The sequence below is a fragment of the Heloderma suspectum genome, chromosome 4, assembly GCF_057233095.1.
Source record: "Heloderma suspectum isolate Gila_16-S chromosome 4, 16-S_ref, whole genome shotgun sequence".
Classification (NCBI taxonomy): domain Eukaryota; kingdom Metazoa; phylum Chordata; class Lepidosauria; order Squamata; family Helodermatidae; genus Heloderma; species Heloderma suspectum.
The window spans coordinates 245,907,468-246,181,760 of NC_139461.1; the positions used below are offsets into that span (position 1 = coordinate 245,907,468).

The 274,293-nt window shown below is 42.6% G+C and overlaps 1 protein-coding gene across 6 annotated transcripts; it reads left to right on the plus strand.

Annotated features, from left to right (window-relative positions):
- The first annotated feature begins 41,998 nt into the window (after nucleotides 1-41,998).
- On the plus strand, nucleotides 41,999-223,477 carry FOXP4 (forkhead box P4). Of its 6 annotated transcripts, none has more exons than XM_084853115.1 (17): nucleotides 41,999-42,506; nucleotides 91,199-91,412; nucleotides 128,095-128,184; nucleotides 157,698-157,820; nucleotides 165,375-165,461; nucleotides 174,876-175,026; nucleotides 179,355-179,559; nucleotides 181,674-181,778; nucleotides 184,465-184,552; nucleotides 187,859-187,942; nucleotides 193,657-193,858; nucleotides 193,974-194,050; nucleotides 201,575-201,676; nucleotides 215,401-215,522; nucleotides 217,922-217,988; nucleotides 219,134-219,300; nucleotides 220,323-223,477. In XM_084853115.1, the coding sequence occupies exons 2-17, from the start codon at nucleotides 91,215-91,217 to the stop codon at nucleotides 220,465-220,467; spliced, it is 2,013 nt and encodes a 670-aa protein (XP_084709241.1). In that variant the 5' UTR covers nucleotides 41,999-42,506; nucleotides 91,199-91,214; the 3' UTR covers nucleotides 220,468-223,477. The 6 variants fall into 6 exon arrangements, with proteins under 6 accessions (XP_084709241.1, XP_084709243.1, XP_084709246.1 ...); XM_084853117.1 differs by having other exon boundaries at nucleotides 41,999-42,510; nucleotides 220,323-221,593; XM_084853120.1 differs by having other exon boundaries at nucleotides 174,879-175,026; nucleotides 220,323-221,593.
- Nucleotides 223,478-274,293: the final 50,816 nt, after the last annotated feature.

Below are 274,293 nucleotides of genomic sequence, written 5' to 3' on the forward strand. Positions count from 1 at the left end.
GAACTGCTGTCCTGCTGACCTTCCGGTCTGCAATTCAGCATCTTAACCACTAAGCCACCGCGGCGCCTCAAGGTAGCTAAGATGTAAGCAATTAGGATGCTGTTGCCACGAACCACTGCATGCATTTCTTTTTTGCAGGAGGCAAGGGAAGGCAGAGATCAGCAAGGGAAGCCCCATACTGTTACTTTCAAAGAAGGGTGGCATCACTTATAGATGCTATCATGGCTAGGCAAAGCTAGACAAAGCAGCTGAGATATGTTGTTGCAATGTCTCCTTTGTTTGGTGATGGTATGCAAGGGCCAGTGTATGGCAAAGGCTTGAGATGTGGGGATTCCTTGTTCAAATCCCTCCTCAGCTACAATGCTGAGTGGAAGGTTTTGGCAAGTCATTATCTTGCACCCTAATCTGCAATGTTGTTGTTGTTGTTGTTGTTGTTGTTCAGTCGTTCAGTCGTGTCCGACTCTTCATGACCCCATGGACCATAGCACGCCAGGCCTTCCTGTCCTGCGCTCTCTCCCGGAGCGTGCTCAAGTTCATATTCATTGCATCCGTGATGCTATCTAGCCATCTCATCCTCTGCCGTCCCCTTCTCCTTTTGCCTTCAGTCTGCAATGTTGCATTGTTGCAATTGCCAGTATGTTGCATTGCCAATATGCCTTCAAGATTATCAATCTTGAAGGAAGGCTGGAGCAGTGATGCAGCTAGAACTGAGCTTTCCGGCCCAGCCCCCTCCCCCAAGGGCCACTCAGAGAGTGGCAGGTGATGAGAGCATCAGTCATGGTGGTGCTAAGATTTAAGTGAGATGAAAATGCAAAACTGCACATGCTCAGAGTCTTTTTTATCAGGGTTGGGAAACATTTTTTACATATATGGAATGTCGGAGCAGTTGCAAAGCATGGAATGGCAGTGCAGCATGCGGTGGGGGGAGGAGAAATGTGAGTTGTGGGTTTCCCAACTGAAGTAATATGCATGGCTGTGTAAAGGGAGCCCCCATAAGACCATAAAGTCCAGGATCTAAAGTTACCTAGCTGCACCACTGTGCTGGGGTATAAATATAGAAAATAGTATAAATAATACTTGCATCCCCTGTCAGTGGGTTCAAATAATTCCAGCCAAGGACAAACTGATTTCCTTCTCTTACTGCCACCTTTTCCGGAGAGATTCCTTCTGCTGAGTTCTCCAAATTTGAGAGGTTTTGAAAAGCAGCTGTGATAGTAGATGCTGACACACCAAAGGCTGGTTCACACGACCATGTTCATTGATTGCTGACTTGCATGTGCAAATGGGCCTTCACAAACAAATATCACAGAACTCAAATATCTACTCACTGCACCTCAAATACATTGCTGTTCAGTGGAGTCAGTTTGTACTTTAAACTGCCGGGTATAAGAGTTCAATAATCAATGGGATGTATGTGCATGTATGAATATGAACTTGAGCACACTCCAGGAGAGAGCAGAGGACAGGAAGGCCTGGCGTGCTATGGTCCATGGGGTCACGAAGAGTCGGACACGACTTAATGACTGAACAACAATGTGCATGTATGAACCAGCCCTAAGAAGCTGTGAACTTTCTGAGTTTTGCCTGTGCCTTTCTGTTAACAGAAGTCTCCAGCTGTGGCAGAAGCTACGAGGTAGTTAGGCAAACACCGTGGCCTTTCATGAGGGTGATCTCGGGCTTTTTAAAGTCAAATGTCCAGGGAGTCAATCTTTCTTAAGAACAAACAGCAAGACAAACACAACAGAAGCACGCCTGAAAGCCAGAATCTTTTTTCCTTTTCCCTGCATCCCTGATCCCAACCTTAATCCCTGCTCAGAATCCTGTCAGCCTGACTGTTCTAGAACTGACATTGCTGCAGGCATCTTCTCTGCCGACTTCCCTCAGATCTGCCTCCTCCTGGGACTGCTAAAGAGGACTTGGAGATTTTTGTGTTACTGGATGATTCACTCGGTGCCCTCAAGCAAAGCACAGGAGTTCCCTTGGGGTAGGGGAGGAAGCGGGGATGGGGGAACAGAGGCAGTACAGTGCCATCCCACAGAAGGGGATGCAGATTATATGGCACAGAAGAGCTGCCTTATAGAAATGAATCATAGGAGGAGCTGGTGCAGTTCTGTTAACGGTAACTGTGTGATGATCCCATTGGTGTGGCTGCCCTTCCTGTGAGAAAACAGGAGAGTGCAAGATTGATATTCTGACCCGTTTTGGTATAATAATTTGTAGGTGGAGCTGACTTGGCAGATCTCTTGCTAGTCATGCTGCCAGGTGATCGTATTGATATTAATCAATGCTTAACCAGTGTCTATGAATTTTAACAGGTGATTCCCTCTCACTTGCTATTAGTGTTGATTTCTTAAAAGAACAAGAAAAAAGTATGCCTAATCAGTTTTGCTTTCAAAGAGCATATGCTTGTTATGATGGGAAAAGGAGTTTGTTTGCTTGTTTGTTTGCAGAAAGTAAAAAAATTAAAATCAGTGCACAATAAATCAGTGTTATGGGTTGAAAGCTGTCCACTTAAAAATCCCTTCACTTTCATTCATTTTTTTCATTGGGAGAAAATAATTTCCCTACCAACTAAATTTATGATGAGTGCTGGGCCACTTTAGAGTGGCTTTGTACTTTATGCAGCGTTGTGGGCGTGCCAGTGTTTGGTTATTGTTTTCGCAAGGTAAACATATACAGTGTTTTCATGTGAAACAACCATGCTGAGAACTTAGGGACACACAAAGGACGTGTGCTGGAGAGCTGCAAGTGCCTGTGACTCCCTGAGATGTGTCCACTGTGTCCCTAAAGATGCGTGTCACACCTGCTATTTAAAAAGTGAGGGTGGCAACTGTGTAAAGCTTTTCATCTTTTGCCCAGTCCTCTGTAGTTTAAAAGGCAGGGGGTGTGGTACTTCCAACCCCCTCCATTTCTGGATTATAATGGGCAAAGTTGCCCAGATTTCAGTCACGAAAGGATAAATTTAGTATGACAAAAGCAGATGCAACTGGAATTCTGCCTATGCCTGGGTTTTCCCCCCTTTCTTTTTCTTGATCAGCTGTGGAAGTAGTACATACAATGGCTAACGGTGATGGAATAGCATTGATGCTCCTGACTGATGCTCTGCTGCTTCCAGTCAGGCCTGGCTGCCACCGTATCAACAGTTGCTGCATTGAACTAGTCAGGGGACTCTTGTTTCACGTGCTATTTCTTGAGTTGTGCAGCAGCTTATAGGTTCAGCCATCCAGGCCATATATCTCCTATCTTTGTTATCTGAGGGCCAAACTAGACTTGACGTCAAATGCGTCCTTGCATTTAATGTGCAGAAATGCAAATAGCATCAGAGCTGAAGCGAGATGGAACTGATAATCACAGCTGGTGTGGAGTGGGGAACGTAACCCTTTCCTCTCCTGCTTCAGTCCTGAGGAAAATTCCTCCTCTGAAGCTGTTATTTGTTTTGGGGATATTTAACTGGATGTACATAATCAATTGGGTGTGGGTTGCAATGGCATCATCAGTGGGTGGTTTTGAGACCCAGGAGAAATATATTGGTAGACTGAAAGCAAACTACTTGTTTGGAAACTGAAAGTCAAAAGCCTTTCTAATTACAAAAAGTACCAAGCTCATAGGTTAAGCAGATTTTCTCAATAAAAGTTAGCCAAGCTGAACATGAAAACTCCCCAGTAAACATTCTAGCTAAGCCTTCAAACAAAATGAATATTTTTGCACATCGTTTCCCAAGTTCTTTGCACTTTCCTCCTACTGTGTTTGGACAAATTTCTCCTCTAAATCAGCTTCACTCTGGAAAGGTCCAGTCCCCCACAGAAAAAAAAGGCCATCTGAGGGTGTGCAGAGAATAGATGCATGTAAAACAACACAGTGTTGACTGTTGGTAGATGTAGGGAGCAGTATACTTATATAGAGACCAAAAAAATGAGATCTCTTCCACTCTTATTTTATTTTAGGTGAGGTTGTACCTCTTTTTTCATAGAAAAAGTAGAAAGCAAAAGAGATACAGAGGGGTTTTGTATTAATCAGGTAGAGGTAATATATGGCCCACAGTGTTGCATTTGAGCTATGAAGTATTTGTCCATGGCTGTTGGGCTTATGCTTGGAACCCAAGCATTTCAGTTTGCACTTAAAGGTAAGTTTCTAGACCTCATGGCTATTGAAAGTATATTCTAAAGGCTCAGAACCCAGGACACAAATAAAACAATCAAATAAAACAAATGTGTCTCATGATTTGTAAGCTAACTGATTTGCAGGGACATAATTTTGAATGGTCTTAAGCACACATTACAGAAAGTAGGAGTTCTTCCCTCACCCCATCCTGGCACTATTATCAGTATGTCAGTTATGCACCTTTAGAAAGAGAGGTACATATATTGCAAATGTGAGAAACCCTCTCCCAAGAATCAGTTTGATGAGGCTCCTGGGACATGTTACCTCTGTTTGCTTTGCATACAGGTGTCTCCCTTTCAAATATTACAGAATTAACATGGTCACCGTGCTGTGGAAACTCAAGCATCAGTTTTTCTCCCTATAATATGTGATGATTCCTTTAACGCAGAATTGTATACATGTTTAGACAGAAAAAAAGTCCTACAACTCCCAGCATTCCCCAGCCAGCATGATTGATTGATTTGGGAAAACACACATGGTACAGAATGAAAGTGGTGGTTCACACAAAGTGTTGTGATTCCAACCAGGGATGTGCGAATCAGCAAAGCCCAAGCTCTTCTATGTACTCCAACTTCCACTTCGAAGTTCGTTCGGACTCATGATTGATTGTGAGTGGTGTTTTTTTCGCATGAATACCATGCATATTTTTGTGCACATTTTCTCAAAGGTATTCATCCATTGTGCATATTTTTAAAATGTACAGATTTTTCTCTCTTTAACTAAAGTCTGTGCATCTTTTTCAAACATATGCATTTTTTAATGCATTTTTGTTGTGATGCAAATCACCTCATGAGCTCAGAAATGTACGGACTTCAGGCCACTGATTGTGTTTGAGTCCACTTTTGAGGTATGAACTAGGTAAATGCTGCTCAAAAACAAACTGAAACAAATTTCTCACCCGTCCCTAATTCGAAGCACAACCAGTGGAGACTGGTGACTCTAATGTCAGTGGGGTGGTAAATCTGTTCTATCTTTCAGTCAGAAGCAGTCAGAACTCTAAAAGAGCTATCTAAGATGCTGAGCCTAATCTCCAAAATGGGTTCAGAACCTTGGATAGCTCCTACAGAGTTCTGATGAAACCCAGAGCAGATACAGAGCCCCACATAAATCAGAGACACCAGCCTCCACTGTTCTTGCTGGAGCAAAACCTTACTAATCTCAAACTAAAGAATGAACAAGCCCATTTCTCTCTCTCTCTCTCTCTCTCTCTCTCTCTCTCTCTCATGGAACAAAGGTCCATCTAGCTCAGTATGTCTATGGCTGGGAGGGCTAGGGCCAGCCAAAGATACAGTCAGGGCCAGAAATATTGGAACAAGGATAACTGTTTTGGCAGTTGGCCTCTGTACACCACCACATTGAAGTTGAAAGGAAACACACCCAGATGGGAGCGAAGTCAGGACTTTCAGCTGCAATTTAAGGGGTTTGACAAAAGTGGGGCACTAACCATTCAGAAAGTACAGACAGTGGCATACACACACACACCCATCGTTGGTGGCTCATAAGTAATGGAACAAACCAACATCATTTCAAACTTAAGGATCACCTTTAATACCTGGATGAAAATCCTTTGCAGTCAATGACTGCCTGAAGTCTGGAACCCATGGACATGACCAAATGCTGAGTTTCCTCCCTCGAGATGCTTTGCCAGGCCTTTACTGCAGCTGCCTTCAGCTGCTGCTTGTCTGTGGGTCTTTCTGCCTTCAGTCTTGTCTTCAGTAAGTGAAAAGCATGCTCTGTTGGGTTGAGATCAGGTGACTGACTTGGCCATTGAAGAACACTTCTTTGCCTTGAGAAACTCTTGGGTAGCTTTTGCTGTATGTTTTCGGTCATTATCCATCTGCAATATGAAGCGGCATCCTATCAGTTTGGCAGCATTCGGCTGAATCTAAGCAGAAAGTATAGCCCTATACACTTCAGAATTCATCCTGCTGTTTTTCTCAGCAGTCAGGTCATCGATAAAGACCAGTGACCCAGTTCCATTGGCAGCCATACATGCCCATGCCATAACACTGCCTCCACCATGTTTGACAGATGATATGGTATGCTTTGGATCATAAGCTGTTCCTTTCCTTCTCCATACTTTTCTCTTCCCATCATTCCGGTACAAGTTAATCTTGGTTTTATCAGTCCAAAGAATCTTATTCCAGAACTAGGCAGGCTTTTTTAGGTGTTTGCTGGCAAAGGCTGATCTGGCCTTTCTTTTCTTGAGCGTTACCAGTGGTTTGCACCTTGTTGTGTAGCTTCTGTATTTACATACATAAAGCTGTCTCTTCACTGTAAATGTTGACAATGACATGCCTACCTCCTCAAGAGTGTTCTTGACCTGGCTAGATGTTGTGAAAGGGTTCCTCTTCACCATGAGCAGAATTCTGCAGTCATCCCCTTTAGTTGTCTTCCGTGGTCTTCCAGGCCTTTTGCTGTTGCTGATCTTGCCAGTTAATTCCTTCTTTTTCAGGATGTTCCAAACTGTTGTGTTGGCCACTCTGTTTTTGCTATCTCTCTGATGGGTTTATTTTGTTTCCTCAGCCTAATGATGGCCTCCTTCACTCACATGGACACCTCTTTGGACCTCATGTTAGGAATTCCAGTGAACAGCTACCAAATGCAAATGTAACACTCAGAACCATCTCCAGGCTTTTTTATCTGCTTGATTGGTCATGGGGTACCCAGGAAACAGGCTGCACCTGGCCATGCAGCTGCTTGTCAGCCATTCGTTCCATTACTTATGAGCCACCAATGATGGGTGTGTGTGTATGCCACTGGCTGTACTTCCTAAATGGTTAATGCCCCACTTTTGTCAAACCCATTGAATTACAGCTGAAAGTCCTGACTTCGCTCCCATCTGCGTGTGTTTCCTTTCAACTTCAATGTGGTGGTGTACAGAGGCCAACTGCCAAAACAGTTATCCTAGTTCCAGTATTTCTGGCCCTGACTGTATTTTGTGGCCTGAGGTGAAGGACAAGATGATATCTCTCTGCCCCTTTCCTTGCACCAAAGCTGACTGGACTGGCAGATGGATCTTACTTCAACTGTCACGCCACCATCCTCCACCACATCCGAGGGCAGCAGCTTAGCTTAGGGGGCATAGGACAGACCACATGGCACACACAGGGTTGCTTCTAACACCACACTACCAGTGCTCATCCCCTCACCTGCTGCCTGCAGCAGCTGCCTCATTCTTCCTAATGGTTCACACCTTAGATAGCTCCTTTAGAGTTCTGGCTGGTTCTGACTGAAACCTGGAGCATATTCACCACCCCAGTAACATTGGAGTCACCAGCCTCCACTGAGGACAAGTATGGTGGCCATTTGCTGTACTGTACAGAGGACAGTCCTGCATTTGAAGTCATATTTTATCTGAAGGGCTTTCCAGTCCATGTCTGGTTTAAGGTTACAGAGCTGTAAGAGCAGGGGTCTTGAGGATGCCCATCTACGGGTAGGACCTGGACACCAGATGGAGCAGGCACACATGTCACTTGGTCAGAGTTTTCCCCACTAGGATTAAATGGCTTTTATTTCTATTTAAATTATAGTCATCCTTTCTAAATTTGCACCTATGCATATAGATTAGCATATGCAAATTTTACACAAATCTGTGTCCACGTTTGACCTCTTTTTTTAGCAATGTGTATTTGACCACTCTAACCATAAGCAAACCTCCCCTCCTCCTGCTGGTCGCCTCCCCCCTGTGCAAGTGATTTTCAGCCTAGGGACAGGATGGATCAACCTAAATCTGGAATCATTATACGTGAAGTGTTACATAATATGTGGCTTATAAGGGACTACAAATGTTGCTTAGGAAACATCAAAAATATCCTTTCCTGCAATTGTTTCCTCATATCAGCAGGCTTAAATATGTGAACTTGAAGCAAACCCACACATGCATTTTTCTTTCTTTCTTTTTGGAAGGACCCATGTTTGTGAACAAACATCATCACTGCAGACTCTAGTTCAGGTGGCAGACAGAAGGTAGATTATCATCTACCGGTAGATTGCGGGATGATTTGCAGTAGGCTGGCAACAGTTTTTGACTCCCGGTTGTTTAGCAATAGCAACAACTAAAAGGCTTTCTCTCTCTCTCTCACTCCCACCTTAATTAGGCTGCTGTAATGAAGAAAGCTTTGGGGGAAACCCAGCATGAACATTGCTGTGTGAAACGACTATGAGCTCAGCTCTGGTAATGAAAAACAAGTTCTTGGGATGAGCATGTGCTCAGAGGCACCCTCATCCTTAATTCTAAGAAGTATCCAGAAGCCCCACCCCCACCCCATCTCTGCTGAGTCAGCATTTTACATCTGGCTCTGGTTGGTAGATCTCAAACTTCTAGGGAAATTTTTGTTTGTTTATTACAGTGATTTATCTCTTGCCTTTCAGAATAGAAATCCTTCCAAGGCAGCTTACAAGTAAGATAAAGTTACATTAATGACGTCACTATAAACAATATTACACCCCCCCCAAAACAACACATCCCACAGGGCCCTTGATGGCAGGGACGTACAGCTTTTGCCAAAACTGTTCCATCAGTGTTTTGTAGACTGTCAGGTGTCTTTTGTCCCATTATGCACTCATTGACGGAATCAGATTTTTTTAGGGATGTACGAGAATTTCATTCCACTTGTGCTAATGCGCATTAGCGCAAGTGTGCATTAGTGCTAGTAGCTATTAGAACTAATACACATTAGTGAACGTGTGCATTTGCAGAAATCCCACCCCCCCGCGTAAAAAAGAAACCGTTCGCAGGTCCACAGAATCAGCATGACTTGGAAAAAGCCAGTCTGCTGTGGAATCTGCAAGTTGGATTAATAGAAATCCAAACCTATTTGAATCCATTGCAGATTTCTCTGACATCCCTACTTGATGGTAGAAGGCCCTGTGGTAGAAGAGAGGGACAGTCCTGAATGTATTTCTCATTGATTACTGAGTCAACCCTCCAGATGTTTTAGACTACAATTCCCATCAGCCCCAGTCAGCATGGCAAATGGTAAGGAATTGTGGGAGTTGTGGCCCAAAACTTCTGGAGGGTGCAAGGCTACCTACCCTTGATCTAAGCACTGTGGTTCTTACTGTTGTGTTCCCAGATTGCATGGGCTGTATTTCTATGTGGACAGGCCTGCAAGCACCATTATAGAAGCAAGAGTGGGAAAACACAAAGCAGCTAGCCATTATGATGTTCAGCTCGGCAGTAGAGTGGTGCTCACTGATCCCAGCATGTGGTGTGGATTTGCTCCCTGAGATATAGAACCTTGAAAGGTTTTCTGTGAAGCATAAGCGTGCAAGGAATACATGCTTCACATGCAGTTAAAAACCCTTGCTAAGATTATCAGACACACTGTCTCTCCTGCTTTGCTCTGATTGTGATGGTTTTGTCTTGATCTAGTGACAAGTGTCCCATGTGCTCCCCACACCTCAGCCCACCAAAGCCTCTTTTTATTCTCCTCTTAATACATATGCAGAGCTCCCATTGAAGCTAACAGGCACATCAGTAAGCTCTTTTGCTTCTGTGCGACTCACACATTTCAGTCAAAGGGCAAACTTCACCCTAATGTAATGTAATGATGGTGTCATTCTTCTCAAGTCCAAGATGTTGGTCCTTAAAAGGGTTTATGGGCCTGTGTGTGATTAGGGGCTTGGTGAGTTCAGTGCTTTGGTAATGGGCTATTGGAGCTTTTCGTTTTCCAAATCGCTGGTTCAAATCCAGCAACAGAGCAGTTGGCATCAATCAATCCTCTAATTACACATCAGTCTTTATTAACTATATCTATATCTATCATGGGAGTATGAATATCACTTTGTACGCAAGTAGAACTACTTTAAATAGAGCTTCACAAGAATGAAATGATCGGAACTCAGAATATATGGTCCACCTTGCAAGGTTATTTGTTCTGCATATATGTTTTATGCCTTATTTCACATGCCAGTGTGAGCTAATAGAGTGGTGGCCAGATAGGCAAGCCAAACAGCTGCCGACTGCAAAGTCTGACCGTGCCAAACGAAGCAGGCGGTTCTAATTCATCTCTAGTGGCAAGTAGGTGTACATGGTCCCTAAGACTGGGAAAACTGAAGGGATTTTCTCTTTATTATTAACACACAAAACATCCACAAAATTGGGTTGGTGGAGAGAGCTCCTTCCTCTCATCACCCTAGGTTTTTCTCTCTCTGATCTAGCTGTTCCCCCTCCCAATATCCCAGCAATTCCTCCCCTTCCCCAGTTAATTTCCAGTTCTCTCTCTTGCTCCACTGGGGTTGTAGAACGTTTCCTGTCAGGCGCAGATGTCATGGGAGGGAGCACCAGGGCCCATGACTTTATGCTGCCTGAGGCGAAGGACAAGATGGTGCCCCCCTCCCTGCCCACCATTCCACAGGCAGAAGCCATGTGGAATGGCAGTTCAACCATATTTCAACACTGCACTGGCAAAAGGACAGCAACCTCCATCACACCTGAGGGCAGCAAGTTAGCTTGGGGTGGGGGGTACACACCACTTTGTTTTCCAGCAGAAAGGAACATCTGGGGGTACTCAGGAGGAATGGCTGGGGGGAGGCTGCTCCCCACCCCCCACAACTCCAAGCGACTGCTGCTTGAAGTGGTCACCTCACTCTGCCTAATGGAGCTTCAGGCACAGTACCTTAGGGTCTAAGGAAGGGGACTGTTGTGCTTCTCAGTGACTAGAGCAACATGACCTCCTGTGCACAATAGAATGCTCAGGCCACCACTCTGAGCCCAGTGTGAGTGGAGAGCAAGAGAGGATGTGTGTGTGTGAATCTTCCATGTATTCCCCTTGGCTGTTCTTTCCTTGATGTGTGGGTTGGCATGGCTGTGCAGCATAGTGGTTAAGAAACTGAATATGAATCAGGAAGTCCCTGGCTCAAATCTTGCCTGTCCTATGCACTCACTAAGTAGTCCTGTAGCTTTCTTTTGGCCTCAACCCCTCCATTGGCAATACAGGGAGAATACTACTCACTAACCTTCCAGGGTGCTTTTAAGGATGTGAAATGGTGTGAATGCTTGAAAATATTATGCAAATGCTTATTATTATTACTACTACTACTACTACTACTACTACTACTACTACACAAGCATTTCAGAAGAGTTCTAAGTCTTCAGCTGAGTTGGGATTTTAACTCAGATCACTTTTCTAGCACAATATCCTATGAAATTCATTAGCTGTCATTGCAAGTAATAACTAGGGCTGTGGGTACTCTGTGCTTAAAACACTGCCACCACCAAAACATCTCTCTGAACCAGTGTAGCCCAAGGTTTGTGCGAATAGATGCTGGCTTCTATGTAGAAATTCTACAAAGGAAGCCTATTTAAATATTGTACTTTTGCAAAATGTATTCTGTTTTGGCTAGTCATGGGGAGGGCACCACACCTCTATTCAGTCCCTTCTCGCTTTGTGTCAGTTTCACGATGCGTTTGCCACACACATTTTCAGGCCTATCTTTGCAGCTACAAGGCCTATACACTTGGAAAGAAAGAGATAAAGTTTCTCAGGAAGCTGAATTCTGAGTCTAACACCATAATCTCTAGATTTCTGTGGTGTTTTGGGATACACACAGTATTGTGACTGGCCACATCATAACAACATAAGTAGAGCCCTGCTGGATCAGGCCAAAGGCCTATCTAGTCCAACATTCTGTTTTCACAATAGCTAAACAGATGTCAATGGGAAGCCCACAAGCAGGACATGAGCATAATAGCAGCCTCCTACTCATGTTCCCAGCAACTGGCATACAGAGGCATAATGCCTCTGAGACTGGAGGTAATGGATAACCATCATGACTAGTAGCCATTGATAGCTTTATCCTCAAAGAATTTGTCAAATCCCCTTTTAAAGCAACCAGCTTGGTGGTGGCCATCATTACATCTTCTGGGAGCAAATTCCATAGTTTAACTATGGGCTGTGTAAAGTACCTCCTTTTATCTGCCCTGAATCTCCCATGACTGAGCTTCATGGGATGGCTCCGGGTTCTAACGTTATGAGAGAAGGAGACAAACTTCTCCCTAGCCACTTTCTTCACACCATGCATAATTTTATACATCTCTATCACTTGCTTTAAGTCCCGTGCATTACACATATTAGCCCTCCTATCTACATATATCTGATGAATTTGCAAGATCTGGGGATGGAGATGAAGGACCTTTGCTCTTTGGATTGTACGATAATACAGACAAGATTTTTTGACTGCTGCACTATGAGATTTCATTCTGAGTTGAACAAACTGATTCTCATAGAGTTGAACATACCAGATGTTATTTTAATTGGAGTGGATTATCCTTTGCTTTAATTGACCAGAAATGAGTGACGGGGAATGAAGAAGACTTATCAGCACAATCGTATATAGTCTAACACCATTTTGACCCTGTTTGACTTCCATATGGAATATCTTCTGAACTGATGAAACACTTGCTCTGCCTCTGGGTTTATATGGTATTGATATTTTGTGCCTTTAAAATAAAGAAGATGTTTACCTTCAAATAGTGGAAGATTTATAACAGAAAGCAGGGAACTTTATAGATGTGAAACAAACAAGAGGATTGAATTGCTAGCTGTGCATGCATGTATTTGGTGTGAGCGAGAGAGAGAGAGAGAGAGAAGGATGTCTGTCCAGACACTTCTGCAATAACGTTCCTGAAGTCTCCAGAGAGATGGGTTTTTTTCATAAATTTTAAAATTCGATCAACTCTATGCAGAGGTGTGTTTGCTAAACTTAATGGATGTAATTCAAACACAGTGCAGGTTCCTGAATTGTAGTTACACAGATTAGGTGTGATATCCAAGACCAAACGCAAGACATGATTATATATTAAGCAACTGAAACTGGACTCTTGCAAAAAGTGAAGTGTGTATAGGTCAGCAGGTCTGATGAAAAAATTCCGGGACGTAGACAGACATAAAGCTGTTTCACAACAATTTGGCCAGTGTGTGTGTGTGTGTGTGTGTGTGTAGTTTATCCATGAAGCAATGTGAAGCAGGCAGTTCTTGCAAGCTGATTTCAAGTTTCCCAGTCTTTACTAGGACTGCCAACTTTTTTTTCTAGCAGAGTTCTTGTGCTTCTAACGGCTGCCTACGGAGCAGGAAATATTTCATCTGCTACACTTCTACCTAGCTGTTTGAAGCACGAGAGCAAACCACTGGGAGAGCTTATCCAGGGATGTGGCCTAAAGTGTCATCGGTCTGCAGACAACACCCAGGTCACTCTCTCCTTTTCATCTAAATCAGGTGAGGCAGTGGATCACATTAGGGATGCCACAGGTGCCCAATTCTGTCTGGGAATCCAGCAGAACCCCCCTGCCCACACTCCCGAGACCCGCTCTCTGAGTCCCTGCCCCCACTCAACCCCAGCTTGCACTTGGTGAGTGGCCCACACTCACCCCAGCAGCCTCGTCGAGCTCATCAGTTGTCATTTTTTGAAAAATAAAATGGCGACCACAAAATGCACATATTTGCCTATGCACAAAAATGCACATTTTGTGAATGCACATTTTGCACATGTGAAAATGCTCATTTTGGGGAATGCGCATACGCAAATACGCACATTGCAAATATGCGCATTTTTGCTATCGCCATTTTATTTTTCAAAAAACAACAGCCACGGAGCTCAATGAGGCCAACGGGGTGAGTGTGGGCTGCTCACTAAGAGCAGGAGGGGCTCAAGCATGGTCTGGGGACCAGTGAGCAGGGGCTGGGTGGGCACCCGGAGAACCTGGACAGGGGTGGGCTCGCAAATCCCCAGATAGGGATGTATGAAAGTGACTTACCTTTTCGCGGATTCTGTTCATGGGGGGGGAGGCGTTCCGTCCCTCCCCCTGGAATCCTCGACAGGGGGGCAGACGATCTGGTCCTCCCCCCCGGAATCCTCGATGGCCAGCTGTGCTCCGTGGCGGCTCTGCGGAGCAGCCGGCCAGGCCCAGGCCAGGGCCGTCCACAGCCGGATTTCCGGCAGAGGAAAGATCCGAGTTCTAACTTTTCCTTAGAAACCTGCCTATACTGTGATTCTAAATGTGTGTTTGACTTAGGGTGGCCACTTATGCATGGTCAAAAAAGAGGAAATGCATCACCCAAAAAGAGGACAAAAGAGGACACAGATCTGCATAGAATTTGCATATGAAATGTTATATTTATATGTGCAAATTTAGAAAGAAGTACTATAATTTAAATAGAAAATCAATATGTCTCACCATAGTGGGGAATACTTTGACCAGGTGACCTGTGTGCCTGCTCAGTCTGCTGTCCAGATGCCAACTGTGGATGGGCAACTTCAAGGCCCCTGCTGTTCTTCCTCCTTATGGTTCTTTATCTTTAAACCAGACTTGAACTGGACAGCCCTTGAAATAGAGGATGCCTTCAGATAGAGGGTTCTCCTCTGTAAAGACACATGCCCACCTTAGTGTGAGTTCAGGGTTAGGGGCAAAAGAACAGGGGCCCCCACTACAGGCTGTTAGGTCAGGGCCCATCATGGCATTGATCCGACCCTGTACATCACTAGAGAGAACTCTGAGAATTATTTTTAAAAGAAAGAACATGCTTACTGAAAGATTGTTGTCATTGGGACAAGTAAACCTCTGAAGCAGACAGAAGCCTGAGCTTAAGGAAATCCAAACCTAAAAAACGTTTGCCACTGAACCAAAAACGAAGAAAAAAAATTAGCCACTGTATGGGAAAAATCAACTGTTTCCTGAAAAAAGAATTCGAAAAAATGCCGACGTATTGAGCTGTGACATATGGTTACACAAGTAGAAACCACAGAGGGGAAAATCATGTTTTCTCTTTCATTATTTATCACTCTCTAACCATCTCCAGCTGGGTGAGTAAACAGCCTCATTGGTCTGTAATGAGAACAGCCTGCTGCCACTGTGCTCCCAGCTGCTGGATTCCAATGGTGTGAGGCGCAGTTTTGTATGTGTGTGTGTGTGTGTGTGTGTGCAACTGACCTGGCCTAGCCACTGTCTTGGAAAGTAAACAGGGACCACCGAGGCAAATCTCCATCCACTTTGCCTCCAGATCACAGCTATCGAGGTCTCTTGTATCCTTTCCTTGTTCATTCTGTTCGCCTGGTGTATTTTGTTTTGGGTCAAGATGCATATCTGAGAGGCCCACCATCATGGTATACAAGCTCCCTGAAATAGTATATTTATTTCACGGTCCTTCCTTGACACATAAGGGGGGGGGGGGAGAGAGAGAGAGAGAGTGTGTGTGTGTATATATATATATATATGTATGTATATGTATGTATGTATATATATGTATATGTATGTATGCATGTATGTATGTGTGTGTATATATATATGATGGATGCTTTCAAAAAGAGATGCTATGGGTCTATACAGGAAGCCTGCAGCCCAATAGAGACACAACGCATTGCTGATAAACCCCAGGCAAAGTATCTAACTAATAGACTGTGCTTCCCTGCCACAGAAACACAGGGGACACTGGCTCTTTTCTGGTTCCAATCTGGACATGAACCCAAGGGTGCATCTCAAAATCTGGATGCCTGCTTCATGGTCGTGCATTGGAATGTGCCTGCCGTGGTGTTCTCTGATGGAGTGCAAACTGGCTACAGGCTTTGAGTTAAATTAACCACGCGACTCCCTGTTATTGTTCAGGGGGAATTATGTGCCCAATTTCCCCCCACTGCCGCGTTGCAAATTGAGTCCTAAGTGTCCCGTGAAATGGCTGCATAATTTGTGCATTTAGGAACTGGTGGCACAAATGTGTTCAGAGCTGGAAGGCGACTGAGATCCAGATGGTTTTCTTTTCTCTTCTCCCCCCTCCCTTCCTTTCTTGTCTCGTTCATTTAAATATGCCTCTCTCTTCCATAAATTCATCATTATTATAGTCAATTTAGAGATGGGGAGAAACTGAATGCAAATACCCCTAATACTCACCATTGCAGGCTCTCACAGGGCTTTAAATTCGTTGCCATCCCTTCGTGTGTGTGTGTGTGTGTGTGTGTGTGTGCGCGCGTGTGTGTGCGCGCATGTGTGTGTGAGTGATTTAAATCCCTTTTTACTAAAGCAAGGAGAAATAATGGCTCCAAAGTTCCAGTCACTCGAATGTCCACCTTTTCCCACCCCTTTCAAACATCTTGCAGATGGCTTAATCTCAATAACTCTCTGTTGCATTGGGACCCATGTGTTTATTACCTTTGAATAACAAAACATAGAAAACAGTAAGACACTACCTGAAATGCAGAAGTAATTAAAAGACACGCACCCACACACACACCTCTAAAAATAACTCATAACCTTGCTTATCTTTTTTTTGGTTAAAAACAAGCACAATTTTTTGGCAGAAAGTTGAGATAATAAATAAAATCATACTACTTAGGGTGATGCACTTGTGAAGAGAGATGGGAAAGATGTCTCAACTCCCCAATGGAAATTAAGACTGACTGGAAGTGACTGAAAACACATGAATGTTTGACAGTGCAATCCCATACATGCTTACTCGGGAGTAAGACCCACTGAGTTACTCCCAGCAAGGTGTGTATAGGATTGTAGCCTCAGTGGGGTTAAGAATACATCTCCAGAAAAAAGGGTGGCCTGCTTTCATCATTGTCCTTCAAACAGCAGCTTGATCAGTGCAGAAATTGACATGTGAAGCTCTTTATGGCATGAAGATAAGGATTATTGTCTGCTAATACATGTAGAACAGGCTGCTGCTACATTCACAGGAACATGAGCTTATAAAAAGATTGGTAACTTTACTGCTAAGGCAGAATCCACTGAAAACTCCATCTGAGCAAGCCCAGCTGAAATGAATGGGAGTTTTACAGGAGCATTCCACAGCTCCCATTCATTTAAATTGGGCATGCAATCGCACAGGGCAGTGGTGGGTAGAAACTGAAAGTAGACTTCCAGATGTTTGGGGCTTCAACTCCTGGCATTCCTGACCATTGGCCATACTGGTAGGGGCTTCTGGGAGCTGAAGTTCAAAACATCTGGAGATCTACCTTCTGCTCACCCCTGACATAGGGGATCCTCTCAACCAGCCTGTCCCTCTAAATCAGCCTTCCCCAACCTGGTGTCCTCCAGATGTGTTGAACTACCACTTCCATCATTTCCAGCATTAGCCATGCCATGCTGGCTGGGGTGATAGGAGTTGTAGAGTCCAATAGATCTGGAGAGCACCAGGTTGAGGAAGGCTATTCCAAACTCTCTGCACAGACTTCCTTATATTTCATATTTCTATCATATAGACATAGGAGTAGTTCCATCTAAGAAAGTGATAATTTCCCTGACAAACATGTTGTTGTTCAGTCGTTAAGTCGTGTCCGACTCTTCATGACCCTATGAACCATAGCACGCCAGGCCTTCCTGTCCTCCGCTCTCTCCCGGAGTGTGCTCAAGTTCATATTCATTGCATCGGTGATGCTATCTAGCCATCTCATCCTCTGCTGTCCCCTTCTCCTTTTGCCTTCAATCTTTCCCAGCATCAGGGTCTTTTCCAGGGAGTTTTCTCTTCGCATTAGGTGGCCAAAATATTTGAGCTTTAGCTTCAGTATCTGTCATTCCAATGAGCAGTCAATGTTGATTTCCTTTAGGATTGAGTGATTTGACCTCCTTGCACTCCAGGGGACTCGTAAGGGTCTTCTCCAGCACCACAGTTCGAAAGCATCAATTCTTCGGTGCTCAGCCTTCCTTATAGTCCAGCTCTCACAGCCATACGTTACTACTGGGAGAACCATAGCTTTGATTATACGGACCTTTGTCGGCAAGGTGATGTCTCTGCTTCTTACTATGCTGTCTAGGTTTGCCATAGCTTTCCTCCCATGCAGCAAGCATCTTTTAATTTCATGGCTACAGTCACTGTCTGCGGTGATCTTGGAGCCCAAGAAAATAAAATCTGTCACTGCTTCCATTTCTTCCCCTTCTATATGCCAGGAAGTGATGGGGCCAGATGCCATGATCTTAGTTTTTTTAATGTTGAGTTTCAAACCAGCTTTTGCACTCTCCACTTTCACCCTCAACAAGAGGCTCTTTAGATCCTCTTCGCTTTCTGCCATTAGGGTGGTATCGTCTTTTCCAGTCTTGTGGCCACTGTTGAGTGTTCCAAATTTGTTGGCATATTGAGTGCAGCATTTTAACAGCATCATCTTTTAGGATTTTAAATAGCTCAGCTGGAATACTGTCACCTCCACTAGCTTTGTTGTTACTCATGCTTCCTAAGGCCCACTTGACTTCACTCTCTAGCATGTCCGGCTCAAGTTCAGTGACCGCACTATCGTGGCTATCAGGGACATTAAGATCTTTCCTGTATAGTTCTTCTGTTTATTCTTTCCACCTCTTCTTAATCTCATCTGCTTCTGTTAGGTCCTTTATCATGCCCGTCTTTGCACAAAACGTTCCCTTGAGATCTCCAATTTTCTTGAAAAGATCTCTAGTCTTTCCCATTCTGTTGTTTTCCTCGATTTCGTTGCATTGTTTATTTAAGAAGGCCTTCTTGTCTCTCCTTGCCATTCTCTGGAAATCTGCATTCAGTTGGATATATCTTCCCCTTTCCTTTGCTTTTTGCTTCCCTTCTTTCCTCAGCTACTTGTAAAGCCGCATCAGACAGCCACTTGGCTTTCTTGCATTTCTTTTTCTTTGGGATGGATTTCGTTGCTGCCTCCTGAACAATGTTAAGGACCTCCAAACATAGTTCCTCAGGCATTCTGTCTATCAGGTCTAATCCCTGAAATCTATTCCTCACCTCCACTGTATATTCATCAGGGATATGATTTAGGTCATACCTGAATGGTTGAGTGGTTTTCCCTACGTTCTTCAATTTCAGCCGAAATTTTGCAAGAAGCAGCTCATGATCTGAGCCACAGTCAGCTCCAGGTCTTGTTTTTACTGACTGTATGGAGCTTCTCCAGCGGCAAAGTACATAATCAATCTGATTTCGATATTGACCATCTGGTGATGTCCATGTGTAGAGTCGCCTCTTGTGCTGTTGGAAAAGAGTGTTTGCTATGATCAGCGTGTTCTCTTGGCAAAACTCTATTAGCCTTTGTCCTGCTTCATTTTGTACACCAAGGCCACGCGTGCCTGTTATCCCAGTGATTTCTTGACTTCCTACTTTAGCATTCCCATCCCCTATGATGAAAAGGACATCTTTTTTTGGTGTTAGTTCCAGAAGGTGTTGTAGGTCTTCATAGAACCGATCAACCTCAGCTCCTTCAGCCTCAGTGGTTGGGGCATAGACTTGAATTACTGTGATGCTGAATGGTTTGCCTTGGATTCGTACTGAGATCATTCTGTCGTTTTTGAGATTGTATCCCAGTACTGCTTTTCCCACCCTTTTATTGACTATAAAATAAACTAAAATAAGGATGGGATGCCTAGGTAGCATCACCGATGCAATGAATATGAACTTGAGCACACTCTGGGAGAGAGCGGAGGACAGGAAGGCCTGGCGTGCTATGGTCCATGGGGTCACGAAGAGTCGGACACGACTTAACGACTTAACAACACAAGTATGGCTTACTCCAGCCAGGGTGGAAGGTGGGGTGGGTAGGGTGGTTTTTTAATTTTTTTTTGCCAGGTTTTAAACTGGCTGAGCTCTCTGCCCCCCCCCCCCGCTTTTTATTTAACTCCCTTTGAAATCAGTGGGGGAATTAACTATGCCAGCTTCAGGCTGGCTAAGTTGAAGGTCCCAGTCTCGGGACATGTCAGAAGCGCAAGGGGGCTTTAGATCCAGGGGTCCAAGCTGCACCGATACGTCTCCAACACGCCACAAATTGACCCCTACCACCAGCAGGAACACTGCTGGCGCTACTCCGACACTTGCAGAGTTTTTCATGGGAATACTGGGAGCCCCTGAGGCAGACATGCCACCCCACCAGCACAGCACCCTCAATAGGTCTTTGTTGGGTTAGGATTGCTCTCTTAACTTGGTCCCTAAATGAGAGTAAAGTGTGTGTCAGGCAAGCGTCTGTTGGGAGGCTGTTTCACAAGTGGGACAACACAGATTAAAAGGCCCCCTCCTTAGTTGCCTCCTGCCTTATCTCTGGTGATGGGAGCACTCCAAGAAGAGCCTCAGCCCAACTGACATTGGAGCCACCAGCCTCCACTGTCTCAGCCAGCAGCCAGCCATTCACATCACCTGGTTTTAACGGAGTTGCTGGTGATTGAATCTGGCCTTCTGCATGCAAAGTCTGTGTTGCTGAGCTAGGGATGGATGAGAAATTCACGTTAGTTCATTTTTTATCAGTTTTTGCCCACTTCACACCTTCCAGATCAAACACGGACTTGGACACAATCCACAGTCGAGGTCTGTAGATTTCCAAGCTTGCAGCGTGATTTGTAAATGACTTTGACAGCATGCGTACATTTGAAAAATGTGCATGAAGAAATGCACACAAATATGCTTTACTCAATGGGAGAAGAATGAGCATATTACAAAGAGGTGTATCTTCAGAAAAATACGCACAACAATACGCTCAGTTTTTCATGCAAAGAGAAAAAAACAAAGCTCACAACCCGACACGGACTCAAGTTGGAATGAGCTTTGTGAAGGGATTCTGAGAACTTTGGTGGGCTCGAGTTTTGCTGGTTTACACTGAGCTATGCTTCTGCTTATGAATGTGGGCGTACAGAAAAGTGCAATGATCAGCTCATCTATGGGCTGGATATGTAAGTAGACTGGCAGTGCAGACCTTGGAGAAGCAGGGAAATATTCTCCAGGATTTTTGCCAGATCACAACAATTGTTTCCCCTGCCACCCAATCTGCTCATTATGTAAGGACACACCTGCCCCTTAACTACATTTCTATTCCCCACAGACTCATCATTTGGTGGTCATCTTGCTAGTCATGAAAGGATTCTCTAAAAATTACAAAGGCTGATGGAGTGAGACGCTGACAGAGATTAAGGGCGCAATCCTATGCATGTGTAGACAGAAAAAAAGTCCTGCAATTCCCAGCATGCCCTGGCCAGCATACCTGGCTAGAGGGATGCTGGGAGCTGCAGGACCTTTTTCGGTCTAAACGTGCATAGGACTGCACCCTAAGGGTTCCTGCATTTTCCCTTTTTACTTTGCTTGGATATATACAGATGATGGATGATGTTTGTGTGACAGAAGAGTGGGGAACCACATCCGAAGAGTTGCCTTTGTTTTGCAGGAAAGGCAAATGGGAGAACACTGTAGAGAGGAAGGATAAGTTTAAGGGTAAGTCAACATGGTGCTAAACAGGCAGGTTGCTCCAGTCTGCACCAACACCTTGGTGCTTTAAATTGACTGGAACCATTCTGGGCTGTGCAGCATGCAAAGCTGGCTTCCTGCTTCAAGTGTGGCGAATGTTTTATAGGAAACCATCAGGGACTGAAGCTTGAACTAGCCTAGGAACTATCGAGGCTAGGCTGGGAACAAGTCCTCAAGAGTTTTCTTCATATGCAGAAGTGAATGGGGTGATGACAGTGGTGCAGCAACAGCTCTTGCAACTGGCAGATGTTATGAAGGCTTTGGATCTGCCACAGTTGATAATCTCTTTCTCTCTCTCCTAACAGCCTCTCCTTCTGCCTTTTCCTGATCAACAGAGAAGAACCTTTTGCTCACTGCACTTGGGGTTCCAGCTTCGCTCACTTAAGCCAGTCACCTGAGGAACCCTGAGCTGGAGAAAACACCCTCTGGGTCTACGCTTGAGTATTGCCACCCATGGCCCCAGCCTGGATGAAAGCCCAGGGCCAATGAATCCTGGTGCTTCTATCTGAACAAGAAACAGCCTGGATAAGAGGCTATTATTAGGAGTGAACAGGCAGTGACAGTACCAGGGCCCACCCAAGACATGTTGCTACCTGAGGTGAAGGACAAGATGGTGCCCCCTCCCATTCCATGTACAAACACTAACTGGACTAGCAGTTTAATCTTTCTTCAACACTGGCAATGGGATAGCATCCTCCACCACATGTAAAGGCAGCAAGCTAGCTTAGGGGGTGCCTAGCAGCTGAGTGGCCCTTCCCTCAGATGAAGTCACTTACAGGTACCAACTCTGACAAGACATCCAGCTTTTTGAGGGACACTTTCGTGCTCCCACTTGCGTACTGTAGTGCAATACCCAGTAGCACAGGAAGTGAATCTGTGGATATGTCCTAGTCCAGAGAACCCCTCTTTCTTCTTTATAGATTGTATAGGAGGGTTTGAAAGCTAGCTTGATGGGTTTATTGCCTATCCTGCCATGGATTTCCCATGCATCTTTGGAAAATTGTTTTGTGATTTTCAGTAAGCAGTTCTAATATAGTGCTCTTTGCTGACAATTAATTGCTCTTGCTTTTCAAACAAATGTTTGCATTCTGTGGGAACCAATTTTGGTCTCCTACTCTAGCCTTAGTGTAAGAAAAGCCTTAGCAAGAAGAGCTCTGTCAGCTCAGATTGTACTGTGGCCTGCTAGATTTTTATTTACCCTCAGGAATCCCACCTTGTCAGGTTGCTGGGAGTTGTTACAACACCACCCTTCCAGCCTCCCCTTCCCTTGTTAGTTACAGACATTATCATTCTCTTCCAGGACCTTTTAAATAATTGTTGTCAGACAAAATATTCGCCAATCAGGAGCCTTTATTTTACCAAAAACATAAAACAAAACAAATAAACAAAAAACCCAAACAAAAAAAAAGGAGGCTTCATTCTAATTGATGGAAAATTGGTTGTTTCTTGTCAGGTTATTGTTCATTTCCTGGTCCTTAATGACTGGTGTTTCATACCAAGCAGGGCACAGATTTGGGATTTCAGAAAATACCTGTACAGTTTGTTGTGGCATTGAATTGTATGTTACATACTGCCCTCTAAAAGACATTTTATTTATGCCCTCTAAAAGGCATTTTATTAGACATTTTAATGTCTCTAAAAGACATTAAAAGACATTTTAAAATGTGAGCCTCAAGAGTAGCTGTGTGAAGTCCTGAGACTAGCAGAAATAGATTTACTAAACTACAATTGGAAACTTGGTTTTGTGCAGCTAAAATAATCTGCTTTCTGAGTTTGCAGCTCATACTGCAAATGCAAACATGCAGTAAGATAAAACCCTTATTTGGTTTGACTTCTAAAATCTTCCCTTTGTCCCCCAAGTGCTCCTGCTGTTGTCACCACCAAGTTCATTTGTGGGGTTTGTGTGAAGCTCCCACATGAAATCCTGCTAAGATGAATCAAGGTTGCAGAGGAGCAGTGTTTAGTGGACTATACCCTTCATAACTGGAGCAATTTCTAATCAGACAGAGAACAGAAAATGGGTGTAAATCAGATTTAAGACACCTGAAAGCTGATCATGAGAGATTATTGTTAAACACTTGTCAAATAAAAATCACAGATGAGCTATCGTATTTTGAAATAGATGGCACCTCTTTTTCATGATTTTATTTGGGGGGAAATAATACATAAATATATGCCCTTCTTCCTGCACATAGGCCTTGGAAAATAACACTGTTTCCAGAACTGCCTAACATCTTCCCAGTTACAATTCTATGTTTTCTGAATAAAATATATGGTCCTACCTAAAGGACCTGATCCAGCCCAGGGTTTAGTAGTTCTAGGTCCTATACAAACACCTACATTAGACATCCTATTATGCTATATGACTGTATCAGAATGTCACACAGGAGACATTCTATACAGATAAAGGTAGGTAACTTCCCATCGTTCTGCCATGTGAGCCAGCCATTCCCGGTACCCTGTTTACATCACAAGCTATTCTCAAAGAGTGCATATTCTACACAGGCTATTACGGTAATTTGATAAGCCAGTTCTTCGTGATATGAATCTTTGCCTTCGTTAAAGGGCGGGGGGGACGGGACCATAGCATTTTGATGGCTCACAGGGACAGTTCATTAAGCAATCAACCCTTTTAATGAAATATTTCTTTGTTAAAATATTCATTGATCTGCTGCAGTTTTGCATGGAGAAAGGAACGGCCTGTGTCCCAAATGCTTTTCTGTCGAGTCTTCCCAAGCACGCACTTAAAACAGAAGATTGTGCCCCAGCATTACAAACATCATAATTCACACATCAGACCTTGTCAGATGACCTTCAGGGAGTCCAACCAAGACCCCTGGGTGATACAAAGATTTTTCTCCCCCCTCTATTGCACCAGAATGCCTAATGATTGCTGAGGTTTTACATCCTAGACTATGGTCTTCTTCTGAGAAAAGCAAACATCGGCTCCTCTCCAAACAGGAAGAAACAGACAGAGCCGAGAAGAAAGGAAATGGAATGGACAACCTGTGTATTTTTGTTTGGGAAATATGTGCAGTTATAGACGGATAGAACACATTTACCTATGCACTAGTAGTGTGGTGCTGGGTAAAAGTCCATTTGCATCTGCCCAGGATCTAGGTACTGGAATGCAGTCTGAATTGGTGTAAAAGCAACATGAAGAGGACAAAAGTTGAAGAAAACATGAAACGACGGACCAAGTGAAGAAGCTGGTAAAATAATAAGAACAGTAAAAGAAACCAAAAGAAAACAAATGTGCAGATCTTACACTTGCCAATACCTTGGATTCCATTAAAACAAAATTCAGGGAAGTGGATCAGAGAGTTGCCTGGTATAAATGAAATTGATGGGCTGATGTAGACAGTTCCAGTACCAATGACCTGTCCCAAATCAGATTAAATGAAGGCTGGGCCCTAAGAGCAAAATAAAAACAACAGGAGAAGCATAAAACCACAGAGCAAGGAATATTCTTACACAGCATTATTTAGTCTCTGTTTTGTCCCATTGACTTCAGAAGGATTACTCACAGCTGACTCTAAAACAGTAAGGAGAGAAGAATCTGAATCTAAGGAAACAATGCAGACAAGCACCATGAGTGGTGTGTACAGACAGCCTAATCTGTATGAGTAACATTATTTGAAAAGCAGATAAATGAAAAATGAAACCCAGACCTGCTGTGTCTAAAGAAGTGAGTGGTAAAGTGTTCATGGCTCTGGGCAGGTGGTACTACAGCCTTGGTCTTTTTCCACCTGGCACGAAGCAAGCAATACATACAGGTCAGCTGTTCAACAGTCTGGAATTACATTGTTCTCTCGTGCTCAAACACAGCCTCTGAGCCCACAGCTTTTCTCCTTTGGGTCTGAGGTTTCAGAGACGTGATGCAGGCTCCCTGCTGAGTAAGCCCCATCTGGAACTGAAGATTCCCAGGTGAAGGGGGCAGTGGGGGGTGGGGGGAGTCAGAAGGCAGAGTAGGGTACGTGAGGGAGGCAGCATTCCTATTCTCAACCTCTCACCAAAAGCAAGTTTCCCTCTGAGAAGTGAGAACGCCCTATGACTGGCTAAAAGTCCTTTGAAAAAAAAGGTTAGCTGCAGAGAAGAGCACAATTAAAGCCTTTCTAGTCAATTTTTTTAAAAATCCAGATTTTATCCTTAGCTCTGTAGTAAATTAGTAATGCTAATGCCAACTCAGGGCCAGCAGTGTGTTAACTCATCCCACAAAATTATCAGGAGAGTAAACTTTAGTGGGCCAGGTGGAATCCGAGAGTGTGTGTTAGCTATACTGCCTTTCTCATCTACACTATTTTTAAGCATGCTGAATTTCTACAATGAGGGAACACAGAGCCAGGAGGGATTTAAACAAAAAAAAAATTAAAAGCTTCCTGAAATGGCAAGGGAAGGAGAACCATTGCTGCTTTTGAAACATTTGTTCAGAATGAATAATAGGTGATTGCTCCAGGCATCACCTAGCAAAACAAAACAAAACAGAAAATTAAATTTAAGCTCTCAGAATTGGTCAGGCATGGGTTGCGTTGCATTACTCATTTCTAGTGATGCCACTGTTCAATAAGTGCCCATGATATTCATGCGACCGCAGCAACATGGGCAATATCTATCTTGTGCAATTAGCATGTAACAACTGCACATTTATTGCATTATAATTTGTGTGGGGAAAGCCTCTTTTTTAAAAAAAAAATAGTATGGGCATGTGCGTGTGTGGGGGGCTCATTTTTAGAGCATTCTCCTGCTTTGGACACTAGAAAACTAGTAGCACTGATGCCCATCCAACTAAAAGTTGGTAGCATTTGGCACCTTGGGAGTTGTTTGCAGGTGCTATCTGCTTATGCCACACTCCAACCTACTTTAAAATCACCCTGCACATATAACTGTTTTCTGGGAATTCAGGATGAATGCTTCACATGTGACTCTCCACACTCCCTCTTCTCTGGCATTAGAGCCAGTACAGAGGACCACATTCCCCTGTGGATATTTGTTTGGGAAAACATGATACAGTTTTTTGTTGACTAAGGCTAGTGGGTTGGCTTTTAACCCAGTGCTGAGAGGAGCATGTTGTTTTTAAACGTAGAGCCAGCCAGGAGATTTCTCATCACTTACTGTAAATGTATCACATCATTTCACAGCCTTACGCAACAGGAATGTAGTAGCCAAGGAACAAAGCCATGGCCACCCACCTAACCATTCTGCCTTAAACTGAAGTTGGGATTTCACAATCTTTTAGCCAAGGAAAGCTGTGCCAACAACAATGCACCAAGGAGGAAGACAGAACGGGAAAGATTTCCAGAGGATAGCTGTGTTATTTTATTGCAACAAAAACAACAAAGCTTCTTGTGGAAGCTTAAAGACTAACACACTTATTATGGCATAAGGTTTTGTGGACTATAGTCCACTTAGTCAGATGCAAACAAAGGAAAGTTATCTGCCGCTTTTCCCGTTTTTGGAGCACAGGAAAGACACCTCCCTTTTTCAGCATCCTGCTTCTTACAGGCCATATAATGTTGAGTACTGCTTTTACTTTTCATTGATTCTAACCTGTTTCAACTTTTTTTTACACTCATCGCTTCTGCACAATCTTTCAGTATGCTGATCATGCTATGCTGAATCCATGATGCTAATATATCCAAATAGGACAGAATTCCTTCTCTTTAGAATTTACAGAGAGTGAGTCTTTGATTGAAGGGTCAAAGCCAACAAAGTAAGTGTTGGGAGCAAATACAGACAATATAGATTGGTTTCACAATTTGGCTGGTTTTGAACTGAATCCAGCATCTGCATGCGATACCTGGGAACTGGCTACTGCTGTATTTGCCTGGAGTTTGACATGGCAACCTGAAAGAGGGCATTCTCGATACATACACCCTGACTGTGGAATTCCATTCCCCCTCATATACAGGCAGTGCAAAATCTTTCAAATCTGTGGTGCCAGCTAAAGACCTATTTGCTTACCCAGGCTTTTGTCTGAATTTTCCTCTTTTCTTTTGCTGCATTGTGTAAACCATTATTTATCTGTTACTGCTCTCCCCTGTTTGATTGGGGTGGTGGTGGTCAATGTTGTATTTTTTTACTGTGGTTTATTGCTTGTACACTGCTTTGGGATTATTTAAGAAATTTCTTTACTAAATAAATAAATACTGGGCCAGGAATCAGTCAACCTCAGTGGAGCTGGCAGAGAGGGCAGAAACTAAAACCCAGGAAACTCAGAGCCGTCTCACGGCCTCTTGGTGTATGTGAGTATTTACATTCTATACGAAGGATATTTGAAGAACTAGCCAAGGAGGAAAGAGAACTCCAGATAAAGGCCCTGAAGGATATGGCTGCCAGTTCTGATGAGGTAGGGTGACACTACCTCTTCTTATTCATGCTCAGGTCATTTTCCTTTGCCTTTGTGGGACAAGTTAAGCAGGAGGGTTTCATAAACTCCCATATTCTTTACTCCAGTTACATTTCAAACAGAAGTCCTAGCGAAATGTTGTTGAGAGTGGGCAGGGTGCGGATGGAGGGAGGTATTGGGGTTGGATCCACTTCAACAAGAAAACACCCATTTAAATAGGAACCAAAGAAACTGAAGTAAAGAAAGCAAGTTCAGCTATGTGATCCCGAAGATGAGTCAATCCCTAGTAGAGATAAATGGAATGTGCTTCCAAGAATTCTCTGCAAAAATCCCTGTGAATTTTTATATTGTTCACCAGCTATTGTTTGAATATTTTATGCGTGTATTTGACATCTGTTGATATTTGATTTAAATATTTGGCTTTAACTTTTCATTTCAGTACTGAATGCAAAATAACACTTGGTAGTATATATATCATGATATTTGGTAGCTGATATGTAGTGGTATTTAGTATTGATTGTTGACAGTTTATGGCATTTTACATTTGACACTGTCAAATAAAAGCAATCTAACATTTCAGTTTTTGAATTTCAAAATTTCAACTTTTGCAGCAAAACTTTCAAATTTGAATCAAAATTCAAATTTGCACTTCAAGTTTGAACTTTTGCATTAAAAAATGAATGAAAAAAAATGGTCTAGCTCTAACCTCTTGCTGAGTGGACTATTGTGTGTACATTGCCCAAATTTAAGGGTTAATGTGACTTGGAACAGTTAGGGCCTTGAGGCATTTTACTCTATCTTTAGTAACTGAATAGCAGAGAAGTATGATTTCCCTATCACTACTACTGTGATGAGAAATTCAGGTAGATGCAGAATGTCCCATTGCCAGATAGTTATTAAAAAGCAGCAACTATAAAGCAGAAATTGGCAAGCCCTAGGAACACTAGAAAGATCCAATTCAATGTTATAATGGAGAATTATTGAGAAAAATGTGAATTACAGAAACAATTCAGAAAATTCTGCCCGAGATGTTACAAACATCTTCTTTGCTTGTTAGTAGTCTTCTCCCACACATTGTGCCGATTCAAAGGGGGGAAGATCCAGCAAAAGACGGCTCAGAACATCCCAAAATGAGATGGTCATAACCAACAGCCCGACCCTTTTATTTTCTTATTTATTTAACACCGCTATGTACACGGCACACATCACAAAGGTTTATAATCTAGAAAACAACATAAGGGAGAGAACAGAGGAGGGGGAGGGAAACAGAGGGGAAATACGCGATTATTGCAGTTATACAAAGTTTGGCTTAGTTACAGTAGGATATGGGAACTAGAAGGTTTCACCAAAGCTTCATGGAAAAATTGGATTTTGAGGAGGGCCTGAAAAGAGGTAAGAGAGTTGTCACGGTGGAGGTAGTTCCACCCATAAGGGGCAGCGAGGAGTTGCTTGCAGGAGATCTTCAGATAGCTGCAGATGGTGGAGCTGGACAAGCAAAGGTCACAGATAGGGATGTGTTGGGATATAAGAACAGAGAGATGGGCGAGGCAGGGCTTTGATTGTAAGGATGAGAAGGATTCAGGAATGTATGTGTTTACTCAGATGTAAATTCCATTAAGCTCCCAGGAAAATGTGCACAGGAATGAAAATAATGAGATGGGACTTCGTGACAAGCCCCATAGATTTCAATGGGACTAGCCACAACTAATTTTTTGCTGGGATGTGCCCAATGTGGCTTAACGGTATTATTTTCAAAACTGGGCTATCACCCAAGGCAACATATTGTTGAAAAAATTTTTTTCATTAAAACTTTCCATTTGTAAAACATCAGAGCAGAGCAGAACATTGACAAGCATTATTTTCATAATTTTTGTGCCAGTAACCTTCTAAAAAAAGTACACTGCACATGTAGCATGGAAATTACATTTATGCTGTAATTCTTAACGAGCTTTAATTCCTGCTGATGAGAAATGAGCAGATGCTTTAATTAAAGCAGAATTCTCTGCCCAGGTGAAAAAGATCTGAATGTATATTGCACACATTTTGATAAAGCTCTTTGGCTAGCAGCAATTTTAGTCACAAAACTGTACCATTTAAACCTTGACATATATGATATATCCCAAGTTTGTTTAAATTACAAAATATATACTTAAGTTCCATATTTGTTTGATCTTCCACTTCCAAGAGAAATGGGGGAGAGCAGGAGGAAATCAAATCCTTTTGTTGCTCAGATCAAATGGTGGGCCTGCCATGGAAATCTGTGGTGTGTCTAGTCAGGCTTTGTCACATGACCTGCTGTGGCCTATTGTTGTTCAAGAGGCTGCTTGCCACTCTGGCTGGTCATGTTGTAGTTCCTTTCTTCAGCCAGAACTTGATGGTGGAGCGCAGCATTCTCACAATGTTAATGTCACCAAGTTCAGGACCCAGTGTGGGCTCACGAATGGACAACACTGTATACTAGATAAGGGCCTGCTAGTGTACCAGATGAGGTGTGTAATTTGGGGGCAGGGAAGAAGAGAGAATGGGAGAGCCCTTTCCTACTCCCACTTTCCTCCATATTGTTCCAGCCTCTTCCATTCCCCACAATATTAATCTTTGACTGCTGGCTTGTAATGCAAGTACCACTACAGTTTTCTTTCTGAGAAAGAGAAAGGTACACATGAGCAGTAAAACAAAACATTTTTTTTTAAAGTGCAGGTTGGGGTTGCTGGAGCAATCAACAACACCGCTGCAGTTGTGACCTTCTCTTAAATGCTCAGCTCACTACTGATGGCTAGGCAGGAGCACCTTGTATATGTGCCTGACTAGCACTTGCCAGTGTGAGGCAGCAGTGGTGGCTTGTCAGATCTCCAGGATTTGCCTCAGAAGATTCCTGGAGACTCTAAGCCAAACCTGGAGGGTTGGCAGCCCTAAGTTAAAGATAGCTTCGGGGTGTGAAACTGAAGCTTCCCAATAGCTTTTGTAGCAGCTCCAAATAGTCCATTATAGTATTTCAAAGAAGTCCACTAAAATTTGTATTAGTCATCTTGCCTATGTCAGCCATTTGTGCCTAAAACAAGAAGTTTTTTTTTTGTAAAGCTTATGTGCTTGGTTGCGTTCTGGACGTTTTTACTATAGGTAAGCAGATAACTGGCTATTTACAATCCTAGACTGGCATATTATAAGTAATCCTGGACGTTATGAAGAAATAATGACAACTTTTGATCAAGTAAGATGGGATACAGCCTTTTCACAAAACACAGCTGGTAAAAGTCATTGGCCACTACTGCAAACTAGGCTTCTTAAACAGCTGAAGATCCAGGAGTATCCCTATGCTACAAACCCGAGGGATACAGGGAGGCTGATCAGCACCTATTATAGATGTTCTTATCTTCACTTTGTAGTCACAAAGCCTGCAGAATATAATTACAGAATTAAACCTCAGTTAGAATAACCTCTGAGGCACTGTAGACCTATAGATGTTTCCAGAGACTCTTAATCTTTTTCTGGGAATGTTCTGCTGCTTTCCTATGAGAAGTGATTGCTTTTCTCAGACTACTTTCTCCAAAGCTCCACTTTTGACTACTTTAGGTTATGTATGAAGTTTTCAGCCCTAAGCTTCAGAAACATCCACAGAGCATTTTCTTGTCACCTTACCTATATTGAGTTGTGTCGCCCAAGACAGCTGTGCCTGTCTTATATGACTTCAGTCTTCATAGACTTTGGTTAGTTGCTGTTATTAGAGATAATCAAGAATATGACATTTTTGTCAGATTTTTTTTAAGGTTTAGCCCTATTTTGCTGCATTTGATTTTCATAAAATGTTTTGTGGTTTGTTTTAAGGCAAAATCCTATGCATGTTTAGACAGAAAAAAGGCCTACAACTCCCAGCATGACTTTTTTCTCTCTAAACATGCATAGATAGGATTGCAGCCTTATTGTCTTTAATATAGTAATGATTGCCCAGTCACTCAGCCAAACCTATCACACAGGGCTGTGATGATATATTGGTGATAGCAGAGGGCCATGTACACTACCCTGAGCTCCTTAGAGAAGGATGGGAAAAATACAGTAAAATAACTATATCCTTAACATCTTAAAAATAATTTAGAAAATACTGCTACATAATCCAGAGACTAGCATGTTTAGAAAATATTAACCAAAGTTAGCCTTATTCAAACATCTGTGCATAAAGAGAAGTAATAAAGAGGTGGCTTGAAAAAGGGGAGGAAGAGAAAAATGGTCAGCCTATGTGGTTGATCAGGTTCTAGAAAAATCTGTATGCATGTGGTCTCTCAGTTAGGGCTCTTCCTTTGTCCATTTGCACAATTTGTAGCCTTTTGAAAGACCAGGTCATAGCATGAGTGTGTAGGAAGATGACAGCAATGACAATATAATAATACAAATATTCTGGGCAGTGATGTTCCTCTAAAATTAAAGAAATATTGACAGTTTGGTATTGGTGGTTCATAGAGGCAACATAATATAGCATTTAACTAATCAAGGTCCAAAGAAAATAATAGGCACAAACAATAGAATTAATTGGCAAAGCCTGACAAGTTTCCAGCTAGAATACACTCATCAGCAAATATTTAGCTCTTCTATTACAGAAAACTTTATTGTAACCCTCCTTGCACCATAGATGCATAAGGCTCACTTAGTCAGTGGATAAGGCCCAGCCCCACAAATGAAAGCACAAAAGGGAACTCAGAAATCTTTCTGGTAAAATGTTTTAAATCAGATGTTTTACATTTTCCTTTCATTTCATGCAAAGCAGCGGGACTTACCTATGAATAATATCTTAGCAGGATTGCAGCCTTGGGCCACAATCTTGCATAGAGTTAGACATGCCTGAACTCCATTGATGTCAATGGACCTGGATGGAGCAATCCTACCGGGATAGGTGGCTGCCTCCAAACTCGGAGGTGACTGCCTATCCAATGCAGGGCAGGAGAAGCGCAGAGGGGATTGTCCCATTCGTGCTTCAGCCACCCTGCATTTGTGGCTAGACAGCTGATTTCGGCTATCAGGCCGCAGGAAGTTGGAGCGCAGGAAGCGGCGGCAGGACGACTCACTGGATGTATCGTACTGGATTTCCAACTTCCCCGACCCGGCATGCCCCCAGGAACTCCCCATTTTTGCCGCTCCATGCTCCTCTTCCGAGTGCGGGGCTGTTCTGTGCTGCCTATGAGGCAGCGCGGGAGGGGGTGAAGGTCGGTTCTCAGGGAACTGACCTTGGAGCGCGGGCTCTGAGGTCGGTTCCCGGGAACTGACCTATCCTATGGCCGTCTAGCCGCTGACTAGTGGCCATAGGATTGCGCCCTAAGAGTATATAACTGTGCGTTGGGCCCCTGTCTGTTAGGGGAAAAAACCATTTTGAATGAAGTCTTTGTACTTCATTGGTATACTGTTGTTTCACTTTATAAGAGCTTATAAATATGGAGTATTAGAAATGTTGTGGTATTTTGACGTGATAGCACAATTGTTTTACACCAATCCAAATTTGTTTATAGTCTACTTTTAAATACCTAATTCCTTTTGTCTACAAACAACTGAAACAAAATACTGACAGCACAATCTTATACATGTCTATTGAGAAGTAAATCCCACTGAGTTCAGTGGGTGATTACTCCCAGGAAAGTGAGTACAGGACTGCAGTCTGAAAGAGCTTTTACAGTTTTTTTCATTGTTGGGAGGACAGGATATGTCCTTTCTCTGGCTAGACAAAAGGGGAAAGTAACCCCAAGAACATAATCATATGGTCCTGATTTGCATTTTTTTTCTAATTAAAAAAGAAAAAGTTTTAAGCAGAACAGAATCTATGTTTTAGGAAAAGTGTATCGCAGTAATGAAGCCACTTGCTTTTTCTTCTTGAATACTTGAGAATTTTGGCAGTGCATAATTAGTGCTATTTACTTTGATATGTCTAACAGTGTACAAGTATTTGTAGCATTAGGGTCTAAGGTCCTTTCTGTACAACCTGTTTTTATGCAGTAAATATGCATTTGTTTCTCATTTGTTGTCCACACTAGTCATGGCTTCTTTCAAGGCTACACTTCTTTTACGAGCATATTGCATTTTCTCCGCACTCAAACTGCAATAATTTTGTACCTGAGAAAAGATGATATGCCAAGATGACACACTGTGAGTGCTGTGCAGAATGTTGTTGCATGACTGTTGGGTAAACAGTTACTGCAGCCAAGCCCTGTAGAAGCCAATGATTTTATTGTTTGCTATGAAAAAAAGTGAGTAATAATCATCCAAGAACCTATGATGCACATACATATCTTTTAGAAGAGAAGCATAATTAAATAACATACACCTACATTATAATTACTGGGCATGGCACTTCTGTTTGGCTACTGTCTCTGCATCACTGGCACCACTCCTACATCATGCTCCTTGTTCACCACAGTCTGTTTGGGCCATGCTGGAGTGATGTATCTGCACCAGTGTAAATGGCAATGAACAGCCATCCTGTCCAGATACCACCTTCCTTGATAGAGGGCAGGTTTTGCTTGTCACATATTCTTCAACTTGAGACTAGCATTACTACAACTGTTCACTCTCCAGGCTTTGTACACTACACTGCAAGGCAGGAATAGGCCTATAACCAGATGTTTTGGCCTATAATCCCCATTGTACTTCACCATTGGCTCGGCTGGCTAGGGCTGATTTGAGACCAAAACATCTGGAGGGCCTCAAGTTGCCTGCCCTAGCTGTAAGTGTTAGGAGCAGAAGAGCTTCTTAGCAGGTATAAAAGCCAATAATTCTTATCAATAGTGGCAAAAAATTCAATGAAGAATAATTTGCGTTCTGACCATACTACTGTCAGTTCAAGGCTGCATAGTATTCTGCTTCCAAATGATTCCATGATATGTGAATAGTATTGTTTATTTTAGGCTGCAGACCTAAGAAGGCCTACCTGGACAAAAGTTTCATGGAAATCAGTGCAACTTATTTCTGAGTAAGCGTGCTTATGGTACTGTTGTTACAGTTCAACTGATGCATGTTTATTCAGGGATAAAAACACATGGTATTGTAGCTGTCCCCTTCATGGATCACTGCCTTGTTGTGGAGAAGGGGCTTGCGTAACTCAGTGAAGCCATAAGCTATGCCGTGCAGGGCCACAGACGGACAGGTCACGGCAGAGAGTTCTGACAAAATGTGGTCCACTGGAGAAGGAAATGGCAACCCACTCCAGTATTCTTGCCAAGAAAACCCCATGGAACGTATCACAAGGCTAAAAGATATGACGCCGGAAGATGAGCCCCTCAGGTTGGAAGGTGTCCAATATACTACTGGGGAAGAGCAGAGGGTATTTCCAAGTAGCGCCAGAAAGAGTGAAGCGGCTGGGCCAAAGCCGAAACGACACTCAGCTGTGGATGTGTCTGGTGGGGAAAAGAAAATCCGATGCTGTAAAGAACAATATTGTTTAGGAACCTGGAATGTCAGATCAATGAATCAAGGTAAGCTGGAGGTGGTCAAACATGAGATGGCAAGATTCAACATCAACATCTTGGGAATCAGCGAACTAAAATGGACAGCGAATTTAATTCAGATGACCATCATATCTACTACTGTGGGCAAGAATCCCTTAGAAGAAATGGAGTAGCACTCATAGTCAACAAAAGGGTGGGAAAAGCAGTACTGGGGTACAATCTTAAAAATGATAGAATGATCTCAGTACGAATCCAAGGCAAACCATTCAACATCACAGTAATTCAAGTCTATGCCCCAACCACTGAGGCTGAAGAAGCTGAGGTTGATCGGTTCTATGAAGACCTACAACACCTTCTGGAACTAACACCAAAAAAAGATGTCCTCTTCATCATAGGGGATTGGAATGCTAAAGTAGGAAGTCAAGAAATCACCGGGATAACAGGCAGGCATGGCCTTGGTGTACAAAATGAAGCAGGACAAAAGCTAATAGAGTTTTGCCAAGAGAACACGCTGATCATAGCAAACACTCTTTTCCAACAGCACAAGAGGCGACTCTACACATGGACATCACCAGATGGTCAATATCGAAATCAGATTGATTATGTACTTTGCAGCCAAAGATGGAGAAGCTCCATGCAGTCAGTAAAAACAAGACCTGGAGCTGACTGTGGCTCAGATCATGAGCTGCTTCTTGCAAAATTTCGGCTGAAATTGAAGAAAGTAGGGAAAACCACTCAACCATTCAGGTATGACCTAAATCATATCCCTGATGAATATACAGTGGAGGTGAGGAATAGATTTCAGGAATTAGACCTGATAGAATGCCTGAGAAACTATGGACGGAGGTCCGTAACATTGTTCAGGAGGCAGCAACGAAATCCATCCCAAAGAAAAAGAAATGCAAGAAAGCCAAGTGGCTGTCTGATGTGGCTTTACAAGTAGCTGAGGAAAGAAGGGAAGCGAAAAGCAAGGGAGAAAGGGGAAGATATATCCAACTGAATGCAGAGTTCCAGACAATAGCAAGGAGAGACAAGAAGGCCTTCTTAATTGAACAATGCAAAGAAATCGAGGAAAACAACAGAATGGGAAAGACTAGAGATCTCTTCAAGAAAATTAGAGATCTCAAGGGAACGTTTTGTGCAAAGACGGGCATGATAAAGGACAAAGAAGGCAGGGACCTAACAGAAGCAGATGAGATTAAGAAGAGGTGGAAAGAATACACAGAAGAACTATACAGGAAAGATCTTAATGTCCTTGATAGCCATGATAGTGCGGTCACTGAACTTGAGCCGGACATCCTTGAGAGTGAAGTCAAGCGGGCCTTAGGAAGCATTAGTAACAACAAAGCTAGCGGAGATGACAGTATTCCAGCTGAGCTATTTAAAATCCTAAAAGATGATGCTGTTAAAGTGCTGCATTCAATATGCCAACAAATTTGGAACACTCAACAATGGCCGCAAGACTGGAAAAGGTCAGTTTACATTCCAATTCCAAAGAAGGGCAACGCCAAAGAGTGTTCAAACTACCGCACAATTGCGCTCATTTCACATGCCAGCAAGGTTATGCTCAAAATCCTACAAGTTAGGCTTCAGCAGTATGCCAATCGAGAACTACCGGAAGTACAAGCTGGGTTTCGAAGAGGCAGAGGAACTAGAGATCAAATCGCCAACATTCGCTGCATCATGGAGAAAGCAAGAGAATTCCAGAAAAGCGTCTATTTCTGCTTCACTGACTATGCTAAAGCCTTTGATTGTGTGGATCACAACAAACTGTGGCAAATTCTTAAAGTGATGGGAGTACCAGACCACCTTACCTGTCTCCTGAGAAACCTGTACGAGGGTCAAGAAGCAACAGTAAGAACCAGACATGGAACAACCGATTGGTTCAAAATTGGGAAAGGAGTACGACAAGGCTGCATATTGTCACCCTGCTTATTTAACTTATATGCAGAGTACCTCATGAGAAATGCCAGGTTGGATGAATCAGAGGTCGGAATTAAGATTGCTGGGAGAATTATCAACAACCTCCGATATGCAGACGATACCACCCTAATGGCAGAAAGCGAAGAGGATCTCAAGAGCCTCTTGTTGAGGGTGAAAGTGGAGAGTGCAAAAGCTGGTTTGAAACTCAACATTAAAAAAACTAAGATCATGGCATCTGGCCCTATCACTTCCTGGCATAAAGAAGGGGAAGAAATGGAAGCAGTGACAGATTTTACTTTCTTGGGCTCCAAGATCACCGCAGACGGTGACTGTAGCCATGAAATTAAAAGACGCTTGCTCCTTGGGAGGAAAGCTATGGCAAACCTAGACAGCACAGTAAGAAGCAGAGACATCACCTTGCCAGCAAAGGTCCGTCTAATCAAAGCTATGGTTTTCCCAGTAGTAATGTATGGCTGTGAGAGCTGGACTATAAGGAAGGCTGAGCACCGAAGAATTGATGCTTTCGAACTGTGGTGCTGGAGAAGACTCTTACAAGTCCCCTGGACTGCAAGGAGGTCAAATCAGTCCATCCTAAAGGAAATCAACCCTGAGTGCTCATTGGAAGGACAGATAATGAAGCTGAAGCTCAAATGTTTTGGCCACCTAATGCGAAGAGAAAACTCTCTGGAAAAGACCCTGATGCTGGGAAAGACTGAAGGCAAAAGGAGAAGGGGGCGGCAGAGGATGAGATGGCTAGATAGCATCACCAATGCAATGAATATGAACTTGAGCATGCTTCGGGAGAGAGCGCAGGACAGGAAGGCCTGGCATGCTATGGTCCATGGGGTCACGAAGAGTCGGACACGACTGAACAACAACAAATTGTAGCTGTAAAACCAATGTTTTTGTTGTATGGAAAGTTGCTTTTTAAATAATTGCTTGTAATACTCATGAGTAATTGAGAAGAGCTTGAAAATGTGACAGCAGCCCATGTGCTCCTTGAGCATATAGAAGTTGAGGGAAAAGGCTGTATTATGCCTAAAAGGCCTATAGCTAGAGTATCTGGGGCTGCAATCCTATACACACTCCATTGTAGCTAACAAGCTTTCTGAGTAGACATGTATGGGATTGTGCTATGAAAGTCTGCCTCCATCCATATGAATTTTTTTTTTTGAGGCCACCTTTCAGGGCAGGATCCCACACAGCAATAAAATCCCACATAGTAAAAATCTGTACAATGACAAAACAGCAACAGTTCATAAGATAACAAACACCAGCAGTAAAATATATGGCCTAGACAGTGCTAAAAGTTACAGCTACAAAACAGAAAAGTCCAGTGAAACATAAATAGGGGAAGGCTAGAGAAAACAGGTAATACTTCAAGATCTTCCTAAAAGCTTTTAATTATGGGGCCTGATAGACCCCTGATGGCAATCCATTCCAGAGGTGTGGGGCCACCATTCTCTCATGTACTGCTGCTGCATCACCTAACTACCCTCAAAGATGGGCAAGAGAGAAGGGCCTCTATTGCTGATCTTATGAGTGGGGAGACTGATATGAGTGATGGCGGTCCTTCAGATAATTTAGTCCCAAACCATTTAAGGCTTTAAAGGTCAAAACCAGCACTTTAAATTAGGCTAAAAAATGCACTGGTAACCAGTGCAGTTGGTGAACTATAGGCGTTATATGATCTGACCTCACCTCCACTGACACTAGGATAGTTGCATTTTGCACCAGCTGAAGTTTCCGGACCATCTTCAACGGCAGCCCCATGGAAAGTGCATTACAGTAGTCCAGCCTGGATGTCCCTAATACATGAATAACTGAGACAAGAAAAAAACATATGGGTACCTTACAGGGGTAATTTCAACTGACCCCCCACCCCCACCCCTTGCTGTGGTTCCAATCTAAGCCACCTCCTAAAGCTGTTCGATCTTCAAACAGAAGACCGACAGGAGTTACTGTTCATGGATTTCCTGTATTACACTTAGTATGGCCTTTCTTTCTTTATATTTTATCTTGGTATTCGCGTTTTAAAAATCTTTGGGGTAAACCACCTTCAATATAATTCAATGGAAAGGACAAATATATATAAATAAAATGTAATATTTCTGCATAGAATATTTCATATTCTCTAAACAGACTTGGATCCTGATTGAGGGAATGAGGTTGGTAAAAAGTCACTAATTTCTGTTTTCTGTCTATGCAATGCATCTGGAAGATAAGTACTAACAGGGCTGCAGTCTTAAACACAATGACACTGTAATCCTATACATATCTACTCAGAGCTTGTTGAGTTCAGTGGGACTTATTCCCAGGCAAATATGTATAGGATTGCAGTCCTTAAAGAGGAAATCCAATTGAATTTAGAAGGGCCTGCATCTGAGTAAATATGTTTAGGCTCAGGATGGATTGATTTAAATGATAAAACATGGTGATTTAAATCAATGTTTTAAATCATGATTTAATCAGCAAGAAAAATGGCTGATATAAATTATTGATTTAAATATTGTTTTTCATTGATATTTGTCCATATATTTCCTAAACACTACAGATCTGACCACTAAACCATATTAATTTACAACTAAATAGAGTATTAGTTACACACTGTGGTTTCATTCTTGCAATGAGGCATTGTACCTGTCACACTGTACACATTTGGCATGCTTTCCTTTTTTACTTATAGAGGGAATGTCTTTAAACTATGCCCATATAGAGTCATTCTTATGACCAGCAGCAATGACAATTTGTAAGGTGGACAGAGCCATCTTGTAGATTGGGTTAGGGGAGGGAGAAGCCGTGGCGGATGAACCACCCAGTCCAAAGCCCTGCTGGGCTTATGCTGGCAAGGCAGAAGGTGTGTGTGTGTGTGTGTGTGTGTGTTCTTCCTTTTCGGCCGCTTTTGTTTCTGATTTATAGTTTCCTTCCCAATTGGGAAGGTGCCGCAGAGCTGGTGTACTTCTTTCCCTGTTCTGGGGGAATGTCCGGGGAATGGGAGGGCTTGGATCTGGTTGATTAAAAGCCTTCCAGATCTGCCCTGGGAATGCCCCCTTTTGCCCTCTCTGCTGTTGGAGCACTGATGGCGGAGGAGAAATGGCTGTGGACTTTTCTGCCTCCATTACAGGGAGGTGCCATAGGTGGACCTTCCTCTCTGAGGATGGACTCCAACTCCAGTATATCCTGTGATCACTGGAACACCCTGCCCGGGACCGTAGGATTGCTCCCTAAACATGAGAATATACAGGAATGTGCACACTGGACAATGTTGTTTTCTCTTCCTTTGCCCAATGTTGCTCCCCCTCACAAAAATGAAGTAGCAAACAGAAGTGAAATGCTCATGACTGACAAGACGAAGCAAGGACCGACAGTTATTGGAAAGACAGTTCATTTTCATAAGGTGAAAATGTTTTGTAGGCAGAGTGAAAATTTTCATATTTGCAAAATGATCAGATTGGCTCTTCATTTACATTGAAAAGCTTCCACCTCAAGGTATTTGGTAGAAGGCACTGATAGGCATTGTACAGCTAGCATGCCTATATTCAGATAATATTAATTTAAGAGAAAGTTAAATATTAAAAAAGAGTTAAAATTGTAAAAATCTGATTTACATTTTAAAAATCTGATCATATATAACTACAATATAATCATTGATTTTATCCACTCTTCCTAGAATTGTATTGCATATCAATAATAGGCCTGAATGAATTCTGTAGCTCCTCCACAAGCCAATCATAAGCATATTTACTTGAAAGTTGGATTTCAGTCAAATCAATATTCAAAGTGAACTTGGAGAGACCCGCAATACATTTACAGCACAGTTCTATAAATGTCTTCTCAGAAGCAAGCCCCTCTGACTTCAATGGAACTTACACAGAGGTATGTGTGTAGGACCGCAGCCTTAACGTTAAAAGGATATCAGTAAAACTAGCCAAAATTGTCAGGGTGGTTTCACACACCTCTCTCAGTAGAATTTATTTCCAAGTAAATAAACTGAGGATCACAGCCCCAGTGTGCAAAGTACCTATGCAGTCCAATCCTATGCTTAGGATAGCAAGTTTCAGGGCATTTTTGCATATAAGCATTAAACATACATTTGAGATTCTCACTCAGTATGTGTGGGTTTATGTGAACATTTTAAAATATTGGATAGAAAATGGAAGTCAAACAACGTTCTGACTAATGATGGCATTGGATTGGTATTACAGAGGTAAGAAATCAGTAACCTAATTACGCCTCATGTGTGAAAACAAACTTATTCATTCCTCCACCTTCATAAGAACTTCGTACTTCATACATTACTGCCTGGTTTCAAGCACATGTTTAACATTGCCTGTGCACATAGAGAAGAGCGGTGGCCAAACCTGCCACGTGTACCTGTATGATATATGCAATAATAAATTCAAATTTGTGACATCATATCGTTTCGGTGTACACGTTAAACTGCTTAGTTAAAAATTGTAACCTATGACACAGCAGCAAGGCGGGTCATTCTTTCCTCGGGGTCTTTAGTATCAGGCATGGCTCTAGGCATTCGTTTCGTACAATAGCTATTCATAACAAGTGAACAACAAAAACAAGAAAATCGGAAGAGCGAATATGTTCCCCTTACATTTCTGTTCCCCCCCCCCCAAAAAAAGCCCTCTCCCTCCTATATTTAATATGTTAAATGTGGGGGAAATCACAACCTTAGGTTTTAAAAGCAAAGGCCACGAAGTGATTTGAGAGATCGCAACAGAAGCCTCGTTTCCTTTAACTCTCCTCGGTTCAAAAGCGTCCCTTCCCCTCCCATTCACCTCTTTTATTCCCCCTTCGCCGCGGCTTCCTCTTCCATTCAGGACCTGTGGGCTTGAAAACGAGCGGCACCTGCTTTAGATGAATTATGGTAGAACTGGAAGTAACTCTCTCCCACCCCTCCCTTCCCAGCTCGCAAGTCACATCTCCAGTACAGACACAACCCCTGTGATTAGACGCTGATCTTCCCATCTGAATGGGACAGAGAGAGGAGGGACCCAAGACACAGATTGACTCCCCACCCCCCCCACCCCGCCCTTGAGACTCCCATTGAGGAAAACGGAACAGGAGAAGGGGTGAAGGAGGAAGAAACACCCCCCCCCCCCAAATAAGAGAAGAAAGCGGCAAAGCCTTTAGCAGGAGAAAAGTATGATCATGCCTGAACTGTGTTAGTGCTTTCCTCTCTCTCTCTCGGCTTCTCCCTCCCTCCCTCCGTCTCTCTCTCTCTCTCTCTCTCTTTGTCTCCGAGGTGTTTAACTTTGGGGGACCTCGGGCTGCCTGGGAGCTGGAGGCATTTCGACTCTACAAGGGACGAAGCTGGACGAGGCGGCGGCGGAGGCGGCGGCAGCGGCAGCAGCAGCAGCAGCAGCAGCAGCAGCAGGAAAAAGGCAGCCACATGCTCCAAGTGGGGGGTGTTAAAAGTTGAGACTCGATTCCAGGCGCTGTAGATCAAAACAGGTTGGTGGGATTTTTAACGACAACCCCCCCCCCCCTTTAAACTTTCGTGGGTGGTTTAGTTTTAATCCACGGAGAGGACCTTTTGTAGTTCCTATTATTGTTAATATTATTTTATAAAGGGCATGTTCTGCGTGAAAGTATAGAGCATTTGCGCCGAGGAGCCACTTAAAGTTGCTGAACTGGCCGATCTGGTGCGCCCCCCCCCCCAGGTGTTTTGAAAAGCAGGTGTGAGGAGGAGACAGATTCATGCTTTGTTGATTCCCTCGCATCTCCCCCTCCCCGCGTCCTTCCTTGCAATTTTAAAAGGAGAGCGAGAGAAAACCCTGAAGGATGTTGGGTGGGGGGGCGGGCACACGCGTGAAAATACATGGAGGAGCTATTTGGAAAAGACTGCCTTCCCCCGCTCCATTTGAGTTCTTTGTGGTTTTTTTGTGAAAGAGGCGCAGGAAAGTTCGGGGTACCCGGAAAAAGGAGCAGTCGAGACAAAGAGAGGTTCTGGAGGAAGCAACTTTTCAGCCGGGATCGTAGAGGGTGGTTGGTGTGAAACCCAAAAGATGGGGTATCGGAGACTACTTGGTGTGTTGGAAAGCTTCTTAGGTTCCCCCTTTGTTCGTGTGTGTGTGTGTGTGTGTGTGTGTGTTGGTTGGGGGGGGGACTGCGAGGATGGGAGGCAGAGATAGGATGTTGTCTATGAGGGAAAATGACGGAAGGAGCGGGCGGCGAGTCTGGCTTTTTTTTTTTTTTTTGGTTCGTCTGTTTTGTGAATGTGTGAAGGGGTGGGGAGTAGATGTTGCAAAACCGCTTTGGGGTTTCTGCAGAGCAATCAGTCCTGTAAGTGTGTATGTGAATTACAATTTATTGTGATTGACAGGATGGGTAGACTCGGAGGTATTCACGTTTATGGTGTTCTTGAGTATACATGGGGGGGGGGGGGTGAGATTCCGAATTGGGATAGCTGAATTTTTGGTCATCTCCCGCTTCGTGGAATAACTTCTTCCCGGCAATCAAGTTGGTCGTGAATAAGAAAGTTCTTGTCTAGCGAAGAGGCCAACTCTGTGGGTTAGGTCTATTCTTCATAGTAACAAAAGTTTGGGATGATAGAAAAATAATTCATAAATCCCAGAATTGCCCTGGAAGCTCATTTCTTACTGTTTTAAAGGAGTGAATTTCAAATTGTTTTATTCTAACTAAGTGAACTTAAAACAACTTTTAATAGCCCTTTAAATTATTGTTTCCTGATGGGGTAGTGGCAATAAATAGTAGTTACAATGGAACACTACATTGTGCTGTGACTTAAATGAGCTTTATCTTCCTTGCTTTGTATTGTTTTAAATACACAATGTATTTATTGCTGTCAGAGAGTGGTTTTTGGCCTGATCAGTTTTCCAGTCAGTGTCTCTTCAGCTTGCCTTATCTTCTACTTCTTCCTTTTAATACTCCTTCCTTTCCTTTAATGCCTGTGAATTAAAAAAGGTTTCCATCATCTCTCGGACCAGCAAACTTGAACTAAATTTGGCAGGAAAATGATCACATACATTGGTAGCTGTAATATAATGTGATGCCAGTCACAGCGCTCTCAAAAGTAGGGAAAACCAGTATAAATGCATAAAAGCAGAAGATGATGCAAATACGTATAATTTAATGCCATAGTTGGTTAAATCTTAAAAGGGGAAACTATATTCAGGCTTCTGGTACTTAAAAATGACAGCATATTCTCAGTGAATCTATACAGACTTCTCTTAACCGGCAACTTTTTAAAAACTGTAATCTTAAAAAGCAAAATGTCTATTTGGGTTCAATTTTTTATTGACATTTTTATGACGGTTGTTTGTGACTGGGTGTTTTAGTATGCTTATCATAGCTTGGCGAGCATTAGCTAATTATTTGAACAAAGGGAACATACTCTTTATTAAGTTATCTTGGACAGTTGAGAAGTTTCAAGCAAAATATATTTTAAAATTTGTAGTTAGCATGGGATTTGTGAAGCATTCTAATCAATTTCTATCATCCCCCCCCCTGCCCCGGACAAATTGTTTTGAGACAAATTTCCTGCCAAAAAACTGATAAAGTTACAATTTTCAATTCTTTTAGGAATGTTCTTATGTCACCCCTGTACAAAGTTCTGATAGTGCCATGTAAAGCAGATGAATTAAAATATAGCACAGGGAAAATTTTACTTTGAAAAGAATTGTTTTATGTTGGCACACCACGTTTTTAGTAAGTGATCTGAAAAAAAAACTTCCCCCTGAAAGTTGCGTTTTTGAAATGAAACCATTTAATTGCCTCTCTCAGATTTAAAATACATTTTGAATGGGTGAGAACAGGCATAATAATTCATTAGAGTATACTTAGGATCTAAAAATCTTCTGAAGCGCAGTGTTAAGAGGAATGCATTTGACAAACTCATAGTGAGATTTGTCTCTTCCTATTTTAGCCCTAAGGAATTTCGCTACAGATCCCATTCCAGGGTCCATTGCTGACTTCAATCAAGTGCTCACTCCGCAGTACCGTTCTTTTGGAGACAAAAAAAGAACATAAGGCGGCCATATAACACAGTCAATTCCAGTTTTAGCACTGGATTAAATCTTCACTTTAATGCTTTTAGAAAAGCTGTGGGGTGTACAATAAAAAGAATTATCACTTAGTGTAAAAAGATGAGTATAGTTCACAACAGAAATAGTAAAATTCTATACAAATATATTGATTCATGTTAAAACATTTACACATGAAGGGGCTTGTGCCGTGAATAGGCCATTTTGTGTCAAATTGACACTGTTACTACTTTAGGCAATGGTTCTCATGAGTTCTGTATGTTACCTACACTGGCATTCAGGAGTTTAAACAAACTTTACACAAATTTAACTTTCTGTACAGTGTAATACTATACATGTCTACCCAGAAGTAAATCTCATTGTGTTCAATAGGTCTTACGCCCAGGTAAGTAGACATAGGATTGCAGCCTTCATTTCTGTTGTAAATGAGAATAGAATTGCAGGTGAGTAATGCTCAGATAATTTGATTTTAAAATGTTTAATCCCTTTCACCTCTTAAGTTTAAAAAAAAGCACAGACACCTTTAAACTGAGAAAAAAGACAGTCAGGACCAGATGTATAATTTATTGTTCAAAGCTAGTCAGGAAGATTAGAAAAGTGGTCAGATGGTTCTGATTCCAAATGGTTTTTCTTTATCATCCCCCCACCTTTGGGATGGGTGTGTGTGTGTGTGTGTGTGTTAGAGGTGGTGTGGATTGCTGAGCCCCGATGCTTCCTGTATTTTGGATAGGTTTTGTAGAAAGTTCTTGAAAGTTTAACTGAATCTTTAAAAATTAATAGATACATGGAGGGTGGGTGGGTTGTGCATTGTTAACATGTAAAACTTATCTGGGCAGAATACCTTTTTAGTTCAAACTGATGCAAATTAGTTATATTTTAAAACCACAAAGGTAATGAAAAGGAAAAATGTCTCTCCAGTAAAGTAGTATTTCATATGATTAATTTGTGAGTAGTTTTGCATAGAAAAATGCAAATGTATCACCTTCTGTCCCATCCATTCTTGAATTATTCTCTGCCAAAGACTCTACCAACAAAAAAAGGGGGGAAGTAGTCTTGTTTCACAGGCATTGAGTACTGGTGTTGGGGGAAAACCTTGCAGAATACGATACGTACAGTAGGCTACCTTTTCGCAGTTCCATTGTGTAATATTGTAATATTGGGTAAATAGGCTTGGAATTCCTTTATTTCTAGACTGATAACTTTGGACCATGACATTGTAGAGTACTTCTGATATTCTAATGTCACAAAGTAAAATTATAATAAGAAAAGTTGTTTGTTTGTGTCTGGGACTAAAGGATGTTGAGAAAATAGTTTCAGTCATTAGTTTATTAAATCTAAATTCAGTATCCTTAGTCCTAATAACCTCATTTTCTCTTTTACTTTATTAAAGAAAATTAAAATCAAGAAAACCAAAGAAATCTGGTGGATCCCTAATTCAAATTCCCTCTATAGAAAGAAGGTTTTCTTAAGAATAAAAAAAATCTATAAAACAAAGAGCAAATAAAATAACCACTTCAGGCGCTTTCTCTTTTTCTTTTCTAATAACCAAGCCGGGAACTATGTGCACTCAGTTGTGAAGTTTTTGCCCAAAGAAGCCTAGGAGCTTTTCTTTTCTCATGGCAGAGGGGATGCTTTTGAATCTGATAATGTTTGTGTGTGTCTCGCTGTGGGGCTGTAATGGGGATGGTGGGGGTGTTGGCTGAATTTTTTCTTTATATTATATATGGGTGGGGGGGATAGGAGGAGCAAAAGATGCTGCTGTATTTTGCCTTCAGAGTGAGACACAGTGTAGTGCTATGCATGTTTACTCAGAAATAAATCTTGTTATGTTGAATGGGGCTTACTTCCAAGTAAGCATCCATGGGATAGCGGTTATAAAGTCTTTATGGATGTGTGAAAACTGGGGAGAAGGAGAATTGTTAACCTACATCTTACAGAAAATTGGAGGGGGGGAAATAAATGGGTCACCTATATATGCTCATTTTTTTCTGTGAGCTGCTCTTTCCTGATAGAATGAAATTTTGAAACTTGTCACCAGAGTATTTAGGAAACCACTCTTCCTCCCCCTCCCCCCGCCTACCCCGGCAACGAACAACTGTTTTCTACCAAAGGTTAAAATAGAGAGAAAAACATCAGGGAGCAGGTGTGTTTGTGAAGGCATTCCATCCAAAAAGGTTGGGGCATAGCACCCTATAAAACTGCTCCTCTGTGCCCCGTGCTTTAAGAAGACAGCTTATTGTTACATAGATGCTAAGCATCGAGATCCTGCAAGAAATTCGTTATTGGCCATTGTAGTCAAACTGTGCCTGTGTATGCTTTGGCCTACAGTGTAGAAATAGGTTCTCGTACTGGATCCTTATGTTAAGTATTCAACTTTGTCAGCAAAAATATATTGTTTTACTGTTTGTCTTAAGAGAGAGGAATAAAAGATCTTTAACATAATCTAAAGACTTCAAACTTCAAAACAAATCCCAGTGATGCCCATTTTGATTTAATTATTTTCCATTTGGCATTGTTGTGTTCTTGCATAAAACAGGATGCCACCTTTCAAACTTGGCTAATTCACTTGCCTCCGGGGCTAAGTGATTTCCTCCTTACACTGGGAGTAATTGCCACATGGCAGGTTAAAACACACCTCCAGAATTGTTGCTGCTAGGAAAGAATGATGACTTAAAGATTTATGTGAGGGGAATCTATACCTGAGAATTGTGTGTAGTAGTAGAAGTTATGATTTTAAAATACTATTTTCAAATATTGCTTGAAATATTACTAATCTATAGAGGATGTGATCTTAAACAGAACTTCGGAATTAGTATCAGTGTAACAAAATCAGGTTTCATTCACGTTCATTTCTTAATTTCTGATTTGCTGGCTCTACTTTAAATATGTACACTAATGTATTTCTCTTACTCATCCTTTGTGATTCTTGGTTGTTTCCTTCACTGGTCATAAACATTTTTTCAGGGTAGCGAAGAGGAAGGCTTTTGAAATGTTTGTTTTGTTTTTAAGTTAGAAACACTGTTTTCACATCTGACTTTGTTGTTTTACCCAAACTGGAGTTCCAGTTCTAGTGTATACAGTTTGCCCATAGAATTTTAAACAGTTTTTTTCTTTGAAAAATCTACTTGTCTTATGTGAAAAGCATTTTGAAGAAGTGCAAGGGGGAATGCAGTAGATAGAAATTCAGTTCTGTAAATATCCTATTTTACTTACTGTAGTGTGTGGATTTGAACTGATGGTTCAGATTATTGAATTTCCATCTGCTAAGAGTGTGTTTTCATAAAATCACCATCTCTGGGGAAGGGGTTAAACAGCTGAAGTAAGGAAGAGGAAAAAATGAAAAGGTATAAGTGTGCACTTGGACATTTGTGTACATAAGGTGATTTGAGTTGAGATCCATAGTGCAGGGATTCACTAGGAAAACTTGGACTCTTGTTTTGTTTTATAAAGACCCTGTTGTCTCTGAACAGAGGTTGTCTGTATGTAAGGACACTTACTGAAGACTCAATGTAAGTATTCCATCAGGTCAGTAGAGATGCTTAGATGAAGTTTAGCATTTGTGAATGTGGCTCCTATAAATTTGGTATCCCACATCATGATCTGTTGAGTTGGTCTTTATGGCAGTATATCTATAAAGTACTAGCCTGCACATGTTCTGCAGTGTTCATGTTCTTGCAAGGAGGCAAAATCTGTTCCTTTCACTCTCCCCTTCCCTGAAACTCTCTTCCTCAGTTATAGGACTTGCAGTAACAAATGGGAGTATATGAGAATTTCTGCTACACCTTTAAAAGTTGTTACAAATCCTAGCAAACTATATTTAAAGAACATACAAATCTCATAAGAGGCACTTAGTGATTGAGTCCCATTTTGATGTAACTGGTAAGCTTTTCATTCTACCTCAGTGGCAAAACTATCACATGATGCTATTTGGGTGTCACATCGGTAGCAGCTAAACAGCAGACTTCCAATTTGGGAGAGGCTCTTCCCTTATGTGATTCTGGGAGAAGGTTAACACTGCCCCTCACTAGTTTGTGAAATGTGAATAAGGAGGAGCCCTGCAAATTCATGAGGAAAGAGGTTTGTATATTTGCAAAGAACGGGAACTGTAGTGTACTCTACTGTATATTGCAGCAAGACCCACACTCTGTTTCACATGAATGCTACTCTAGAGTTACTGTTCCTCAATCTGTGAAGTGGCCTGGATTTATGTTTGTGTGGTTTAGAAGAGAGCCCTACTTGCCTTATGAGCATGAGAAGGGTTGAACTGCACTGTTAATGTATATTACAAAGGATGTGCTAGAGAATGCATACAGCATCATACATGAAGAAAGTGAAATGCCCAATGTGCATATATGGTGTTCGGCAACAGGGCATGGGTATAGTGTGTTCCTTGAGGGCAGGATGGGAGCTAACATGCTTCTGGATTTATCTGGCAGTATTTGATCCTTTCAAACGGAAACTGTTTGTGTAATGACTCACACATGCGGGAGTGAACAAAGCAGTTTTAGGGAATTTATCCCATCTCTGCAGAGGCAGTTAGAAGCTGATCATTCCTTTTTAAAAGTCCAGGAGGAGAGGCCAGTGGTTTAAAACTGTTCTCCCATCCTCCATGGCCCCATCCTAACCATGTAAAAGAGGGAGGCAGCAAAGATTGTGGATGAATTACTTGCATATTTTCAGGCAGTACTACAATAATAAAGGGCTGATTTGCACAAGCACTTTTGAAGCTGACTTGTCATGCATGATTGTGTTTTTAGCTTGGATTGAATGTGGATTTGGCAAAGTAGTAATCTGAGTGCTCCACTGCATGCCAGATTGCAGCTAGGTTGGCTGCTGCAAACTATCGTTTTGAAACTGACAACGGAAATCTCTTTTGGTGGAGAATAAACTCCAACCATGAATGTGTGATCCGGCCCATATAAGCACATCCGATGTTGCATCGCTTAAGGAGTCATGAGATAGTTCCGTTAGACCCGTTTACAGTGAAGATGGAAACAACTGCTTGTGTGCACCTTTTTAACTCGCTAATGGTTTCCTTTGATTTATTTTACATTTCTGGCACGTACCATTCCTAAGGCTTAGGATTTGTAACAGTTAGATAAATCCATGTATATTCAATTAAAACATACTAATATTTAATACTGCCATAAATTATAGAACTAGATGATGTTAAGCTGTGTTGCAAGTCTTAGACACAGGAATGGTCTAGTTCAGATTATGCACATCCTGTATTGTCTTGAATGGTCATCTAATTCCACTGTTTAAAGTACATTTCCTTTGCTTAGACCCCGGAATATCAAGATTTTGCCTTACTGGAACCGGCAATAACCCCAGTTTCAGATTAGAATTGCAAGAAAGTAATTGAAGATGCTGCTTACAGTAGAGCACCTTAGAAGAGCTGCTGTGAATAAGGTGCTCTGCCTGATCATTAGAATGTGAGAGATTAGGTGTGTTAGTATGTTTATGATTGGGGAAGTGTGGGAAGCCTGTTTCTCTGGCAGTACCACAGACTCGACTGAAAGTGTGTTGTGGGAGAGGCAGCAGATCCTGTATTTGTGCCTGTGTAGTGAAATAGAGGGACCATCCACTGAAGTGAGGTTTGGAAGAGCTTGCACCTTTTTAGATGCAGGAAAACACCTGGAACAAAAAGATTTTTGGATATCATCAAACTATACTTTTAACATTCCTGGTGATAACCTATATCGGGGTGGGCTGACTTCAGGCTTGCCAAATCTACTTTGTGGTGTGTGTTTTTTCCCTAGAACTCCAAGGTCAGATCTACTTTGTTTACTAGAATTATCCCCTGACCAGAGCCAGGTGCAAAAGAGATGCCGTTACAATTAAAGAACAGGGCGGCCTTTAGAGCACGAGTTTGGCTATTTTTTTTCAGTATCACAATTTAACTGAGTTCACAGTCCTTTCACACACAACTGCTACTTGTTACCATGAGCTTTCTTCAGTTCCGCAGTCTGTAAATGGAAAAAGCAAGTTTGTTGTTGCTATTGTTAAACAACTGGTGATCTATGGCAAATCACCCAGAGATCTTCCAGTAGATTCCAATCTGCTTTATGGTCTGCCCGCGTCTGCATTTGGTAACCTCTCATATACTTCTTGTTCAAATTTAATTAACTCCATAGTATCTGCACATTATTCTTTGCTTGCATCTCAAGACTAAGTATTTAAATGGACCCAGTGTATTTATTGTATTGGTTTTGTATAGAAAGCACTACTTTTGAATAACTTGAATTAGTTCCTATTAGATCCATTTTCTGTCCTGAAGACATTTTTACAGTTCTCAGCAGTGGTTTTCCAGGTTGGCCAAGCTCTGAAACCGTAGGTTCTGTCTATTTACTTGAGGAAGGGATGCATTGTCTCTGGAAGCAGATTAGATCCTGATTTGTGAGATGGATTAAAGGTGATGACAGTAAATATCAGATGACTGAAGTGACTGGATTGTTAGTAGCATGTTGTGCTTCAATCTGACAACTGTAGCTAGTCCCTTAACTTCACAAGGAACAGTCTGCTAGAATCACTGAATATCTCATTCTAGTTCAGGCTAAAGCTGCTTGACCTTTGCCTAGTCAAGGCAGTGGAAACAGTACTGTTAAGATCTCTCTGCCTTCCTGTAGATGTTGGGTCTATGGGAGTTTTTTCTTCTGCGGAGGACACTTAATTTTGACTTAAAATCACATATGGATGCTGACTTAAATAGACAGAGAGCCTAGTTAACTATTGATCAAACATGGTCTGTGGGCCCGGTTATTTGGTTGAGAAGTGTTTCAAGAAAGCAGAGGGTGGGGGAGGAAATTGACAAGAGGGGTGTTAAGGATGCAATACAAACCTACTGACTCATCCCCAATGAGCCTAATAGACTAGAACAGCCTCCCCCAACATGGTTCCCTCCAGTCCAGCACATCCAGAGGGCGCCAGGTTGGGGAAGGCTGGTCTAGGCTTTCCTTTCCTTTTTGGCCTTTCCACCATTCCATGGCATCTGCTAGTAGGGAACCAGGTAGTTTATGTGAAGGCTGGTTTGTTTATTTATTCATAGTAGTTCCATAGTACTTCATAGAAACTCTCTAAGCAATTCACATATAAATATTAAAAATCACATTTAAATGCACTAACTATTAAAAACAATTTCAGCTACATTGACAATATACTTCTCCCATTCATCTTGATACAGTTATTGAGCATAAGCAAATAATGTTCTAGGCGGTACTATAAGCCCGCCTGGCTCTATTTTAGAGGGTGTTTTGCCTTTGTATTTTGTAACTTCCTTGCTTTTGTTTGTCAGGGTTCCTTGAGGTTCTGAGACGTGGTGCTTGGCAGCTAGTGAAAGACAAACTGTGGCCAATACTAAATATTTACAGCAATACTAAATATTTAATTATTCAAGTCCCCTACCCCTTCCCCAAAAGCAGCTTTGTTGGCTTGAGACTCTGGCTGCAGGATCTGGCAGGTTGTATCTGTTCACTAATGCACGGTACCCTGGTTTTCTTCTCTGCCTTTGTTTATTACTAGGGTGGATGCATTAATCTGAAGAGGGATGGCAGTTTATAATGCCAAGAAATTTTCTTAGCAAGCAAAGTTTAACAGATCCTTTCCTCTTCCTTCAAGAAAATTTGCAGGCTGACTGTAAGTAGAAGGGAGAGGTTGGCGCTGCGGGGTGGAGAACTATGAGGAAAAATAACAAAAATAACAAAAAGCCACTTAAAAACAAGACCCACCCACCCACCCAAACCCCTAGAAAGCACTTTTCTACAAAATGTATCTAAAGCGGTACCCTCCAAGATGATTTGTGCTGCTTTAAATACACCAACCTATGCAGTGAGTGGTGAAAGTAGACTTTAATATTTTAATGCTGCTTTTACAATAAACTTTTGAAGTGGAATTTCCAGATGTGAAGAAGAGCAAGTCCTCTGATTTTAAGACTTAAATTGAAGGACTTTAATCAACTTTATCCATGACTTTTTCATTGTTGACATCAGAGACAAAAATAGGACCAATCTTGCTGAATGAAGAGAAGTATCATTTTAATTTTCTGAGCCAAAAATCTCTGTAGGATTTCACTGGGTAAGGTAGCTTTCTCTCCTGACTCCCTGTTCATTCTGAGAACGTGAATCTTTAAAGATAAACCAGTTTGTTTATGTTGAAGGTTTTCTTTTTATTCAACAAACTAACCTTTAATATTGTGCCAGGGCCAACATTTCTTTCCAAAGCACCCTGTCATATAAATCTAAAAGTTACATGTGGCAAAACTGATAATTTCTCTTCCGCACCCATTCCTTAAATTTTCCTTAATTTTTTAGGAATTTAAAAAAGTCTTTGTTGCATTCCTTACCAGCTTCAGCTACCGGTAAAGTGTATATATTTCCACCTGTTTGTCTTCCGTATGGTAGAGAACAAAAGTTTTTTATTTTTGTATGAAAAAATAAGTTGTTTCATCTTGTTCGGATAAAATGGTTAAACTTGTGGACAGGTTTTAGGCTTGTGGATTTCTCCTTAAAACTCTGTATCCCTCATTTTAATGCCAATCTCTGTGGCAGATAACTATGATTCTCCTTTTACAGATGGGGAACTCATATAGGGACATGCTTAAGGTTACCCAGGAAATGTATAGCAGAGTACCATTGATTAATTTGGTTCTATGTTGGACATAGTCGCAATGAACAGTATCTGATGAAAAAATTCCACCCTCTGATTCTTTTCTACTGAAAACTCTTGGAATGTGCCGCTCCCTAAGAAAAAGAGAATTGGCTGAGTACAGATAGGTATTTATTGGCTCCATCACTGTATTCACAATCTAGAAAAGAGAGCCCTGCTTGTTTCAGATGCTCTCCACCTGTCCACCTGCTGTTAGACTTTCATAGGTATTCAGCTTGAGGTCTTAAAAGTAACCATAGCATGGGAATTAGTATATCTCCTGCCACAAGTTACTTAAATAGGATTTATTGGGCTTTATTGAATATTTGCAGAGATGTAAGAGGAGTCTGATGTACATGCAAAGTCAGTATCTGTTTTCTTTAGAAAAAATACTCCATAGTGTGCCTTCCACAACACCATAGATGTCTCAGGGTAGAACAGCTGTTTTGACTACTGGAAGGGATGACTACTGGCTTAAGAAGTTTAGGACGTGCAATAATGCCATTCTTGTGCAATCAGTGACTGGCTTATATTGGTGATATTGCAAGCAACTGGGTGCACATTTTGCTTTGCTAGTGTTGATATGGAGTCTATAGCAGAGCTGTTGCCAAGTCGCCCTGTATTACATTATTTTGGCTTTTAGTGATAGTAGCGTGTCGTGTGGTCTTCCCTACTCTGTTAGAACTACAGAGAAGGTAAACCATGAAATCTTCTTCCGTTTCAGTCACCTCTTGGGTAACTTGACACTTAGATGGTTGCCTTGACAGTGATATAGTGATATTAAGGGCTCAGTTGTTGAGTCTTTTGTGGAAGCTGTGGAAGACTTTTACGTGTGCTCCTTGTTACCTGTTCCCTATTGGAAATTCTCTCCAGCTGGAAGACTAGTTGCCTTGCAGTGGACAGATTATGACCTTCTCCTGTTTTCCAAGCCCAGGAGTGTGAATAAAGAGAAGTTCTATCATTCTTCAACTACTTTAGTCTCTTTCCAGCAGGCAACAACCATGCAATCTTTTGTCCACTCAGGTAGGCAGAAGGGATTTGACTGATGTGTCTATCTCTTTTTAGATGCACCAGTTCTGAGGTATCAAATAATTGTGTGTGTCTCTGTGTGAATATTTAGGCTCGGAGTGTGTATTTGATTTTGGTGTTATGCATCCATCTGGAATACTTATAGTGGAGACATTACTGAATGTTTTGATGACAGATGTATTTTCTTGTAGTATGAGACCACTAAGAGGGCAAGGGAAAAAAGTCATGGCCATTCTTTCTATTCTGGTTTATAGTGTATGTGTGTGTTTAGTGTATTTACGTTCCATAGAAAAGATTGGATCTTCCCCTTTGAGGGCAGAGAGAGAGTCTGGTGTCGGAGAGGGGAAATATTTGGGACATGGCATGGGCAGAGCAGATCCAAAGCCATCCTAGTCCTGAGCCACACTCACAACCTGCAGGAAACTTGATGCTAGCCCTGGGGCTAGTGAAAAGAATTTCCTCTCCTTTGCAAACAATAGGAGGGAAATAGTTTAAAAAAATAACTCCGAAGAAAGCAAGTACCACTCCTCCCTCACTTCTGCCCTGCTGGCAGGAGCCTGGGTTGGTGTTGGATATGTCAGGTGCTCTGATATCAATAGGACTCTCTATTGTTTTTTCTTGGTGATATAATCACTTTTTAAAACGAGTTTGCCCTTTGGATGTCAGTAGAAGCTCCTTAGCCTTTCTTCCATGTTTTCACAGTCCAGAGTAAAGGTGATTTCAAGTCGAATGTGCATGTTTTATTTTCAGTGTCCCAAACCTTGAAATGGTGGTCTTGTTCTGATTCTGAATAACCAGATATTCCTCCTCCACCGCCCCTGCACAGCAGCATCTCATACAGGAAGAATTTCTGTCCCAAAACTTGATATCATTGTATAAAATCAGTGTCTGATTTTTGCTTCTTGGTTGGCTCAATAAAAAAAAAAAAGGTGCACGTGTGTGCACTGTTGAAAAGAGACTCTTAAGTACATTGCAATAAAACAAACTGAATAAGAGAATTGTTTGTAAATGATATCTGCCTTTCTTGGGAAAGCACTGCAAGTTAGGGTTTTTAGTTACTGCAAGTGAATGGCTGCAGGCAAAGGTTTTGTCCCAGAAACTGATATCGGGTTCATTGGTGGTGCCTAGTTCTTGTCTTGTAGTAGTATTTGAATACATACTTTATAACATTTTATAAATAAAGCTGTAAGACTTTGCACAGGATGTCTATGGCTGTTATAGTGGCATCATCATAGGATGATGTCTCTGTGATGTATTTATATATTATTATTAATACCTATATTATACCTAAATACCACTTTCCCACAAATATCTTCAAGGTAGTGTACTACAATTCAAATAAAAACAGTAATATATAAAAACATAATCAGTAAAACCATATGAAAACATTAAAGCCACTACTGGCTATTTAAAAGGCCAAATTAAAGAGATGTGCTTTAACTCCTTTCCAAAAAGCCAGGAAAGTGGGGATCAATCTTAGCTGTGAAGGGAGAGCCTTCCATGTTTAAATCTTTAAAGCTTAAGATCAGCAGCTTTCATTGAATCCGGAAAACAACTGGCAACCAGTGCAGATCTTTAAATATAGGTGTGATATGATCAGGATATCATGCACCGGTTAGCAGCCTAGGTGCCGCATTTTCCACTGATTTGAAGTTTCGGAATGCTCTTCAAGGGTAGCCCTATGTAGAATGTATTGCAGTAGTCTAACCATGATGTAACCAAGGAATGGATAGCTGTTGCCAGATCAGACTGATTCAAGAATCATCCCAGCTTGCACACTAAAGTACTTTACAAGCCTTAGTTGGCCATGATGTGTGTGGGAGGGATTCTGGGTACTCAAGTAAGTGTTGAGGTTCTTAGATCCAGTTTTCACAGTTGGTGGAATAGGGTGGTAAAGGTTTTCCTGGACTGTACCACACCAGACTGTAGGTGCAATCTACAGATTGCAGATCGCACCTACATATTTGAATGCTTTCTTTTAGTGATGGCGGTGTCTCCATTTAGGCTAGGCTAATCCCTTTTGCCTGAAGTGCTAGTCTCTCTTGCCCCACCACTGCCCCAGCTGTACTTTGAAATTGTGTAAACTGGGCATAAGCTCTTGTACTGTGCTGTCTCCCCTGATTCGAATTCAAGAAATGTGCAGTGGGAATGTGGGATTGTTTAGCTTGGTGAAAAGGTGAGTAAGGGGAGACATGATAGAGGTTTACAAAATTATGCATGGTGTGGAGAAAGTTGAGATGTAAAATTGCTGGAAATTTTGAGGCCATGGAAAAAAAACTTTTTTTTTCCTGGGGAAAAAATGGACATTTGAGGGAAAATGGAAAAATAAGCAGTTTTTTAAGTACGTGTTACAGATCTAAAGTCACTTTGTTGCTTTAAGGCATCTTTCCTCAACTTGGTGCCCTCCAGATATTTTGGACTGCAGCTTCCATCAGCCTCAGGCATCATGGCTAATTGTCAGGAATGCTGGCCACTGTAGTCCAAAACATAAACATAGGAACATGAAGCAGCCTGTCTGTTCCTGAAGTTATTTTATGTATAACTTGGTTTCCTCGTAAAATTATCATATTTTAAAACTTTTAAAAGTAAAATCAGTTAGTACATTTGTTATTATTGTCTAAATAAACTATACTTTTAGATTTAATGGACCAAACATGATAATTTTATGAGCAAACCAAGATATACATAACATATTTCAGGTTCTTATTTAATGTCTGACCAGAGGGAACATCAGCAAGTAGTCCCCAAAACACCTGAATCACCCTAGAAGCCAGAAGAAGCAGGAAGAACTGGAGGCAGAGGAAGACTGGTGTATAGCATGCATTCCTAATTGTAAGGAAGTTTAGGGAAATTCCTAAACCTGTTCCTGTTTGTGGGGTGGAGCTTAGGCAACCCTGATCTGAAGGAAAAGCTGTTGAGATTTTATTTAGCCAGGAAAGACTCAGCTTAGGAATGTCTATCAGTAATATATACTTTAGATCAATAACTTCAATAAGGAATGAAATAAATAAGTAGTCTGGGAATCTTACACAGAAGATTAAAAAAAACCCATTTCTCCCCGTGGCTTCATTATTTCCAGACATTTTACACCTCTAGTCTTTCTATAGAAGTGTTCTTATAGGTTTTAGAAATAATTTTTTTTTGGGGGGGGGGAATAAAGACTGGATAACAATATATAAACACTTTGTCTTAAATTCTAAAAGAAAGTATTTCATAACCCAGATCTGTTCAATTTTTCCAGTTTTGGGGGGAGAAAAAAAACGGTCCTTGGAAAACAAAAAAAAATGGTTTTCCGAATTTTTCTGTTTTTTTTTCCTCAGGCCTTCACATCTCTAGGAGAAAGTGAATCGGGATACATTTTTCTCCCAGGGTCACTCCATGAAGCTGATTGGTGGGAGGTTCAGGACAGATAAAAGGAAGTACTTCTTTACACAGTGCATAGTTAAACTATGGAATTCACTACCCACAAGGTGTAGTGATGGTCACCAATTTGGATGGCTTTAAAAGTGGGTTAGACAAATTCATGGAGGATAAGGCTTTCAATGGCTACTAGTCCTGATGGCTCTACCTCCAATATAGGAGGCAGTATCCCTATGTACACCAGTTGCTGTGGAACATGGCCAGGAAGGTGCTGGTGCACTCAAGTCCTGCTTGTGGGTCCCTGGTCGGCAGCTGGTTGGCCACTGTGTGAACAGAATGTGCACTAGATGGGCCCTTGGTCTGATCCAGCAGGTCTCTTATGTTTTTATGTTCGGTGTGACAGTTTCTAATGAGAATGAGCCAGCATTTTCCTGCATATAGACCAGACAAAGTGGTAATCATGGCACAAGGTTGGGTGTAGGAGAGTGAAGCTCTTTTTATCCATCTGTCTTAGAAGGGTGTTGTCATCTGAGTAATTTCAGTATGAAGCAGAAAAATCCTTCTCTACCTCCACCCCCCCCCCAGTGATCTTAAAGCTGCATGTACCCCCATCACCCCATCCAGTGATCTTAAAGTGGTATATGCCCCCACTCTGCGCTATATCCTGTTTGGAGAAATTTGGTGCTGTGGCACTATCACCAAGGAATGAATGAACTTTGAAAGTTTGCTTGGTTTGTAGGTTTGGGACTAGATTAGCATGTCACCTGGGGATGACCTGTGGTGAAATATGCTGATAATAGCACTTGGAATGTCAGACTGCTTGTTCTCCAGGGTTGCCTCTGTTGAGGCTCTCTCTCCATGGTTACTACTTTTCTCTTGATCAATCTTTATTACTGTTTGATGTCTATTCTTATTAAGCCCTGGTAGTTTCAGTGAGTACTCTGCTGTTTTCATGTCTCAGTGTAGTTTTGTTCTGTTATCTGTTTTGGGTGTATTATAAATCACTCTGGGATAAAATATTATGAAGGGTGGTATCCAAACACCCTAAATATTTCCTTTCAATGCTTCTTCATAAGCACAACCCACATTTCTTAGCCTATAAAACATTCTGTATGGATAGAATTTGTAGCCTACATTTGGAAGTACCATGACTAGTTGCTTCCATGTTCATAAAGTGAAAGACAGGCACATTGACCCAGTTCAGATTGATCTTGGTCTCGTAAGCCAGGCAGTATTGGATCGAAAAGGAGTGTTATATTCTTCCTCCTCCTCTCTCCTTTTCTCATGTACGTTTTGTACTTGAAAAACTCCTGAGGTTTGTTAAACCAAAGTCTCCTGTCACATTAGAACCAGGAAACTGTGGTTCAGTCTCTGATTACAAACAGGATATGAAACTAGAATCTGATTTCCCGAGTTCATATGTAATGGGAAACAGGTTTAATTAACCCTGGAAGTTTTGCAACATGGCACACAAGAGAGGGGAAAAGGGAGAGCACAGACACAATACTTGTTCTCAGTCGAATGAACCATGGTTTACTGGACCAAGATCACTTATGTCTGAACCAGGCCATTCTGGAAATATGTTTTCCTTCTGGTAAACCCTAACACTCTCCTTTGTCCAAGCATAGTTTCAAGATTTTACTTTATTTTTAACTTTTGTAAACCAGTCTGATAATTGTTTATTTAAAGGAGCTATAAAAATCGGATGAATAAATAAGCCTTTTAGGCAGTTGTGAGATTCCTCAGACACGGTTGGAATGCACGGTGCTTCAGTTTTCAAAACATACTGTATGGAGTGTATGCTAGCGTGTATCATCTGATTACCCACTGCTCTAGAAGCCCCTCTTAGGCATTCATATGTAGCCAGTTCTGGGGATGGTATGCTTGCATCTTGCATGCCACACTGTGTATATGGATCACATCCATATAAACTCAAAAAATGCAACACCAAATTTCAAGCTGGAAAAATGTCAGGATTTTAAAAATTTCTATTCTCCAGAATGTTGGCATGTTGGATATTGCACAGGGCAGGCATGTTCGGAGCTTCTAATGTGCCTGGCAGTTGTTTTATATGTTTTCATTCTTGCAATCTATGCAGGACAACACTATTGCTTTGTACAGCACTTGAAAGGGGACACACCAAGATGTGAAAATGAAGACAAGATGTGAAAATGAAGAATGGTCTTTGTCTAAAGACCATTCAGATTGTCACAGTAGTCACTGGACCAAAATCTGTTGTCGTCAAACACTTGGTACAGTAGGTTGCAACAGTAATGAAGAAAATGTAATACGCTAATCTAGAAATGAGATTCCACACTGACATAGCAGAAGGGAAAGGAGTAGGGTGGTGGAAGAGAGGTTCCAACATGACTCATAAGCGTGAAGAGCTACCACAATTTTGCAGTTCAGTATACATTGAGCAGAATTGTGAATCTCTTTCCAGATCTCAAACGGAAGTGACCTTAAAGTCTCTAACACATCTAGCGTTTAATTTGCTGTCATGTGGCATTCTTGCTACAGGTTAATGATGGAATGGGTAGGGAGATTCACTTTTTGTTACAGATGTAAAGTTAAGACAGTGCATGCTTGACATGTAAGAGAAACTGTTCTGTTCACACATCTATGATCATCTGGTGGTTAATGCAACTCTTATGTTCTTCAGAGCTGTACATTCATTTTTGTGTATTCTGTAAAGGTGTAAGATAATTGCCTGTCTTTTTGAAGAAGGCAGCATCACTTGGAATTGGGCTGGGCTGTGTAGGGTACATCTTAAGGACAGTGCAATGGTTGGGAGACACTAAAGATCCTGAGCCACATGCATATACCCCCTGGCGTAAGATGACCAAACGTTTCTAGGGATAAAGAGAGCCTGCAACTGCCCATACTGATTGTCTTTGATCCATTTGTGTTCTCCCTCAATCTATGCGGAGGTTAAATGACTTCTGAGCCATGCAAAGCATTATGGGAATGTTCTAAGCAGAAACTTTTCCTGCTGTTTATAATGCTGCTGTGTTAAATAGGAATTAGTTGTGTCTTGGCACAGCTAGTTTTTCAGAGCCACAATTTATTTTTTGTTTTAAAAGGAAAAAAGAATGTGCAGTTAGATTTGGTTGCGTCTAACATGTACATACACGAGCTGTTCAATTATTTGCTTAATAACATGTGCTGAAACTAGTAAACGAGTTTTCTTAGCTGTTTCTTGTTGAATGAAGTGGCTGATTTGGATCCTTGTAAACTCTGAGAAAAATTAGGCGAAGTAGGTGGAGTTCCCAGATGGGAAGCCTTTGCACTGAGGCTACCACTGATAAAATGACATCATTTTGCCCTGTAGACATTGAGCGCATATTTGCCTGGAAGATTTAGGAAACTTTGGTCTACTTGGAAGTTGGTAGTGCTAATGTTTCTAATTTCTCAGTACGTCATTAAAAAAAAAAAATCTCGATAAGCTGCTCCATCTCTATTGCATACAAGATACCTGTTCTAATATCACAGACATTTTGGGGTCCATTTCTGTTCCCTTGACATGCTGCATCTTCTGAACCAAAGAGCGTTGTATAAAGGGTGCATGAGGGAAACAGAAGTGAAACTGAAAGCAGAATACAGGTCAGGGCAAATCCTAATGGCTAAATCCAGATTCTCCATCCCCAGTTTTCAAATCATGGTTTGTAATAGGTTAGCAAACCATTGTGTTTGAACAATCCCGGTTGGCTCTAACCATACTTAGCCCTGATGTGGACATATTGCTAAACTGTGTTTGTAGCAAATCATGGAAACGGGGAGGGAGTGTGAGCCCATGGGATATTCCCAATCTCCAGACAGTGTTTTGCAGATTGAGAAATGTGATGTCTGAATGGAGATAATTGGTAAGACATTCCGTGGCCATGCTAGTATGTTTGTCCATGGCTTCATAAACTGTAGTTTACGAAGCTGTGGCTGCATGATAGAAATTCTGACTTGCATTAAATTAGAACTTCCTGCTACGTCTGGACTGGATAACTCTAGCTTAATGTTGGTTAACAAATCTGAATAACAAGCCAGGGCAGACAGTAAATCAGAATTCTCCAATTCTTTTGTCATGCACATCTGTACCAATCTGGCTACATTTTGTGGTAGTGAATTCCATAGTTCAGCTATGTGGTGTGCGAAGAAGTACATCCTTTAATCTGTCCTGACTGTCCAACCACTCAACTTCATTGGTAACTCTGGGTTCTAATATATATGAAACACTTACTCCACACCATGCATATTGTTTAAGCATATGTCTTTCAGTTGGTCTAGAACAATGAGATCATGGAGTGTGAAGATGTAGAAGCAAATTGTACACAGTTCTTCTATAGGACATAGAAGTTGGCCAGCAATAAAAGCTATCAACATAATTTAAAGCTCTGTAAAATGTAGGCAATATTACAATCTAGGGGCACACATTGAATAATTTTCCAGCATTTGAGGTCTTGGATAATTTGTCTGTTACACGCATCTTTTTGTAGATTGAATTATTTGATAGTACAGAGTGAGTGTTTGAAGCATTTCAGGGGTAGCCTTGGTGGTATGACTCAGGTGTGTTTCACTCCCATAACACAGGGCAGGACTTGAACTGGAGAAGCTGATCTATTTTGTTGCTGACTATTAAGTTGCTAGTAGTAGGCTTTACCTGCTACTTTTTTTTTTCCTGTGGTGCATGCCAGTATAATATTTTACATATTCAAAGATCAACTGGTGCTTAAACCATTATAACCTGATCTCTCAATTGGAAAGAATCCCTAGCCCTTAAAGATAGCCCTCAATAAAATACACCATTAAGATTTAGAAACCAGAAGCCCAATAATTTTTTTAAAATTTAAAATCCTATTAAAGACTGATTCCTTGCCTCCTAAAGAAATTATAGTTGCAGTAGTAGGGGTCACAATCTGGAAGCTTCTTCCATTAGGTACTTCCAGGTGGAGGTCTCCTAGCACTACTACTTAGAAGGCATTGTGTAGTGATTCAGTCTTTTTTTCCCTTAATTGAATTTTCTGCAGTAAGAAGACTGAAGAAGCGGCGGGAAAACATGGGAGGGTTATGGGTGGAAGACATCACTGTCTGGAGTCCCCATAAAATTCTGAATGGGGCAAGGTGATGGCGCCATAAAACCCTTGTCTGGAAGCACCATTAAACTACCTGGCATGATTTATTGCCTCTTCTCCTCCCACTTGATTTTTTGGGGTTGTTGGATAACAGCTTTAGCAGAAGGTAATGGCCCAGTTATTCAGCCTAGAATGTGATGTGGGGTGCTTTCTTAAGCCTCCCTCTTCTCAGCTGATCATCATTGATCAGAATAGTGCCAGTATACCTTTGGATATTTCTAGTGGGCCTGAGATGGCAAGCTTCAGGAAGCTGGGCATTTTCCTAGGCTTCTTGTCTATCTTGAGGAGCCATTATTTATTTATTTTAAAAACCCTCTCTTCTAGGAAGGTGTACTGAGGTCTTAATATTATTGTGGCTTGATTCTATGCTTAGTGGAGGCAGAAATCCTTTTGTCTGATGATGATTAAGCCATTAGCTGTAGCTAATGTTTGAGATGATGACTTAAAAATAAATGAATGCATTTGACTGTCTCTCTAAGTGGTGGGGCAATATGTTTTAATTTGCAAATGAAATCTTATGCTGAATGAGACCAAGTGTGAAGATGCATAGAAAAAAAAAGTTGAATTCTAATGGCTATCTGTGAATTGAAAATCCTGTCAAGTAAATTTGCAATATTGTTGGTAATGTATTGTATAAGCTAGGAATGAGGGAAACGGGACACACTACATGGAAACTGGCTGTATTTGACGTCTTTCACTGGGGAATCCACTTGAGCTTTCCATAAGCAAAACTCCCACTTGCTAAGCGGTGGAGACTTTCAGATCCTCTCTATCCCTGTGAAAATGTAAACACACATATCAAGGTGAGAGATGAGACTTTGTTTAATTAGTTAAATTTTGTGTGTGTTGTGCATGCTTCCTTAATTTCCTGAGTTTTACTGTGCACCTGTATCCATGTGCAAGTGTGAATGGTAGGTTTCCCATTAAGCACTGAAGCATAATGTGTGCACAAGAGTCTATTTCATTCATCTTTTTTCACCCATAGTTTAATTTTTTTCCTCTCTTTTGAATTTTTTCTGTTTAATTAGGATGTGTGGGAAATTATCTCTATTCAAGAGATAACTTTGGCCCAAGCTTAAATTTTGTATGTTGCATGAGTACATAATGGCTGGAGGAATATTTTTTCCCCAAAATTATTTCTTCATAAAAGCTCCTTAAAAGGGAAACTGTTTTCCTTCCCCATGCTGCCACATCCCCGCCCCCCCTAATTAAACGGTTTGAATTTGCACGTTAACCGCTTGGCGCTTCCTCAGCGCCTCAGATGATTAGAAAGGGATATTCATTTATGCCTTTTAAACGCCGCCCCGATTAAAATCAGAGAGATTTTTTCCTTCATCAAAATCTAACATCCTTGAAAAATTAATTTGATGCCTCTTGTTATCAATTAATTGAATCTCAATGGGAAGGAGGCTCGTACAGCGGGTGGTTAGAGCTGGTCCTTCTGTTCTTAGCTGCTTTTTTAAAAAAAACACGCTCTTTTTCCCTTCTACCGCTTCTTCCAAACACTATGACATTATAAAACTTTCTTTTATTATTTTATTCTTCTTGTAGCATAAATGAATAAAACTTGTTTCTCCCCACCTCCTTTCTTGGGGTGTCTTCACATAGAAAAGAAACCTCCTCTTCCCTCTACTTCATAAGAAGACTTTGGGAAAAAATAGTTAGCATGTTCGCAATTTCTGGGCAATATGGCCAGGTTTCCATTTGCTTTCAAATGAGGATATTGGATATTTCATTTGAATCTCCTTTTCAATTAAAAATGTACTGCACCTTCTCCTAAACCTGCCTCTTTTCTCTGTCAAAGTAATTTTTTTGTTGTAAATTTCAGTTCTTCCCACGAGACTGGCTCCCTCAATATGAATAGACTTCTTCTCCCACTTTATTAACTTCTCAACTCTGTCTCCTTTTCTGCTTTCTTAGACAAAAAGCTGGAAATAAATGGTACTGACTTGTTCGCACAAGTTTATTTAAATAATTTTAAAAGAAATAATAAACTGTTGAAATACTTTTCCCCCTTCTCTTGTATTACTGTGAAACTGTGGGTTTATTCGAACTTGAGATATCCCCATTTCTGTAACAACCTGTTTAACAATATGTGCTCCTTATAGTGGTGGATGAAGAAAGTTTTAGATTGAAACAGAAGAGCATGAGCAGAGAGCAAACTTCTCTCTCCCTCAGTTCCTCCCTCCTGTTTCAGGAATGTCACCCCTATTCATGATCTTTAAGTAAAAAATGCTTGCTGTCTTAACAAGGGTATAAACCTGTGTGTACTGTTTAAGGTTACTGTTTTAACCCTGCAATTTTTTCATCAGGCAGGGTTCTCCCTGGTGATTTTACTATGCAGAAGCATTTTCAAATTACAAATTGTTTTTCAGTCATACCTATCTACATACTCATCCACCCAGCCCTCATATACATGCGCACGCGCACAGAGTTAGAAAGTTATACAGTTTCAAAGGAGGCTTACACATAGGTAAAAACTTTTGTGCTGGTGAAAGGATGCTAAGAGTCATGCAAGACAGCCATGGAATAACAGGTAGAGCCAAGGCTGTAGCAGGGACAAGCTTACCAGCAGATGTCCATAATACATACATCACTTGGCTTCTGTACTTGGTTTTGATTTTTCTAGTGAATGTTTTTATTCAACTGTTGTAAATCAGAAAAGCCACCAGTTTTCAATAATACCAACTGTCCAAGATCATGCACCAGCCAGATGTAATGCTGAATATAAAAACAGTATGTAATTTGGTATGTTGGAAATAAGCTGATACTGAGCCACTCCTATTGTATGCGTATTTGGAGCATCTGATTTGTTAATCTTGCCATGAAGATTCTGCACTAAAAGAGCAGGTTGTTATGTTTTAATTAAGCAAAGGAAAAAAGCAGGGAGATGCACGTGTCCCTCCTAGATTCATCATTACTGAGTTGGATACCTCAGAGTAACTCAACTGTCATCTCCTTATTTGGGGGCTAGTGCCCATGTAATTCTTTGTGATTCCATCTCTGTGTGCACTGGAGAAGTGATGCCACCATGGTTTGTATGTTGAAATGTATTTTCTTGCAGAGTAGTACAGCGTGGTTGTTTGATCTCCTATATCCATAACAAGAGTGATCTTGTGGAAGGGGTAGAAAGGGGTGTGTGATAGGACAGAAGCTCAGGTTGGGCTTTGATGTTGCAGAGCATTCATTGGTCTTTACACCATGAAGTGCTTCAGCAGTCAGGTCCATATTCTACTCTTACGGGTCAAAGGCAGGCTCTCGGTTTTCCAGGTGCTTACGTTACCTTGCAAGATGTTGACTGTGGAAGACATTTCAGAAATCAAATGGTCACATCTGATAGATGCATCCCTAGATCATCTAGGAATACTGCCTACATTATCTGTCTTCTGGGAGGAGTTGCTTCATATGTGACACACATGTCTTGCAAGAGAAACAATGCAGTGGTTCCAAATACTACAATTCCAATAAGACACGGTGAGCAGCAGTGCCGGCGAAGAGCTGCAGCAGCAATTACTGCTTGCTTGCTTGTGCACTCCCTCTGGGAGGCAGTTTAGGATTAGACCTGCTATCCAGAGGGGGTGGGCAAGTAGTGGCTCCTCCTCCTCCTTTTCTGCATTTTGCTTGTTTGGTTGAGTAATTGATTCATAAAAAGGAGCAGCAGCGCTGGCCACCTGGTGTCTCTTTCTCTCTGGGCAGGTGCATGAGCAGCAATGGTAGTAGGGAGTAGCAGCCTCTGCTGCCTACTTGTAGGTCTAATGTTAATTACTGGTCAGAGGGAGAGGGCAAGCAAGAAGGTGGTGATGGATGGCAAGAGCAGTGGTGGACCCTTCTGGGATGCTGGGGTTTCAACAGCTGCCCATGAACATCAGGCATATGTGGTGGTGTAAATAGTTGTGTGTGTTCATATATGTTCTCCTTCATACACTGGGGTTGCCTTTTGCATGGGAAAATGTCATTTATGAAGTATCCATAAGACTTCCATGTAATAAATGTTTCTTGGGGGCAGGAGAAGAAGAGGCTTGGATTGTGTCTATAGCACTCCATGGGTAGCTATAATATGCTCTCCACCATTTAGTGCTCTCCACCATATATATTGTTTCCACAGGCTTGTTGGGATATATAGCATAGTGTGAATTGGCTTTCTGTTTGGATGTAATGCATTGTGTACCTCTGATGCTGGAAAATGTTTTCCATCAGATAACATTTTAAAATTTCATTCACCACGTATGTGCGATATCCCACTCTTCTTCCAAGAGATTGTACCATTTTATTCTTCCAACAGCCCTGTAAGATTGGGCAGAGAGGTGGTGGATTGGCTGACCCAATCCAAGCACAGCACTGTATTTACATCTCATCGGCTCCCTAGCATTCACCATGTTTTCTTGATAGACTGGAAATCTTAGCTGCAATAAAGTCACAATACTGTATTCATGACTGGTTATATTGCACTTCTCATGTCTTGTACCCACCAGAATTTGAAAGATGTACAGTGCAATCCTGTACATGTCTACTCAGAAGTAAGTCCCATTTAGTTCAGTGGCACTTAATTCCAGGTAAGTGGGTATAGGATTGCAGTATTTGTCAAGTAGTTGTAGTAAGAGTGAGACCTTCCTAGACTGGGTAGGAATGAGATTTGATAGTATGTTCCTTTTCATGTTTCTTGCAACCTGAAAGCGCACTCTGACTTTTAGGTATTTTTAAAGCCTATATTTTTCACTTCACATAAAATTGCATGCCTAAATTTCTCTCATAACATAGTTAGAATGATTTGTGCCTGCATGTCTCACTTTGTTTTCTGATGCAGAATAACGCTTCGGGTTTATTTATATGTCACTAGAGTCCCATTTACTCTTTCACTTTTCATGTGCATGTTATTGTGAGATAAGCAGAAGAGGCCCACTTTAAATGACTGTATGTTCTGGCCCATGTGTGGTTGACACTTGCACTATAGAGTATTAGAAATTTAAGGCTGAGATCCTAGGCATGCTTATTAGGAAGTAAGCTCCATTCAGAACAGTGAGGCACATTCATAGGATTGGTCTGCATAAAAACATCTTCAGTATTATGGAAAAATAGCCTATGGGCTGCATATTCAGTGTGCCTTTTTCTAAGTTGAGTATACATAGGGTTGCAGCCTTAGTTACTGTAAAACTATACAAATTTTACGATTTACTATTCCTTAACAAGAAGACTGGATTGCAAAAGTAGTTTTAAAAAATTGAACCAGAAAAATCCAGTTTCTGAATTCACAGTACCCCTTTCCTATGAGCCGCACTTGAGCGCTAGACTCTTGGATTGGTGTGTTGACTTTTAAAAATGTACCCAAAAGGAATGTATTTATTATTGCTTAGTAAGCTAGATAGCGGCGTAATTTGCAGAACTGTGTTAAGGTCTTATGGGGCCCCTGCAGTGACGATTGGGATCTTGATCACTTAAGTCTGCCAAGTGAATGGAGAAAATACCTAGTATTAAAGAATGGTACTGTGCACATTCTGGTATTAGCATTGAATAATAGTTGAGTTATTTACACATTAGCAAGAAAACAGTGTCTGAATGATTGTCCTTCAGAAACACACCACTATTCCCCCCCCCCCACACACACACACACTTCCATTTTAATAGAATATCAGGGATCCTCCCATTCCTTCAGAGGCACTGGGGTAGCTATTTTTGCAGCAGGACTGACACCAGCCATTTTACGCCAGTCCCAAAGCCTAGATTTCAGGAAAGAATCTAATATGTACCCTTTGATGTACAAAAGTGGTTCATCCTGTGTGGCCTGTTGCCCAGTCCCTGCACTGCTCCCCATTTCTACCTTGCAAAAAGCCTTCAGGAATCCACAGTTAATAGGTTAGGGTGTGTGTGGAAGTTCCCTGTGGTTCCCTTGCTCTTGCCCAGGGAATAAGTGAGGTCACTATCCATATACTGTAAACATTTTCACTTTGCATAGAAATGTCACAGGCTGTACCTCCTTGCATTTCTTTGCTTTTGGCCCCACTGTTAATATGCTTTGCCGCCCTCTGTAACCATATTTGTGCCTTTCTGTCTGTCGAGGATAGCCCTTCAGGTGCTTATACTACAATACATCTGTTAGTCTTTAAGGTGCCACAAGACTTTGTTTCTTTCAAGACTGTTTGGTGTAATTGCTTAGCTAAAATCTGGTTATCTATCCTCCTTGTGGCTTGTACAAAATTGTTAAGGCAAAGTGGTTTGGCTTTGCATTCCTTTTTGATGTGCAGTTTTGTGGGAAACTGGAAAACCCTTACTCTGAACTCTGTTCTCTGGTCTTTTAAATTCCATTTAACTAAGATGCTTTCAGTGAATGCTTAAAAATGTGTGAATGCAATAAACCAGTATAATACAGAAACAGTATGTGGAGAGTTCTGACCTGCCTCATCTCCCTGTTGAGTGTATACCTGGGTCTGTGTTTGCCTTACCTGTGGCTCGCTGATCTTCTCTGATATTTGATTGCTCTGATACAGGATTGCAGTTGAAATTGGGGTGCCAGAGGATGTGAAAGGTCAGACCCATTGTAGATCTGAAGAAAGCTGTTCATTGGGATTCACTGATGTATGAGTCCAGAGCCATTGCATAAGCACAGTAAGTAATAGGTAGAGAACAAGTCCATAATAACAATTGTGCTGGAGGTTATGTAGTTTTATTATAAGCCATCCGGACACTCCCCTCCACAAAAAATCCCTTGGCAAATCTAGCTCGGTGCTGTCTGAACAGATTAGTGTTGGCAGCCAGCATCCCCTTCCCATTACACTCTAGGATGGACACAATGAGGAAGGTTCTGCCACCCTCGAGTCAGGCTTCCTCCCAGCTGCACACATGTATGGTTTCCTGAGTCTCCCAAACAGCGAGGCAGAAGCCCCTGTGTGTGCAACGTCACTATTTAATTAGTCGTCCCTGATTAACAAAACTTGGCGTTCAGCTTCCTTCTGCCCTCATCTTTCCTGGCTTCGAATCAATGGCTTTGATATGCTAATTAGGGAGTAATTTAATTTCAAAAGGCCGCAATTAACAAGGGTGTTGTGGACATGCTGTAGTTAAGCGGCGTAATCTAATTTGCATTAGTAACAAGCAGGGACTAATTAGAAGCTTAATTAGACACTTAGATGGCTCTTGTGTTTACTTTCTTAATGAGATGGAGTGGGGCTCTTTTTTTAATCTTTTCAAGAGCTCAGCAGAAAGCAAGCAGTGGGTGAAACCAGAATGCCAACGCCTGGCACCTTTTCAGTTGCTGTAGGCTGCAAAAGCAGGCCGGTTGCCTCATCCAGTCACTCTTCTCTTCAGAAAGGAGAAAGGCTTCCAGTTCTAGTTTGGGCATCTCATATAGCACAATTGTGGCTAAAGACACTGTACTGGCTGAAGAAGGATTTAAAAGTTGGCTGATTTCTTCCTTTTCCTGAGGGGAGGAATATGGGAAGCTGTTTTATTTCGAATTGGATTGTTGGTACATCTAGCTCAGTATTATCTACATTGACTGGCAGTGGACTTCCAGGGTTTCAGACTTTCCCAGCCCTACCTGGATATGCCAGAGACTCAGTATGGAACATTTTGCATGCAGAGTGTGGTACAGCCCTTCCCTGGGAAGCCAAACAAATATATTGGGAGTCTCATTACTGGTAACTGGATGGCCTCCTATTGATGTGTTAAGATCTTGCTTCAAATTGTTGAAGTTTCAGGGACAGTTCTTCTGGTCTGAATTAAAGAGAGTAGGAGTCTTTTCCTAATCCAACTTCAATCCCAGGAATTGAACATTCCCTGTGAAAATTTGAGTTGCTAATAATTCCTTTACCTCTCTGGACTAGATTTTCAAATTGTATTTCTTCACTCAAAAGTAGATTCCCCAGTTGTACAATGGAAATCAAATTATTTGACGTAGGCAAAAGACGACAGTATGAAATGTAAGTCTATGCAACTTATTCTCACCAACTTTAGATTCTGTGGGAGAACTGCTGTGGAATTGTCCAGGACCTCTGTGGACTTGAGGATTTAGAAAAATAAGTAAAGTTGGAAAGTGATGAAACCTAGGCATTGTTTCACATGTACTGCATTATTAGTTTAATTAAAATCAACATGGGAAGCAACATAAGACTAGCAAAGGAAGAAATGTTGGAGCATGGGGCTATGAATGGGATTTCCTGTGTTCTTTTAACTGCTGTATTAGCACATGTTGTTGATGTTCAGTCGTTAAGTCGTGTCCGACTCTTGGTGACCCCATGGGCCATAGCACGCCAGGCCTTCCTGTCCTCCGCTCTCTCCCGGAGCATGCTCAAGTTCATATTCATTGCATCAGTGATGCTATCTAGCCATCTCATCCTCTGCCGTCCCCTTCTCCTTTTGCCTTCAATCTTTCCCAGCATCAGGGTCTTTTCCAGTGACTCTTCTCTTCGCATAAGGTGGCCAAAGTATTTGAGCTTCAGCTTCAGTATCTGTCCTTCCAATGAGCACTCAGGGTTGATTTCCTTTAGGACTGACTGATTTGACCTCCTTGCAGTCCAGGGGACTCGTAAGAGTCTTCTCCAGCACCACAGTTCGAATGCATCACTTCTTCGGCGCTCAGCCTTCCTTATAATCCAGCTCTCACAGCCATATGTTACTACTGGGAAAACCATAGCTTTGATTATACGAACCTTTTTCGGCAAGGTGATGTCTCTGCTTCTTACTATGCTGATTAGCACATGAGGAGGGCTCAAAGGTGACTTCTTCCAAAATAAAAAAGTTACTGTCAGATGAAAGTAGTAGATAACAGCATGCATAGGTGTGATCCTATTAAAGGGAGTGCCTGGACTAAGTCAGTCCTTGCTTCCTTAAATCTCTTCTAATTTACTGTAATGCTTTAAATTCATTTTAGCTCTTGCAGATTTTATTTTCTAATCCCTTTCCACATTTCCATGTGTTTATGCATTAATTAAAGGGTAAAAAGCCACTCTGAGCAATTCCAGGTTCTTCTCCTCCTCCTGAACCCAAAGCCTTTTAAGATTAAGGAGCTGTTTTCTGAAGTCTTCTTAGTGCCTACACATAGGGAGGAATATATTCAGCTGTCCATAACTTGGAGCAGAGACTGTGTCAGTAAAGATGTTTGGGAGAAAATAGCGGCACTTTTGTGAGGGCCTTTTGTTTTCCACATATTTGTGAAAACACAGTCTTGGGTGGCTCTAGTGTTGCTGACTTTTAGGTGTTGCTTACTTTTAGAGTCCCAAGTTGTAATAGTCTGAAATGCTTCCGTAGAGGTATGTTCCGTTGATAGGTGAGGCATAGGCATTCCTTTCTATACTTTAGTATGAGTCTCTACTGATGCGGGAGACAGTGTCAAGTTAACCACTGTTCCAAAACAATTCGTGAAATAGGAGCTAGCATGGTGCAGTATATAGACTTTTGGGGTTGGATGACTTCGTCCCTGAGGCTTAGGGAAGATTCATACCTGATATTTTTCCTGGTCAGGTATAAGGAAAACACGTATACTGTCATGTGTTTGTGTTGTCTGTTTTTTCAAAGGTGTTCCAAAGATGTGAATCTGCAGTAAATCAGACACTTGTATGATGTGGTATAAGATTTTCTCTTTCCCCCCACTCCCCCAACACGATCTATGTAGGGAAGAGCTGGTCTGTGTAAGAAAGAATCCTTTAAAAATATGTATTCTGCTCGTATGTTGGGCTCCTCCTAATTGTCTCCTATTTAAAGGACTGATCAGTTCAACAACTCCTTAACTTCAGCAGCGCTACAATTTCAGATGCTGTCAGACCATTCACTGAGCTCTGAAAATAAAACTTGGAAAAAAATATCTGGTTATATGAATATGGTGTTTGTGGCACTGATATGTCGACAGCAAGGATAGTTAGAGACAATTCTATTCCTCATACTTTTTTGTTTGCATAGGATCCAACTTCCAGGGATCTTAAAAGATTTGGTTTGGCTATTCTTAAAGAGAACTGAACAGTTGACATGGGGAAAAGCTTGAAATCCTTCCCCTAGTGCAGAGGTAGGCACTCTGGTGCCCTCAAGATATTTTGAACAACTCCCGTAATCTCTGACAGTTGGCAAAGCTAATCAGAAACATTGTACCTGAAATCACCTCCACACTCTTTAAGGATGTGCACCATTATAATTTAAGAAAAAGTTTAAATGAGGCAATAAAGGCCCTAGCTCCACTAAGTCTTGCCAAAGGGTGTCTATGTAATAGCTTAACTGCATGCTGATATATTTTATCCCCGGCATTTGCAACGTTGGGGGAAGACCTTTTTGCATTTGGCTTGGGATGTGTCTGGTGTGCCTGGCCTCAGTCTCTTCCTGTCTGGAGCCTGAAAGAATGTACTGGGCAAACAGGTTTGGTTGAATGTTGGAAGGGGTTAAAATTGCAGAGTTGAAAACTGAATGGGAATTGTCCTAGAGCTGTGTGAATTTGGATCTTTAAGGTGATATTTATTAAAATATGACAATAGTATGTTCTGACTTCTAAGCAGAAATAAACTTTTGCCAGTAGTCGAAAAGCTCATTCATCCTCATCTTTGAGTTGAGGTGTGATGGCAGATACAGGAAATCCAGAGAAGCACCCGAAGGTCTGGGAAAGTATATGAATTACCAGGGATTAGGCAGAGATTCTCCTCCCTACTTAGAGATGTAACACTTCTGTACATTCTGAAACCACTAGAAAAACTTTTTTCCCTGAGGTAGGGTCGGGGAACAAATTTTTGTGAAATTGAAATGCTTGCAATACTAGTTTATCAAATGTAAACTTATTTTAATGTTTTTAACATAATGTATAACCTATAACTTAGTTGGCATGTAAAATTGTACTATTTGGCATATTTCTGAGTTTTACAGAGCAATGCTATACGGTTTTATTTTTAATTTACCACATTTCTATACTACCTGATAGCTGAAGCTCTCTGTTTCTCTCAGAAGAAAAACCCACACTATTTAGTGGAGTCAGGTAACTGCACAAAGGGTTGCAGCCTTAAAATGTTAAATGCCTTAGTTTCTTGTACAAACAAAATTTTAAGTATACCCAATACTAAAGAGAGCTCCAAGCTGCTGCACCCTATGCTATACATGGATTTTGTCTTAGTTTTTGCCATCTGAAGAGAAGGAAAAAATAAAAGCTGAAAAGAGAAACCACTAGATTAGACCTCACCAAAAGAAAGCTAGCAGCTTTTCACAAGCAATGAAGGCCCTGTGAAGTGGTCTCATGAAGTTGGCAGTACTCTAGGTACAGAAATGCATCTTGGAATTTAAGTGTTGCATAAGTGTATAGTATACACAGGAATTGTTATCTAATGCTGTAGATTGTTTCACATAAAAATCTTCATACTATATGTTGTCAGAGAAGAAAACCTTGTCTTAAACATTTCGCTCATTCCAAAAGATAAAATATTCTATACGTTTTTTCAGTGTTTTCTCATATTTCCAATTTTTCCCTTGGAAAAAGTCCTGGGGGGGGTGGGGAATGAACCCCCACCCCCCGGCTTTTTTCAGGCCTTCACATCCCTACTGTTCTTGGAGAATAGACATTGTTACTTTTAAGCAAGACGCTGGTGATGAGTTATTCCCCATAAGAAATTTTTAAACGGATCACTGTATTTTGATACTGGAAGGTATTTTCCTCCAGCTCGGATTGGTCACAGCCTCTGAAGTCAGGAAGGGTGTGTGTGTGTTCTGCTGTGTTTTTTTCTTCATACCATAGAAGCAGACCCACCCAGATGAGGTACCTGAAGTATATGTTGCCCTCTCCTGTAATGCCACACAGTCTTCTGTGCTTAGATACATTGGCAGTTCGCAAAAAAAGATGAACACTCATCTCATCCTTACACCTGCTTTCCATGGGGAAACATTAAGTTTCTGCCGCCTTCTGGACTGTTTTTATTGTGTCAGTGGGCTTTTGCTTTCTTCTCTTCACTCAGTGTTACTTGGTTGTGAGGCAGAAGAGTTGAATGCAGGTGATTCATGTGGGTGTCTATCTGCTGTGGTTTGTACAGCTAAATGTGTTGAGATTGTGAGGGCAGAACCTTTGATGGCAGAAGGTTCCATGACAGTTGGAGGTGCTCACTGGGGGAAGACGTGGAGCCATGGCATTTCTGGTTGCTCTCAGTGACAAGTACATACTTGGCAAGAGACATTATTTACCCAACATTTGCAAGAGCAAAGCACAGGGGAGTGAGGTGATGAGTTTATGCTGGCAGCAGGAATTTGTAGTAAGATATGTGCAGTTGAAATAAAAGTCTGTAGAACCTCTAACTCTTCCTACAAACAACCTAGCTTGCCTTGCTTGTTTTGAGGTGTACTGGAATGGGGATAGGAATACAGAATGTGAGGTGTCTTCCTGGTATGTGCAAGGGAGAACTATGCAGAGAAGACGAAAACACATGTTCAGTGGCTGGTATACCTTACCTGCAGTAGTTGTGCTGAACTAAGGGAAGGATTTACTCCTGTAGATTGCGGGAAAAAGAAGGGAAAGGGGAACATGAAACTTGTGCATCTTGCTGATTCAAAAGCTTTATGAGGAGAGTATGTTTGAGAGTCTTGTCTTTAGACAGTTTTTGTATATGATAAAACTAATGATAATGGGAACTTCAGAGCACTGCTGTCATCTAGAAATGTCTATGAAGAGAATCCATAGTTATTGCTGAACTTTTTGATAGATATTGTGCTGCTTTAAGGGTAGAATTTGTGTGCAGTTATACCTACAAGTGTCTGTTATTTGTATTGGGACAAATTTAACACACACCCAGATCTGGAAATGCTCCATTTAAAAATTTGGAAGGATAACATGTGTACATTGTTACGTGTGCTTGCTCTCAGTGGGAGATCTGTCCACAGCCAAACCAGCTGATCTCTCTGCTCCCCCTCCAGGGAAACTCCAGGCATCCATCAGTCTGTTAATTGCACTAATTAGAGAGTGCGGAGGTGTTAATTGGAAAACCCTGGTATTGTGCCTGTTTAGGGGAAGAAAACGTCAATAAAAATTAATTGATGACTTGGCATGGCATGCGCACTTCACAGGTTAGCAGAGAGTCAAAAGATGTCAAGGCAAATGTTACTGCTCAGATTAAGCAATTGTTAATTAAAAAGCAGTGGTAATTAATATGCCTTTCTGCCATATGGTATTGGGTCTATCTTTACTCTTGTAGCTTGTCTCTTTCTTTCTTCCTTTCTCCTCTGTCCCTGACCCTCTTTCATTGCCAAATAAAAGGTGTACTTGAAACAAACAAATATGGAAAGTGAAATGGAAGGGCAATTTTTGAATAAAATTATTTTGATTCTGACCACAAAGAACAGCAATTAGTGATCCAATCACAAAGCTTCAATTAATCATTGAAGGATGAGTATTTCTCTCCCCCACCCACAAGCTCTCTATGTCACTTGTATGTGTGATTATCTTTCCCAGAGAGACAGAAAAACTGCTCATTTACATTGTTACTGCTCAGTTATTCCTTTAATTTTGAAATTGCCTTACACTGAGGCTAGGCTTTTACAGCTAACAAATTCTATCGGGTTCTTTTCTATCTAGCCAGTTTGTAATTCTTATTGGGCACCATTTTCATATATCTACCCACACATGTCCTATGTTCCAGGAATGACCAAGATTTGTGAAAGCATATGTACTTTTGTCAGAGAGTCCGGCTACATTGTCAGGAATATAACTGAGGGGGTGGGGGAAGTCAGTTGTTACTTGGGAATATGCTCATCTGCTTCTGGATTGTACCAACATTTCTCTGAGCATAAACAAAATGGTGTCATAGTAGTTGCTGAGTGGAATTTTGTGTGTGTGTTTATACTGTACGAATAGTTTGTAGTTGTGGGAACAGGTGATTCCAATCCCTTTGTAAGTCTCCTGTTAAGGGTCATAAACAGGTAATAATGTTAATAAGTTCCTTTAAGTCCTTCCTGGAAAAATTGTTGCTAGGCTTTAATGGGACCACTGGTAACTCCATACATCCTTTACTGATGACTGTAGTCTTGCTCATCTTCCAAAGATGAACTAGAATACTTGTCTCCATTTGTATAAATAAGGAAATCAGGCAAACAATCAAGCCCCTGTGCCTCAAGTTTTAAAAAGGCAGCATTTATAGAAAGGCCAATATTTTCTGGAAGTGTCAATGCAGGAGTACTTACTGATAATGATGTAAGAATTCTGAGGAATGGGCAAAAGAGTAATCGTACTGGAGTGGTTTTTAGGCAGAGTAGCTGCTATCATTTACCATATGTACATAAGTGGAATTAAATATCAGTGTAATAGCAATTCGACTTCATTGAAAGTCTGTGTCCGAAACTATGAATTGAACCAGGGTGCTAGGGTCAGTTTGTTGCTCACTGTTACAATGCTCCTTCTCTAGTTGTGTGAAGTCTTAGTTTATGTGTTGAAATGGCTGACAGTGCAATCCTTTACATATTTACTCAGAAGTAAATCCCGCTGAGTTCAATGGGGCTAACTCCCAGGTAAGTGAGTATAGGATTGCAGCCTAAATGTATGCTTCGCTGTGGTCTGTGGTCTGGTTTAGGCATCCTGTTCCAATCCCCTGACCATAATTTGGAGGTTGGGAACGTGCCTTGGGTTCACCTCCTCATGTCCTGTGCACAGATTCCATCCTCCAACCATAGCTTTTCATGGTCTCTGAACTAGGCAACCTGTGTTTAGCACTAACTAGAGGTTTGCTTGATTTGGATGTCCTGGCAAACTCTGGTAACTAGGAAATAGATGAAGGAATCTACATGCAAGGAGGGATCTTGTGGCATGTTTCTAATCCTCCAAACCATGGTTTGGAAGATGTCCAACTTGAGGCTTTGACCATGGCTATGGTTCGAGGCATGCAATTCACAAACTTGTTGAATCTAAGCAGATCTGGGTCATCTTTGTATGTGGATGAGAGACTGTCTGGAACCCTATGTATACTATCTTGATCTGTTTGGAAGAAAGTATACATACATTGTACATGGGCTAGGGAACCATATATAGTTGGAGCTCCCTGCCATCTAGATGCTTGAATCTGCTTAAAATGTGACATTTTGAACTTGCACGTGTTTTGATGTACCCTTTCAAACTAAAGCAGGTGAAGTGAACTGTTGGTTCATTAGGATGGGAACAACATATTCATACACTGAATTCGTTTCTGGTGAATTAAGTTCTCTGGGTGCTATAGTTGTCATCAGGTTCCTGGTGCTATTTATAATAATTTAAAACTTTTTCCAAATCATGGTGTGTTACAAAGCAGTAACTTGAGGGTCTTGTTACCTCATTCCTGGGTTTAGAGCCACTTTCAAGGTTGCATGTCAGGTTTTTCTTGGCAAACCTCAGATGCAGGAATAAGCCTGCTCTTTCCTCTGCTTCCCCTAGCTATAAAAAGGGTTTTAAAAAAATGCTGGTATTTATCAATAGAGGGTTAACTATTTGACACATACCTCTAAAAGTGTAAACTGCATATTCTCAAACACTTTGTGGAATATACTCTCACTTGACTTGGAATGGTTGTCTTTACTTGAAAATTGATTTTTCTTACAAGTTACATGTGCTTGAAAAAAAATTGTCAAACACATGAAAGTTTAACAATTGAAATTAAGAGTTGGAAAAACTAAAGTGTGGTGTAGCGGCAACAGTGTTGGACTTGGAGCTGGGAGATCCGGGTTCTAGTCCCCACTTGGCCATGGAAGCTCACTGGGTGACTTTGGGCCAGTCACACACTCTCAGCCCAACCCACCTCACAGGGTTGTTGTTGTGAGGATAAAATGGAGAGGAGGAGGATAATGTCAGCCGCCTTGGGTTCCTTGCAAGAGGAAAAAAGGCGGGGTATAAATGCAATAAATAAATAAATAAAAAGAGAAAAAATTGCTTTAATGCCTAGTTTTAAAAAAGGCAAATATGTAGGGCAAGTTGCTGCTTTTGCAAACAAACTGGTAAGAGCTTGATTTCAATAGAATTTCATAATTTGTCTATACCTTGTTCAGTTGGTATGAGAGCTGGGAAGCAGAGAAAGCTTTGGGTAGACTCATACAGCATGGGCTCAGTCTGGAATGTTCTTGGCATTTCTATGTCCTATTCCCCAGACCAGAGAAATATTTAGCCACTGTCTTATCTTAAGATTGAAAGTACAATTGGCGGTTATTTTTTCATTTTAATGTTCTGTATTGTGTTTAGCTTGTTGGTGCTTAAATGGATGCCCATGTTGGCAGTAGGCAGGAATTCTAGTGCAAGCTCACATGTCCTATATACTAGAATCATCAGGATATAGCTCTGGGACTATTGTGGGGAAAAATAAACATTTTCTCCATCAAAACTTACAGGATTCTTATAATTGTTCCTTGTGGACAATAAGGAAATATCTGTTTCCCCAAAATTCTTGGAAGTCCACATGCTGTCCAGGCTCTTGAATATTTAGTACTTTAAGAAGTAAAAACTATGATTTGGAGCATGAGTCTTCTTAACTTGAAAGCACTTTTCTCCTAATGAACATCTCCTCCCACATTATAGCACTTGGTCCTCATTAGACCTTTGGAGCCTTAGAGGACTACGTCCCATGTGCAAATATATATTGAAAGTTTCCCCCCCTCTGTGGTAGATAAGAACATGTTGACTTATATCAGGCATCTAGCTCAAGACCTGGAGCTGACTGTGGCTCAGATCATGAGCTGCTTCTTGCAAAATTTCGGCTTAAATTGAAGAACGTCGGGAAAACCACTAAACCGTTCAGGTATGACCTAAATCATATCCCTGATGAATATACAGTGGAGGTGAGGAATAGATTTCAGGGATTAGACCTGATAGACAGAGTGCCTGAGGAACTATGGACGGAGGTCCGTAGCATTGTTCAGGAGGCAGCAACGAAATCCGTCCCAAAGAAAAAGAAATGCAAGAAAGCCAAGTGGCTGTCTGATGAGGCTTTACAAGTAGCTCACGAAAGAAGGGAAGCAAAAAGCAAGGGAGAAAGGGGAAGATACACCCAACTGAATGCAGAGTTCCAGAGAATAGCAAGGAGAGACAAGAAGGCCTTCTTAAATGAACAATGCAAAGAAATCGAGGAAAACAACAGAATGGGAAAGACTAGAGATCTCTTCAAGAAAATCGGAGATCTCAAGGGAACGTTTTGTGCAAAGACGGGCATGATAAAGGACAAAGAAGGCAGGGACCTAACAGAAGCAGATGAGATTAAGAAGAGGTGGCAAGAATACACAGAAGAACTATACAGGAAAGATCTGAATGTCCCTGATAGCCATGATAGTGCGGTCACTGAACTTGAGCCGGACATCCTAGAGAGTGAAGTCAAGTGGGCCTTAGGAAGCATTAGTAACAACAAAGCTAGCGGAGATGACAGTATTCCAGCCGAGCTATTTAAAATCCTAAAAGATGATGCTGTTAAAGTGCTGCATTCAATATGCCAACAAATCTGGAACACTCAACAGCGGCCACAAGACTGGAAAAGGTCAGTTTACATTCCAATTCCAAAGAAGGGCAACGCCAAAGAGTGTTCAAACTACCGCACAATTGCGCTCATTTCACATGCCAGCAAGGTGATGCTCAAAATCCTACAAGCTAGGCTTCAGCAGTATGCGAACCGAGAACTACCGGAAGTGCAAGCTGGGTTTCGAAGAGGCAGAGGAACTAGAGATCAAATCGCCAACATTCGCTGGATCATGGAGAAAGCAAGAGAATTCCAGAAAAACGTCTATTTCTGCTTCATTGACTACGCTAAAGCCTTTGATTGTGTGGATCACAACAAACTGTGGCAAATTCTTAAAGTGATGGGAGTACCAGACCACCTTACCTGTCTCCTGAGAAACCTGTACGAGGGTCAAGAAGCAACAGTAAGAACCAGAGATGGAACAACCGATTGGTTCAAAATTGGGAAAGGAGTACGACAAGGCTGCATATTGTCACCCTGCTTATTTAACTTATATGCAGAGTACATCATGAGAAATGCCGGGTTGGATGAATCAGAGGTCGGAATTAAGATTGCTGGGAGAATTATCAACAACCTCCGATATGCAGACGATACCACCCTAATGGCAGAAAGCGAAGAGGATCTAAACAGCCTCTTGTTGAGGGTGAAAGAGGAGAGTGCAAAAGCTGGTTTGAAACTCAACATTAAAAAAACTAAGATCATGTCATCTGGCCCTATCACTTCCTGGCATATAGAAGGGGAAGAAATGGAAGCAGTGACAGATTTTACTTTCTTGGGCTCCAAGATCACCGCAGATGGTGACTGTAGCCATGAAATTAAGACACTTGCTCCTTGGGAGGAAAGCTATGGCACACCTAGACAGCATAGTAAGAAGCAGAGACATCACCTTGCCGACAAAGGTCCGTCTAATCAAAGCTATGGTTTTCCCAGTAGTAATGTATGGCTGTGAGAGCTGGACTGTAAGGAAGGCTGAGCGCCGAAGAATTGATGCTTTCGAACTGTGGTGCTGGAGAAGACTCTTACGAGTCCCCTCGACTGCAAGGAGGTCAAATCAGTCCATCCTAAAGGAAATCAACCCTGACTGCTCATTGGAAGGACAGATAATGAAGCTGAAGCTCCAATATTTTGGCCACCTAATGCGAAGAGAAAACTCCCTGGAAAAGACCCTGATGCTGGGAAAGACTGAAGGCAAAAGGAGAAGGGGACGGCAGAGGATGAGATGGCTAGATAGCATCACGGATGCAATGAATATGAACTTGTCCACGCTCCGGGAGAGAGCGCAGGACAGGAAGGCCTGGCGTGCTATGGTCCATGGGGTCACGAAGAGTCGGACACGACTGAACAACAACAACAACAAGCTCAATCTTGTCTCAATAGCTCAATCCATCTAGCTCAATATTGTGTACTAATTGTCAATGGCTCTCCACCAGGGTCTTTTGCAGAGGTGTTTCACATCAGCTGCTACTTAGCTCTTAAAAAAAAGTGAAAAAATGGAGATGCTCGATATTGAACCTGGGACTTTCTGCATGCAAGGCATATCCTCTACCACTGAACTATGGTCCCTCCCCAAATCTACAGCAGCTGTACATGGTACAATGCCTAGTGTGGTTGGATTTCTCGGCTTATTTTGGGTTCTGCCACAGTAGCAGTCTTCAGATGGGCAGGGAAATAATTAAATGAGAACTCAGAGAAGAAAAGCAGATGTGTTTAAAGCATCATAAGGAAGAGCTTGAGAGGCAAGACTGCAGGTTTTTTGATTTGTAGTTAGTTTGATTTTTTTTTTTAAGTTTAATCTAGGCGTTAGGCTGGACATGATTGCCAACTTTTAAGGCCCCCAATTCAGCCCAGGCAGTTCTCTCAGTAAAGGCATTTTCATACATGACACAAAGTGCATTTGGGTGTGTGTCACAATGTTTATGTGCACATGTAAATATTGTTAATGTGTATAAAATTAGAAGAGAACCTTTTTTTTTCCTACTGAATGTACATTCCAGCCAATTTAGCCCCTACATATGCATTACTGATGCAGAAAAATCACTTTAAGACCTGATGCATCTATTGTTGATAGTGCTATGCTTACCAGCATCTTATGCCCAGTTTCCATGCCACACTAGTACTATTTGGATGATGGAATCGGTGCTGACATGGTTACTTTCCGCATGATCAGTCTATCCCAAGTTGGCCTTTCATTCAAATGCTGTCAGTGTGGCATGGAATCCAGTCATGGGGAAGTGGGGAACACTGCACCAGTAATATATGAATATGAGAAAACTAGGGCTATTGCCTGATTTAATGTTTAATTGAGTGACTGTATGAATTTGAATCAGTTGATGTGCATATTAATCATTTTCAAGGGGAAAGGCTACTTTGTTTTTGGATGATGCATACTTGAATCACAGCAGGCACTTCTTTGGAAGAGGCATTCCCTCCTGTATAAGAGAGGGAATGTTGTACCTCTTTAGAGATAAGCACAATTCATAATTGCATAATTTACGCAGCTACAAATGTTTAAGACAAGGTGTTCATATATTGCTACCTGGTCTTCCCCCAGCCCCCAAATGATTTGTAAAAACTGTGTAGTAGGAAGACTTTTAGAGAAAGACTAAAGATGTAAAATTTCTGAATATTTTGAAGCCGTAGAGAAAATGTTTTTTTAAATCCTCTCTGTAAGATTCCTGGCATAGCTTTTCTTCCATTCCTTATTAAAAATTTATCATATGAATCATTTGCAGAGGGACATTTAGGGATATTCCAAGTCATGCTTGGTTTCCCACCATGTGACTAGAGTCACTATATCATAATATGTGAAGAAAGTGTGAGTTCTTGACAGTTTGGGGTTTTGTTTTATTGAGTCCTGTGTTTCTGGGCTTGCTCTGGCTAGATGGTGGAGCAGTCAATGGCTAGGTTCACATGTCATTTTAAGCCATGATCGTTTATAAGCTATGCACGGTAGCTTATAAGCGACTGTATCCCCCACACGATCGGACAAGTAAGCTACTGTGCATAGCTTATTTTCCCCGCCCTCCTCCAATACACCCATACATATCTCCTGCTCAGCCAGGATTGTATCCCAGCTTCCTTTGTGTTGGAAACCAAATCCCAGCATCTCCTGCGCCACCACTAGGTCACCCGCATTTCTCCAGTTGGCCTGTCTTGCACTAGGGGTGTATTCTTCTGCCTCCTGTCACTGCTGGATCCCCACTAATATCAACACGTTGCCGATTGTTAGCCACTTTTCCACTTCCCCACTGCCCCATCCAACCAGCGGTGCCCCGATCCTCAAGGCGCTGCTTCCTGCTCCCACTTCCTGCTCCCACTCCTTCCTCCTTCTGCCGCTTCCTGCTTCCCAGCCAGTTTTCAAAGCTGTTTGTTATCCCCATATATTGGCACCAAAAGGGTGTGGGTGGGTGCTCTAACTCTTTTGATAGTTTGCTAGAAGGGGGTAAAATTTCATACATGGGGTCTCCTCATGGGCAGCCTCCAGATGGATTACTGGATAACTGCATGACTTTCCTTTTTCACAGAAAAGTGACCAGAAAGTAACCGCTTGCTACCCTTTTATTCCCTTCCCAGAGCACAATCTGTTGCTAGGCAGACCTGGGAAACCAAGATCTGCTGGCTGGAGCAAAGCCGCGGCAGCGCTTTTGTCCGCTCTTGCCAAGCGACTCTGTAGGCGATCTTTAAAGTACTCTTTAAGCCATTGGCACACCAGGTGACACGATAAGTTGTGATGGTTTAAATAAACCTCACTGCTGACTGACCACAGCTTTTCAGGTGGCTTATTTTGGCTTAATAAACCACCATGGTTGGGGAAAACCTCTTGCAGGTGACATGATAAACCATGGTGGTTTATAAGCTACTGTGAGTAGCTTATAAACCACCATGACTTAAAATGACTTGCGAACCCAGCCAATGAATGTAGTTCTAAAACCCACCTGTGAGGGAAACACTGTATGTTATCCCAACACTGCTACAACATGCAATGGAACGATGTGTAGGTTAACCCATCTGTTTCTTTCTTCTTCTTTTTTTTAGTGAGGTTTGGGTCTATAGAACTCGCTGCCACTGTTGTTGTTTTTAATAATGTTCTGAATTAGACCTCACCTTTGGAGAATTCTAACTCAGCTATAAAATCTTTAAATGCTGCCACCAAAATAAACCCTCTATACCAATGAGAAACTCAGTAGCCTGGTTCACATCGCACAGGCATGGGATTGACACCACCACTAGAGACAACCTTTCAAAATAAACAAAAATTAAGATGTTTATTAAGGGGAGTTATTTTCAAAAGGGAATAAATATCATTCTTCAAATAACAGGTTGAAATTGCTTAAAAGTTCTTAAATATACATGGTTACCTTTCCTAATAGGTAAGAAAGTCTTCCTCAGCTAAATAAGCTCTCAGTAGCTTTTCCTTCAGACCAGGTTTCCCTAAACTCCACTCCAACCAATTCCTCATGAATAGGAGCGGATGCTGTACACCAGTTTTCCTCAGCTTCTAGTTCTTCCTGGTTCTAGCTTTTGGAATGATTCAGGTGTTTGCTGAAGTGCCTAAAATATACTATGTATAACTTTGTTTACCTATAAAATTATATTTTGGTATATTCAATGTAAACATACAGTGTATTCAGACAATAGCTACAAATTTACTAACTGTTTGCTTTTATGTTTTTAATTTAAATGATGATTTTATAATTTTATACCTAAGTTATACATAATACATTTTATGTCCCTAAAGTAACAAAGTGAGTTTAGATCTGTAAAGAGCGCTAAAAAGAAAGAAAAAGAATATTGCATATTCTTCCATTTCCTCCCACATTTTCAGTTTCTTTAGGAAAAGAACAGGGGGGTGGGGGAGGATCCCCCCGCTTCAAAATTTCCTGAAATTTTATGGGAACTGTAAAATTTTACAGGAACTGTGCAGGAACAGAGGTACTGATCTTCTTGTGTACTGAGGTACAGTGAAAATATTCTTAACATTGTTTTGAAGGAGCTTGTGATAAATTGGAAGCAAAGATGATAGAAATGTAAGTAAAGGGAGAAGAGAACTATGACCCTGAAGGTCCAAGCACCGTGTGTATAGCTGATATTAAGGCAATATTCACAACGCGTACAGCTATATCAAAAAAATGATTGTGTGATTGAGATTCTCTTTCTGACGAGTTTTCTTACTGACAACTGGCTTTAAGCAACTTGTTTGGAGAAAAAGGGGTTTGTCTCTTCCGAGCTCCGTGAAATAGAAGGACATATGCTTGAAAAACTCTTGTCATGCAGCTTTGTAGTTCTTCGTAGTTACCATATGGCTATTAAAACTGAATTATATCCCTATTTTTGTTTGCAAAATATTTGCTCTTTTTCCTTTTAACTTTGTAATTCCTACAGCCCAAGTACAACCATCTTTGGCTCAGGACATTGTTTTCCCAGTGTCATCCTATTCTTTGCCCCAGCATCACTAGCCTGAAACGTGTATATTTTCAGTATAACCAAAAATGCAGTAATCTCTGTGCCCTTGAATTCTCCTGCAGCTACAAGTATGTCATTCAGTGTGTGTGTGTGTGTGTGTGTGTGCACGTGCGTGTGTGTGGTTGATAGTGTGAGGGACTACAGGAGGGAGTCGACAACTCCACATGGGAATTAATGTCATTCATACACCCTGCGGAAATGACTTTTGAAATGCATATAATCTCAAACATGCAAATGAGAAGCTTGCCTCACCCTGTTTAATATGAATGATCAGCTTCTGAATAGCTATTATTACACGCCACATTTCAGCAATTATGTTGTTCCCAGTTTGTCGGTCTATCATGCCAAAAAAGAAGGGAAAAACCCATACATAGGGAAGAAAATTAGAAAAAAGAAATCTCTCTTCTTCTGCCCCCCTTCTTCTTTCAAACTTGCTGACCACTTGTCTGATCAGACCCAGCTGAGTCTTTATGCTTTGCTGCTCTGGGAAGGAGCTGCCTTGAAGGATGCATGGCTACCGTTGTTTTCTTTGTTGAGAGACAAAATTAAAATGAGACACCCTGGTGTGTCTGTTGCATGTTAGCAGTTTTGTTTTACTGTTAGTTTGATTGTAGATAGGTTTATTAGGGTGAAATGGCACTCCCAGAATCAGGGTGGCAAAACATTTGTCCATTGATCTTAATAGAATTGGTGTTATCAGTTTAAGATAATTGGTGTTTCCTCCTTTAAATTCACATAAACACTTGCTATGTTACTGAAGAAATGTGGATACCTATTAGAATCTGTTTTCACTTTATACATAAAGTAAAAGACTAGTTTCTGTGGTTGCAGAGGAAAGCTTGAAAATGTGACTGTAGTGTGTTATCAAGGATCTTGAACCAGAAACTTGGAAAAGGGATCCCCAGCTGTATTTCAAAAGAGCCTTTTCTGAACCCCACCCCCGAAGTATCTGGCATTTTAAAATAAAAACATTAACCTGGTGACCTTCAGATGTTTTGGACTACATCTCCTATAATGCCTGATTGTCTATGTTGGCTGGTTGGTCAGGTGTTAGGGGAGTTGTAGTCCAAAACTCCTGAAGCGTACCATGTTGCATATCCCTATTCCAGAACATCTCTCACTGTACGTGTTAGGGACAGTGGGTTGAGCCAGGGAAAGCAGATACTCCAAATAAATTCAGTCAGAAGTTATGATTCTGAATACGTGTGAGAACTAAAAGTAAAATTTTAAAAACAAAACAGACTTATTTTCTACTTTTCCTTCTGTCAGTGTGTGTGTGTGTGTGTGTGTGTGTGAGTGAGAGAGAGAGAGAGAGAGAGAGAGGTGTGTGTGTGTGCTTGTCTAGCTCTTTAGGAGGACCATCCTGCCTGTCCTCCTTATAATCATATCGGAAAGTTGGTGGTCCCATACCAACTAGTACAGCAGCAAATCACCCCAGATATGCAGGAAAAGCTAAAGGCGTGTTTGTGTGTAGAAGAAAAAACAAACAAAACAGCAATGAAACAATCAACGATCATGAATCTATGCTGCCATGGAACCCCGGCAACATGCAGCATGAGGGCAGAGCAAGTACAAACACCCCACTTGCTGGGTGACCATTAGGCTGAAGCTTGCTACTTGCTTCCCTTCAACCTAATGCCTGATTTGAGGGGGGCGGGTTAAGCTTGGGGGATATAGGTCTGATGGCCTTCATCTCTCTCCTCCTCCCCCAATTTACTTTATGTTGTTATGGGGGCTATCCCATATGCAGCTTAAAGGGTCTTTGGGGAGTGAAGGGAAAAGTGCTCCAATCCAAATTACCTCCCCCCGCCCAGTATTATTTAAACTGCAATGGTGGTGAGAGCCCTGATATTTCAAAGGATCCTGCAGGAGAAAAAATTGAGGTTCTGGCTGAACTCTCACATAGAGTGTGTGGGGAGATGATTACTTCCACTCCGTCCCCGGCACTGTACCGAAGAGCTCAAAGATGTCTGTTATCCTTAGACCTGAACCTGAGGGCTGTAGCATTATGCATATAATTATAAGTGGCAGTGTGTGATTTCCCCATCATTTATCTCCTCCTTCCTTGGAACTTCCTTGGGGAAGTTCAGACAATCATCTGTGTCAGGCACTGTCTCTTCCCAACTGTCCTTTTTGAACTGCTAACTTCCTTGGCCTCCACACTTTACTTGGCTTCCACACAGTCACTTTCTGCTACTGGAACAAATAGCCCCCTAGAACAGGGGTGGGGAACTTCTTTCAGCCTGGGGTCAAATGGATCGCATTTGTGTTGGGGACAGCCAAAGGCAAAGGGGTGGGGCCAAAGGCAAAAGGGGTGGGGCCAAAAATACAACAAATACCAGCATATAGTAGTTTAAAGCTCTTACTCCAAGTAAGGAAACCACCAAACAATTGGTGGTTGGGGGCATGGCCAGAGGAAGAGGGTGCAGCCATCTAGAGAACCTCCAGGAGGGCCAGAATTTGTCCCCGAGCCTGCATTTCCCCACTCCTGTCCTAGAGTATGCGCGAATGTTGAAGCAGAGGCAGCTTCTCTCTACCTCTGTCCCACTTTAATCTTAAAGAGAAAAGAAACTGAAACACTTCACTTTTTTTTTTTTTTTGTAAAAGCTTGGGGCTGCTGCATTGCTTGGTCCAATATTACAACTCCTGTGGTGCTAACTTCTAATTTAGACAGGTGGGCAGGCAATTTTTTAGGATGGTCTTTTGCACACTTTTGCATGCTCCTGGTGCCATCTGTGGCAAAAATGTCTTGTGCAAAGCAGCTCTGGGATAGCAGATGGGTTTAAAACCTGAGCTCCTTTCTAGTAGTTCCTTACCTATCTGGCAGCTTCTGTGAAATGCTAGAGCTCTATTTCCAAAATAGATTTAGCCTTGGTTTGCCAAGTTCTTTCGAACAATCTAACTTTAGATAGTCTGCTGGTGTGTTCCTTCTGGCACTTGACTGTTGGTTTACTTGCAGGATGTGCTCCTCCTGCTGTACTCTTTGCACTTGACCAGCAGTAGTTCAGTTTTGTCTTGCTGGCTGTTTTCCCTTGGACCCTTAAAAACATGTCTAATGCAAGGGGATATTAACCTGCCTCTGTATTAACTTACAGTGAGAGGGCATGTTTTGGATGATGGGGTGTTGTGGTGTAGCGACTTGGAGTATCCTGTGCTATTGCCATATTAATTGGGGTGTGTGCCTGGTTCTTCTCTTGGCTTCTGCTGGCTTTAGAGTGGATTTGTCCCCTTTAATGATATGTCCCAATAGTTTGTTATATGAACTGCTAGACTGGTGTCATTAGTGAATATATATTTGGCTAAAGTATGTGTTTTATGATTTCCTCGTTTGTTGATGTTTATGGTTTTTGTATTGTTTATTAATTGATTTCCTCAAAACTTTGATAGTTTACTGTAGCATTTTAATTAACATTTTCATAATTGTTTTTTAGTATTGTAATTTTGTATGTGGATATTTAGCTGGTTTGGGCTTCGTTTTGGAAGGAGAGGTGGGCACAAATAAATGAAACATGAAAAAAAAATGAAATAGCTGCTAATCTCTTTTTTTTAACCTTAGAACAAAAAAGAGCAAATAGCAGTAATTTGCTTCTCGCTGAACAGCTTAACTTAACAGAAGTTAAGTACTTTTAGGCTGAAGTTAAGGTTGGTGTAAAATACTGCTATTTGAAAAAAGAAGGCTGCCTTCCATTTCTTAACAGTAAAATGGATGAAGAATGATTAGCATTTCCTGCCCTGGTATTTGTTAACTCTCCATTTTTAAACAGCACTGCATGGAGAGTGGGGCAGGGGCAAAGGTCTTTTCATAGGTAAACATTTCCTGAAGTACCCCTCGCTTTCTGATGAAATTTTAGTTTCTCCAAAAGTGTTTTGAGCTGACTGCATAGTTAGGTAAAAGACTCGGCAGTCTTGTGATTAAACATGGGAAGTCCTTTGCCTCAGTGCTACCAGTCAGTCCTTTGCCTCGAGGTGCTTCCAAACGAGGCTTTTCTTGTGCAGTTGCCTTGCTTCATTCACTGAACTTTATGGAGGGTCTGGATGTCTTTCATTTTTAATCCTCACATGTTTTCCTTCAACTGCTTCTGTCTTTTTTTCCCTACCACAGAAAATCTGTTAAGGAGGGGAAGACAGATTAGCTGCACAACAGGCTGGTTTGCACAATCAGAACAAAGCACCATGGCTTAAAGAAGCCACAGTGGCTTGCTGTGCGCCACAGTGCATGCTGGGCATGATTTGCATAATTGCTGCCCAGTTGTACCTTATGTTATCTGAACCTGGACAGCATGGCTTGTTGGAGGGTTAAACAACCCTCAAATAACCTTACAACAGCCCATGGGTTATTTGAGGGTTAACCTTCCAACAAGCCATACTGTCCAGGTTTAGACGTCAAGAGAAGCCGTGGCCAGGTGGTGATTATGCAAATCGTGCCTGGCACTTGCCGCAGTTCACAACAAGCTACCGTAGCTTGGTTGTACAAATTGGGTTGATGTCTTTTGATTGGTAGCACTAGGAGTCCTCAGTCTGGAAGCATTCTAGGTGCTGTGCCATAATTCTCTTTGAAATTGTATGTTGATGGCCTTGTATAGAGTAATGAAATGAGGTTTTATCTTCCGGGATGTACTCCAGCAGACTTATTTGCCCAGCCCATGGAAAGCATCACAATCTACAACCCAGTAACAACAACAAGAATAGTTAGTGTTTCATACAGTTACAAATTCTATTTCCTAGGGGCTTTTTTGCACTCCCCCCCACCTCCCAAAGCTCTATGAGCCAGAGCAGGCCCAGGACTAGTTGGTTGTGAAAACTGCCCCTAGTAGCTGAGCCTTTAAATTTCTTAAGAAGAAGCTGATGTCTACTGATGGCCTAACTGTGATAACAGCTTTGTGGGCACAGCTGTTCACTAGCAAATAACTTATTGGTTTCTGTTCTCTTTGGAGTTTGTGTACATTTGGGAGGGTGTGTGTTGATCTGGTGATAGTTTGAGAAACCTTAGGAAGAGGGGCTGCCCATCCTGGTTAGGTCACAGAAATACAAATAACATTCAGCAGGGTAATGCCTTCCAGTATACCTTAGCAGTTTTGCTGTAATCTTTGCTCAGAGATCTTGTTACTACTTTCTTTATGCAGGTGCTGCTAGCAAGTCATGATGGTTGAATCTGCCTCGGAGACAATACGTTCCACTCCCTCCAGTCAGAATGGTGTCAGCAGCCTAAATAATCCAACTGATGGAGGAGGTGGAGGCGGTGGTGGTGGTGGTGGATGTGGAAGAGAGGGAGGAGCCAGTGGAGAAACCAATGGAGAGATGAGCCCAGTGGAACTCCTGCATTTTCAGCAGCAGCAGGTACTGAGGACTTGGCTCTTCCATGTTCTCTCTCTTGCTTACCTAGTTTTTGAGTGTTTGTTTCAGACTTACTTTAGGAACAGGTTGCTCTAAAGTAGGACCCCCATTCCTTTCTTTAGCCTCCATGTTTCTTTCTGATTGCATTGCAGAGAAGGACAACTGCAAATGGAATAGCCCATGAACAGGGTAGGTTAGCTGGTGAGACGGGCTGTGGGTGATCTGCTGACAGTTCATCTATATTTGATACTTTGCCTTCATAGACATGGTTTCATCAAGTTCTAGGTGGAGTGAATACTTTCCCACAGAAGTCAGACTGTGGTCCTAGATGTGACTTCTTTAAGATGAGCATTCATATCTAGGTGGTCTTTGCGTGTACCTTAAATCAATAGTCCAGCATACTTTTTACCTGAAAGTCAAGGAACAATTGGAAAGATTTGTGGGCTCCATGACAGATTTGAGGTACAATATTGGGACATATTTTTTCTTGAAGGTCTCTCCCCTGCCCCCATGATTCAGACCCCACATGTTGCCACACCCACAAGTGCTGTGGCCGTGGAAAGAGGGGGCATTCAAAATGGCCACAAACTTGTCCAGAAAATTAGCAATTTCTTCCTCATTTATGGTTTACAGCAACTATTCATGAGTCAAATTAACCATAATTTCATGCTCTATAACTTTGGTCTAGGTTTGGATTGATAAGAACAGTTGTTAAGATGCTATTTGCAAAAAAGGGGAGGCATGTTTTTGCTATGCTTCTTTATAAATAGCACCTTAACAATGTCCTGAACAATAGTATCAAACGTCAATCATGTTCACTGTCGTCATCTGATGGTTGTGTGTCCTCTGCCATCTAATTCTCATGCTTTTGGGTGTCACTATCATCCACTTTCATGCAGCTGTGCATATCAGTGCATGCAGATCCATGGTGATGGCAGCTGTAAAGTTTTTCTAAAGTTTTTCTGGATGCAAAACTGTTATCTTGTACCTCCCAACCTTAGACCTGTTTGGAGATGAATATCTGGATTAGCAATGATGTCATTTCGCTGTATCCTACATTGGCGATTTGTGTATTGTATGGCAAGGTAAAGAGTAAACTTTGTTAGTGGGATCTTTCCTCACTTGGCGCACTTCTGGAACAGAGCCCATCTGACATCTCCAACATCCAGCATAATAAACAACATCCAGCTTGCAAACAAAATGTTCTAATGCAGCAGTTGTCGCATCTGATGGTGTTGTATTCGGTTGAAGTTCTGCAACATACTTTAAAATGTATTCATCTGATTACCAGTTGTGGTTGTGCTGGAAATGGCAAGCTTTCTTGTTGGAAAGTTTTCTAGCAAAGGCATTAAAGCCAGATAGTGTGTCGACCCTTTCTGATCCTAAAGCATTATAAATAGGTTAAAGAGGAATTTGCCTCTTCCTCTGACCAGTGCCAATAGGACAGGATGATTGTGAGCATAGTGTGGGTTATCGTCCAAGTTATCATCCCAGTACATCTGTATCAGATGAGTGAATATGGACAAAGGTAGCACCTCAGGAAGATGGTTCAACTTTATGAAGTATCATTTTAGTATCAGCTTCTTCCTCTAAGCAATGAGTGGCTGCCTCTATTGTTCCCCATGCTACAACTACATGCCATGGTTGTTTGCCAAATTTGTCAATGATCTATTGTGCCAAGTACTCTATTAACTTTGCATTTGTCTGCATATTTGACAGCAACCTTTCCAGTGAGACATTCCTGATCCTAGTGCTGTCTCTAATGTTGTATGTACTTGCAACACTGCGTACCGAGCGTTTGGTATGAATAACACTTTTCAGTGACATTGGAATGCTGCACCTTGTCATAGGAATCATAGTAAGACTGTAATCAGTCAAGGAAACGTTTGACATGTATGGATGAATGGAGGCATATCAAAGCTTTGCAGCAGTGACAAGCTGCAACTGTTGTGGCACTTGTATCTCTGTCTGCTAGTTCAGCCATATGAGAGTCAAAAATTGCAAGATCACTCTGTGCAAAACCACACCAAGCTCATAATTGCTAATGCCATCTTTCAGATCTAAACTGTGTCTAGACTTGGCGATCAATGGCAGTCTCTCAAAGAAGCCATGATCTTCCTTTAGCTCCAGTCAGAGAAGCTGCCACCAACACAGGCTGCTCTTCAGCTTGCCATATTATGAGCACTTTGCCAATGTATGATATGGGGAATGACATCATTGATAATCTGGACATTCCATCTCCAGAGACAGGTTATGGCTGGGAGATATAAGACAGCAGTTTGTACCAAGATGACTACAATATTACCAGCTCCATAGGCTGTTATACAATTAGTAAAGTGTGCATATAAGAAGACTGGATGTGCATCAACATTTCACAGCTGCCATCACCATGGATTTGCATGCACCAATGTGTAGCTGTATGAAAGTGAATGATAATGGCACTTAAAAGCATGAGAATCAGACGGTGGAGCACGCACACTAGATGATGGCCATGAATGTAATTAATATATATGGTACTAATTGCGTGCATGCTTTCTTGGTCTGAGTTGCCCTATATAAGATACATAAATATGTTGCTATCACTAACATGCACCTACTATTGCCACCTTTTGTGGCATGAAACAGCATCTCACAGATTAACATGTTTGCTTACATCTGCATGTATTGAATGGTAATTACACAAACACATATTGACTTACTAAATAAATAAATAAATAAAAGCAATTCTTACTAAGCTCTTCATTAGCCCAAATTGCAGTAATTTCATACTCTACGATATTGGTTTATAGCCAAATTTGGTTGAGGCCATTGCTTAGGTGCTATTTATAAAGAAAAATTGCATAAACATGGGTCCCCCCTTTTTGCACTTAGCATCTCAACATCTGTTTTTATCAATCTAAACCTTGCCCGAAGTCATAGAACATAAAATCATGGTTAATTTGACTTGTGAATGGTTGCTGTAATCATAAACAAGGGAGATACTGCTGATTTTTAGGGCAAGGTTGTGGTCACTTTGAATGTCCTCCTCTCCCACTTGTAGCTTTAACAACACATGGAATCCAAGCCATGGAGGGAACATCTTCAAGAAAAACATGCTGCAATATTGTACCACAAATTTCTCATGAAAAAGCAGTTGCTCCACTATTATGAGCATTTGTCCATGCTTTTATGGCAAATCCTAGTTTAGTGATTACATCCTGTTTCTTTGTACCCCACCCCCTACACATGCACACATGCGCGCACACAAAGGGATATGGTCAGGTTGGGTCCTGTCTATGTGTCCACTTGTAACTTCAAACAGTTGGCACAAATTCCTCTGGGCAACCATATTGAAAGGTGTTCTTCTGAGTGTGGGCCATGGGCTACAGCCCATCTTGTAGGTATCGTGTAATACTAGCAGGCTTTTTGATTGTAAGATATGGTTCATAGAGCCGAAAACTGCACTACTCCTTTCTTTGGAAGACTAATTGTAGCAATTGTGCTACCTAACTTACCTGTGCTACTGTGGATTCTGCCTGCCCATGTAAAATCTCCAAGTTGGTCTTGGGTGCATGCAGCTCAATGCTACCTTTTGAGTCAATTAGATCTGGTCCACCCACGTACATTGTCACTATATTGGGGAAACATTGTATACTTCACTAATGGATCTTTCATCCAAGTTAGGGATCAGATTATCCCAAATTAGAGGCAAGAATAGTTTGCTTTGCATGCCAGGGAATTTGGTGTGTCTTTAGCGGTACTTAGTGGAATTCATCAGTATACTGTACCTGTGCGCATGTTCACATACAGCATATATACTTTAACAATGCATCTCTCTGGGCTTGAACCTGTTTGGGCTTGAGCCTGGTGTGTACTTCTGTATAATGAGATATAAAAGTATAGCGCTTACTACATGCACTACATGTAAAGGAAAACGTGAGCACATGCACTGTAGGTACCTTTCTGTGTGTATGTATACTTTTCCTTAGACATGTATCTGCATGTGTGGGTTTAAGGACGTATTGGCATATAATTTTTACATGGCGCCTCATGTGTTTGTATGTGCATGCATATGTAAAAGACCTGCAAGTTACCTTTCAAAACAAACTTTAGAGATAAAAGATAAATGTTCCTCCTCAGATACCAAATAAGGCAATGAGCCCAACCTCATATGGAGATCACCTCTCTAAGCCATAAATTCCAGCGTGAAAGCTGTAAAAAATTGCTGTGTCCGATACTTTAGTAGCGAGCACTGTAAATCCATTACCTGAATAACAGCCGTTTCTCACGCAGTTAAGCCACTGTTCCCCTGATCTGAAGGGTAATCATGCGTGTCATGCTTCTCGGAGTCACCCCTGCTGAATGAAAGAGACGCAGTTCTCGCCTCCTTCAGAGGTGTAGGTGTGTGTGTGTGTGTGTGTGTGTGTAGATGTAGTAAGGCTTGTTTTCGTAGTGCCTTGGGGCTTGGCACTACAATTCGCTTTACAGCATTGTGGGCTCTAGCAAACAAATGTGTATTCACTCATGGTCCAGGTAAAATGTATTGGAATGCTCAGAAAGTAGAAACTCCTCTGTTGAGACTGGTGCTGTTTGGCCTGAGCCACCATGGGAGTGTGTAAAAGCTGTTGGGCCTTATTTAAATCTGGTACTTTGTCAGGACATTGTGTCTCCACATACCATGCATATGGGATGTTTAACGCTAATTATCACATAATCCTCCCCCCCCCCCATCAAAGTGGGGGATTGACAAAAACACTTCCAGGTGGGGCTTGTAATTCTATGTGATTTGGCCTGATGTGATGGTCTACGAGGCGCAGGTGTTGAGACTCACCACATGCCACCAAGAAGCAACACAAGCAATATTTACATATTCATTACACTTATACAAGGTCGCACCAAGTATCCTGTCTTGATCTATGGAGCAGTTCTCTTTAACAGATGAATGGGGAGGAAAGTTGTATCAGAATTGGCCAGCCATGTGGATTTCTCCTGGGATGCTCTTGAGCAGGAGCTTCCAGGAATTAAGTGTCCTTGGAGTCATGGATCTTTTTGAATACGCCATGTGGATGTTAAGTTCTCACAGAACTGTTTTTCACATGCGTGACTCCATGGGAATCTTTTCCAAAATCACTCAAAGGTAGACTACCATTTCAGAACCAGCCCTCTCCCATTCCAGGGTTAAGGATGGGAAACAAGAGTACAACTTCAGACTCTCTAACTGCAAGGCTGTTTGTTTGTCTACCTTACCAAAGGTAAGTTTGTTTGTCTACCTTACCGAACTTAAGTGCAGAATCTAGTTGCTTCCCTTTCTATGTTCTTTGCTGCATGCTTAATTTCCATTGTTACAACCTACTACACAGAAATACAAAGATGCTATCTTATCTGCAGTAGAGGTGCCAAAGAATTAAGGGAGGGGAAGTTATTTTAACTGTAACACCCATGTAATGTGCAGATGTATCATTTTGTCCAGTCCTGTGGGTAGTCGAAATAGCTTAGCTGCTCCCATATATCTCTGTGGTGTGTGTGTGTGTGTGTGTGTGTGTGCGCGCGCGCCAGCACACGTACACATACATCCCCCTGTTAAGGTAGTTTAACTCTTCCCATTTATCTAAGTACTCCAGGAGACTGACAAAAACAACACATTTGCACATGGCTGTTGCCATTTAAATAAACTTCCCCTGGCCGCCACCCTGTCCAGGGCACCTTCTATTGGAGGTAAGATACTATCTCTGTGTAGTAGGATGAATGGATATAGAAAGAAAGGGAATCAACATTATTTCTTGTGTCCTTTCCTTTCTCAGGAAAGGCACAGCTAGGAGTGATAGTCTTCTACAACTACTCCTTCAGTCATGCAACTTAACTCTAAAAGGAGGGAGGGTGGGTTGGAGAAAATATCATCAACCCAAATAATGTTTGTTTTCACTTGAGTGCCTTCCCTGACGCTGCATATAATTAACCTGTGGAACTCACCAGTGCGAGACAGTACTTAAAGGCAAAGGAAACTTCTGAACACAGATGGCATCTGCAGTGACAATAGCTCAGATGAGAACCATTGGTGCTATCAATCTTCATGCTTCAGAGAACAAGCTGAACAGCAGCTGGGGTCAGTAATAAATGTCCCCATATATAGAGTTTTGCACAATTAGGTGCTTCATGAAGGATTTACACCTTCTCCAGTAGAATCCCATGTCTGCCCCTGTTTGAAGAGGCTACTGAGCCATTGGTCTGTTCCTGTCTGACAACTCCTGACTCTTCCTTGTGTCTTAGACCCCAAATGCACCTTCTCTCGCTGCTTTTCCTTTTCCTTTTTTTTTTTTTTTTAACCTAGCACTAATTCTCAGGAGAATGAGAGAGAAAAATGTGTGGACTGTAAAAGAAAAGCTAGAAAGGCAATACTGGTTCACATATTTATGTAATCAGTTGGTGAAACTTTGTGCCACAAGAGTTAAAGCCCATGTTGCAATATTCCAGGGAAAAATGGTTATGGATGATTACTCCAGAGGGAGAATAGCTAATGCCACCAAATATGGGAAACAGATTAAAACTTTCTGCTTTGGGATTAAAGATAATCTGTGTTGTGGCAGTTTTGGACATGGACTTTCTGACCCGTTCACATGACATGGCCAGCTCAACATGGGTGCTGTGGCTGTTTTGATTGCGCAACCCCCGATCGCACCCATCGGGGGTTGCTCCATGTCATCTAAAACCAGTCATTGTGGGTTATCTGAGGGTTAAACAACCCTCATTTAATGCACGATTTGCAGTAGGGATTAAGCAAGGGATGTTTAACCCTCAACTAACCTGCAGTGGCTGGATTTGAATGATATGGCGCAAACCCTGCTCTGCCGAATCAGGTGTTGTGAAATCAAAATGTTGGTCACATGCCACAGCTCACTGTGGCATGTGACCGTGTTGTGCAAACCAGTCCATTATGTCAAAAGCCATTTGTATACATGAAGCTCAGTGCCAGATATGTGTGCATAAGGTTTCTCTTTTTTACCGTTTGTTTCTTCCAGTGAATTCCTGTAAGTGCTTCGATTATGTATATTTGTATATGCGATACTGAGTCTTAATACATGAAAATAGCTGTTTCTGACATTCTAGATGCAGTTTTTCTGCCATCCATAGTGTTGTTTTTCACCAGAGTACATGAATCTTCCCCTGAAGTTTTGACTGTGGACAAGAACATTCTGTATCTGATTGTGTTTAACAAACATTGATTAGTGGAAAGAGTCACACAAGTGTGCCTACACAATACTTGTTACTGGGATCTGATATGCTCAGATGCTGTTTGTCTATAGCTACAAAAGTCACCTGCCCATCCCATATAACTGATACATTGATTGTGGGACCAGCTGACTTCCTTTTCTCTTCTGGGCAAAAAGATACTTGTCCTTTTCGGGAATTCTTCCATTTGCATGCTGCAGTGCTCAGCCAGGATCATGAGAAGTTTTTCTCTGATGTATGCCTACTGAAATACTCCCCCCGCAGATGTGTAGCCTCTGGCTTGCACGGTGGTCAAACTTATTTTATAGAGGTGGGTTCTCAGTTCTGTATCCTATCACTTTGGTAGTGGGGAAAATGGTCTTATATCCCATGCAAGTGCCATTGGGTTAACACTAAATGATCTAACACCTAGAACATGACATACCTTTGGTAATTACACTCCATGTGGGAAGGCAGTGCATAAGCTATCTTCCCACATAGATGCAAAGTGATTTACCCAAACCACAATAGGAACAGGGTTTAGAACTAGCAAAGCCTTGGTTTCCAGGCCTCTGCTTGTTGTGCTAGAAGATTTCTTGATCTCTTATGCATTTATAAGGAAGTTGCAGCCAGGATCCTGCTGAGGATATTGCTTCCTTGAAGAGACCGACTGAAGGCACACATTTTAAGAGCACATTTTGAAGATCACAGTAGAGGTTTTTGTTGTGGTTATTCCAGCTGTTGTACAGGTATAACATGTTCCCTCCACCTCTTCCTAGGCAGACAAAGTGCTCAACTCCTGAGCTTATGGTAAACAAAGCCTGGAAACGTGAGATGGGCTGTGGAGTAATGAGGTGACAGAAGGAGAGAGAGATAAACAGAGAGAGTCAGAAGTCAGGCATTTGACAGGAGTTTAGACTGAAACAAACAGCACTGGCAAGAGAGCACACGTCACTTTTGAACAAGACGGAGTGTCTGTTTCCATGCAACGGGCAGAGCTGAAGAGCTTGTTTAAATAGAGATGAAAGGAACAAGGAGGCTGTGTGACCTGCAGCCAGTGTATGGGTCCTGAGGCTCAAAAGAGGGAGGGGGATATAGGAAAAGGAAGATGGGAGTTGCTGAACTTGAATTTAGGATGGTTGCAGAAAGAAATCTGGGATGGGTGCGCAAAGACCTTGAGTGCACTATGCAATGTGTTGGGACTTTCAGCCACTCCTGGGGCTTTTTCCATGTATGGATTGCAGATAGGTCTCCATTAAACAAAGGCCAAAGCAGAACTTGTATATGATTTGGCAGCCAGGTATCAAGTGTGGCATCTGCCCGACAAACTCCATTACTGTTATGCGATTAAAGGAAGAACCTATGAACCCAAGATTTGAACTGATAGATTTGTGGCTTTGCTAAACATTGTTAGCTCCCAACTCTGAGTTGCTACCTAATAGATCATATTGTGCCCTGGGAACTTTTTGCTGTGGAGAAGAAACTCACACTGAGGCTGTAATCCTATATCCACTCACCTGGAATTAAGCCCTATTGAACTCAGTTAGGACTTAACTTTTGAGTAGACATGCCTAGGGTTACACTGTGAAAGTACTACGGTAACATAAAAACCCAGTCAGCTTTCTGTGTCCTCTGAAAGCGGGTCAATTTATCAAACTTTCCAGCCCCACATTCCTGGTGTTTGCTGTTATTGCATCTCTTGTGTTCCCATCTCTTTCCCCATCACCAAGTAACCTTTCTCCTGGGGAGCCTGCCCACTGTGGCCTTTCCAATTTGATATAAGGCAGACTCCGAGGAAACACTAAACACTGTGTGCTGCTGTCAGGAAAATAGAACTGCCATGTTATGTTTTCCTTTTCACTTTCCTTCCTTTTTCTCCCTAATGTGTCCGGTCTTTAATTCAATTGTGAGCCTGTAGCCAGAGGCTGTGTTTTTCTTTAATCATTGTGCAGCACATAGTAGTTTTAAGTATTTCTATAAACAATAGCAATAACAAAATAACAGCAATGCTGCCATGTTTCACTTTGGGCTCTATAAGCATCCTGAAACTATTGTGCTCCCGTATGCATATCTCCTCGGGTTAGCAGTGATGTTGCCACTAGCAAGGCCACCAAATTTTGTAATTAGTTAGCTTGTCAAAACTTGTGCATTTGTACTGCTCACCTTTGTAGCAGGTTTGGATCGCTGTCTTATGAATTCATGACTAATTTTGGAATAGATTGCGAGTTTTGGAGCATGTGTTGTCTGCATCTAAGGTATGGCATTTCTGTGCATATTCTGAGTTGGTTGTTTTAGTCTCTTTCTTTCTTTCAGGAGGAAATGTGATAATATCACTTTAACCTTTTCGGGAAAGGTTGGCATTTGAACTCTTTCCATAAACCAATCATGTTTGAAGAAACAGCCCCTTAGGTTGTATACACCTCCTTATACTGATCCATATCTCTCTCCTCTATGTATCGATTTGGGATGACAAGGAAACATTACATAGAAAAGCCACACGGAAACAGCCAGTTAGGAAGGGGTAAATAATGTGGTGACGCATGATGCAGTCCCAAACTACATCTCCCAAGATGGAGTTTGATATTGCGGATGCACATAAGAACATAATAAGAGCCATGCTGGATCAGACCAAGGGTCCATCTATTCCAGCATTCTGTTCACATGATGGCCAACTGGCTGTCGACCAGGAAACTACAAGCAGGACATGAGTGCAACAACACCCTCCTGCCCATGTTCCCCAGCAATTGGTCTACATAAGCATACTGCCTCTGGTACCGGAGGTAGCACATAGCCCTCAAGCCTAGTAGCCATTGATAGATTTCTCCTCCAGGAATTTGTCTAACCCCCTTTTAAAGCCATCCAAGTTGGTGGCCATCACTACATCTTGTGGTAGAGAATTCCATAGTTTAACTATGCACTGTGTGAAGACAAAAACTCGCATATACAGAACAAGATCGTGAATTAAAGGAGAACTTTAGTTTGAGATTACATGGATGAATTTGTTACTTTCAGAGGAAGTTCACCCATCACTACTTGCTACTTGTCCATGCAGGCTACAATGAGATCTGTGGTTATGTTGCTGTATGCAGGAGCAGTGATATTTTTAAAATGCTTACCACATTTGTTTCACACCTGCATGCAGAGAATGTACACAATGCCTGAATAAGTAACTCTGGTGCCATGCACATGTTGCATACAATTTTTATTCATATATTAAGGAGTGTTATATCTGATAGTTCTTCTGCATATAGTCCTGCCATGCATAAAGGTTTTTCAGTGGCCTACATAAACAAGCAGATCTAAGCTGGTCCTCAGTGGACTGCTTATGGAAGTTGAAACTGAACTCCCAAATCTCTAGAGTGAAATCAGCTGAATTAAAAGTGCCCAGTGACTAATTCTATTCCTAAATACCCCCAAGTTTCATCTTTCCAGGAGTCAAGCTTGTTAATGTCCAGATGGCTGCTGCTAATTTTCTCAAATTATGGGTGCAAGTCTTCATGGACCATTGCTGGTCCAGGTTGTCACTATAGGAAATGTTTCTCTATGGAGTTAGGGTTGTACCCATACAACTGAGTGCTTTGCTAGAGCAGTGAGCACAGGCATGTTTTCTGTGGCTGAGAGCTAGGTCAAGTTTGTCTTTTCACTGTGGACCTCAGGATACATCGGTGCTCTTTGTATAGACCATTAAAATAGTTTTTTTAAAAAGAAGTAAATATGCTTTATGACTGCTTCCACATGTTTTGGAGGACTAGGGGTCAAGAGCCCTTGATTCTAGCAACTTGGATCTGGAAATGTGTCTCCAACAACATGCTCTGATGTGACTTGTTCCTTCTGAAATGTGCTCAGTTTCAAAGTAATCTTCAAGTGTCTATTTATATTCCCACTTAGTGTCTTAGCTCAGAAGGGTCTGTATATCTGTAGTCTGAAGGCTGCTTTAGCCTACAATAAACATGCAGTTGCTGTATTATAATTTTGTTGCTCTGAACATGCCTTAGGGAAATGGGGAGAGTAACTCCCACCTCTTTTCAAGGAGTATTAGAAACAACTTCCAGTGAGGCTTCCGCAGACCCTTTCTGAAGAGAGTAGAAATAATGGAGGGATCACTTCCCAGCTTTTTCTAGCAAATTTGATGGTGTTAGGGAAAATCCTTAGGTTTCAATGGTGGGGCCCAACTGAAAAACGTCCTGGGATTCAATAGCATGCGCTTACATTGTGGCAAGGGTCGAAAGAGGGGAAAGGTCACCCAGGGTCATGGGAGGGTTGCCTAGCGTCTGGGAACTCCCACCGTGGTTGCTGTGGGAACATCAAGAGACCTCCAGTGTGCTAACATCCTGTAACGAGATTCAAAAGAGCGCCAGTCTTTGCACATTAATGAGTTTTTAACTTGGGCTAAGTCCTCCCCTCCAGAGCCCACCTTCCTAAGTGCAGATCCTCTTTAATCCTTAGTAAGAAGAAGCATTGCAGAGACTGGAAAGTGGAGACCAAGGCAGAGTGGTGAAAAATCACGCTCCACCCTACTCAGTACAACAGAATTGAGGAGAGGAAGAAGAGTCCTCCAAAACCTAGAGTAACAGGCTTATTCTCAGGACTGAACCATACTGTCCATTGACTGCTCTTGACTTCCCCAGGAGCCACTGCTGAGAACATCTGGAGAAGAGATTAACCCTTCAGGGGCCTTATTGCTTTTCATCCACTTGCTTGGTCACATTAGTTGTCTGGTGGCTACAGCTTTGACACACAAGTCGTCTAACCAGTTTGGAGGGGGCTAGCCTAGTCTTGCTGTAAAACAAACATTTAAATAACATACGGGTTTTGAAACCATGTTTTCTCTCCAGTATATGTTTGGGCTGTTTGTAGTGTTACTGTAATTTTTTCTGTCAGGGCAAGGCTCTTTGGCCAGATGTGTCCAGGCACAGATGTGCTTGGACACATTTTGAGCAGTTCATGGTATTGTATGGTGTGTGAAAGCTGTCCATTATAGTGCGTTGTGTTTAAAGGTGATTGTTCTGTGTAAATTGTGTGTTGAAGTTGCATCTGGGAACCTCTGCTATAGCATTGTGGCAGCATCACTAGATGACAGACTGTCTTGTGAGAAAGAGCCTCCATCTTGTTGATAGGTTTTTAACTCTTAAGCTTGGATTGCTTTTTCTTCTGTGTGAACCTCCTCGCCCCTTCCCCCCAGCTCCTGCTCATATCTTTAAGGCTTTTGGAGTGTGTTGTCTGAAGCAGTTGCTTCAAGTTGCTTTGTGGGAAGCCTGGCCCTGGCTTGTGGGGTCAGTTGGCATAATTATCTTTTAGACTGCAAAGGTTGCTGCTAGAAGATCCTTCTATTGGGCCAGCTAGGTTAGTAAGGTATGGTAGCGAGCTTTTAAGTTGTGTTAAACTTTTCAGACAGGAAGGAGGGATTTGTGTAACTAATATGTTAATTTTTGTGAACCGCCCAGAGAGCTTCGGCTATTGGGCGGTATAGAAATGAAATAAATAAATAAATAAATAAATAAATAAATAAAATATGTTTCAAAGTATTTTGAAACATAGGAAGTGCCTTATGCACCTGGTCAGACTATTTGTCCACTTAGCCTGGGGATGGCCAATTCCTGACCTTCCAAATGCTTTGGCCTACAGACTCCATCAACTCTGGCTAGCACAGCCAAAGATGAGGGATGGTGGGAATTGTAGGCCCAAACATCTGGAGGGCCACAAGTTGCCCTGATCTAGCCCAATATTGTCTATTCTAATTGGTAGCAGCTCTCCAGGGTCTCAGGGACTTTCCCATCATCTGCTACCTGAACTCTTTTTTAAACTAGAGATACGAGGGATTGTTCCTGGAACCTTCTGCATGAAAAGTTTGTGCTCTGCTACTGAAGACCAAATTGGACATTACTTTAATTTCATGGCATGCAACCGTGTCTGGTGTATTAAGACAATGTAATATTAAGGACCACAACATCTGGGGAGGAGAGGTTTAACTCTTTCCTCTCCAGCTTCTATCCTGACAAAAGGACCCCCTGGATATGGCAATTAGCCTTAGGAAAAAAAGTTTGCATTGGTCTCATCAGACATGTCCAATATATGGAAGCAAATTACATTTATTAGTTCTACATTTTGTTAATTTTGCATCAAATGTAGCCTACTGTTTGTATGGACTCTGCATTTTGGCTCTAGCTAGAACTGTAGATTGGCTGTTTAAAAACTAGGGAGCAGTTTGGATACTGTCACGCTTGAGGGCCCAGGATTCCTGTGATGTGCCTCATGCTCCCTGGAAGCAGGCTGCTGCTCTGAGATGTTTGACTCGGAGAGCTTTGGGTCATCCTCATTAGCACTATGACTTCATGGAATATTTAACTATGATCAAATAGGTGGTCAATTTGACCACCTGTTTGGCCAACCCTACATAGAAGAGACAGATGCAGGAAGCATTATCCCTGGGAAGTGAAGCACTGACAAAATGTTTAAACAAAGAAAATACTATGTAAAAAATGATCAAATTGAACAGGTATTGTGTGTGTGTGTGTGTGTGTGTGTGTGTGTAAATGTCTTACCTTTGGTGATACCATGGACACTATCCCATAACTGCCCGTGACAGTCACACAACCATCTTATACACAGCAATTACAGAGAAATGGAAATGCTAGGTGGGAGAGAAGAATTTCATTGAAAGTGCAGTGCTGAAATGGGAGCGGAGTACTTGGTTCCCCATAACAGGAGTTCGATCTAGAGGGGATGATGCAGAGTGGCAAATGGAAATATAATGATTGCTGGACTAAAGAGAATATTCGTTGGCCTTTGTTTAACACTTTATGAAAATCTGTTTTTACTTGAGTGAGGAACTTGCTCTTTCCCCTCTCCCAGTTTGGTACAGAGCACAATAAATCTTCACCTAAAGTGATTCTGTAGAAACTTTACATATAATTCAAGAGCTTACTAATGTAGTAGTAGTATTAGTACTAAGACGTTATCAGCTCTTGTAACTTGTTTGCAAGTTTTACTATACTTTTGTTTAAAGCTTTGGATTTAGCAGTCATAAAAATCTCTGATTTTTAACTTAAAGAAAGAAGTTGTGTAGCTGCCTTTGTTACTGACAAAGCTTGGAAAATACAGCTGAAATGTAGCCTAAAGGCGGCGCGTGTATATCTGTATATTAAAAGCCCCAAAGGGGAGTGTTTGATGTATTCTCCTCTATCCACAGTCCAAAATACTATTTGCATACGTAAGTATAAGATTTATTACTGTCATCGTTTAGGACTTAGAGCCTGGGGAGGGAGTCAGAAACCTCTTCCTTCCCTTGTAATAGTGTAGATTTTTAAAGGAAGTGGTCACTTAGTGTTCAAAACCCCCCAGTGGTAATGGTTGGACACCCTGTTGGTTTAAGCACCTAAAGAAAACAGCAGGACTGTTTTATCCCATTTTTAGAAATGGACAGCCCTCTCTTGAGACTATGACCCTGTTGCTTCTCAGTAGCTGTCTTTTCAAATTGCAGTCGTATAATAATGGCCCATCTGGAAAAGCCATTTCATCCACACAGTATAATATTTGTTTCGCATTTTTGAGCCACTTTTATGACAGACATGTGTTGTATTAATGTAAAAATGTTCAATGAAAATAAGCCCTTAAAATGGAGCAGTTTCATATGTAAGGGGAGTTAAGGTGGGGAGTAACTTGAATCTGTAAAACTTTATTCAGCGAAACCGTGTGCTCACATTTGTGTGTGTGTGTGTGTGTGTGCGCGCGCGCGCGTGTAAAACATGATTATTAAGGTGTATTAAGATAAAAATGAAAGGCCACAGCACTTACGTCAGCTTCATCTCTCTATTGCTTGCCTGATTTATCATTCTTATTTGAACTTAAAACAGATTTTTTAAAAAATGGGAAAGGAAGGATTTGTCTGGTTCATTTCTTCTGCTCTTTGTTAGTGGAAGTGATGTTTTTAAAAGAATGATAGGTTCAAGAGAAGGCAGTCCAGCACAGACATCTATGAGGAGGTGGTACTATGCCTCAAAGAATGGTCAGTTTGGAAGATGGAGAAGTTTCTCCCCCCCCCCCCCCCGCTCCCAAAAGACATTCAGACTTGAAAAATCTGGCCATATGTTCTAGTTTCTCATGCCATTTGGTTCTGATCATATAAAAGTGAGCAGGTAGACATGAGAGTGCTTTTCAATGTGGTATCGTGTATTGATAATGGCAATCCCAAAATATGTGTGCAAGTGTTTAATACTTCTAAATCTGGAATGTGATAATGTTATTTTTATGAGGTTAGTATAACATAATAGACAGGCTTTTCCAGAAACCATTTGGGGTAAAAGGAAAGAGGGGAAAAGTAGAATATTTCAAAGTATGGTTTTCTTCATCTTTCTTTGAATGTATTTTTATCACTGTATTGTTGGAGGTTAAAGTCTGCTTACCATCCAGGTAAGAAAAGAGGAGTGTAATTGGCTCTCATCTTTTTTTCAGGTCCTAGGTGACTTCAAGTTATTGTCATAGTATTTGTTTTAACTTAAACAGAATAGTTAATGAATGTAGCATAAAAGAAAATATTTCAGGCCATTAAATAAATAAATTTTATTTATTTAAATAAAACCAACCAAAATGACTTTTAGGAATTTTTCCTCCCAGCTATTTGAAAAAAGGGCTATTTGCAGGTAACAGTACTTCATGGAATAATTTTTTGAAGTCATCCTGTATGTGTGCAAAATTTCTGTTAGGATTTGTTATACATGCAAGTCTTCCAGATACTGTTGATAAGTAGTTTGCTACCTGTTGGAACCTAAATTATTGTCATTTCCTGCTCAAGGAACCTGGAACTATTTAGGTGGATAACTTCTTATAGTGCACATGTGGTTCATACATGTTTAGGCTGGATGTGCCTGATCTCATCTGCTCTAGGAAGCTAAGCAGGGGTCAGCCCTGGTTAGTACTTGGATGGGAGACCGCCTGGGAATCAGGCTTCCTGCATTGAGCAGGGGGTTGGACTCGATGGTCTTGTAGGCCCCTTCCAACCCTATGATTCTATGATATGAGAGCTTCAGAAGAGTCTTACAGGCTTGATGTTTATAATGGGATGCACCACTTACTATTGGGGGAGTGGGGGTGACAGACTCTTCCTTTCAGAGTCAGAAGCTAATGTGAATAGAGTTCCACTTCTGTGGTTCATTCATAGGGATGGGAGAACCAGGGATGCTTGAGCTCACTGAAATTCTCTGAATTTTACTTCAAAGGTTGGTTTGGCTTGGTCCCATTCTTTTTTGTGACCTGTTTTTCAGTTTGTTCAAATGGGATAAGTTGTGCATTTTTCAAATGTTGTGCATTTGCAAAAGTGAACTCAAGTTTGGGAATTTCTGAATGTTTTCAGAGAATGTGCTCCTGATCGCGTTCATGTTCGGGGTTGTGAAAGGGGCATTTTCAAGTGATTCGTGATCTGAAACAAAATTCTTATACATCCCTATTCATTCATTCTTTGGTCTGTCAAGTTTTGGTTGAAGAGCCCCCCACATTTTTAAATGGTGGATGTTCTATGGGTGGGCAAGGGGTACATGTGTGACATATAAATCCTACCATAGGGGGGAAATGCCAGAGGATGTCAAGGTGATTACTTGTGAGGTATTTAATCATTAGGTTAATTTCCAGTTGAGTCATGCGCACTTTGTTCTGCCAGAGGTTGAAAACCCAGTCCTGGAGAAAACTAAGATTAATCTCCAGGACTGTTCACTGGCGCTGGAGGTTTCCATCCAAGGTTTCCATCCAAGGGAGGCTTGCTAGATGTGTGTGTGTGTGGCTTCATCTTTCTGTTCCTTTTTTCAAGAAGAGGGACAACGTTCTCTCCTATGCTGGAAAGGGAGAGCAAATTTCTTTTCAGAAAAAGAAATAAAGGGATACAATAAGAAAAAGAAACAAAAAAGGTTACATAAACTTCTCCAGTGCATTGGAGAGGCTAGCCTTGCTCATCTTAAGCACACTCATAGTTCCATAGTTCAGCAGGGGAGTGCTTAGCCTGTAAAAACACTTCTTTAAAAAGAAATCAAAGGAATAAAATATAACTGGTTTTAAAGGTCACAAAATAGCACTTTCACTGAAGGAATGTTCAAGATGATCATAACCAGTGTTAGTGGACCTATCCAGTACATGCTGTTTCACAACCAAAGCCCAAACTGCAATAACTATCAAAAAGGCAGAAAATGGAGCTCAAACCACATTTTTCCAATGACAAAAATATTATATTGTTAAGGCAGGGAAAATGCAGTTCCCCTTGCAGTGCTTCCTTGAAGGGGAGATATCCGAGTTCATTGTACAACTTGAAAAGCAGCTGCTTTTCCATTGGGAAAGTATTACCTAGAAGGACCACAACTCTCTGGTTGGCCACTTTTTGGGAAAAGTTTAAGAGGGAAGTATACCCCCTTTCAACTATCCCCTTATTACATTTTGAATTGGACCAGAATAGGTTCTGCAGTTTCATTGTTTAAAAGAGTGGTGATCGCCAGACTTTTAGCGTGAGATTCTTCATTGCCGCACCTCCTATTTCTTCCTGAGATCTGATACTGGCAAGATTTTCATAATTCCCACATGAGCCTGGAATTAATTTTGGACTTTCTTTGTTGCTATATGTGTGCACATACAGCCTTTTTAGCACTTTTTGTTGCTCTAAGTATTTGTAGCTATGCCATAAAGTAGCAGCTGAAGCTCAGACATGAGGAAATACAGAGAGAAGCCACTCTTGAGCTGAATACCTGGATCCTCATACTACGCTGGCTTGGAATCCAGAGCATAAGTTGGAACTTCACACTGACAAACTCAGTAATTTCCCATTGCTCCAGTTCTTTCCTCCAAAATGCACATAACTGGTGTGGATTAAAATGGGGCAGGGTGGGGGTGGGATGGTGTGTGTGTGTGGGGGGGAGATTTTGAAAATATCACTAATCTTAAATTTAGGATTTTGAAACAGATTTTAAAATTTCCAAACTGGAATTTGCTCATGGCTTTCAGATCTTGATGTATTTTTGATTGAAGAATATACACAATATAAAACATTAAATTGAATGCTTTATTAGATGAGCTGTTGGCTGGAATATGACTTCTTAAACAATATCCATATTCTGTCATCATATTCTATAATAGCTGTATTCTATAACAGACATGGAAACTTCTTGCCCAGGTAAGATTCCTTTGGGGATTCCCCATCCCACCTGCCAGTTTTCTCCCAGGCTCCCCTTTTCCCCGGGCAGATGTTCTTATCTCAGATAAGCTGTTGATTAGAGGCAAGAACTTCTCCCTACCAGGTGCTGAGAAGCTTCCTTTCTCATCACTGAGCTGGGAAAATGCCCCTCCTCCATAGCTAATGGATCAGCTAAGGAGCAGGGTCTGGGAATGGTGTGTGAGTGTGTATGGTGTGTGAGAGAGTGAGGTAGCTGCATCCACTTTGGGCTACACCCACAGCTGGCATGCAACCTCGAGATAGCTTCCTAGTAAACTGGCCCTTTTGTTGAAAATGTTTCCCTACTTTAATATTAATATTTTATAAAATTATTTTAAAAATTGCCACAAGGTTTTCCTCAAATCTTTCAACCTTCAAAGTATCTAACTTCTTCCACTTCCATGGAATGCGTCTTCAGGAACAGTTATTGGTACTTGCAGCCTTAGATTTGATAAAAGGATAACTGGATGATCTCCAAGAGGAATAAAAGTTACAAGGAATTCCTTTCCTTTCAAATTGTATTACATTGATGACATGCATGCTTTAACATAAACTGGATTTTATGCAATACATCATTTACATAAACTGAAAGATATTGAATGCTTTTCTGTCCATGTGTATGTGTGTGTTTGTGTGGAGGGTGAATTTTACCCTTTGAGCCTTCAGTTCAATAGTTGACACAGCAGAACATATATGTAAACATACATAAGCAACATCTACACAAGACTGAGGTGACAGTGACTGTAATCCTAGGGGGAAGTGGGGCTATTCAAGTTACCCTCTACTCAGAGTTGCAGCCTAGCCCAGTGCTGCCCATGGAAAGTCACATTTGTGGTGGCGAGGACTCACTCTGCTATATGAGGGGAAACTTGCTCTTTCTTTCATAGTTGGACCTAGCAACTGTTAATGGTCGTCTCAGAATCTGGAGGCTAGATTATTAAAGTGGTTGGAATGGTTTGCCCTAGGATTGCTTAAGCTATAGCTGGAGTAGACCATGTGATGGCTTTTCTTCTGATGGTGGGTTGCCGTGGTCACATTTGTTAGTACTCTAGCTTCCCCTAGCCACTCAGGCATAATTGTAGTTACTAGCTTCATGTCACAGCTGAACCATAGGCAGCAGTTGAGTGGAAGCCACGAGTCGAGGAATCTGAGCTGGGAGGTCAGACCTAGCGCACAAGTCAGAAGTCAGAGCCAAGAAAGACTACTGTTACCCAACCAAATTCCGAGCTGGAACAGGAAACTTCTATAGTCCTTCTTGTTGAGGAAACCTAATGAATAGCCTTAGTGGGTAGAGTGGTACCTGGAAGCAATTTACTATCTAGGGAGATGCGCCATCCTGTGTCCCTGGTGTGTCATCATATGCACAGAGCTAGGGTTTCCTAGTTCTAACCCCGACAGTTCAGAACACTTAAAGATAAATGGCCCTGTATACTTAAGAAACTACTGCCTCCCCTCTGTCACAATTGCCATTGTCAGCAGATTTGACCTCTTCGTGCTGTTTTTAATTTATTGTATATAAATGATGATGCAAAGATAGGATGTCATGATGGCTGCTCCAGAACTCCCTCCCTCCAGAGATGTGACAAAGCCAGAGTCTGCAACAAAGCAAGACCTACTTATTTGGGCAAATATTTAGCCGTCAGGGATGTGGCAGGTTTCTCTAATATGCTTGTTCTTAACATAGTTTGCAATTTCGAATAGCTCTTTAAAAATGTTAACTACCTGATTCTCTGTGGATTGAGTGGGTTAACATTCTAAATAAAATTATTTGTAGGTCAGCCAGAATAGCTGTTGTAAAGGAAGCATTGTATTGGATCCTAAGAAAATGCCACACAATTGTTAAGTGGCTATGAACTGTTGGTAATTGGACAAAGGTGCAGTTCTGCACACAGAAACTAAGCACCTGGTTACAGTCTTCCCTCCTGGATTTTTTCAGAGATATTGTTTCAGGACAACCACTGAGAATATGGGTATGGTGGTTCTTCTTACCTATGCATTTCCTCCTTAAGGGCACCACTTTCTTTCACAGATACAGCCATGCAGTAAACCTTGGGCCTGGCCTCTAGCCAGCTTTTCTGGTTGAGTTGTAATGGCTGGTTGTGCTGGGGTTGCTCTTCTTTAATAACAGTGGGATAATACAATCAAATCTTAAGTCATTGAATTTCCTAAAAGTTTTTTTTTTTTTTAACTGAAAGACAGAGAAAGGTTGTGCGGTATAGTCTCCTGTGTGCTCTGGCATCTCTCCTGGAAAGCTAAATCAAGGCATCAGTATGTATCAGGAGCTCAAACAATACGGTGGCCTGACTTGTGTTTTGGATCTGGAAGTAACTCTTCTTGTTTTGCTTCCTTGTTTTTATTGTCTTTCCCCTCCCCACCTTTGTCTGTTCACCACTTGCTTTCTTTTATTCTTCTGTATGTTGTCTGATCCTATATGAAATCATGCTCTAGATCGCAATCCACTTCTTAATTATCTCCTGTACCACCCTGTGGTGGTTGGGAGTTTTTCTAATGAGGTGTTTAACTATCTTGTGCCATTATTTTTACTACAATTAATTTCTCTGTTTGTTCTCATAATCCTTCTCCCTTTTATCCTAGGCGTATTTTGTCATTCCATTTTATTCATTCATTTACTTGGCATCCTGAATATTTTTTGGTGGAAGTCCCAAGCAAATGTTGCGTGTGTGTGTGTGTTTTAAATAAAAAACTTATGCTCATCTTTTCTTTCTTTCTTTCTTTCTTTTTTGCTAAACAAGTTTTTCCCGCAGAATTGATTTTCTCCTCCTCCTCCTCCTCCTCCTCAGATGTTTTTGTTCTGTTCTTTCATGTTAAATCAACTGCTATTAATTTCTTCACTTCTCGTATTCATGGTCTTTACCTTCTTTACCTCATCTTTCTGAATCTTCTGTGTTGCCTTTTTCTTTTTATTCTTTCTCCATGTTTCTTTAGATAGTCTCATTGTTTGGATTGTCTTTTCTCTAACTCTTTTCCATCGTTACCATTTTTATTTCTGTGTTTACTATTAAACAGAAACTACTTTAATTTTCTTTATCTGTCTACTGAGAAACACCATTAGTCTGTTCTTCTTGATCTATCCTCTGCTTTTGATACTGCTGATCATTCTCTTCTTTGTATGATGTTGGTTATTGTGGTTCTGTTTAGTCTTGTTTTCCTCTTATCTTTCTAACCATACTTACCATATTTACATTAATGGTTCTTGCTTTCCCTTTTCCTCCTGAGTCTATTGGAATTACTGTTCCTATTGCTTTTTATTCTTTGTCCGTAATTTATTTATTTATTTATTTATTTCTATACCACCCAATAGCCGAAGCTCTCTGGGCGGTTCACAAAAATTAAAACCAAACAACACACAATAAAATAATTTAAAATATATAGAACATTAAAACCACAATATAACAATTAGGGATGTATGAAAGTCACTTACCTGGTCTCGCAGCTTGCTTCGCGGTTCAGGCCGGGGGGGGGGGGAGGCTTCCCGCCTCGCCCGACCGAAATTCAGGCCGGGGGGGAGGCTTCCCACCTCGCTCAGCCGAAATTCAGGCCGGGGAGAAGCGCCCCGTCTCCCCGGCCGCGAACTTCAACAGAAAAGTAAAAAAAAAAAAAACACAAAACGCCCCATGATAGGATACGTGACGATTTACGTAGCCTATCATGGCTAGAGCTGCAAAGTCAGCCGTGATAGGCTACGTTAATCGTCACGTAGCCTATCACGGGTGACTTAAAAAAAAAGCGTGTACGCAAATGGCGGCCCCCATAGGGAGCCGCCATTCGCGTTCCTTATTTGGTCGCTGTAGTCTACGTAAAGATTTACGTAGACTACGGCGAAAATAAGGGCAACGCAAATAGCGTTGCCCTTATTTTCGCCGTATTCTACGTAATCTTTATGTAGACTACAGTGACCAAATAAGGAACGCGAATGGCGGCTCCCTATGGGGGCTGCCATTAGCCGTATGCACTTTTTTTTTTTAAGTCACCTGTGATAGGTTACGTGACGATTAACGTAGCCTATCACGGCTGACTTTGCAGCTCTAGCCATGATAGGCTACGTTAATCGTCACGCAGCCTATCATGGGGCGTTTTGTGTTTTTTTTTACTTTTCTTGGAATGGCGGCGGCGGCAGCCCCCGCCCCTGTCAAAGCCCTGCCGAACCGCCGCTGTGACCCGCCACCGGGAGCGACATTCGGGAAAGGTAAGTCCCATCCCGGGGGGGACGGGGGGCGGGGGGGTGGAGAATTTCTCCCCAAAACTACTTTGGGGGGCCGAATACGTTGGCACTCGGCCCCCCGAAGTTTTGGCGAGAAATTCTCTGACAGCCCTAATAACAATACAACCACAATAAAACCTAGCAGCAGTGCAGGAGTTTAAAATACAGATTTAAAACAGCAAAGCTAAAAATTTAGAAAGCTAAAATGCTAAAATGCCTGGGAAAATAAGAAGGTCTTCACCTGGTGCCGAAAAGAATACAATGTAGGTGCCAGGTGAACCTCACTAGGGAGCCCATTCCAGAGCCGGGGTGCCACAGCAGAAAAAGCCCTCCTCCTAGTAGCCACCCGCCTCACTTCCTTTGGCAGGGGCTCACGGAGAAGGGCCGCTGACAATGATCTTAAGGTCCGGGCAGGCACATATGGGAGGAGGCGATCCTTCAGGTAACCTGGCCCCAAGCCATTAAGGGCTTTGAATGTTAACACCAGCACTTTGAATTGGGCCCGGAAATGGACTGGCAGCCAGTGCAGCTGGAAAAGTACTGGCGTAATATGAGCTCACAGGCCAGTCCCTGTTAACAATCTTGCTGCCCTATTTTGGACCAGCTGAAGTTTCCGGACCATTTTCAAAGGCAGCCCCACGTATAACGCATTGCAGTAATCCAGACGAGAAGTTATCAGAGTATGGATAACTGTAGCTAGGCTATCTCTGTCCAGATAAGGGTGTAGTTGGTATACCAGCCTAAGCTGATAAAAAGTGCTCTGTGCCACTGAGTTCACCTGTGCCTCAAGTGACAGTTCTGGATTCAAGAGCACCCCCAAACTACAAACCTGATCCTTTAGGGGGAGTGCAACCCCCTCCAGAACAGGTTGAATATCACCTAGCCGGGCAGACGAACCACCCACTAACAGTACCTCCATCTTGTCTGGATTGAGTTTCAGTTTATTGGCCCTCATCCAGTCCATTACTGTGCCCAGGCACTGATTCAGAACAGCCACTGCCTCACCTGGTTTTGATGAGAAAGAGAGGTAGAGCTGGGTGTCATCCGCATATTGATGGCACCTCAGCCCACACCTCCGGATAACCTCCCCCAGCGGTTTCATGTAGATGTTAAACAGCATGGGGGAAAAAATAGAGCCCTGTGGAACCCCATGGCACAATTGCCATGGCACAGAGCAATAATCCCCCAGCACCACCTTCTGGAATCGGCCATCCAAGTAGGAGCGGAACCACTATAGCGCAGTGCCTCCAACTCCCAACCCAGACAACCTATCCAGAAGGATACCATGGTCGATGGTATCGAAAGCCGCTGAGAGGTCCAGGAGAATCAACAGGGTCGCACTCCCTCTGTTCCTCTCCCAGCAGAGGTCATCCCACAGGGCGTGGGATGACTTAACAACTTAACAGGCCTTAAGTACCTGTTGGCGGGGGCAGAAGCAGGCTCAGGATCCACCTGGTGCAGCTGCTGGCTGGTCCTCCTTCCCCCAGGCTCCTTCCTGAGCAGCCTCTGGCAGCCCCACCTTAAGTACCTGTTGGCGGGGGCAGAAGCAGGCTCAGGATCCACCTGGTGCAGCTGCTGGCTGGTCCTCCTTCCCCCAGGCTCCTTCCCTGGGGAGTAATCAGTATTGTAGTGCTAATTGTCATGTCTATGGTGACAATATTCTGTTATTTTCTGTCTCTGAATTTTCCCTTTCTTTGTTTGTTTAATTCTGTCCATGCTTAAAAACGTTAGAAGAGCTCTGCTGGATCAGACCAAAGACTTAGCTAGTCCAGCATTTTGTTTCCATAGTGGCCAGCCAGATGTCTACTTGTGTTTCCTAGCAGCTAGTATTGAGATGCATGCTGTCTCAGACATTAGAAACAATATATAGCTTTCATAAATACTAGCCATTGACAGCCTTATCCTCCATGAATTTGTCTAAGCTATCCAAGTTGGTGACCATCATTGCATCTTGTGGTAGTGAATTGCAACAGTTTAACTATCTGTCCTGATTCTCCCACATTCACCTTCGTTGGATAACCCCAGGTTCTAGTATGAGAGAGGGAGACAGACCTCTGCCTACCCGCTTTATCCACACCATGTGTACTTTTATACACATCTATCATGTTTGCCCTTTCTCGCCTTTTTTCCCTAAGCTTAAAAGTCCCAAATGTTGTAACTTTGGTTCCACCCCATGGCCATTAGCCTGTGGGGTGCCTCAAGGTTCTATCTTGTCCCCCATGCCTTTTAACATCTACATGAAGCTGCTGGGGAAAGTCATCAGGAGGTTTGGGCTGAAATGTCATCAGTAGGCAGATGATACTCAGCTCTACCTCTCATTTCCATCTGCACATCCCAGGGAGGCTGTGGAACTCTTGAACCAGTGTCTGTAGGCTGTTTTGGGATGGATGAGGGTGAACAAGCTGAAACTTAATCCAGACAAGGCGGAGGTACTGTGGGTTGGGAAACCAGGTACTTCAGATGGAGGTTTACAACTGGTCTTAGATGGGGTTGCACTCCCCCTGAAAGACCAAATGCACTGTCTGGGAGCTAACTGGGGAAGCCCAGGTGGCTGCAGTGTCCAGCTGTGCTTTTTACCAGCTTAGGGCCACAGTTGGCATACCAGCCTATCTGGAGAGGGCGGACCTTGCCTTAATTATACATGCACTAGTGATGTCCAGGCTGGACTACTGTAATGCGCTATACGTGGGGCTGCCTTTGAAGATGGTACAGAAACTCCAGCTTGTACAGAATGTGGCTGCCTGAGTATTGGTGGGGGCGAGGCGATTCGATCACATAACGTCTATACTGCGCCAGGTGAACTGGTTACCGGTGTGTTTCCGAGCCCAATTCAAAGTGCTGGTATTGACCTTTAAAGCATTAAACGGTTTGGGACCTTCACCTATATCAGCCTGCCCAGACTTTAAGATCAGAAAGAGAGGCCCTTCTCATTTGCCCACCTGTGAGAGCAGTCAGGTGGGTGATCACATGTGAGAGGGCCTTCTCTGCAGTGGCCCCACACCTTTGGAACAAACTGCCATCATTGCAATCTTTTAAGAAGGCCTTGAAAACATATTATTTTACCTTGGCCTCTTGATATGACTGCTATTGTTGCTGTTACTGCTGTTAACATTGTTATTGGTTTTATTGTTGGCTTTTATTTTTTAATGTTCTTATCACTTTTAATATTTTAATTATTTTAATGTATTTTATTGCTGTAAGCCACCTTGGAAGGGCTTCTACTCTGAAAGGCAGCCAAGAAATATTTTAAATACAATGAAAAATAAATAACCTTTCCTCATAGTAGAATTGCTCCAGCCCTTGATAATTTGTGTTGCCCTTTTCTGCCCTTTTCCAGCTCTACAATAACCTTTTTAAAGTGTGGTGACCAAAACTGTACACAGTATTCCAAGTGTGCATCATAGAATTGTATAAAGGCATTATGATAATGGCAGTTTTACTTTAGATTTCTTTCCTAATGATCCCCAACATGGAATTTGCATTTCTCACTGGCTTGACGTTTTCATTGAGCTATCCTGCACAACCCAAAGATCCCTTTTTTTCTAGCCAGTCACTGCCAGCTTAGATCCCATCAGCATATATGTGGTTAGGATTTGTTGACCAGATTTGTTTCCACTTGCTTACATTGAATCCCATTTGCATTTTAATGCCCATTCCCTCAACTTGGAAAGATTGTTTCAGAGTTCTCTCCTATCCCTTTTTGTTTTAACCACCCTAAATAATTTGGTGAGCAAACCTGGTCACCTCACTTGCTTACCTCCTAAGTCCAGATCATTTATGATGAAAGCACTGCTATTCCCCAGATCCTTGTGGGATCCCACTATTTACATTCCTCCATTGCGAGAACTGACCATCTATTCCTACTCTCTGCTCCCTTTCTTTAACCCATTCCCAGTCCAAAAGAGGACTTCTCTTATTTCATGACTGCTAAGTTTGCTCAGGTGTCTTTGGTGAGGGATTTTGTCAGAAGATTTTTGAAAGTCAAAATTCGTTGATACTCTCAAATAACTCTAAAAATTTAGAGACAGGACTTATCTTTGCAGAAGTCACATTGATTCTGCTTCATCAAGACCTGTCCTCCTATATGCTTGGTAATTTAATCTTTAATAATGCTTTCCACCAGTTTACCCAGCACAAACATTAAGCTAATGGACCTGTAATTTCCTGGATCTCCTCCTGTGGCTCTGTATTTTTAAATATATGTGTCAAATTACCACTCCATAGTCCTCTGGCAGAGAGGCCAATCTGAGGGATATGTTACATATTTTTGTTAGATCAGCAAATTCATATTTCAGTTTTTAAGAACTTTTGGATGGATACCATCTAGACCCAGTGATTTATTTGTTTTCAATGTGTCAATAAGATCTAGAACGTTATCTCTTGTCTCCGCTATTTGCCTCTGTTCCACAGACTCCCTTCCTGAAAATGTCTGTTCAGGCACAGGTATCTGTCCTACATCTTCTACAGTGAAGACACATGCAGATAAGTCATTCAGCTTCTCTGCATTCTCTCTGTCCTCCTTTAGTTCTCCTTTAACAGCTTTGTGATCCAACAGTCCAACTGCCTCCCTAGGTAGTTTTCCACTTGTGGTGTATTTAATTATTTTGTTTTTATTGCTGGTCTTAATGTTGTTATCAATTTGCTCCTCAAAACCAGTTTTTGCACCCTGTATTGTCTGCTTGCAGTCCTTTTGTACAAGTTCGTGTTCCCTTTCATTCTCGTGTTGGCCCAGACTTCTATCTTCTGAAGGAAGACTTTTCCCTCTCTAATAGCTTCACTATTCATTAATCATGGTGATTAACTCTTGGACCTGGTGGTACCTTTTCTGAGCTGCAGTATACATTCTAGCTGAACTTCTGTTATTGTGGTTTTGAGAAAACTCTTAAATGTTCTGGGGAGATTTGACCCTCTTGACTTTCCATTTCAGCTTCCTTTTTACCAGTCCCTTCAGTTTTGACATTTCCTCTTTTGAAGTAAAGTGTGACTGTGTTGGACTGACTCTGCAGTTTTCAACTTACTTATAACTGGTCTAGGGCACAGTTGTTTAGAGTATCTAGAAATTTTACTGCTTTGTGATAACTGGAACATGAACTCACCCATTACTACAACAGTTTCTCCTATGGATGCTTCTCTAATTTCTCCATCTCAAGATCACCCTGAGCATTTTGGGCAGGAGGACAATAGCATGTCCACAATATGAAATTACTTGGTGGGCCTATGGTGATTCTGTGGAGGAATCTGTCCCTTTTGAGATTTCTAGGGATTCTATCCCTCTTTGATGTACAGAGTGACACTGCCCCCAGTATGCCCTTCCCTGTCCTTCCTATAGAGCTTGTATCCAAAGATGACCGTTTCCGAGCCTGGTTCTCTCCATTCCATCAGGTTTTCCTTATGCTTAGTATATCTGTGTTCTCCTTCAGAATCAAAACCAAGCACTCCAATTGCCCTGTCTTGGCTCAGAGGCTTCTAGCATTAGCATAGAAACACCTATGTGTGGTAGCCCTCTCCAAATATCTCTAGTGTATGCATTTTCTCTTTTGGCTTCTTTGGGTGACTATAACATTCTTCTGTATGCTCATGGCTTATTTTCCCCTGTCCCCATTTGGGCAATCAAAAATATTTTCAACCTCATCTCCCAGGAATGAATTATCCTAAACCAGGCTATTCCAAGCTCCTGTTGACTTACCCCCAGGGGTCAGCATAAAACCTGCTCTGCCACCTTTTTGATGTTAAACCTGGTTCCATTCTGGTTCAAATGGAGCATATTTCTACTGTACAGGCTCAACTTGTGCCAAAATGTTCCACGATACCTAATAAATCTAAATCCCTCTTCCCTATGCCACCATTTCATCCTCACAGTAAGACCCCTCAGCTTTGCCTGTCTAGCTGGTCCTGTGCATGGAACAGGTAGCTTTTCAGAGAAAGTTACCTTATAGAGATCCTGGCTTTCAACCTCCTACCTAGCAATCTAAATTTGACTTTTGTTTGTTCTGACGTTTTTGTTCCAATGGGATTATTTTAGTGCACTTTTTAGTTGGTCTACCTCTTATTTCTGTTTTGTATTGTGTTGCCCACCTTATTTTTTTCTGTACACAAATATGATCATGTTTCTCTGCTTTTTTATTTTTCTTGTTACTGTTTTCAGTGTTTGCATTCAAGATCTTGTCACTTACCTTCAAATGCATTTATTCTCGAGTTCCTGCTTATCTTCTTTGTATTCTCCTTCTGAGGATTTACATTCCTCTTATTCTTCATTCCCTGTTGAAACCCATATTTTCCTCTATATTCTGTGTCTTCATGTTTTTTCCCTTATTGTTTCTTATCTATGGAACTCTTAACCAGCTAATACTAATTCAATTGACTCTGTTCCTTAAACAAAAAAATCCCTAATTTATTTCTGCTAGCTGATATCTAATTGTTTTAGGCCCTGTTCTCCAGGTTTTGGTTTTATTTATGTATAATTCAATTATAAGACCATTGTATCACATGAGTAAACTGTAATAAATTTTGAAGAAAAGTCCAGAACCATATTTTTGGGAGGTGGTGGCAATATTTAATTTTTAAATGTTCTATGTCTGTTTTAGTTAGGGTTTTTTTATATTGTTTTAAAATTTTATCCTGGAAACTTCCTTGAAGAGGCTTCACCTTGGAAAGAGGCAGTATGAAATACTTTAAATACATAAATGTGAAATAAAAGGCTGGATGAGCTCCTTCATGCTGATTCCAGTGTGGAGTGCTCAGCCTTTAAACATTAGAAAGAACTAGTAAATGTTAAACACCTTTCAAAGTAGTCAAGATCATGTAAATACTCGAGTAGAAGGAGAATGTGGTTGGTCATCAGTGATGTCACAAGCATCTCTGCCCATGACACTAACACAATAACAATAACATTCCAGACAGCATGAAAAGCAGTAGCGGTGCTGTTGGTGGTGGTGAGTTTGCATTTGCCCCAGTAATAGCAAATTACCGTTTGAGTGCTAGGGAAAGATGACTTCCCCCAGAAATTATGCACTGTGGGAGAGATGCCCGGTTCCACAGCAACTACTTAGTAATGGCTGCATATTTATTTGCTACTCAATGCAGCAGTCTTCCAGAATAGCACTTTGGAGTCTTTACTGCATTAAGGATCCAGCATGCTGTTATCTGCATAGTACTGAAAAGAAAGCAGATTGTCCAACAACAGGCATCGGAGCAGGAAATTAACACCTCACTTGTTCCAAACCATAGGTTAGCACTGTTAGTGTGCTGGTTCTCCTTGACACCTCATTGCCAAACTGAACTGAAAGCATGCCTATGTCAGATTTAACTTGGGGTCGGGGATTCCTTCTGGATGGACTGAGAGTGAACAACCATTTTCCTTATAGTTAAGTGGCTGGGAAAGAATATTCCGTCTACAAATTTTTTAAATCTTCTATTGGCTAGAAGTATATATTTGTATATTAGATACTTGTATGTGTTTTATTTACATAATTATTGGGAAGCATTGCTGCTATGTTGGCACTCGCTTACAACAAGTGTGTGGAGGAAAAACATCAGGGACATCACCCTTCCTGGAAACTGGAGTTCTAACTTTTTTTTGCTCATTTTTCTCCCTTCCGTGATTGTAGCTGGGGGGCGGGGGGAGTATGAGCTTCTGTGGGTGAGCTGCATAGTTGTCATAGGGAGGCCCCAGTGTGAGACTGTAAGGCCATGTCATTTTTTCCCTGTAAATCTTGTAATTTCGTGCTTCAGAGAACAACAAAGTGAGAGAGTCAGCAGGGAGTGAATTAAATTCCCCCATGAGAGCTCGTATGGGGTGAGCCTCTTACATTCTGTCCGTAGTTCCCTTGGCTCTCATGCACCATGCTGTGCATCCCCTTAATCGAGCAGCGGGCCTCATGCCGCCCCCTGCGTACCAGCCTGGCTTGGTGCCCTCTTGACATGTTCCGGCACTCGTCACGAGTCATATTCTTGTCGCACAAGCCACTACCAGCTTAATAAACTCACACAGACTTTACAGGGTTCCCAAAGCCCATAAAACAGGGGGCTGTCCCTACTGTCCCCTTGCAAACAAAGCTCCTGTTGTGTGGCTAATGCAATTAAAACGGGTTCTATGGGAGACTGCATACAGCTGGCTGCGGCATCACAGTTTCCTCTGGCAAGTCGGTCCTCCGATCAGTATGGCACTTGTACTGTAGCATACCTCTTTTCTCTCATGAATTTGCCTAGGACTTCTCTTGAACTTTGGCAAATTAATTAATTGATTAATAGTGACGCATGAAAAGAGACTAGGAAGCAGCCATGTTAAACCCATGGGAGATTCCTGTCACAGGGTCTGGTGAAATAAGACTTGTTTGTTTGGTGCCTGATACTTAATCTGTATTATAGAGAAAAATCACCACTTCTTCCTGAGCCTCTGTTTCTTTGTCAGATTGTCTGAAGTATTTTACAATGATGCTTGAACTTACCTTTGCAGTTGCATGTTTTTCCTTGTGGGGTATTATAAGAGTCCACATTTTGTGAGGCCACAGAGCTGAATGGATACAATCCAGGTCACCCAGCAGGTCAGTAAACTGTGTCATGAATAAAATCCAGCCCTTTTGAATTGTAATCAAGTCTACCTTTCTTGGGGAAACTCTGTCCTTGGGCAAAAGTTACTGCAAAATGGAAGCTGTTACAAGAGAAGCAGGCTGTTCTGTGCACATTGGAAGTGCATAAAAGTGCTGTCTGAGCTCTTGCCGCAGGTATTTGGAAGCCAGATGGTGCAGCTGAAACTTTAAACCTGTTGAATTTTGAATGGGATTTCATTGTAACTATATGCTTTTGTCATTTTGGCTGGTGCCTGTATAGCAGACAAATTCAAGGAAACATTACTTTCATTCCAGGAGGAGGTGGTCCATGTCTCCTCTGATTTATAGAACTACTTATAGAGAAATGAGCTGTTGAAATTTCATGTGTTGATGTGCAGACCCATCGGGCAGAATCCAATGGGGTGCATATGACCCTGCCAATTCCTTTCCGCCCTGCCAATTCCCTTCCACAAGCAGTGGGTCCCACCAATTCTGTTGCGCAAGTGGGACAAACATGGATTTGTCAAAAAGAAGTCCTGCCAGATGAATTTGATCTCATTTTTGGATCAAGTAACCTCCCTTGTGGACCGTGGGAATGCTGTAGACATCATATACCTCGACTTCAGCAAAGCTTTTGACAAAGTGCCCCATGATATCCTGATGAACAAACTAGCTCAAAGTGGGCTAGATGAAACAATGATCCGGTGGATCCACAGTTGGCTACACAATCGGACTCAAAGAGTGCTTATCAATGGGATCTTCTTAAACTGGGGAGAGGTAACGAGTGGGGTACCGCAGGGCTCAGTCCTGGGCCCAGTGCTCTTCAACATTTTTATTAATGACTTGGAGGAGGAGGTGCAGGGAATGCTGATCAGATTTGCAGATGACACAAAATTGGTCGGGATAGCTAATACCTTGGAAGACAGAAACAAAATTCAAAGTGATCTGGATAGACTGGAGCGCTGGGCAGAAAACAACAGAATGACATGTAATGGGGATAAATGCCAAGTTCTGCACCTAGGAAAAAGAGACCAAATGCACAGTTACAAGATGGGGGATACATGGCTCAACAACACTACAAGCGAGAAAGATCTTGGAATTGTCGTCGATCACAAGCTGAATATGAGCCAACAATGTGATGTGGCTGCAAAAAAGGCCAATGCTCTTTTGGGCTGCATTAATAGAAGCATAGCTTCCAAATCCTGGGAAGTACTAGTTCTCCTCTACTCAGCACTGGTTAGGCCTCATCTGGAGTACTGTGTCCAGTTCTGGGCACCACACTTTAAGAAGGATGCAGACAAACTGGAGAGGGTTCAGAGGAGGGCAATGAAGATGATCAGGGGACTAGAAACAAAGCCCTGTGAAGAGAGACTGAAAGAACAGGGCATGTTTAGCCTTGAGAAGAGAAGACTGAGGGGAGATATGATAGTGCTCTTCAAGTACTTGAAAGGTTGTCACAGAGAGGAAAGCCAGGATCTCTTCTTGATCATCCCAGCATGCAGGACACGGAATCATGGGCTCAAGTTACAGGAAGCCAGATTCCGGCTGAACATCAGGAAAAACTTCCTGACTGTAAGAGCAATACGACAATGGAACCAATGACCTAGGGAGGTGGTGGGCTCTCCCATACTGGAGGTGTTCAAGACGAGGCTGGACAGCCATCTGTCGGGGATGCTCTGACTTGGATTCCTGCATTGAGCAGGGGGTTGGACTCGATGGCCTTGTAGGCCCCTTCCAACCCTACTATTCTATGATTCTATGACCCCCTGCTTAAGCAAAGACTGTCTTGTGCTTCCTAGGGGAAGCCCTGAAACGAGCAGAAATACTTGTTTCTGGAAGGAGGCAGGTCAGCGGAGCACCCTTATGCAAGCTCTGCTGACCTGCCTCCTTCCAGAAATGAGTGTGTCTGCCCATTTGGGGGCTTCCCCTAAGACGTGCTAAATCTCCCTTGCATAAGTGGTGGGGACCGCTTTCACAACAGAAGTGGCGGGGTGTAAGAGACTCAGCAGGGGTGAAAATGCCCCCTTGGATTCTGCCCATGAACTTTACTTTTTAGCCTTTGCATTTTCAATATTTGGTTAGTGATATTTTTCATAGTTGCTACAAGTTTTCTCAAACCAATGTAATTCAACTTTGGTGCCTGTATATCTTATAAACGTGATTTTGAGTTTGCTTTACTGGCAACTGTTCTAGATTTATTGATGTGGGGTGTACCATCTCTCTCTCTCTCTCTCTCTCTGTGTGTGTGTGTGTGTGTGTGTGTGTGTGTGTGTGTGTGTTGAAAGAGGGGTGGGGGTGGGGGGAGAGAGAAGTTTCTGTAGGAGTCTTTTAAAAGTGCTTGTGAATGAAGGAAGTGTCAGTAACTTCTGCATTTTAGCCTGTAATCTGCTTCTAAAACCTGTACATAACATTAAAAACAACATTGCACTTCTATTTAGCGAAGCTTTAAGAAAACACCTGGTCTTGGTCTCCTTTGGACATCTGTGTGGAGTCTTAATTTAAAGCAGCCTAGCAATTTTTGGGTGTCTGAAATATGCATACGCGCACACTTTCAAATCTAAAATGATACTGACATTTACAGTGTAAATGTACATTTTACATGCACGGTATATGTGAACAGTGTGCAACACAGATCATACTGAAAATTAAAAATTCAGATGCATCTTACATATTTATGTAATGTATATGATCTTGTTTAGTGTTGTGCTGTGTTCAATCAGAAGTGAAGTCACTTGCAAAAATTTTATCCTGCTATGCTCATAGATGAGGTGTATGTATGAGGGAGTCTCCTAGGTGTGATCACTATGTTACTTGTATTCATGTAGATATCTGTGTGGACGCTGTATGTATGCAGTACTACATTTCACATGTGTATATCTTAATTGCAAAACTGTGCCCACTTTTAAAGTTATGCACCAGTCTTATTCATAGCTACAACAATGTGATCTCTGTCTTGCATTTACATGCAGTAATGCATGCAATTATACTGCATATGGATAAGTGTGCACGCGCTAATCTGATCCATGTGTAGAAAATCAGCTGCTCCTCCAAACAGAGAGTACGGTACAGTATGCAAGGTTTAAATGCCTGACGGAAAGTAACTTTGTTCTTTATAGCTGGAAATGTGGAAAATTAACAAGCGGCTCTTTCTCTGGGACACACCCTGCAAGTGCCTCTGCCGACTGGGGAGAGCACAGCCGCCCTTTGGAAGCCAGAGCCTTGATTTACGGCTGCGGTGTTGACAGCTCAGTGGAACCCACATGCTGTTTGCAGCACCGCCAAGCTGGGCTATGACCCGTCGACCTCTACCCCTGTGCTCCCCCCTCCTGTCTCTATGCTGTAATAAAAACCTGTATTGCAGGCAGGGCTACAATGACTTTGTTGTTCAGAAATGTACCATTTAAAAAAAAAATTCTTCTCAAAGCAAAAATAAGGAACGTATGAGGAAGCAGGACTTTGGGAGCAGCCGTTTTTGGTACCACAGGATTGTTTGTGTTAGAGGTTATTCTCTGCTTGCAGTCTGCTCTTGGCTCCTGAATGAAACCCCTCTCCTCCACGCAAGCATACACTTTTTTCCTCTGGGACACGGCCTCTCTGATCTGACGCATGAGGGTGCTCTTCTTTTTTTCCCCATGCTTGTGTTCTTTTACGAGTTCCATGCCTTCATGCACATTCAGTTGAAGGGAGTTTGTGGGTTATCTAATCCAACTCTATCAAAAGGCAGTATATGTACTAGTGATTTGATGTGTTATTCATTTATTATTTTTATTTATTGCATTTACATCCCACCTTTTTTCCTCTTGCAAGGAACCCAAGGCATCTTACATTTTCCTCCTCCTTTCAATTTTATCCTCACGACAGCAACCCTGTGAGGTAGGTTGGGTTGAGAGTCTGCAACTGGCCCAAGGTCACCCAGTGAGCTTCCATGCCCAAGTGGGGACTAGAACCTGGATCTTCCGGCTCCCAGTCCAACACTCTCACCACTACACCATGGCTGGCTCTCGAGTTTTTTTCCTCCTAGTTGCATAGTACCTCTGAATTGGGCAAAAAAATTAAAAATTTGTAGCTAGAACATCAGTTTTGAAAGCACACTAGCCTGTTGCCTGCCTAACCACATACCTCTATGCTAGTTATTTGAGGCCTGAAATATTTAGGGGTCGGGGGGCTGGAAATCCAAACTGTGTAAAGCTTTCCTCCTTGATCCCATGGAAGCAATTTTAGGTGACAGCTTGCAGAACATTCATGACAGACAGATTGTCTATTTAAACAAACAAACAAACAAACAAACAGTAACACACAACTCAAGAATAGGAACTCTCTTCTTGAAGACTTTTCTCATCAGTGAATAGATGGCCACTGTTGGTGCTTTTTATTCTGATGACAGCTAATTAATTTAATAACTAAGGGTGGAATCCTATGAAGTCATAGGACCTTTTTCTTTCTAAACATTCATAGGATTGCACTCCAAATTAATGTATTTAGTACCTCTTTTCATCTTGGCAGTCAACAAATCCATTTCCATAGTTACATGCTGTCAAACCACAGTACAAAGTTGTTGTTTTTTAAAAAAAAACACCTTTGACTTAAGCCACTTTGGGCATTTCTGTTGTAATGGATATGTGGAATACAAAAGTTTTAAGCATGCATATGTACATACTAAGCCCATCTGTCCTTAAGACACATTCATGTGAACCACATAATGTCTGACATTTTGCAAAGGAACCTAATGTGTGACTCTAGCCCTCCTCGGATATAGCTGCAATTTTCTAGTGATTTCTAAAATTGCAGCAGTGCATCTTCTATTGATGCAGCTATGGGAATAGTAGCCAGGAAAGCTCTGACTGTGTCCATGGGGGTTATATTCATATGCTGAATATATATCGGGGAGACAGCATCACATCACACAGAGGAAGATTTAGACACAAAGTCTTCTGGGATTACAGCGTAGTCTGAAGGCATTGCCTTTTTACACTCAGCCCTGCTGAAAACGTTGATAGCTACTCAATGCTGCACCATCTCTACGTTGCTATTGAATTTCAGCAGGAAATGGACATAGAGAAAGAAGGCATCTCAGTTTCTGTCAGACCTGGAAAATCACTTGGTTTTTCCTGGGTCTTTCCAGTATCTATTCAATACCTGGCTCTTACATTGGGGTTTCAGTGGTCTCCCATTCAGATTGCTGGTCCAATCTACTTTTGCCTGGCTTTGTTATGCAGCATTTGGAATTCCCAGACCATTCATTGGGCCCCAGATTTTACTGGTGTTTTAAATGCATTTCTTTCTCCTTCACACAAGTGGAAGACAGAAGCTAACAGAAATGCAGGGCTTCGTGGAGGTTCTACTGTTTACATTTTTTCTGTGCTAGTATTGCATGTTTAATATAAAGTACTTCAGCAAGCTATACTTGACCTGTTGTTTTGAACATGTGAGTAGTTAGTATTCTTCAGAGTTGATGGCGTTGTCAGCAGGTTACATTAGAAAGAGTCGGAAAGGAGGGAATAACTTTTTTTTTCTTCATCCTGTTTTGTATCCCTTTTGCTCCAGGCTCTTCAGGTGGCACGACAGTTCCTTCTGCAGCAGGCAACAGGGCTGACCTCTCCCAGCAGCAATGAAAATAAGCAACCAGCCGTTCAGGTGAGTGGCAGCAAAAGCTTGGTTTTTTTCATAGGAAGTATGAAAATAAGAACTTTCCTGCAAAGAATGTCTCTGAAAAGTTATGTGATTTCAAAACACACTATGGACACCATCAATCAACCATTTAGACCTTAGATACTATAGTAATAAGACATGTTAGTACACCGGGTATGCCTGTTAGTGCAGTGGTATTGTGAGATAAGACACTGCTGTTGTTCCCATTACACAGATGAGGTACACTAGAGCCTGTTGGAGAGCAAAGTTGGGGATTTGCCTTCCACATTCCAAGCTGGCATTTAAGCGATAGGCCATCTTTTGTCAGTGGTTAATGAGGTTTGCACTCCTGAATGCCTTCTTGGTGAATTTTGTAAAATAGTGTGAAACTCGTACATTGCACACACACAAAAAGTCTTTTAGAATGGTCTTTAAACCACATGAGACAGAATGACATTTTCTAGATCTCTGCTCTTGTTACTTCTGTAGAATTATGCTGAAATTATTTAGTTCATTGAGAATAAATATCAGGGAAGAAGCAGAAATGTCTGCATCACCTTGAACTGAGATTGACATTAATATTCTTTGCTTGTAGCCTTGGGTTTCCTTTTGACTGATAGAGCCATCAGGCCAGAGCCTGGATAGGACACTTGTCTATTTGGTTCCTGCTGTTGATGTAATATTTTAAGTGAGCCAGAGCAGTGGTAATATGTGAAGGTGTAGAAAATGTTGTTGGAAACTTCCTTGTATTTCGAGACTACAGAAGGATATTTGTATTGGGGAAATTGTCAGAGGAGCTGGATGCTAAGATACTCAGTGGTGGGGAGTACAAAGAGCACTAAATGGCAAGGGGTAGAGAAGGTGGTTGGGGGCTAAATAGCTGCCAGTACACTCACCGTGGCACCCATAATGCATGCCTTGACGTTAGTAAATGCCGTAAGACAGTTAAGTGATTCAGGCTCAAAAGGAAAGTAGTGTCTACCACATAATGCTTGTGCTCATTGGTTCTGTATGGGACACTTTACACTTGATGTTGCTATTTTATTGAGACGCTGACTAATGGTGGGGATGTTGTTGGAAATCTTGCAATAAGCTGTAATATAGGGTTGTAGTTGAGTGAGTGGGTGGGCCAGCCCTATATTTCCCACCTAGTTTTCCCACCTTTATTTCCCTTACCACCAGCTTCCTCCCTATCTCCAAGGGAAGGACTGATCAGGTGATGTTCAGTCATTGTCAGTTTTGCATGTGTTCGTTCATAGATCCATTCTGTACCATTTCCACATTAATCTGCATTTTGGGGTTTTTTTTTAAATCAAAAGCGTGCTGATTTATACACATTTTATTTTAAAATACACATTTTGGGTAAAATACACATTTTGATATGTATCTTACATTTTGTTATGTTTAAAGTGAAAACTGGACCACAGAATTTGAAAATGTGCGGAATTGGAAGGATGACTGCAATCCGATCCACACATTAATCCAGGGTGCGTGAATCAAGTCTGTTTGCTTCTAGATGTGGACTGGATGAAATCCTCAAGCATCCCTACTATTTTTATACCTTTGGACCATCACCTGTGTCTACTGCAGGGGTGGGGAACTTGTAGGCTAAAACACCTGCAGGGCCACAATTCCCACTATCACCTTTGGCTATGACTATCCTGACTAGGGCTGATGAGAAAAGGCCAAAACATCCGGAGGGCCACAAGTTGCCCACCCCTGGTCTACTGCCTTATCTGAATCCTCACCCCAGTCTGAACCACCTGCCCCTCCTCCATTCAGTCTTATTTAGCTGTTTCCCATCCCTGTGGCCATGTCACTGAAGTCTGCATAGGTCTATGATAAAGAGTACACATTTTGCATGCATACGTTCCCAGGTTTAATCTCTCTCCACCTACATGGTCTTGGAGAGCAGGAGATCTCTGCTTGAGACCATGGAGCCTTGCCAGTTGGAGTAGATAATGCTGGGCTAGATGGACCAATGGTCTGACTTGCTATAAGGCAGTGTCATATGATCCCGCCTGGATTGCTCCATCCTGGGCTCTATTTCTTGGATGCTTGCTCATGATTACGTTGCAGAGTGGAGAGGAATGTTGTATTGACTGTCCATACATACAAATTGGGCAGTGGGAAATGTTTGGTCTATTGGCTGGTGCTGTCATAGCTTTCATTTATTATAAAGAACTCTTTTCATACTGAATATGGAATTTGAGTGGGTGGAGGTTCCCAGGTAAAAAGTCACAGGTTCACAATATTCAGTAGATCGTTCTTTATGCAGTCTGTGCGCTCCCATATATGGTAACATGCCTGTGCAAACTACAAGCAGAACCATAAAGAAAGTTCTGGAAGACTAGGAGCAATGGCTCCCTTGTCCATGCTCAGTAACCATACCGGGCTGGGGTTAGCAGGCAGAGCCAACGTGTTCTACTCAGTTCCATCCCATGACCATTACAAAGAACATGATGTAAAGAAAATTATGACCCTCGGAACAGCCTTACACTATGGGGAATGTAGAGTAGGATATATGACTCCCCAGAGTATCTGTTTAAAGAACAACACTTGGAGATGAGCAACTATGTTTTTTCTTCATGGGTTCTGTGCAGTCCCACACATGGGAGAATAGCAAGCTCATTCACTGGTGAAGAAGATAAACAATTGTGTGAAGAGCCCATCCAGGACAGGTATCCTGAAGGCTGTTTCATATTTGCAGATCCAGGGTGTAGGTTTGACTAGTTAAAGCTGTAGACCAGATTGCTGCATTGCTAATCTCAGTGGCTGCTAGGCCTCCACTACTGTAAAGTTGCCATATAGTTAGTGGAATGCACAAAGGGCAGTGCAGGACAATCAACTTTCTGCTTCCCATGATAGTTTAAAATTGCCTTGACAATCCAATGAGACACATACTGAGCAGATATGGAATATCCTTTTGGAAGGTCCCCCATAGGCCACAGAAAACCAGATGTACAAAGTGTTAATGCTGTCCAACATAGACAGTCAGAGCATGACAGGGTTATTGACACAGTTGCTCCTAGACGTCCTCTCCTACCTGCTTCCAAACAAGTTCCATGGTTTACAGAAGAACTGAGGGAGCTGAAGTGGCAAGGACGACAACTAGAGTGCCGATGGCGGAAAACTCAACTTGAATCTGATAAGACACGTCATAGAGATCATTTGAAGACCTATGAGGTGGCGATATGTGCAGTGAAGAGAGTTTTCTACTCTGCATGTATCGCATCCGCAAATTCGTGCCCAGCTAAGCTGTTCAGTGTGGTTAGGGAGCTGAGTCAGCCCCCCCACACACACACGCACACACTGAATCCAATCTTAGTGCCTTCAGTAGCTCGCTGTGACGCCTTAAATGAGTTTTTTGTGGATAAAATCTCTTGGATACAAGCCTACTTGGACGCTGTTGTCGGGACAGAAATCAACAGTGGGGTGTCCAGCAACTCTGCTTGCACGATGAAACTGGATCATTTTCAGCTTGTGACTCATGATGTGGACAAGCTGCTTGGTTTGGTCAAAAAGACAACTTGCCCTCTCAATCTCTGCCCATCCTGGCTTGTAGTCCAAGGAGGGGAGAGGGTAAAGCAATTTTTGCTGAATATTATTAATGCCTCCCTAAGGGAAGGTAATTTTCCATCGTGTCTGAAAGAAACAATTGTTAGACCACTTCTAAAGAAGCCTTCCCTTGACCCCCTAGACTTCAATAATTATAGGCCAGTAAGTAATCTACCATTTTTGGACAAGATAATCGAGAAGGCAGCGTCTATTCAACTCCAAGCAGTCTTGGATGAAACTGATTATCTGGACCCATTTCAAACTGGCTTCAGGACGGGATACAGAGTTGAGACTGCCATGGTTACATTGGTGGATGATCTTCACCTGGGAATCGATGGGAGTGCATCCCTGTTGATTCTTTTGGATCTCTCAGCGGCTTTCTATGCCACCAACCATGGTATCCTTCTGGATCGCCTGAGGGAGTTGGGGGTTGGGGGCACTGCTCTGCAGTGGTTCTGCTCCTTTCTCTCAGGATGGTTCCAGATAGTGTCACTCAAGGATAGTTGTTCCTTGAAAAATGAACTATTATGTGGAGTCCCTCAGGGCTCCATTCTATCCCCAGTGCTGTTCAATATCTACATGAAACCACTGGGAGAGATCATCAGGAGGTTTGGGGCTGAGTGTTATCAGTACGCTGATGACACCGAAATCTATTTCTCCTTAACATCTTTATCCAAGGAAGGTATAACTCCTCTGAATGACTGCCTGAAGTTGGTAATGGGCTGGATGAGGGAGAACAAGCTGAAACTGAATCCAGGCAAGACAGAGGTGTTCATCGTGAAGGGTCCTTGAGGTATGTCAAACAGTTCTGGATCGGGTTGAACTCCCCCTGAAGGAGCAAGTTCATAGCTTGGGGGTGCTTCTTGACCCAACCCTTCTCCTGGCACCCCAGGTGGAGGCAACGGTGAGAAGTGCCTGTTATCAACTCCGGCTGATATGCCAGCTACGCCCATTCCTGGAACATGTGGACCTGGTAACGGTGGTGCACACACAGGTAACCCCTAGGCTTGATTTCTGCAATGTGCTGTACTTGGGGCTGCCTTTATATTTAGTTCAGAAACTTCAACTGATACAAAATATGGCAGCCAGGTTGGCTCTGGGACATCCTGTGGAGACCATATTACACCAGTTTTAAAATCTTTACACTGGCTGCCAGTTTTGTTTCCAAGCAAAATATAAAGTGCTGGCTCTTACCTTCAAAGCCTTACGTGGTCTAGGTCCAAGGTACCTTAGGGAGCACTTTCCCCCTACATCCCAGTCTGCCACCTAAGGTCCTCTGAGGGCTATCTGCTGTGGCTTCCTAATGTGAGACTGGCAGCCACATGCTAGAGGACCTTCTCCTTTGCCGCCCCTCAGTTGTGGAATGACCTGTCGGTTGAAATGCGCTTGCTGACCTCGTTGAAGGTTTTTAAGCAGGCATTAAAGACCCTGTTATTCTGGCAGGCCTTCCCTTTTTAGAACTTTTGTTCCTTTTGCGGACTTTTGTATATGATTTTTTAGCAGTGTTATTTTAAGCTGTGTTCTGTTGTTGGATTTTTTAAACAAATTGTTTTTAGTTCAAAGTTGTTTTTAGTTATATGTTGTTTGTCCGTATGTTTTATGTAAATGGTTTTTAAACTTTGTATACTGTATTTTAATGTTTTAACTTCTGTAAACTGCCCAGAGAGCTTCAGCTATGGAGCGGTATAGAAGTAACAACAACAACAAAAACAACGATGACGACAGAGATTGGGGGACTGCAACATTCATTTGCCATCTGCAGATGGGGAGATAAAAACATAGGCAAAGCTAGCCATTGAGAGGTGTGAAAGTGAGAAATGCCCCTGTGTTTTAAATTTGAGCCTGGTAACAAAACAATGGTGTCTTTAGAGAATGGTAAATAAAAGGGGTCGGAGTCCACGCATAGAGCAGTGTAGGAGTTCCCTGGATGCCAGTAGAGGTGGCAAGTTGCGAAAGTTTCAAATGGTTTCTTTATGAGTGAAGTCATTGGCCATGTTTGGATGTACCGATAAGCCAGAATTGCTGAGAATTCTAGTTATTGTTCACAAGCAGAATGCAACTGCGGGCTGCCTGATTGTTCCTGCTTGCATCATCCCACCAGCAGGAGCAGCTAAATTAACCAAAAACTAACAAGGAAGCAAATGCTTCCTGTTGCATCTGAACTTGGACTCCTGATTTGTTGCTCCCCTAACAAACCAGAGTCTGAAGCCAGAATTTGAATTCGGTTTGTTAGGAGAATCAGGTTCTGGGTTTGGATGGGGAAGCTTCTGCTTCGTTTAGCTACTCCTGTTGGCAGAAAGAGCCAAGCAGGAGCAATCAGGCGGCGTACATGAGCATACTGCTTGTGAATGATGAGCCAGAATGCTCAGCAATTCTGGCTTATTGTCATGTCTAAATTCAGCATTTCTAAAAGAGCTATACAATTGGGGAACCCATGAAAAGGGAGAGGGAAGCATGTTGGTTAAACCTTGTAAGATTTTTTTTAACCAAGACATGAGCAAAGAGAGACATGTCCTCCCCTGCAAGGCAAAAAGCTCATCTTGCAGCTGTGTGAGCCTTAACGGATGACCAAGTCAGGCCAGCCCCTTTTAAAGAAAGGAAGAAAGCGAGGGCCTGATTCAGTATAGCTGACTCTGTGGTACCATTAATTCTGTGCAGTTGTGAAATGCTTTCAGTTAGCAGTTATTATTTATTACATTTCTATACTGCCCCATAGTCGAAGCTCTCTGGGCAATTTACAGACGTTAAAACATTAAAATATAATATACAAAGTTTAAAATCCATTTACATAAAAGCAGACAGACCATATGCACAAACTTTGTTAAACTTCTATGTAGAGGGTTTGCATGCATGAGCTGGAACACCTAGTATCCTAAGGGGGCTGTAGGAAACAGACCCCAGATGAAGCGACTGGAGTTGCAGATGCAGGATCTACCTTGTGTCTACTAGCTCTAGAATGATGGGAACTGGCTTTGTGTGGTCCCTATGTATAGAAGATTTGGCAACCATGGGCAGGGGCAGTGTGGTGGTATTACGGGAATATATATGTGTCTTGATTAACTATTACATTCTTGGGAACACTTGAAAGAAGAGGAAATAGGATGGGGGATATATAGCATATGGGAAATGTCCATAGAATAATAAAGGCATCCGCTGTAGAATCCAAGTCACTCTGGGTTGATGAGGAAAAAAGACCCTGGGTACTTTGTGTTGTGGTAACACAACTCTATTGCTGGGGGCTTCCATAATTAAAAAAAATCTTTTGGTGATTTGATTGGTAAGGGGTCTTACATGGAAAAAATGAGCTAATGGATGCCACTAGAATGTTGGCAGTACCTGCTACTTGGATTACTGCCAACCAACTGTCACTCTCTGGAGAGTGAGCCCATCTCATATGTGCATAGCAAGACAACATGAGAGTGACTGGGTACTCCTTGTTTGAGATAAACTTTGTCACGGTGTTGTCCATAGCCATCTATGTGGTAAGGCTTGTAGTGAAGCTGGTCCCTGGACGGACCTGGGAGAGTGAGTATTTTGAAGATTGGATAACCTTGGTAAGAAAGGAAACGGCTTGTGGGCTGGTGTCCTCATCACTAAAAGCCATTGTGGCTTCCATGTTAGGCAAATCCTCCTTGCTGAGAAACTCAGCATGTCATGGTGGGTAAAGCAAGGTGACAGGATATGGTGCACCAGAACCACACATTTGAATAACTTGAGACTGAGCTCCTCAGTACAGTCTGGCGGAACAGCTTCTTGCTTTTTCTTTTGCTTCTTTGAAGGAGACTTCTCTGCCACTGTGCAAGAAGTAGTGGCTTGGAGAGGGCCAACAGCAATTCCCTCAGCAGAATAAGGCTGACTGCCACTGCTGAGTGAGGTGAAAGGCTTTTCACCATTTTTTTGGGAACCAGCAGAATTATGGGAGTACTTTGACAAACTCAGCGATTAAACCCTAGATGAGCAACTCTGAATTGGCTTTGAATCCCTCAAGGCCATGGACTCTGAACTGGGTAAGTTGGAAAACAAGTCCCTTGAGGCTGATGACAAGACCCTGGGGATTTGTGAGAAAGAATACTTGGAGCCAGAGGAGGATTAGACACTGAGTGCTTGGAATACAAAGCTGGAGTAGAAGTTTTTGAAGGTGAAGCAGTAGAGGTAGAATTGGCCTCGGTGCTTTTTGGTGTTCTCTAGAGACAAGGTAGGAGCAGCAAAGTGCAGAGAGATACCTGAAACCAAACCCTATGTAGTTGGAGAAGTCTCCAAAGGGTGCGTTGAGGAAGGGCAAAAAGTATATTTCATGGCATGAGCATACTTCCACATGATAGGCTGAAGTTGTTGCACCGTTAAGCTCCCAAAATTATAGAGAGACACTGGCTGGATTTATGCAACTGGATCCGGACATGCAAGGCAGAAGACACACATCCAGACATGCAAGGCTGAAGTTGTGGGGGTCTGCTTCAGGAACCTTGCTGAGACATTAGTGATACTTTGGAGGGTGACAAGACTGGAAGAGGAAAATCTTTTTCTATAGGGGGCTCTAATTGAGGAGAAGTTCCTTCCTACTGCTGATCACTATGTAGTCAGAAAAGAACTGAGCTCTGCCTCATCACCCCATGCAAGGAGTGCTACTGGGAGGAAGCCTGCAATCCTAGTCTTCTAGAGCTTTCTGGAAGGTCCCACCTGTGGCTTGTGAATGTACATTTCCATATGGGGAGCCCTTGAACAATAGCTACAGATAAGCAAGTGTTTACTCTCCTGTTCATGCTTGTGAAGCAGTTCAGAATGAGTCAGTCAAGTGGACAGACAGACTTAGGTGCAGATATCTAGGATGTTCTTATAGATACCAAGTAGCCACTAGAGGGCCCAAAGGCTCATATACTCATTGTGATTCAGCTTGTACCCAGTGAATGCTGAGGGGAATTAGAGTTTTTTCTACCTAAAAGCTGAATTTGTTGGCAGTGATACTGAACTTATAAAAGGCCACTAGACAAATGTTGGGAGATAGACATATCAATAGCTATTAGAAAGGATACTCAGGGGTTGCTGCCTTAGGATTTACAAATGAGATTGGGCAACAGAAAATGGAGCGCCCTGTGTTATACACTGACTAGGATAAATGTATTGGTTTGTCCCAGATGTCATTGGGAAATGTAAATTAAAAATGTTTCATCAACTGACTGAAATGTTTTTGCCTGAAATAAAAGCTGCTTTTTAAGAAGAGGAAACTTCTGAACATCTAAGACTTTTTCCTATTAGAAACCTTTCGCCAGCCTTCCCCACATTTGATCAAAATAACGCTCAAAACTTGAAGTATTGTTGGTTCTGCATAATTCAGAAGGATGTTGGATGCACTCCTGCTCACCTTCAGCCTTCCCCACACTGGTGACCTCCAGATGTTTTTGACTATTGGCATTGGCCATGATGGATGGGGTCCATGGGAGCTGAAGTCCAAAATATCTTGACGGCAGCAGCTTGGGGAAGGCTTCTATAGTATGTGTGGGTACAGAGGTAGAGGTTGCCAGAGTCACAGATCTTTGATGTTCCATGTCTCCCACTCTTCCTCAGAACATCTAATAAGTGTGTCATGATGTTGTCACACGGTAGACTGCCCCTTCCCCACAAATGACAGATAGTGATAAGACAAGAGGGGAATGCACAGCATGATGACGTCACATTGAAGTATCATGTTAATCTAGACATTACACGGAAGAGTGTGAAAGAGACACTGAGAGGCAACAGCTCTGTGCCTCCTGTGACATCTAATTACATCCAGAATCAGTTACACCCTAAGCACCAAGCCTGCTCTTTAGCTTCAAAACTATAAAAGTGTTCTGCTTTCAGCTTTGAATGTCCCTAGAGATGTTGCCAAGATGGAGGTCATTGCTCATGTACACCCCACCAAGGGCAGCAGGCTTGGGACATGAAAAGGGCTGCAAAATGAGCATAAATTCAGGTCTAAAGGAGAAACAGAAAAGGAAGGGGGAGAAGCCCAAGTGAATGGAAAGTGACAATTCTAAATAGCTGTGTGGAGGGGCTCTCCCTTCAGGCTAATTAAATTTATCGGCGAACAGCAGGTTACCTTATTAGAGCCACGTGGGTTTAATTAACAAAGGAAAGTAATTAGTATGTGCTCTCCTGGAGCTGAAGATCCCGCCTATATCAGACTGAATTGCCTCCAAAGTCTGCTGGAAATGGAGGAAACCCAGTGGAAGAGGGTATGGAGATGGGGGAGGCCGCCTTCTGCTTATCCGACTGCTCCAGAGAGCCAAATCCATATGATGGTCTCAGCACTGTTTGTTCTCATTTTCTGTCTGTTGAAATACGTCTGGAATAAAACAAGGGGATTATATAGCTTGTTTTTCCCCTCATTTCCCCTGTTTTGTTTGGAGCTCCATACCTGCAGCTTGCTCTCAAGTGTATACGCTGTCTTCTCCTCAGCTAGATTTGTCCCATTTATTTCTCACTTGGCTGCCTATCTCTAAACCTACAGAAGGGAATCTGGATTGTGTTGCCTTGAAGGTGGGGGGGGGGGATTCTGTGTTTCCTGATGTCCAGGATCATTCATTTGGCGCTCATGTCTTAATGATAGTAGAAGACGTGTGTCTTCAGAACAGCCTGATGAGAGTATGATCATTAGCAAAGCTAAAGCCAGCTTTTGAAGCTTTGTCAGTTCAGCATGCCAGGTTTAGCATATCTAACCATTTCAGTGCAATGAAAGCTAGGATCTTCGGACTTTTCCCATACTTTCCAAACCTGAGCAGGATAAAGTAACATCAGAACCCATTCCACAAAATAGCATGGCGTTCATGTTCTGATCTCTCCATCAGGAATGACTGTAATTTCCCTACAATATGTGAGCTGACTTCGCTTTATTCCAAGTAGTTTCAAATAAAGCTCTGCTAGGAGTCTTCCCCTGACAGTTGTTTTTCAACAAGCTTTGGATTAGGCCCAGTCATCTCATGTATTGGAACAGTGGCTATGGAAAACCATTACTTGCAATGCTTTAAATTTAGAAAGGGCAGATGGCAATAGGGGAGAATCCTGTGTTGGCCGGGAGACTGTCTTTATGCCCTAAAGGGTTTTTTCAGTCTTGAAAATGCACCATAAAAGTGCCATCTCTTAAGAGAGTTTGTGGGACGTGATGGAATCCAGACCTGCCCTGAAACATTTTTCCTTCTCTTCTATACTACCAGCACCACCACCTCCACTTTCCCTCAGGCCTCCATCACACCTGCCCTGAAAGGAATAACCATTCTGTGGAGCTAGCAGACCGGCCACCATCTCTATTAATGAGTTTAACTGAAAGTGAAGAAGGCAAAATCACTGCTGATATTAACAGCAATAATTCATCTGGGCTTCTTTTGAGCCAACAGTCAGCTTTTTCCAATAGCTTTTTCAGGAAGGAAATGCAGTCACTGAATGGAAAATATCTTGCAAGAACAAAGGCAGTAAGGGTGAAGTCAGATTCCTGTAATCTCTGAGTGTCTCCCCTTAGAGAGAGAGAGAGAGAGTGTGTGTGTGTGTGTGTGTGTGTATGCACGCGCGTGTGCGTGCATGCTCATCTTTCTGAGATTTTTTTCTCCTATTGTTTTTCCCCCTCTACTGTTTGTTTTCCTAGTGATTATAAAGTGTGTGTTGTTGTGTAATTGTATCTTTCTAACCTAGTCTCATTCTGTCATTGCCTGTTAATCTTCCCCTTCACCCTCACTCATTCATGGTCTGTTTTCTCTCCTACACTTTGTTTTTCGGTTTTCTTTCTTTCTCTCTCCCTCCCTCCACCTTCACCACAACCCCGCTCCACCCTTTCCCAGTCTCCCTTCTCTGTCCCACTGGCTTTCACAGAGTTAACAGAGCCTGACATTCTGTCTCCCTCCCCACCTTTTGTATTGCAAAAGAACTTGTGAAAGTTGTAGACATGAGTCAGGAATAGCTCATAACTCAGCAGCCTCTCTCCCCTCTTTATGCCCCGGCATTACAACTGGAGGAGGATCCAAATGAGGGGAGATACAGGATTAAACAGACTCTCTTTGAAAGGAAGTTTATCTAACAGTGGAATGGTGTGGATGAGATTGACCAGGAGGGTTTCTCCAGGCGGGAGTGCGGGTGGAGAGTAGATTGGTGAGAACGAAGAATGTATAGAGCAGAGTTTCTAGGCCAAGACTGGGTGATGGAGTAAGTAGATGTGACTGTAGAATGTGTGTCAAAGTAATCTGAATTTGCACTTCCATATAAATTCTGCCACAGTACAGCTCAAGTGGAGCAGGAATGCTTCCCTGACTTTAAGGGAAGCAAAACCACATGGTTCACTTTTTTCCCACTCCCTTGCCAGGGCTGCAGTGGCTGTCTCCCAAGCTTGCTCTCAACCCACATTAAAAAAAACAGAGCTCCTTCCCCAGTCTAGTAGCCTGTGAACATCACTAAAACATTTTCTTTTACAAGGAGGATATAAGGGGCTGAAACCATAAACAAATTGCACAACCAAGTATAGAAAGGAAAACAGCAGTTTCCACACTTGGAGAGGGAGCCTTGTTATCACCTGGACTTGCAATGAATGGATAGATTTCCTCCTCAATAACTGGGGTGAGAGGTGAGGATGGCATAAAGGAAATTGCCCCAGAACTGGCTGTAAAACAAACATAGACACAACATGGACGGTGCTATGGCAGAGTTGGAAGTTGAGCTAAGGTTGATAAGCAAAGTCCTCCTGCACTAAGCTTTACTTAGCACTGCACTATATCCGAGTATACACATTGTGAATATTAAGGAATGCCTTTGTTTTGACTGTTTATTTTAATGAATGGCACAGTGTCAAATATCAAAATTTTGCCCACTTCAAAATTGAAAGCTTAGTCAAACAAGTGCAATCACTATAAATTCTTGTGTGTCCTAATTTGGTCTTGTAATGCCATTTTGATAAACAGAGCTAAATTGGCTGCCTGCCACCAGACTTCAGGGGCCTCTGCCCCCTACTGGATTCAGGACTGGACCCTAATTCATTAGTCTGGCTTTGGAGCCACATCCAGATGGCAGGTTTCTGTATTCACGGCTGGGCTCTGGTGCAAAACTAGAGCACAGGAAGTTTTCTGTAGAACAGCTCATTAAGTTTAAGCTGTCTGCATGGCCCACACTGGTCTCTGTCAGCTGTGCAGACTAGAGGAGCAACGGTGCAGACTGAGATCCACCCTGCATATTTGGGCTGCATGGATCAGAAGGTCTGAAATGATGCACCTATTCTCCCAAATTATAGCTATATGGATAGATATGTCTGTATTAGTGCAACATCCAGAATAGTCCTGAATTTTGGAATGTGTTTCGCTGAACAGATAATATAACTTGCATAGAACTGTAGAGCATAAATAAAAATATGCATTAAAATAAATACATATCTATAAAATGTGTTTATAAATGCATATTTGTTAGGAAATACATTCAAAAATACATATTTAAGTACACATATACACATTTTCATGCAGATGCTTTCTTAGAAAATCACACTTTCATGTACAAATGGGATGGAATGGATTTATGAATGAACTTGTGCAAGACTGACACAGACTAGAAATAGACCGGTCCATCCATCCCCTACCTTCAAGGAAACTTAAGGTTCATCTTCAAATCTCTGGACCAGCAGAATGTCTCTCATTCAGCTTCTGGCAGATTATATATCATGTATATCATGTGCTTTTTAGTATGCGCTGCTGGGGGTAAAGATGTGATTTTGGGGATGTATTTTAAATGTGAGGTAGATATTAAGACACTTTCCCAAGGCACTTATGAATAATAACAAATATAGATGTTAAATCCTTTTACACCAGATGATTTGCAGCTAAGATGGTTGCTAATTTACAACTACATTTTTGATGGCAAGGTTTCTGAAACATGACATTCAAATGTGTTGCGTATTGAATGCATGGCTGCTTAGAACTGGAATTATCTTGTTTTAAATACTGAGGCCAAAAAAACTCCTCTGTCAATGGAAACCTCCTGGCAACATGAAGATGTCATGAGCCTTTTTCTAAACCAGGGCTGGGCAGAAGGTTGATTGGGATCTAGTAGTAGATCGCTGGATACAGTAGATCGGCAAGTTTTTCTGACTTGCAATTGTTTAACAATAACAGCAACAAAATAACTCTCCTCCTGCCCTAAATTTACTGCTGACATAAAGAAAGGCTGGAGTAACCAGGAGTGAATTTTGGTTCTGGTACTAAAAAAAATTCCTGGGTCAGAAATCTTTAATTTTAAGCATAGATATTTTGCACCAGCTCCAGCTGGTGGATCTCAAGTTCCTAGTACAAAACAAAGTAGATCCCCAAAATTTGAAGTCTCCCCATCCCTGTTCTATGTGACATATTATTCTTGGTAGCATACTACCTCAGCTCACTCCTTGATTTCTTGCATTTCCTAACATTTATACACAGTCACTGCTATTTCCAGTTGGGCTGCCACAGTCATCGGTTCAGATCAATAGTTGCTCCTGAACATTTTCATCCATGTATAAGATCTCAATCTTTCAAGTGTTTGCAGTGGACATCTAGTATTTCTGATGAGCTGCTAGATCTAAGAGTAATACCACCTTGGCTGAGATTAAAGATAATTTAAGTATTCATTTTCTTGTCCTTGGTTTACTATGAAGTAAACTGGGGATTCTTAGTTCTAGATCCAAGCATTTGTAACATCAGATGATTTGAAACAAAACTTCCTTGATTCTCTTTTAAAATTCTCCCAGGAGAGGTGCAGCTGTTTGGTTTAAGAAGGTAGTCTTCTGCTTATCCATAGAATAACTTTGGCTAGAAGCCTTCATGACTTAACCATTATTATTATTTTTGCTCAGACTTGGATGAAACACCTTTTAGGTTTGTAGGAAAGAGTCAGTTTCTACTTGGGCTTTGAAATGACTACATGTGAAGGATCCAAACAAGTGACAATCATAATCTGTTGTGGATCTGAAGAGAGGTTTTGAAGATAGGTTTACATCAGCTGACAGGAAACAATTAGATTTCAGCCGTCTTGAGACTGTAATGCTATACCTATTCTGATAACCTAAAGTGATTTAATGAAATCTGTACCAGCCATGATCCTATAGGAGAATAATTAATCTTGTTTCAAAGAAAGGATGATGAAAATTGGACTTAAATCAGGAATGAGGCCCAGGTTCAAGTCCCCATTCAGTCTGTGATGCTGAGCCATTTACCACTTCGCAGCTTCACCTACTTACAGGTTTGTTGAAGATAAAATATGAGGGCTGTGGTGGAGAGAAACCATGTATGCAGTCTTGGATGAAAATGTACCCACAACTGTAAAGTCGGCCTGGAATGTTACTTTATGCTTATTTGGATGGATGAGCATAAAGCATTGCCTTGTGCTCATTGGAGAGATTGTCAAATAGCAGATTCCGTCCACATTATCTTCCCAGTACCTCTATATTTCCCTTTTATCTGAGGCATTTGCTCTGTGTGGATTGAGTAGCGGTCAGCTTCCATTTCCTCTGTGTAGATCTGGTAGTGGTCAGCAATGGAGGTGTACTGGTCTGACATAACATGTTCCCCAACCCTGACAATATTTTACACTTGGAGTGTTCAAATTATGCAGTGATGACAAATTATAGAAATTAAGCCCTTCTGCATGAAGTTTCTTAACATAATGCTTTAGCCTAGTTGCAAGTTGTTACTCAGTCCCTTATTTGTTCATAATTTCTTATTTATTTATTTATTTATTACATTTCTATACCGCCCAGTAGCCAAGACTCTCTGGGCGGTTCACAAAAATTATTAAAACCACAAGTATAGCATAAAAACAGCTTATAAAAGCTTAAAACTACAGTATGCAAGTACAACCAGAATAAAACCTAGCAGCAACGCAGAGATTTAAAATACAATAACAAATTTAAAACAGTAGAGCTAAAAGTTAGAATGCTAAAATTCCTGGGAAAAGAAAAAGGTGTTGACTTAATGCCGAAAGGAGCACAGCATACAGGCGAACCTCTCTAGGGAGCTCATTCCACAACTGGGAATTATTCTCCCAAAAAGGAATAATATTTTATTCCTTTTTCTGTTGAGGCTTGGGAGGAGAGGACTGTTTGTACTTACTGAAGTATAAGGATTGTTATGCTATGAGGATGCCCAAGACATGTGCTGAGGGAAAATGTCCCATCCTTTGATCAAAAGCACACTTCTTAGATCTTCTGTATATAGCCTCTTCATGGCTACTTCATACAAGACAAAATTCCTATACCAAATTTTCCCATACTTGCATGCAAGCAGTAGTGTGTTACCTGTGTACAAATTGTGTTTGAATGCATATTTTATTTATTAATTAGAATAATTCTATTCTGCTTTGCAGGATAAAAATATAGCCACAACAGGAATATAGAGCCGCAGAATATAAAATATCTAAGGAAAAAATCTAATATATTAATCAGTTTAGTATAAACACCTGCTGAAAGAGCCAGGTCTTCATTGCTTGCCAGAAAGCAAGTAGTGAGGAAGATAAGTAAGCCGCCCTTGGAAGGGAGTTTGGGTGCCATGACTGAAAGGTCCCTTCTCTTGTGCCCACCTGCCACAACTCAGATAACAGAGGGAACACAATGCAGAGCCTCTCATGTTGATCTGAGTACATGAGCAGATTGATACGAGAAGAGGTGATGCTTCAGAGTGTCCATTTATTTCTTTAAAGGTCTGCAGCGGCACTTTGAATTGGGACCCAGAAACAAAGATGCAACCAGTGGGGCTGAAACAATAATGGAGTTATATGCTCAATGCAGTATGCTGAGCATATAACAAAAATTGTGAACCTCTTATAGGATCTGGATGCTTTTTCAAATGCAGACTCATGTCAAGTATGTTAGAATAATGTAGTCTGTGTTTGTTGGGCTGTGTGTGTATGTTCTGGGCTGCTATATTGGCAACAAGTTCCCAGTGTGCTTTCTGTGGCTTAATAAATGTGCAGTCTTCTGTAATGATAATTTAAGTGGTGGTTTCTGCTGAAGTGAATTTCAGCAGCTATGTCACACTGGCTCTTTTTACACTTTCTTCACACCCATATGGACTAGATATTTGGGGGCGGGGGGAAATCTACAATTAAATATTTTGGATTCCAGAGATTCTGAATTAGAGATTGAATTTGCTGCAAGATTGTGGCCATTTCTAAGAGAAAGCTACATAGATGCTCGTATTCCTTTCTTCTTGAGACTTTGTCCAGTTATGAAGAAAGACTGAGGGGGAAATCTGCCCGCTGAAGACATGTTTGTAACAGAAGAGGAAAGAATGGTTCAAGGAAAGAGTAGCAAGTTTGGAGCAAACTGCAGGAAATTGCTTTTCTTTTGTCTGCTGTGGCAGGGAAGGCACTGGTGTGGAAAAGTGTATTTTGTTGATTTGAACTTGAGTGAAATGGGTAATGAAGACAGATCAATACTGGCCCCTCCACATTCCCTCACTCGAGGAAAAAGAGCTGCTTATGTGTCTGCTGCGGAGTTGAATTTTTTTCAGTTGGTCTTTCTGCAGTTGGTTCTCTTACTCTGTCCCTGTCTCGATTGTGTTTCTTTCTGCTATACTCTTGTTTTCTTTCTCTTGCTTTGTGTGGTTGATATCCAGGAAGTCTGTATTTGGTTTAAACAGATACTGTGGGGCATTAATATGCTCAGTCTAAACATGCCTCTGAACATAGCATAGGGGTGGCTCATACCAGGATAATGGGGAATAGCAAATCGTGGTGCAGGTCTGATGCATATCCCTTTTTGTACTGATTTTAGGAGATCTGCAAGTGCAGATGGAACCTTAGATTGGCCAAAGTTCGGGTAACATGAAACATCAAACATGCTCGTGTGTGTGTGTGTGTGCGCGCTTGCGTGCTTCTCATGCAGGAATACTAATGCGTTGCTATTCCAAAGAGATGCTTGTCACCCCATTTTTAGAATCTTAGAGTTGTGTGGGTTGTAAGAGACTTTAGGCATGTGTATTGCATTTGGAGTGAAATCATGTGCTTCCATCTCAAGCAATTTTCTTGGAGAACGTTCTTTCCAAGGAACTCTTAATAATATTTTATATATCTTGATTTCATTCATGTTCTGAACAAGTGTGTACATGTAATATAGGACCTAAGCTGTATTACTCAAGGTAGGGTAAGTATTGCTTCATTAATCAATAGGGCTGGTACTAGATCTCTGTTTTAGTTTATACAGGTTTAGAAAATAAGATCAGGCTGAAATGTGTACATGTGTTAAGTGGGCATTTGTATTATCCTTGACTATATATTCATTTATTTAAAGAATATTTACCTTGCTCTTAAACCAAAAAGGCTTATCAATAAAAAACAAGACAGTCCCTGCCCCCAAGCTTACAAAATAAAATACACAACACAACAGGAAAAGAGGGATGGAAGCAAATTCAGGCAATTCTTAATGTTACAAAGTTCTTAGAACGACCAGGGAGAATCAAAAACAGTCCAAGGCATGGAAGAGCCGAGTGTTGCTGGTCTCACAGCAGAGCTGATGGTGGCCCTGGATCTTCCCTTTCTCCCTCCCTGTAGTCTGATGGAATGGGGGCTGCCAGGTGACTGTTGATGGAGCCGGATGGAGCTGGCTTCTTAGCAGAGCTAATGGTGGCTTGGCTCCCTTCTCTTCTTCATTCTGCTATAGTTGGGAGAATGTTTCTCAGAATTGCTGATGGACTAGAGCATATGAAACGAGGTTTAGCTCAGAGTGAGGAGCTGGATGCCTGAACTCACACTTGACCACACCCGTCATCCTTGCAGCTGTTGTAGCTTCCTTGTTCTGTCCAAATCTCTTCACATGGGGGCAGGCATTGTTTCACCTTTACCCAGAAGATTATTGTTTTACAAGCCAGAACAGCAAGATTTCAAATCTAACATCAAACCAAAATATGAGCAGCAACAGCATTCAGTATTCCAACCATGCTCCTTTCAGTCATGTGTCTCTTTTCCCCTCTGATCCTCAAAGACAAATTGATATACTAGGTATGCAATCAGTCTCTACCTTGAGGAATACTGTTCACTGTTTTGAGTCTGGGTGTATTTTACCCAGCTTCAAGCAGTAGGAATTTCATCTAGCAGGGGCATTCAGCTGAAGGCTGTATGGTGGTATGATTCATTAATGAATTAATGTAGATGGAATATTCCCTTCTAGGCACAAGGAAAGGTTTTGGTTGATTCCACTCCCCCCCCCCCCCAAGCTCCTTCAGTACAGCAGTCTTGTCCTAAGAATCTGTGCTACCAAGTTCTGCAGAGCTCAAATAACTTTACTGAGTTTTCCCCAGGACATTCTGTTGCTTTAATTGAAGGCTTATTTCCCACCCAGGGACTGGTTATCTTTTTGCACTTCACCTTTAACTCCGGTATGATGGGATTCTAGCTAAAGCATCCTAGAAAAGCATCTCCATTCAGATGCATTGTCAAAGCTTTGTTAGGAGACCAGAGCTGTTAGTAAGCAGTTTTGTGGAATGGCAACAGGCCAACAAGTGAGTCATTGCCTGCCTTAGCTCACTGTCTGCCAGATGCCAGCTATGACACACGCACACCCACAAACCATTCTTGGAGAGAGAAATTCAGCCTCTCTGTCTGCAGGCACAATGCTCCTGTTGTTGTCATTGGGAGTGTTAATCTTTAGAGAGTGGTGAAGAGCCTATAGTTACTGTGAAGGAAAAAAAACCCACAGGCCTGAGACTATTTTATTTATTTATTTATTTATTTCATTTCTATACCGCCCAATAGCCGAAGCTCTCTGTACTCTGGACTAGTAGTCAGTTGAAGCTTCTATGGTAGTTTAACTTTCATTTGCACCTGAACTCACATTAACATTGTTTATTATTTCTGTCTTGTTGGACTTGTGGTGTCCTAAGTGCTGAATTAACTGGATGAAGCTAAAGTCCTTATAACTTGGCTTTGCTGTAAAGCCTGCTGCTCATATAATTTTCACCAAGGCTTTGAAAGCTTTTGCAAAAGATTATGAGGTACCTTCAGCCTAGCTTGACTAAAGTTTGGGGAGTTTTGTCCTCTTCCTAGAGCAGGGGTTGTGAGCCACAGGCCACATGTGGCCCCTGGTGCAGCTGGCGGTGGGAAATATGTTTTATTTTGGGGGGTAAAATAGTGGTCCGTAGCAGCTGCTCAAAAGGTCAAATTTCTCAGACTAGTGCTCCACAGAGTGCGACCCGTGAGGTGTTCAGGAGGTGAAAATGCTTCAACAGATTTTAAGTCTGGATTGTTTCTGTTATCAAGGAATTATATTGGTACACCTTTTTGTTTTAGTCAGATTTAAATTTTATACCCACCTGGCTGTATTAAATGGGTCAGTTTGACAGATCATTTCCCCCATTCTTGACCTAGGCTTTCTTAAAAGACACTATTTAACACTCAACTTGATTATCAAACATATTGTAAAGACTTTATTGCTGGGAAAAGTGCTCCACTTGCACAAGATGAGCTATAAACTTGTTGAGCAGTTAACCTGTTTTAAACTCTTGACAATATAGATGAACTCTAAGAGGGGAGACAGACCATCCAAATGAAATGTTCTGCAGGTGAAGAGACCTATACCTAACCCATTTCAAAGTTCCCACTGGTTTTCATCAACCATTTCCTCCTTTGAAAGCCCTTCTGACAGCCCACATCCACTATGTGGATGGCCATTAGCGCCTGCCTCCAAAATCCCTATTCCCCCATGTAATATAAACCATGACTGCATGCTGTATGTAACTTTTTGTGCAGAAAAGGGAGGTTTGATGCCTTAGTTTTTTATCCTAACCCTTATGAATACTGGACACAGTTTTGCATCTTTGATTATTTATTTCAGAATTTTTTTATCCTGCTTTTCATTTTTTTTAAAAAAAATAAGCAGTTCACAAAGTAAAATTATAATAAAAGACAATAAAATCAATCAATAAAATAATAAATAGTAATAAAGCAATACTTAAAATAACCAAGAGTAGATGGCAATGCTAGCAGTCAGGAAAACACCCAGAAAAATAAATACTCTCATTAGATGTTGGTGGAGACATTCCACACTAGGAATCTGCCTGATTGCGATGGGAAGAGCATTCCACATGGTAGGTGCCACAGTGGAGAAGGCCATCCTCCGCACCATGACTAAGCGAGCATCACTAAGACATGGTTGTGTCAATTACCAGCACACATGTTTTTGGCCTATGGCTTTGCAGGGCTAATGCCCTGTACATGATGAAGACAAGTGTTTTCTGTAATGAGATGTTGACAGTTCTCATAATCCTATTACATAAAAGGACTTGAGGGAGATAGAAAGCAAGCAAGGTAGAATCCAGTCCTGGAAGTGCTGATGGAGGAGTGATGAGTGACTTTACCTTTCTCACCATCCCATCACAAGCTAGGAAACAAGACATCTAGAAGCCTCTGAATCCTAGGAATGCTCCATCTTGTAAAAACTATAGCTCATGCATACCTTTATCTTCCTTCCTGCTCCTCTTCCTAAGGAGCCCCCACCATTCTTGGTGTCAGCGTAGCATTTTAAGAGAAAGAGGAAAGCTATTTGATGTAGACAAAGGTTTGTATGAAAATATAATTCTGCTTTGTTAGCAGCCATCACACTCTAAAAGGCGCCGCTTTTGTTTTCTTGTAACGTTGTGAAAACCTTATGTCGGATCGAGAGCTGCGGCCCTCACGACTAATCGCCTCTCCTTTGTGTTTTTAGATTATAGGGGCAATTAGTGTTGTCAAAACCTCTGGCAAGTCTCTTTGCTCTTGACAGGGTGTCAGTCCGACGGGCGCGAAATGGAAGGTGTTATAACTCTCCGGTAATTAGAATGCCTCCGATTTTGAAAATGCCAGCCAACGTGTATCAAGCTGGATGCACGGTGTAATGGTGGGGGTTGGTGGGGAGGGAGTTCAGATGGGGGATGCAGATGAGCAATTAATTACAGGCTCTCATTCAGAGCACATTGCAGGCTGATGAACAGCAAAGGGAAATTAGCGTGATGCTTGTCTCCTAGTGAGTGGGCATCAACTCCATTCTTTCTCGTTCTACTGGTGCTGCTGCCTGAGTTTCTCTGTTGATTTTCATTGCTTCTTGCATGTTGGAACACCCATTGTGTTGGATGGACAAAGCACAAAATACTAGCAGTAGTGTACATCAATGAAATACAGGTTCCAGAGGCCATGGTTTTACTGTGATAACAAGGCTTTATATTATTCCACTATAATTCAGTGGTGTACAATACCAAGGACTCTTCCCGGTTGCTGTCCCAATAAGAACATAGGAAGCTGCTTTATACTGAGTCAAGCCATTGGTCCTTCTAGCCCAGTAGTGTCTGCACCAACTGGCAGTGTCTGTCCAGCATTTCAGGCAGGATTCTTGTCTTGCCCTACCTGGAGATGCCAGGGACTGAACCTGGACCTTCTGCTTGAAGAGTATGTGCTCTACTATTGAGCTACAGCCCCTGCCCCATTTATATTTGGCCTTGTATAAGCTTCTTGTACAAGTCCAAATATATATGTGGCTGTTCAAACCGCTTTGCAACTGCCTGTACTGTTGGATTATGATCTCCTTCCAAGGTGAGGAAGGTTAAGCAGTCTGGATTTTGTCAGGATGGGCCAAGGGTCCCATAGCCTTGATTCATTGACTGATTCTGGTTGATAGTGCCTCTTCAGCAGTCTTGGAGCAAGCCCATGGCAGTTAATAAATAACTTCAGAAGTTAAGTCGGAGTGACTTCTGGAATGACAAATGAAATTTTGGGCACCTCCCTGAAGCCAGCAAGCTGAATAAACAGATAAGCCTTGTAACATGCCTCAAAGGTCAGCAAGCTCCGGCTTGCTTGAACCAACAAGGCAGAAGGGGGAAGACGTTCCCTGGTGGAATACCCTCTGCCTCAAGAACCATTAAAACTAAAAGTAAGAGTCCCCTGAGTCCACACATGCTGGGCTGATGGTGGGGTTGATCTACTTCACATGCCAAGCTGCATCCTTTCTCTTCCTGAGTAGATTCAGTGGCAGGAAGAAGACAGCGTTGATTGCAAGGTCTTCAATGAGGTACTCACTTTCCCAGATAATAAAGTTGGTTCCTGCCTGATGAAGGCAACTACTGGAATGAGATGAAGATTGTGTTAGCCAATTCTAGTGTGTTTGGGGGAGGAGGGACAGCTGCTTTGAATGTACCCCAAATGTGAGTGATATCTGGTCTAGACACAATAGGTTTGTTCTTCACAGCAGTCCAAGAGAGTACAAATCATCTTTTTCTGCGTAGAGAAAGGCATGGTTGAAATGGAGTAATCACTTGCATTCCCTGTTTAAGTCATTCATATTCCACTTTTCCTTTGCTCAAAGTGACTTACAAACCATCTCAAACACTTCTCTAAAAGCAAATCAGTGCCAGAAATTAACAGTCAAGCACCAAGGGAAACAGATATGTCAACCCTTAACAGAAGGCAGAGAGAGGAACAACCCCTAATTTCAACTGGGAGTTAATTCACTAGTCACGTGGTATCTGGGGTAAAGCCCTTGCTCTTAGAAGCCAATGTTCATTCTTCACAAAGTGAAGTCACATAGAGCAGAGCCTGATCTGTCATGAGTGGTGATATTGTTTCAGTTCCTCCCTACACTTTCTAGCCCTAGGGAATCAAGGTCCCTAATATTCCACTTCCTAGCAGTCCTTTCTGCTCTTTCAAGGGAGCCTCATGCTCTAGAGCGAGAATCTCTTTATTGGAGGAGTTAGGTGCCTTTTTGCAGATAGAAAAACTCTTGGAGAGTTTATTTGGGGGGGGGGATTGCCAAGTGCGAATGCTGTGTATTTTTTCCAAACTTCTTAGTGTTAATATGTATACTCAAGGGAGCCCTTCATGCAGGTATATGTGTAGAAATCATTCCTAGGAACAAGCTTCATTTTCTCTGAAAATGGGACCATCTTAGACAATTTTAATGTTTTATATATTTTATATTGTTTTATTGTGTGCTCTTTGGTTTTAATTTTTGTGAACTGCCCAGAGAGCTTCGGCTATTGGGCAGTATAGAAATGAGACAGACATAGATAGATAGACAGACAGACAGACATAGATAGATAGACAGACAGACAGTGCAGAGTCATTTGTTCTCTAGACTAGATATCTAAACCAGTCCTTGGGTCATGAGACTCCTTGCTTCAGAATTCATGTTCAGCATTCAGTGGCGGCTTCAAGACAAACACAAATGCATACACACACATATACCCCCACACACACACCAAACCTGGTGGGGTCCAGAGACTGTCCTTCAGTTTTCCCTGCAAGCATGTACACTCATCTCTACAACACGAAAACATCACTGGATTCCCCATAATCCCTAAACCGCTTTTCTTCCCCTTCAACGTATCTGAAGAAATTATCCTGCTAGATCAGACCAGGCACCCATGGAAAATTCAAATTCAGAGCATGATTCAGAGCATGATGCTTGTCCCCAGATCTGGTAATTGGAAGAACACTCTACTGAGTATGGAGGTTTCATTCTCCCAATGGCTTGTTACTACTTAATTTTGTCAACTGGTTCTAAACTTTCATCGTTTTGTTGCCTTTACTTGACAAAGTTCTTCAGCTCTGCTCCCAGGAAGATCAATATTTCAGATGTGGATATCCTTCAGATGTTCTTTGCAGTTAAGACTGATGAAGAGAAAATGAACAGATTTATTTATTTATTTTTAAACTTCCTCATCTACTTCAGCGTTCCTCTTACAGCTTTGCCATCTAACAATCCTAGTGCTTCTCTACTGATTTTATGCTTCTAATGCAAATTCCATTGCATGTACATATAGTTGATCACAGTTACCCAGGAATCATCTTACAGTGAATTAGATATATATATACAACTGTTGCACAATCTCTACCCCCGATTTTCATCTTTTTAAAAAACAAAACAAAATACGCAGATGGGTGTTTTAGTGTAGGAAATGCACAAATGTTGAAGCAGCCTTCACTTTTAGAATATGGTGTGTTCCACACATATGGTGTGAATAGGGTGAGCATTATTTTGTTATACAATTTTTTTTTAATTATTATTATTATTATTATTATTGGTGGTGGTGATGGTGGTGGTGGTACTGCTACTTTGCTATTACAATAATAACTGATGTACCACTGTTCTCAGAATGGTGCACCTAACCCCTAAGGGGTAAGTCGTTTGGAAACAGATATTTCTTAGCACCCGTTCGCTTTTCCCCGGGAATATCACTTTGAAAGCTGCTCTGCAATTTAAGTGTTGTCAGTCATTCTAGTTCAGGTAACCCCATCCCTTTGATATATCCTTCATGAACCTCTCATTTCTTAGTTGGAAGATCTCTTTCCAACCCCACCAGAAGCACACTTTGACCACCTGGGTTTCTCTTAAGCTTACTTTCAGAGAATAGTCTCCTGCATCCCTTCTGGGCTTTCTATACTCCTAGTAGGGAAATAGGGGTGACCCCATATTGTGGGATTATTAAACCATCCAGATGACACCTGCCTGGGTGGACTTCCCTCCCTTATAGGCAAAAGAAGTACAGAAGGAAGGATTCTGGGTGGAATCTTTCCCTTGCTTTCCCACTTAATAGTGGAGTAGTGGTGATGCTCACTCTAATTTTCCCACCTTACCCCCCTCCCCTATGGATACCTAGATGATCCCCAGTAAGCTTGGTAGATCAAAGAAATTACAAGGTAGACTGGCTGCCTATTCGCTACCGGGCCAGGTTTAAGGTTTTTGTACTAGTGTATAAAGCCCTAAACAATTTGGGGCCAGATACCTGAGAGAGTGCCTTCTCCCTCACCAACCTGCTCAGTCACTGAGGTAATCCGAGGGCATGCTCCTGGTGGTTCCTCATGGACCAATGGCCCGACTGGAATCTACCGAAGAAGAGCCTTCAATGTGATGGCCTCCTCTCTATGGAACTCCCTGCCTCTGGAGGTCAGGCGGCATCAATGTTGCGTTGTTTCTGGTGCCTCCTGAAAACTTCTTTATTCCAAGAAGCCTTCCTTGACTGACCAGCCACGGTTTTTACTAGTACCTTGTTTTTAAAAATAACAACTTTAACATGTTGTTGTTGGTGTTTTAATTTCTGTATCATTTTATCTTTTATTGTTCACCACTCTGGAATCTGTTTAGATGTGGAGCAGTATATAAGTGCTGCAAATAAATAAATAGATTGGTAAGCACATTCCATGTAGAAAAGGCATGCACAACCCCAAATGCAAGGTATCTTCTTGCACTTCTCACTTAACCCTGAAGCATCAAGCTGAAACCAGAGGAAGCTACAGGGCAGAAGTGCCAGGAAATTTAGAGTGGGGAGTTATCAACAAATGGACACTCAGCTTTATATTTTATTATCTAAGAAGTCAGAAGTGATGGTCTCTGCCCTGAACTAGTGCCTGGAGGCTGTGGTCAGATGGACAAGAGCAAACAAGCTGAGGTGTAATCCATACAAGACATAAGTGATGCTGGTTGGGAGGCCTGATGTCTTGGGAGTGGCAGACTTGCTTGTTATTCTGTGGGACTTTTGGTGTAGGTGTGCAGCCTGGGTGGTTTGGTTACTACTGCTTGAATATGTAGGTGGTGGCAATAGCCAGAGTGCCTTCTATCAGTTACATTTAAACCACTGGCTATACCTATTTGCAGACAGTAAGAACCTTGTAACAGTTATTCATGCCTTTGTATTCTCAGTTTGACAACAGTAATAAGCTCTGCATGGGACTATCCTTTTAGGCTGTTTGGAAGCTGTAACTAGTGCAGAATGCTTTAGCCTAGCTGTTGGTGAGTAAAGGTAGGCTAGAAAACGTACAAACAGTCCTGTGGCATTGCGCTAGCTGCTAGTGGGTTTCCAGGTCCAATTCAAGGTACTGGTATTGATCTTTATGTCCTTCACATCCTGAGATTCACTTATCTCAGAGAGGCTTTTCTGCACTGGAAGGAGGGTTATCTGCGGTACCGAGAAGAGCCCCAGTTCTGTGGAATAGCTTTTCCCAGAAACCGTGCTTGTGCTTTTCTCTCTCCAGTATTTCAGGCAATTATGTAAAACCTCAGAATAACAGGAGGAAGGATTGTGACATGATCCAGAGTATAAGGAGGAAAAATTATGCTGCTCAATCTTTTGGATTTGATTTTTATTGTATTGCTATTTGGAGGCTATTTTATATGTTGTGAGCTGCCTTGAGCAGATATGGAAAGCCCAGGTATAAATGTTTTAAGTACCCTGATGTATCAGCTTGCATCTACACTGAATTCTCTCCTGAGCTATAAGAGAATAGCTAGAATAGTGGTTTGTGGTCTGTGGATCATTTGGTGGTTTGTGGAGTTTTCATTATGGTTTTTCTGACCTCGTGCTTTCAGTTTTTAGTATTGCTTGAAAAAGAAGGTGTGCATTAAGAATATCTCCAAGAGTTATTTAAATTGTGTAAGCAGTGATATTAGGGAACTACAAATATAAATGGTTTGAAGCCACAAGAACTCCTGCGATTAGAGGCTTTGTTGTCAGGATGCTGAGAATCATTATGATCCTTTAGCATCCTCACACAACTACAACACAAAGTTCCTTGTTGGGTGATTAGAGGTGGGGAGATCTATGACAGTTACAACCATTATTATAATATATTACTATAATGTATGTATTGCATCATATTAATATAATTATATTCTATATGTTACATTACATTGCATTATCTTTTGTGGGTGTTTACAGCTACAGAGTAGTGAACTTACTCCCTCTCTGTTTGGATTGACTTGGAAATAAACAGAGTTATATCTGGGGCAGTGGCGGGAGGGACAGGGACACAGCCCCACCCTCCCTGATCCCCAATTCACTCTTCTCCTTAAGGCCTTATCTGCACTAGTAGCATGAGCAGTGATGGTACACACAGAGGGAGGGAAGGAGGGCGATTTCCCCCTGCCCAGGCTTCCTGGGCTGGCCCACTCTTACACAGAGCATCATGCCTGATCCTGGTGACCCATGGGAGATGGTGTTTTCCCAAGGGCTCCTGCATCAGTGATGTGGGGTAGAAAATGTTCCACTACATTATTCTTCCATGGAAAATTTTCCAGTTCTAGAATGCATTATTCCATAAAGTGAATTGATAACATAATGAATAAACAATACAAGTCAAATTGGGCAGCAGTCAGATCTAAAAATCTAAAGCTGTAACTTTTTTTGAAAGGTAATTATCCTTTGGAATAGCATATATTTATGCATATAGCTCTTCAGGCATGTGAAGGGTAGCATATTAACAATTTTGGGTTCCCTATTTTTTCTTAAAATCTAATGCAGGGAAAGTGTATGCTATTGAGTTGTCATGTTCTAAAATATTTACAAGTATTCCAATAAAAATAATTTCCAAGTCAAACTTTGAATTAGTTTGAATGTAACTATTTAAACCAGACTAAGTGCACTTGGCTGAATCTTTTTTTCTGATCAAATATTTCAGTTCATCTACTTCTGACTCTTGGAAAAAAAACACCTTTCAGATATTTATACAGCATGTAACAGCATGTTTAGTACTGTGTTTTCTGTAGCCATCTCACTTGCAAAGTGCTCCCGGCCCCCTTTTTTTTAATTTAAGGGAACGCGCCTTCTCTCCTAACAAGTGCATCTCCATCTATACCCAGGAGTACTCCGCTCACAGTTGGCATGCCCTCTTCCTGCCCCTCACCATCTCATGGTGAACAGATTGAATGAATTGTTTGCTATGAGCAGAAGTACGATTTTGCATGCCACTTCAAACATCACAAATGTAGAATAGTTACATAGAAATGTATGGCTTGTGACAAGGTATTTAGATGGCCTATTGACTGGAAACGTAGTTCACAGTGAACAGAGCGGAAATAGTGGTCAGCCACAAAGTGGTTAGGTGAATCATCCCTGGCTTCCCTCCCCCAATAAGGATGTACGTTCATTAAAGTTCATGTGTAACTTCTGACCCGCTGACAAAATGCCGGTAATTATGGTGACCCAGTTCTGAAGCTGTGCTTGCTGTGTTCTGATAGCAATGCAGGACACAGCAATGTGTCCTTTGCGGGCTTTTAGAAAACTGTACCATTTTCTGGCTTTAGTAATACCAGCCAGGATAGGTGGTTTGCAGCCTATAGTTTTTCAAAGGCATGGCAATGGTATTATGGAGCAATTGCTGTGGACTGTATGCATGTTTGTAATCCATCTAGTCACAGCCTCTGTTCAAACTAGTTTCGCAAGATTTTGTACCATTTCAAGCTGCAATGGAAAAGCCAAACCTAGCCCTCAGAAGTGCAACCAATGCTCCTGCATTAGATATGTGAACAGCTGTTGCGGGCACCTGTCGGATTGTGCCGTAGTTGCTTCATAACATAGTTGCTTTACACACACACACACACACACACACACACACAGATTTTTAAGTTTGATGAAGGATAAGTGCATATCCACATGTGTGCTCCTGTAGTCCTTTAAAAAGAAAAAAAAATAGTACAAGGTTACCTACTCCCTGAAAAGAACATTGTATTACTCTTTTTAAAAAAATAAAATATATTTAAATACGGTCTATCCCCCAGCTTCAGGACCAGCTGCTTGGGGGTGGGGGTGGGGTGGGGACTTAAAATCTGCATGTCAAATTTCCTGTGGAAATTGCAGCAGCAAAATGTTGGGTTTCCGCTGGCTAGTTTCCATCTGTGGTATTGACATCTACTTTTGTCCCAGGTTTGGCTCATTGTGTCTGGCTTGTTTAAAGGTTTAGGGTTGGACAGGCCAGTTTATCTCAACTCTGAGAACGTGTCCTTGTGAAGTGTTTAGAGTGCTGGGGGGGGGGGGGAGGCAGTCTTTGTTCTGCTTATTCAGTATACTTAAACCCTCCAGGCCTCACAGCCCCTGAAGACAACGCATGTGTTTCCCTCCTCCCTGCACAGCAGAGGAAGAAAGAGGCATACAAACCCGTCTGCAAGTTGTAGCCTTTTTTCCCTTCCCAGGTTTCCCACACCCCTACACTTGACGTTCCTCGTAGCCCGCTGTGCACTGTCTTTTTTTTCTCTGCAGGTTCCGGTGTCCGTGGCCATGATGTCTCCTCAAATGATCACCCCACAGCAGATGCAGCAGATCCTGTCTCCTCCCCAGCTTCAAGCCCTTCTGCAGCAGCAGCAAGCCATTATGCTGCAACAGGTAAGGCAGCCTGTGCTTGTGTGCCCATTTTGTGGCAGCTGTTTCATGTGAAAGTCACAGTCGACATGTGTGTCTGCATTTCTCGCATGCAAGTGCAATGTGTTTCCTGTTTGTAAATTCTGAGGAAGGGCACTATTTTGATTTTATATACAGGGGGATGCAGGCTGAAACATACTGATTTGCCCAGGATTGCTTAGTACAGGTGTGGTCAGCTTGTGGCCCTCCAGATGTTTTGGCTTACCACTCCCATCATGCCTCACCATTGGCCATGCTGGCTAGGGCTGATGGGAGTTATGGGCTAAAACATTTGCAGGGCCACAAGTTGTCCACTCCTGGCTTAGTGTATCATAGTTCAGTTAGGATATGAAGCCTTGACAGCCAAATTCAACACTTTCCAGTTTAAAAATGAATCCTCTTCTGTGTCCTCAGCTTGTGAAGTGATTCTCTAGGATAGTTCGAATTGTTTCAGTTTTGCCTTTGTAAAAAGCAGTTGGGGGGGCGGGGCTTGAATTGGCCCTACAAGTGGACATTTTAAAGGCTGCCGAATTGTAGGGAAATTCCAACACTCCTCCCCAACCCCCCCCCCCTTACTCCTCCATGCTTTTTCTTATGCTTTGCTAGCACTAGTCCAAGCACTAAGAGTGGAAAGTCTGTCTACACAAAATGGATCTAGGAGTTAAGCCTTACTGCAGAGTAATGAAGTAAGTGTGTGTGTGTGTGTGTGTGTGTGGCTTTGATTTTTCCCAGCAACAAAGTGCTGCATTTTGAGTGATGGGAAAATGCAATTCCCTCCCCACAGCAGCTTCCTCATTGTAGCAACACAGCCTTGAGAAGTTTGGATCCCTTATGATAACTGGGTAATCATGGCTGCACATTTGCTTTGCTTTGTCTGGAAAGGTCTTTATTCAATTTCTGCCTCTCCCTTCTTGCTTTGGAAGTTCCCATGAAATATTAAGAGCCTTAACTAAATATAATTGCAGCAAGACTGAAATGGTAAGTTGGTTGCATACAACATTCAAATATTCCCTGTCCCCTCTTTAAGAGTATCTGGATGGTGCCCTGCAAGTGAAACTTCTGTCCAGTAGCATTTTTGCTATTCTAACAGCTTATTTTCCCTTCCAAATAAATGATAGTCAACTTTCTGAAAATGTGATACATAAAACATAATTACAATTGGATGCAAGTTTTCATTTTGGTTTCAGTGACAGAGCAGGTTCTTGTGTGTTGGAAGACTGAGTTCTAGTTCTGGTGTTTCATCTGAGTTGTGGACTGTGAACTACTTTTACCATGATACTTAGTGGCCCTAAAATGTGTATAAAGCAGTAAAGCTTTATTTTAAAGCAAACCATTATTTCCCCTGGGGAATTCCTTTTTCATCTATGACCCCACATATTTGGAGATACTTTTTTTGCACTAGAAATGTGCCTTGGCCTAACTCTGTGCCTCGCTCTTCTTTCTTTTATGGCCTTGAACCTCATCTGTTTGTCCCCTAATTTGAGATTGAGTGTTTGAATAAAAACCCAAGCTTAGAAGCTTGATTTGGCTCTTTCACATATTTCACTTTTATTTGGCAGAAGGTAAATGCTTTTTCTCTCTTTCTCTCTGAAATATGAAATAAAGAAACAACGGAGGAGATAATAAGATTCCCCAACAAAACACAACTGTGGACAAACACTTGCTCCAGGGAGGGGGACCACATATGAAAATCTACAGCATCCTCCACACCCTTTCTTCTGCCTTCAGTACCTCTTTACTTCAAATATGCTGATAAGGAGTCAAGGTTGGCCTCAGGGAAAGAACAAAGGGTAAACACTAACTTGGGTGGGGTTCTTCCTACTCTGAGCCTCTTTGGAGCCAGATAGAGAAACACGTTTGACTGCAAATTAAACAGCCTAGGCCAGAATAGCTGGCATTCTCCATGAGAAGAAAACCAAACATCACACCTCTCACCTCTTGACCCAGTGTTCTCAGAATCCCATATAGAGACCTGGTTTTGATTGGCTTTTGGGTAAACAGGGAGGCTTTCCAAACCTGTTCAGCAGACATAAAGAGAAAAGTTTCTGCTGTCAGCACTGTCAACTACAAGCTGATAAGGACTCTCCCAGAATCCCCAGGGGCATTCCTCAGGAGCCAGCTTTTTTCCAGGGTTGTACAAACCTGTGCTGACCTCTCCTGTAGTTCTGGCCCCCTCGTGTGGAAAACGATCAAATCTGTAAATCACTTGTTTTGGAAGGGCAGAGTATAGGATGCTGTAATTGGCATCCCCTTCAAAATACCACAATAATGCCACTCAGCACATGTCCTCTATCTAAGGATCTTAAGCCACATTGCAGAGTTTAAATGCTTCTCTACAGTATCTACTAGCCAGTCTATTTTTCAGATAGCATAACTGAGACACTAAGCAGAAGTGACTTATGATTCCACAGAGGCCCTGCATCATGATCATATACACCAGTTAAAGGCCACAACACTCATTTTTACGTGTCTCTTGAAGAAGGAGAGGCAGAGCCTACGTGGACAACAATTAGTGATTGTTGGGGGTCAGATTTAAATCAGATTTTGGGAAATTTAAATTGGGTTTGAAATAAAATATGTTCCTTTCTTTAAAATAGCCTAGTCAAAATTATTTCTGAAAGCAAGCATTATAAACTGAAAATGAGGTTCTGACTTTGCTCTAATGGGCAAGAGATTGTAACCAGAGCTGACTGAAGGCTATTTAAAAGTTCAGTATGTTTAATAATATATTTTAAAATTTGAGCAAGAAAGCAGTGAAAGCTCTTTCAGCTTGGTTAGCAAATGAAAACATGCTACACAGGAAGTCTTATGATATGAATGGTTTATAGAGAAAAGTAAATGCAAAAGAACATCACAAGCAGAAGTAAAATGTGAAACATGCAATGATTACAGAGAAAATACATTTGTACCCATGAACCACTCAGGTTACATGCTAAGATTATACTTTGTAAAGTAAACTACAGTTTAACTCTTGCTGAGGTCTATTACAAAACAATATTAGGAAAAATGTATCCAAGTATCAAATCAAATAGCTATGACATACAAAAGTTATGATAGGTCCAACTAGCAGCACTTTGAATTGTTACTTGACTCTACTTAAACTTCCACCAGTCTAAATTAGTTAAATGCGAAGTTTGAAGCTTTCAACTATATAGCAGTATAGCTCAAACTTTTAGAGAAAAGAAGCAGGGAGACTAAAAGGAATGTATAGCTACCAATCCCAAGCAGAGATCCGAAGAACAGGCTTTTGTGGACCTAGAGAAAGATTGAAAGTGACCTCTCCTAGAGTCCACGGTGTAGGACTCATCGAAGTCCAGGTAGGAACATTAATCCAAGTAGGAAGTGAAGAGAATGTTTTAAAAATGGAAAAGGGTGGTGAAATCTGAGCCCTCATGAGTGAGTAAAATAAAATAGTGGGGAAAAACTGAATCAAGCTGCTGAGGAGCTAGGCATCTAGCCTCAAAAAACTAGTTCAGAAATGATGGCTAGGTGCAGCCTTAAAAACTGAAGAAAGGACATGATCAAAGTAAGAAATTCCCTGTTCTCTCTCTCACAAAAGAGGCAAGCATGCAAACTATGGCCGAAAAGGCCCCCAAACTTGCAAAAAGCTGTGCAAAAAGGAGAAGACAAAAGAAAGAAATGAATGAAGTCCCTCTCCTAGACATCAGTCACTTTTTGATTCACTGACTCTCCTAAACTTTCCTGCCTTCTGATTGGCCTTTTTCCTTCTTTCCAGTTGTCAGCTAGAAATTTGGTTCTGGAATGGTGAAAGACATATTGGGTGGGCAGAAACCTGCAAAAACAGTATTTTCCCATAATTTTAGACAGCCTTTCAGGGTATACAAGAACATTCCAGATTTATGGAGCTGCTAGGTGCAGGGAGTAACAAACATTGTAACTTCTTATATTAGTCTATTGTTCCACAACTTGACCACAGCTTTGTCAGCATGACTGCTTGCATCAAAAACTTTCTGCCCTCAAGGAAAGACAGGCCTGCTCATGAACCAAATTTGCACTAACATTCCATTCCATGGCTTCCTTATAATCCCTCTGTTCCTAGCACTTGAACCCAAAAAGGGACCTGAGTAACATAAACCTACACATAAACATGAAAATGGCCCTCTGTCAAAAACAAAGAATGAAAGGCTGTTATTCTGCATTCAGCCCAGGTTGGATATAAAACAAGGTGATTTTAAATCACCAAGACAGAAAAGAGGGAGATTTAAAATAATTGATATAAGTCATGTTTCCTGTTATTATTTCATATATTTCCTAAACAATGATGTGTACTAATTGGTTACTCTAATCACTAAAATATGTCAATTGATAACTAAATAGAGCATTTACAGTCCCTAGAAAAATATATTTATCATTTTAGCTATACAAAGTAGCTTACAATCCAAAGCTTTTGTTCACTGTAGCCTGTGTATCTTAGACTGTTTAAAACAGCCTTCACCATGCTAGCTGGGGATGATGTGGAGATGTAGTCTAACACATCTGGAAGGCACCAGGTTGGGGAAGGCAGGTTGAGAGATCAAAGGGTCCAGAACTTCCCAGAAACAAGGGCTGATAGTTTTGACCTGAACAGTTTATTTTCATAAGATTAAAAGGAAATGTCTATTTATAGAATAAATATTCATAAATTGAGAATTGAGGAATTTGCAGTGCCCAGGTGAGTATACAAGGTCACCTAGGTGAGCACAGTGGATGATCTTCCTAACAGGATCACATTTCCTGTAGCTAGGGGCAGGGTCCAAGTGTCTGTGATGGTTTGCCAGTATCAGGCCCATAATACCAGTAAAATATATTACCTATTCCACATTTATAATGCTTTACCTCAAAAAGAGAATTGTCCCATCACTCTTTGTTTATATAGAAAAGCAAACACTGTTACCTTGAAGAAACTGAAAGAGACAGAGTGGTACATAGCACCCTAGTGCCACACTATACACATGTTACATTGTAGCCATAAGTAACTAAGCCTTGATAAGCCCTTTTTTACAAACATAGATCCAGAGCAATTGCAGGGGAATGTTCTGGTAGAAAGCAAATTGTGAGGGAATGGTAAAGCATCTCCTTCCCGTCTCTTCTGTGATGCAAACTGCCACCTCAAAAGGAGAAGAGACTGTAGAATGGAACATCTTTTGCTCCTGAATGCCTTTGGCATTATCTCTTAATCCTTATCCCCAACTGTAATTTCATGCGCATTCATACTTTGCTGCCCCTTGCTTCCTCTTACCCTTTGCAACCTTCCCCATCTTCCCCACTGTCAAAATTTAACCTGTAAGCTCCTTGGAGACAGTGATCTGTCTCTTTTGCTGGTGAAACACTGTAAAGCACCATGCACATTGATGGTGCTTAAATTACCATGTACATTGATAGTGTTGCATAAATTGCTCCTCCCTGTTCTCTGGCGATCTTCAGACACTGGGCAAAGGCCCAGCATTGTTTTTAAAAGCCTTTGGGACTCCCTGCATTTGGCTTCTTTTTTCAATTTGCTGCTCCCATTCGTTGTTATCTGCTGCTGAATTTACTTTATCAGTTTCCTATTAGATTTTGCTGTTTAATTTATTTTGCTTGGTTTTGAATTACTGTTTGCATTACAGATTTTAAAGATTTGTTAGCTGCTTGTAGATCGCTTTAGACTTAAATGCACAGTACAAATGTTTTAATACAGAAAGATAAAATGTTGTTTTATTTATCTGTAATGTCAATGTAAGACCTACCTAGGCTAGAAAAAATGATTTTCATCTGTGTCTGATTTCATCCAATAATAAAAGTATTTGCACACAAATAGTGCAAGAGGAGCTCAGACATACTATTAGTCTCATGTGTGAATACCCTTAGAAGGTAATTAACACATGGGGATAAACCCAAGTGAACAAGGTGAGAATTGAAGATAGAATGGAGGTGGGAGATGGTGGAATTCATATAGCTGGAGCACAAAACATTAATACAATACATAACCAACTAATACTGGATATAGTGGGAAGACCACCCCTGTATTTTAGAATGCCATGAGAAGAGAGTCTGCTTTATGCTTTAATAAAATAGGTGGGGATTAACAAATCAGTTTCTGTTTTTCCCACTTTCAAATTTTTAAAATCTCAAGTGCTTTCCACCCCACTTACAAAGAGATTTGCAAATTTTGTTAAGCTCCAAATTCGATAGGTACAGCTATCCCCCACATGAAGAGGACAATGTTGTTTCTGCCTGCCATGCAGCTGCTAAAGATGAGGGCCCTATCAGAAAAAAGAGGGGGTAGCTGTAATTCAGCACCAAAAACCTGGTTGGTTTTTGGGACTCAGGGACACAGGAACTCAAACCCAAATTGGAGGGATGAATCTATCAATTTTGCTTTTTCTCAAACTTTTAAAATCTCAGGTTCTTTCAATGGCATGCTTGAACAGATTTGCAAAATTTGGTAAGTTCTTATTTTTAAAAAAACCTGAACTGAACCAAATTCTTTCTTATCCTTAGAAATAGAGCCACAGCTCATTCCACGCTATGCTACTTTATCTCTGGCTATACTGGTCACATAAATATACAGATCCCTATCTCTATTACCCATTTCTCTTGCCCCAAATACTGTAGTGATGGATAGGAAGAGGTTACAGCCTGGGTCTTGTGTAATTCAAGATGTTGTTAGTGAGTCATATTTTTTCCGTTCTGGGAATGCTCCTTTTGATTGACTCTTTAGTTTGTTGGCATGTATTTGCCACACCCTCTAGAAAAATATTACACTTGGCTATCCGCTTCCATTTTGCAGATATTTCAAGTTCTGTTGTTTGGGGAAAATAACTTCTCTGTCCCTCTTTCTCAGTTTTTTTCTCCTGTAAATCAGTGCATCTGCAGGAAAATTACCTACAAAGCCATCAGATGCTGCTGGTCTTCAAATTATGACTTAATACAGAACTTAAGGAGTTAAACATACCTAACTGTGGGTACCGCAGGTGCAAGGGGGATGGAAAGAAGAACGTGGTTTAAGTAGCGCACACAGTAAAATCCACAGAACTCATGAGTTTGCTTGTGCAGAAGCTAAGCATTCCTGTGCAATAAATATAAATAATTTTACAGTTCTTACCCTCATGCACCAAAGTGCTAGGGAATCTGAAGAAGGAGAGTTCTCTGGGTGCTGGCGTGATCCAGTAGACAGAACAGAAAAGCAATATTCCTGGGATACTGGGTTTCTTGAACAAGTTAATGCCTCAACCTGTTTCCCATCTGAAGAATAGGAATGTGAGTCACCTCTTTCACATAATGCTTGTAAGGATGAATGAGCTATAAAGAATTTTCTATACCATAAGGCCAACAGAAATCAACAGCTTTTCTCTACAGATAGTGTGACCCTCTGCAACTCCATCTTGCACCTGCTTCTTGGGCCTGTTATATAATGGTAACCATGTAACACCTTTACAATGTGCTCACATTTTAGTTGGCTCCAAGGCCCAGAAAGGTAGTTGGAAGAGGTTACAAAGTTCTCAAACACTTGAGTGTCTCATCTGCTTTCTGTATTCTTCTCTCCTACCTCTTCCTCAGCTGCAGGAATACTACAAGAAGCAGCAGGAGCAACTTCATCTGCAGCTACTGACTCAGCAGCAAGCTGGAAAGCAGCAAGCCAAAGAGGTGGGTTTGGCCTCTAGGTACAGAAATACTCTGTCGTTTGCATAAACAACTCTGCAGAAAATAAAGATCCTCCCCATCATTTTTTTTTAAAAATCCACTCTCTAGAGTTGGCAGGAAAACTACACATTGTTCCCCATTCAAAAGAACAGTCTGGGTTATTGGGCTGTCTTTCCCATTTGAAAGAACAAACCAGGCTATCCTTCCTTATTCTGTACAACAGGCTTAACTTCACAATTTGGGCCTAACAAGTCACTGCTTTAAAAAATATATATTCTCATGGATCCTCAGTAGTTTGTTGGAAACCTGTTGTTTGTTCAGGACGCTTATCTGTAATGGCAAATATGTGATTTTTGCTTTAGGAATCAAATTGAAAATCATAGATATTTGCAGCATCCCTGCTATTAGCACTCCTGCCAGAATCAACATCATAATGCAGAGTGCTGTGAAAGCATTCTTTGGCAGTTGTATTGCTGCCTTGCAAGCACATGTTACAGCTCTATGATAATCTGGAAAATTTAATAGGCTTGTCACAATAGCCCAACAGGCAGAACTTAAAGGACTGAATCCTGAGAACCTTGTTATTCCCTGGATCTAACACCCATGTCTTGAAGTGCTCATCTCTCCCCTTTTGGTGACTTTCTTTTACCATGTATTTGCATAGGCTTGTGATTGAGCCAGACAGTTAAAATTCTATATGTAGCAAGTGATCTTAGCATCTTTCATGCCGGTTTGTGCAAGGACAAGTTGAAACTCATTCAACTATAATGAGTTCAAACACTTCTGTGTAGGCAAAATCCTTCCATGAATGCTTTGTAATATGAGATGGAGTTCATTTCACTACTGAGGCACCTCGAATGCCAAGGAATCCTCTGCAATACTTACATCATTCCCCTTATGTCAGCTTGTTGTGAATTATTGTGGTTAACTTTCCTTTAACACTGTTTATATTAAAGATGGGTGTTTATCGAGTTCTCTAGTTAGTGTTGGGTTGATAGAGGCACTCGTACAGCAGTGTTGTTCTGTTTGCTCCTTAAAGCAGATTTTGATCATTCCTGTCATGTCATAGACAATGTGTGCTGCTTCTAATCTCTTTGTTGTTAGTTTGTTTCATTATCTATTGAAATAGCTCCAGAAAGCCATCTGTCATGACTGAAATTACCAACAGCTCAGATCTGTTTGGTTTGTAGTTGATGAACGTTATTAATGACTAGTTTGCATGTTATGGCCGCCATGTGGTTTAGCCACTCTACTGCAGATGGCCAAAAATATGTGGCCTCTGTGCAGACCCATACTGGAAACTGTGCACATGCAGGCCAGCCATGGAAGGTTCTGTGCTTATATGAAAGAGCTCTAGTACTGTTCCTCTCACTTGAAAGTTTTACCAATTGAGAGGGAGAGGTGCAAATCTCTCTGTGGTTATAAAGCTGCCTCTATGTGTTGGCTATAATGTGGAAAGAGACTTGGCTTCTGCAAAATGTTGGCCCAGTAGCTAATGCTTAACCTAGCTTTGGCTATGATTATATGAAGGGGTGGCATTTTTGGCCATATGATGTTTAAGTAGCATTGGCTATGCTTTAAACCACAGCAATTTACTGTTTCTCCCTTGACCACAGAGGACATTCCAAACTCTTTGGGAAGTTGCTCCTCCTCTGGCAGTAGGCAGAATCCAGTAATGTCAGTTGCTTCCTTAAAGGGAGTGGCCAGCCCCCCTCCCCACCCTCCCAGATTGGATCTGCATAGTGGCACCAATGCAGAGTTCTTGCAGAGCTCCATGGCTCTGCATGTTTAAAAAGAAAAAAAAGATGTAGTTGAACTTAAGGTGCGAGAAGGACTTCTGACATAATTTTCTCGTCATCCCCCTGTCAGCTCTTAGTCAGGGTCAGACCGGCTCGGGAGTTCTAGCTGTTGGGCCTTCCTTCCCTTAAGATGGGCCTGCATTTTAGCACATTTTCCCCCTCAGGTGTGTTTTGGGCTGACATTCTGTTTCCCTTATCTTTTCGCCAATCTAGGCAAACTCCAATGATTGGTTTGTAAGCTTGTCTGAACCATTACATTGCTATGTGAAATAACTATTGTCATCTTAGAGAAAAAGTTGGCATGTGGCATCTGCTTGCTTATTTGTTCATTTGAATTGATAATCCATCTCGGGCTGAAAGTTCAGAATGGGAATTCAGGGCCAAACTACATGTGATGTTGAGTTTGTAGTTCTCTTCCCACCAAGCTTTTTTTTTTACTCAAAATGCAGCCATGGAAGTTGCAGTCTGTCTCCAACGATGCACACAAAATGAAGGGAGAAGGAAAAGCAGGAAAAACTTTCTACCCTTTACTACTTTCAGTGTTTTTTTCTGCTGAAAATGCTCCCTCTATTTGCTTTTTTCTCCTTTAGAGGGGAAAAAATAAAGGTACCTCATTGCCCAGTTGACTTATTCTTCCTACTTTACTGAAGAAAGGGTGAAACACTACCTTAACTATTCTGTATTTGTCTATCTGATAACTGTTACAATAATAACTCAACACCTCTGAATTGTCAGTACACTTATTTTTTCAGACCCAAATCTGAAGAAATGGAGCTATTTTCTTTCACTGGGGACCTGAGGCACCCCAGCGATTTGCCCAAAGTTACACAGCAAGCCAAAAGCAGAGCAAGGAGCCTACACTTGGGTCTAATGAATCTGAACTTTGGGACCTCTTTTGCCCCTTCCCCAGTCTTGCAAAGTGCTACTTCCATTAATTGAACAAAAATATTATTTTAGCAGGTGTGAATTAAATCCCATCACCACCAATAATGTTTCCACAGGCAAAGCCATACATTGTGCTCAGCTCAGTAAGATTACCTTGCTGCCACTTAGTAGTGTCTTTGGAATGCTAAGCCATCCGCCCAGTTCATACAAGCCTAGTTCCTTCTGTGCTTCCAGAAAACTTGAGAGGGAGAAGAGCTTTTAGACAGACTCTTGTCTCTGGCAGTTGTCCCAGTGTACCAGCTGATACTGCATGGTTAATCTGCAAGGGGGGCAGCATATGAGGATTGGCCAGTGAGTAACCTAGGCGTCAGATTAATGAAGTGCTCCTGTCAGTCCAGAGTGTCACGCTGAAACTCCTCTTGATGTGCTCATAAATCAAAGTGACGGCGCCTGTTACCCCAGTAGCTGCACCCGCTCAGCTGCGTCTAATGTAAGCAGAGCACAGACAAAATGCATTAAGGAACTCAAACCCTGTCGCTAGGGAGAAGATCAGGGATCAAGTAAGTGGAAGGTTGGAGCAGGAAGAGAGAGGGTGGGAGTTTGGGATTACACCCTAACAGGAAACCTTCCTTATGTGCCTCCACCTCTGAGAGAAGGAAAGATTGGAGAGGCCCAGTGGGCTCCAGTGACTGGCAGAGTAAGGTTCAGTAATTACTTTCTTTGTGTTTAAGATTTTTATCTGTGGGCAGATAAGCTTCATACTTCATTGGTTCTATCAAGAGTATGCAGCGGATGACCTCCAAAAGTGAAAGTGTCCAGAGAAGCCCACAGACTCTGCCAGCAGCACAGCAAGGGAGGGTGAGAGGGAACTACTAGGCAACATCTGAAGGAAACTTTTATTGTTTTAGTTCCTGGTGATTAGGGAGCGATCTTTGAGGAATGTGGCTTAATAGAGGTAGGTGGGAAGAAAAACTGAAGTGCATCTAATGGACTCTGCAATTTTATGCACACAGCACCCACTGCTGAATTTGGTAAACTACCACTCTTTTAAGGATAATGGGACTCAATTATTGTTATTCCAACAATAATTCCACAAAAATAATATTTTAATTTAATTATATGCATTACTTTGCCTTGCATTCAGTGTGTTGTTTGAAGGATTTTCAAATTAGGGCTATTTTTCATACGGTTCACTCTAAGTCAGCTTCCCCCTTTAATTTTGCTGTAATGAAGTGATCCTCCAAATTCACTGATGAATTGCATAGTAAGAGTGCAGTGTGCCACTTGGCTGTTCAGCCTTTGGAATGTGGGCTGAGTCAAGATTCAGTGAGCATTAGAGTAATATTTGATCATTTAGAAAAATCTCATCACCCATCACATCAACATGTGAGTGTTTTACTGTGTAAAAAGTGATAATGAGAATTTGTCATTTGGAGTGAAATTTAAATGTGGATACTACAGATTGGAAGAGAGGAAATACTTATTAAAGGTGCTTCCAGATGAGGTTTTTATTGTGCAATCACCCTTCTTCATGGAATTTCAGGGTGGGGTCCAGTCACTGCCATCTTCCATTTGTAGCCGTCCCATATTTTCCCACCACTTTTGTCTTTCTTACTGCAAAAAAAAAAGTCTGTTAAAGAGGGAAAGACAGAATAGCTGCACAATGTCTTTCAATTGATAGTTCTAGGAGCTGTCCATCTAGAAGAACCCTAAAACCAAGAGCTTGCCTCTGCCCACATGTTTGGGATGAGTAAGCAAGCAAAAAAAAATCCATAGCAGACTAAAACAACATTTAATCATTCACTGCCATTTTCCCAATTTATCCTGAGCCCCAAAGGCCAGCCCTAAACAGGTAAGTCTTATAACACTACGATCATGTGATCAGGCTTGGACTTTGTCCAATCTGTAGTGTGAGAAAGTCCCATAATTGAGGGCAGCCACCAAGAATGCTTCTCTTTGCAGCACCCTCGCTGTCTGAAGCTGATGCACAGATGGCATCAACAAGAGGGCACCCTTGGTGGATGTCAGATTGTATTGGAGCATGTGGGAAGAGGCCATTTTAAGGTATATTTTCTGCACTCTCAAAAACTAGATATTTGTGTTTGTCACTCAGTTCCTTTTCATACTGGCAATGAAAGATGTGCTAGAGGGTATGGCAATACTGCCACATCTCACCCATGTTTTCCCATCACCATTTTGAACTAAGGGCACAATCCAATGAGAAGATCTCATGTGCAACCTCCATTGAAATGAATGGAAGCTGCATAAGAACTCAACAGTGTTCTTGCACAACTTCCATTTGTTTCAACAGAGCTTGCACAGGAGAATCTCCTGGTGGATTGTGCCCAAAGCTTCTGCAGTAGCTCTTGCCACTGGGTGGGATAGCAAGAAATGCATTGGTATTTCTGTAATCTTCTGCCCTGCCATTTTTGATGGTGTAGAAAGAAACTTTAAAACATAAATACCTCTAAGTAAGGATTCTATAGAGAGTTCTTGTGAGCTTGAATTGGAGACTTATCTAGTATGAGCAGGGAATTTGATATCCAAGCTTTGGTTAAGAACTTAGAGAGAAAACTAGCTGTAGGATTCAAACAACCATTTCAACCACTTTTCCTCCCAGTGGTGGATAACTCTTTATATGGTGGGAATGCTTTGTCCCCAGGCCTTTACAGGAATTCCAAAAAGATTTGCTTTTATGTGATATGTTGCATGCAAAACATATTGTGTCAGTATATTTTCTAAGGGGGAGATGGTGGCACTCCTGGATTCTGTTTTGGCTCCAGCACTCACTTATGTGACCTTAGACCTCATTGTACCTTCAATTTATCCTCACTTGTACCATGGCTGAGCTTTGCAGATTATTCGGTTTTCAGTGGTGTAAGATTCCATTTCAGAAGACCTATAGCGAGGCAATGCTGCTGAAGCCATTTCACCTGCTGGTTATTCACTGTTCCCTTTTTCCATCTTTTGTGCTTTAGGTTCCCAGAAGCTACTACTAGGGCTCAGCAACAAGTAGATGAGAAAAGATACAGAGCACTGTTGAGTTATGAGGTGAAAGCAACATGCCCTGGGGATTCTAATGACTTAATCCGTTCCCAATTTCCTTCTGTTTTACAGCCTGGAAGTTGAGTGAATGAGGCAGTGTTTAACCGCCCTGATGAAACAGGCAGAAACCTGTGTACACAGAAAGGTCTACTAGGGAGGAAGGAAGCAAGGGAGGGGACAAAGCAAACTCCAGGCAGTGTAAAGCTGCTGCAGATTGTTACAAGGGAGTTCTTTGGGGTCTCCACCCTCCCCTCCAGGCCATTCGAAGTGTATCTCTCACACCCATAAAAATGCTTTAACGTGAACGACTAACCCTTCCTTGCTCTTCTGCCTGCAGTTCATTCTGCAGGGGATGCCTCTTTCCAGTTTTGATGCCCCTTGGCTGAGCCAGAGTCCCTGATGATTCATTAGTTAGGAATTCTACCCAAATCCAGAATGAATGGACTTGTCTTGATACAGTCATACTCTTCAATGATGTATTCTATTCTACAGAAAGCTACAAAGCGAATGCTTTGAAGATTAGATGAAGGACAAAATTAATGTTTTGCATTTTGAATCTCTCCAATGTTATTTTTTCCAGTTCTTGCTTCTCCACAAGCCTCTTGGACTCAAGTTGCTATGGATCTCTCACTCCCTCTTAAATGCTCTTATCTGCCAATTCAAGTACACGAATTTTATTTATTTATACATTACATTTCTAATCTGCCCAATAACTAATGTTCTCCGGGTAGATTGCAAGCAGTTAAAATGCTATTGAACAGTTAAAAATACAAACTACAATACAAATATTTAAAATAATACAGTACAATACAAAACAATAAACAATATAATGCAAAACAATAAATAGCACAGGAATCAATAAACCAGCCATAAAAATATAGAACTAAGTCTCTTTAGATATAGTCTCTCAGAGGTAGTATGAAGGAAAGCTAGCATCAAATGGGTGGGAAAGGGGCCTGAAATGTTTGTTTTGTTTTAATTTTGTCAAGTGTTATAGTGCTGCTTACAAAATAAATAAATGACAGAAGTCCTGTCTCTTTTGCTGCCCATAAAGTAGAGTCTATTCATTTGGCCTTGGCTATACTTGAGTGGTGTTTGGAACTACAGAGGATGAGACTACAGAGAAGAGGGCCCAATGGAAGAAGCTGGGGTTGAGCTAAAATTCAGGAAGCAGTAGCAGAGGCTACCTTTGGGGTATGGGTGAAGTATCTATAGGAGACAGGCAGAGGTGAAAGAGTAACAGATTTGGCATTCCTGGTCCTTTGTAGAGCAGTTAGGTGTATAGCAGGGGTGAACAATGTGTGGCCCTTCAAATGTTTTGGCCTACAACTCCCATGAGCCCTAGCCAGCGTAGCCAATGGTGGGGGATGATGGGAATTGTAGGCCAAAACATCTGGAGGCTCACAAGTTGCCCATCCCTGATGTAGAGGCTTAGTGTTGCACCACAAGGTCACAGAAACAAACAAAAACAGAGCTAATGAGAATACATGCTACAAGGAAATGTAACTTGTTGATGGTAACACTTTCTGCTCTTCCCAACTATGTTTTAGCACTAGAACAACGGGGGAACCCTGATTAAAGCTAGACATGAAACAGATGCCAGTATAGATGGCCTATGCTGTTATATTTTAAGAATTATGTCACTTTTAGTTAATAAACAACAATAAATGTGCAAATTAGCACCACTACTCTTCCACTGCACTGATTGTTTTTTCACATCTCTCCTCTGGTTAATTCCCTTCAGTTCTCTGGTTTGCTTTTCTTCTGCAGATATTTAATAAGCTCTTTGGACATGCACTTACCATGCCTAGAGCTGCAATCCTTATACCACTTAGCTGGGAGTAACTTCCATTGATCTCAGTGGGACTTCCTTCTGAGTAGGAACTTTTTTTTATTTAAAAAATTCATTGAAAAAATGGAAGCTAACCAATTCCCAATAATAATTATTTCCAATAATTTATTCAGTGATTTTTCTTAGGAAAATCACTGCATAAATTATTTTACTACTACTACTTAATAATAATAACAATAATAATCATAATACAGTTTGTCTTGGAGGTTCTCATTTTGCTTTTGAGCTTTCATTTTAAGCTACCTCAGAAATAATATTTGAAATTAATTTTGTTCTTGGCTTTGCCAGAAACTCCCCAAGAAAGCGTGGGTGTCTGAACCATTATTCCTTCCACTGAATTAATGGGCCATATCTTAATGGATACAATCAAACAATTGGACATGGATGTCATTGGGTCATGAATTTAGGTCAGGGGTAGGCAACCTTTTTGGCCTGTGGGCACATTTGGTAATTTGAGAAACAGTCATGTGTGCAACCACACAGTGGCTGCCATGGAAGGCGTAGCTAGTCACAAAGGACAAGTAACTTGCCCAAACAACTCTGTACAAGGTAGAGGTAGGGTCTGAGCCACAATACACTAAACTCCTTTGAGCCCACAGTTTTCAGCACCAAGAGAAACCTATTTCCCAGAAGGAAAACACTCTTTCTCACGCTGCTCTTCTGCCAGCCAAATCATTCCCCCATCTCTTTTTCTATCTCACTCTGGATCACCATCCATGGATGCTCGCTCTCTCCCATCAGTCCCACCACCCTCTCTTGTCTTCATTTCCTAAGAATGTCTCTGAGCCCCATCATGTAGCCTAGATACATTAATGGGAAATGAAGATGGCAGCAGCTGGAGGCAGCTTGGTGGGCACCAAGAAAAGTGTCGGAGGACATATTGGTGCCCTTGGACACCACATTGCTTAGCTTGGTTTACGTGTTTGCCTTCATGCCAGTCAAGCTACAGTACTTGAATTTTTAGATCTTTAGTGCTCTTAATTTCCATGGGACCTAAAGTGATTATATCCATATTCTCCAACTTAATTTTTTTCATTGGGTTAACAATCTTACCCCATTTCCTGGCCATAATTTGAAGATCATAATTAACATTTCTGACAGGTTCTGCAAAACCTTTGATAAATTGTAGCCCGCATTTGTGCTAACTTCTGTCTTCTCTGAAGCCTTGCATAAATCACCAAGTTTCTATATGTAAATCCTTATAAGAGGGCTGCAGTGCATAAAATAAGTTCATAGAGTATCTTCCCTTTTGCCAATACAATAAAATATATCTTAAAAAAAAAAAATCCGTGAGACCAGCAGGAGACCCCAGATCTTCAGTATTCCAGTTTCAGGATTAGACATGACCCAGACAGCGATGAGTTATTGCAGGAAGAGGAACCTGTTGCCTTTTAAAGTCTCTGAGGTTACAGTGTTCGTGTGTACAAGCCCTTCCTGTTGCTCGCAGGAGCTCAATCCATACATATTTAGAGTAGATGGGTTCAGCTGAGAAACGGGAATTCTGTCTCTTTATGCCCAATTCAAATGCACAGACTTTGTGGAAATGCTCATCTGACAGAAAGACTCGGCATTTTCAGTGCTGTGCCAGGCAGGCTCGCTCTCTTTTCTTCCGCCGCCCTCCCTTCGTTCTGCTGCTGTTATAGATCAAAGGCTTTCTGTCTTGGTTATCTGCTGTGTGGCCACCGAGGACAAGAGATCAGGACTGTGAGCTGTGCTGGCTGCAAGCAAGGCTAAAGCTGGGATTGGGCTGCTTATGCAAGACCCTAGAGAATCCCGGGAGGCCTCGGCTGCAGGGTTGAAAATAATGTGTTTTGATTTTTTCCTTTTGTCTTCCAGCAGCCATTAGGGAATAAGCAGCTGGCATTCCAACAACAGCTACTGCAGATGCAGCAGCTGCAGCAGCAGCACCTGTTAAACCTCCAGCGACAAGGGCTGGTCAGTTTACAGCCAGGACAAGGCACCGTTCCTCTGCAGACCCTTCCACAAGGTAATGCGCATAAGCGTCCTTGCTCTTAAGTGCTGTAGGGGGTAAGCCGCCCACCCAGAGCAGCAGTTAGCATAGCCGGTTGGTTGTCTGTTAATTTTAAAAGCGGGATGTTTTCAGTGCACTTGGGGCCTGACAGTTGGCAAGCTTTCGCTTTTGCTGTAAAACAGACATCAATACAGCATTATTAGACCAGAATGTAATGTTCCTGATCCACCTCCTGTTTGATGAATGCCTTGGAGCTGTGTTGCTGTTGTTAATGGGAGAGAGACAGGGCCTAATATTTTGTATTCATCTTTAATGCAAAATGCAGTAATTGCCTACCAGCAGAAGCTCCAGTGTGATGCTGCAGCTTTCCATCTGAAAGAGGGGATGAGTGCACAAAGTAGCTTTCCTTTATGCAGAGACCTTATGCCCCTCTCCACCAGAGAGGCAGTCCTTAAGGGAAGCAACAGAGCCTGGGCTGAATATACTCAGCCTACCTCATGCTAAATAGGGTGCTTTAAACATTTTGAGATCTGCTCTCGTGTGTGGGTAGCTCCAAGCAGTGACTCTGTGGGTGGGTTGGGGGAGGTTGAAAGCTGTGCTCAAGTGATGCTGATGAGTGTGCCCCCGCCTTTCCTCATTGTGGCCTCAACAGCAGGAGTGCCTGAATACTGCTTTCATCCCTCCCCCACCTTGCACTCACCACCTGCCCAAGCCTGTTTGGCTCTGTATCATGACGCCCAGGGATAGTTGGGATGGAAAGCTAAGAGTTCAGCTACTCTTTTGAAATTTCAGTCTGACATCCTGGGTTCATTTGGCCCTGATGATCAGAACTGAGTCCACACCCATCCTTTAGAGAAGGAAGAACTGAATGGAAATATGGAAGGGACAATTAATTAAGAGTTACCTCCTGAAAGGAAACCTGGCTGCTGCTGTACCATAAACTTCAATCTACCTACTTACCTGAAAGGCAGTGTGATCATCTGGCTAGCCAAATCCAGACAAGAATGAATGTATCTTGCATTCTATAGCATGGAATCCATATGTTGCCAGGAGCACTCATAGTATATAATCCCAGACATGCCAAAAAACCCAAACCCCACCAACCCCCTGTGGCACTGAGTAAATCTCAATGTCTTTCCTGTCTTTCCTTTCCTGTCTTCTCCCACCTAGGGGGTATTATTACCAGCTTCTATGGATTTAAGAATTGGTATTGATATTGAACCAAGATACTTTACAAACTCAGGCCAAGCCCTGGGGTGATATTTAACATGAAAGAGAATTAACTAAGCAACTTCCACATTTCTGTGTAATCCAGAGGAGATACCATATATTTATAAACACAAGGTGTATCTGGAACTGAAATTTAAGTCCCATGCATCCTTTTTTTATTTGATCTTTCCAGCCTCACATTTTCCTTCTGAGGAATATTATATCTTAGTGGTAGTGTGGGTAAGGTGGGTTGACAGGCCAGAGCTATTTAATAATACCTAGCAAACTAGGTAATTTTAAACAAAGCATTTCAGGGAAAACAACATAGTGTAGAATCAGGCATATAAGAACAATACAAAGATAGTATTCTAACTTAGCCATTTCCATCTTCTGCTAGGTAAGAACTTTAGCTATGTCAGGGCAGATACTTAAGACCATTTCATACATTATGTTTTTCCAAAATGGAAAGCATATTCCATGTGTTGATGTTATGTTAGTGTATTTCTCAGTCTTAACATGTGAAGACTTCAGGTGCCAGAGTTCTTCGAAAGTTACAAAGCCAGTTACCTTTAAAACATACTGAGAACATTTGGGCATCACACCAAAGTTTAGTCCAAGTTTAGCATGAGGAGAATGAGTCACAGTGAGCCTAAGGTTCGCACCTTCCCCCACTCCCTTCTCCTGCTCTGGCATGGGTGTGAGGAGGACTTTGGAAACATTTGCTTTCGATTTAATTTAACCATAGTTAGCATTTTGGCTGAACTTATTGTTAATGTAATGGTCTGAAGTTGGTCTGTTTCAAACAAGCCATAGTTAAGATTAACCACAGTGTTTGGGTTTGGATAAAATGACAAACTCTAAACAGGAAGTAAAAGCTTCCCAGTTCCTCCTCATGATTGCCCCAGGCGAAGAGTGGGGAATGTGTGAGTCCAATGGTTGATGTGATGCATTCTTATCATACTAACTATGGCCTGTCAGAGAACAAAACAAGCTCTTTCCCTCACTAAGCTAGATTCTAAGTAGGTATTACCCAAGTTGCTCTGGTCCAAGAAATAAAATTAAGTCAGGTCCTAGTGTCGGGAGAGATCACAGGACAGGAAGGCCTGGCGTGCTATGGTCCATGGGGTCACGAAGAGTTGGACACGTGTCGGGTGTGGCTAGTAACCTCATGAGCCAGATGGTTTTGAGCTGATCAAGAAGCATCCTGGTTAAGTTTTAAATCAGACAAAGACTTACTTTTAATATGTAAATTTGATATCAGCTGGAAGTTAAAAGGAGAAAGGGAGAAAGAGATGAAATTTGGGGTGCCACAAAGAAACAAATCAAATAGAATCCATTATCGGATGGTTAGGTGTGAATGGTTCCCATGCGCATTCTAGAGTGACAATTGTCTTTGCCTGAAAGCATTAACCTTTTGTGCTAGCAGATCTGAGATTATATAAAATGGTTGCATTTTGGGCAACAGCTATACAAATGCATATGCTGAACCAGACATTGTTTCCATAACTCTAGCAGCAATCGTAGCAGGATTGTGTACTCCCTCATATCTGTCTCATCCTTCCTATGTGTATAGGAAAGACCAGAAAGGAAAAATACATCCACAGGACTGCTGTGCTACTTTTTGTGATGTATTTGATGTTGTAGAATCTGTGTGCACACTTTTGGAAATTACCCCTGCAGAAGTATGGGGACTATATGTGAGTTGGAGTGTCACACATACAAAACACATTGACTTCTAGCATGATACACAAAACCTGAATTTGTTTGATACGAAGGGCCAAACTAGGCAAAATAGTGGGAGATGTGTGTTTGGATCTTTCACTGTTACTTCTAAATTAAAAGCAGGCTCACCAACTGACCCCAAATTGAATTGGGTCCATGTCACTGAGGAAGGGAAGGTTTAATCTTGTACCATGCTTCTAATTTGAAGTCCCTCCCCACAAAGCTACTGTCTGTCCTACATGGAAAAGCATACGGGTACTTTTCTTCCATATGGCAAATAATGGGCTGTGGGGAGGTTGATCGGGGAAATTAGAACACAGGGGAGAATTAAATTGGGGGGGTGGAGGGTGGAGGCAGGCCTACTTTTAACCGTTAACAATAACAACATGGAAGACTTGATCCATTTATCTTCCATTGTCTTGTTGCACACTGAGTCTTGGACTTCAAAGGTCCTAAACCACTTGTACGTATTAGGTTTTGCTCAGTCTTATACAAGGTGTTGAATGGAGCAGCAAATTGGAATTTCATATTGCTGATTAGCCCACTACATCCCAGAGTCCCTAGACAGACTTAAAACATGCATATGATCCATTCAAACCAATCAACTTGATCAATAAATGACATCTTTAGACAGTCAGGTGCGAAGTCCATTTCGAACATATGACACATATATCCCTCTGGTTTAGTTTCCCCTCTGTGTAACAGTGGTGTAATTTCTAGTCTGTATCAGGGATAGGTAGAAGGTAGACTGCAGTGCACCAGAGGACTGCTGGCCAATTTCTAGTGTGTCCTCTAGTGCTGGGATTGCTGCAATGAACCAATTACCTAGGGAGGTAGTGGGCTGTCCCACACTGGAGGCGTTCAAGACGAGGCTGGACAGCCATCTGCCGGGGATGCTCTGACTTGGATTCCTGCGTTGACCAGGGGGTTGGACTCGATGGCCTTGTAGGCCCCTTCCAACCCTACTATTCTATGAATGGTGGACTAGATACAGTTTGATTTGATACAACAAGGCATTCTTATGTTCTTAAGCAAGAATGCATATTCAGGATCTACTAACACAGATTAGCTATACATTAATTGTTAAGTGATCCTTAATATGTATTTCTACATCAAATTTAAAACTTGTCATGACCAGGGAGATTCTAGAACACATAAAACTGAAGTAACTTTACTGCTACACTGTGAGATGTTGAGATACCACAATTAATAATATTGCATACATAGTCATGAGGAGAGCTATCAATAGGAGATTAATTAGCCCTTTTTGTCACTAAATTAAACAGAAATGTACACCTTCATGTATTTTTTGGTTGTCCTGGTATGGGTTCTGAGGACTTGTTCTAAAATCCTCTCTCTCTCTCTTTTTGTCCCCACTTCTCACTTCTTTCTGTTCTCTCCAACATGTGAAGCTGTGTGTCCCTCAGACCTTCAGCAGCTGTGGAAAGAGGTTACTGCTACTCAGCCTGTAGAAGACAGTATCAAGCAAGAGGGACTTGACCTCAGCACCAACACCACCAATTCTACCTCGTTTTCGGCCGCCAAGGTCTCTCCTCCAATTTCCCATCACCCTCTCCCTAATGGACAGAACGCCATGCTCGCACAAAGGAGGGACAGGTAGAAGTGAATGGGCCTTTATTTGTAAAGGATATAGAAGTTGTAAAGGATGTAGAAACTATCTCACAGGAAGCCTTGTAGTCCACTAGCTAAATTCTGTGCTGATGATTGGGAGAACTCTTGAGTCTACGTTTGTCTTCTGAATTTCAGACCTATGGCTGTGATATTGTTTGCACTGCAGTTTGGCACAGTGTAGGTTTACTGGATATAGAGTCATATTTGTGATTGTATCTATTTCCAGTGATAAATGGAGTGGATTAAGCCACAAGAAGAGGGAGTGGCAGTAGAGAAACTGGGTCCCTCTCAATCCAGGCCTAATAATTTACAAGCTGGGCTTAGTTAATATTACATGTGCAGCATGGTTGCCACTGGAAAATGTAACTATATGCCTGAGTGGCTTCCCTTGCTGTTGAGGAGACTCTTTCCATGCTAGCTCAGCTGCTCTCTCCCTCTCTTTTTTTTTTGTTTGGGGGGGTGGGTGCACTGGTTCAGACACAGTCTTAGTTTTTCAGTTCATCCCACTGGCCAAATAAGAATTCTTCATATTAGCTAATGTCAGGGAAATGGCTTAGATGTTGCACCGTTTGGGAGAGTCCAGTCAATAGCTTCCCACATTCTTGCTTGGGCACTCTACAGATAGCTAGGAACATAAAAGACCCTGCAGAATAATTGTGACTCTTTCCCTTGGGTCAGCCTCATGTTAATGACAAGAAAGCAGCTGAGCTAAGTACACCGTCTGTATGTCTGCCAGCAAGAAGCATCACATAGATTTACACTGCAGAGATAGGAAGCTCTGCATCAGTGCCTCTAGTCTAGGCAGTTGAAGCCACCTGGCAGCACTGTTAAGGCACACATGCACAGGAACTACTACTTCTGTCTTTTTGGTGATTTGGGGAAAGTCCACTGGAGGAAAAAAAATAGGTATGATGTGGTACCTGTAGCCATACAGATAAGAGCCTAAGAGCCTTTCTGTGGCTCCAGTATAACTTGGTGACAAGTAACTTTCACAGTTAAACTGAGTTTTAATTACAGCATTGGGTGGTGGAACTATTATGTTTTTATTTTTAAAAAATATGTATATCGAAATACTTATATTTCATTTGTACTTCAAAAGATGTGTTGCAACATATCTTTTAAAATATTAAAGCAAACAAGCAACCTATATTGTAGTCTAATAAATCAAGATTGAGAGCAGATTAAAGCAGCACCAGGATCTGTAAGGCACACTAAAAGCCTGGGAAAACGGGTTCATGCCTGCAAGCTAGCAGAGTACATACCAGACAAATGGTCACAGAGAGGAAGTTCCACAAGTCAGGTGCCAACATCAGGAAAGTCTAGTAGCTATCTACCTCACTTCAAAAGTTGAAGGAACCTACATTCGGGCCTCCTACGAAGATCTTCACAAATGGGCAGGTTCACATGTGAGCAGGTAGTCCAGATATCTTGGTCTCAGGCTGTTTAGACCCTTATAGCTCAGAACCAGCACTTTGAATTGTGTCCAGATATAAATTGGTAATCAGTTAAGGTCTTTCAGTACTGGTGCGATATGTTCTATTGCAACTATGTTCCAAGCAGTTCCTGAACATAGGCGGTCTCATCTACAGTACATTATAATAATCTAAGCTGGATGAGACCAGACATGTGGCCAGATCATATTTCCCAAGGAGGGCCACATCTGCTGTACTACCTAAAGCTGGTTAAAAGGCGTATTGTGCCACTGATGAGACTTGGGCATGGATCTAAAAGACCAAGATCATTCTGGTAGTTTATACCTGCAGTTGTAGTTCTAGCATCATACTGCCCTTGCTAGTCATGCAGAGGAAAACCATCTGCTCAATGCTGGGAGTGTACGTTCTGTGGAGACTGGCTGATCTGAATGAGCTTATCTGATCCCCCTAAAATTCCCATGTGGGTGTGCCTTTTTTTCCACCTGCAGCAAATGAGTTATATAATGTATTTCTGGTCTGGACAACAGAAATGTGAAGGGGTGGGGGGTTTCTGGCCCTTCACATCTCAACCAAGGCTTCATTAGGACTTCTGGCAGGCAGGGCTAGAGCTGACTTCAACAGTTCCATTGTAATTCTTTTTTGTTTTGCTTTGCCCATCCTTTGCAGCTCTTCTCATGAGGAGACCCCTGGTTCTCACCCTCTGTATGGACATGGAGAGTGCAAGTGGCCTGGTTGTGAAACCCTCTGTGAGGACTTGGGACAGTTTGTCAAGTAGGTGACCCCTTCTGTGTAAGGCTTTCCGTTGTTGTGTTCTTCCACCCAGCCTGTTTTTCCCTTGCTTCCTGCTTCCTCGTACACTATAGAACTCAAACTCACAAAAAAGCAAAAAGGTCCCTGCAAACCAATAATTAGTGAGATTGGATACTTCAGAAAATAGACTTGAGCAGACCCCTCCACCCCCAGCCCCATCTGGCATTGTTACACTTAGAAGCATTGACCACAATACTTGTTCCTCAATTCCCCTTCTGTGAAATGGAGCTAAATCCTTCTATTCCTCTTCTGTAAGATACAGCTAAGTCCCTGCTGCTCAGAACATCTCAAAAGCTGCAAGCCTCTATTGGATATATACAAAGAGGAAGGGTGAGGGGGTTGCAGGCAAGACTGTGCTAAAGAAGAGCCTGATTGGGACCTGCAGAAATGACAAGGCTTTCGGAGGAGAGAGGAGGCAGACCAGCAAAGTTTATAGCTCGTCCATGTTAGGAAAAAGGAGAGGGTGGGGGGAGAACTAGAGAGAAACAGATGGCAGCACGGCAGCCTGCTGACACCGCTTGTGGGCTCTGTCACTGACTGATTAACTCCGCTGTCTAAGAGCCCTCTGCTAGCGTCAGGGTCAAACAAATTGTTTTCACGCTTCGTCAGAGGTTTACTTAATTAGTTCATTTGCAATTAGATCTCTTCGTAGCCAAGATTTTTAGCAAAGACATCAGATGAAACTGACGGGTTTTCTTTTCTTGCCTGTTTGTTATTTCCCCCCCTTTCTATGCTTTTCGACTACACGTGCTCCCCACCCCCCTCTACATGCACATATACCTCTTCCTCATTTTTACCCCCCACTCCATCCACCCCCCACTCCACTGCCTTTGACCAGAATGTTGTGAGGTTGGAAATAACATTCAGAAGGGCTGGAGATGTTAGAAAGCACAGCCTGTGTGTTTGTAGCTTAATTCTGTGAACTGAAGCATTTCAGCAAATCCTGCCATCACCCATCAGCCTTTCACTACTGAAAGATCACTGTTACTAGCCAGCAGGTGCCAACTGCAACAGTCTTGAGGCACATGGACAGAGCACTTGCATGCTCCTTCAAAGCCCATCCTAGCCTTCTGCGTGTGAATAGGGGAAGGCCAAAAGAGAGAATTGCTTCCACCTGTGCTGCTAGATGTCCAAAAGGAGCCTCCCAACATTAGACAGCCACATCCTGCTTTCCCACCCCCACCCCCCTTACTAGGATGTCTTGGCATTGCTTAAAATAGTAAGAAAACATTGCATGGAATGTTGTTTAATAACTAAACCAAAGCTTTTGGAATGAAATGAGTTTTATTCCCTGCATTTCCTCTGATTCATTGGCTGACATTAAGAAAGCTTACATTCATAGCTTAAAGGTGCAAGCTTTGAAATGGAAATTAAAGCCCAGACTTGCATTGGCTTTCTGAAACTTAGGATAGCAAAAGTCTATGACGCTTCAGTCATGGACCTGCTCATGGTGGCAATACCAGGGCATAAACTGGTGGGGAGGATGGTTTATTCAGGAAAAAAACATGAACCTACAGGGAAGAAGCTGCTGCTAGAATGAATGAAGGAAAATGAAGTTTATGTCCTTATGACCTATTTCTCCTGGCCGAAGAAATAAAATAAAGGAAAATTAGGACACAGAAGTGTTGAGTTCTCTTTCTGACTAATACTTAAGCATGTGGTTCAGGATCTCCACTTAAGCCTGTGATTGTCTTGTCCCATCAAACTATAAATACTCCAAGGTATCTAATTTGCTGTGTATATGTAGTGCTAGTGTGGAGTACTAGATGGGGTGCTAGACTTGGACCAGGAGCCCCTGGGTTCAATCCCCGTTCAGCAGTTATGCTCACTGGGCTATGGGTGAGTCACTGTCTTTCAGCCTAGCCTACTTTGCAGTGATGATAAAATGGGATAACTTCATGTATGCTGCAACGAGCTCTTCAGAGGAAGAGCAGGATAAAAATGTGATAAATGTGGCAGAAGAAAAGCACACTGTGGTTTCTGCCATCAGCCAGGGGAACTAGGGCCAATGGATGGCTTCACCCCTCCCTCCCACTTTCCAAGGGGAAGACTAGCCTGGCCCCATCCATCGACCAGAGGAAGAGCAGCTGCAGGGGACTTGTTTCCTTCCTCCCTCCCTGCCAAAAAGAAAACTCACCTTCAGCTGTCTATAGCCCTGGGACTATAGAAGCAAGGGGAAAAAAACGCTCTGGCCACATCCACCAGCCAGAGGAACAAGAGCCACCAATTACTATTCAGTGCAAGAACACCAGCAAGGGAAGGTCAACCTGGCCCAAACTGGATATAAATGCCTGCTTATAGTTCACCACTTTATTCTGGCCTTGGGGAACTGATCTCCTCTACCCTTTCCTTCCGCTCCCCTTCCCTTGTGTGTCTTTTTAGTTTGTAAACCTGATGGCAGGACATCTCTCTCGAGCCACTTTGGGTGATAATAATTGTCTGAAGAGTGGGACAAAAATAGAGTAAATTAAATAAATAAAAAATAGGTAAAGAATAAATGCATTGTACAGCACAGCCTAGATTGCAGCTCTACGCCTGCATATTAAAGAATCAAAATAAATGGGCAAAACGTGTCAAAGGACTTCTGATTGTTCAAGCACTACTTGTGTTAGCTCTTTAGGGGGAAAATCATGTCTTCTGTTTTTAGACACCTCAATACAGAACATGCACTTGATGACCGGAGCACGGCTCAGTGTCGAGTTCAAATGCAAGTGGTACAGCAGCTGGAAATACAGGTGGGTGTAAATGCATGCAATGAGCTATATTTAGCTCAAGCCAAAATCTTCGAACATAGCAAGATCATCGAGCTGTAGCCTTTGGGATCTTATGTGCCAAAGGGACCAATTTGGTGCCCTTTTATGCTGGCTTAAGGACTAGCTAAAGACTGTGCTTCCCACATGTTTTTCCCCAGCCACCTTCCCTGCAGTCACTCCTCTGCGACATGTGTTCCCACAATTGGATGGAGCAACAGAAGTGTAAATTGGATACAGCCAGCACCAATCGCCACAATCACAGCAGAACGTATTTCATTGTTGCAAGGATGGCAGTCACCACAATTATCTGCGTACCACCCAGTTCACATTTAATTTCTCCACCTGTCAGTGGGTGTGTGCCTGATGATGGGCTAGAGAACATCTCACATGGAGGAAAAATACTCTTAGTGAATAGTGGTTTAAGGCCTTCATGATCTGTTCTGTTCCATTGTGGCAAGATTTCTCACCATCTGCACACTTGTCAAGTCAAAAAGGTGCCTGTAGCGGGGAGAGGTGTTTTTTAGAAGGCTAACATAAAGAAAGCAGAAAACATAGTGGACCACTTGTCTGATATCTATGGACCTGTAGCATAGCAAGTTTGCAACCTGAGGCTTGGCTACCATTCCTCCTGTCCTGCATTCTGTCATGCTGATGAAAGTCTACTGTCACCCTTCAGTTGTGGCGAGAACCTTGGATGTGAATCAGCTGCACATGAACCCCGCAATGCCTGCTGAAATTGGCAAGCATTGTGCAGATCAGCTCAGAAGGGTGTAAGCAACCTTTCTTCCATAACCCAGGACTTCTATTCTGTGGTTACAGAGCTGAACATGTTACAGGAATGTCACCAAACGACTTCATGGCCTTCTGATACCCAAACGATACTTACAAGAAATATGTGGCTGCCACTGAAAGCAGGAGCAGCGCATCTCCTTTGCTCGCTCCTGGGGACATCTGGTAATACAAAATGCATGATGTTCTCCTCGCATGTAAGCTCTACAGGCAAGGAGGGGGGTGAGCATGCGAGCTCTCCTCCCTCTCAGTTCTCATTGCATTCTACATGTGGAGAGTAACTGCCTCCAGAAGAGAACTTCCTCTGTCCATGCAGGTTCTCCCTGAGATTTTAGGACCTGGGAATTCAGCATGGTGGCATTACATCACATGTTTTTGTATTATGGAAAGCTATCAGGAGTGAGAGGAGGTGATGTGCTGCTGCTAATCAGAGTGGTAGCCATGTAGCTGCTGTAAACAACTACTCTGGGCCTCAGAGAATTTGTAAACAAGTGCCAGGAGAATGCAGCATTGGTCAACTGGAAAACAGCATTGCAAGGGGTGATAAGATAAGATTTTGCTTGTATTCATAGGGGATACCTAGACATGCTTATATAGTGTGTAGGACCAGGTAAAGCAGCATGTAGTCTCTGATATATAATTATTGCTCGGGGTTGGAAATAAACAGGGAATTTTCCATTCCTTACTTACTAGCTCTTTCTCAGAAGCTGCCAGCACTGATGCTTGCTTGATGGATTCTGAAGGGATTGAGCAGGGAGTTCTTTTTATCCATGTTGCTAGTTTGCTATGTGTGAAGCAGTGCAGGGATGAAAGGAGCAGCATTCTCTGGAACATGACTCTCTGCATCAGCAGGATTAGTGGCAGAGGACGGAGAGCGCCAAGGAGCTGGCCAGCTATAACACACAGTGCAGGCAGCCTCTGTTGGAAGCTAAACTAAGTCAGTGCTTGCAGATGGGGTGCCTAGCAGAACCACCAAGAAAAAAATTAAATTAGAAAGGAGTGCAGCGCTCAGAGAGCAGAGTTAAGATTGTTACACACCCTGAGTCAAGCCGTGTGATCTTATCTGGTTCCCAAACACTCACTAAAGCAAAAGGTTGAAACAATTACTAGAGCTTAAAAGAAGGAATGTGGAGGAGAGAATCCTTTAAGAGAGCAGAAAGCTCCATGCGTGAAAAGGAGAACCTGCCACCAGAGCTCCCAATTATAAAGTTTTCACTGCAGAGCTCCTGCTGTGTTGGCAGCAAGAGTGTCTGCATCATGAGAGTGGATCTGTCAGCTCTAATGAGAGCCACGACAGTGCCAGAGCATCTTTGCGTCAGAGCCTCTCAAACTTGCACCAAACTCCACTCTGGCTGCTGCCTTTAACTCCTGCCTTGCCAGCCCTCTCCTTTTGTTGTGGGCAGGGATTCCAGACCTAGTGGGAGAGGAGAGAAATACCCTCTTTGGGTGTGTTCTGTGTTCTGCATTCTGCATAGCGGCCCATCAGGTCAGGGAGGAACTGAGGCAAAGTTTGCGGGGAGCACTCAGAAAAGGAAGGTGACACAAAAGGAGATGGTGTCAGATACCATTGCTTCTGCAGCACTCAAACTCTTTCCCTGTGCCACACCGAATATTTCACCCTTCTCCGCACACTGAGAAATAAACACACTCCAGGAGCATGCAATTAAAGCAATGTTGCACATCTGGAGAGATGGATGGATAGGTGAGTGGGTGGGTTGAGAAAGGCATGATGGGAATGATAGATGACAGAGGAAGTAGTGAGGAGGGAGAAAGGACTAGAAGCATGGACAAGTGTCAAGGTGAGGGAAAACGTAAGTGCAAAGGAAGGCACGAAGTGATACCTGGCATGTGAGAGTGCCAAAAGGAATGATGGTGGAAGTGATCCAGTAGCTCAGATTGGAGGATGAGCATCTTGATGCCTGAGATATGAGTGGAAAGGTAATAGATTAAATATGTTTTGGGGTGTTGAGTGCTGTATATAGTGTCTGGCTCCGTTTTTCAGTAGTAGCCTTTTCTGTCTCTGTGAACCCAAAGGCAGTTCCCTTACAGAGAGGTCACTGGCACAGCAGACACACCAGAGCAGAAAATACCACCACATATCCTGGTCTTGATATCCAATAGGAAAAGGCTGCTCTTTAGAGGCCTGGAAGTGTGATACCTTAACCAGATTCATAGCCCTCAGGAATATTCAGTGTTACTGGGGAATTAGGGAAAGTGGCAGTTTCTCCCTTCCAGGACTGTTCTAGGAAGGCAGCACAGCAAGAGCTAAAGGAAACAGCCTTGTGTTGTCATATTACTGCATGTAGGAAGTATTAGTCAAGACAAGAGGATGACATGAGTATGCTGAGGCTGGATGGAGCAGGGAGCCATTCAAGGGCATGATTATGGAGTGAACTGTTAATTGGGCCACTTTTCTAAATATGGGGGCTAAGTGACTTGACTACTGAAGGGGACTGGCTTTCTCTAAACAAATGACTACCTATGTGGTTCTCTCCACAGCTAGCTAAAGAGAGTGAACGTCTCCAGGCGATGATGGCCCATCTCCATATGAGACCTTCAGAGCCAAAGCCCTTCAGTCAACCTGTAAGCAATGCTCTGACTATTCCTCATCTATATGCTCTAACATCTTTCCTTTATGATAGGGATTGCCAACTTCCTAAGCCTTGGGCCCATATCATTCTGGAGGAGTTACTCAAGGCTGAACCAACCCTAGTTGTGACATCATTGCTAAGCTCAGAGTAGAGGGGTCTATTCTGCAGGAGTACATATGAGCCACCAGGCCTGAAATAGAGGTCATAATGATGATGTAAGAAAGCCAAGATATTTCTGGCCTCATTGAAGTTGCTAAACAGGCCGCTTCTACTTTTCCACACTTGCAGAATCCTTCCTCTGTACTGTAGCCCAGACACTCAGAGATCATGCTCTGCACATAACATTATAGAGGCTCAGATAAAATCATGTCAGCCAGATACCACCAGCTAGTTATGCCTGCTTTATAATAATGATGCCCTTCCTCTAGCTGTTATTCCAAATCCTCTTCTGTGCTCATACATCCATTTTCACATGGCCTTTCACAAGGGCATGATTCAAACTGCATAGGCTTGGTAAGCATCTCAGGGCAGGGATCTGCCCTCCAGTACTTTGTAAAGTGACACACATACTGATAGTATAGAAATAAAAATAATCGGTCCTTGTCTAGTCCTGCTTCCAAGCATATAGACTCACTCGTTCTCACAACATCAAGGCAGGCTGAGGCAGCCAAAGCTACTGTTGCACAAAATGAGTAGTGCAGAAAGTGGGTTGGGATGAGGCAGGTCGTACCCAGGCCATACTTGTGCCTGCATGGCTTATCTCTGAAAAAGCAGCCACATAGGAAGACTTTACTTCTTGTGGGGGACCAGTAAGAGCAGAAAAACATAGTTCATTTGGGATTTGGAAATCCTGAAACAGCACATGCAATCTTGAAATCAAAATTTAAAAAATACCCAGAAGTCTTCCACTATATAGGGTGTGCCACTGTCTCTTTCCTCATCCCTTGGCCACTATACTATCTTATCGGCCTTTTCAAGACATTTCAGACACACATCTAACAGGAAAACCAGCTGGTGACATCCTAGATCTATGTTCCCTTGAGGTCCTAGTTCACATCAGTATGTGTCTGTGACCCTGCTGAAAGAACTTACTTCATTAAGAAAAATATTTAACTGTTGTCTTTTTGCTGTGTACCCTCTCCCCCCCCCCCCCCCCGGTTTCTGAAAGTCCCTCCTGTTCATCAGGAGGGAGGCAACTGTATTGTAATTTTTTAATCAATTTTTCTTGTGAGTTTCAACAAAACAAACAAAACCATAACAAAACCAAAAAATTGAAAATATAATGTATAACAACTGTATTGTAACTTGAGGAAGGGAGCGAGCAAATCTATGCCCATCGCTGCCCCGGAGTGATTTATTTATTTATTAAGTTATTTATACCTCGCCCTTCTGGTGCAAAAGCACCACTGAGAGTGGCTTACAACATTTAAAAATTACAAGTTCATAAAACAACAGTATAAAACTATCAGCCAAGGTGACAAGAGTCAGCAGTTAAAAGCAAAACATAAAAACAGAATCTGCCACATACAACAAAAGCCTGCCAGAATAAAACAGTATTCAGCAAATATTAAAAAACAGCAAGCAAATTGTATTTCATGGGCGCGATGCATTGCAGAATCTGTCAGGATGTAGAGCAGTATATACATCTTGGAATCTGTTGGGATGTGGAGCGGTATATAAAGGTTGTAAATACAATCAGTAATCTGGGTGTAGCCACCAAGAAGGCCCCCTCTCATCCCACTCAAAAATGCTTCCATCCTAGATGGGACACAGACAAGTGCCTCTTCTAATCTTAGAGAGCAAGCAGAATGATTTGGAAGTTGGTGATTCCTAAGGTAACCTAGCCCTAAGCCTTTTAGGGCTTTGAAGGTAATCACCAACACTTTGAATTGTGCCCAGACGCAGATTGGTAACTAGTGCAGCTCTTGCAGGACTGGTGTAACATGATCCCATGGGCAAGCAGCCATCAACATGCTTGCAGTGCTTTCTGACCAACTGAAGCCTGTAGCTTCTGAAGGTAGCCCCATGTAGAGGAGGTTGCACCACATAGAGCACATTACAGTAATCCAATCTGGATGTAATTAAAGCAGGTATTACCTTCGCAGGAATGGGCACAATTGGCACATAAGCTTCAGCTGGCCAAAGGCACACCTGTCCACAGCTGCCACCTATACATCCAGGTGCAATGCAGAGTCCAAACACCCCCAGACAGTGAACCTGATGCTTCAAGGGGCATATTACCCTATCCAAAACAGGTTGAATCCTAGCTCCGAAGAGCTCACTGAATTAAATGTTAGGCTAACATATAAGTTTAACTAAAATTTCCTCATACTTACATCTGCAATACTTTAATATTGAGAGAGCACCTTCTCCCTTATCAACCTGTCTGGTCACTGATGGTCATCAAAGCGAATGCTCCTGGTGGTTCCGGATGGACCCAAGCCCTGATTGGAGTCCACCCAGAGAAGAGCCTTCAGTGCAGTGGCTCCCTTTCTGTGAAACTCCCTGCCTCTGGAGGTCAGGCAGGCACCAATATTGTGTTGTTTTAGGCACCTGCTGAAAATATCCGTATTTCAAGAAGTCTTCCTTGATTGACCAGCCACGGTTTTTATTGGCATTCTGTTTTTTTAAACTTAATATGGTGGTTTATTCTTTTTATCTGTATTGTTCACTGCTCCGGAATCTGTTAAGATGTGGAGCAGTACATAAATGTTGTAAATTAATAAAATAAATTATTAGATAAAGATATACTTCTATAAACCACTCTGAGATTTGTAATACTTTTATTAATAAAAAATGAAATGATTGCAACCCTGGCTCTAGCAAGAGGTAGAACAGTATGTGGATGCTGTTGATCACCAAAATATTGCCCTTATCTGCCAATATTAGAATATAGCTATTGGCAATGGTACATCATGATGAGCTACTGGGAGTTGTACTTTGTATCCACCTTCCCCAACCTGGTGCTCTTCCCACCCTTCAGATCTGATGGCCAGCTGGCTGGGGATGATCCCAGCTGTGACCCTATCTGGAGATGGATAACTTGGCTGTGGCAATCCATGCTCTGATAACCTCAAGTTTGGACTATTGTAATAGACTGTATTTGAGGCTGCCTTTGATGACAGTCCAGAAACTACAACTAGTTAAAATGGCAGCAAGAGTTTTAACCAGGAACAGCTGTTTGAACATATCATGCCAGTCCTGTCACTGGCTCCTAATTCATTTCTGAGCCAATTCAAAGTGCTGGATTTGCTCTCTAAAGCTCTTCAGGACTTCTGTACCTGATGGAATGCCTCCACCCATATGTGGCTACCAGTGCCCTAAAGTCATCTATAGAAGCCCTCTTTCAAATACCCCCTTATTTTGAAGTTCGGAGGGTGGCTGCTAAAGAGAGGGCCTTATTGGTGATGGTTATAGAACACTCTCCCTGGAGAAATTTACCTGGCACCAACATTGTTTTCTTTCCATCACCAGATTTAGCATTTTTTGTTTTCCCAGGCCTTTTAAATCCTTGCTATATTGATCCCTGTTACATGTCAGTGGTTTTAACTCCTGTTTTATTTTTTGTCTGTTTTTTACTGTATTTTACCAGGTTGACTTTATATTGCATATTTATCATGTCGGCAAGAATTATGGATTTGTTTTGAATTTTGGAGAGGGAATAATATTTTATATTGTGCTGCATAGCCATATAGTTCCTTCCCACTTCAAACCACTGACTTTGATGTAGCTGATAAAGAGTTTCAGGATTCAAGTTTGCAGACATGATCCAGTTCCCATCCAAATGTAACTTTCCATTGGGATCAGCGATTGGTGGGTCTCAAGTTCTTACTTGGGATTTATTTATTTATTTATTAAATTTATTAATCGCCCATCTGACTGGTCACCCAGCCACTCTGGGCGATGTACAACCCACCATAAAACAATTTAAAACAATAAAATTTTACCATATATATTTTTTTTTTTAAATACCCTGTTGTTGTTCAGTCGTTCAGTCGTGTCCGACTCTTCGTGACCCCATGGACCATAGCACGCCAGGCCTTCCTGTCCTCCGCTCTCTCCCGGAGTGTGCTCAAGTCCATATTCATTGCATCGGTGATGCTATCTAGCCATCTCATCCTCTGCCGTCCCCTTCTCCTTTTGCCTTCAGTCTTTCCCAGCATCAGGGTCTTTTCCAGGGAGTTTTCTCTTCGCATTAGGTGGCCAAAATATTGGAGCTTCAGCTTCATTATCTGTCCTTCCAATGAGCAGTCAGGGTTGATTTCCTTTAGGATGGACTGATTTGACCTCCTTGCAGTCCAGGGGACTCGTAAGAGTCTTCTCCAGCACCATAAAATACCCTAGCCCACCCCAAATGCCTGCCTGAACAACCACGTTTTTAATGCACGACGGAAGCTCATTAAAGAGGGGGCATGACGGAGTTCCCTAGGGAGGGAGTTCCACAAAGTGGGGGCCACCACAGAGAAGGCCCTCTCCCTCGTCCCCACCAGTCTAGCTGTCCTGGCTGATGGGACAGAGAAAAGGCCATCCGAGGCTGATCTTGTTAAGCGGCCTGTCTGGTGTTGCTGGAGGCGCTCCTTAAGATAGGCTGGGCCGGAACCATATAGGGTTTTAAAGGTCAAAACCAACACCTTGAATTTGGCCCGGAAAACAACTGGTAACCAGTGCAACTCCTTCAGCACTGGAGTGATGTGATCTCGCCGGCGGCTGCCTTTAATCAGGCGAGCCGCCGCGTTCTGTACCAGCTGCAGTTTCCGAACCGTCTTCAAGGGTAACCCCACGTAGAGCGCATTACAGTAGTCCAAACGAGAGGAGACCAGGGCATGTACTACGGATGGGAGCAGATGGTCGGGAAGGAAGGGGCGCAGCCGCCATATCAGATGGAGTTGATACAGCGCTGTCCGGCTCACAGCTGACACCTGAGCCTCCATGGACAGCTGGGAGTCCAAAATGACCCCCAGGCTGCGGACCTGGTCTTTCAAGGGTAGCCGTACCCCATTCAACACCAGGTCAACATCCCCCAGCCTCCTCTTGTCTCCCACCAAAAGTACCTCGGTCTTGTCAGGGTTGAGCTTCAGCCTATTCCTCCCCATCCAGCCACTCACCGTCTCCAGACATTTGGACAGGGATTCTACGGCCAACCTTGGTGAAGATTTGAATGAGAGGTAGAGCTGCGTGTCATCCGCATATTGATGACACTGCACCCCAAACCTCCTGATGATAGCCCCCAGCGGCTTCACATAGATGTTAAATAGCATCGGGGAGAGGATGGAACCCTGTGGCACCCCACAAGTAAGTGGCCACGGGTCCGAAACCTCCTCTCCCAGTGCTACCCTCTGGTACCTGCCGGAGAGGAAGGACCGGAACCACCGCAATACGGTGTCTCCAATGCCCAACCCCTCCAGGCGGTCCAGGAGGATACCGTGGTCAACGGTATCAAAAGCCGCTGAGAGGTCGAGGAGAACAAGGAAGGAGCATTCACCCCTATCCAGAGCCCTCCTCATATCATGTCTGTATCATTCTGCTGCAGCTGACTTAGTTAGTGGAGCCTCAGTGATGGGTGTGCCTTTCACCCATCGGGTTATCTTTATTGGTTAAAAAAGCCATAATCACCCACTTGCTTTGTCCAAACACACAGTTTACCCATCTACCTTTGTTTCCTGGATTGATTCTAACCAAGGTCTTTTTTCCATCCTCTTTGAGCAGCTGAACCTGGTTTCCACTGCCACCCTCTCCAAGAGCACTTCTGATACCTTCCCTGATGGATTACCTCATCCCCCCACTTCGGCTACCGCACCCATTACTCCATTGCGGCAGGGTCCTTCTGTCATCAGCTCATCCACTTTACACAATGTAGGACCCATTCGCAGGAGGAACTCAGAGAAGTTCTGCACGCCAATCTCCTCAGGTGAGAGTAGCTGGGGAAGCCACAGCTGTATCAGAATGCTTTGTTTAAATTGTCCTCTAGTTGTCTGTTTGGAGAATGCCTTGCTTTTCTTCATAACTTTATTTCTTCCCCCTAGAACTTGCACAGAATCATGAGTTTTACAAAAATGCAGATGTCCGCCCCCCCTTCACATATGCCTCGCTTATCCGGCAGGTGAGAAACTCTTTATTTTTGAGGAGTGTACAAAAGTGCCAGCCAGACCTGGAACTGGCAGCAAACCCTTTTAACAGTTGCTCTCACTTGAATGCTCCTTGTGACAAGTGGTAAGGATTGCCACAGGTACTTTCTAGAACTCTGCTTCTTGTGCTGACTCTAGGAAGTGCAATTTGGGTCAGTGGGTAGGGTGCAAATCTGGCCGTTGTGAAACATGGATTTATGTCTCTGCTGTACTGCAGAACCTCTTTGTGGTCTTGAGGATCCAGCTGGTCTCTTTGTGTGTTTCCCTCAACCGTGCCTTTTACAGTTAACTGGCTAAGCATGCCAGTACTGCAGGTAAAAGTATAGGCAGATGCACATTAATTCTCTCTTTCTGTGGTCTGTTTTGTGTAGAGAGAGGCCTGGAGACCAAGACTTGTGGGCTCTGTCTCCAGCCATCACTGCCTTATGCTGCAGCTTCAGTGCCTGTTCGTCCTTCTTTCATGGAGGATAAGGCTATCAGTGGCTATATGCTACTTCCAGTATCAGGGAGTATGCCTCTGTATACCAGTTGCGGGGAAACATGACTTGGAGGGTGCTATTGCACTCATGTCCTACTTGTGGGTTTCCTGCAGACAGCTGGTCAGCCACTGTATGAACAGAATGCTGGACTAGATGGACCTTTGGTCTGGTCCAGCATGGCTCTTCTTATGTTCTTACATGATCAGGTTAATAGCGCCATAATTTCCTCAAAAGTGTCAGTCATCTTAGTTCTATTACAGTGGCTCTGCCATGGTGCTTTTGTGTTCCCCTGGGTGAAGGATGCATTAGCCACAAATACGGGGAGTGAGGGTGGGGAGAATTTTCAGAAGTGGCAACGATGTGCTCAACTCCCACCAATAAGAACCTGCCACCTCGCTGTTTTCAAGAATTTTCAAAACTTCCCCAGCAAAATAAATATTTTTGAAGTTATTACTGACCTTGTGCTTAATAACGGGAGTCTCCATTTGACATGAGGTTTATTTGATCAATTCCATTTCCAGTGCCATTTCTTTGTGCAGAGAAAAATAGGCTTTCTCCATATCAATGCTAGTTCATAAGTTGATGTAACTGAGCCACAGGATGCCACACATGATATTTGAATACACTGCTCCAGTTTGCATGAGGAGGAGAGCAGTGTTAACAGTGGAGTCATCCTGCACCACATTGTTCCTCCACAAGGTTCCTGCTTATCAAGGTATAACATAACTACTTATGCTTACTGGTGTGATAAAAGTGTAAGCAATAGAGTTCATAGATATCAGCCTTAGTGGTCCATAATAATGGAAATCTCCTTTCAGACTTAGCTTTCAGGCACAGCAGGTGGCACTTTTCTGTGTCACAGTTCCTTAGATGAACTGCAACCTTATGTTTCCAGAGCTGCCAACAGCACATCTTTGACAAAAGCTAAATTCTCTGGGGAGATGGCTTCTCTTACTCCTTGATGGCACTGTGTTGTATGGGTATCCCTGCTTCCCAGTGAACTGAAGTAGGCTCTGTAGTTTACAGTACTGGCTATGGTATTCTCCTGTGGCTCTGACCTACAGCCCTATTCTCCTCTGTTTAAATATATGTCTTTATTCTGCATGTAAAAATATGCTTAGGAGGGGATGCTAAGGTCATCACTCTTATTGTCTACTTGCTGGCACTCGTCTTTTAAAGCCTATGCAAAAAGACTGAATTAAAATAGCTCCTGGGATCCATTACTGCTATTTTAGGTCTTTCAGGTTAACCTCTTCAGGATACCTGCAATCTGGCAAGCTTTTCCAATAGCTAGCAATACTTGGGGTGTTCAAACACAAATATGTCACTCCATATCCCTTCCCCCACCTAAGTATTAGGCACCCTGGTGCATGCAGTGATGTGTATAAGAATGTTAGTTCAGACCAAATTGCCAAGTGGTCTAGTATCCAGCTGGGATCAGGCAGAACACTCCCAAAGCAGGGCATGATGGAGTTTCATCTCCTGTTGTTTATCCCTGCCATCTAGTAATCTGAAGTGAACTACCTCTGGATTTGAGCTTGGGTTTGGCTGCCACAACAAATAACCATTGGTAGACCTATCCTCCATGAACATGTCTAATCCTTTAAACATTTGTTCTATCTTTTTTTTAACCATCTGGTGGCCACCACTCCATTCTTGTTTGTTTGTCCTGAATCTACTGCCTATCAGAATCATTGGATTATCCCAGGTTCTAGTGTTTTAAAGGAGAGACTAATTTACTCTCTCCACACTATTCACAAACCTACATACCTCTATCATGTTCCTTTTTTTTTTTGTTACATAATGATACCTATTCCGTACTGAGGATCTTTTTTTTCTAAATGTGATTGCATCAGGTGCGTTAAGCTTTTTAAGTCAGGTTAGCAAACAGGAGGCACAACCTGTTACCTTCTCTCAGTTGCCCTTGTCAAGCCAGAGGCATGGGATAAGGATGAAGCTAGAAGGGGTGAATCAGTTCATACTGTTGTTCTTGATCTACATAATTGAGATCAGGATCACAAGGTCAAAGTCTAGTTCTGTGAAGAATGTTTGAGTGCATTCTAGCTAACTTGTCCCAGTACAATTCCTAGTTTGCAGCAATGGTTGTCGCACTTCCCTAACCCAATCAACTCCATTTCCTTGTGTCTTGGGAGAAATACATTAGCATTGGCTTTTGTTCTCCCTCTATAGCAACTTGAAGTTCTTTTTCCCTGTTAGCTGCAAGATGGGCAGAGTGATCCAGTTCAGTGATTTGTTTGAGACAGTTACTTAGCAGCACTTCTTTTCAACAGTCAAGTCTACAGTATGTGAGACGGGGTGTCAGTGCAGTTGCATAAGAGTATCTTCTCCTAATGGAAATACCTCAGCCTGTATTAGCTTACTGTCTAGGCCCCACTACTTTTAATACACAGGGGTATGTTAGACCTTAAAAGGTAAAGGTGTCCCCAACCAGTCGTGTCCGACTCTAGGGTGTGGTGCTCATCTCCATTTCTAAGCCGAAGAGCCAGCATTGTCTGAAGACGCTTCCGTGGTCATGTGGCTGGCATGACTGAACACCGAGGCGCACGGAACGCTGTTACCTTTCCCGCCGAAGTGGTACCTATTTATCTACTTGCAATTTCTTGTTTTCGAACTGCTAGGTTGGCAGAAGCTGGGACTGAAGACGGGAGCTCACTCTGTCACGCGGTGCTCGGGTCTCGAACTGCTGTCCTGCCGACCTTCCAGTCTGCAGTTCAGCGTCTTAACCACTAAGCCACCGTGGCCCCTCGACCTAGACCTAGAAATGTTAGACCTAGAAATGACCAAACCTAAAAGATAATCCCCTGTATCCAAGGAAATATGCCATTCTACAGCTATGTTTATATGGCCTGGTCACTGTGATAAGCAGAATAATAGGAAACCAGATTCAGTTCACCTGAGGATCTTGCATATCGGGCCCCAGAATCTGTTACAAGAATTGCTGTAAGACCTTGGAACCTGACATTAACAAGGACTGTGTTTCTTCTACCTGTGATCTTGGCTAAGGAAATAGACTTCTGAGCATTACAGAGTGTGTTCTTCTGCTACTAAGCTAGCTGCAGTGCATCTAGTCTTAAGAGGGTAGAGCTCCTAAATTCTGAGTGTGGTTTCCAGACAGGCTTGAACTCCTGCACCTCCCTTTCAAATTAAGTGCAGCCTGTTCAATCCTTAATACCTATCAACACTTGTTTTTACTGCTTTGGTCTGTAACCTTGAGATAAGCAATTTCCTTGCTGCATCTCTGGGTTCTCCTGTATCTTTAACAGAGGCTTTATGTGGACTAGTTCACATGTGCATAAACATTACTCTCAATGCCTTACCGTTCAGTTACTTAACTGCCTTTTACTGGAAATGTATTGTTTTAGCGGTTTGTTGTTTGTTCGGTCAGTCACTTCCGACTCTTTGTGACTTCATGGACCAGCCCATGCCAGAGCTTCCTGTCGGCCGTCGCCACCCCCAGCTCCCCCAAGGTCGAGTCCGTCACCTCCAGAATATCATCCATCCATCTTGCCCTTGGTCGGCCCCTCTTCCTTTTGCCTTCCACTTTCCCTAGCATCAGCATCTTCTCCAGGGTATCCTGTCTTCTCATGATGTGGCCAAAGTACTTCAGTTTTGCCTTTAATATCATTCCCTCAAGTGAGCAGTCTGGCTTTATTTCCTGGAGGATGGACTGGTTTGATCTTCTTGCAGTCCAAGGCACTCTCAGAATTTTCCTCCAGCACCACAGTTCAAAAGCATCGATCTTCCTTCGCTCAGCCTTCCTTATGGTCCAGCTCTCGCAGCCATAGGTTACTACGGGGAATACCATTGCTTTCACTATGCGGACTTTGTTGTCAGTGTGATGTCTCTGCTCTTCACTATTTTATCAAGATTTGTCATTGCTGTCCTCCCAAGAAGTAAACATCTTCTGATTTCCTGGCTGCAGTCAGCATCTGCAGTAATCTTTGTGCCTAGAAAGACAAAGTCTGTCACTGCCTCCATGTTTTCTCCCTCTATTTGCCAGTTATCAATCCAGCTGGTTGCCATAATCTTGGGTTTTTTGAGGTTTAACTGCAACCCAGCTTTTGCACTTTCTTCTTTCACCTTCGTCATAAGGTTCCTCAGCTCCTCCTTGCTTTCAGCCATCAAAGTGGTATCATCTGCATATCTGAGATTGTTAATGTTTCTTCCAGTGATTTTAACTCCAGCCTTGGCTTCATCAAGCCCAGCACGTCGCATGATGTGTTCTGTGTACAGGTTGAATAGGTAGGGTGAGAGTATACAACCCTGCCGTACTTCTTTCCCAATCTTAAACCAGTCCGTTGTTCCATGGTCTGTTCTTACCGTTGCTACTTGGTCAATATACAGATTCCTCAGGAGGCAGACAAGATGACTTGGTATCCCCATACCACTAAGAACTTGCCACAATTTGTTATGATCCACACAGTCAAAGGCTTTAGGATAGTCAATAAAACAGAAATAGATGTTTTTCTGAAACTCCCTGGCTTTCTCCATTATCCAGCGGATATTGGCAATTTGGTCTCTAGTTCCTCTGCCTTTTCTAAACCCAGCTTGTACATCTGGCAATTCTCATTCCATGAATTGCTGGAGTCTACCTTGCAAGATCTTGAGCATTACCATACTGGCATGTGAAATAAGTGCCACTGTTCTATAGTTTGAACATTCTTTGGTGCTTCCCTTTTTTGGTATGGGGATATAAGTTGATTTTTTCCAATCTGTTGGCCATTCTTATGTTTTCCAAATTTGCTGGCATATGGCATGCATCACCTTGACAGCATCATCTGGCAAGATTTTAAACAGTTCAGCTGGGATACCGTCATCTCCTGCTGCCTTGTTATTATTAATGCTTCTTAAGGCCCATTCAATCTCACTCTTCAGGATGTCTGGCTCTAGCTCACTGACCACACTGTCAAATCTATCCCCGATATTATTATCCTTCCTATACAGATCTTCTGTATATTCTTGCCACCTTTTCTTGATCTCTTCTGCTTCTGTTAGGTCCTTGCCATCTTTGTTTTTGATCATACCCATTTTTGCCTGGAATTTACCTCCGATGTTTCTAATTTTCTGGAAGAGGTCTCTTGTCCTTCCTATTCTTTTATCTTCTTCCGCTTCCGCGCATTGCTTGTTTAAAAATAATTCCTTATCTCTTCTGGCTAACCTCTGGAATTTTGCATTTAATTGGGCATATCTCCCCCTATCACTGTTGCCTTTTGCTTTCCTTCTTTCTTGGGCTGCTTCCAGTGTCTCAGCAGACAGCCTTCTTGCCTTCTTGGTTTTCTTTTTCTTTGGGACGTTTTTTGTTGCCGCCTCCTGAACAATGTTGCGAACTTCTGTCCATAGTTCTTCCGGGACCCTATCTACTAAATCTAGTCCCTTAAATCTATTCTTCACCTCCACTGAATATTCATGAGGAATATTAGTGAGCTCCTATCTAACTGATCTGTGGGTCTTCCCTATTCTCTTTAGTCTGATTCTAAATTGTGCAATAAGAAGTTCGTGATCTGAACTACAATCAGCTCCAGGTCTTGTTTTTACCAACTGCATAGATGTCTGCCACATTTGGCTACAAAGGATGTAGTCAATATGATTTCGGTGTCGACCGTCTGGTGAAGTCCATGTATAAAGTCGTCTCTTGGGTTGTTGGAAGAGAGTGTTTGTTATGCACAGTGAGTTGTCTTGGCAAAATTCTATCAGCCTATGTCCTGCTTCATTTTGTTCTCCCAGACCATGCTTGCCTGTAATTCCAGGTGTCGTCTGACTACCCACCTTAGCATTCCAGTCTCCTGTAATGAAAATAACATCTTTGTTTGGCGTACTGTCCAGTAGGTGCTGCAGATCCTCATAGAACTGACCTACTTCTGCTTCTTCAGCATCTGTGGTTGGGGCGTATATTTGGATCACTGTGATGTTAAATGGCTTACCCTGAATTCGAATTGAGATCATTGTCATTTTTTGGATTGTATCCAAGCACTGCTTTAGCCACTTTATTATTAATTATGAAGGCTACTCCATTTCTTCTGTGGTCCTCTTGTCCACAGTAGTAGATCTGGTGGTCATTTGATGTGAAGTGGCCCATTCTAGTCCCCTGACACCCAAAATGTCCATATTTAGTCTTGTTGTTGTTGTTGTTCAGTCGTTCAGTTGTGTCTCTTTGTGACCCCATGGACCATAGCACGCCAGGCCTTCCTGTCCTGCGCTGTCTCCCGGAGCGTGCTCAAGTTCATATTCATTGCATCGGTGATGCTATCTAGCCATCTCATCCTCTGCCGTCCCCTTCTCCTTTTGCCTTCAGTCTTTCCCAGCATCAGGGACTTGACATCTCCCCAATAACCACATCCAATTTGCCCTGGCTCTTAGATCTTACATTCCAGGTTCCTATGGTGTGTTGATCTTTAGAACGTCAGATTCGTTGTTCACCACCAGCACCATCGGCTGCTAGCCGTCCTTTCGGCTTTGAGCTAGCTGCGTCATCACATCTGGGGCGAGTTGAACTTATCCTCTGTTCCTCCCCAGTAGCATTTTGACCATCTTCCAACCTGGGAGTCCCATCTTCCGATGATATACCGACATATCTCTGGTTGTACGGATCCATTTAGTTTCCACGGCAAGAATACTGGGGTGGGTTGCCATTTCCTTCCCCAGGGATTGTATTTAGTCTGACCTCTCTGCCATGACCTTCCCGTCTTGGGTGTCCCTTCACGGTTTAGCTCATGACATCATTAAGGTGCTCAAGCTCCAGCACCACGACAAGGTAACGATCTCCTTTGCTGGAGTGTTTTAGGGGTAGCATCATACAAAATGAAACCTGTTGACAGTGGTGGCTCTGTGGTGGCTCTTTCATACATGCCAGTCCTCATTTGAGGTTGCAGTCATCAAGTGAGAAACATGGATGTGTTAACTTGTCCTAAGTTCAGCTCTATGGAATATGCGGTTTCCTTTTTAAATGCAGGCATTCCTCTTTAAGTGCAGGCTATTTAAACTTTTCCTCTTTAAATGCAGGCTATCCTTGAGACACCCGACAGGCAGCTAACATTGAATGAAATCTACAATTGGTTCACGCGGATGTTTGCCTACTTCAGGAGAAACACAGCTACCTGGAAGGTAAAGCTTAGCCTAAGATTTAAGTACAGTCTTGGGACATACACACACCTCCTCTACAACATTACTGTCCTTAATGTGGAGCGCTATTTTAAATGCTAAACTTGGAGGACATACAGCAGGATTGATGCAAAAACTGTTTTTGTTACAAGAGGGTCTCCAGTGGGGGAGTGTGAAGGGTTGCTTAGCCATATGTACCCATGTCTGAGTTGTACCTTGGATGCATCCAGATGTGGATATGATAGTAGCCTTAAATGGCACCAACCTGTAGATCCAGGTTGAGTTCCATACTCCAGCATTACACACAATTTATGGTAAGGTTCTTAGATACTAAAGTAAAGCGGGGGAACCATAAAGAAGGGTGTGCTGTCTCCTGTAGTACAGTGCGTGTGGACCTGAGGATGGCTTCAGCTGGTAGAGTGAAACAAGCAAAGTGATGTTTGGGTGACTAGCACATCCTAATTTTCTTGCTTCCGCTCTAATATCTGATGAAGGAAAATTGCTCATCTCTCCAGCAGTGGGATGTATGAGTTCCCCACATCTTTGGAACTTTTCACAGGTAAGATGAGCAGGTCTCTCCTTCAGGCATTACCTGAAGTGGGAAAAGTAGATGTGTGATTCACTCCATGTCCAGGGGCGGGCGGGTCGCTGCTTCCAGTTAGTGTGAAGTGGCTGTGAGGATCTCAGGGGAAAGAGTTGGGGTTGATGGTTGCCAGCTTCCTGAGAGTAGGGAGTACTAGTAGAAAAATACTAGCTAATATCCCTCTGTCTCTGTGGCTTTATTCCTTGGCTCTGTGGCTGTAGTTTGTCCTAGTGATAAAGCTACAGATCCTCAGCTCAATTGACAAATTGAGAATTTAGCTTAAAATGTGTCAAACTGCATGGATGGTGAAACAAGACAGAGAACTACATTCCATCTCTCAGCAGGATCTCTTTTAGCCCTCTGAGGTGGGGGCAGTGATGTGTGGGTGGGTGACAACAGCATGTGACCAATCTGTTCCGTTATAAGGCTGCAGAAATAGGTCTGTAGCTGCATGCACGTGGCTTGGCTACAGGAAAAGCAGAAGGGGAGTTAGAGATGCTAGAAATAGAAAATAAGGTTAATGATAACCTGGGGCTGGCATCTCACTGTATGTGGCAAATAGAAGATGCCTAAGCAAAGCTAGCAACCATTCAGGCTGGTTTTCCAGGGCATTGGGATTTCTCCCCAGGATGCATATGGTCTTCTGATAGCAAAGATTGTGTGTGTGAGCTACCAGTGCTCAACTTTCAACCTTGGGGATGAAGAACATGAAGAGGGAGCTTAATCTTTGCAACAGGAAACAACCTTGTGCATGAAGCAGGGCTCACAATGCCCTAGCTCAGTCCCCTGTCTTGCTGAGACTCCTTATTATGAAGAGTTAGCTAAGTCCCCGTCATATGGATCTCTGTTTTTCCATCTGAAAACAAAAAATGAGACTGTTTCCTCTGTCCGTGCATTCACATATGATGCCATAGCACAGAAGGCCCCTGATCACAATACAGACTTCGTGTGCTGCTACAATCGTCATCATCATGTGTATGTATCTCTCTTTTTCACCTTATTTATAACTTTCTTGGTAGTTACCAGCCCCATCAGGATCTGGGACAAGACAAGATCTCTAAGTCATTTTGTGGGAAATCACTGCGGCTCGGTGGTAGAGCACCTGCTTTGCATGCAGAAAGTCTCATGTACAATCCCTGGCATCTCCAGGTAGGGTTGGGAAGGACTCCTGTCTGAAACCCTGGAGAGCCATTGTCAGTCAGTGCAGACAGTAGTGAGCTAGATGGACCAATGGTACAACTCTGTGTAGCAGCTACCTATGTTCTGTGTTCTTAAACCAGGCTATGAGTGCCTCTCCCACTCTGTTCAGGAGACAAGGGGTCTAAAAATGCATGAGCCCAGCTCTGGTGAACTCATTAGACACACTGAAGGTTATTTTTTCTGATGAATCTCCATTTTAGCAAAGGTATGTGAAGGGCTGTGCCGTGTGTGTGTGTTGTTTCATGTAAAGTAGTCCTTACTTGCCCTTTTTAATTTAAAGTTTGGCCTGTTACTATCCTCTGTGTCTGAATCTGTTTGCCATTCCTTCATGCTGTCATGTGTTTGGTGAGATCTGAAGAGCAGAAGAGACCATTCCTCCTTGGGATGCAGAAGTGGGGGAGGGTGAGAGAGAGGGGGGCCATCTCCAGAGTATGGTGTGTGTGTCGTGTTCCCGCAGCTGGGCATCTCTGCCTTTCAGCCAGAGCCTAGATAAGATTCCATCCTCCAGACATGACATAATTCTGCCACTGTCACACGCAGGCCCTGATACAATCACTCGCTCAGACGGGAAGCCAGAGTCATTGTGTAGCCGTCAAAATCCGATAACAGCCAAGCAGAGCTTACTGCCCATTAAGCAAATGCAAATCTGAGACAAACGAGAGTTACTTTCTGAGAGTGAAAAGGGGGTCATGGCATCAGGCACATGTGGGAAGTGAGTGAACTGGATCAATTCTAAAAGGAACACTAGAAATCCTAACTTTTCTAAAGTTACTTGGACAGGGGGTGGCTGCTCTGTGGTTGTACACATGCTTTGCAAGGATGAGCCTCAGTTTCAATCATGGAATTGTCAGTTAAGAGATTTCAAGGAGCAGAACAGGGAAAGACCTCTTCCTGAGATTCCAATGGGTTTCTTCCTAGGGCTGACTGTACCAGCCTAAATTGTGGTTGATCTGTTCATTGCTGCCTGTATCTGCTCCTGATATCAGACTAGGTAACAGCCTGTCTACCAGCTACTGGGGAACAAATGTAGAGAGAAGGTTCTAATCCCAAAATACTTGACTACTATCTGGTCCATTCAGTCTTGCCTTTCTGTCATCCTTTATCAGTTTAGTTTGAGGAGCCTTGGCATGTCTGCAAAGTTCGTGAACAGACTGGGGTTTCAGAAAATGAGTCTTAAGGTCTTGGGCAACAGAAGTCAAACTCTTCTTTTTGTTGCCATCATTTCTTGTTCTCTACCACCTGGCCAACAAAAAAACGGGGTCCTTTATGTAGCTTATTGGCTGATATTTGTTCATAAACATACATACACATATAAACACATGTACACATGATATCAAGATCTGTACATGAGTCTATCTAGGGTTAAACATGAAAATACTTGGTAGAGAATTGGGGGACTTACAAGTCAAGCAAATCCCTTGAGGCATATTTGTTTGTTTGTTTATTTATATTATATTATATTATATTATATTTCTATACCGCCCCATAGCCAAAGCTCTCTGGGCGGTTTACAAAAGTTAAAACATTAAAATACAATAAACAAAGTTTAAAACCATTTACATAAAAACACATGGACAATATATACAAACATATGACTAAAAACAACTTTGAACTAAAAACAATTTTTAAAGAATCCAACAATAAAACACAGCTTAAAACAACATTGCTTAAAACCACATACAAAAGTCAGCAAAAGGAACAAGAGTTCTAAAAAGGGAAGGCCTGCTGGAATAATAGCATCTTTAATGCCTGCTTAAAAACCTTCAGCAAGGTCAGCAGGCGCATTTCAACCAGCAGGTCATTGCACAACTGAGGGGCGGCAAAGGAAAAGGTCCTCTTGCGTGTGGCTGCCAGTCTCACATTAGACAGCCGCAGCAGAGAGCCCTCAGGGGACCTTAGGTGGCGGACTGGGGCATAGGGGAGAAGGTGCTCCTTATGCATATACATAAGCATAAGTATGATAGGTGCTTAGCACTTGGGACACCTTCCCATGGAGGTTAGTTTTTGTTTATACCCTGGTATGTGTTTCAATACATCTGATCCCTGATAGTCATAGAGCACCCAGGTTGCCAATAATTGATCTTTCACAGTATGCATGGCACCCTCAAGAAATTGTGTAGTTGCTATAGCTGTTGGAGAGTACCCACAGAAGAAAGATGTTTAACCTGCACATGACGTGGTACCTAGCATGGGAAACTTCTATGGCTTTGGTAGTCATCCATTGACTTCTCAGCCTGGATCTGACTTGCTGTGCAGTTCTGCTCAGCCTATTTCCATCCCTCCTCTTCCTGTCTACTAAGGTAGTCTTTCTTTGTGTGGCTACTTGCCCATTCTGATTCCATGGTTCCTCCATAGACACACATCTCAGTTAATGACCACTTTTTACATGTTATTAATTCAAAAGGATGGATTGCTACATCAACTGTGGAAAACCTTTTTGGTCATTTCTGGTGATTTTTAAAAGTGTATATCTAAAACATAATGCATCAGTCTGAGGGCATTTCAGATGCAGAAAAGGCTGTGCATGATGGCTGTCCAGTTCAAAGGCTTGGGGGAATACTACTGCCAACTCCACCGCATTTATCTGATTCTAGAAAGAGAAAATACATTATGCAGATACTTTTTCCCCCCCCTCCCACCACTGTTGGAGGGGCACAAATAGTTGGATAGGGGGCTGCAGTTGGCTGAGTAGGCTTGGGTTGTGCAGGCCTAGCCTAATAGGAGTTCTTCCAGGTCATGCAGTCGAATATCACAGCTTGCAATCTATAAAAGCCCTGGATCGCACTTGTCATCCATGTCTAGAGTTCGTCTTCCTTTATTTAGTTGACACTCAGCTGAGGAAAAGGATCCCTTCATTTCTGGTTAACATAAGCTGCCTCTACAGTATTGTGATCATGTAACAAATTGCTGGAAGCTCTGATACTGGGGGTTTGCTCACCACATCACAGAGCTTCATCCATAGATGGAGGCAGATAGTTAACCTATTCAAGTGCAAAATGAGAGACTTGAAAGAATTTTCACTCCTGCTTGTTCAAGAATTATATAATCTTAGTCACTAGAGTCTAGAAAACAATTATTAGCTGACACCTAGTCAATTCGCCTGCCAGAGGAGGAATTTTTCCTACTATGTAATTATTTACAATACAACAAATTTCAGCTATAATAACTTATGCTATGCTATAATCGCATTCTCAAAACACAAGATATGAAAGCGCTTTAGGGAATACAACTGCTGTGAAAATTTCAAGTAGCATGTGACATCTTTAGCTATGATACTAACAGCATATAGCCTTATGCTTTTATGTTTTTTCTTATAGTTTTAGAGCACAGACATAAGAGTTGGTTGCTCGCAACTGTACTCTAAGGTATGTAGATATAGTAGTGTAGTTCTAGCTCAAATCCTACCACTTATTTCATTTTCTGTCCTGTTCTTTTCCTGTAGTGCTGAGAGCAGTTTACAGTATTTTAAAAATAAAAGTAACTATAAATATATTTGATGCAGAATACATAAAAAACCATTACTAGCTAAATGAAATCTCAGCTAATTCTCCGCAGTTGCTATGCTGCCTGCCTCACACATTTTATTTCAAGAGTCCAGGGACACTTGTAGACAAAAGAGAAGTTAATTACCACAGTGATGGGTTACTTCTAGAAGTTCCCTGACCAGAGGACATCAAACCTTCTGTTTCATGCATTGTTATATAAATAAGTAACTGTGAAAACTTACTTAATATAGTTATGGACTGTCTGAAACTCAGAATGTCTTTCAGGGTGAACCGGCTATAGGCAAAAGGCCAAAAGTGGGTGGGTGCCCTATTAACTCTGATTTTTTTCATAGTGTTGCATATGTCTCAATGTCTACAGCATGATCTTCGGCAGAGTATAGCTCCCTTTGTGCATTAATCACACGAAGGGGGCTCCATGTGATCAAGGGGCAGCAGGGCTGCACTACTAGATCCCCACACACACACACACACATACACACACCACTGGCTCAGGATGGTTTTTTCTTTGTTTGTTTTAAAGATAACTATCACTCTTATTGTGCTTAAATGATCATGAAAAAAAAAAGTCCTTTATCTACTTTGACTGTGATTGTGGCAGGGCACTTAAAAGAGGCAAGAGGTACTTCACAAGATGGTTTTTTTCCAATAGTGACTTAAAGTGGTCTTGGAAAGTATCTGCCCTTAAGCACCCTGTCAGACTTTCAGTCCATAATGATTAAAAAGGGTGATTCAGTTCCAGAGTCACTTAAGGATGATAAAGGATAAAAACACACATAAACATATGTGTGTACCACCACCACCAAACATATGCACAAATATTCACTATCCCTGGCTAAGGACTACTGGATAATTTTAATTCCATTTATTTCGATGTATGTTTGTTCTGGTTTTCTATGTGACATACTCAAAGCAGATAACAATCTAATTTTAAATTTAAAAACAATTAAAAATGCAACAGCGTTGAAAGCCTTCTGGAAGAAGTAGGTCTTGACTGAAAGCAAACAAGGAAGGAGGAGCCTGGTGAATCTCCCAAAGGAGAGTAATCCACAGTCTAGGCACAGCCTAGAACTGCACAAAAAAATGCCAGATATCTGTTTGCAGTCCATTCCTACGTCATTGTGAGAACCAACATCTATAGACTTCATAAACCCATTAACAATGGAGATGACATTGAAGCATTGCTTTTCCTCTTTCTGGATTCAGAGGTAGTGAGTGGAGGTGACAATGTTTTTTCTGTATGTTGCAGCCAGCTGGCCTTGCTGCACAGCCAGTTATGTCTAAAACACTTTCAGTGGGTAAACGGCTGGGGGAATGAAAGCCTGTGTCTTGTTACCATGGACTTCAGCATAAGAAGGTGGTCAGAAACTGAGCAAAAAACACTCAAAGAAGAAAAGAGGGTAACAGATGGGGGTGCAGAGAGTCCTGTCAGACAGGGAAACAAACAAGTGACATAGGAGTGGATACAGACTGAGGGGAGAGATTGCTATTAGAGAAGAGGGCAAGCTCACAGAGATGAGGGTTTAGAGCAGGGGTGTGTGTGAGAGAGACAGAGATGGGGGTTTAAAAAGCCCTGCAGGGTAGAGAGATAGATGAGATGCCAAGGGGTGCGGGAAAGACAAATGAGAGGTGTAGAAAGACCTGAGGAGATGCAAAGAGAGAAGAGGGAGTGCACTTTGGGATACAGAGAGGAAAAAAGAAGTTAACAGAGTTGTTTAAGAAGAAAACATTGGGTATAGAACTTGGCAAAAATGCTTGTCCATGGTTAATGTGGCAATGCAATACTCTTGAGTTAGTGAAAAGGTGACAAATGTGACTTTGGCTGGTTTATGCCCTGTGAGGCAGGGGTGTGTGTGTGTTTTGTTTTGGGGGGTGTTTTGTATTGGTGTGCAAGAATAAAAATGAATATTTGGAAAAGTAAGCTGTAGCTATTTTCTCACTTGCTAACTATAGCATGAACCTCAGTGGTTTTGAGGCTTACATCCCTTTACAAAAAGGGATGTAGCAGCAGCTCCTCATCTTCCTTTCAAGGACTGGGATTTCTGCTGTTCCCTTTCCATCCCTTTAGCAAACAGAAGGGAAGGAGGAGCCCTAAGGAGTCTGCACACATGGACAGCACAGTCTCTTGCATCATTGAGGGTTGTGAGTGCTTAAGACATGGACTACTTGAATACGTGCACCAAAGCCTGAGGCATTTTCTAGGTTGCCAAACAGAAAAATATGTTTGGCCACTGCTTAAAAATGGCTCATTGAAATTCAGTGGAAAAGTTATGCATGTGCTCAGCACTCTGAAAGTGCTTAACTTGACTGAATCATGCCCTTGATCTATGAGGGGGTTTCTTTGTTTTGGGGGGATTTTTTGTATTGGTGCACAACATAAGAATTAAACAGAATATGGGGTGGGAGAGCAGCAGCTATCTTCTCACTTGCTAATTATATCAAAAACTATTTTGTTTATTTTACACCTTTTGGTACTATTTGTTCACTGTACTGTTAAGATCTTTAATTCCGACAAAAGATTTAGTCATTTAGTACAAGGTGTTTTCCGTTATACTCAACTTTCATATAGCTTGCATAAACTCATCTGCAAATCGATCCTTGTTGCATGAGTGAATACTAACTATTTTTATTCAGCTTAGATATGTAAAAGTACCAATAGACACTTGGACATAGCAACAGGATTACAGACGTTTCAGTTGCTTATGAGGAAATTGTAGATTTAAACTTAATTTCTTTGAAGCCCCACCTGGAAATGTGGTAGGCCCCATTTTGCAAGAAAGATTGGCTACAGCCTGGCATCCTGCTCCCAAGTCAGTTGTTTTGTTGCTGGTGTGCTATGGCTCTGGATGACTGACCATGAATAACAATATTAGGGAAGAGAAATGTGCAACTTCACCATCCCCAACATGAAAGCCATAGTGCCTTGCATTGTGTTGGTTTGCCTGTATTTTATTTTTGTAGTGTTTACACGTTCTTGACTGGGCTCTTAACTTTCCTTTCCCAGTTTTTGTTCCAAGGTGTGGAACATCAGCAAGAGTTTATCTCAGCAATTCCTCCTCTCATGTAGCAAAGGGATGTAAAAGGCTGATTCAATCCTACTATACGTTCATTCATTTCGTTCTGTCTCGAACCTTTGCCCCCATAATATATCCTGTTCTTTCAGTCTAGTGTTTTGCACCACTGAATTTTCCTCTGACTTCATCACCTGCATCTCGCCTACTTAACCTTTTGGAACCTTCTGAAAAATACCTCATGTGTCGCTCTTTTAAAAATCTGCGTAGTGGAAGTGTGTGCCTGGCATGTATGAATGGCAGCATCTGTGGGCTGTCTTCTCTGCCCGATGGCTTTCACATATATATATTTATAAACACACACACACACACGTACGTGTGTGTGTGTGTGTATCTCCAATAATAAAAACAATAGAGTCTTGTGGTACCTTATAGACTAGCACATTTATTCCGGCATGCGTTTCTGTGGACACTGCCCATTTCATCAGTTGCATGAAGTGGGCAGTGTCCATGAAAGCTTATGCCAGAATAAATGTGTTAGTCTTTAAGGTGCTACAAAACTCTGTTGCTTTTGTTGCAACACACTAACATAGTTGCCCCTCTGGAAATTGTTATAGTAGTAAAAAGGCACTTATGCTGACTGAGGCACACTTTGAGTTGCACACTTGGCTTGACAGGGAAATTAAGCTCTGTGGCTTTTAAAATTAATGTATGAAGGTATCCCTCACTGAAAGATTCATACATGCCAGTAAGAGGAATGCAGAATCTGCTCTCCCTTTGATGTTGACAACTATAAGGCTAATTATATTTGCCCTGTTTAGATTTTTGTACTTTAATGGTTAAATGCATCACCCTTTGAAGAAGTGTCATGGGAACATTTGTGTTTTGAGGCAGGGAGAGTTCTGAGGCAAGACTGTGGCTAGATGACCTTTTTATTTTCCCTCCTTAACATGGAGTAAGAGCCAGAATACTAACCAGAATGGGTGTCTGTGAATAGGTAATTCAGACAAACTGAGGAAGGCCTGTAGTCGTTTCAAGGGCTCTCGGCTCTGTAAGCTCATGCACCAATCATTGAGTCCCCCTAATGGTTCAGGTGGAATACTACAGGTAAATATACTTTGCCTGTACAAGTCGCAAATAACTGCAGATAGCATCCTGTGCATGTTGCAAGTAGAGTCCCATGGGAGGAAATTGTGGGAAGGGCGTGGGCTGGAGAAATGCCAAGCTGTAGCTGTCTGACTTAATTAGAACTATGTGCCTCATAGAAAATGCTGTGCCTAAAATAGTGGTTAGGGCAGGACTTGAGAATGAAATGTTTCTACCTCTGAGACAGGAGATGAGGAATGTAGCAGCCTAAAGATGCCTGATTCTGTATCCCTTATTGATGTTGGGCATACATACCACTTATGCCCTGCATAAATTAAAAATAATATATGCATCTGCAAATTGCAAACCTCTACTTAAGAGCATCTTAGTGTGAAAAAATGACTTTAAAATATTTCTATTGCAAAATGTTCATTTAGTTCCTTACAGGGAAATCCAGATGTGGTTTATTTTTTCTTTTATCATGTCTGGAAGAATTAAAAACAATGTCATTATAAAAGAGGGAAAGGAAGGAACACAAATCTCAGCACCAAAACTTGTTCCTGTGTGTATTCTTTTGGTTGTCTCACAAGGAAAGCATTTCCATTTTATATGATGGTTTAATCTTTAGCTGTCCTTCTAGAGCACTTTTGAGGTACTCAGGTAGTAGGAGCTCTGTGAGTGCAAAGTAAACAGGTGCCAAGAGGTAAAGCAAGAGGTGCCTGTAAAGAGGCAGGCATGAGGAGGATTTCGTTGGTATGACAGCAGCAGCACACCTAGCAGGGAGCTGAGAGCGATGCTGAATGGTTGGGGTAGGAGCTGAAGAGAGAGGCTGGGCCAGGGGCATAAAGCAAACATCATTAGAAAAGGCAAAGATAAGAAGCAAACAGAGCAGCCAAGCCTGGCATTAAACAAATACTCTGTAAAATACAAAAGCTGCATTACAATCATGCAAGAAGGCCTCCCTAGAGCAGGGCACCACAGAAGTGAGGCAAGAGCAAAGACATGCTTGGTAGCACCCTGTTCCCAACCACTGGGGTGGGCAAGAGATTGTGAAATACCCATAACATGCTAGAAAGTTTTGTTCAGCAGTCCAGGTGTTGCCAGAACCAGATCGCAGCTGCCTAGGAAGTTATACTTTCCTCCATGGGACTGCTGTATCAAATTATTCTTATGCAGCTTATGGTTGCAATTAAAATTCATGTATTGTTTTCAGGAAATATCTGTGAACATCTTGGTATATATAATGACCTTCATCAAATCATTGGCCTTTTGGCTTCCTGCCTTGTGCATGTAGCAAGATAGTGTCACACTGTCCGTTATACGTGGTGGACAATACCCATAAAACATCAAGTTGGTGCAAAGCAAGCCTAAGTTTGGATCTGGGCCTCTGATGATCAGAAGCACAAGCCTCTCTCTTAGATAGAAGGAGGACAATCCTCTGGTTAGGAATCAGTGGCACACAGGGAGCCCCTCACAACCAGAATCCATTGCTACCATACTTCAAGGCAGGGCACACAGGGAGATGGATTTCCCATGCTCATTATGGCCCTTGGGAACCAAGGGAAGAAAAACACACACTCACACACCCCATTCTCTGACCACATCATCTGGACGATAGGAACAGGGCTGCACTATTGAAACAGAGGTAGAATATTCCACAGTGTAGGTTTCCAAAAGACTTCTTTACCTGTTAATCTCCTGATTTAAGTGCCAGAGGGCATCTGCCTTCAAGATGGTTTCCATGCAGAAGGGCCACATTTTGTAACAGCAGCAGATGTGGTGTTTCCAACAGTAACCGACCCCATACAGGATTTTCTGTACCTAAAACAAAAACATGAGGCTGCAGCATTTTTACAGGGAGAGTCTGACCTTGTTCTCTTGATTTCTGCACTGGGACTTCTTGTAGAGGCAGAGATACACTTCCTACCTGAGACTCTCTTTGTGAAACTCAGCAAGCCATTTAGGCTTGTACTCTCTCACACACTAACACATGCACACACTTGTGTGACTTGTGTCTCAGATAAGCCCTGAGGCAGAACTTCTGCTCACAGATGATCCACCACAGGGTCTCAGAGCTTATCCGCACCTCACACTGGAGCAACATCAGTGCCACAGAACGAGAAGCGGTTATGCAGCACTTCACATGTCATCTAAGAGGTGGTACTAGGGAAACAGTGCCATGTAGAAGTGCCCTCAGTTTGGAAGCATTGAATGCAGGTGTTTGGAGGCCATTGACATAGTCCATAGGTCTTTGAAACGTGGGCAGCCTTGTCACAGAAGTGGTACGACTCAGCAAGTGCAATGCTTAGGGTTAGGCGTGCCTGGTATGGGAAGGCCCTAAGCCTTGCTTTCAGTCAATGTGGGAAAGCCGTTTTCCCAACCTGGAGCCCTCCAGATGTGTTGGGACCACAACTCCTATAATTCCCAGACAGCATGGCCAATGGGAATTATGGAATTGCAGTCTCAACACATCTGAAGGGCACCAGGTTGGGGAAAGTGCTCTGCTGCTAAACGTCATCTAGTAACAGCAGGGTGCTAGTGGCTACACAGTTTCAAGTGGCGTGCTAGCGTTGTCGAACCCCACATGGTTCCAGACTGAGCTGCTGCCGTTATAACAAAAGTGGAAAGCGAGGCTTGGAGAACAGGGGCACTGAGGAGGGACAACTGCATCATCACGAATATTCAGTTGGATAAACAATAGAAAAAAGTGGCGGGGGGAGGTATGGGTGAACTATACAATATAAATTGTGTCCAAAATTGGAGGGAAAAGTCTACTTCACCGAGTTTCCAAGAACTGTAACACTTTCTAAGGTGGGTTTTTTATTCCCCATCTCTCCCTCTTTTGCCTTGTTGTCTTGGCCAGCTCTTTTGTTTATACGGCCCCCGTTCGACCTTTTAAATTGCTGTTAATGTTTTAGCGTAACGAATTAGTCTCTCATCACGAATCAGGACTCGAAATAAAAAAAAAACCCTCCAAGGCCAACATCCTGAAATTGGGGTCATTCTCATTTGCAAGGCAGAGAATCTGAGAACCTTAATGCAAGGAAATTTATTCAAAGGCAGAGCCCCGACGTGATTAGGCCCTTTGTAATTATAGCTCGGAGAGATTCCACTCCAGCCTCTTGCCTCCCTCATGGATTAGCAAGTGAGTCGGAAAAATACACAGGATTTAATTAGAGGCAAATTAAAATTGGTAATGAAATAGGGGCAGTAGCAAATGGCAGGGAGCTAGAAGGGGGGGAAAGGGAGCTAGTATCTCTCGGGGCAACACTGCCTGCATACGTGCGTTTTCTTTATTTTACATTTAGAAATGTAAAGATGAGCAATAGAATAAAGAGGAGGGATGGGCTGTAAGATTGGGGGGGGGGGAGAATCCGAGTCTTTCCAAACAGAAGATGGTGTTGGAAATTAATTGCCCCTCACAATATTTAGCTTGCTTTCCCTCTCCCTCCCTTTTCTCTACATTTAGCCAATAATGAGAGATTACGTAGGCTGGCTTGCGGAAGCCCAGCAACAATTCTATGTTGACGTCCGTAGGAGGGGAGAACAAGACACATGCTCACAAAATGGTTCTTGTATGCAAGCTTTGTTAGCAAGTGTCTCAGAGCCGGAGACAGAGTGGCCTCCCTTCTGATGGACTCCTGCTGGCTTTCCGTATAACTGGATTGAAGCATTCTCTATAACGTGTGCTGCTGAATTGTCAAACTGCAGCCCCTTCCTTCTGTTGCTCTGAGCAACAGTCTTTTCCCAGCTGCTGCTGGTGTTTGTTGATCCCATCAACTGCATGGGGGGTGGGGTGCTCTTATTTGTCTCACATTGCTGTTGTGCCCACTCCTTTCTGTGCTGCTGGCATTGGCTGAGGGCACCTCAGTCCCACCTACCATGTTTCTTCAGGATAGTCCACAGGTATGTGTACATGTGTACCTACTGTCATAAGGTAACATGATGACTGGAGCTACTACTGATTAGGAGAAGCCAATGTACAGCAGAGGTGATAACAGTGAGGCAGCTGATCAGGAGGTGGTGCTGACCACCAACAATGTAACTGAATAAAATTACACAGGCATGCACAGTGGGGATAGTGCAAGAGAAATGCAGCTGTTACAACAATTGGCATATTGTTTTCAGTATATGATAGACTGAAAGCATACCTGCCTCATAACCTCTCATGCTGAGAACCAGGTTTAAATATATCAATAGGAGGTTGCTGACAACTACTCTGTAGGAGGCTGGGAAGCCAATGGCTGGTAATAGAGGAATCTGTTTTGGGTGGTTGGGGTGGGACTGGGGAGGCCTTCAGTTGTTTTGAGGGCATTATTTTTCTTTCCTCTGTCATGCATGCAGAATGCTGTACGCCACAACCTGAGCCTGCATAAGTGCTTCGTGCGAGTGGAGAACGTCAAGGGAGCCGTCTGGACTGTAGATGAACTTGAGTACCAAAAGAGAAGGCCACCAAAGATGACAGGGTGTGTCTGACATCTTCCAAGATAGTACCCTTGGGAAGAAAAGTGCTCCAGTTCAATACAAAACTGGAGGCATGCAGTGCCCATCTTGCATGGGGTGGGTGGGGGGAGTTTGTAGGAGCTATGGAGCATGGGCAGCAAACCTGACACCAACATCGTTCCCATGTGGTCTGCACGCTCATTATAGTGAGACCATGGGAACAGTCCTACTGGATAGGACCAAAGCTCCTCCTCCAACATTCTGTTACCAACTGTGACCTACTAGGTGTTTCTGGGAAATTTGCAAGCAGGGTATGAAGTCAACAGCCTTTTTCTATTATCATCTGAGTATTCACTGGTATACTACATCTGAGCATATAGCTACCAAGGCTAATAGCCATTCATAGAAATAGCCTCCATGAATTGTCCTAAAAAGCTATCTCGGCCAGTGGCAACCATTGGTACGTCTTGTGGCTGCAAATTCTATAAATGAATTCTGTATTTTGTGAAGGAGTAAATAACCCCCTTTAAATGACTTGAGATGTAATCCCCATCAATTATCCCTGAGGACAGCTGAGAGGTGGCTCAGCCAGAGGTGGCTGAGAGGCTTGCATGATTATTTCCATTCTTGGGGGGCTACCCTATACGTTTAGTCTTTTCAGAACCATATTTCAGCTTTTGCTTCACTTATTGTGTCTATTGCCCCTGTCAGTTTCCTGGAGCAAACTCAAATATTGCACACTTCTCTCTGATGTTTGCAACTGCGTGTGTGTATTCACTACCACACAAATATATATTTAGGACTCTGCAATGCAAACATGAATTCATCACCTCTACCTGTACCTACACGCAACCCCATTGCCAGTAAACATGTCTCCCCCTCCCCCTTATCTTTATTACAGTTCCTGAGGGGCAGGGGTACTTGTATGGAGCTTTCACTCAGCTACCAAGGTTTTTACAAGGAGGATACCTGGTGGGGGGTTGAACAAAGGCTGAAGGAAACATTTTGTGAAGGAGGATGAAAAGGAGAATCATAAACTGAGAAGCATGCCTCATTGGTATACCCATTAACATACTTGGTGTACCTATGATATTAATCCTTGTAAGTTTACATGACCAAGACTGCAGTCCTATGCACACTTTCCCTAGAGTAAGCTTTAATTTATATTCCGCCTTTCCACTAAGAATAGTGCTCAAAGCTGCTAACAGTAATAAAATATAACATAATCAAAATATAACCACTTCAGTTAACCCACATCCATTGAACACAATGGGACCGATTTCTCTGTAAACACACTCATGATTGTGCTGCAAGTTTTGCAGCAGGTAGTAGTAGTTAATGGTATTAAAGGTGCCCAGCAGTGTACTTCCATAGGCAAAACCATTCACTTACTAGTGGTAACTAAATATCACTCTTGGTACTTGCACAGACAACAGAATTCCACTGGAGGTATCTGTTAGTGGTATTAGCTCCTGTAACTGCAGAGGTCCACGGTGTCTTAGTAACTGCAGAGGTCCACAGTGGCTTAGTAACTGCAGAGGTCCACAGTGGCTTATTGGTTAAGACGCTGAACTGCAGACTGGAAGGTCGGCAGGACAGCAGTTCGAGACCCGAGTGCTGCGTGACGGAGTGAGCTCCCGTCTTCAGTCCCAGCTTCTGCCAACCTAGCAGTTCGAAAGCAAGAAATTGCAAGTAGATAAATAGGTACTGCTTCGGCGGGAAAGGTAACAGCGTTCCGTGCACCTCGGTGTTCAGTCATGCTGGCCACATGACCACGGAAGCGTCTTCGGACAGCGCTGGCTCTTCGGCTTAGAAATGGAGATGAGCACCACACCCTAGAGTCGGACACGACTGGTTGGGGACACCTTTACCTTTAACTGCAGAAAACCTGTCGCTCAGAAAGTTGATATAACCAAATTATATTTTTTATATAGGCCACTCTCATCACTAGCTTTGTTCAGTTGTGTTTTTTATGTACAGAAACTGAACTAATGAGGAGAGGAGAGAGAGGTGAAAGTGAAATATTTTTCAACTATAGAGCTTTAAGGTGGAAAATCACTGATAACAGTAATAATGCTTCAACCAAAAGTCTGAAACCTAGGACAAGGTGGCATCTGTCTTCTAATACCAGCTTGCATGCTCCATTTTCCTGTTGCACATCCAATCTGGTGACATGTCTAAAATGAAACAAGACTGATCACAAGAGAGCTTAGTGCACTATTGGCACTATCTAAATGTTTAGGTAGTAGTGGATAGAAACAAACGTGGGGCTGTAGCCATCCTCATGTAGTAGGGCATATTCTCACTTTAGGGGGAATCATAAACAGCAGTGGCTTCTGCAGTTGCTCTTCCTTCCACAGTGCCTCTATTATTCCACTTTGTGTTGTATAGGAATGCTAACAGCTGCTTCTTTTGTTTACAGGAGTCCAACTTTAGTCAAAAACATGATTTCTGGCCTTAGTTATGGAGCACTTAATGCCAGCTATCAGGTAATGCCAAGTTTATGTGCAGTATTGCTTCTGTTAGAGAGAGCCATCCTTGTTAGGAGAGTGCTGTGTTTCCATTTCAAACCCACCAAGGGAAACTCCCACTCCATTGGTCCTTCATGGCATTGTGGAGAAAAACTATGGATGTAGGAACCAAATATATAATTACATGGACTTGTTTAGTTTGGGGGGTTTGTTTCTTTATCTTTCTGGATAGGAGATTTGTTCTATGACTGTTGAAGGCAATCAGTGATTAGTTTAAAACTTCAACACAGGCTATTCAGTGCTGCTTTTCCACAAGATGTACTGGAGAACCGGTCCAGTCTAAGCAACCCTTCTACCTATAACAGCCTGGGAGCCCTGACTCCATATGGCCAAAAGCCCACCTTCCTGCTTATTGCAGTAACAGTGCAGTGCTCATATATTTCTGGTGTCCTGCTAGGCAATGTAAGAACTAATTGTTTTGGCAGTAGTAAGAAGAAATGAAGGAGACCAAATGGCCAGATATCTAGGTAGCCTCTCTCACAGCTGAGTGCCTTGCAGTCCTGTTAATGTAATTGCCCTTTCAGCCTCCCCTCTCTCTTGATGGGGAGTAACAGGCTGGTAGGAAAGATAGGGACAGGTCCAAATATAGAACAGTGGTTTAGGAAGCGTGGGCAAGGTTACTGCTGAGGAACTAGTGGCCTAGAACTATTTAATGAGTTCCACTAAATTAGGCTGCAGATCACTCTTAGCCAATGAGGTGGGGACCCAAAGCTTCATCATCACCCATGGAAAACTCACCTTTCTGACATCTGTCTGAAACAGTTAGACCAAGGTTTTAGTCCCAGTTTTCATGCTGGAATAAAAGCAAGACGAGGTTTGAAAAAGTATTTTAGTCGTATTTATTGCGTAAGATTTGTCTTTACAGTCCACCTTGATTGGTTCTGTTTAAGACCTAGAAAGGTGGAACATGAATATTCTTAAGAAAGGGATAAAGTTCAGTTTCCATAAATTATTGAGTTCTTTTGGAAGTTAACATAGCTAGAGGCACTTTAAGTGCTTGGGGGAAAATTGACCTGTAGTAGCTCGGTTATCTTACAAACCTGTCATAATTTTCTTCTTTGAGTATGCATGAATTATATCAGCTGGACTCTGTCTGTTTGTAGGCAGCCCTGGCGGAGAGCAACTTCCCTCTTCTGAACAGTCCCACCATGATCAACACGAGCTCCACTAGTGGCATGCTGCATGTTGGCCATGATGACGTGAGCAGCACTGTGGAACAAGTCAACAGCAATGGCAGCAATAGCCCCCGGCTTTCACCACAGCAGTACAGGTAAGCCAGGGCCACATTTATCCTGTAGACTTCCCTCCAGGTGATTCTGGTAGCTGCTACACAATGTTTTGTACCTACTAGCAGAGTGATGAGATCCAAAGGTGGTAAAGTGGCAGAGATCTCCTACGGTTTAGTAGTGGATTAAGCTATGTCACTTTGAGCTTTTGGGGAACGCGTTCAAGATGTAAGTAGATCTTCAGTTTGAGTCTGGGCCTGGTCCTAAAGGCAATAAGTAAACATGACCCTGGTGTTTTTAATGGGTTTCTTAGTAATGCTGATGAATATTGCCAAATTTGCAGTTGAAGATAATCATATTTTGTTTTCACATCAGAACTGCCCTTGAGCACAAAGTGGCAATGACTCACAGCTTTTGGTATGCAGTGGTGCTCAGCCCGAGTGGTTACTGCCGTACTCAGCCTTTGTAACAACTGACTATTGTTTTGTTGGGTAGATGTCTTTAGGAACTAAGCAGTCACTTCTTGCAGGCCCCAAGGACAGTTGAGGGAGGTGTAGTGAGGCTACCTATACTGGCAAGGGCTTCCAGTTAACAATGGCTAGAAAAATATTTTATTTAGGGAAATATTTCTCTTAACATCAGAGGAATTTGACCACTGGAAGAATCATAGAATAGAATCATAGAATAGTAGGGGTGGAAGGGGCCTATAAGACCATTGAGTTCAACCCCCTGCTCAATGCTTTGCCAGAGATTGCTTTGAAAGTATAGATTAGGAATTAAAATTCCCATGGAACATTCCACCGGTTGCTTAGCTGACCTGAGTACTACAAAGATTTCTCTTCCATGGGGAATGTATTTAGACTTAAATATTTGGGGTCTTGAAGAAAGTCAGACGACTACTATACCATTAGCCAAATATTCAGCTTCTGCCTCGCTTCTTCTATTAGATAGGTTCATCAGAGCTCATTACCAGTCCAGTGAGCACTCTTATTCCTGAGCACTTTTATTTTTCGTAGCAAAGCACTGTTCTGATTCTACTTGGTTTCTCCAATTTTCCATTCTTCAGCCACCAAGTCCATGTGAAGGAAGAACCAGCCGAGACAGAGGATGACAACAGACCTGTTTCTCTCATGGCAACAACCAATCAGAATGTGACGATTCCTGATGACAGAGACCTGGAGGAGGAACTGCCAGTGGAAGACTTGTCTTAAGGGCCCTCCCTCCTCACCTAGGGCTCAGCACTTCCCCAGAGACAAAGCAATGGCTCTCACCTCTTCAAGGTGACCTTCAGCGTTATCTTGTTTAAGGCACTTCTGCAAAGCAAAAGGGTTTCCTTGGGTCTACCCATTGCTGAAGGCACACCCTTCTTTCCCCTTCTTGCATCCCAGTGACTCTTAACAGACATTCACAGAGGGGGATGTGCAAAGAAACAAAAACCAGAGTTGAGCTTTTTCTTTTCCTTAAAAATATTTTTTTTATTTTGTAATTGGTAAACGAGGATGGTAGATTGTTTCTGTCCGAAGACTTCTTTGTTGCCTCCCCCACTTCCATCACCCCACCCTCATGGGGATAAAAAGAAGGTGTCTTGTATTGTCTGCTCTGTGTTTTGTCATTTTCAGCTCATATGCCGTGTTGTTTCCACAAATCAAGATTTTGGAAGCATCCAGTCCAACAGGGGGCAGCATCCAAGCCATGGGCTTCTGTGAATGTCCCCCACTTTACCATGGAAAGCATTTCCAATAGTCTGCTGGTTAATCCCACTGAGAACTTTGCACTAGGAGGAATCCTCTTTTTAACACACACGCACACACACACACACGCACACACTCCCCTCTCATACCATCTCTACATACTGGAACAGCTGTTGGAAACAAGACCCCTACAGTGGCCCTGATGTCCCAACTTCTGTTCATTTCCTAACGGAGAAAGAAATGAAAAACCGAGCTGGGTGTAATAAATACACTGTAGGTAAGCAAGCAGCCAAAGGGTCTTTCACTGCCACACATAAAGCCACTCAGTTTTTCTTTCTCCAACTTGTGTTTGTGCCCCTGCAAGTTCAAGAAGCAGTCTTCTTTAGCCAGTCATGCTTGACAGCCAGTCTTCAGTCCACAAACCTTTATTCACCACAAAACCCAGGGATGAATGTCCATTCCACGCCATCACATACTGTGAAACTTTTCCAGAAACCAACACCTGGGCAAATGGAGAGCAAGCTGATGCACCCCAGCATGAGACTGAATTCAGGGAAAGACTGGCTTCTGCAAGATGAAACTTTTGCTTCTTTCTCCCAGCTTCCATTCTGTCTGTTCCATTTTAACAAACACTGAGGATGAGGCCAAAAAGCATGACTCTTGGTTGCTTATGTGGGGGTGAAGAGGTGGGTAAATGGGAAGGGCTTGAGTGGATACTCAAAGCCAGCAAAATCTGAAGCATTTGAGGTGGGATAGGTAAAGGGGGACAGGCCATCGTATGTGGCTGTAGAAAACAAAGCAAGACCTGGTTGACCACACAAAACTCAGTGCTATATATCTATGGTCAACAATACCTTTCCTATGTGACCAAACACAGCAAAGCTATGATGAAGCACTCAGCTCCTTCTAACCATTGGTTTGTCTAGTGGAAATATATCCTACCCCACAACTGGTGTGCTAGTCATTAGTTCCTAGACATAAGCTAATTTGGAGGGGGAACAAGAAGTTTCTAAAATGTTATAATAGGAATGAAGTACATCATTCAGGTGAACAGTGTTAACCAAAAACCCTCCTAGTATGCTTTGTCAGCTCATTGTCTCTGGCCTCACATCAGAATACAGGGGGTGGGGGGAAGGTTATCTGAGGGGCTCTTCTCATCCCAAAAAACCCACAGGTTTCTAAAGGCTCCTCTGCCTCTTCCTCCAAGAGACGACAACCCAAAAGCTCCCTCTTGGTGACTAAGGCTTTGCCAGTTGCTGGTGGGAGAAATAGTTTTGGTCACTGTGGGACTTAAGAATGCAGGGGGTCAAGGAAGATGGGTACTATGCTTCAGAGGAGTCTGTTTCTAAAGCAGGTCCATGTGTGCTCCCCTATCCCACAAGTAAATCTGTAACTTGTATTCTGGGCCTAGTAGGGATACAGGAGGCCCTCCCAAAATGTAAACACCGCTCTTTTTTGGAAGACATGCTGGTACTTGGAAACGTAGATCATTCCCAAACCAGCAAGGGATCTTCTTCTGTACCCCAGCCCATTATGTTAGGAGACTAAACTGCCACGCCATGCTTGAGCAGATGAGTTTGCTGAATGCCCTCCCCAAACAAAGGCCCCAAAAGACATCATGTCGATATATTTCTGATTAACTTGTCTTTAGATTCCTTTGCACCATTCTGTGTTTCGTGATTAGGTGATACTTTCTCATTGCTCCAAGCACCATGCAATTCAAGGCATTGGGTAAGTGAAGGATAATGCCTTCTGGGTACGGACGGAGTTAACCTACTCAAAATGTTGTCTCCTGCACATGCTGTTGCTCCATTTATCTTCAGTACGGTGCATTCTAATGGTGTTAGGACTCTTACTTAAGTCCCCTTTTCACCAGCTGGCAGACCATGATAACAATCCCCCCTCCTCCCCCCATTAATTCCTAAGCTTAGCTCAGAGGGTTACAGTAAATCAACTGGCACTTCTCGTGCCTTTTTACCTCTTCTTTACCTTAAGAATACAGCATAGCACATTATTTCTATACAACCCCAAACTTGTTTTTGTAGATGAATGGTGATTGGGATCAAATCTCTTAGCCAAGATCAAATTATCTCACTCAAAAAAAGGAGGGGGGCTGTTTAATCTCTGCAACACTTCTAAAGCTACCTGGCAGAATATTCCAATTCTATGTGCTCAGTTTTTCCAGTGGTGATGTCTCCTAGAAGGTTCCCTGGTGGGTCACACCAGCAAATCCTATCTTTTTATTTCTTAAATTCTGGTACACTATGCACTATGATCTCTAGCCACCTTGGCCAGTCTCTCCCATCGCCTTGCATTTTTCAAAGGATCTTGCTGAAGGAAGAGGAGCCTTACCTTGGAAGTCGCAGAGTGCTGTTGCCCCACTTTGGTAAACCTCGAGAGACTGTTTTATCTAAGCAATGCTATTGTCCATGTAACACACAAGTTATACGTCCTCTCTAACATTTTTCTTCTCCCAAATTCTCAGTGTACTAAATAGGGTGCATAAATGACCCAGATTTGTTTGAAATCTAGACAAAGTCAAAAGCAGTGAAAATGAAAAATACTCCCCCTTCCTTCCTGAAACATGGCTGCAAAAAAAACGGAATGCCACAGTCCTCACTTGGAAAACACGAGTGCTTGGTTCCTGGAGCCTACACTAGAGGGCTCCACTGAACATGCATTTCCCCTACTCCGTTTCCTAGCTTCTACAGACAGAGCAAAATTGAAAAGTTTAGTATCTAAATGCGTTGAGGAAGTAGCTCTGAAGGGAAGCAGACTGCATGCTTATGGGGACAAAGAGGGTGATCAGTAAACTGGAGGTGATCATGCTTACGGGATGTGAATCAAATTACAAATGCTTTTAAGAACCTCCCCAGAGAAACGATCCATTGCCAGCCAGTGGCTTGCTCTTCAAAACCCACAGACAGCCAAGGTATGACTGCAGGAGCTTAGAATACCTCAAAACCCTTTGACTGTCTATCCATCTCTCAGGGCCCAGCTCAGCTCCAGAAGCAGCTCGGGAAAATGTTCCCATCCTTAGTTTGAGCAAAAACACACCACACCTCACTGTTCCTCTTGGGACCATTTTTGCCTCCCTAGTGCCCTCTACAGAATGCTTTACAATTGGCTTAATCATTGACCAAAGACCTTTCTTAGACAAGAAGCATAAACCAAAACACTTTTTATTTAATCTTTGGTGCTTTTATTCTGATTTATTCCAACTGTCATTGGCCAAAAAGAGAAATTCACAAAGATCCTGCACCCCCTTAGCCCTTTTGTCACTTTCTTTTGTTTTAAGTTATTATTTAAACCAAAGTTTACAGGTGCTGTTTTGTACGCTAATAATGAAGGTAGACCGGAATCATGGATTGCTGCTTTGTTTTGTTGTTTGCTTAACCAAGGGTACGCTGTGGAGCCTAGAGAGGGTTTGCATTCCATGGGTCTCTTCTGAACCTGTTTCCATCTCACTCCCCCCCCATTATAGATCATAACTGCCTTCATTTCATCTGTTAACTTCTCATCTATTGCTTGTACACTATTGCAATTTTTTCTCTTTGTTTTCAGCAATTTTTATTTTGTTTTCTTTGGTTTCCAAAGGCATTATTGCCCTTTTCTCCATCCTCCAGAATGATTGGGAACCTTGTCTGTTCTTTCAGGTGTTGTCTGGGTAATGCATGTTTCTGAAAAGCTCACAAGAAGATTCATGTGAAATCTAGCCTCTCAGTGTATTTAGGTCAGTCTACACACACTACACAGTGTGAGCGGGTAGAATTCTTTACTACACTATTTCAGACTGCTGCAGTGTTGGAGAAGTCATGTGTGTTTTTAATACTCCCCCCACCCCACACATAGAAAATCTCCCTGTAAGTGTAAACTAGTGTATCAGAAAGCAAGACTTAAGCATGGTCTTCTCCCTGGTGCACATGCAGGATGAAGGGGTTTTTTTTCCACACTGGGCTAGGGGCAGGGGAGGGGGATTTAAAAAATCTGACTCATGCAGTCTGAAATAACATGTTCTGGAATTTACCACTTTATTCTGTGTAGTGTGTAGATCAACTCTGTGTGCATGCAGTAAGATGCTTCTTTGAACTTCGTCTGACTGCATCCCAGTTCATCTACTGCTGTATTGTGTGAAATTGCTTTTCAAACAATTCCAGAACTGGGTGGATATACCCCAGTACTATTGTCTTTTCCCCTCATCCTTCCTTTTCCATCAGTTCCTACTAAGGCAGCTGGTTTATCATTGGTTTTAACTCTTCAAAGATGCAGACATCCTGACTCACTGACCTCAATCTGTTTTTTCCCCTCCCGCCTGGGCCTGGTACAATATCCGTTTTGTGTGTTGGGCATCTGCAGCTGGTCCTGAGAAGCCCAGGATATATGTTGTTCTGCCAGTATTAAAGTGATGTTTCCTGATACTGTACAGTCAAGATCTGAACTTTAACCATCCTCACATGTGGGAAGAGATTCTCTTTAGAAATATAACTGTCTCTCTTTTAAACCAGTATCTCTGCCTCGCTTGTTTGGGTTTGTTCACTTTGACCCAGTTAAATGGAGAGGCGCAAGAAAAGGAAGCACGGTTCTCAGGGCTAATATATGAGCTGCCCAATGTAAACCAATTGAGTTGAGATAACTAATGCTGAATTGTTGCTGCAGTGTTGGACATATGAGAACCACTTTATACATTTGGTGGAATCAAATGATACAACTTTTCCTGTACTGTCTCACTGTGGGTTGCAGAAATGAGAAAAGGCTAGTTGTTGGGTAGGTTAGACTGAACCCTTCTTCCCAGTGTGCTAGCTGCTGGTGGTGGTTCTTTTCCTCTGTCCAGCACTTTCTTTTTCACGGGAAGCCAAACATGGCTTCCACCACCTGAGAGATACAATCCAGGGAAATCTTTACACGATTCTGTTGAATATATAAAATGGAACTGTATTTTGGAAATGGAGCAGCCATAATGGCATCAGTGGCTTGCATTGGCATTGTACTGGGAACCTTTAATCTTTTTTGAGAACCCTGACAAAGTTGGTGATGTATTCCCCACCCCTGCCATCTAATCCATACTTGATTAGGCACTTATGGTTCAAAGCAAAGTAGACCTCCGCCTTTGCCACCTCAGAAGTACAGAGGATGTAACCTGTATCATTCAGTTTTGACCCAGAATGGACTGTCTCCAGACTGTATTGCACTGCTAACCATTCCTGCCAGTTATAGCCCCTCTCTACCTTCATGTGACAGTATTAATGTGTATCCTCAGAGGATAGTTTTACACCTAGTTCTCACTGCAGTAGTGTATCTGTGTCTGAGCTGCACCACTTCAAATTGCAGTGGGTGTGGGAGCTCATGCAACAGAATGCTCCCCCATACAACAGCAAATTCCCTCCACATAAAAAACTAGGTGTTGGGAAGAAGGGTTCTCCTTGACATCTATTTTTTTTTTATTATTATTATGAGGAGGAGTATTCAGACATATGAGCAGCTACCTGAAGAGGTGAAGCTCAGGCACAAGTTTATTACCTCTGTGAGATCCAGGCCATTCTGTTCCTTATCACAGTAGCAAAACTGTATATTCATCTGTGTTGGATATTATTACAATATTCAGTTCTTCAAGGGATCCCTGCCCCACCAAATGCCAGAGGGGCATTTCTCCTTCTCACTGCCACATCATTTTACAACTCACTAGCTTTAAAACTTTGGATATTCTGTCTTCAAACATCTGCCTTGTATGTTGAAGCCAAGATTTTGCTATGGACTTATCAGTGTGGGGTGTATGTGTATATCTGTTGCTGTGCAGTTGGCATTGTTTTAAATCTTTTTGGATTTTGAATCCATTCCTGGTTCTAAAGGGAACTAGTGCATATCTGAGAGTTAGATAATAAAATACGAGATTTACGAGAGCTGATCTCAGGCCTCTCAAACTGTGTGTCCTGCAGGTATTTCCATTTCCATGGCTTAAAACTTAAACCATTCCTTCACCATATTTTATTGTGGGTTTTAGCTTTCCTAGCAAGGATGCCTTAGAACAAGGGTCTAATTTTATTTTGCTCACTTCTACAACAATCCAGTGTTCAGTGATAGTGCACTATCCCAGTGAAAGAAATGTACCACAAAATCAGAGTGGTTCCGATGTTTGGTTGTTTTAAAGTTTTGGTTATCTTTTACACACATAAAGAAGCCCCTTTGCAATAACAGGGTTTCTGTGTGTACTTGTGGTTTTGCCTATGTATAAAGCTGCAAAGATTGTCACTTGCAAAACTGCAAATGCTATAAATAGAGAAGCAGATCCCAAATGTATTAATATCAATAACAGGCCTCCTGTTGACTTCACTTGGCAATTGATCAGGACCTGCCCTATCCTTGTTCTCTCCCGATGCAGCTTTGAGAACCTTGCATGTGTTTGATAACAAGTAGATTGTTATTTCTTAGGGCTGTAAGCATGCTTGGCTAGCACTGGTACACCCCTTAAAGGACACCGAAGAGAGAATGCATCAATGAATCAATGTGCTGTTCTCTAAAGCTATTCAGTTGGGGGTGTTTTTGCCCTCCAACAGCTTGAAGTATGAAACTTGCTTTTATCTACCTTTCTTATTGATTGGACTGCCAAGATTGAACTTCTGTTAGTAACATTTTCTGTAGCTGCTGCCCTTTGTTTAAATCTGGCTCAAGTTACCTGATATGGTCCCTTCTTATGTCCAGGTCATGGCTTTGGGGGTCTTGTGGAATTACAGGGGAGGTTCCCCAAGTGTAATGTTCACCTTTCTGTGAGAATTCCTTTACAAAAGGGCTTTCGATCCTGGCAGAACAAAATCTTTAGAATTGATGGACATAGTTAAGACTGCTAGGATGTGAGCAACTGTCAGGCAAATGGTGCTTAGTTTACCCTCCCTTTGTTCTTGAGATCAGTGTTTGTTCTGTTGCACTGGCATAAATCCAGAGAAAGGTAATGGTCAAGAGTACCTAGGAGACAGGGGATTCTGCATAGTGCCAAGAAATTATTAGCGTGTTTAGAATCAGCTTGGGCAATCTATATTGTTCCTCCTGGCCTCCTTCCCAGGGAAATCAACCTGTAAAATGAGGAAGGACAATGATGACTGTTTGAATACTCTGTACCAAATGGGTACCAAAACTGTGATTTCATCTGCAAGGTTTTCTGTGTGTGTGTGTGTGTGTGTGTGTGTGTGTGTGTGTGTTCTGGCATTGCAAAAGCATCTTCCCTTTCCACAAACTAGGAAAGGGGCCCTAGAGTAATGTTGTCCTATGGCAGATTTAGAGAGCTGAAAGTTTTACTCCGTTTTTGTCTTCTGTTCAGTCTTCAATAAATGTAGTAATGCCACTTTTTAAAATGTTCTTAAAAAACACCCACATGTATATGCAAATATATGTACACACAGAAAATGAGCCTATGGGACCTTTATCTTAAGCAACTAAAGCATCCATGTGGCTTCTTCCACTTCATCAAATGTGCCCATTCTTATTGCTGTTCTATAAGTCATCTTGGAAAAGTGGTATAAGATCATAATTTCTTGTTTATGTCTTGTGATTTTGTTCTATGTCCCTTGTGCCTCACTCAGTCCTGGTTGCTGAAGCAACAGTATGGCTGGCATGAGTCTTGAAGGGTCTTTTTCTTTGGTAGTGCTAACCTTCTCTGACTTCCTACTTCATTAGGTACATCTGTTTTTGCACAAATAACTTTCACAAAACTGTTTCACTCAAACTACATATAGTACTTATTTGTTTTTTAAAACTATTTTATGATTTTTTTTTGTTACCTCAAAATGGCTTTTAAAGAGGTAGTATGGGAAAGACCAAACACAACTTGTGGCAGGATAGTATTTGTATATATTGATATATATGCTGGTTGAAAACCTACTAAAATTTAGTTTATTGTTGTCTGTTTTAACTATCCTGTGATGAAACTAATGCAGGGAATATATTAGGAAGGGGTTATTTTCCTTGTTCTGGAATTTAGGAAGCCATTCTTGTGTCTCTTGACTTGACTTGGATGCTGTTCCAATCCTTTATTTTGTCTTTGGTTTGTTTTCTTTCTGTAAATTAGTTGGTAGAAATGTTGAGGGTGGGAGGAGATATACCGTTGCCGAAAATAAACTGGGACACCAGTGTAATCATTTCCCTTCCCTTCTCGCTTCCTGGGAGTTAGAGAAGTAGGAACAGAAGCAAAACACATTGTATTAAACCAAAGGTGTGTGTGTTTCGGTTTTGTATGTTGTTTACATAATTTTTAATATAGGTAATTTTCAAGAAGAAAGACAAAATTCCACTCAGAAAAATCCACAGGATACTGTCCTGTTTTATCCATACTCTGAATTTCCAGGTATATGGCTCCACATAAATGTTATTTTGCATAATTTGCAGGGGGAAGGGCTCTCCCCTCCAGATTCAGAGTGTTCCAAAGTGCTGAAGGATTTGTCAATTTGGAGTTCTGTTGTTGCTCGCTGCAATGGGACTGTTCTACTATAGGGGTGAAACACTGGAGCCCCATTGCTCTACCTTTCACTTTGACGGTATGCTATATGGAGCAGCTTTCCTGTTGACTCTCCCAAACCCAAAGAGTTGTGGCTGCTTCTCTGAGCTTTTCACCACTTGGCATTCTTGTCTTCCAAATCCCTCACTGAATCTCAGGTGGCAGGAAAACACCCAAGAACCAATGACTAGTGAGTTTCGAACCATATCAGCTTAGCAGTTCAGCATGAGCCAGGGGGTCATTGATCTCATTGAATGAAAATGGGAGGTTAACAATGTCTCCTGAAATGACCTGATTTGTTCATTTGTAATATTTTGCGTTGGCCCTCAGGGGCTTCTTCTAATTAAATCTTCTCTGTTGCAAATAGATCTCTTCACCCTCATTCTAGTACCCAACATATGGTGGGAGGGTGGGGGACTCTGGCATGTCAGCACTCTGTCCATTGTCTTTTCCTTCTCCTGGTACCCAGGAAGGTGTGAGAAAAGAGGCAAGACATGCAGTGACCTTTAATATTGTGGGTTTTTTCTTCCTCACATTTGTTGGTTTGATGTGATCATCCTTTTAGCAGGTGGCAAGTCAGTGTGAAGGGAAAGGTTATTGGGGAGGGGGAAGGATGTCTGTAAACCGTTGACCCATCCTCCTCTTACTGCTTCACACTGCCATATTTCCATACTGTATAAAGGAAATAGCATTGCTGTGTATTTGTACTCTGGACTTCTGTGTGTCTGCTCTGGCAGACGGTAAACCCTTGTACAGTAGATCTAGCTGCATGTAATCTGTATGGACAATGGCATTATAAAATGCAATAAAATTGAATTACCTATGAGGTGGCTGTGACTTCTTAAAAATGTACTTTCTCCAGTTCCTCTAAAATGAGCCATTCATCCTTCTCTATATAGTTCTTAACTCCTTCATATGCTTTTCTATACCCTATTGAATATACATTCTCACCTTTGCTTCGCACTTTAATACTGCTTTGTACATTGGTGGCAGGGAACCACTTTTCCCCATATGCAGTGTTTCCATGTAGCCCTGTTCTATAAGTTCTGTTTAACTGCTTTGTGTAAACTGACTCTCTACGTTTAATCAGCCTTCTGAAAATGTGCATAAAGAAGGGCAATCAGGTTGTGTGGATGAGCCCCCCTGACAAAAGGGATCTAGCAACTGCCTTGCCCTGAAATCACAAATGGAAATATTAATTGATGCATTTCTTTTTAGAGATTGATTGAACTATGTTTTGGGCTGTTTTTTGTTTCATTGTACCATTTGACTCTGACATCAGGCTAATTATTTACAGTTCTGGCTGTTCTTTTGCTCAAAGCCACCTCAACAGCAGGAGCTTAAAGGGAACATCTGCCTTCTGGATGGAGAGTTGACCCCTTGGCCTAAGGCTCCAAGCTTCTTAAGGGCAGTCTGGTTTCCATGCTGCAAACAAAACTTAAAGCCTCCTTCTGATTTTAGGACATCTGTACGCCATAAGATCCCGCCTGTTTCACCTGTCCCAATGGCTTCTCCAGGCTTACTTGCAAACCTCCCGCCCAATCCCCCGGGCAGAAGATGGGTGCCTTGTTTTTCCCATGCTGTATACAGAAGCTAATATTGATGCATATTTGTAATCAGTATTCCTCTGTTTCCTCTGGCACCTTCCTTCATTATGTTAAGCTCCTGCTTCCCCAAGAAGTGAGAAGACAGGGGCAGCACTCTTTAAGTGCAGCACTTGGCGGGGGTTAATTTTCTTTGGAAGAAAGAGCACTGGAAGCTTATAGTGTCTCTAATATTTGTTAGAATCACTAATATTTGTATCTATATACTCTAATACATAGTGGAAACAAACAGCCTTCTTCTGCAGGCAGCAAAAGCACTGATCTGACCTCAGATTCCTCAAGGTAGTGGCAGGGATTCCTTCAGCTCTCAAGCTGCTCAAAAAACTCTGCTCGGCATCTACCTGTCCCAAATTCAAATCGACTGTAAAGAGTTTCTCCTTCTTTCCCACTAGATCAGGGGTAGGGAACCTGAAGTTCTCCAGATGTTGGATTCCAACTCCCATCAGTCCTACCAGCATGGCCAGTGGTCGGGTGATAGGAGTAGTAGTCATTGTCTGGAGGACCACAGGTTCTCAATCCCTGCACTAGATGAACAATGTTGGCTTTCAAAGTTTTGAGAGAAATTCCAGGGCTTCTCCAAGACGCTTTGGTCCCCAGCCAAGTTCCAAATAGCCTAGAAGAGAAGGACAATGTCCTTGTTAACAAAAATTAAGAACATGGGTGATAGTACATGCTTGTTTCCTTGAGGATAGATATCTCTTCAGGCATCCCAGTGTTCCTTCTCACTACTTTCAAACACAAGATAGAACTCCTTTCCCTTAATGGCCCCTCCTCAGCCCACACACTTAGCCAGTACTCTTAGATGGATGTGTTTCACTGATACAGGGAGGGTACCAAGAAGTGCTTGTGCCTCCAGCAAGCAATCTAGGCATCTGATTAAGAGACCTTCATTATCATTTGCTTTACAACCTAACAAACATTTGCATTTTCCCACTTTCAGACCTGTTCAGTTGGTGGCATTTTCTGCTGCCTCAGGCACAAATATCTAAGCAGTGAAAACATTTATTGCCAGATATCCCAAATATTCCTCCATCTCATGTTCTGGGAAGTTGTCAAAAAGCAACACTCACAAAAAGTATGCCAGTATATACTGTAGATTTGGGAGAGGGACTGCAGTTTGCATGCAGGAATCTCCAGGTTCAGTCCCTGCCATCTCCGGTTAAAAGGCTCAGGCAGGGGAAATCCTCTGCCTGAGACCCTGGAAAGCTACTGCCTTTCAGAGTAGTCAGCACTGGCCTAGATAAATAAATAGTCTGGCCTAAGGCAGCTACATATTGTCTGGCCCATATAAATCTATATCTTGCACCCCTTCCAAAGGATAACTATATTTGGTGGCCAAGCTTGTGCCAAGCCTCAGGTGGCACTTTCTCCACAAACAATATAATCCAGTGGGCTTGCCACAGTGGTGGCCAGCTACTGCCAGCAAAACATCCAACATAGCATAAGGTCCTATATGCTCCCAGCAGAAAGCCAAAAGGAAAACAACGGCACTCGAAAAAATGCAGTACACAGCAATGGACAGTGTCCACATTGACATGGCTTGCTGATGACCCCAACTGCAACAGCAAGGTCTGAAAGGAGTCGATTCGTGCACAGCAGTGGAGACACTCCTACAACACTGCCTTATCCCCCACCACACATGCTACGCAGCAGACACCACAGTGTCTCCATTGCACAGACAGTAAGAGTGCAGAAATGGATCCATGGATCCCTGCATGTCCTGCGCACCTCAACATGAAACAAATAGCCACAATTTGACTAACCAACACACAAGACAGGACAATAGGACACCCAGTGAGCTTGCTTGGGAGGAGGTATATGTAACAACAACACAGGTTTCCCTGGGGCAAGTGTTCAAGTCCTGCTGGGGGAGCAGTACCCATCTGAGGAGAAGGAGCCTTCCAAATTGTCTCCCAATGAAGATGTCCTTTGCCATGGTATTCTGCTTTGTTGGCCTCTGTATGTCACGCTCTGCTCACGGACCTCAAATCTGCTGCCAATCCTGCAAAGGGGTAACTTTTCTTGCCAGTCTTGCCCCGGTTTTTGGCTCACTTTAACTTGCACCCTTGTCCACATTCCCAGCCTAAGGGCTATAACAAGTCTGTATCCAGGAGTGTGTTCTGTTGAACTAGCTGGGCTAATCCTCTCAGGCCAGCTGCCACGAATGTCCCCATTATCTCCATCATCCCAAATCACTCCTACTGCTGAGATGGGGAATCTTACGCTGGAACAGGTAAGACTCCCCAATCTATTTTGCTTTTATAATCCATGGGCTTTTGATCACTTCTACTGTAGAGGCTGCCTCTAGGAGACCACAGATAGAATTGTCTGATTGTAGCCACTAAGGCCTTCCCAGGTGGACATGGGGTAAAAAGTTCAGCAAGGGTATTCTCCCCCCCCTGCCGCCACCCACTTCACACAGGGCTCCAGGCCACACCTATTCCCCCTCCAAACCACTCATTTCCAGCATAGGAGGGATTTGGACTTCTTGATCACCTGGATTTTCTTTCCTAGCAACTTTCTAACTGGGCTGTTCCTCCAGCTTTTTTATTGTCAACACTGCTGGGCTGGTAGGCTCCTGAGTAGATTAAGCCTCTTAACTCTCAGTTATGACTCTAATGTTCCACAGACCAATTTTGCCCCCTCCTTTTGTCCCTTATAGCATCAAAGTTCCTTCCCTCTGCACTGGCCTAGCCTTGCCTAGTTCTAAGGCAAACCAAACTCTGATAGGAACTATTGGTGTACTAGCCCACTACACCTAGACTTTAAAAAAAAAAAAAACGGTTAGTCTAAACCAGCAAGGCAAACTGTTTTTAACCTGCTGTCTTTAGCCTCACCCTGACCAATCTACCCAAAAGTCTAGCCAAAGTTTTCTCTTAACCTGTTTGTCACCCTCATTGGCCACCAGAGGGAGGTATTGGATTTGAACATGGTGCCTGTCATCAATGAGCAAGTGCGGCTTCCACTAGTTTGAATGGGTGAGCAGGAATGAGGAGGGTAATTTCTACTACCTGTGGCAGATCCTTTAACATATTGTTCTCTAGGATCTGGACAGGGGGCAGATTAGCACTGTGGTCTGACTTGGAAGGATGGAAAAGCAGAGATGATTGTAGTGATGACACTTGTGTACCAGTGGCTGTTGTAGAAGTCCAGCATGTCTACTGCCACCACTGCATCTCTTCACACCCTAACCATAAACATGGTGTACTAATTTCAAGTTCAACTAGCCCATGGACGTTGAAAGCTCAGCCGGCCAGTTTCAGAGTGACTACACAAGATCTCTAAATGTGGATTAATTTACAGTTGAATGGACTTGTCTGCCTTATCCACCCAATCTTTCATCACCCTCACTGTAATAAAACATGAGGGGAGGCTCTCTGTTCTGTTTCATGCATATTAATATGTGAAGTATAGGTCCTAACACATACTAGTCACTGAACAAATGGATGCCAGTTTATTGCTCAATATCGAGTAAGAATGTGATTCAATGCAAGAAGTGAGCAAAAGGAGTTTACATCTGAAAGGGTTGTAACTTTTCTCTGGTTAGTCAATGGGGCATTTAAAAAAAAATTGCAGTCACTTAAATAAATTAGCATAGGTAGAAAATTGAAACCATGTCCCTTTGGCATTAAGCACCAAAAGGAGTTGGGAGTTTTTTCTGAGGGAAGGGGCCATTTACTTATCCAACCTTCTCACCAAAATAGATTGCAGTAGGGGGTTTTCCCTGTTCTTCAGGGAGCCAGTGGGAAAAGAGTGACTGATTGAATGGTCTGCTTCACACTGAAGTGGTAAACCTGTGTCTAAGCTGAACCACTCCACACTGCAAGTGGGGGTTCACATGACCGAATGCTTCTCTGTACTAGGGATGTTGGAAAATCCACAACAGAACCAATTGAGGTCGGATTTTTATGAATCCAGCCTGCAGATTCCTCAGTGGACCAGCTTTTCCCCTGTTGGACGGATGTGGTGGACTTACAGACCATTTTTCTATCCTTCAGGAATTTTCATCGTAGAAAAATACACAATTTAAAAAAAAAAAACTGGCCAAAAAGGTGCATTTCCCCAATAACTAAAGCATGAAAATGTACATGGGGGGGGGGGATTTGCGCATTTGGGGGAATTTCTGCATTTTTTCACATGCAAATTTGCACAAATTCAGAAACTAAAAGTCTAATTCCGTCAATGGGCAGACGAAAGAACGAAAGGTGCCCGATACACAGAAAACTAGGTATGAGGGTGATGGGTGATAGCCTAGTCTTTGCCCTGATATCCTAGTTGTCTATCACCCCTCACCCTCATACCTAGATTTCTGCATGCAGGACTTTTTTTGATATTGAGGAGCATTCAGTCATGGGAGCCCCTATCTCTGCATTGTGATGTAACTCAGGCACAGGAGTGCCTGCTCTGCAATAGGTAGGCTAATGTCTGTCCCTACCCCCACTCCTTACATATCTGATATAAAGTGACAGGATCTGCATGTCGATGGGGAAAAAGCCTCCACTGCTCTCTTGCAACATTGAAAATAGGCTGTAAAGGAGAGATTAAAAATAAATCCCTTGCATGCTGGAATGGTATTATCAAATTTTAAAAACCTCCTGGTCTGGAGCTGGCAATATGTTAGAGTGAATCCTCTCCAGGAGTACCCAGTCTCAGTATCCTTGGCTTAAAGCAATGGGGTCACTTTGCAGCTCATTTGGAAAGCATCCACAAATATAACCTGCCTGGATGCTATGAATGGTCGAATCAGCCTGTTTCCGACCTATCTCACTTTTGCATACGTTCACATTCAGTCCCTTTTTGGTACTGATCTGCAATTATCAATTATAGATATTCCACACTAAAATTATATATTCCACACAAAATTTCACAGTTAAATACATATTTTTGAATGCATTTTCTCTTAAAACATGTATTTTTTAAACTTTTTCTGATGTGTGTTTTGAGCCAAGAACTGTGTCAGAACATTCAGGAAGTGTGAAAGTCAGTGCATAACTCCGTTCTGTACATTAGTCCGGGAGGTGCCATTTCGGTCAATTCATATTGGAGTTCACGAAGATGGAAGCATCCCTACATGATGCGTGCTTTCTCCTTGGCAAAACTCCAGCAGAGCCTGCTTTGAGGGCTATTTTGAATGGCAGCCCTTCCTTATGTGAGTACATGCAATCGAGCATTGCACCATCTGGTGCTGAGATCCTGGAAAAGGGCATCCCAGGCCAGCCCTCTAACCAGAGTTCTATGGCAATGTTCTCTACCCCTTATAGATCAATTACTGTTATTCCTCCAAGATATGCCTGGCCTTCTGAAGAGGACCTTCTCTTACACCACACGGCTACAAACATGGGATTGAATTGGACTGGGAGTGAGCAGCCATACCTCAGTGGCAGAGCATATGCTTTGCATGGAGAAGGTCCCAAGTTCAATCCCTGGCATGTCCAGGTAGGGCTGCCAGTCAGAAGGACAGGGGTGCACGACCCTTTTGGCCCAAGGGCCATACAGTATATGGTGTTCATTGGGGGGCTGATGGCCTCACATATATATGAGTAGATATGAGTGCATGCACACACACCTTCTTATACACACACAGTCTTCCCGCTCACACACATACACTCTTTATATGCGTGCGCGCGCACACACACTCTCTCTCACCCCCCTCCACACATATGCACGCATATACTTTCCCTCGCGTTCCTCGATTGCCCCCTGGGGAGCAGGCCCTCCGAGCGCTGATTCCTAGAGTGTTTTCAGTGGTGGCAGCAGCAGCAAACTAGGTGGTAATTTTGCCTATGGCATCATGGGGGCACCCTCAACACCTTGGGGGGTTGTGCACCCCTGGTGTAGTCAATACTGAGCTGCTGGGATGGGAATTGCAGGAGAGCCAGAATTGACAAGAAGAGCATAGACCTGGGAACAGAGAAGAGGAACTGGGCTAGATTATTCTCATTTGGGTGGTGGAGGAGATTATGACAGGTTTGGTTATAAGGCAACAACTTCTTATGTTCCTGTGAGTGTACACTCAACAGGGAACCACAACCAACTCTCTGGAGAGTGTCCCTTATTGTCCCATGCGTTTTTCAAATACCCATTATCACATTCGCACTGTATAGGTGTACACTTAAAAACATAATGTATGAAGAGGCCTTGATGAATGCCTGTTTCTCCTTCATGATTTTGAAACTGACAACCCTTAGATGCCGTTCCTACCACTATCTGCGACATGCATGAAGGTGGGTGGTGGAGGAGGCGATGACAAAAGTGAGTCAGTGGCAGGTGGAATGGGAATTTTGGAGCAGCCAGAATTGAAAAGGAAGGGTATTGATTTGGGGGCAGAGATAAGAAACTGGGCAAGGTTCCACTCAGGTATCCCATTTAAGTTGGATCAGCCTTGGATGCTGCTTATTCCTGAAGCTTGCTTGTTAAGATTTCTAACCATTTCCAGAACATTGTAACTTGTAATCCAAACAGAGGCGATGAAACCCAGGCCTACAGTAACAAGAAGAGAAGAGTGGTAGTAGTGGGAGACTCCTTGCTGCATGGGATCGAGACCCAAGTATGTCGCGAAGACCCATGGACTCCCCAGGTATGTTGTCTCCTGCGAGGACGAATTAGAGATGTGACTGAAAAGTTGCCTGCACTCATAAAGCCCACTGACAGGTATCCCTTTCTTCTCATCCATGTGGGAACAAATGATACTGCCAAGCGGAGCTATGAAGAAATCACGTCAGACTTTGAAGCTTTGGGAAGGAAACTCAAGAACTTTGGGGCCCAGATAGTTTTCTCATCCATCCTTCCAGTAGTTAGAAGAGGGATAGAAAGGGAACGAAAAATACTCTGGGTGAATGACTGGCTACAAAGGTGGTGCCGACGAGAGAGATTTGGATTCTGGGACCACGGCCTATACTTCCTGGAAGATGGGCTGTTGGCAAGGGACGGGTTGCACCTCACAGAGGATGGGAAGAATGTGTTTGGCCACAGCATGAAGAACTTAATCTAGAGAGCTTTAAACTGAATCCTACGGGGAAGGGAGATGTAATGTTGGGGGTAACAATGGACGTAGGAGCATGCACTGCAACAGAGAGAACAGCTCTAATAGCACCCAATAATAGTCTTCGGACACATGTAGGAAGAAAGCCAGACTATGAAGCACATGGTCTTCGATGTCTATATACTAATGCCCAGAGTATGGGAAACAAACAGAACGAATTTCAACTCTTAATACAGGAGGGAAATTATGACTTGATAGGTATAACTGAGACTTGGTGGGATGACTCTCATGACTCTCATGACTGGAATACAGCAATTGAAGGATATAACTTGTTCAAAAAGAACAGGAGGAACAGAAAGGGAGGTGGGGTTGCACTGTATGTGAAAAATACATATCTCTGCACAGAAATACAGGAGGATAAGCTTGGTAGCCCCATCAAGAGCATCTGGATCAAAATAAATGGAACAAAGAATAAAAGGAACCTGGTGGTCGGAGTCTACTACCGGCCACCCAACCAAGGAGAAGGCGAGGATGAAACATTTGAAAAGCAAATAGCCAATATTTTAAGGAAGCATGATGTAGAAGTAATGGGGGACTTCAATTTCCCCGACATTTGTTGGGAGACAAATGCTGCAAAACATGGCCCCCGAGGAAATTCCTGACTCGTGTGGCAGATAACTTCCTCCTACAGAAAGTAGAGGAAGGAACTAGAGGATCGGCTATCCTTGACTTGATCCTAACCAACAGAGATGACTTAGTGGATAAAGTAGCAGTTACAGGAACTCTGGGGGAAAGCGACCATGTTGTACTTGAGTTCTTGGTTCTAAGGGAAGCAAAAGCCGAGGGTAGTCAAATGCGTACCCTGGATTTTAGGAAAGCTGATTTTAATAAACTCAGAACAATGATCAGTAAGGTCCCATGGCAAGTGACGTTAACGAGAAAAGGAGTCCAAGATGGGTGGGAGCTTTTAAAAAAGGAAATTCTCAAGGCACAATCACAAACAATTCCAACAAGAAGAAAAGGTGGAAGACAACAGAAGAAGCCAATGTGGCTTCACAAAAAGCTTAGGGATGACCTGAAAACAAAAAAGGACACATATAGGAAGTGGAAAGAAGGCCAAGTAACAAAGGAAGAGTACAGGCAGGTAGCACAGAATTGCAGGGATGGCGTCAGGAAGGCTAAAGCTGAGAACAAGCTGAGGTTAGCGAGGGATGGTAAAAACAACAAAAAGGCTTTCTTCAGCTACATGCATAGTAAAAGGCGGGGGAAAGAAATGGTGGTTCAGCTATTAAATAAGGATGGCAAAAAGATAACAGATGACAAAGAAAAGGCAGAGGTACTCACTTCCTACTTTGGCTCAGTCTTCTCCCCAAAGAGGGTCTATGACCCCCCTGGCAAAGGCGAAGTGCAGGCTGAAGGGGCAGGATTGCAGCTTGAGATCGATAGGCATATGGTCAAGGAACACCTAATTACTTTGAGTTCAAATCTCCAGGGCCAGATGAACTGCATCCTAGAGTAATAAAGGAACTGGCAGAAGAACTCTCAGAACCGCTGTCTATTCTCTTTGAGAAATCATGGAGGACGGGTGAAGTGCCAGATGACTGGAGGAGGGCTAATGTTGTCCCTATCTTCAAAAAGGGTAAAAAGGAGGAACCTGGGAACTACAGACCAGTCAGTCTGACATCAATCCCAGGGAAAATTCTGGAGCAAATGATACAGCAATCCATCTGGAAGCACCTTGAAAACAATGCCGTGATTACTCGAAGCCAACATGGATTTGTCAAAAACAAGTCCTGCCAGACAAATCTAGGGATGTATGAAAGTCACTTACCTTTTACAAAATTTGATTCGCAGTGGTGGGGAGGCGCTCCGTCCCTCCCCCCGAAATTCTGGCCGGGGGGGGAGGTGCCCCGTCCCTCCCACCGCGAATCCTGGCCGGCCGGGTCTGCAAATGGCGGTGGCTGTAGCCACCGCCATTTGCGTCCCTGCAGTCAGCCGTGATAGGCTACGTAAATGTTTACGTAGCCTATCACCGCTGAGTTAAAAAAAAAACAAAAACCGCGCGTACATAAATGGCGGTGCCCGTGGGTGCCACCATTTGCGTTCCTTATTTTGGCACGTCTAGTCTACGTAAACATTTACGTAGACTACAGCGAAAATAAGGGGAACGCAAATAGTGTAGCGTCTACGCTATTTGCGTTCCCCTTATTTTTGCCGTAGTCTACGTAAATGTTTACGTAGATTAGGCATGCCAAAATAAGGAACGCAAATGGCGGCGCCCATGGGCGCCGCCATTTGCATACGCGCGGTTTGGTTTGGTTTTTTAACTCAGCCGTGATAGGCTACATAAACATTTATGTAGCCTATCACAGTATTTTTTAAAAATCTAGCCGTGATAGGCTACGTAAATCTTTACGTAGCCTGCCTATCACAGTTTTTTTTTCATTTTTTTAAAACTTGGAAATGGTGGCAGCGGTGGCGGTGGCGGCGGCCGGTCGGAAGACCGGCCACCGGAGCCGCCGCCGAACCGCCGCCGGAGCCGCCGCCATCGCCAGGGAGATTCGCCCAAGGTAAGTCCCGTCCCAGGGGGGCAGGGGGGCAGACCGTTTCACCACCGATTTCGGGGGGCCGAATGCGCTGGCATTTGGCCTCCCCGAGATTCGTGGCGAAATTCTCTGACATCCCTAGACAAATCTGATCTCATTTTTTGATCAAGTAACCTCCCTTGTAGACCGTGGGAATGCTGTAGACATCATATACCTCGACTTCAGCAAAGCTTTCGACAAAGTGCCCCATGATATCCTGATGAGCAAACTAGCTCAAAGTGGGCTAGATGAAACAACGATCCGGTGGATCCACAGTTGGCTACAGAATCGGACTCAAAGAGTGCTTATCAATGGGACCTTCTCAAACTGGGGAGAGGTAACGAGTGGAGTACCGCAGGGCTCAGTCCTGGGCCTAGTGCTCTTCAACATTTTTATTAATGACTTGGAGGAGGAGGTGCAGGGAATGCTGATCAGATTTGCAGATGACACAAAATTGGGTGGGATAGCTAATAGTTTGGAAGACAGAAACAAAATTCAGTGATCTGGATAGACTGGAGCGCTGGGCAGAAAGCAACAGAATGACATTTAATAGGGATAAATGCCAAGTTCTGCACCTAGGAAAAAGAGACCAAATGCACAGTTATAAGATGGGGGATACGTGGCTCAACAACACTACAAGCAAGAAAGATCTTGGAATTGTTGTCGATCACAAGCTGAATATGAGCCAACAATGTGATGTAGCTGCAAAAAAGGCCAATGCTCTTTTGGGCTGCATTAATAGAAGCATAGCTTCCAAATCCCAGGAAGTACTAGTTCCCCTCTACTTAGCACTTGTTAGGCCTCATCTGGAGTACTGTGTCCAGTTCTGGGCACCACACTTTAAGAAGGATGCAGACAAACTGGAGAGGGTTCAGAGGAGGGCAACAAAGATGATCAGAGGACTGGAAACAAAGCCCTATGAAGAGAGACTGAAAGAACTGGGCATGTTTAGCCTTGAGAAGAGAAGACTGAGGGGAGATATGATAGTGCTCTTCAAGTACTTGAAAGGTTGTCACAGAGAAGAAGGCCAGGATCTCTCCTTGATCATCCCAGCGTGCAGGGCACAGAATCATGGGCTCAAGTTACAGGAAGCCAGATTCCAGCTGAACATCAGGAGAAACTTCCTGACTGTTAGAGCAATATGACAATGGAACCAATTACCTAGGGAGGTGGTGGGCTCTCCCACACTGGAGGCATTCAAGACGAGGTTGGACAGCCATCTGTCAGGGATGCTCTGACTTGGATTCCTGCAATGAGCAGGGGGTTGGACTCGATGGCCTTGTAGGCCCCTTCCAACCCTACTATTCCATGATTCTATGATTCTATAATCATAGAATCATAGAATCATAGGGTTGGAAGGGGCCTACAAGACCACTGAGTCCAACCCCCTGCTCAATGCAGGAAACCTGATTCCCAGGCAGTCTCCCGTTGTTGTTGTTGAATAGATTTATATACCACTGATGATATTTAAATAAGCGGTTTACATGAAAATAGGGGGCCCTTCCATAACAAAACTTTAGTTAGCACATGAAAACCATGAGGGCAAGTCTGTCTGTCTGTCTGTCTGTCTCTCTCATGCATGCATGCACACGCTCTCTCTCTCGCACGCTGTGTGAACTTGGCCTCAGAGGCGGTCTAGACAGAGAACACCTAGTTCACCTTGAACATGGCATAATAGTGCACATTTGCACAATGAAATTTCCTGGCAGATTCTGGGCTAAGTGTAGAGAGCTTTGCTCCGTGAGACCATTGATTGTTAAGAACATGGGTCTGATTGCTTTAACACTTGCGAAAGAGCCTGTTTAACTGCTTAAATAAGCTATAAAGCCTGAGCTTGCACGAAAACGTGTTCTTTCTGATTGCTAAAGCAGCTGCCAGAGTTGTTGCTGAGTCTCTGTCCAGTTCCATTTCTGCCACCCGTGCCCACAGTGCCCATTTAAATAAGTGGGATCCTGTGGAAAATTATTTTGAGATTTTCTCTCTTTTGCTTTTAATCCCACCCTTTATTTCATGTTTTTATTATTAAACAAAGCCATGCATTTTGTTACTATTCCTTGCTAATTTTATATTCCTTTCTAAAAACAAAATTATAATATCCATTCTTTTACTTCTAATTTTTAACAATAAAACATTTTTGTATAAAATCTCAGTTGAAACAACCCTTAAAAATCTACACAAATATGTTTGGGGCTCATTTTACTACCCCAAGCCATTTTCCAATGTATCCTGGGGTGATAAAATGCCCCACGATCTCAAATATGTCTGTGATATCATAAGAAATGTGTGTTAAACTCAAAATATTAGAAAAATACCATAAATTGTCAAGGTAAAACTTTAGGCAAAACTGTATTATTACTCAATTATTATTATTGTTGTTGTTGTTGTTAATAATAATAATTGATTTTCTATCCCCATAAGAAATCTGTCTCTGGTGAGATAAATGTCCCCCCAGTGAAATCCTATGGTTTGTGCCAACCTACTGACACCCAGAGTACTTAAGCCTGCTTTAAAAAATGGGACATTTTCACATCCCAATAAAATCCCAGCATGTGTTTGGAGCATAAAGATACCCCAATGGCAAAATCAAATAATTGGGATATCTTATGCCCCAGGTGTGTTTTTGTTTCCAGAAAGAAAACGGTAAGTGGTAGAGGCTAAAATTTAGGGACATTGTGCAGGTGACAATACCCAAAAATATCATGGGAGGACTGTTTTGTAGGTCTACTTCTGTGTAAATTCCTCAATGTAAAGTGCACTTGGCATAAGTTCATCACCCTGCCTGATTGGAGGAGGGCCTTTGTCAGCCTTTATGTATTTGTCACAGCTGTTTGGTTTACATTAAACATTTTACTAACATTTGGAACATACTATTTCGATATCTTTCTTCAAGTTAAAAGCAGTTTCTTATTTTAATTCTTAACCAATTTAAACATTTCAAATTTTAAAAATGTCACTCCATATTATTTTGCAAGCATTCAAACTTTCTTTGGGGCTTTGAAAAAGTCTGAATTGCTCTTCGACAAATGGAAGGACTCCCTTCCATTCATGGAGGGAATGGCAATCCAGAAGTGTCTTCACTGGAAGAAGGGGCAGCTGAAAGTCACCTGCCTCCCGCTGCACTGCGCCCCAACACCTATGCTGTTTCACAGCAGATTTTCCAGGGGCTGTAAGGGGAAGGAGGAATGGGTAAATATTGTCTCTCCTCTTTCTGCCAGCAGGATTTTTCTGTAACTGTAGTTCTGCTCATAGGAACTCTAGATCCAAGCCATAGTGTTTGTCAGTCATATTGCTTCTCTTTGTTGATAAACTCAAGCAATGCACTATCAAATTGGCCACTGTGTGCTAATAATTGTGTTCCATAGCACTCATCATCCATCTGGTGTTTTTTTTATCTTCTGCTGTATTTAATCAACCTGTCTTGGTGTCTTTTTCTATATCCAGTTCTTTGAGAGGTCATCTCTATTTAGCCCATTTTCCCTGTTTGTTGAAAATACTATTATGAATAGCTGAGTGACAACATTCTTATTATCTTGTTTACAAAGAGCTCACACTAATAAATAAATATATATATATATATATATATATATATATATTATATTGGGCTCAGTCTATTTGAGTAGGTACATCACCTGCACATGAAGGAGTCCCACAGGGCTCAGTGGATCCTTATTTTCTCAGTCACCCTACTACTGCAAGTGTGTGGGTACTGGGTACCACAAGCAGGCATTGCGCAGAACAGGAGGCTTTCCTATATCCCCATCGTGCCCTCCATGCAGGGAGAGGGACAGGAAAAACAGGGCCCCTTTGAGCTCTGTGGATGGCTCCATATATAAGCTCAAACCCGTATGAAAGCCGCATGCTCTGAGCTGGAAGACCTATTTCCCCTGTTCACTCCCAGGTGCATTGAAGTACACTGTGGTTTCATAGCGGTGAGAAAAACTGCAACCTGTACGTAGTCAGATGCACTCAGAGAAAAGGCAAGTGAGGGAGAGACATGATAGAGGTGTACACAATTAGGCATGGTGTGGAGAAAGTGGATAGGGAGACATTTTTCTCCTTTTCTCATAATACTACAGAACACAGGAACATCCCAAGAAGCTGATTGGTGGGAGATTCAGGACAGATAAAAGGAAATACTTCTTCATACTGCACACAGTCAAAATATGGAATTCACTACCACTTTAAAAGGGGATAGGCCAAATTAATGGAGGAGAAGGCTATCAATGGTGACTGTGTGAACAGAATGCTGGACTAGATGGACCCTTGGTCTGATCTAGCATGCCTCTTCTTATGTTCTTACTACTTCATATGGCAGTGTAAATGGATTCTGGAGCTGAGTACTTCATAATGAATCCTGCCTAATATTAAGTCTTGCCATTGTGTTCTGCTAATACCTTTAAATACATTTTTTTCAAATAGACATGATGGCTCCAATCAAAAGTAGTAACCAATAGGATCATGTTTCAGTATAAAAACAAGTGTCCTCTGCTTTCTGCTTTTCACAGAGAAACTGAGGCTGAGCCAAATAGGTTATGACAAAGATATCTTATTCTGCTAGCTGAGAAGCAAATAGATTTGAGTTGCCTAGTTCCAGTTTGAGGTTCTGTCTGTTTCAGCTGGATTTATTAACGCATTGTTTTAAGTGAAACAGGAACACTAAACCACTTTTTAATGTCAGTCTTCTATTTCTGCAAATAATTATTTATCTCATAGCCAATAATTCATCTCAAGTTTCTCAACAGAATCTTTTGTGATACTCATTTGCTGCCCTCAGGTGGCTATATTGTTGCGACATTCCTATATTTTGAGATTAGCTGAAATGGAAGTTCATGTACAATTTTATTCTCTTAAAAAAATGTTTGATATTTCCAATCCCAAATCCAAACTGCAAATTCGGATTTGATTCTTGATTGCTATCGCTTTGAGAACAAATATTTTAGTGGCAAGATGTGCTTCAGAATTCTCTCTGACACTGTCACTCACAAACATTCATGCATGTGTAAGAATGCTCAAATTTACACACATCAAAGATGAAACCCTTACCACACCCAAAGTAGAATATTGGAACACATTTCAAAGTTCAATGTTTCCATATGTGCCTCAACAGCAAGGACTTGAAGGCTGTACAGAGGCAATTTTTTTTACTCATGGATTTCTGTATGAAATATGGTTTGGATCCTCTTAGAACTATGTTTGTTAGTGGAGTGTCCCTTGCAGAAACTGCAGGAGAAATCAGAAGAGCCATTAGGGCCTATGGTCAATTAGCGGATCTGCAGAGGGTGAAAGGAGAACAAGAAGATATAGTTCTGTGTGAGTTCGAAGATTTTCCTTCTGTTATGTGTATAGGGAAGAATGTGTTCTGCAAAAGCTGGAGTAGAAATGGGATGTTATGCTAGTTCATGATGATGCTATACAGCAAATTATGGTTAAGAGTAGAGGATTAGAAGAAGCCCAAAACAGACATTATGAGGGTTTTGCAAATGTTGATGGAGTTCATTTTACTGACCCTAGAACTCCAGTAGTGAAAAACCGTGAAAATAAGAGACAGAGTATGAAAGCAGTGTCTACCACTCCTTTTACAGGCAGAGGCCTAGTGGAAACCTCCACTCCTGCTGTAGGCCTCTCTTTAGACATGCAACAATGTTTAGTGGAACAAGTACTTAAAGTAGCTAGTGGAACTGAATCTGCAAAAGAGATAAAGGTTAAATTAAAATGCTTTTCAGGCAATGTACCTAAACCTACTGGGGAATTTGCTTTTTCCACCTGGCGAGTACAGGTTAGATAATTGCTAGAAGATGATGCAATATCAGACAAGGCCAAAAGGAGAAAGATTATAGAAAGTTTGTTACCCCCAGCATTGCATGTAGCTCATGGGATGGGTAGCAGGGCAGGTGCTGAGGAATTCTATATAATTCTGGAAAAAGCTTATGGGACTGTTATAAGTATTTCAGAGCTCACAAGTGATATGCCTTTTAAAGAACAGACTAGAAGGGCATCACCTTCTAATTTTGAAGATCTGCATCAATATTTGAGTGAATTAGTAGCATTGGGTGTGATTGAGGAACCCTGCAGCCCTTATGCCTCACCAGTGGCGTTGATGCGTAAGAAAACTGGAGCACTTAGAATGGTGGTAGATTATAGAAAACTTAACAGCATGACTCGAAAACATGCCTATCCGCTGCCTCAAACTGAAGAAATATTTGCATTACTGGCAGGAGCAAGGTGTTCTCCATATTGGACCTCAAAAGTTGATATTATCAGATAGCAGTCAAGCCAAGTAATTGCCCCCAAATGGCCTTCACCACACCATCGGGAAATCATGGGCCTATGGCAGGGTTGGGCACCCTCAAGCCCTGGGCCAAATCCAGCCCCCTAAGTTTCCCCAGGTAGCCATGCTCCTTTTCCCCAACCACCAATCATTTGTCGGTTTCTTGGTTTTTGCGTAGTTCCCCTCCCATTCTAAATAGTTGAAATGCCTGTCTTAAGGCTGAGTTAAGGCAAGGGGAGAGCAATCCGATGACCCCTAGATAGCATCTGGGGTGCCATAGGATCATTCAGATTCCTGGATCCAAGGTCAGAGATACTGCTCCGACCTAGGACCCAGGAGTCCAAGCTTCATGCCCCTCCCCTTCCCCCTCCCTCTCCCCCTCACAGCTGGTGCAGAAAGAACCACGCCAGCTGCCTCTCTCAGCTTGCAAAAGCAACCTTGGAGAGGATGGAAAGAGGGCGTTTCTGTGGGCAGGGAGGGGACGTGACTGGGGAAGCAGGGGTACAGACTCTCCCCAATCTCTCCCCAATCTCTCCCCCCCCCCCACAGAGCCCTAGCTAGACAGGTAAAAAAACCCATCTAGCAAATATGCAGAGCGGGAGAAGCGTGGAAGGGACCATTGCCTTGCCCTCTTCCTGCTCTGCATAGGATGACTGTCAGCCTCTGAGTTTGGAGGATGATGGGCATCCAGATAGGGCTGTGCCCTAAGAGCTTTAAGTTACAATGTGCTTGTATTTTTGCATTTTTTTTAATTCTGGCCCCACCCCTCTTGCTTTCGGCTCCACCCACCACTTGGAGCGGCCCCTAAGCACTTCTCTGCAATTGAATTCAGCCCTGCGCTTCTGGCCTAAAGCAACGCAACCAATACATGTTATGATTACAAAGGTACTTAGCTTTAGCACATCCCTGAGCTTGTCCTGTCATTCTTCAATCTGATATGAGTCTTGGGCAATCCTGTGCCCGTCTTCTCATTGTGGGAAGAAAATAGGGAATAGGCTGGCCTGTATAACATTTATTTGAACATAATCGCGGCTTGCCCACCTGACCTATCCCTGGAAAAAATTGGAAGGGGAGAGTAGATCAGATGGCCAAAGAGATACAGCATTCAAATTAACATGGAACTGCCCAGTTCATTCATTGCTTTCTCCCTACAGGAGAAGTGAGATGTTCATGCCTAATTTTCAAATAGTATTCAGAACAGAATTCAGCTCTCTCCAGAAGGTAATTACTGAACAGGCCCATTTTTAAGGCAGAAATGAAAGTGATCAAGACTCGATGCTATCAGTGCAGGAATAATTGTGGCCAGGCTCTCTCTGTCCAGGAGAGGCTATAGCTATCACATCAGCCTTAGCTGGTAAAAGGATACTTGGGCCTTCAAGGATAGGATTGTTTCTGAAATCACCAGACTATGAATACAGTCTTTCAGGAGGAATGCAACCCCATTCAAAATTGGCAAAGCACCATTTCCCAGCACAGGTAAATCACCTATTAACATCATCTTCATCATATTGGGACCAAACATATGTTTATAGGTATTATCCAGACATATGCTTATCATCTCCACAGCTTCACCTGAGCTTGATGAAAAGGAGAAATAGAATTTTGTGTCCTTGGTATGCTGATGAGATCACACTCCAAAATTCCAAATGGCCTCACTCAGTGGTTTCATGGAGCTGGTGAACAGCATGGGGACAAAATCGAGCCCTGAGTCATACCATATTGCATAACTGAGATGGACAGAACTATAGCTTCCCTAGAACTGGCCATTAAGGTAGGAATAGAGCTACTCAAAGACCAATCTCCCAACTCGGACAGATGCCCCAGAAGGATCCCATTGTCAGCTGGTATTGAAAGCCACCGAGGGGTCCAGGAGAATTAGCAAGATGGCGCTCCCCTTGTCCTTCTCTCAGTAGAGGCACTAAGGCTGTTTTGGAATTCAAAGCAGCAATACATCTGGGAACTGGGGGACAAAGCTTCTAGATCAGGGAGCATGTGTCCCAATGAGCACAATTTAGAACTAACAGTAAGCCACCTACTAGTGGACAGGAAGAGGCTTTTGTGAGTGGAACTTTCTGTTCTTGAGTACAGCTGGGTGCCTCAGACCTGTGGACCTCTTTGAAAATGTCAACAAGAATATGGATAGGGGAGATCCAGTAAAGATTATATACTTGGACTTCACCAAAGACGTCTGAGTAAACTTAATAGGTGGACAGATCATCTTATGGTTCAGACCTGGTTAAACCATAGGAAGGAGAAGGTAGGAGTAAACAGACAATTCTTGTGACAGAGTTAAGTAAGGGGATCCCCCATGAATCTGTATTGGGATCAGTGCTATTTACTGAACTGGAGTTGGGCTGATCAGTGATGTTTATGGAAAATCCAAAGCTGACTGCATGCTCAAACAGGATATCTCCAAACTCAGTGAATAAGCATCAAAATGACAAATGAGATTCAGTCTAGGTTAGTTTAAAAGTAGGCATTTTTAAAACTAGGGGTAAAAAAAATCCTGACCACATGTAAACTGATGAGATCTGCACTGGCGGTGACTTAGCAAGAAAGAGATTTGGAATTGTGGTTGATACGTCAATGAAAATGCCAACTCAATTTGCAGTGGCAGTGGAATTGAATTCCATATGAAGATTAGGATTGTTAGGAAGGGCACTGAAAGTAAAGCACCCAGTACAATCATGGATGTCTTTGCATACATCTTTGGGGAAGAGCCGCAGCGCTGTGGTAGAGCACCTGCTTTGCCTACAAAAGGTCCCAGGTTCAGTCCCTGGCATCTCCAGACAGGGTTGAGAAAGACCCCTGCCTGAACCCTGGAGAGCCATTGCTGCCAGTCATTGTAGACAATACTGAGTTTAAATGCACAAATGTTCTGAGTCAGTGCAAGACAGCTTCCTATGGTCTTATGGTGCAGCTTGCATTTGGAATGATTTGTACAGTACCGATCATGCCATCTCAAAAAGGATATAAAAGAACTGGGAAAGTGCGGGAGGGGGTTATCAAAATGATCAAGGGGTTGGAACATCTCTACACAGAAAGGCTATCTGGAGTTTGGGGGAGATGGTAGCTTTCATAAAATCATGCATGTTGCAGAGGAAGTAGATGGAGAGAGGTTTTACTGCAGGGGTGAGGAAACTGTGTTCCTCCAGATGTTTATTTGATTTTTGTTGGAATCCAGCCCCCATCATCCATGACTATAGGCCACGATAGCTGGAGCTGATGGGAGTTGCAGTCCAGCAGCATCTGAAGTGCCACAGGTTCCAAGCCCTGTTTTTATTTGTTCTCTTATCATAAAACTTGGGATCATTTGATGACACTGATTGGAAGTAAATTCAGGATCAACAAAATATATCACAAAATGCGTAACAAAGTTCTGCATAAATAACCACAATAACTAAATGAGACCTCCAGGTTCAGAGGCAGTGTGCCAGGATGGAGAGCCTCTTTCAGCTCAAGGGCCAAATTCTGTTTCAGAGAAGCTTTTGGGGGGTATATTTCAGTGGTGGGCAGGGCCAGAGGCAAAAGGGGCAGGACTAAAAATACCAGCATATTGTAGCTTAAAGCTCTTCCTGCCAGGAACTAAGCCTTAGGAGAGGCATTTCAACCTTTCGGAATGGGGAAAAGACTGCACAAAAGTCAGGAAACCACCAAAACAATCAGTGGTTGAGGGAAAGGGGGTGGGATCATGGGAAGGGTGCATGGCCATCTGGGAAACCCTGGCAGGCCAGATTTGGTGCCCCAGTTCTGAGGTTCTGCATCCCTGCAATAAGGGGGTTGAACTCAATGGTCTTATAGGCCCCTTCCAACCTTACTATTCTATGATTCTATGACAACTGAGGGTATTACTGCCTTTGTACCCTATTGGTGGTGTTCCACAAACCATCTGGTTAGCCACTTTGAGAAACAGGATGCTGAAGTAGATGAACCTTTGGTCTGATCCAGCAGGGTGGTTCTTACGTTTCGGTACATCCTTCCCTCTAGCTGTACAAGGGTTAATCCAGAGAAGTGCAGCAATTTTGGGCAGTAGTGGTAGTCAGGTGTCAGTGTTATAGCAGAGTAAAAATTCAGATGCAATTTTTTTCCCAAAACAAGAATCCTTATTTTAAGTTGGGTAAAGCGCGCGCGCGCGCACACACATACACAGTTTTAGGATGAACTGGTGTGAATAGAGGAATACATTAGTTTACCAAACCTAGCTCAAAAACATAATGGTAAAAAAAATAGCAAAGGTAGGGCAACCTACAAAAATACACTCTAGCAGCAGCCACCTTATGATACCCCTCGCTCAGTGTTGGAGAACAAACCGTTTCTTGTCCGCTGGAAGCAGCACACACACAGTCCGGATGAGCCTAAAATGGTCCACCTCCAAGCGTTGCCAATAAGTGGATCAAAAGTTTAGACTAATATCAGCCCTCCCAGCAGGCCGTGCTGTTAATGTGTTTAGAGGAGTGGGCTGCAGCAGGGCAGGCCAGATGGAGTGGTCTGTTGGGAGGGGGGTTGGCAAGAAGGGGGGGATCAGACATGCTCCTCTGGGTTTGCCTTTAATTGAGAGAAGCAGCTGTAGTCAGTCCAGAGCACAAAGCCCCTCACCCCTCTTTCCTAGCATGGGGCTGCATTATAGACAGCCCCCAACACTGTTGGACGTCGTCCCAACACTCCTCCTCCCTACCTTATACTGCAAAGATATTTCCTGAGTCAAATATTTGTTTGCTTAATTCCTTCCATTTCACTCACAGAAGGGGCTCTTAGCCACATTTCTCTGTCGAATGCTCTTGAATAAGGACCAAAAAAAGCGTCTGTCAGCTCCATGCAGCCAACACAACTATACTCAACTCCCGTTCTCCCACAGATGGAGGAGACATTGACTGGGAAGACTACGAGCATACCTTCATGGTGCCGTCCCATCTTTTTCTAAGCACATTCTTCTAGCTTTAACTGGGAAAAGATTCGTTTGGCAATTACAACAAATAGCTAAATTAATTCTCCACAGAGACACCTCCTAGAAAGACTGAGACATTAAGCATAAGGAGTAGCTTTCTGCTGGATTTGTTCCAGCTATCAACCAGCAGGAGCCATAATAACTAGCAGCCAACAAGAGATGTAGGAAATTCGCCACTGGCACAGGCGTGAGAGTTTCTGTACAATCACATTTTCCATTGCCGCCTCTCTATAGTACCTATTTATTAGGTACTGCACCTACTTTCTCATTATCTGTTCCAGTCTATATTGATAAATTTCCAACTATAACTTGTTGGTCAGTACAACATCATTTTTCTTACTTCAGCTTAATTGTTTTCTTACACTTGACTGATGCTTGAGATACTAAAAAAAAATCATCTTTGAGAACAAGCTGTTGTTTGACTTTAAATTATCCATGTGAGCAATGGAGTTGAATCCCCACCCATTTCACAGTGCAGTATGGATTTACTGTTATTTCCGTTGCTCTTCCTTCCCCATCCCCACATTTCTCAAACGGTGTGGGTGTTCCCATCTTATATTCTTCTGCATATACTTACACCATGTGTACATGTGGAAGAATCTACAATGGCAACACCCATTGCATTCAGTTTTGTCCATAACTGTGTTAAAGCTCAGCTAAATTAGTTAGGAATTTGCAAGGAGGCTGAAATGACTGACCAATTTTGCAATCAAGTCTCCATGTGGAACCTTTTCCCTAGGGGGGTCTGTCAGGGAAACTCTTCTGACATTTAGAAGGCTGGTAGACCTTCCACTGCAGGAAGGCCTGCGGGGAGTGATCCTGCCTCTTTGTATGCATATTGTACATTTGTCTATTTTAGTGGTGTTTAGATTGGTAATGTTGGCTTTAATTGCATACCCTCCAACAGATGAAAATAAGGACAGGCTTGAAACGCTTCCATTCTCATCTCTCCGTTTTGCTTCAAATGTTTTTCTGCCTCTAGTATAGATTAGGAACATAGGAAGTTGTAACTGGCCCAACTAGCTCCATGTCATCTATGCTGACTAGCAGTGGCTCTCTAGAGTTTCAGACAGGAACCTTTCATAGCCCTGCTGGGGCTGCTGGGAATTGAACCTGTGACATTTTGCCTGCAAAGCGTATGGTCTGCCACTGAACTACAGCCCTACCCCTATAGAAATGCCTAAATTGTAGTCACTCTCGGGGCCAGTCCACCCATGAAGCAGGGTGAGGTGAGCTGCCCAACAGGCAGCGGAATGGGAGGAGTGGCAAATTGCACTGCTCCACTCCCACTCCCCCACCAGAAGGCCCACTGCTGCAGCCTCTTCACTGCATTTGCCACAGCAAGAGAGTGGCTGGCAGGGCTCTCTAGCACAGCCGCCTGCCCTCTTTTTCCTTCATCGCATGCAGCCAGAATAAGTGATTACAGAGCTCTCGCAAGAGCTTGACCAGGTCTCATGAGGCCTGTGCAACCTTCCACGAGAGCCTCGCTGCTCTTATAGAGCCATCATGGTGGCAGTGGCACCAGTAAAGGTAAGGGGGTGCAGGATGGGGGGTGGCTGTGGGGGGCATGATGCAGTGGTGCCTCTTCTGTCTCACCTCAGGCTAATCTTTCAAACTTGTTTTGGTCAAGAACGTACCACCTGCCCTGATGGAAAACAGCACATTCTCTTTTTGCTGGTTTACAGTCCCACTATCAGCCACTCTCATAAGCTTGTTGTAAAAGCAATACCTCTATTTTTGCCCTATTGGATGGCATGCATTTTCTTATGCCAGTCTGTGATACGCTACATCACTGCTCTTGGCAGGGGCTGGAACTAGAGCAGCTGCAAACTGTCTCCTTAAAGCCAAAATGGTTTTCTTAGTTACAACAGGGAGGGGCGAATGCGTGGAATACTGGTCCAATCTTGGAGTGAAATTCCTTGCTTTGAATGTGTGGGAAATGTGCAGAAAGTGTGTGTTTTGCAGCCAAACGGCTGCATCGTGTAAAATTCCACAAACATGAGAAGTTGGAGAAGGGAAAAAAGACTGTTGTCCTTTTCCCAGTTCTGATTCCAGCAGAGCGTGAGCACCCACCGAACGTGGCCATGGCCTCTTATTCCACTCCCTCAGTAATCTCTTTGTTGTAGAGGCAGAGGCAGAGGGACGTAGCAAGAAATGCTATGCCACTATTTCACCCTCCTTCCTTTGACCCAGCATGGTTGGCTGAGGTAACCTGAGTGCTTACTCCCCTGTGCTCTAGTTTTCTTGCATGATCCTAGGCATGTTATTCAATTTTTTTTCCCTATCACCCTTCCCCATCTGCAAAATAGAGATGTTTGGTGGGCAGCCCATTTACCAGGCAGGATTATATTCCTCTTCTGAATAAGTTGCATCCCCCCTAGAGTAGAGTAGTTGCATCCTCAAATTGATGCCTTCCAGGTATTTTGGACTTCAGCTCCCATCAGCCCTGGCCAGCAGGGCCAATGGTCAGGAATGCTGGGAGGTGTGGTCTAAAATATCTGCCCTAGAAGGACCGCTTCACAGTCTGTGGTAGTCCTGGGTCATAGAATCATAGAATAATAGGGTTGGAAGGGGGCTATAAGACCATCGAGTCCAACTCCCTGCTCAGTGCAGGAATCCAAGTCAAAGCATCCCTGACAGATGGCTGTCCAGCCTTGTCTTGAATGCCTCCAGCATGGGAGAGCCCACCACCTCCCTAGGTCATTGGTTCCATTGTCGTATTGCTCTAACAGTCAGAAAGTTTTTCCTGATGTTCAGCCAGAATCTGGCTTCCTGTAACTTGAGCCCATTATTCCATGTCCTGCACTCTGGAATGATCAAGAAGAGATCCTGGCTTTCCTCTCTGTGACAATCTTTCAAGTCCTTGAAGAGCACAGTCATATCTCCCTTCAGTCTTCTCAAGGCTAAACATGCCCAGTTCTTTCAGTCTCTCTTCATAGGGCTTTGTTTCCAGTCCCCTGATCATCTTCATTGCCCTCCTCTGAACCCTCTCCAGTTTGTCTGCATCCTTCTTAAAGTGCGGTGTCCAGAACTGGACTCAGTATTCAAGATGAGGCCTAACCAGACCAGTGCTGAGTAGAGGGGAACTAGTACAGTCCAGACCTACTATTGTGTATCCAGGTGGTGGCTATAGCCAAGAGTGCTTTTTACTAGCTTTAGCTGACTCTGACAGCTTTCTGGAAAAGATTATAGACCTCACTGCTGCTGTGATTGCCCTAGCAATCTCTTCTTAACTGCTGCAATTTATTTTACGTAGGGCTACCCTTGAGGATAGTACTAAACCTGCAGCTGGTCCAGAATGTGGCCGGCAGCACAGCTTTATCTGGTGCTAGCCTCAGGGGACATATTTCACCAGTGCTACAACAACTCCAGCGGTTATTCTTACCAGCTCAGTCCTGGGCTAATGTCAAGGTGCTGTTTTTAATAATTAAAAACTGATACAGTCTGGACCCAGGATACAAGGGCGTACTTCCGCAAGCATTAAGACTGATTCAAGGCTGAGGCATTTCAGTTTATGCCTTCATCACTGGAAGTAAGACTGGTAGCCCATTGTAACAGGACCTTTCTGGCGCAGTTGTGGTACTCCTAGGGTGCCCATGGGGGTTTCTCCATGACAATGGAAGGAGAAACAAATGGAGGATTACCCGGATTTTTTCAAGGGATTGGCTTTAGTGTGCTTTGGTCCATGCAGGGCTCCACGAGCGAGTGCACCACACCAGTATAAGTCACTTCACAGAACAGACTTCGGGGGGGGGGGTGATCATTATCTGACTGGCAGGGACTGATCAACCAGTAAGAGAGGCTCCCCCCCCATCCAGGCTCCCCCCCCCATCCAGGCTCTCCCCCCCCCCTCCTCGTTTGATACAATCCTGGAAGGTTTCCTCCTATGTCTGGACAGAAATCACTCTCCCTCCCCTATGTCTGGACAGAAATCACTCTCCCCCCCGCCCCGCTGCATTAATTACTTACTTAAAGCAACAATCATTACTGGAACACAGTGTTCTCCCTGACTTGAATCTGATGAAGCTGAAGACAATCTCCTTTTCTCTCTTGGATTACCCGGATTTTTTCAAGGGATTGGCTTTAGTGTGCTTTGGCTTCCCCCCCCCCCTCGTCCAACAATCATAACAGGAACACAGTGTTCTCCCTGCCCTGCTGTGATCAATTGAAGCTTCGAAGCTTTGACATTAAGGCTCTTAAATGCATTATGTTGATTCATTGGAATCTCAGTAACTTTGGGAGTGCACATTTCAGGAACAAGCCTCATTTACCACTTCTGAGTGGTACACATATGCTTATGCTGGGAAAGAGGGAGGAGAAACAAAGGGGTGGGAAAACAGCTCTCTTTCTAACCCAATGCTGCACAGGATCACAGGATCAAAGGTGCAAAGTAGTTTATTTCCAAATGGCAATAAACCAAACAATGGAGAATTGCAGCATTGGGATCACACTTTACAGCCTTTAGGGAATTAGTGCTTGAAAATGTGCTATTTCGATTGTGTGTGTGTGTGTGGGGGGGGATCTCTGTAAATTCGGAAGTGTGCATTCAGGGGACAAGCCTCATGGACCACAATGGGAGTTACTTCTGAGTAGACACACATATGTTTGTGCTGGGAAGCACATAGACAGGAAACACGGGGACAGGAAACACCCCTTGACCGGGGTTGCAGTGAAAGGCACACCCCTGGGCAGGGCTAGCATATCTGAGGTAAATGCGGGGGTTGGGGCACACAGCAACTATACTGGGGAGAGCCTGACTTAAGGAAAAGAATTGGACTTTAAGCAGTCTCAGGAAATCCGGTTTTTCCCTGATAAGCTCCAGGGTGGCTGCTGGATGGCCATGATGTCATATATCCCTAACGACCTCCAAACACAGCCAGTTAGGAGTAAATCGATCATGGAGTCACCCTCCCCAGGTGTCCTCTTTTACGACTGTCCTCTATTTGAAATGCTGTCCCGTTCAATTCCAGTTTAAAGACAGAGGACTGTAAGAACTTTGCCCATCAGCTCTTAGTACCTGAGCAGGAGCAGACTGAACAGGCAGGCACACAGGCCACCTGGTTACAGACTTCCGCACTGTGGTGAGATCTGATGCATTTCTGTTTAAATCGTAATCATTATTTCTAAATGTGCATCTATATATGAGATGCATATCAATTCCATTCCCTGGGGTGGGGTGGGGTGGGGTGGGGGTGGGGGTGGGGGTGGGGGTGGAGCTGACCCACAGTAGTGCAGGGGAGAGGCGTATAACTCTGTCCCTCAGCCTACTAATCTCCTCTGACTTCAAACTGTATGGACTGCAAAGCCACGTGCTGGTTAGGGATGTCTGTCCCTGGTGGCTGAAGGTGGTTTCAACCACATGGACACATTTAAATTAATGAATGCATTAATTTAAATTAATGAATGCATTTTAAAAACAAAATAACTCCAGGGTGCACACCCTTAGAATCATAGAACAGTAGGGTTGGAAGGAGCCTATAAGACCATTGAGTCCAACCCCTAAGTTTTACAGTCTTGGCACGGATGGACAGACGCACATCCTCTTTTTTAATTAATTTGTTTGTTTTCTTACATTTCTATACCTCCCAATAACAGAAGTTCTCTCTCTGGGCAGTTCACAACAATTAAAAACATAAAAAACAACAACATAAGATTCCATAGAAAAGTTTAAAAGTTTAAAACTACAGCATAAAATAAAAGTAGAAACCAAAATAGAACCTAGCAGCAATGCAAAGATTTAAAATACAGTAGCGGATTTGAAACAACAGAAACTGAAAAACTAAAATGCCTGGGAAAATAAGAACATCTGATGGTGCCGGAAAAAACACAAGACAGGCGCCAGGCGAGCCTCTCTGAGAAGGTGGCAATGGTGGTGTGTGCGGAAGTGTTTTTATATTGTGATGTTGTTTTTAACTGTTGTCAACTTTTTTTTGAAAATTCTGACAGGTAGTACATTTATTTCTAAATGAAATTCTAAAAAGAACCCTGGGAACTGGAGTACTTCCCCTTTGAACTTGGTGGCCTTGCTTCTGATTACACATGCTTAGGGCTGCACTGTACAGCTCAAATCCTACACATACTTGGTGGGAAATAAGTTCCATTGAAATCAATGGGGTTTAATTTCACAGAAATGTGTGTCGGGTTGGGATGCTCAACGTGAGACTGAGGCAGCAATGTATGCATACCAGTGCTTCCTGTTAGAACAGCAGTAGGAACTTCAGGCCCGGAGACTATTCGATGGCGTCCTGGCTTTTATGTAGCCTTTTCCAAAAAAAGTCCTACAACTCCCAGCATCCCCCAGCCACCATGGCTGGCTGGGGAATGCTGGGAGTTGTAGGACTTTTTTTGTCTACACGTGCATAAGGTACAATATGCTGGTATTTATTTGTACTTTTGTCCTCAACCCTTTTGCCTTCAGCTCCACCCCCTTTGCCTTCAGCTCCGCCCATCACTGGAATGTGGCCCCCAAAAGCTTCTTTGAAATTGCATGTGGCCTCCCCACCTCTGTGCTAGAGAGAGCCAAAGAAACCAAGAGCTCTCTGTACAGCTCAACAAACCAAAAGTTGTTTCTTCACAGTGACTTCTGCTGAGGCAAGTGAGACTGGTATTTAGCATAGAGTTCAGGGCCTTGGTTGAACTGAGCACTTAAAGTGAATGTCTCTGTCTATCTGATGCAATGGCTATATGCAATACTTATAGTCTACAGTACCTAAAGACTACAGTGCTGGTTCTAAGCACATTTATTTAGGGAGGAAGTCCCATTGAATTCAGCTGAAATCCAAGTACACGTTTGTGAGGCTTGTAAGAAAAAAAACCCTCATAAGCATTTACCAAATGCAACCAGTTCAGCTAACGACATGAACAAATTGTCCCAAACATGCTAAATATAAATGTGGAATGGTGGCTCACGACTACTGTTTCATCTGGTCACACAATGTCATGCCCCGGTTTTCCAGTTAACAAGACCTGACACATTAAATTAAAACAGTCAAAGAGAAATTCTTAATGGAACCAAATTTGAATCCAAAAACATTAATATTATTCTTGACTTGAAAAAGTCTTGTTCTCTTTGGCTGTCAGTGAAGCACCAATTTGCCTTCCCCCTGCAGCTAACCCCCCCCCCCCACTACCACCACTCTTCGATGATCGATATCACCAGGGACATTGAAGGTAAAAAAAAGGTTTTCCTTTCAAAAAGATTAATGTTGAAGTCTGGTTCCCCCCCACTTTCGATATTTATGGAAATAGCATGTGACTCATCAAATCTTTGAACTGAAAATGTAAAACACTGGGGTCATTCAGTTCCAAACTTGCAAAACCACTCCAGGATTTATCCCTCCCCTCCCTTTGAATAGAGTGATTTCAAAACGCTGGTGTTTTTTTAAAGTGATGTGTGTGTGTGCGCGCGCATGCACAAAGGATGGTAATTATTCTAGACAGATTAGAGAGTTGTGGCATCAGCCTGAGCCAAACACTGTTCCGTTGCTTACAGGCTTGCTTTGTGCTGAGATGCAAACTAGAGTGAGCAGTGCCATTCATGTGAGGTCTGGCACTCTGATGCAAGTAAGGTTTTGCAGAATGTATACATGAACACACACACACACACACACACAGAAAACCTACAAAAAGTTTGCGTGCTGTTAAGAGTCAGGAAAACACATTTGGGCAGCTACCTTGTTAGAAAGGACCAGGTTTTCAGTTGTGATCAATTATAACAGCTTTCCTGATTTTACATACATTTAAGATAAACAAAGAGTCTTGTGGCCCCTTAAAGGCCAACTAATTTATTTGAGCAGAAGCTTTCGTGGACTATAGCCCACTTAATCAGGGCAGTATCCAACAGTGTCATTCCACAAACTCAAATAGCACTAGTGGAGCTCTGCAGACTCTTTCCGTTGCATAAGTGGTTACACATTACACTAGCACAAGCATCTGTGCCAGAGTAATGCACAACTGTGCTTGCGCAAATGTAACTTTAGTTGGATTTTCCTCTTGCGCATAGTTTGGAACCTAGTTTCTACTCGTGCCACGTCATTTGCGCTAGCAGACTGACATAGTTGGATACTGCCCTCAGAGGCAAGGACTATTATGGAGAGTTTCAGATTTATATGCAGTACATTTGGTGGAGGGGGTGTGTATGTGTGTGTTTGGTGGGGGGGAATTGTAAACAGTGAAATCAGAAGAAAATTAAATGCAGCAAATACTGACAGTGACAATCACATTATTAACCGTGGTCATTCACAGTGCAGTTGTTCCTCATAATACAAACATCCTGGCACTAAGTTAGCCAATTGACACATGTAATATGATTTTAAAACACACACACCATTATACCGATTCAAGCCTCTGGTGCTAGAATTAAGCCTGTGGATGAATACTAATTCAGCAATCTCTTGCTACATTTACATTTAGGCTGTAGTTCACACCTTTAAGCCACATAGGCCTTTGGGTTAAGGTCTGGAAGTATTGTGCTCCATCACCTTAAAGATTTGAAAGGGAGGAAGGGGCTTTGGGGTAAAACACAGGAACTTGTGCTATCTGAATTTTGTTTACTCAAGATTCTTTGTGGGGTGTGGACGAGTTCTGTACCATAAGTCATTACACTCCAGCACATACTCAGCATTGTTATTTATCTGAAGCATTTTTACCCTGCTGTTCAGTCAAAAAAGGCTTCCAGGGCAGCTTCCAAAGATCACTTATAAGACAGCCCTGCCATTGGGCTTACTGTCTAAAAGACGTGAGCCAAAAGGTGCTGGTCTCTCAGCAGAGCAAATGGAGTAGCCCTGTTTCCTCCTCCCTTGCCTCAGACTCATGAAATGGCTGCTGCCAGGTGACAGTTGATGGAGGAAGGAAATGGCTATTTATGAATCCCCCAAAAAGGGGACAAAAAGAATAAAATGTGCATATGCTAATTTATATGTATAGCTGCACATTTAGAAATAATTGTAATCTAAATAGAAATACCGCACATCTCAGCATTGAGCGGAAGACGGTGACCAGGTGGCCTGTGTGCCTGCCTGTTCAGTCTGCTGCTCAGGTGCTTAACTGTGGATGGGCAACAGTTCTTATGGTTCTTTATCCTGAAACCGGAATTGAGCAAGAGACAGACATTGAAATAGAGCAGGGGTGGGCAACATGGAGCCCACGGGCACCAATAAACCCTCAGGTACCTTTCTTGGTGCTTCCCAAGGTGCCCTACCACTCCCAGATTTTTTAAATTGACACATTTTCTTACTCACCGCTGGGATTGCTGTGAAATAGGATTCTTTTGGTGCTGAAAACTGTGGGTTCAATGGAGTTTTTAGTGTGTTGGGGGGCTTAGACCTCACCTGTACCCTGTACACAGACTTTGGGGCAGGCTACTTGTCCTTTGCCATGCCTCCCATGGCAGTCATTTTGTGGTGATGCCCACAACAGTTTCTCAAATTGCCAAATGTGTCCAAGGCCCTAAAAGGCTGCCTACCCCTGAAACAGAGGTTGCCTTCAAATAGAGGCCTACTTTCAAACAGAGGACTGTCCTCTGTAGAAGAGGACACATCGCCACCCTAGCTTAAGAGCCTGATTTCCCTGCAGGGCTGCAGGTGGCCCTGCTTCTCTTCTTACCCTCACAGCACCCTGATGGAATGATGCAGTAATAAACCTGACAGAATCTGCCTCTGGAAACTAGAGAGAATCAACAATGGCCCTATAAGCTTCTTTAGGACAAGAACACTCTTATGCACACATCCACAGAGAGGTTCTGACAAAGAAGTGAACAGCAACACCTGCAGTAGCCATGTTCTAAGGAGTTCATTCTGCACTGTTCCTGTGGTTCTGCCCCATTGACTGTGCCGCAGAGAGGGGCAATTGCATGACTTTCAAGGCTGGAGTCATCGTCATGCTAAGTATGCTATGGAGCAGGTTCTCTAGTGGGGTTCACCGATGTGATGTAATTGGGCATTTCTCGGTGTTGAAAGAAAGAAAGAGAGCAAAACAGCCCCACCCACCCACCCACCCCTGCACCAAGCTCCCTGCTGCTGTGCTTTCCCCTTATCAAAAGACAAAGGGTAACCAGTCACTGTTCAAGCTACAGGAAAAGTTTGGTGAGCAGGAGGAGGCTTGTGTGCTTCATAGGGATGGAGAGAATTCCGCCACGGATCACAGTGGGGCCGAATGCCAGTGCATTCAGCCCCCCGAACTCCATGGCAGAACGGCCTGCTACCCCCCCACCCCCCCGCGGATCCCCCCCGGGACAAGACTCACTTGGGGTGGATCTTCTGGGTAGCAGCAGTTCCGGCAGCGGTGGCCGGTCTTCACTCTGGTAAAAAAGAAAGAAAGAAAGAAAGAAAGAAAGAAAGAAAGAAAGAAAGAAAGAAAGAAAGAAAGAAAGACATGATAGGCTACGTAAAGATTTAAACCTATCATGACTAGGTTTAAAAAAAAAAAAACGACGTGATAGGCTACGTAAATCTTTACGTAGCCTATCATGGCTGGGTGGGTTTAAAAAAGCAACAACCGCGTTACGTAGGCTAAAACGGGGAATCAAAAAGGGACGCAAATAGCGCCCGCTACGCTATTTGCGCTCCCCTTGATTTTCGCCGTCATGGTCTACGTAAATATTTACGTAGATTAAGAGGGCAAAAATCAGGAACGCAAATGGCGGCAGCCGTAGCCGCCGCCATTTGCGTACGCAGGTTTTTTTGGTTTTTTTTAACCCGGAGCCCTCCGCGGCCAGAAATCCGGCTGCGGACGGCTCTGGCCGGGCCTGGCTGGCTGCTCCGCGGAGCTGCCGTGGAGCACAGCCGGCCTCAGAGGATTCCGGGGGGGAGGAACGGAGCGCCTCCCCCCCGGCGGGGATTCTGGGGGGAGGGACGGAGCACCCCCCCCATCAACATAATATGTGAACAGGTAAGTGATTTTCGTACATCCCTAGTGCTTCAGGAGAGCCGTGAAATGTACTGATTGCCTAAAACAGCAAACAAAAACCCCCTAATCCCCAATGCTTAATTGCTGGGGCACCTTCCCTGAACGTTCTTTGTCGTTTAGTAACAAGACAAAGCATGGGCAATACGAAAGGGGTTTATAGAAGTTTGCACAGCACAGAGAAAGTGGATAGAGATGTTTTCTTCCTCTAATACAAGAACTCACACAGTGAACTGATCTGCAGTAGATTCAAGACAACAGACAAAATTAAACAAGAACACAATGTAGAAGTAATGTATGTTATTAAGTGGCAAAAAATGTGATGATGGTCAGTGGTTTAGGTGGCTTTCAAAGGGGATTATTATTTATTTAAAATATTTCTAATCCACCTCTAAGGGCAGTTTACACAATAAAATCCCATATAATAAAATCCCATACAATGATAGAACAACAAAAATCAATAAACTCAACAAACGTCAGCAATAAAACCTCTAGTCCAGATAGTACAAAAATCTAAAACACAATTGCTCCTAAAAACACAGAACAATCCACTGAAACATACTCAGGAGAAAGCCAGAGAAAACAAATATATCTCTGGGCCTTCCTAAAAGCTTGCAGTGCTGGGGCCTGATGGACCCCCGATGGCATTCCATTCCAGAGGTGTGGGGCTACTGCAAAAAGGGGCCCCTCTTGTGTATGTGCTTACTTAACTGTCCTCAAAGGTGGATAAATGAGAAGGGCCTCTGCTACTGATCCTCGTCCAATTAGACAAGGTGATGAAGTTACCCCAAGTGCACTTTACACTGCAGAATTTACACAGAAGTAGGTCTACAACACAGTCCTCCCATGACATTGTTATTTGCCGTCTCCTGCATAATGTCCCCAAATTTCAGCCGCTTACCACTTATCATTTTCTTTCTGGAAACAAAAACACACCGGGGCATAAAATATTCTAAGAACCTATTGATTTTGCCATTGGGATGTCTTTATGCCCCAAACACAAGCAACATACTGGGGTATAAAAATGTCCTCTCGGTTTTTCCAAGGAAAATGAGTCTAGGTAAGCAAGCTTAAGTACTCTGGGTATCAGTAGGTTGGCACAAACCATCGGATTTCATTGGGGGGGCATTTACCTCACTAGAGACAGATTTCTTATGAGGTTAGAAAAACACCCCACACAACTAAAAAACAGTAGTTGTTTAAAATGCATACCACAGACACATTTGAGCTCAAGGGGCATTGTTTCACCCCAGGATACATTGGAAAATGGCTTGGGGTAGTAAAATGACCTCCCCCCCCCCACACACACACACATTTGTGTATATTTTAAGGGTTGTTGGATGAGTGATCTTAAAGGCTGGTATGGCTTAGGGTGATCCCTCAAATAATTTGGTCCCATACATTTAAGGCTTTGGGTCTTTTTAAGAATTAGACGAATTCATGGAGGAGAATAGATCTATCAATGGCTATTAGTGATGAGAACCAAATCAGAATTGAAAGGCAGGTTCAGAGGTACTGAATGTGAATTATTGGTGGGCAAGCAGTGTGGAGGGCTGGTGCCTCTGCTCCCTGCTGCTGGGCTTTCCAAATGTAACCAGTTGGCCATTGTGAGAAACCAGGATGCTGGCCAAGGTGGATCCTGGGTCTGACACATCACATGTTCTTATTAGTAAGGTGGGCTGTTGTGCGTACATTTCTCTAGACCCATCTTTGTCTATTTCAGTGGTGTTTCAACTTTCTGGTTTCTCAGAACCATTCCCATTTAGATGTGTCTGCTGAGGGACCATAAGCATGCTGGAGAGGATTCTGGGGCATGTTCTTGGAGGCACACATTCACTTCATTTGGGATGCTTCCCAGGTCTGTTGGACCTCACCAAGCTTGCCCCAACCATGGGCTCTGTGGAACATGGAATGCTCCCTATACTCTCTTGTAGCAGCACATACTGCAGGAGAATAACAACAGCAATGGACAAGTTGTTTTTCTGGAAAGCTTGTCCACCATTACTAATCTCACTGAACATGGCCGGAGAATCTCAAGTCTATATGTATATTGACAGAGGATGCACAAAAGCCAGTACAGGGGCCTCATGTTCATCCCTAATGAATTAGGAGTGGGAAGCCTCTGGGGAAGATGGGAAAGGTGCTTCTTCCCCAAGGAAACACTTGCCTCATACCTTGTTTAGTTCTAAAGGGTTATACCGAAGACTAGTCTTCATGTTTGCAAAACACACCATACAGCCCCCTTGAGACTGGTGGTGTGGGGGATGGGGTCACTTTTTTTTTTAATGCTCTGTGATAGAAAAATGCTGTCTGCACATAGAAAATGAACACATCAGGGAGAGGGCTAGACTAGGATATTTAATGTGCTAGTGCTCTACATACAGGACATCCTCAAAGAGAGGGAAGATTCACAAATATATTTCTCTATGAGCATTCTATACTGGTACAGTGAAAGAAAGAATCCACCATTTGGTTTTCAGGAATGTGTAGGTCAGTTCTAAGAATTTGGGAAAGCTTTATGCAGGCATTAGCCATATGAGTGCTATGTGTTATCTGAGCATGTTTGAAACGGCCACTTTCTCACTGATGAACATTGATTACCTGTTTTCAGTTTTCTAAGGCCAAGCTAAATGCAATGCTAACCTTGTGGTCTCCACAAAAATAGCAGCGATATGTCTAGCTCCCCACTTCCCCCATATTTTCCAGGTTCGGATGTTCAGTGGGGGAAACAATATAGCACCAGTTGTTTCCCTCACCCCCTTGCATGCCAGTCGCATGACTAGGATTACTCTAATTACCTGCAGCACATTACGAGTTGCTGTGTCATCCAAACCTAGCACATGGCACGGGCATAGTGTATTTTCATCCACCCTACAACCCATGGCTTGCAGTATGGGTTGTAGGGTGGGCAAAAATGCACTACACCTTTGTTGTCTGCTGAGTTTGGATGACAGGGCAACCAGCGCTGTGCCATGGGTAATTAGAGTAATCCCAGTCACGCGACCAGCATGCAAGGGGGAAACAACCAACATTGTGTTGTTTCCCCCAACAACCCCAATCTCTAGAAATCGTAACATGTTCTGATATCATAGCATTTTCTGCTTCCCCCACAAGTGGCAGCCAATAATGTGGACAAAGGATGGGAAAATGCAGAACACTGAGGCATCAGGGCATGGGAAAGATCTATTACAGATGTTATCAAGGGGGTGTAGGTGCAGTTTTCAGCAGCAATTGCACATTTATACTATCACACCTGGTTTGGCCACAAGCATGACAATGCATGTTGGTGCAATGTTTTGTTGAACCTCCATATTTTTTTCCATATTGTAGATAGGGATGGGGAATTAATTCATTTGGTTCACATTGGTTCCTTATCTAATTTGCACTTCCCAAACTAATATGTGAACTGAAACACAACCATCCTTTGATATTTGCACTTCTCAGAATTGTGTGATACGGTTGGTTCTCTGATTTAAAAAAAATTGAAATCCGTATATTTGGAAAAAGAGTGCACACAAATGCATATGTCCATGAAAATAGAATATAAAATCTATTATATTTGTGGAAATGGCTTGAAAAATGCACAGATTAAATTGCATACTAAAATGCATGGGTTAGGAGAAATGCATGCAAAAATGCACACAAATGGTTGTGTGGACTTCTTTTAAAAAACCGCCAACTGATGTGAAAATGGGAGGGAGAAAATCTAAGATGGGAAAAATACAAATCTGAAAAAAATCGAAATCGACCAATTTTGTCCATGTCTAGTTGTAGAGAGGAGCCAGTGAAGAGGTAGCTCTCCTGCTCTTTATTTACTTGCTCACTTAGTTTCTATTAAATATTTCTTGGCTGCCTTTCAGGGCAGAAGGGTGGCTTACAACAATAAAACATATATTGCTTCTCCATCAGGCATACACCTTGGGAGTAGAGGACAGGAATGGGGCAATTTCTCCTCTCACTGAAGCTACTCATACAGCTGCAGTTTGGGGCAGTAGCTGCATTTACACCGTCATATCAACTTTGCCCTTGACGCAGCAATGGATGTTAGAGACCATATCTAAGCTGGCCTGGCCTGGGAGAGTTTGCCACACAAAATCAAGCATCCTTAAAGAATACTGATCCACATTATGTTGGCAAGGATTTGGGGTAACAATCTCCTCCTTTTGTTCCAGCGTCACAATTTCTAGAACATAGAAAGCTTCCTTATGCAGTATGGTTTACACCAGGGATGGGAAACTTGTGGCCCTCCAGATATTTTGGCCTACAGCTCCCATCATCCCACACAATTGGCTATATTGGCTAGGTCTGATGGGAGCTGCAGGCCAAAACATCTGGAGGGCTACAACTTGCCCACTGCTAGTCTACATTGATGGGTAGTGGCTCTCCAGGTTTTCAGACAGGCATCTTTCACAGAGCAACCTAGAAGTTCCAGGGATTGAATTTGGGACCTTCTGCATGCAAAGCATGTGCTCTACCACCAAGCTATGGCTGCAGAAACAACTTCCCATGTTCCCAAGCATTGTACTGGCACAATTGGGGGACCTCAAACTGAGTGTACTTGTCTACCGTCCCAGGGTTAGGATGCAAAGGTAGCAGTAACGGTACAAGCAATAGATCAAGCCTTTAAACTGCAATCTATACATCACCTTGCTCAAGTCTCATGCGAGATCTCCTGAAGCCAATCAGACTGTTCAGGACCTCTCAAGAGATAAGTGGTTTAAGAGCTCCAGCCCAGGCACCTATGTGTAATGGAAGAGTAAAGCAATTTAAGTACATGAAGGCAAGTCTGCTGTGACCCCCTTAATGTCAAAGGCATGTGCTATATGGCTCAAGCTTTTGTAGGAAGTGGCCAACCTCATGAGATACTATATGAATAGGGTGGTGGAAGGTTTCGACATGCTAACTTAAATAATCAAGATAAGAATGATAGATAATGGTAGGAAAAATAATGCAAAAATATCTTTAAACAAATTTCAGCAAAAGTACAGTAATACTATTGCTGCAGCATCAAACATGAATATTAAGCAATAGCTGGACACTAACTTCTGTACATAACCAATTTGAGCTGGTTATTTTATGTAGTGAGAGGCCTAGCTAAAACCTTCCTTAATGCCTTGAAAAATGCAGCCAAATATTCCTTGTTGTACTTGCTTCTTAGAAGGAACCTATGCCTATCTTATGACAAGCTATTAATATTCCGTATGGCTTGCCCTGTTATGTAATCGGTGAAAGAAATACAACAAAGATCACACTAGCACAAATTATAATCATAGCCATGTTTTGTGTGACTGGAAATTTGCAGAAGGCCCAAGTTTGCTATGGACATTGTGGAAACAAAAACTTTACCCCTTCCCTCCTTTTGGCTCCCATTTTTTCCTTCCAAATTCAGCCAAACTCTACCATCTGGCATACAATCTTGGCAGCATTCAGCAAGGTTCAGCTGCCACCTCAGAGGTATCTCCAAAGTCAAAACACTCAAAAACAGCCCAGAACACCATGAGAGATCCTGTATATACAGCCCCAGAGTCCTCTGCAAGGGGCAACGGCTTTTGGGAGAATGTAATTATGGAGGGCCATCAGGGGTGGCTAGTTATTGACTGGGCCATGTGTGAAATGAGAGCATATCCTAGAGGACAATGAGGTGCTGTTTTACTTGGTGCTCCCCTATCCCCTACCCCCCCATACCACTGATGGTAACTTGCCTAGCCTAGAGCCTCCAAAACTCTTGTAGCCAGCTTTGTGAGGGCTCTGTTTATCTGTGAGGACAACCGGCATCTTGCTTCAGTCCCTGCAAAGCACTTCCCATTCATTTTGTTTCCAACTTCCATGGCTGGCAGCTAAGTCCAGTTCAGACCCGCCATCCGTCTACCTCCCATGTCCACTTACGCTTGGCCCCTTCTTTCTGAAGTGACTGTGACTGTGAACTGTTGGAGGGGCAGCATGTGATCAGTGGCTACTTGACTATTGGATCTCTCTGGTCACCTGGAAACTACTCATGTAGGCCATTCTGAGCACTCCATGCCCCTCATCTGGCCCTTTTCAAGAGGTCCAGGCTAACGACATACCAGGGCCCACTATTTTCTCACTCTGGCACCCAGCATTCCAGCAACTTGCTGACTCTGAGAGCCTGTTCAGTCTAACTGGGCTTGTTCTGTCTTCATATACTTTCCACTCACTGACTGATTTATCCACTTCTTCCCATTTAGTGCCTCTTCTCTAATATGGCAAAATGGTCTACCTCTGCCTCAACAGGGATGACTTCTATGAGGGGAAACCCATTGGAAATGAGAGAGTTGAACGAAAGTGCCTATGTCACAGGCCAAGGTTCCACAATGCTGAAGGGATACAAACTTACGTTGGAGCCTTGCTCAAATATATCATATAGTGGAGGATATAGCTGACGTTCCTTCGCGGTTTTGATTCCTCACAGATGTATCCCCGCCCCCAAGTCTGAGGTGTGTGAATAAATGACAAACTCATCTCTTTGTCTGCTCCTGCTGCAGCTTGTCCTTCTACAAACTCTTCATTCTTTGGTGATGGGGACACTAAGCACCTCTGTGCCTTCAGGGGGAAGAGACTTTGTGCTTTCCTTTGCAGGGCATACATTTAGGGATGAATGATGGAACCAAGGGAATAGGTGCCTCAGATGCAATCCGTGGTATGCACATGTGTGTGTTTTTAAAAAGGCAAGCGTGTGGGCTAAAATAACATTCTTCATAGACTCAAAGCCAGAGTGCCATCAGACATATCCAGCCTTATTAAGATGAAATCAGATCAGCCTGGAATATTCTGATGAAATGGGAAATACTGTAACATCTTAGGAAATTATTTGGATCCAGAGTGTGGGGGAAATATTTTGTATCAATGGAAGAAATCAGTGGCAACTCAGAGAGGCCAGCAGGAAATATCTTTGGACATCAGTTAAAAATTATTTGGTTGGGGATAGGGCTGTCATCCACTTAAAAAAGCATTTAGATTGCAATCCTGTGTGAGGATGCCCCTGGGGTAGAGCAGAGGTGCAGACTTCTTGCTTAGTTATTTTGCAGAACACATGCAGCCATGGCCATAAATGGGACTCCCTAGTTCTTTGAAGGCTAAGCAGCCGCACTTTTAACATTCTCTTTCTTGGGACCCAGGTAGCTGGGCAATCACCACTTCCTCCATGCTCCACCACCTCTTTCATTTTCATGGTTGAGACTTTCACTACAGGTGGGATAGAGGGAAGACTTAGATCAGGAGTGGGCGCCTGTGGCCCTCCAGATGTTTTGGCTTACAATTCCCATCAGCCCTAGCCAGCACAGCCAATGATGTGGGATGACGGAAACTGCGAGCCAAAACATCTGGAGGACCACAAGTTGCCCATCCCTGACTTAAACTGTCTCTGTGCTGGGACCCTGCCTGTGGAACTCAGTCCCATGGGAAATCTACCGCTATCTCTGGCATAGGTTTCAAATATAGCACCAATCTGACTTCTGGCCAGAACGTGTTTTATTTTTTGAAGAGGTTTTTAAATTCTATTATGTGCTTTGACATATAAGGCCCCAAAGTGCTATATAAAATAAATAATTGTAATATCTGTTCTGGATAAACTCTTACGAAAGAACTGCCATCCCTGATACATGCTGGCTGGAAAAGATTGGATTTGTAGTCTAACACATCTGGAGGACCCCAGGTTGGGGAAGGCTGCTCTAGTAGATAGACATGTCATGGGGAAATGGATGCTTTTGCCTGGTGGGTTATCCACCACCCTGAGCGGATAAATGGTGTTAAGGAGCAACTCATCTGCATGAGGTGATCTCAGAAATGCAGGCTTTTGCTCCCTTCCAGGCTTGACAGAGATTTCATGCATGACCTTGGGCAACCCACTTAGTCCTCCTGTGCTTCATCTTATCCATCTGTAAAACTGGACTGACAGCTCTGCCCTCCTTTGCAATGGGGCCAGCAGGCTTAATTAGTGGTTATGGAACTTCACATGAAAGGTGCTCTCTTAACTCCCCATCATTATAAGCAAAGAAGACGGGAAAGACGAAAACACCCTCTTTTTGCTTTCAGTATAAATAAAGAACAATCGGGAGGGAGGGACTCTATTGCATCACCTGCCTGGGAGCATGAATCTTAATAGATGGATGAAAGAGATGAGCCAGCATTTCATCATCAAAGCCACTGCTTTCATTCTTGTGGACTTGGGCACTGAAGAGCAGACAGCAAGGTGGGTGGGGTGAAAAGGCCAGAATTCCCAGCTGAGCACTAGAAAGATAAGGCGGGGGGGGGGGGGAGAGACGACACATCAGGTTCAGATATACCCTACGAAGCCAATCCCTTCTACAAACAGCCCACTCCAACGAGCTGCAGAATCAGAGGCAGGGGAAAGCAGGGAGATTTACCAAAAACATAAATAAGAAAATGCATCAGCCACTCAGGGCCAACAGGTAAACAAACAAGGAGGAGCAGCTGCCAAAGTGGCTGTGCTGACACGTTTGGAGGGTGATTCACAGCCATGCTGCCTAAGAGTCAGGAAATCCAAGGCACGCCCAGTGAGACACACTTGCAGCCAGGCTCGCCGGGTGTCTCAAGCCATGCCAGTTTCTCTGTCATAGCTGGTCAATGAGTCCTTGTAGAAAAACTGGCAGGGTCTTTTTGGTGGCCATGACGGGCTGGAGTCATACAGTGTCAGATGAACATGGGCTCTGTCTCTCTAAAATTTGGGAATTTCCTATGCCAGAATTTGGCTCTTTAAAGCCCCTGGGGAAAAACAAATAAACTGCTGAGCAGCCTTCCTCAACCTGGTGCCCTCCAGATGTGTTGGATGACAACTCCCAGCCTCCCCAGAAAGCATGGGAGTTGTAGTCCTACACATCTGGAGGGCACCAGGTTGTTATAGAGCAAGGAAATTCTCAGTGCTGAAGCCAACAGAATGCACATTGACGAAGGTACTGAATGGCTTGAAACACACTCAGTGGTTGGTGATCGAACCACTGTTGCTCCTTGCATCTCTTATTAGCTTCCTGTATTCCTCTATGGAATCATGCCAATGTAACATGTGCTTTCTGACTGATTGATTGATTGCATTTATACCCCGCCTTTTTTCCTCTTGCAAGGAACCCAGGGTGGCTTACATTATCCTCCTCCTCTCCATTTTATCCTCACAACAACAACCCTGTGAGATGGGTTGGGCTGAGAGTCTGTGACTGGCCCAAAGTCACCCAGTGAGCTTCCATGGCCGAGTGGGGACTAGAACCCGGATCTCCCAGCTCCCAGCCCAACACTCTCACCACTACACCACACTGGCTTTCTGTAGCATTAGCAGCCCCTGGACCAACCACATCCCTTCCTTCTCCAGGACAGCCTCCCCCAATCTGGTGTCCTCCAGATGTGTTGGAACACAACTCATAATTCCCAGCCATCTTATTCCAATACTGTTTACTATCAGCTTCAGTGTATAACAGACTCCGGTGTAATCACTAAGCAATCATACCACTTAGTTGTTTTATATATACCACAGGGAAGGCCAAAGTTTATTCATAACTCCTTTGGACAATTAGTTGACTTGTCCTCTGGTTTTTATCCTTTATTCAGATGCCTTTGCTATGTGGTCTTTGCCTTTTAGAAATATGACATTTCCCACAGGTATATTCTATGTCTTTTAACCTTTCCTCATGCTGTGCCTTCCAGACTCTTCTTCACCACCACCACTGTCACTGTCCTCTGAATCATCACCAGTTTGTGTATGGTTCTCAGGGTGGAGACAGGCAATGTTTTTAGGAGGGTTGATTTTACTTTGAAAGAAGCAGTGCTTTTCATCCAACACGTGTTCAGCAGAGGCAAAAATTGGGACACTGATATATCTTTTAGAACACCTTCAACTCACTGAAAACACTATTGTCTGTCTCCAGCCTTAGAATACGGTTACAATAAATTGGATGCAATGTTCCGAGTCCTAACCAGTAAAATAATGCTAATTGGACTCATACTGTTATTTCTTGTAATGAGCTTTGTCTATGAAATAAGTGATGATTTCATAAGAATAGCCCTGCTGGATCAGACCAAAGGTCTATCTAGTCCAGCATTTTGTTACCACAGTGGCCAACCAGATGTCCATGGGAAACCCACAGGCAGGACATGAGTGCAACAGCACCCTCCTGCCCATGTTCCCCATCAACTGGTATTCAGAGCATACTGCCTCTGATGCTGGAGGTAATATATAGCCATCATGACTAGTAGCCATTGATAGCCTTATCCTCCATGGATTTATCAAGTTTGGAGCCATTACTACATGTTGTGATAGTGAAATCCAAAGTTTAACTATGCACTCTGAGAAGAAGTACTTTAAAAAAAAAATTCATTTCTATAGCCAAAGCTCTCTGGGCGGTTCACAGAAATTAAAACCACAAAGTGCAGCATAAAACAATATAAAATATGAAAGCTTAAAACCACAGTATAACAGTACAACCAGAATGAAACCTAGCAGCAATGCAGAGATTTAAAGTACAGATTTAAAACACCAAAGCTAAAAGACTAGGAAGCGAAAATGCTAAAATACTGGGAGAATAAAAAGGTCTTCACCTGGTGCCGGAAGGTGTACAACATAGGCACCAGGCTAACTTCTCTAGGGAGCTCATTCCACAGCCAGGGTGCCACAGCAGAAAAGGCCCTCTTCCTGGTAGCCACCCACCTCACTTCCTTTGGCAGGGGCGCACGGAGAAGGACCACGGAGAATGATCTTAGGGTCTGGGCAGGCACATATACTCCCTTTTACCTGTCCTGAATCTCCCACCATCCAGCTTCACTGGATGCACTCAGGTTTTAGAAAAAAACCTCTCTCTTTCCACTTTTTCCACACCATGCATAATTTTATATACCTCTATCATTTCCTCCCTTACTCACCATTTTTCTAAGCTAAAAAACTCTCCCTGTTGTGTGTGTGTGTGTGTGTGTGTGTGTGTGTGTGGGGTTGCTCCAGCCCCTTAATCCAGCCCCAAACAATTTCTGAATCTGTTCCGTCTACAATATCCTTTTAGAGGGGTAGTAACCAGAATTGTGTATAGTATTCCACGTGTGGTTTGCTATGTTTTGCACTAACTGAAACACCGTGTGCATGCAAAATAGTGTTAGCAGCATGATGCTGCTCCAAAGAAGAAAAAAGATAAGTGCCATTGGAGCAACTGGTAATAAAATTAATAAAATTCACGAAACTGCTCTAGATCTCTGATATGGCAGACACCTTTGGGAAAACAGTCAAGTGGCCACCTGCAGTCTCATGTGCCCTCTTTGCATCACACATGTCTACTCTTCAAGCCTTATTTGCCAGCCAGCTGCATTTGATCCTGGTGGGCTACCCATGAAACCCGGATCAGTGCTGCAGTGAGGCAGCAAAGAGTACCTGTATTTCTCCTGCCCCAGCTAGACCTGTCATGATATGGCCAGTTTTAAACAAATCTAGCTGGAAGTAGGAGGGGAAACTAGGCCAGTTTTTCGGTATTATAGCACTGCCCGTGATGCAACATTGAACAATGCAAATAAGGCGTGTAACCCAGAAGATCCCTCTCAGCCCTTCTCTGACACTTTTGTGGTTCTTTAA

Excerpts from the sequence above, each read along its gene's own strand:
- FOXP4 (XM_084853115.1), top strand. The coding sequence starts at position 91,215 with ATGATGGTTGAATCTGCCTCGGAGACAATACGTTCCACTCCCTCCAGT. Across the intron at positions 91,413-128,094 it reads TGCATTTTCAGCAGCAGCAG|GCTCTTCAGGTGGCACGACA; the intron begins GTACTGAGGACT and ends CTTTTGCTCCAG. Across the intron at positions 193,859-193,973 it reads CTGCACGCCAATCTCCTCAG|AACTTGCACAGAATCATGAG; the intron begins GTGAGAGTAGCT and ends TCTTCCCCCTAG.